The sequence below is a fragment of the Podarcis gaigeae genome (assembly GCF_964106915.1).
Source record: "Podarcis gaigeae genome assembly, chromosome: 9".
NCBI classification, from domain to species: domain Eukaryota; kingdom Metazoa; phylum Chordata; class Lepidosauria; order Squamata; family Lacertidae; genus Podarcis; species Podarcis gaigeae.
Window position 1 is genome coordinate 43,347,681 of NC_139685.1, and position 288,358 is coordinate 43,636,038.

At 41.8% G+C, this 288,358-nt stretch overlaps 6 protein-coding genes, 1 long non-coding RNA gene and 1 pseudogene across 17 annotated transcripts in view; 4 read left to right on the forward strand and 4 right to left on the reverse strand.

Moving 5' to 3' along the window:
* Window positions 1–4,327: 4,327 nt before the first annotated feature.
* On the forward strand, window positions 4,328–76,571 carry OTUD4 (OTU deubiquitinase 4). 3 transcript variants are annotated; one of them, XM_083755430.1, is made up of 21 exons: window positions 4,328–4,412; window positions 51,106–51,191; window positions 54,427–54,477; window positions 55,780–55,826; window positions 56,049–56,121; window positions 56,961–57,042; window positions 57,855–57,993; window positions 58,668–58,725; window positions 59,971–60,088; window positions 60,197–60,261; window positions 61,605–61,705; window positions 63,771–63,895; window positions 63,995–64,166; window positions 64,735–64,900; window positions 67,095–67,245; window positions 67,795–67,850; window positions 67,958–68,029; window positions 69,041–69,179; window positions 69,890–70,159; window positions 70,658–70,698; window positions 74,117–76,571. In XM_083755430.1, the coding sequence occupies exons 2-21, from the start codon at window positions 51,144–51,146 to the stop codon at window positions 75,284–75,286; spliced, it is 3,144 nt and encodes a 1,047-aa protein (XP_083611556.1). In that variant the 5' UTR covers window positions 4,328–4,412; window positions 51,106–51,143; the 3' UTR covers window positions 75,287–76,571. The 3 variants fall into 3 exon arrangements, with proteins under 3 accessions (XP_083611556.1, XP_083611554.1, XP_083611555.1); XM_083755428.1 differs by lacking the exon at window positions 4,328–4,412 and adding an exon at window positions 47,776–48,393 and having other exon boundaries at window positions 51,108–51,191; XM_083755429.1 differs by lacking the exon at window positions 4,328–4,412 and adding an exon at window positions 49,535–49,663 and having other exon boundaries at window positions 51,108–51,191.
* On the forward strand, window positions 51,953–52,398 carry LOC310853070 (small nuclear ribonucleoprotein F pseudogene; annotated as a pseudogene). The gene has a single exon. The product of its transcript is annotated as a small nuclear ribonucleoprotein F pseudogene (transcript).
* Window positions 76,572–77,463: 892 nt separating the features above from the next.
* Window positions 77,464–95,857, reverse strand: ABCE1 (ATP binding cassette subfamily E member 1). Its single transcript, XM_083755728.1, has 18 exons — window positions 95,717–95,857; window positions 90,425–90,600; window positions 89,512–89,597; window positions 88,769–88,866; window positions 87,889–88,006; window positions 86,122–86,259; window positions 85,491–85,560; window positions 84,487–84,583; window positions 82,973–83,062; window positions 82,123–82,244; window positions 81,454–81,675; window positions 80,082–80,141; window positions 79,934–79,992; window positions 79,718–79,828; window positions 79,485–79,627; window positions 79,219–79,341; window positions 78,052–78,163; window positions 77,464–77,941 (listed from the first exon to the last, which is right to left on the reverse strand). The coding sequence occupies exons 2-18, from the start codon at window positions 90,525–90,527 to the stop codon at window positions 77,894–77,896; spliced, it is 1,800 nt and encodes a 599-aa protein (XP_083611854.1). The 5' UTR covers window positions 90,528–90,600; window positions 95,717–95,857; the 3' UTR covers window positions 77,464–77,893.
* On the reverse strand, window positions 90,610–93,510 carry LOC310852495 (cardiolipin synthase (CMP-forming)-like). Its single transcript, XM_083756098.1, has one exon. It carries the CDS (start codon window positions 93,425–93,427, stop codon window positions 92,933–92,935), a length of 495 nt encoding a protein of 164 aa, XP_083612224.1. The 5' UTR covers window positions 93,428–93,510; the 3' UTR covers window positions 90,610–92,932.
* Window positions 95,858–95,965: 108 nt separating the features above from the next.
* ANAPC10 (anaphase promoting complex subunit 10) lies at window positions 95,966–213,619 on the forward strand. 4 transcript variants are annotated; one of them, XM_083756082.1, is made up of 6 exons: window positions 95,966–96,099; window positions 100,730–100,850; window positions 101,391–101,481; window positions 103,826–103,946; window positions 155,137–155,174; window positions 213,598–213,619. In XM_083756082.1, exons 2-5 carry the CDS (start codon window positions 100,736–100,738, stop codon window positions 155,161–155,163), a joined length of 354 nt encoding a protein of 117 aa, XP_083612208.1. In that variant the 5' UTR covers window positions 95,966–96,099; window positions 100,730–100,735; the 3' UTR covers window positions 155,164–155,174; window positions 213,598–213,619. The 4 variants fall into 4 exon arrangements, with proteins under 4 accessions (XP_083612208.1, XP_083612207.1, XP_083612205.1 ...); XM_083756081.1 differs by lacking the exon at window positions 213,598–213,619 and having other exon boundaries at window positions 155,137–155,257; XM_083756079.1 differs by lacking the exons at window positions 155,137–155,174; window positions 213,598–213,619 and adding an exon at window positions 123,662–123,959.
* HHIP (hedgehog interacting protein) lies at window positions 152,224–225,405 on the reverse strand. 5 transcript variants are annotated; one of them, XM_083755673.1, is made up of 14 exons: window positions 224,598–225,405; window positions 212,904–213,096; window positions 204,837–204,993; window positions 203,101–203,302; window positions 177,398–177,549; window positions 175,665–175,838; window positions 174,927–175,070; window positions 172,843–172,964; window positions 171,657–171,780; window positions 170,306–170,436; window positions 168,631–168,712; window positions 159,025–159,173; window positions 157,754–157,878; window positions 152,224–156,103 (listed from the first exon to the last, which is right to left on the reverse strand). In XM_083755673.1, exons 1-14 carry the CDS (start codon window positions 224,868–224,870, stop codon window positions 155,987–155,989), a joined length of 2,145 nt encoding a protein of 714 aa, XP_083611799.1. In that variant the 5' UTR covers window positions 224,871–225,405; the 3' UTR covers window positions 152,224–155,986. The 5 variants fall into 5 exon arrangements, with proteins under 5 accessions (XP_083611799.1, XP_083611798.1, XP_083611802.1 ...); XM_083755672.1 differs by having other exon boundaries at window positions 157,750–157,878; XM_083755676.1 differs by lacking the exon at window positions 152,224–156,103 and adding an exon at window positions 156,176–156,722 and having other exon boundaries at window positions 224,598–225,404.
* A 7,975-nt stretch (window positions 225,406–233,380) lies between these two features.
* On the reverse strand, window positions 233,381–242,192 carry LOC310852609. Its single transcript, XR_014568316.1, has 2 exons — window positions 242,139–242,192; window positions 233,381–233,567 (listed from the first exon to the last, which is right to left on the reverse strand). It is a non-coding gene; the product is annotated as an uncharacterized lncRNA (long non-coding RNA).
* Window positions 242,193–257,996: 15,804 nt separating this feature from the next.
* Window positions 257,997–288,358, forward strand: part of LOC310852506 (uncharacterized protein) — a 131,729-nt gene continuing 101,367 nt past the window's right edge. Inside the window, exons 1-3 of the mRNA XM_083756126.1 lie at window positions 257,997–258,045; window positions 260,049–260,139; window positions 267,566–267,729. Of these exons, the coding sequence (XP_083612252.1) occupies window positions 267,627–267,729 (103 nt within the window). The 5' untranslated portion in view covers window positions 257,997–258,045; window positions 260,049–260,139; window positions 267,566–267,626. The remainder of the gene's footprint in view (window positions 258,046–260,048; window positions 260,140–267,565; window positions 267,730–288,358) is intronic.

The following is a 288,358-nucleotide window of genomic DNA, read 5'->3' on the forward strand; positions in this document are numbered from 1 at the left end:
TCTCTCTTTCCATTTGCACCTCCTGGAGCAAGATGTGCTGCAGATTCTAAGCATCCGGACAGTGACACGTTTACACAAGCTCTTGGATATCTAACCTTGATGTGAACAAAATTGGTAGCAAATGTCAGTTCAGTGCAAAACAGCAGTGTCTCTTCTGAAATTAAGCAGCATTGTTTTATTTTTTCCAGTAGTTAAATGTCCCCCCCTATTATAAAGCATTTAACCTCACCCCTTAGACCTGATCCTAAACCACCAGTAATCCTTTGGGTTGGGTGGTAGTGGTGAAGATATGGAGAAAGGGTCCATGAGTGGAAGAAAACAGAGATGGTGTATGTTTGGTGCAGGGTAGGCTGTATGCCAGGGACGCAGGTGGCGCTGTGGGTTAAAGCCTCAGCGACTAGGACTTGCCGATCGAAAGGTCGGCGGTTCGAATCCCTGCGGCGGGGTGCACTCCCGTTGCTCGGTCCCAGCGCCTGCCAACCTAGCAGTTCGAAAGCACCTCCGGGTGCAAGTAGATAAATAGGGACCGCTTACCAGCGGGAAGGTAAACGGTGTTTCCGTGTGCGCTCTGGCTCGCCAGAGCAGCGATGTCACGCTGGCCACGTAACCCGGAAGTGTCTCTGGACAGCGCTGGCCCCTGGCCTCTTAAGTGAGATGGGCGCACAACCCCAGAGTCTGTCAAGACTGGCCCGTACGGGCAGGGGTACCTTTACCTTTACCTTTAGGCTGTATGCCTGAGCCCCTTCCAGTTCTTGGATCCAACAGAAACTCAATTGCTGGAATGGCCAGACACGTTTATTGGTGATATCCAATAAGTATAGGTGTTTAAGGTAACAAAGGAAGTGGCTCTGTGCCAGAGGCCAAATGGGTGGGGCCATCTCCTTCAACTGTCTGGTAGTTAGGAAGACAAAAGCCAGAGTTATGTCTGTGCAGGCAAGAAGATGGAAGCAAGGAAGAGCCATGCCTGATTTCAGCTGGAATCCTAGACTGTGGCTATGGGAGACGGAGACCTTTTTGGGTGTTAATGCTGTGAGCCCCTCCATCGTAGGATTAGTTGCATATATGTGTAAATAAACCATATATCATAAAGACATGCCTCATTTCCAAAAGGAAAAACAGAACCTGGGTCTGGAACACTGCCCTAATCAGAGACTGAGATGGCATGCAACCAGAGGGATGACTGGGGAGTAAGGAAAGGTAGCCGGGGGGGGGGGGGATGTGCACAATTAATGGTTATGCAAAAGAGGACATTTTAGCAGGCATAACCTACATGACAAGGAAACACAAGCTTTGTGTCTCTGTTTAGAGAGACAGCCATGATCAAAAGACTATAACGAGAGGGTGTGAGTAACCCCCTAAAAAAGGACACTCCTTTTTTGCCTTCCTCCTCCTTACAATGTGTAAGGAAGGATCACCTTTGAGTGACCAGGTGTCCTCATTTATAGAGGATGCTCCACCATTTGGAGGAGGACCTTCTGTTTGAACTTGAAGGAGTCTTCTGTTTGAAGTACTGTCCTGTGAGTCCAAGTCTAGTTTAAAGATAGAAAACCAGAAGAAGGGAGAGTGAGCAGAGACCCTAAAGTTGCAAATAAACATTGGGCAACAGGCTGAGTAGGAACACAGGTCTCAGTCTTCCCCCTAGGATGAGATGTGTTTCTATTTAAATTATAGCAATTATTTCTGTTCTAATTGTTATGTTGTCTTAATGGGATTGTTAATTGTATGTTTTAATTGTGGGTGTTACCAGTAATTTTAATGTTTTGGTGAAATTGCTTTATTGTGTACTTTAATTATATGTGGTCATATTTTTTGATCATTAGTTTTATACGGGTAAACCACTTAGAAACCATTTTGGCAAGTGCTATGTAAACTACTAAATATTAATGATGATGACAATTGGCATCTATCATATAAATTGATATATGCAAATGTTATGCACATCTGTGGCCTCCTTTTTTGGCAACATTGAAGTGACTACCTTACATCCTTTGCATTTGGGCTCTGTTCTGTTTCTCCAAGCCCTTTCCAAGTGGCCCACAAGCTGAATGCTCTTCAGAAGTCCACCTTCAGACAGACAAACAAACAAATGATAAGTATATCTGTTGCTTGTAATCATGATGGCTGTAGGTACCCTCCAGGCAGTGTACTACGGAATACTATCTGCCAAGAAGCAACAGGAGAAGACAACATTCTCTATGTCCTGTTTTGGTCCTCTCAGAGGCAACTGGTTGAGCATTGTGGGTGGGGAAAACCCTGTGTTACTCCTTAAAGGAATTCAATATAATAACAAAAGGTATAGAGATCAAAGCATTTTCTATTAATTACTAAGCCAAATATAGGGCCAATTATGTTAAATGAAATCACACTTTGGGGCTATGTTATCAGTAAAGGAAGAGAAGCAATACTCAACAATGATTACATATTCAACTAAATTTTACTGGCTATTGAAATAAATTGGTCTAGCTTAGTCATGTTCACTAATTTTAATAGTTCTACTCTGACTGGAACTTAGTAAACCAGCTAAAATTAGTGAACATAACTAAGTTAGGTCCGTTCATTTCAGTAGTGACTAAACTTAGCTGAATACCACCCATACAAAATAATATTTCTTGCAGACACTGCTCAAGAAGGATAAAAGGGAGATAGAGAATCAAAGAGAATTGTGGGTTAGAGCAATTTGTAGGTGCCGTATACATTTACTTGGAATGTGAATGCCACTTGTAGCGTCTCTGACATCAAATGATTAATAATAATAATAATAATAATACAGGGATCATGTAGCAATCTGCCTGGAGTCACTCACATCATGCAGCGATAAAGGATGCAAACGAAGTGTGTCTCAGCCCTCATTAACTACAAGCATAATATACATTAGTCAGAGTAACCAACAGGAGGGACATAACTCAGATTTATGGCTTGCATTTCTACAGCCAAATTACAGTCATATTTCAAGCCACACAGGGCAGGTCCGATTGGCAGTTGGATGGGAGACATGGAAGGAAAGTCACGAGTATTTCAGGAAACGATGGCAGGGGATGATTCAACTGCTGATAACACTCCATGCTGCGTCACTTTTGGACACATTTCCAGATCTGGGGCCAACACAGCAATTTCACAAACAGATGGTTAGGGGCATTTATTGAAACCAGGGGAATGAATAACAAACCTTCACCTTTATAGTATCAGATCACGATGGTGCTGTTTTTGCCAGATGGACAGTTCTCCGGGTGTCACAGACAGTTCTAGGAAGAGAAGGTCATTTACCTGTCTAACCCCCTGCAATCTAAAAACACACACATGTGAAATAGATGTCAAAGAGTTATTTCCTCAGCACATGAGCATAGACTGACCTGGAGTTGTAAAGAGAAGTCAAATGTGATGAAACAGGCAATCCAGGTAACACAACCCAGTGTGTGGTTTTAGTCTTAACAGCGTACCTGTTATTTGTGGAAATACTCAGTGGAGGCTGGACCTTTAGGGCTAAGGGGAGCTGCCCCACCAACTTCAGTCTGCCATTAGCCAGTCCCTCACCTACAGCCAGCCTGGGGTGGGCAAACATTCCACATATCTGGACAGGCTTGTCTAAACAAAAGCAACTGCTGAAAAGAGTGCAGTGAAGGCGCCTGCCTCGTGTCAATAGGTAGGGCGTTCCAAAATGTGGGTGCCGACATACTAAAAGATTGATTCCTTATCATTTATTTTATGGCCAGAATGAGCCAAAAGCAGCCCTCCAGGCAAGTCTTATCTGGCGTTCCGGACTCTTCCAAGGCTAAGCTAATCAGCAGCTGTGCTCCACATCCTCTTCAAGGGCTTTTGCCTGGTTGGGGTGTTTCCTTGAACTACGATTGTGCTACTTCCTTGAACTACGATTGTGCTACTTGCATAACTGGATGGAGAGAGGAAAGTGGGGGTGCAGAAGTTTCTGGAATGCAGCACACTGTACCAAGAGTCACATTTGTCGTTCAGCTCCCTTTTGCCTCTGACCCTCCCCACCCCTACTGGCCCTGGAATGTTGAACACAAAAGGAGTGCAGCCAATGGGTTGAAAAATGCCCTCGCCCCCTGGGTTCATGGCATACCCTTCTCTGGTACAAGTGCAGATAAGGGGTGGGCTTTACATATTTTAATAGTAAACAATCAAATGAGCAAATCAATGCAGAGGGCTGAGAAGGATACGATGCGTCCCCAGCTGCGTTGCCATTGGCTGCGAACTTCCTGTGATGTCACAAAAGTGCACGGCAGATGAGTGGATATATAAAGGTGGGCCAAGGGGAAAACCAAGGCAAAAGCTTTTTTCTTTCCCAAAGAGAACGCAGTGGGAAGTAGTGGCATTCAGCACTGGATGATCTCCTTCCACATGGAGGCAAACTGGCAGATACGAAACCTGCAGTGAGCCGCTGTGAAGCAATGAGAAGCAAGTTCATGGGCAGAGTGGGATCACAGCTTGAAGGCGGCTGATATCCATGGTCGGAGACGGCCTTGGTGAAAGCTTGCAGATGTTGGTAGGTGAAAGCTGGTGGACACCATTTTGAGCTCCTTGGAAGAAAAAAAATGGTACATAAATGTAATAAATAAACAGCGAGGGCAGGCTTTACAGCAGCTTTAACAGCAGATATTATTGGACTGCAACTGAGATTCATCTCAGATCACTGTTCATGTCCTCTGGGGCTCAAGGGAATTGGAGTTCAACATCTGGAAGGTCATAAATCCCCCCAGGTTTTTTTTACATGGCAGTTTCTTCTCAAGCAGAAAGGACTGAGGCAACAGTGCTTTTTTCCTAAAAGAATGTTTAGGGGTACTCTCATTTTCCTACTCATATTGAAATACTGCCCCACAATGAGGCCAAACTTAGATCCACAAAATGCTTAGGGGTATGCGTACCCCCAGAAAAAAAGCACTGGATGCACACAAGTGTTTTTCATAGTGGTCTGCTTATTTCCATATGCACAGGTACAACATTACAGGGGAAGAAGAAGAAGAAGAAGAAGAAGAAGAAGAAGAAGAAGAAGAAGAAGAGGAGGAGTTTGGATTTGATATCCCGCTTTATCACTACCTGAAGAAGTCTCAACGTGGCTAACATTCTCCTTTCCCTTCTTCCACCACAACAAACACTCTGTGAGGTGAACGAGGCTGAGAGACTTCAGAGAAGTGTGACTGGCCCAAGGTCACCCAGCAGCTGCATGTGGAGGAGCGGGGACGCGAACCCGGTTCACCAGATTACGAGTCTATCGCTCTTAACCACTACACCACACTGCCTTTACAGGCCGCTACCACAGTTATTGTGTTTGTGTGTACATGATATGTGTTGTGCCCAATTTCTCTCCATCTCCTCTTTTTCGCCTAGCAGAGAAATGACTGGTTTGAAGCTACAATCAAATGAAAGATAAGTCAATTGGTCTCTCAGCTACACCGCATTGCCATTTGCAACACAAAATTATCTCTGGCTAGTGTAACTCTTAGAACTTGTCTGTGGCCATAAATGCCTGTTATCAAAATAAAAACTACTCAAGTTTCTCTGTAATGTTTGTTTGAACTTCTGGTGCTGACTGCTATCCTTACTGCTCTGCCTCTGTATTGTTATCCTATCAGTATTGTATATGAGCAAGCTCAGTGCAATTTTTCTGATGCCGTCCAAATATGGGGAGGGCTGCATCCTCTTTTATAGCCGTGGAACCTGTTAAGAAGAAGAAGAAGAGTTTGGATTTGATATCCCGCCTTTCACTCCCTTTAAGGAGTCTCAAAGCGGCTAACATTCTCCTTTCCCTTCCTCCCCCACAACAAACACTCTGTGAGGTGAGTGGGGCTGAGAGACTTCAGAGAAGTGTGACTAGCCCAAGGTCACCCAGCAGCTGCATGTGGAGGAGCGGGGAAGTGAACCCGGTTCCCCAGATTAGGAGACTACCGCTCTTAACCACTACACCACACTGGCTCTCAAGAGAAGCAGCAGGAGGGCTATGCCGTTTGGGATGTGGAGCCCCAAATGGACCCAGTAATTGTGTTTGATATGATGTAGCATTTGTCCTCAGAAAGGTTTTCATTTATGGTAAGAGGCAGTCAGAAATGCTTATCTTTGCTTTTAGTCAGTAATGTCTATCCATCTAGAGAGAGAGACTGTGAACCATATGCCCACGAGCACTTATTAATTTATACAAGTGTTCAAAATTAAATTAAATGACACACAGGTATTCTTACTAGCAAGGGTCTTGAAAGCCTTTAAAGGGACCAGGCAGACTTATGCTGCAAATGACAGCTTGTCTTTCTAAGCCACAATGGGCTAATGCAGAAAAAAATGTACATTTTGTTTCTATACACCCTGCTTTTTATCAGTCTTTATATTCAAGGTGGTTAATAACAAATACAAATTGGAAAATGGAAGAGCACAAAATGAAGTTAAAATTACCGGTAAATTAAGCAGACTTCAGATGAATAGCATCAGCCAAAAGCATCTCAATAACATTGCCGGCCGTAACTCAGATCACTGCATCAAAAGCCTTCTTAAGAATATTGTGGGTCATGCACTGCAAAGCAGAGACTGAGCCAGGTAGACTTCCTGTGCAGAGGCTTCCCTGTCTTCTGTGCTCATCTGCTGAACTTCAGGTGGTGGAAGAGAATGAAGCAGAGGAAGTCGGGGAAGTAAGTTATAAGAAAATAAGGGATTGAAATTATACTTGTTTTTATTTTTGTTTGTTTGTATTATTGTATTGTTTAGTTTTGTTTTTATAAAATGTTTGAAACTTTAATAAAAATCTTTTTAAAAAAAGAGAGAGAATGAAGCAGAGTATCTGAACTGAGTTAAGTGTGTGGATAAGTATATGTAGAATGAGGTTATATTTATCTGTCTGTACATAATTATAACTAGTTGTCAGAAACCATAGCCCCTGGAGCCACAGCTTTCTACTTCCACAAGACCACCATTGGTTTCTCATTATCTAAAGGTAAAGGTAAAGGAACCCTGACAGTTAAGTCCAGTCACGAACGACTCTGGGGTTGCGGCGCTCATCTCGCTTTACTGGCCGAGGGAGCCGATGTTTGTCTGCAAACAGTTTTCCCGGGTCATGTGGCCAGCATGACTTCTGGCGAAACCAGAGCAGCGCACGGAAACGCCATTTACGGGCTATAAAAGCTTCCAGGTCAGACTTGGACCTGTCTGGGTTACAGTCAGTCTTGACCTAGTCTGCCCAGATACTGTTCTGGTTTTTGTAAGCAGGATTACCACCAGATGGATTCTTCTCAAGTCCTGGTCCCAGAGACTTGTGCCTCCTGGTCCCTGCCATGCCAATTATCTAACCCTCTTCTTCCTCTGACCATTCATCGCCATCCCACCACCAATCCCCTGGCTCTGAGCCTTCTTCTCTTGGGGATTTCCTTGGAGTTTCTTCAGCTGGTGCCTCCCAGCACTCCTCTGTATGCAGCCAGTCCATGTCATCCAGTGAGTTTTGTGGTGATTTGAAGCTAGGTCTCTTGAGTTCTGCTGGTACTCTCTTGACAGTGCCTGATTAAGCACAGTGTGGATGGTTCCCCTAAGGGGGCAAATCACAACAACACATAATGTGGGGGGGGGGCAAATTTTGTCATCACTCAGGGCACTGTATTATCAAATCCACTCCTGGTCTTGAAGCCACTCTTCCCTAACCTTGTACTCTCCATATGTTTTGTACTGTAGCTCCAATCATCTGATGGTTGGCCATGCTGGCTGAGGCTGATGGGAGTTGGAGTCCAGCAATAACTAGAGGACACCAGCTTGGGGCCCACAGTTCTGGGCTGACCATAGTCCAGCTTCACAATGCCAGTGCTCTGGAACTATTTCTATTGCTTCCTTTTAACTATCAGAACCAAACAAGTTCAATCCACTTATTTCATCATGCCTACATCAGTCTTCCCCAAGCTGGTGCCCTTCAGATGTTGTTGGACTACCCTCCAGATAATTTGGACTAGAACTCCCATCACCCCTGACCATTGCTCCTGCTGGCTGATGGGAACTGTAAGTTCAAAACATCTAGAGGACGCCAGCTCAGGGAAGGCTAGCTTATGTATTCACCAATCTTTAACAAATTGTACAAATAGTGCATGGGAAATTATTGCATTTGTCAGTGAAGAGAGACATGACCATACAATGCTTTGACAAGACTGATATACGGTAACTTGTAAGTTCACTGACACATTAGTTTGCTTTAGTTGTACCTTTAGTATTAAAATTGTCCAAAAATGTATGATCTCAGCCAGTGCTTTTTTCCGGGGGGACGCAGCAATACGCATACCCCTAAACATTTTGTGAATCTCAGTTTGACTTCATTAAGAGACAGTTTTTCAATATGAGTAGGAAAATTAGAGTACCCCTAAACATTTTTTAAAGAAAAAAAGCACTGGTCTCAGGAACAAATATCTCTTAGGTGGGATAACACAAATTGAATATAAAATATTGAGAATATGTTCAAAGGCAATGTGTAAATTGCTTTCGACAGTCCAAAATGCAAAGTTTGTGTTGTGCAGAGATTATTATCTAAATATGTATCATTAGGGCAAATGCATGTTTTTTTTTAGAATGTGGGGTGATAGACCTGGATAGCTCAGTTGGTTAGAGTATGGTGCTGATGATGCCAAGGTTGCAGGTTTGATCCCGTATGGGGACGCTGCATATTCCTGCATTGCAGGGGGTTGAACTTGATGATCCTCAGGGTCCCTTCCAACTCTACAGTTCTAGGATTCTATGGTTTCACGTTTCAGACTGGGACTTGGTGTGGGCAGATCCATTTTCATGAAGCTCACTGGTGACCTTGAACCAGTTAATATCTTGCAGCATTGGCCTGAAGATAAAATAGGGGATGGGATGCTATGCAAACTGTCCTGGTATCCTTGGAGGAAGGGCAGGAAATAAACGAATGAATAAAAACCCAACAGTTTTTACGTAGCACTTTGAAGGACTAAATAATTTCACAAACATTATCTCAGTTTTATTTATAAGGACCTTGCAAGGTCAGTGTTATTATCTCCATGAGGTTGAGCATGAGATATATTGTCAAGCTTAAAGCAACCTTGTGGATTTCATAGCAGAGATAAGACCTGTATGTCAGTAGGGACTTTCCAACTCTCATGTAGTCTTTCCACACTGTCAGCTCCTTTTTCCCTTTATTCTTTAATTCCTACATTTACACAAATGTGGAATAGAAGTATTGTGAAAGAAAGTGATTTAACAGTGATTTAATCTTATGCATGTCTGCTTAGAAGCAAGTTCCATTTCATTTAATTATTCCCACATAAGTAGGTCTAAAAAGAGCAGCTAATTCATTTTGAATAGCTAATTCATGATGCTGTTACCTCTCCTGAATCTTTACAAAGGATAGAAATATATGGAGCTCAATACACAAGTTAAGCTGCCACAAATGGCACACATATATACACACACCAACAGTTGATTAAACACTCCCTTCTCAATTTCAAAAACATTTTGCCATGTGAAATTTTGCGGTGCTGTTGGAGAAGAACAAATCTGGAGCCCTTTTGAGTCTGTGAAAATAGTTTGTGCTTTGCAGTGGGTGTGGGTGTGGGTGGGTGTCCCATATAGAAAGTGTTTCTTTTGGTGACCTGTGTACAGTGTAGTCAAAGGACAAGATTCCCAGCAGATCAGGGATAGGACCCAGCATGGGTAAAAATTTCCAGAGAGGTACCTGTGCTAGTCTCTGACAGCAAAACAAACAAAGAGTTTTGTAGCACTTTAAAGACTAACCTATTTATTATGGCATAAGCCCACTGCATCAGATGCATGAAATCTTAGTTGGCAGGTACATAAAGGTGGAAATTGTACAGCGAAAGTTGAATGGCAGTGAGATGCAAAAAAGTACAATCAGTACATTCGTTCTTCGGACATCTCTGAAAATTAAGCTGAAGTGCCAGAAGCAGGAGTTACTGTAATTGAATTAATTGAAAAGCACAACATTGTCTCACAACTTCCCAGAAACACAAGCTGACAACTGAATTTAAGATAAAACTGACTCACACTCCTGCGCTGGCTTCCCCCACCTAAAGTTTGAGTGTTATCACTGGTATTATCTAAAAAAGGGGCCAGCCCTACCATTAGGCACAGAGATTTTGAGTGTCACAAAAGGGCAGAAAATTGTTAGTTATTTAATTTATTATTGTTGTTGTATCTAACTACCAAGCAAGAAGAGAGGTATTTCACAGATTTTGTGCCTCAGGTTCAAATTGCACCTTGAATTGTGAGGTAGGCATTCTTTGCTGCTTTGCCTCAGGCAGCAAAATATCTTGGGCAGATTCTGAGGCTCCAAAGGCTACCACTTTTCTGCAAACTTGCATATTTTCTGTAATTGCTGAACAGCATTCGTGCATCTCAAAAATGCGGCAAACATAATGGGCTATGTGCCTCTTTCACCCATGTTTATGATGTATTTTCAGGCTCTAAAATGCCCTTCAAATGTTACCAAAAAATTGCAAGTGGCTCGTGGTGGAAATGTGTGCACCATAAGAACAAGCACAAAGAACAGGGCCTTTTCTGTGGGAGCAGCAACACAGTGGAAGTTAGTTATTCAGTCTCTATCATTGCTCACCTTTTGCCAAACAGCTATGGTATATTTTCTAGGAGCATTTTTTAGATATGATATTTTACTACAGATATCTTACAGGTGGCTTTTAGTATTTATTTTTTAATTGATAATTTGAAATATTGTTGGGATTTTAAAAAAACACACGTATTTGCCTTAACAGGACTTGCACCAGTTCACAGCAATCTTGGGGGCCTCCTGGCCCCCCAGAGCCTCACTAGAGGCCACTGCTACCCTGATGAATGCCCTCTTTAACCTGGAGATTCTGGACCCTCTGTGCTGTATGGCTTGGAGCCACCATGTTAGTCTCCCATAATGCCCCAGGGTGATTGTGCATGGGGGGGAAGGGCACTGTAGGAAATCAAAACAGTGGCTTCAGTGAAGTTGGCTGCTTCCAGCACTGGTATAGTTCCCCCACCCCCACTTCTCATAAAAATCAGTAGCATCTCATGCAAATAAGTCTCACAGTGCAATTCAAAACCAAGATCCATCAGGGTGAGAGAGTTTAGATATGGGCTTTCTCAGCCAGGCCTGCGACAGCTTACATCCCTCATTCTGGCCCGGGTCAGGTGCAGCTAGTGGAACTCAAGCCAATGGAACTTATATTGCTCTGAGTCCCCCACCCAACCACCCAAATGGTGTTCCTGGGGCATGACAGGCCAATAAGAGACTCATACGGACAGTATTACAAACCCTGCTGAGCTCGGTCCTGTGATGTAGGGCCCAGTGCTCAGGACAAGGGCCCACATTTACTGGTACCTGCCAGCTCAGCTGGCAACAGCTCTTCCTATAGGCTTCTGAACGGAGTTCAGAATAGGCAAATGATGCCAACCTAAGTTACGCTGGCTTCTTAGAGTTTAGATCATTCTGTTAGTAGTAGTAGTAATAGTAGTAATAGTGGATGACAACATTAATATCAACACATTATTACTATTAACACACTGAGAAGTTCTCCTGCATGCGCCACATTGAAATTAATGGAAGTTGAGCAAGAGCACTACTGTACCTTGCAATCATTTTAATGGCACTTGCTGTTGAACTGTGTCATTTTTTTAGACAAGGAAGGAAGCATCTGAACATTATGTTTATGCTGACTGCAGCCATTTAATTTCAGTATCTGCAGCTGTGAAGTTACCAGGGAATTCTCCGCCATGTGTTTTCCCCACATCTGTCTGCCAAATCAGAGATACAAATGATAAAAATTGAGTACCTTGAGGCATTTCATGGATTTGAGACACTCCCTGAAACATTGGACCAAACAGATGCAAAAGAAAACAATTAGCATGGCCTCATCTTTGACAGTTATAAAATTGTTTGGGTTTGGGTTTGGTTTTGGAGGAGGAGGAGGAGGAGGAGGAGGAGGAGGAGGAGGAGGAGAAGAAGAAGAAGAAGAAGAAGAAGAAGAAGAAGAAGAAGAAGAGGAGGAGGAGGTGGAGGAGGAGGAAAGTTTTTGCCTATTAGCATGCAGGGTAGAAAACAATATTGTATCCAAATAGGGCTACAGCATATGAGACAATACATTTGGCATATGGTTTTGAAACATTATACACCAGGGATAAGCAAAACTGAGTAAATGCTTGTTTTTAATTGCATTACAGTACCATGTTCAAGCAAAGCCCGAGTGGAATGGAAACTGAGGTTAAAGTAGATAGGCAGGACATTTTCACAGAAGTTCCTCAAACTCATGGTTTGAGACTGCCTTCACTATTTCCTCCTAAGTAATTTCAGCAACAAATAATCTCTAACCATGCAACTTCCTAGTAACAACGAATCACATAAACCGAGAGTTTAGTCCTATTGAACTCAGTGGACCTTACTCCTTCCTTTCCACCCAAATACAGTAGTTTTATTGATTTTGCAATAATATGCATTAACTGAAGACAATAACATCCATACAATCTAAATGTCCCCCCCTTCCACCGGACGGCTGATATTATAATTCATATTCTATTTATGACTTATCATTTCTTTATGTATTAAATTTGTAAGCCGCCCTATACTCATAGATCTCAGGGCAGTTCACATCATGAAATTACAATATTAAAAAAAAACACAGTCTTCACTCGTGTTTGTTTCTTATCTATTTTTGTCATTCCTTCAACATAGATTTTATGTAACATATCATTATAGCCTCTGTCACCCAAAGGAGATCGGACAAACATGAACATTGTTTTAACAAAGGGAAAGCAATCAGTACAGAAAGTCTGTGCTGATGAAGCTGACACTCCCAGAGTATTAACGTATGTAATAAATGGGCACAAACTGGCATAGAAAATATCTGGATTCTTTTTTCCCCTTCAATGCTGCTACATCATGGGTTATTTTCTCCCCAAATTCATATTCTCCATACATTCTCAAACCATAAATTTAGTCCCATACCTTGTAAGTTTCACCAGTTTTGAACTATGGAGATTCTTGCTGCAACTAGTAACCTTCTTTACTGGCCTTTGGTCTTAATGTCTTTATTCATCCCCTCAAAAAGAGAAAGAACGGGCAATTGAGGGGTGATATCAGTTTGCTCCCAGATTATCTTTGAGATCTCCACACACGCTACCCCCTGAAGGGCTGCACCACTGGGCAGGCCCAACACATTTGGTAGTGCCTTCCCTTATGATCACACCCTCTCCAACATGTAGGAGATAATCCAGGGTTCATATGGGGCAGTTGCACCAACGTTCTGCATCATCTAAACAATCTTGCTAGAGCTCTCCTTAATATATGCCAATACTGACTTGAAGAAGAAGAAGAGTTTGGATTTGATATCCCGCTTTATCACTACCCGAAGGAGTCTCAAAGCGGCTAACATTCTTCTTTCCCTTCATCCCCCACAACAAACACTCTGTGAGTGGGGCTGAGAGACTTCAAAGAAGTGTGACTAGCCCAAGGTCACCCAGCAGCTGCAGGTGGAGGAGCGGAGACACAAACCCAGTTCACCAGATTACGTGTCTACCGCTCTTAACCACTACAACACACTTGAAAAGTTTGGTTGTCCATAGCTGTGCCCAGTTGCATTCACCTATGTTAGTCCCAACACTACTTTCCCATAAGTGAATCTTACAGTACTTTTCAGTAAACAAGTGTAAGATCAGGCTGTTTGGTTCCACATTGATATGGGATGAATGCATTTATTTTATCCACATGCAGTAAGGCAAGAGAATCAACATACCCAGAAGCGAGAATATTGTCTGAACTGTGCAGAATCTGAGCTGGTTTTTGTTGAGTACTTAAGTCTGCACATTTCCCCAGCGTGGCAAATAGCCTAGAGATGTGGCCAGCCATGTCAGTGTTGTGTTGACATATAGTATTAACTTGCAGCCCTGCGTTTTTCCAAGTTTCCATAAGTCTGATGGCTCCTGCCTTTCTCCTGCTGCATGCAAATGCTAAGTAGCTGGCATGCATTTGTTCAGTAAATGCTAATTTCTGTCTGATTTCATTAATCTTGCCCACTGCTCGCACACTCACTTGTGTTATGCTGGTTGTTATGTGGTCTGTGTTTGCCTGAGTTAGAGTCTGGACTAAGGATTCTAAGCCCCTGTGTTCTGATTTGATACATGATATCCAATCACAGAACATTTCAGGATTTTGGCTACTGCCATCGGCCCTTAAACTCTAAGTTATTATTTGCAGCTTGGGAGTTTAGACAGCCAATCATGTTGACAGTGGGAGTGGCCTAGGCCTTCAGAAATGTATATAAGCAGTTTCTTTGCCCCTGTTGTCCAGTTCTGTTAGTTCAATAAAAGTTCTTGCTGTTATCACTGTGTCTTGCTTTGTGGGAACCCACCTACACTGGTCTAAAGAATCAGAGTTGTGCACTGGGACACACTATCTGCTGTCAGCTATTTCATTCATCTCCAGTAGCAACTCATAGTCAACTTTTGTATGACATGTGAAATAACTCTTCTTCTCAGGAGTGATTTTGTCTTTGGCAGGGATGCCTGAAATTATCTTTCTGTATGTTGACATTACCTCCTTGATCACCACTGCACAAAGTGATGGTACTAACTGCTGCTGTTCTATTACTGGTTAATCCCAACTTGGTGTTCATGGGCAATCGAAGTTCCAGCAGAGGACGTCAGGACCGGGGGCAAGATGGCGGGGTTGGAGCAGGAACAGGGGTCCAGAAGTCAGGAGCCAAGAGTCCAAGGGTCAGAGAGCCAGGAGTCAAGAAGCCAAGGGTCAGGAAGCAAGGAGTCACAAAGTCAGGGGTCCGAGGATCAAGAAGCAAGGAGTCAAGAAGTCAAGGTTCAGGGGTCCGAGGAGCAAGAAGCAGGGAGTCAAGAAGCTGAGGTTCAAGGGTCAGGAAGCAAGAAGCCAAACACAGCAAGGCAGGAAATGTGTTGCTGTGGCAAAGAGCCGAAGGGAAATGCTGACCTTATATCCCTTCCCAGCTCTTGCCACCAGTTGCTGTGAGTTACCAATCGGCCTCACCTGTGAGGCGTCGCCTTGCCTCTTCAGAACAAACTTAGGAAGGCTCCAGTCCTGCAAAGTCCTATTGGTCACAGGGTCTAGCTCCTGTACGCACACCTGACACTTGGGTCCTTAGTGGGGTGCCTGTGAAGAACAACTGCACCAGGAGTGAACTTTGGTTATTCAGATTTCAGTGGTGCCATGTGTGAGGCCAAAGTTTGATAACCCCTTCCTTCCATTCTACTTAATTCACTATTTCATAGTTGTGATGCCCTGCAGCACTCCCTAGGCTCAGTGCCCAGTGCAGTGAAACTGGTAAGACTGTCCTAAACCTGCCTCTGAACTACACTCGCAGACACTCCCCTTTGGTGTCACACAAAACCTTCTGTTTCTCTCAATTTTATTGAATTTGAAAGTTTGGGAGAGCTGCGTGCTCCCCCCCCCCCGTTTTACTTGTTTCTTTGTTTTTGGAGGTACAGGTATTTTGGCTGTTTTTTTAACTGGGGGTTGAGCATTGCCATTTTTTATTCTGTGAAATGGGCATTTTGTGGTTCTCACAATAATTTATTAGATTTTAAAATGTGTCCCTGGGCTCAATAAAAGTTGGGGACTCCTAACCTAGGCCAAAACCACAAAGTAAATAGCATTGTACCTCAAAATTTGGAAGACCAGCACAACACCAACACTTACCAGTTCACTGTGGAATTGGATCCTCAGGCATGGCTGAGCCATTCAAAAGGAATCAATGGAACAAAACAAATATTTGAACAGGTGCAAAGTAGTTTTGCATGCCATAGATACTTTGCAGCTCGAATCTTACAGCACAAGTTAAAAATAAGGTATATTGTGAATCGGTAGTGGTTGTTCTGCAGAGTTTTATGATAATTTTCTAGAAACACCTTGGTGATATTCTAGAACACATCCTTATTTGCCATTTCCTTGCTTCCATGACCCAGAAAGAACATTAATTTCCCGCATTTCTTTAAATAGCTCAGGCATTTTCCAGGCACCTTCTCTCTCTTTTTCCAGCTCATCTCAAAACAAGGCATAATGTATTATTCCAGTCTATCTTGACTGGAGGGGCTCATGGAACTGGCCTTAAATTCATGCTCTCAGTCTGAACTAGGGTTGTTGTTAGGGAAAACATTAAGAATCCCATGTACTCTCTGAAAGGTAGTCACTTACGCCTTCAGATAAAGGACTTTCTTCTCTAAAGTAGGGACCATGCTTTGATATAGGCAGCTACTCAATATCATGTCAGACCATTGGTTATTCTAGCTTGCCTGCACCGGCTGAGTCTTCTGTAGCCCTTCCTCAGGATGCCAGGGATTGAACCTGTGACCTTTTGCAAGCAAAGTATGTGTTCAGCTATTGACTAAAGGCTCTTGGAGAAAGGGCAGAATATTATTTACCCTGTTCTTCCACATGAAATCAGTAGGTGAGATCAACCCAATATTTAGGTGTCATCAATATGTGAATACCCACCTCTCCTTTTGGCATTCCACAGAGGCAATGGTACCAAATCAGTGTCTGAGATCAGTAAAGAGCAAAATGTGGGTGGACACAGTTAAGCTTAATCCAGACAAGATGGAATTGCTGGTGGCTGGCAGAAGAGTTGTTATAGATTTAGATGTTTAATTTGGTTCGGATGAGGCTGTACTCCCCATAAAGAATTAGAGTCACAATTTGGGGGTGACCCTAGATTTTCTAGATGTTCAGGTAGTGACACTGACCACTGTCCTTTTCCAGGTTAGTCTGCCAGCTGCACCTGTTCTTGGAGATGTCTAATCAGACATGACTTGGTAATGTCCAGATTAGACAACTGTAAACATAATCTACATAGGGCTGTATTTGAAGAGTATTCAGAAACTTCTAGTGGTTTGAAATGAAGCAGTGAGGGTCGCAATTTGCCTCCAGGACCTATTTAAATGAAGTTCTAGAGATGACCTTTAAAATGCTGAATGGCCCAGGCTCGGAGTATTTGAAGGATTACTTCTTTCAATAAGAGCCAACCTGAGCACTTGTATTGATTGGTTTTTGAGAGTGCCATCTCTCAAAATTCCTTTCCCCAAGAGTCATACTTTCCTTTTTATATTTTGGTCATCTAACACAGGGAATATGCGGCCTTTGAAATGTTGTTGGACTCCAGCTCCCATCAGCCTCAGCTAGCATGACCAATGGCAAAGGATGATGGGAGTAATAGTTCAGCAACATCTGGGGAGCTGTACATTCTCCACCTCCTAGGAAACCTTCTTATTTTGGTGGGTACTTGGAAATATGAGTCTTCTATCTGTTGCCTCTCTTGCATATTTAGTTTGGTTGCTGCAATTCACCGTTTTATGTTATTTCTCTGCTTTTGTTTTAATTATATTCATTCATTTTTAAATCTTTAATTTTCTCATTTTACAACTCATGAGATGATAGTATTTCTAAAAAAAACCAAAAGAAAATTGGTGTTACGGGGGGACAGCCTATGTGAGGAATGGCAGAATTAAAATGTGTTGAATAAATAAATAGCATGCAGGTGTGGTAATTAAATACTCAACATGTAAATTGGGGCCAGTGTGTGTTAGTGTGTGGCAGGAACTTCCATTATGGCCCCTTAGAACACAACATTCTCCTCTGCGGTCTGGCAGTATTATGTCTTCTGTGAGTGGAAATAAATAATCGGTTATCAGCCATCGCCTCAGCCTAAATACTGTCTGAATATTCCTTATCTATGGTCTCACAACAGTTACTGGAACACCAGGGGTAGGCAAGCAGCCAAGAAGGCAAAGATATGGAGGCAGCAATTGGGAATCAGGTGGACTCAAGAGGACCAAAGGCCCAGACAGTTAGCCAACAAGCATTTAGCAGCTGCAGCTGTATCTCAGCTGCTCCCAGCTGAGGATTGCTCTATCAGCCAACGGGGAATTATCAGAGAGACATGCCTGGCAGGCAGGCAGCAACTGTGGAGTTCTTGTGGACAGACATCTGTGTGAAGAAACGGGGCTCTGAGTCCCAGCAGAAATAGTGAAACCTGCTGAGAGTTATGTGCTGCTTTCTGACATTTTTAACATGGGATAGAAAAATGCCAAAGGGTTTCTGAGAGACAAAAACCATAAAGTGGCATTTATTTTAGGCTCACATCTGTGGGGTTAGGGTGCGCAGCATCAGACAACATTTATTCAAGTGGTCTGTAAAATAGTGCCGGCCGGGCTGTGAAACAGGACCACATTCAGACTTGAAGAGGCCCTAAATTATGTCAAGTTTAAGAGGCCCCATGGCCTTCCCCCCAAATGTGTATTAGGTAATTATGTAAAACTTGAAAATTTGTTTCTCAGCGTGTTTTTTTCTTTTCCTATTTAGAGACACCTCATAAGCTGAGGCCCTAAACTGTAATTTACTAAGCTGCCATGAAGGTAAGCTATTACAGTAGAAAGATTTTCTAGCTCTGGGTAAAAAGCACCATCATTTTATTTGTTCATATTACATTTATATCTCACTTTTCTTCTAAAGAGCTCAAGGTGGTGTATATGGCTCTTCCCTTTTCTATTTCAGTCTCAAAACAATCCTTTGGAGTAGGTTAGTCTTAGAGATGGGCTGCTATTCACATTTTCCTCAGAGTAGATCCACTGAAATTAATGAACATGACAATGTTCGGTCCATTCATTTCATTAGGTCTGTTGTTAGTAAATTGATTACCATGCAAAGTGACTTGACCCAAGGTCAATCAGGGAACTTCATGGTTGAGCAGGAATTAGTCTCCTAGGTCCTAGTTGAACACTCTAACCACTACACCACACTTTGTTGCATGCTAAAAAGGATATCTAAATTGCAGAGTGTACATTTCCACATATTCAGCTTAACATTTGAACTGATGAGATTAAGTCTCTTGGCTTCCTAAATAGCTTACAGCACAGATCTGTGTATGTCTGCTTGTTCCCAGGTGGGGTGGGTATAGGATTTCAGCCTTTATTTATGGTTTTTGTTACGCTACCACTTATGATCACATTTCCCCCCCCCCCCCTCTACTGCCATACCATAGAACAGTCTTGTCAGCCTGGTGCCCTTGTTCTGTCTGAACCTGGCCATTGTTGACAGGAACAGCCACAGCATGACATCTCCTAGACTAGCTTTGCATATTACCTAGAAGTACACGCAGAATGTGTATGAGCAACTGGCACATTCTCTGCACATGCTTCTGGGTCCAATATAGAGGGGGGAAATTCAGTGTCTACCTGCAGGTAGATTTTACCTCCTCATCATGAGCCCTCTTAGGCCTCATTTCCCCATCCCATTAGTTCTCTCTTTGCACGAGCTAAAGAAATGTATATACAGTGGTACCTCGGGTTACAGACGCTTCAGGTTACAGACTCCGGTAACCCAGAAATAGTACCTCAGGTTAAGAACTTTGCTTCAAGATGAGAGCAGAAATCGTGCGGCGGCTTGGCAGCAGCGGGAGGCCCCATTAGCTAAAGTGGTACCTCAGGTTAAGAACAGTTTCAGGTTAAGAATGGACCTCCAGAACAAATTAAGTTCCTAACCCGAGGTATCACTGTACTGTAATGGGAAGAGTCATTTCAGCTTCCTTTTGCAGCCTTTGGGTAACTTGCAAAGAAGCTTCAAGCGAAGGCTGGCCTTGAAACCAGGAAGGGACTGACTGAGGGAAAGGCTTTATCAGAAGAACACAGAAAGTGGGAGAGCAAAGAACAGAGTATGCTGCAAGGTTACACAACAGAGGACTTCAAGTCACCAAGTAGCCAGACTTGGCAGATATGACTGTTGAAGGCATATGGCAAGTCTGCTTTTGGTTCAGAAACTAAACAGGTATTAGAGTGAAGCTATTCCTAACTTGTCCTCCTCTCTGTGTCCATTCATAATGGACAAGAGTTACAGTTTACAGGCTGCTTCTGCCTTGGCTGACATTATAATGTTCCCTCTTTCCATTGGCATATTACACTTCAGAATTTGGCCTGAGGAGCCGAGTAATTCCCTCTCTGACTTCTCGCGTTCAATGGTGCAGTTTATCTTACTGTATTCACCTCTGCCCTGGCAAATCAGTTTTCTACGCAGAATTTCCAAGATCAATATGTGATTATTCTGTTTGTCCTGGCATCTCTGATGCTGAATGACGAGAGTGGCAACCCAGCTGGGATATCTGGAACTCTGCAACACTGGATTGTGGAGGCAAGGTCACTTGAGGTTCCAGACTGTTTTGCATTTCATCACAAAGCATTTGGGGGCCAGTGTTTACTGTAGGCCTTCCATCAGCTGTAATTTTAGTAGTGTCATCATGAGTTTGTACTGCATGCTGAATCTATCACTTCCTGTGGAATTTTTTTCTCCTGTCTGGATAGCCTGCATAAGTACCTCTTATTATGACATAAAATGCATGCTTTATATGCTGAGGATCACCAAATATGAAAATGTGTCAAGCTTGGAAATAAAGCAGAAAGAAATCCATACAGCTCGCTCACAGGAGTTTTTGTTTAAATAGTATCCTGTCTCAAGTTTGTAGAAGGAGCTCTTTGTCTTAGTTAGGCACATTCAGATATAAGATTATATACAGCATCAGGTAAAGTACGCTATATAGATAATGGTCACATTATTCAATCCATCTTGACTGATGTCTTCAAAAAGCTTCTTAAGTAAGGTGCATTTATGATAATTCCTTGTGGAATTATGTGTTTATTTTAATCCCCCCCAACTTTAGATACATGGGTTCAGTGTCTGCATCCTTGTGGGGCCTTAAATAAGCAAACAACAAATGGGATCTTAATTAATTTTATTTATGTGCCACTTCATATTCCAGCAGAAATCTCTAAGATTTCCTCAACAAAAAGAGGAATAAACATAATTAGAAATACAATACAAAATGCCTTCAATATTTAGCAAAATACAGTGCATTTCATGCTTCACTGTTCTAAGATGGGCATGGCAATCCTACCCTAAAATTTTGCCAGGGGTGGAGATTCACAATCATTATGTTGTTGGGATGGGTGCTCTCCTCCTTTGTGAAACTAAGTCCCCTTTCTTCTTTTACCAAAAAAACCCCAATCAAGCTAATGGCATCATTTTAACTTTGAACTACTGTTTGGTTAAATGCTTAAGCACAAATCACGCTCTTTTCCTTATAGAACCAAACATTAGTTGGGGGGGAAAGCAGCTGGTTCAAAGGCTACAGATTCTAAAGAAAGACAATCACAGTGATTCTGTAGAGAGAAGCAGAACTGAACTCCAGAGGCAAACAACAAACAGGTGGAATCAGTTTCAAGTTCTATTTGTGTGGCCTAGCAAAGTGTTAGTTGGGTTTCTGGAGGGGATTGCCTAAAGTAGGGATACCAACTAACCTGATCAACTCTTGTGCAAATTATTTACAAATCTAGGGAATGGGGACAGTATATGTTAATGATTGATATGTTAAAGATGGTAAGGACAGATGAAACAGAGAGCTGATTAAACCTATTTATTTAACAAAATGTATGTACCGCTTGATTATAAGAGAATCTCTGAGCGGCTTACAAAAGTGTAGGCTTTGGCCAAGAGAATGGCCACAAGAAGCTCAGTTGGACTCTTTTTGTAAACGGTCATGATTGGGAAACGCTTAGGAAGAACAGAAAAGGAAATTGAGCTTCTTGAAGAAAGAGCAAGGCTTACCTGCAACAAAGAAACCTGTTTCATAGCCAACAGCAGAAGGCTATGGAGTTGCAACAAGGCATAAATTCATATGCCCAGTGGTTTTTTTATGGGGGGACACAGGGGGACGCATAACCCTAAACATATTGTGGATCAAAGTTTGGTCTCATTGAGGGGCAGTATGAGAGTACCCCTAAACTTTTTTTTTTAATAGAAAAAAAGCATTGCATATGCCTATACAAAACCTGCTGTTAGGTTTATTTTCATTAAAGTAAAAATTTCATACATAAAGTTGATATCACTCACTCACCCCTCACACATTAAATAGATCATAGCAGACTCCTATACCCTCCAACATTTCTCCAGTGAAAATAGGGACGTCCCATTCCATAACAATAATTTTACTATTTATACCCCACACCGTCTACTGGGTTGCCGCAACCACTCTGGACAGCTTCCAACATATATAAAAACATAATAAAACATTAAACATTTTTTAAAAAACTGCCCATTACAGGATTGCCTTCAGACAGCTTAGGAGTCAACTCCATACCCTCCAACGTTTCTCCAGTGAAAATAGGGACATCCTAAGGAAAAGCAGGACATTCCTAGGTCAAATCAGAAACTGGGACTGGTTCTCTAAATCAGGGATGTCCCTGCAAAATAGGGACACTTGGGTGCAACCTACACACATATAAAAAGCGTTCTGAAAATACATTGAATTTTCTATAAGGCTCACCATCGCCATCTAGTGTTGCACTGTATATCACGCTTAATACACACTTAAAACGTTATATTTGCAGCTGAATAGCTGAGTCCTTAGAGGGTCTGGACTCCAGAATGGCTGGATTTTTTTTATTGCATATTTGAGCTCATCCACTGCCTCTTATTTTATTTTGTCCTGTTGCTTTCCCAAGGAAAACCCGCTGTTTACTGCTGAATTGGAACAAATGTCAATCTGCAAAAAACCAAAAACAAACACTGATTTACATTTGTTCCAATTCAGCAGTAAACAGCTGGTTTTCCCAGGGAAGCGACGGGTCAGAAGAAAAACATATTGGACCCATGACTAGAAATTACGGAACAAACAGAAATGTGGGCGAGCCCTTAGTTTGGCTTACCTTTAGGCCTGGGTGTTCAAGGCTAAATGATGGCCTACAATGAATCACACTCTGATGCAATGTGTTGGGTGCCTCAAATCATCTGTGAGAGGCCTACCTTCTTCTTGCATTAGAATTTCATCCCTCGTTTGATGCACATATAAGGAACATGTACAGCCAACCACATACAAGCTGTGATGAGCAGAACCATGTAAAATGGTTGTAGTATGAAGGGGTCTTCACTAAATCCACTTGGGGTTTTTAATTTTTTCAAGGGTATCAAAATGTACAGACACTGTGCATTATTGTGAACTACAGCAGGACTGCTCTAGCTAACTTGTGTCAGCAAGGAGGACATTTCAACCCCATAGGACACCCTAACTGCTGCCGATCTTAAAGTAACCATTTTGGGGGGAAAGGCATTTCAAAGGGAAACTCCAGCATGAAACATCTGCATTACAATATTTCAGGAAATTCAATTCTGTCACCTGTGGCTTGAATTAAGATTGCAGTTTTTATCCCATTACATGCACTAATCTGTTTATTGGTATCAAGATGTTTGCCTTATCAAGAAACTGCCTTGTTCATGGCCACTTATTCTGTTTTGACGTAATTGCCTCTGTGTTCTTTAATCACTACATTTCCCTCTGACCTTGATCTTCTCCATTCTATTCCTCCTCCTGCCATACTTATATATGTCTGCTAATTTAGGATTATACTTCATGCCTGGGATGAAGTGGGCAGTCCTTCATAAAACCTTTACGCCATAATAAATGTGTTAGTCTTTTGAACATGGCTACTCATCTGAAACTGACTTCCAAGTGAAGATACTTATACTGTAGGCTATAATCGAGCATTACTTTGTAATCTTACACTGTATCTTATCCTTTCCAGCCTCTATACTCCCTCTATTATATAATAGTGATTAAATGCGGTGGAGAAAGGGTGCTATGTTACAAGAAATGCAATATTTTTTTCATATGTTTTTCATTATGTTTTTATATGTTCATGATAGAAGGGTTATAGTTCACTGGTCTAGCATTAAATTTGCACGCAGAAGGCCGTAGGTTCAATCCGCAGCTTGAATGTTTTTGTTTGGTTGGAATGTGTCTTTGAGCTGTGATAATGTCTCCTGGTTGCCTGGATAGTGAATGGAAAGATCTGTGCACAGAAACCTTTGACTTTGGCATCGCTAGAATGTAGTCTGCTGTAAAAAAACAGAAAAACAAAAAGCGGGTAAAGGACCCCTGGACGGTTAAATCCAGTCAAAGGCAACTATGGGATTATGGCACTCATCTCACTTTCAGGCCAAGGGAGCCGGCGTTTGTCCACAGGCAGCTTTCTGGGTTGAGGCCAGCATGACTAAACCGCTTCCGGCGTAATGGAACACCATGACGGAAACTGGAGCACAAAGAAATGCCATTTACCTTCCCACCACAGTGGTACCTATTTATCTACTTGCACTGGCATGCTTTCGAACTGCTAGGTTCGCAGGAGCTGGGATAGAGCAATGGGAGCTCACCCTGCTGCAGGGATTCAAACTGCTGACCTTCAGATTGGCAAGCCCAAGAGGTTCAGTGGTTTAGACCAAGTGCCACCCGTAGAAAGGTAACAATCACATGACTTGCCCTGTCCACTTCTCCCTGGCTCTGCCCATCCCTGGCATATGTCCCTCAGAAGTCACCCATGAGGAAACCCTTGCTTTACATTGACTGGAAGTGGCTTTCCAGGCTTTCAGATAGTGGTCTTTCCCAGATCTAACTGGGGGAGTGACAGGAATTGAATATGAGACCTTCTGTATGCAACACGACTGCCCTGCCACTGAACTATTCCTTTATAACTAAGTGCCTCTTTATGGTTATATGCCAGCCACACAACTGCAACACTCACATCTGAACCAATCTCAGAAACCCTACTTCCAAATCTCAAGTCTTCATCCACACCATAGATTTAAAGCACATGATTTCCACCCCAAAAGCCTGGGAGACATAATTTACCCTTTACAGAGCTGCGCTTCCTAGCACCCTTAACAACCTACAGTTCCCAAGATTATTAGTGGAAGCAATCCACTTCAAAGGTGCTTTAAATGTATGATGCAGATGAAGACATGAGATCTCCAGAAGTAGTATTTTTGAGATTGTTGGCCTCAAGATTTAAACTTGCTGTGCTGAGAATTGACCCCCAAATTGAGTGTGACTTGACAGGTCTATGCCCAAAATGACCCCTTAATGAAAGAATTGTTCAAATAAAGAGGGACAAGCATGGACTAAGAGAAGGAAAATAACACAAGAGACCCCCAACCTCTCACTCCCAAAAAAACATCCTTGTTTTTCAGCTCCATTCATGGTGGACAGGATCCGTCAGCAAATGCCATCATGGGGTACATGCTGTACCCCTTGCTTGTGCAAGAGTTTACTTTTATAGCCCTTTCTGTGGCTGAGAGAAACCATCTGAGTTCAACGTTTCACAGATTTCTGGGAAGCTAGTAAGAAGTGGCGATGGGCCTTGCCAAGGAGGAGGCAAATGGCTTCAGAGAAGCATTTCAAGTCGCTACAGAATCCTTTGCTGAATCTGATTAGTTTCAACGCCTGTGTGACTGACTCCACATCAAAACCAGAAAATATGTTTCTGCTCATCTTCAAGATTGCTGCTGCTAATTTGCAACATCTGCCTCAAAAGCAAAACAAACTGAAGAGTGGAGACACTGAGCCATGTGTCTGAAAAGCTAACACAGCCATTCAAATTAACAGAAGTAAACACCAGGGCTGCAGATGTGGCATCTGCTTGAACAGCAAGATGTTTCTCATAAATGGAGTGCAAAATGGTGGCTGTGCTGTCAACAGCACAAAAATGTTAGGGTTAATGCCTTTTTTTAAAAAAAGTGTTTTTCAATGAGCATTGTTAAATATAGAATTACAAAGGGAAGGGCTGTACCTCAGTGATAGAACATCTGCTTTACATGCAGAAGGTTCAAGGTTCAACCCCCCATTTCTCCATGAAGGGCTGGGAGAGACTTCTGCCTGAAACTGTGGAGAGCTGTGCCCATAAGTGTAGACCAGGGATAGACAACATGGCAGTGGCGTAGCATGGGTTGTCAGCACCCGGGGCAAGGCAAGTAATTTGCACCCCCTAACCCGTGGATTTGCGCCCCCTAACCCGTGGATTTGCGCCCCCTAACACTAACCCCCAGATGTTGCGCCCGGTGCGGCCAGCCCCCCTGCACCCCCCACGCTACGCCACTGCAACATGGTGCCCTGCAGATGTTGCTGGACTACTGCTTACTTTATCCTTGACAACGGGCCATGCTGGCTGGGACCGAGTTGTAGTCCAATGACATCTGGAAGGCAGCACAGCTATTCTTCGTGTAGCTGATACTGAACTAGATGGACCACTGGTCTGATCTGGCGGATACTTCCTATGTTTGTTTAGGAAAGACTAATGGAACACATATGACCATGCATGTATTGTTCCAATTAAAGCAGCAATTCCCAACTGGATGCAGAGGTGGACCTCTTACCATGGGTTGACTATAACTTTACCACATTGCTGGGATTTCCAAGCTGCTAGGGAGGTATCAGAGAGTCCAAGGTCTGGACCACACCCTCCGAATCTGAGGCTATGACTTAGCTCTCAAGACTCTTGCTATCCTTAAAACACACACACACACACACACACACACACACACACACGGGTCTGGAACCTCAGTCCCCATCCTTAGCAGGCAATATGAAGCCTTTGTATTTACCAGATTTAGTATTAATACTAGGAGGTGACTTACTCCTCCTGTGACTTCAGACCATTGTCTGAGATCAAAGTCATGTTGATTGCTCTCTTTCCCTGTAATTCTGAGAAATCAACTCCTTCCAAATTCTTAGCAATGTTGAATAGGGGACTTCCAGCAACTAAATCCTGAATTAGTATTCGATACCTTTGCTTGACAAGCTTAATACACTCCTCCTGTCTTTTAAGAGACCACCACTGCAGAAAAATGGTAACTGCCAGTTTTTTCCCCTTTAAACACAATAGAGTTGGGAAACCATTTGCTTTGCAAATTAATTATTCCCCCCATTTTGTTAAAGATCAATATGGTTAGTTACATTTTCAGATTGAGAAGTAATATAATATTCCAAATCTCTCTCTCTCTCTCACCCACCCACCCACCCACCCACACCCACACCCACATAGATGGGGTGTAGCATAAGGCAGGAGCCAGAGCCTATTCCCATATAAGAGACTTTAAATAACCTTCAATGCCACCCACACAGCTGCCATGGAACCATCAAACTGGTGCAGGACCAATTTTGCTGCTGAAACTATAGCAAGGAAGATTTACGGAAGAGTAGAGTAGTCTCTGCATTTAATTTCACTCTGACCTCACTTTTTACAATCCCACCCAACCACGTCTTTACATACCTACAACTCAGGATAGCACTTCATGTATCTGAGACTTATGCCATAATAAAATAGTTTAAATCTTTAAAGTGCCACAAGATGCACAAGATGTTAGAGCTGGCCTTTATGACTGGCACAACAGAAGCAGTACAGTAGCCATATTGTAGTTCTTCTTTTTCTCTGGCGATCACTCGTAGCCGAGTAAGATTGTCTTCCATAAACACAGTTTTAACAATGAGTACATTAGCAGTGACACATGTGTGAACTCACTCACCTTAATATTTTGCTTATTTATCACATCACCCTCCAGCCCTTCCGCAAAAGGGAGCAGGATATATGGGGTTATTTGGTGTCAACCTTGGAACAACCCTCTGAGGTAGATGAGGCTGAGAAAACATAGTCACTTGCCTAAGGCCACCTAGTGAGCTTCATAATGTCGGCCCAACAATAAACTCACACTAAGCTACTGGAATTATTATTATTTTAGTCTTTCCATGGCAACCACAGAAAATTAGCCTGTATTTTCTGGAAGCATGGAAATTCCATCCCTCAAGCATCCATTTCCTATTTGCCTTAGAACAGGGGCTCTCAAATGTTCTATAGCCCCAGAGGCCTGCTGAGGAAGCTGTAAATTACAGAGGTCTACCAGTCACAAAATGGTGTTTCAGGGGCTGAGCCATTAACATGATGGTGGCAGATGAAGGTAGAGTTTGGTATAATCAGCTGGCTATTACTGACTGATGTTTAATCCATGTTTGAAAATTGCTAAATTCTTTGCCACAACATTTTCCCCATGTTAAGTAAAGGCATTTCTTCTGGAGGCATTGTGATAGCCTCCCCACTTTAGGAAGAATTTGCTGGTCCAGAGGTTCTAAAGTAGAGACGGCTTTTTCTTTTATATTTTGCCTTTCTCAATATATTTTTTTTACCTAGCTCCTTCTGTTTCAGGTTTGCTCCTGTATGCACCCTGCTGTGGCTCAGATCCAGCTTCTGTTTACTACATAATCAAAATATTGGGTGAGGCCATCCACATACCTTACAAGACCTTTCCAACACATCTGAAACAGGCAATAGGACACTTGGTGGATCTCATAAGTACAGTGGTACCTCAGTTACAGATAGGTAGCCGTGTTGGTCTGCCATAGTCAAAACAAAAAAAATTCCTTCCAGTAGCACCTTAAAGACCAACTAAGTTAGTTCTTGGTATTAGCTTTCGTGTGCATGCACACTTCCTCAGGTTAAGTATTTTTTGCTCTATAAGACTCACTTTTTCCCTCCTGAAAAGTAAGGGGAAATGTGTGTGCGTCTTATGGAGCGAATGCAGGCTGTGCAGCTATCCCAGAAGCCAGAACAGCAAGAGGGATTGCTGCTTTCACTGCGCAGCAATCCCTCTTGCTGTTCTGGCTTCTGAGATTCAGATTTTTTTCTTCTTGTTTTCCTCCTCCAAAAACTTGGTGCGTCTTGTGGTCTGGTGCATCTTATAGAGTGAAAAATACGGTACTTAATTTGTTCTGGAGGTCCGTACTTAACCTGAAACTGTTCTTAACCTGAAGCACCACTTTAGCCAATGGGGCCTCCTGCTGCTGCCGTGCCCCCGGAGCCCGATTTCTGTTCTCATCCTGAAGCAAAGTTCTTAACCTGAAGCACTATTTCTGGGTTAGCGGAGTCTGTAAACTGAAGTGTATGTAACCTGAAGCATATGTAACCTGAGGTACCACTGTACTCATTACCTTTGTCCCATTGTCACTATCCTTCTGTGTTTTAGAGCCAGGCCCCGGTGGCTGTAGTTATCAATTTGGTAAGGGATTATGAGACAATTGCATTGGCGACTCTGCATGCTGAACATCAGTAGAGGAGGCTTATCAAAGAAGGTTCATGTGTAATGGATGTATTGAATTCACAAGTGGTACATTCCTAATTCGGATTATATTTATATTTGCTTGTGAAAATACTCATAACATTATGGGCTAATCAGTCCATTGGCTATTTAAATTCTGACAATTTTGAAATTTTCACCCCCCCCAATTGGTGTCCATTTTTTTGGGATGCACATCCTCTTTTTGGGCATTGGCCAGCCTAGTACAACAGGTAGCTGCAATATGTGAACTCAACCAGGGCAATCTTAAGCATATGCGGCGCTGTGGTGCAAAGATCTTTCTGGCACCCCACTCCCCGTTTCCCAGAATTGTCAACCTTTTCCCAAGCCTCTTCAGGGATTGCTCTCCTCCCACGGAGGCTTGGGAGGCAATCTGTATGCCCACCAGCCATATGGTTGATGGGGCACAGCTGGCGGACGTGCAAGAGGGAAAGGAGAGGCCGCCGGCAAAGCTGTGCAGCTCCTCCACTTGCTGGGGCGCCCATGAGAGGCTGGTGCACAACGCACCAGTAAACCCAATGGGAAAGACGGCTCTGAACTCAACTATTTGAAGTCAGAGATGGGGAACCTGTGGCCCTCCATATATTGTTGTTGGACTTCAACCCCCACCTGCCCTAAACAGCATGGCCAGTTGTACCCGATCTAAATTATTTCCATGAGGCTCTATGCATCCTTTGAGGACTTCCAGATGAAAATTTTTAAGAAATGCTAAAAGATTATTGTAAAGGGACGCGGGTGGTGCTGTGGTCTAAACCACAGAGCCTAGGACTTGCCGATCAGAAGGTCGGTGGTTCGAATCCCCGCAACGGGGTGAGCTCCTGTTGCTCGGTCCCTGCTCCTGCCAACCTGGCAGTTCGAAAGCACGTCAAAGTGCAAGTAGATAAATAGGTACCTCTCCGGCGGGAAGGTAAACGGTGTTTCGATGTGCTGCTCTGGTTCACCAGAAGCGGCTTAGTCATGCTAGCTACATGACCCGGAAGCTGTACGTCGGCTCCCTCGGCCAATAAAGCGAGATGAGCGCCGCAACCCCAGAATCGGTCACGACTGGACCTAATGGTCAGGGGTCCCGTTACCTTTACTTAAAAAAATTATTGCAGCAGAAATGTCTGCATGAATGGATTCTCTGTGCTATCTCCTAATAGTATACAAAATTTAGCTGGTCACATATGGCAAGAATACTGCCACAGAGAAATGGGGGAGTGGGGAAATCAATAGATGACCCAGGAAAATGGGAAAGCGACTGGCATTTTTAGCATTTACTGGTAGCTTCCTAATGATGCAGACAGCATGATCAAATCATGCTTTGGGATTAGGAAGGAAGGTTGTTCTGAGATAGACAGATGTTTTTACTAGCCTTATGACTCCTACAAGTTTCACCCAGAAGGTTAAGATTTTCTACTCTGCCCTCAGATAGTTACCATAAGATAAAACAGGTGAAGGAAGCATTTGCACAAATTTTACAGATGCCCCAAACAGAAAACACAGCCAAAGGGAGATGTGAGTAGACTTCCATATTAACCAGCAACTAGACTTCTTTACTATTTATATTTTGGATTTAATCACCCAGAATAATATGACTAAACCAAATAAATATTTGTTGTTCATTTTAACAGAACTGTAAAATTAACAGGAAAGTGTTTATTATCACTTTGACATTGCGCTTCAAAAGTGGATACATTTTGGCATATTGCTAATGTTTCCCACTGAGAGTTCTGCTTCTGTATTAGTTGCTCTTTTTATACTCCATCAGGCGGGAAAGAGATTTCTACTTGTATTGCTATGAAAACCAGACAGGTGCAGGCCTATTTTACCAAACCAGCAGAGAACACTACCTTCCCTGGACTTCTGGCAAGCTCATCCCATGAAGCGTTCAGCTGATGATGCACAGACTTCTTGCTCTGCTGCAGTGAAGAGGAGCCACAAGGTGAACAGTAATGAGTCATTGAGCATTTCCTTTCTTCCCTTCCTCTGTGTAGGCTCCAGATTTGGAAGAGCTCTTGGGAAAGGACCCCACTGAGCCCTTTTCTTCAGTAAGTCTGTCTTACACCACAAACACCAGCTGCTTCTTCTCTTCCTCACCATTGCTACCTGTGTTGCCTGGTGACCATTGGGATTGGTAGGATCAGGTGGAAAGCAGAGATACCAACAGTGGGTAGAGCCAGGCCCATCATTCACATCATACATTTAAAGCATTGTGGTACCACTTTAAAACACGGATGCCACTTTAAACAGTCATGGCTTCTCCCCCCCCCCCCCAAAAAAAATCTGGGAGCTGTAGTTTGTTAAGGGTGCTGAGAGTTGTCAGAAGATGCTTCTTCTCCTCATAGTCAAATCAAATCAAAGAGTTACAATACTCAGAGGGGTTTAACAGTCAACCTCTCTTCACAGGGAACTCTAGGATTTGGCCATGCCTGCTGGGGCTGATGAGAGCCCAGAGACATATGGAAGGCCACAGGTTCCCCATCCCTGATGTTGATGTCAATGGGGGATGGACACCTGGGATCAGGGCAGCAGGCTGCAGGACAGTTCCTGCAGGCCATGTACATCTGTTAGGAGGATTCTCAATCATATCTGTGTGCAACTACAGACCACAGCTATTCCACCTTAATCTGTCTGAACTGACACTATACATGAGTGTGATTTACTATATGTACAGTCTTACTAAAGTTTTCAATTCTGGTACAGTAGAAAACTTACTTATTTTCAGACCTTCACATATTTAGCAGGATCAGAGGGCAGGTGTAGATAAGGTACTGTACACCACTTCAAAAATATCTCTCAGACAAGGAATAAACATACCTCAGGGCATAAGATGGAGGCTTATATCTGAAAAAGAAGCCTTTGATGATCTGACAAAAGCTCTTTACAAAATAGAGGCTTTTATACAGGCTAACTGAAAGAAATCGGGGAGAGCAACATTATTTCTGATCTTAATATTCATGCGGTCTGACTTGGGCTAACTGATATTCAAGAGGCAAATTAACTGGGTTAAGCTGTGATATTTATGCAAAACTAGAAACAGTATGAAAATGCACTTGTGCAATGTATGTTGAAAAAGTTAATGCATTAGCAAAAGTTCTCCATTATCTCAATATATGTGTAAGAACATTGATTTTCCTTTTCTTAAATCGAAAAACCCAAATGATGTCAATATGGTAAGATGTGATGCATCTTTAAGGAAGCTAAATAGTAAACTGGGCAATTCAGTGAGTAACGGTGATGAGAGACATAATGGCTTGTTCCCACACAAGAATCACATCAGTAGGCTGAATTCATCATTGTGGGTTATGTTCCTGGAATGTGCAGAGAATTAATCAGCACACAAAACAGGGAAGAGAAACAATTTTGGCAGCTCTCAAAGAAAGAGGTGCCAGGCAGGGCTTGAAGAAAAGCAGTCAGCTGAAAAGAAGAAGAAAAAATGAAACAAGAAAAGCCCATTCAACATGTTGAGACAAGTGCTCAAATGCCTCCTTTAGCAACTAGCAAGAATGTCATCTAATTTGTAGGTCCCAGCAATTACTTGATTAAATTGTATTCAGGTGACAATGTGAAGACATTGCTCGCTTAAGGTGAAGCAGGAAGAAGAATGTTTCAGTGCATTTAATGAGAACGGGTCAGTTAAACTTCAAAGAGTGGCATCAATAGAAAAAGAGTTGAAGGGGGCAGGGAAGGTCTATGTTAGCAACAATGCTGTGTTAACGATGAACCTACATGTCATGGGACAGTCCTGTGATTATGTCGTGCACAGGAAGGCTTCTGGGCTGTATTTGCAAAAGCAGTTTTGCCAAAACCTTGTGCCTGAAACCATCCTGAACACTGGGAGCTGGATACTAGAAGCAAGAAGCAAGGAAAGATTCCATGCAAGGAGTTCAGCAGTTGGAAGCCAGCTTCGTAGCTTAGCAACTAAAGCTGAAAGGGAGCTGGGAGCTTCTCAAAAAAGTGGTTGAGAGGGCAGAAGGGGCACGCAAGATGAGAAAACAAGTTTAGATGAAAAGGGGGAAGTCGGGAGCAAAAGTATTAGAAAAGGGTGTAAGGTGAAAATACAACTAAGCCGTGCGCCAAGGTCAGGGCCTGATTTAGGTCTGATGAGGCCCTAAGCTAGTGAAGGTAATGAGTCCCTTTATATGTCCAGCTGTCCTTTGTCAACAACAAATCATCGCTGTTTTTTGTGTTGAATATATGCTATATGGTAATTTATGGACCTAACAGGTATCTAAAGCCATTTACACTTAACAAAATGTGTGTGTATTTTATCAAAGTAATTGTTGAACTGAAATACAATTAAGAAGAAGTATATTAATAGTGAAATAATCATTAAGCTCTAACTGTATGTAGGTTTTATTTTATTTGTTTTTTATCTTATATTTTGGAAATGTACATCCAGATTATTTTCCTTTAATTTTTCTAGGGGGCCCAAGAGAGTGGGGCCCTAAGGTTTAGCTTATACATAAATCCGGCACTGGCCAAGGTCCAAAGCAGGGAGTGATTTAGTTGTCCTGTGGCATGGGCTTATTGAATACTTTTGCCAGCATAAAGCAGGGGTGGGCAACTATGGCATTGTAGACCATCTTATGGAGGGCCACAGGGCCCCCACCTCGACTATAGAATCACACATATGGCCTTATCTTTATAATAAATAATGTGTGTTTCAAAATATTCAATACTTTGGTATTGTACAGCATTCTGAGCAGATTGAAGAATGTCATTTCTCAGAGTTTTGTTCATCGGAGCCAACTGGCCTTGCTCCACAACTACAATGCATGCACACACACACGTTGAACCTCTGACCCTTTTTGAAATGCACAAAAGTCTGCAGCACCTGGAACAGGCCTGTAATTTATGATGCATAGGAGTGCTGGAAGCTCATGCTTTAGTGTCATCAACAAGACGGTGTTCCTATCCCAGGCAAGCTTTTAAAAATTACATATATAATAATATTATATCTTTTACTTTAATGCAAGCTTCAGTCTTGAGGCCATTCCATAAGAGCACATGTTTAGCCAATGAACTTGGAAATGTTACTGCATCACTCATATATAAAATCTGGTTTATTCATGGTTAGCTTTAAAGAAGGCGTGACTGTCCACTAGGCATTTCCAGAATGTACATGAGGTAAATGCTCTGCTGTTTGTTTTATGGAGTGTCCATCTGGAAGCTGAGAAAAAAACAACAACAAAAATATAATTTTCTCTCTGTCCTGAGTCTGAAATTTAAACGCAGCCTCTTGTGTCTGTCATGTGAGTTCTAGCTAAAGTAGGGGCAAAGGCATTCATTGCATTTTAGATATTCAAACTAATAATAGTTCCAAGGCTTAGTTCCGGGCAAAGAATCCGTTCTGCCTAGAAAGTGTGGCTTTCTTACAGTGAAACAGACAGACAAAAAGCTGTGATCCCTCTGGTCTCTGTATCAAGAAATATATGCCTCGTTACCTTGGGTATACGCACAATAATTTGGCCATTATAAAAGCAGTTGTTAGCTTCAGGCTGATCACACCCCATTAAATCCTTCAAATGTTCAGGAGTGTCCTGTGGCATACAGATGTGATTCCAATAATAGTAAGTGAGCTCATCCTTGGTGTAGAAGATTATTCATTAGGGAGAGAATGGTGTAACTGATATCATCATTACATCACCTTTTCCTGTGCCTTATTCTCACTGCAGCCGATAGGGAAAGCACACCTCAGTCCTAAGTTATGTCTTTTTATGCTTTTGCAGAATATGCTAAACAGAATATGGTTTGAAAGGACGTTCTTCCTCCATTAAACCTCAGAACTGATCATCAGTGAGAAAAACACATGCAGTACTTGAAATGCTTTGCTTGTGTCCCTTTTCATCCTTAAACACAGTTCATGTTCGTCAGCAACTGCTTAGTAATGATTTTCAGCCACTGAAATACTCTTGTGATCCAATCACATGACCAAGACTGGAAACACTCTTGCAAACCAGTATACTGTAATCCCATGACCAAAAATGGTTTACTGAAGCCTATTTGAACAAAGAGATTTAGGTTTCTGGAAATCTTTCAGCATATACAACCCAGTCAAGGGAATGATGAAATCGACCATATCAGATTGCAAGCATCTTTTGCTCTCATTAATTCCACTTCTAAAACAAAACAAGAATGGTCTGAAATAGTTGGGTAAGGTTGACTTGTGCCTTTTATTTTATTTCAAGGACTACAGGAACACTATTCACATCTCATCTTTTTACATATTAAAAGTACCTTTAAAAAAACCCCTTTGGGCATTGCAGAGCATGTTTACTCATCATGTGCAGATCATGTGCACAGTCTAATATCCATGACAAATGCACCAAAACATAAAGACATCTCTTGTAGAAATGTATGCTGTTCATGTTTCTGGAGGTTTGTTTGACTTTTTCCATTGTGCATCTTGAAGTGCTACTAACCTTAGGCAGCAGCTTGGACTCCAACTTAGAAGGGGATGAGGTCAGCTAGTTTGTGATCAGTGTTGTGGCGTAAGCTGCAGAAGTGTCAAACTTGGACCCTGATGATGACACTGAGTCAAACAGCCAGAACACGCAGCCCCCTCAAGCCAGGTCTCTTGGAGAAAGTACCGTACCCTCTGAGCCAAATTCCCCCAAGAAACCCAACCCTTCCATAGAAGGGCCTTGTGCTCTCTTATGCCTGCTCACACCAACACAGTCAACACATCAGACAGGCCTGAATAGAGTGGCTAGATAACTACAAAAAAGTCATTGTCTCTCATTAGGCTCATTCATGCACACTGTTCCATCTTGCTTTGCCAATTTCGTTACCAGTGGGTCATACCAACTCTGATTGGATCTTTTCACCTTTTCAACAGACTTTGTTTCCTTTACATAGGGTCTACAGGGTGATAGCTCTTGCATCTGTTGGGCCTTTTGGCTTGGGCTTTGCAATAACATCATCCCCCATACTGCTGCCTGTTTCAGCTGAGGATGCATTAAGCTGATGTGATGAAGAGCAAGCTTATCCTGCAATAAACATGTTTGTCTTTAAGATGCCACAGAACTCTTTTCCTGCAACAAATTAACACTGGAATTTAGATCCCTTGCTATTCATTTCACACATACCCCATGTTCTTTTTTTTAAAAAAAGACTCTTCTTAAGAGTCTGCCATGGAACTGTCTCTAATTTCCTTTCAATTTTACAGTTTCCTTTTCTACATAAACTGGCTGGGCGTTGACCACATATTACAAATGCGAGCAAACACTGCAATAAAGCATTTCCCATTTTCCCCCCTTTTGTGTATCCTAACATCCTGTTTGCTAGTATCTGCAAGGAGAATTAACATCTTTATTGAATTCACAAAACCCTTAGCATATACTATAGAATCTTGAAAGGATTTTGGGTATGATTTCTGGAGAACCAGTAAATTTTTGTAGGATCCTTTCTAAAGTTGTTAACACATTCCTGTCCTTGTGCTTATGAATTCCATCATAGAAAAAAGGAAGGAAGGAAGGAGGAAGGGGCAACAAGAGAGATATTTGCATGCGCACTTCTGGTTGGATTTTCCTTACCAGCTCCTATAGTCCTAATATGTGAATCTCTATGGCTTTATATCACGGAACTACACCCAAAGAGTCTGAATAACCTATCGGGATCAAAAAGGAACAGATAATAATTCGGGAGTCTGATGCAAAGCCGGCTTTTATGCAAGAGTCAGAAATGTGTCATGAAACATGAAACATTTGGATGCCAACATGGTTCTTCCTCTTGAATAGGCCACCAGCGGGTGACTGTGGCCTGTCAGTTGCCTCTCTTAAGCTTCTGTACGAAATGGTTTTAAGACACTCATTTACAAAGGCTGTTATTATGGTCTATGAAGTCACAGAGTCCAGTCTATAAATGTGAGCTGGCATCATAAGCTAAAGTATTTGTGTTAGAACAGAAATAGAGATTGAGAGGAAGTTTAGCTATAAAGGCTTTGTCCTGAAAAGGAATTGATAGAAAGCTACTTCCTGGCCCTTTTACAGTGCCAGCCCTGGTGTGAATGGGGAAAATATGACATTACACTATGCATGGGCATAGGAAGCTGCTTTATCAATGGGCTGAGTCAGGTCATTGGTCTCTATAGTACTGCCTACTCTGACTGGCAGCAGCTCTCCAGGGATTCAGACAGGGGCCTCCCACAGCCCTACTGGAGATGCCAGGGACTCAGCCATGGAAAGTGGATGCTCTGCCACTGATTAGACTATTTATCCTACAGTTAACTATTGATATTGCCTGAGCTCTGTCTGCTGTAATGCAAAGTATCCTGAAGCTTTGGTGTGACTTGGTTTTGAATGGGCAATCAAGGCCCATCAATCTTACAAAAGGCCTTTCCTGGAAATGGAAGCAGCTCGAACTAGTTTGGTCAACTCTTGAGCAGATAGAAAGAAGGGGAACTCCCTAACTAAAGTGCTGGAAGAAGATATGGGATTAGACAGAATCTTGAGGTGTTGGTCTCATGTTGCATGGAGGCCAATAAATCATCTTAAACTGGCTGCCTACACCTACAGGCTCAGCCATTACAAAAAGAACTATAATACCCCCAATAATGTCTCCTTCAAAAGGAGAAATTATATATTATTTCAGTACGATTATATATATATGTTGATTCAGAAGCAACCCCATTGAATTTAATAAGACTTACTCCCAGGTAAGAGTGTTTGCAGCCTAAACCTCATAGAGCTGTCCCTGGAAATGCAGCAATGTTGTTACTCTTTCTGCCATTTTCAATATTAGCATTCGGTAGCGTCTTGAAAAGAGTTCTCTCCTTGGCCCTATGGCAACCTCTACAAGAAGGATGGGGTACCTGTGGCCCAATGCTCCTCATCTCTGACCATTAGCCATAGTGACTGAGACCAGTGGGAGTTGGAAGCCAACAGCATCTGCAGGGCCACAAGTTCCTCTGCAACTTTTTGTTAGGGCCTTGAGAGCGTCAAATTAGAGAAATGCATCTACCAACTGCCCTCAAATGCTGGACCATTTTATTCAAACACACAGACTGGTCGTAACAAAGAGCTCATGTAGCAGATCACCTTACCGTCTGTAGGTTCTTCCACCATGAGGTTGCTTGGTGGGACGTGGGTGGTGCTGTGGGTTAAACCACAGAGCCTAGGTCTTGCCGATCAGAAGGTCGGCAGTTTGAATCCCTGCGATGGGGTGAGCTCCCATTGCTCAGTCCCAGCTCAAAAAATAGTGGAGACGGGTGTATCACAGAAGCTCACACACTCTAAAGCAACTTGTTCTCCTGGGCAACCTGCTTTGCAGTTCCTCATCCTCAGGCAATCCTGAGGCTGTCTGTGTTGGCAAGCAGTGGCTCTTTTAGGCAAGGATCTTTCCCAATCCTACTGGGAGATATAGGGGATTGAACCTGGGACCTTCAGTACTAGTCCTACACAGAGTAGACCCATTAATGTTAAGGAGCATGACTAATTATATCCATCAGTTCCAATGACTCTTTGAGTAGGGCTTAGTTGAACACCACTCTACGTTTCTGGTCATTAAGTTATGATATGTGGGACGGTGGCTGGAATATTGGACTAGGGCTTAGGAGCCCAGGGTTCAAACCCTCACTGGGTGATCTTGGGCCAGTCACTGTATCTCATCATAACCTACTTCACAGGGTTGTTGTGAGGATAAAATGGGGAGAGGTGAAGTGCCATGTATCCCACTTTGAGCTCCTTGGAAGAGAGGTGGTCTGCAAACTTAATAAGTAAATACCTGGATGGCAGCAGCAGGCTGCTTTGTTCCCCCTTTGTTTTTGTATTTCCCTGTAGAATGCAGACAAGTTTCCCTTGCATAAGCAACCTGGATGTCTTGCCCTGTAAAAATAAGATTTAAGACATTATAGTACACTATAATCTGGACCAAATGGCCCGATACAATGATGCATTGTGGATGGATCCTACATCTGTAGCAGAGATAAACTTCAGGTCCCTTTGGTATCTATGAGCCCATGATTCCAATTAGAGAGCTGTTTGGATTAGAACATCACACTTCCCTTTTCCCTGCTGAAGATCCACACACTGTTTGACCTCTGTTAAGGCTGATGCTGCTAGCTTCTTCCACTCTTTCAGCTGATTAACAGTAATTAGCCACCTGCAACTGCATTGTCTTTTCCACAAACAGTTTAAACTCAGGGGAGAAAACACCCCAAATGCTTGTTTTGAAAATGCCAGTCTGACTCCTGCAATTTTTGGCACTAACATAAAATTCTCCTTTCTCGGTTGTAAGTGTGACTACAAAGCTACATGGATGAAAGAGGAAAGAAGGTAGTGCAGTAAGGATCCTGCTTTGTTTTTCTTTGACAGTCTGCTTAATTTCTCTCCTTTTCTGCAGTTTGCTTGCATCTCTAGGCTGCATTTAGCAACTGTTACTATTCCTTAATGGGAACTGCAATTAATCTTAGTTCCCAGACATTTTGGTAGGTAAAACACTTTGTGACATAACTATTCTTTTTTATAGATGGAAGACGCTGAACTATGAAGATAGTAAGTTGCTGAAAGCTATCCTCTTTGATGGCTTTTTGAAGATTTGAACCATTTATCTGCTATGTTCAAGATGAGGGCAGTGCTGTGTAGGCCACAAGTGATCTGATGCGGCTGGAGCTGTTCACTATTAGTCACTATATCAAACTAGTGTCCCTTCCCCCAATGGAATTATCTTGTGATCTGCATTAAAAAAGAAAGAAAGAAAGAAAGAAAGAAAGAAAGAAAGAACGTCTATCTAGTTTAGTGGTGCCTAAATTAACATTACTATGCAGATAAAAGTCATGGAGGCCTGCTTCCATATGCAGATCTCCCTGGCTGTTCAATAAAAAATAAGTAATGAAGCAAACATTTATTGATGACATGACTTTTTTTCTTCAATAAAGTCCTGTGAAACCTACCCTGGATGTAGGAAATAATGTTGTTTCTAGTAGAAATATTGCACTTAAGTCCACAAAAACAGCATAAGACCTTTTGTTGTTATTAAACATTCCAAACATTAAACATTTTGTTGTTATTAAAACTCAGTGTTCTTAACTACTCATCCCCTCCTCCAAATAATAATCTTCAAATAATTCATAATTCAGAAACCATTCTAACTTTTTATTTGGCAATTTATTTGGCAGAGCTTTCAAAACTTTTCATGTTGGTGACATACTTTTTAGACATGCATCATTTCGTGACACAGTAATTCAGCTTTACTAGCAAATCGGAGGTTAAACTAACTCCTTTCCAGCTTTGGGAGGAGCGCGGGGAATGTTCGCGTGACACACGACACACTGCAGTTGACACACTGACGTGTCGCGACACACAGTTTTGAAAGCTCTGGGATAAGGGCTCCCCTAACCTAAATGAATTGCAGGAATTAAATCTCAGTTTAATTTCCATAGTATAGGCACAATCCAGAGAAAGGTTTGCACATAAACCAATATTAACTGTTTATGCCCTGACCCTAGTAAGTTTAGGGTATGGTGGACAGAGAAATAGCCGTCTTACAGTGAGTGTTTTGCTCTGGGCTGCTCTGATATTTCAGGCAACTAACCATTATTTCAGCAGGGGTGGGGAAGCTGTGGCCCTCCAGATGCACTACTACTCGTAGCATCCCTGACTATTTCCCTTTCAGGCCAAGACTGATAGGAATCGTAGTCCAACAATAACTGGAGGGCCACAGATTCCCCAAACACCGTATTTCAAAGTCCATGGGCTCCTGATGTTCAAAAAAATTTAGACCAAAGTTGCAGATAAAGACACCCTCTCTGTTAGTAGACAAGTTGCAGTAGACTATATGATGTCAGAACAATGAAAATAGTCTGTGGGGAAGGCAAATTTAGCATAACTTAGAGATATTTTTTTCAGGCACCCTTTGCATGAGCTTTAATTATATATCCAAAAGCTAGGAATATTAACTGGCCAGATGAACAGTTGATGAAAGGCAGTGCAGTAGCCAACAGGGATGTGGCAAAAACCTGACAGCGCAAGCCCATGCATGTTTGCTCAGAAGTAAGCCCAACAGAGTTCAGTGGGATTTGCTAGGAGGTAAGTGTAGCATAGGATGGATTACAAATTGCAATCCTGTACACCAGGAATGTGGAACCTGTAACCTTTCACTTGTTCTTGGACTCCAACTCCCATTAGCTTCAGGCAATATGGCCAATAGACAGGGATGATGGGAGTTGTAGTCCAGCCAAAGGTTCCCTGTCCCTGCCATACACACTTATCTGGAAAAAAGCCCCACTAAACTCAGTTGGGTTTACCTCTGGCAAAACATACACAGGCTTGTCTGTTAATTGTTATTCATGTTGATTTTTTTTATTAAAGATTTTCTTGTTTTATAGAAGTAAGTGTAATGCCTCGTATTTTTTCCATGTAACATTTTTACAAATCCGTTTCATTTGTTGAGACATTAGGGGGAGAAGGAAAAAAAGAGAAAAAAGGGGGGTGGAGGGAGGGAAGATGGGTGGGGGTGGGGTCGGGTGGCGATGTTTCTATTATGCTTAATGTATGTAGGGTTTGGTGTCAGCGTTGCTTGTGCTGTTCACTTGTGTTCCTTTGGTGGTGATAGAGGTTGGGGTTGGCCTAGGGTGTGGTTGTTTGTTTGTGATTGGCTGTGGTGATCTTTGTTTTCGTGTGTGAGTGGGGTGGGTGGGTGTTTTGGATCAGGTTAGCTATATTGATTTGTATGCTGTTGGTGGATTATTGTCATTGTCTTGTTGGGCTGTGTATGTGATAAAGGGGAGCCATACCGAGGTAAAGGTGTCTTCTTCTGTTTGTCCTCGTGTCAGTTTCAGTTTATTGGTTAATTTTTCTAGTAAGGCTGTTTCCCATACTATTTGGTACGATTGGTCCATGCTTACTCCTGACAGGTCTCTCCAGTGTCTGGTTATGGTGTTTCTGGCTGCTGAAAGTAGGCAGGCTTGTCTGTTAAGAGCAGGAATACACTGGCCATCTCATTCAGACACCATTCTGTTCTGTTCGTAAACTGGCATTAGGAACTAGGAGGCAAGGGACTTCTACAATGTTTTAGGGCAGTGGTTCCTAAAACAGACCACTTGCAGGAGTCATTGCCAACTGAATCATCTCTATTTGCTTACAAATATCCTTAGAAAGAAGCAGAGTTGACTGAATGGAACAAATGTCAAAACAGTTGTTTTAAAAACTTGTCATATGTAGAAAAACAGAATAGCTCTCGTGCCATTTGGGGAATGGAAGCAAAATGCCAGACAAGTAAGCAAATGCCACACTTATGCCTTCTTACTAAGTTTAGATTTGACTGCCGAAATAAAAGCCTAACAAGAGATCAGCACCTGCCTAAGTGGTCAACTTGATAAATAATAAGAGTATATAGTTTTTAAGTTCAAAGAAACTAGGACTGTCAACATTTCACATTGTTCCAAAACCTTGCAATTTGATCATTAGAATTTTTGACATATTTTTTCATAGGGCCCTATTTCTGGAATCTCATGAACCTTTTGAAGAAATATTTTGTGAGGTTGAAGGGAAGTCTTGTAATCTGTACAGTCTTGAAACAATCCAAAATCGCAAACTGACCTTACCAAGGTCTTAGCCAAGGAAGAAGCTCATGATTACACTGAGCTACTGATAAAACAAGAATGAGCCACGAGATTAGCAATTAACCTGTTCATTCTCACGCTACTTAGCATACTGCCATCTAATGCTTATTTAAGTGTGCAGCTCCTTTGCTTCTCAGACACCATTCTGCAAGCTATATACATTACCCCCAACTCCCCTCGCCCCCGCCAGCTGCTCAAAGCTGTCAGGACCCAATGTGGTAGAAGCCAAACAGCTTAGCTAAGTTTGGGTCAAGTCCATGGGGATAACTATGGGTCCAAGGGGCCCAAACAGATGTGGGCCAAGGCAGGCAGGTAGATTTTGGAATGGGTAGACAAAACATCAGAGGCAGGCAGTGAACTTCCAAGAGTTGTACTACTGCTCCCAGCAACAACCTGCTCAGAATAAGATTCAGATGCATTATATAATCTCGTTGGTTATCCAAGCCATTTGATTCAGCTGGGCTGCAGTCCCCTTTCCTGCCATGATGAAAGGGGCGCTGTAGAGCTGAGCCAGCCACTTCTTTTAACCCCCAAGCTGACCTGGTGGAGGAGAGAATAAGGTGCTTAAGCCCTGCTGTCAGATAGGCTGTTTTGAGTGCTCTAATGCCTTATGGTTTCTTGAATATAAATACATGTGCCATACTGGCTATCTGACAAATTACGAGAAGCCCCACAACTTATATCCTAAAGTTTCTAATTAACATACTTTCCACCACTGAGAAAGTAAAATTAGATCTAAGTACAAGATCTCACTAAATTAGAAAAATTCAACTTTACCTTCTGGCACATGATCTCCACCCTCATGCTGCTAATAGATGATGAGCCTCACCTGTGAAACTGATCCTATTATCTGTGCTGTGCAATTCGGTTTCCAAAGGATTTTATGTATGGGCTCTAATTATTTTAAATTTGTTACTGCCCATGTAATAAATTGTGTGTTGTATCCATCTAAACCATACTCAGAGTAGACCCCTTGAAATGAATGGAGCTAAGTTAGCCACGTCCATTAATTTCAATACTCCTAGGACAAGCAATGGGCCCATCTTTTTAAAAAGATCTTTGTGAAAAAATGTTTAAAATTATTTACGAATAAACGGGAAAAATGGAAAGCACACTCTCATCGGAACATAACTGTTGTTACATATTTATACAGTCATATCAGTGTACCTGGTGTTTTACAGAAAAATATAAACAAAACAGAGAACTCTAGAACATGAGATTCTTTATCTTAGGGCCCTGCGTTCGAAACCACGGGCAAAAAAAGATCCTTGCATTGCATGACTCTCATGGTCCCTTCCAACTCTAAGATTCTCTGATTCTGTCTTGAGGAGCCTACAGTCTAAATTGTGATATTTTGGGGCTGTTGTCTTGTGTAGGATGCCTACAGCATTTCAGCCCTGGATGTTTTTCTAACATGTCTAAGGATTTAGTGCCATCTGGAGGCTATCACATGCTATAGAAACTATTTCCAGAGAGGTGGTTGTGTTAAGCTTCTTGCAGCGATAGCAACAGAGTCCAAGCTCTCATGGACTACAGTCCACTCCATCAGGGGAATAAAGTGTTGTTACCTGGTTGCTAGGAGGCGTGGATTGTATACAGTGGGCTGCCTGAATGTTGTGATGCTGACCATCCTAACACTGCTGGATACTGTGTCAGACTATTGATCCATCTAACAGAGTATTTTCTCCAGTGACTGTCAAGGGCCCTCCAGGGTTTTAGGTTAGTTTTGCTTGCAGAAAATCTCAGGTTTAATCCCTGGCACCTCTGGGTAGATCTGAGAGAGAACCTTCATCTGAAACCCTGAAGCTACTGCCATTCAATGTAGACAATACAGTGGTATCTCGGGTTACATACGCTTCAGGTTACAGACTCCGCTAACCCAGAAATAGTACCTCGGGTTAAGAACCTTGCTTCAGGATAAGAACAGAAATCAAGCTCCGGCGGCACAGCGGCAGCAGGAGGCCCCATTAGCTAAAGTGGTGCTTCAGGTTAAGAATAGTTTCAGGTTAAGAACAGACCTCCGGAACGAATTAAGTACTTAACCCGAGGTACCACTGTACTGAGTTAGATGGGCCATTGGATTCACTCGATATAAGGCAGCTCCCTATGTCTCTCCCAGTCTTGGCAATGCTGAGCATTGGCCTTGAGCTTACTGCTTTCAAAGCAGGTGCTCTACCTGTGAGCTTATGGACCTTCCCCTTATCCTGGTCCTTATACTAGGCAAATGAACATAACACACCTTCTGTTCAACAAGTGGAAACAAAATTAAAAAATTCCTTCCAGTAGCACCTTAGAGACCAACTAAGTTTGTTATTGGTATGAGCTTTCATACCAACGGCAGACCTACCTGTAACTGTTCAACAAGTCTTAGTCATGTGTTCTTCAACTGCTGAAGGGGAACAAAAGGAACCTTAATCTTCTCTTCCTAGTTGCCTAGTAGGGGAACATGTTTCCCTCAGGAAGAATGGCTGCAGTTCCTCCTGAGTGGAGACCAGACGCTGAAAAGGAAAGAGAACATCCTCAAACAAGATTTGTTTAAAAAGCATTTCGCTTAATTGCAATGCAAGTATTGTGAATATTATCTTTTTCCCCCATTCGCTGCAGATTTTTCATTATTCACTGAAAAGGGTAAGAATCCAAGAACACTGGGCAAGGCCTAGCTGCTCATTATCAAATTAAAATAGCCTGTACTGTTACTTCTTGTCCCTTGATTGCAGTTTTCATCAGATAAAGCAACAGTCTGGGTGTGTAACATGATTCCCCACACCTCCCCATAGTTCAGTATCTTGTTTTCAGTATCTTGGAAGAGTTTTTGGTCCCAGTAAAAGGCTTCATCACACCCAAAGACATCACATTATTATCTAACTCATTCTTCGCTAACCTAGGTGGAATCTAGACACTTAAAAAAGTTGTGAAAATGCTTTTTGAAAAAATGTTTTGAAAAATATATTGAATTCGCCATAGCTTGCCATCGCCATCTAGTACCATATTTTTATAATGCACTTTACAATGCACTTAAAACGTTTTATTTGCAGCTGTATAGCTGAGTCCCTGGTGCCTTCTGGTTGTTTTTGGACTATAATTCCCATCAGCCCCCAGCCAGCATGTGGAAGAAGAAAAACCCCCCACCTTGGAAAGCATACAAACTTACTGTGCTATAAGCTTCTGTGGATCAAAACCTGTTTTATTAGATACACAAAGTACTGTAACTTGGCAAATTACAAACGCACACACAACAGACAGAATAATCGTGTGTATTAACTGTTACTAAGTGAGGGCAGAAGACACATCAGTGCAAAAGTCATCACTATGCAAAATTTAATGCAAACAAGGTCTACAAAAGGGAGTAAAATATACAATCAAGTGTCGGTGTGATCTACTGCCAGCCATGTAATGAATGAATAGGCAAAACAAGATGAATAGTGTTTATGCACACCTAATTACTTTCTGCAGTCAGGCAGAGCTGTTCTCAATCTCCAGTCCAAGTCTAATGGTTCAGCAGCTTCCGTTTAGCCGCATTGATTAAGTGGACCATAATCCATGAATGATAATAAATTATTATTCATGATAAAAACAATAATTTGTTAACTTTTAAAGGACCCACAAAAGCCTGTGTTGTTTTTGATACCAGCTGGTAAAATCTCACAAGCTCCTGCAAAATTAGGGACTCTCTAAACCACAGAGCCTAGGACTTGCTGATCGCAAGGTTGGTGGTTCAAATCCCCATGATGGGGTGAGCTCCCGTTGTTCGGTCCCTGCTCCTGCCAACCTAGCAGTTCGAAAGCACGTCAAAGTGCAAGTAGATAAATAGGTACTGCTCCGGCGGGAAGGTAAACGGCGTTTCCGTGCACTGCTCTAGTTCGCCAGAAGCGGCTTAGTCATGCTGGCCACATGACCCAGAAGCTGTACGCCAGCTCCCTCGGCTAATAAAGCGAGATGAGCACCGCAACCCCAGAGTCGGTCATGACTGGACCTAATGGTCAGGGGTCCCTTTGCCTTTACCTTTACAGTGCCACCAGCAGCTCTTTGTTGGGCTTGCTCTATTCTCTCAGGATGTTCCAAATAACCAATATGGGGCAAACAAGCAATGTGTGTTCACTTTTGAAAAGAGAACAATATCCTCCTTTAATATTGTATCCTTGTGATATGTAAATTGGTAGCATATTGTGGATTTTTGAGTTTTATGTTGGTTGTGGTTGTTATTGCATTTGGATTTTAATTGAATGGATGTCTATGGCTGAAAAAGAAGCATATTAAGCCTGGCTGCTTCTGGGCAAGGTATCTCCTAGTGCTACCCAATCATCGTTCTTCCATTGCAAGTGACAAGCAGAATGCAATTGACTTTCCACACTGTTGGAAGTGTTGTACCTTTTCTGTGTACATCTCACTACATTCTGTCTACACCACCTGGGCATGGTACACCCATTTTATCGTCACAACAACTCTGAGAGGGAATTGAGGCTGAGAGATACTGTGCTTGGCCTAAGATCACCCAGGGCGCTTGGTGCTATGGGAGGGGTGTCATTTGCAACTCAGCAAACATTCCACACAGATAACCGGTGTGGGGAGTGCCATTTTAAGACCCAGCTTATTGGAGCATACTGTACTGGCTTGCTTGTGAGGCAGAGACGTAAAGAAAAATGCAGTCATCGTATCCACAAACATTACTCTTCAGTCACTGATTAGAGAGAAGACATTCTGCACATGCTTAAACTCCCTCTTCTCTGTCACTTCACATCCAAAGCTCATTTGCAGAAAAGAAGGATGGTTACAACTCCCAGCGACTCTTAACTACGGTGCCCAGTTATCTGATGGAACGAATGTGCTTTTATGGTATGACGTGTGTGCACAGCCCACTGAATGTTTGCAATTTCCACCCTCGAACTGGGTCTGAAAATGCAGGTCTAATGGCTAACTTTTGGGGGGGAGGGGAGGGTACTTTGTAACATTTAGCTTCAGGAAGACTTCTGGAGAGCTTGCAAGCTTGCTTTGCGGAGTTTTGTTTGGTCTTGATGAAGGTGGTGTTGCCCAGCTGTGGATTCTGAAGTTTCCAGAACCCTAATCGCCCCCTAAGCCGGAACCACATAACCACTGAGGCTTGGCCACCAATATCACAGCTATCGCGCTGTGGCCAAGGATTCCTCCGCGGGAAAGAGCAGCTGCTTTGCTCCTCCGCCCTCCTATAAGAGGAGTCCGCGCTTCCCTGCGAGCCCCTTTGCCTCCCGGCTCCCTCCCTCCCTCCCCGCCGCGGCCGCTTCCTGCAGCGGCCGAACCACAACTCCCAGAAGCCCTTTGGGTGTCGGTCTGGCTCTGAAAGTGAAAACAAACTTCAGGGCTGCCCGTTTCAGGGAGGGAAAGCGCCACATGTTTCGTTTCTCTTTTGTTTCCGCTCCGGGAGCCCAGTGATGCGTAAAGGGAGCGGGCGAGAGCTGCCTTCCCAAGCGGGGCAGCAGGAGGAGCGCGCAAGTTCTCCGCGCCGGGCTTGAAGCCAAGGAAACTCCGGCGGGAAGGCCGAACAAGAAGCGGCAGACGCTGCCGCCGCCCGGTGCATGCGGGGCGCCTCGCAGGAGACCTGCGAACGGGAGTCCGGTTCCCGCTGCGCCGCCAGCCGCCCTTGGAGCGAGGGGCTTGAGGCGCATCTCTCCCGCTTTCTCCTGCAGCATGTGGGGCTGAAACAGCGATTTCCCTGCAACCCCCGGAGCAATAAATAAACATGGAGGCGACGGCTGCTACTGCTGCTGCAGAAGAGAAGCCAGGTGGCGAGGAGCAGAGCCCCCCGGGCTCCGGCGCGGAGGCCCCGGCGGATTCCTCCATGGACGCCTGCCTGCGATCTCAGGGGTTGTACCGCAAGCGAGTGGCGAAGGACGGGTCATGCCTCTTCCGAGCCGTGGCGGAGCAGGTGAGTGCGCCAGGTCTCCCTTTGCAAGCGGAGGGCGCGAGGGTCGTGAGAGGCGGCTTTGTTCGGGGAGAGGGTCTCTCTCCCTCCTCTCCGAGGTGCAGCTAGAATCCCCTGGGAAGGAGGACTTTGACCTGCCGGCGCGCGTCGCCTGTCTCTGGCTTCAGGCGGCGGAGAAAGCCGGGGGAAACGAGTTGGTGGAAGTTTTTTGCGGATCTGGGCAGCGCGCTCTCCAGGGCCAAAGGCGAGCGGTTAGGGGCGCAGCCGCCCAAGGAAAGAAACCCGTCCGGGAAAAAGAATCTGTGTGGAAAGCGGAGTTGAGCGCCCTCCGCGAACTTGTTGCACTGTTGAGAGAGAGATTTGCTAGTTGCCTTTTTCTAGTTTCGAGGGAAACGATTCTCTTTCCTCCCCAGCTCTTTGGTCACCTTCCGACAAGTTGTTTCGGTTGCACCTCCCATGTTTATTATGTTCCCAACTCCAATTTTGTTGACTATTTAAAATCTGCCGGTAAACCGAGAGGAGACACGATAGTTATCCTTCCTTTTGTATATATTTGATGGGATGCTTGTATATTATTTATATACGATGGTGAAAGAGGGGGAAAAAATTTGAACTTCGGCCTCCTTAAGTGCGTAGCCTGAAAACGCAAAACGCCTTGCCTCTGGTCTGCTTTATTTCTGTTGTGGCTCAGCCGACTCGTGGATCATTTATGTCCAGACTGGAATATGGCATTCGGCCTGGGGGAAATGGGTGCAACGCTGTCCGGCTTGCAGAGTGCAAAACACCCCCAGGGCTGCTTTGAAATTAGGTCAGCTTCCTGTCGCTCTGCACCTTCCCAAAGCTGAATGCAGGGGACTTAGCTTGTGCTTAGTAATACTTCCACTTCTAGGGGCAGTTGTGGGGCGATTGGGGGGGGGGCACAGGGTTGGGCTGTATTGTCAGATTGATTCCTGATGCTTATAACTGAATCACTTCTGAGAACACGTTGTTTTTTTAAAAAAACACACCATAATTTCCGAGTTAGATTGTTTCAACAAAAAGTCTTGTGGTACCTTGAAAAGGCTGGCAATGTAATTTATAGCCTAAGCTTTTGTGAAGTCCATTTCAGCAGATGTTTTATGCCGTAATAATTTTATTAGTCCTTTTAAGGTGCCGCAAGCCTGCTGGGTTGGCTTATCAGGGTTGTCAGGGAGCAGCTGAGTGAATTAAGAACTCCTGATTAGCCTTTCTCCACCTGTGGGTCCCCAGATGTTGTGAATTAATTAGGAATCAGGTGAGTGTGTCTGTCTCTTTCTTCCCCTCCCCAGTATGGGAAGGACAGAACTGAACTACTTCACAGGATTGTTGTAAGGACAGCATAATATGTGTGCAGTGATTTGAAGCCTCTGAAGCACTAAATAACCTTGTAAAATAAGCCTGGCAGAGGGAAGAGAGTTGTATTTCTGTATTGGGCAGCAAGGAGGGTTTGCTGCTCAAGGCAGGCTGCCTTGTTTCTGTGCTGGACCATCCCTCCTGCCTATTGACTCACTTTTTTGGGGGGGGGCAAAAAGTTATTGAGCTTTTTTGGGGGAGATCATGGGTAAAACTCCCCCCCTCAAAAAAGGAACATTATAGGTAGGGGGCATGCTTCTGCTGAGGGAAGCAGAACCTCAGTTAATTGAGCATCACTGGACGTGGGTGGCGCTGTGGTGTGAACCACTGAGCCTTGGGCTTGCCGGTTGGAAGGTTGGCGGTTCAGATCTGTGCGACGAGGTGAGCTCCCATTGTTTGGTCCCAGCTCCTGCCACCTAGCAGTTTGAAAGCACGTCAGAGTGCAAGTAGATAAATACCACTGGGTACCGCTCTGGCGGGAAGGTAAATGGCGTTTGTGTGCACTGCTCTGGTTTCGCCAGAAGTGGGTTAGTCATGCTGGCCACATGACCCATAAAAACTGTCTGTGGACAAACGTCGGATCTCTTGGCCAGTAAAGCGAGATGAGCGCTGCACCCCGAGAGTTGTTCGTGACTGGACTTAACGGTCAGGAGTCCTTTACATTTACTAATGCTTTTCAATGCTTTTTGAGGATGGGGGCGGGCGGTCAGCTATATACCACAATACAAAACCATGTAAAAAGATTGAATTGAGCAACAACATCACGCAACATAACATTCTTAAAATATTTTTTCTGAACTCTTCTCCCCACTCTTAAAGCTGTGATCTGGGAGAAGCTATTGCTCATTGGACTTGACTGAGGGTGGTGAGGCTTTCTTTTTGTGCCCTTCTTTGCCCATTCCAACTGAGGGAACTGGTAGGACACTGAGGCAGTCATAGTTGTCAAAGTGAGATGGAGCAGCAAGGTATTATAGCTACATCTCTTATTTCTTTCAGACTGCAGGGGTGTGTTCATGTGGGAAATACCATTTTCAATGTCTCCCTAAACTTCAGAAATAAAACCCACATAACTAAGCAAAAGCATGGACACACTTTTCACAGAGTGCCTCCCCCCCCCCTTTTAAATTTGGGTAGTCTACTCTTCCACTTCAGACTCCATATGTGCAGATCAGGCCTCAGTTTTTGCTGTATATTTGTCTTTTATTTTGCCTTTACTACTAACGCAGCAGCTTTTTGACTCCTTACGTGAGCATATGCAAGTTTGAAACTCAGTAATGTGTCTGATCATTGGTACTAGTTCATTAAACACCTTGTTGTTGTTGTTGTTTTTAATCTGATTCCTCTAGGTTTTCCATTCCCAGGCTCAACATCTGGACATTAGGATGGCCTGTATACACTTCCTGCGGAACAACAGAGAGCATTTTGAAGCGGTAAGCAAGCGATGTTTTCATTGTGCAGGGTGTCTTATCAGGGGCAGTGCTGTTTCTCACGGCTCTGCTTTGTGGGCGTACGCCAGTTTGGCAAAAAATAAAATAAAATGCTGGCTTGGGCTGATGAGGATTGTATGGAGGGTACCAGGTTAGCGAAGGTTGGTGTAAACAACTGTTTCCTTTCCCACTCTCCCTGGGTCTACGCTCCTTCCAACACACTCTGGCTAAGGGCAACTTTGTTTTGCTTTGATCAGATGGTTTATGGTTGCAGGACATGGGCTGAAGACACATGATGCAGTCATCTCTCAATGCAAGCTAAGCGGGCCTGGAGGAGACGCAGCCAGGGAAACCCCCTTGTACTTTGCCTTGAGTTCCACAATGGGAAGAGATAAATCAACATAGTAAATTAATAAGTACTCTAAATAATTACAGTGTGGTGTAATGGTCAGAGTATTAGACTAGGACCTTGGAGATCAGGGTTCAGTCATGAAGCTCACCGGATGATTTTTGGGCCAGTCACTTCTTCCCAGCCTAATTTACCTTACAGGGCTGTTGAGTTACCTCGGTTTACAAACTTAATACATTCCGGAAGTCGGTTCTTAAACCGAAACCATTCTTAAACCGAGGCGCGCTTTCCCTAATGAGGCCTCCCACCGCCGGTGCCCTTCCACCGTTCGGATTCTGTTCTTAGACCAAGGTGAAGTTTGCAAACCGGGACACTACTTCCGGTTTTGTGGAATTCATAAACTGAATCATTTGTAGAGCTTTGGCGGGCACACGTGCTGCCTGCGAGTAATTTTTTTGTTGCTGCAGCCGCCCTTAGGTTGGTCTGGTTGCTATGAGTCTGCCTCTCAATCCAAAGCCCTTTCTAAACGGGCTGACTGGGAAGCCAGTGATGGTGAAGCTGAAGTGGGGGATGGAATACAAAGGCTACCTCGTCTCCGTCGATGGCTACATGAACACGCAGCTTGCAAATACAGAAGAATATATTGATGGTGCATTATCTGGACACCTTGGTGAAGTTCTGATAAGGTGCAATAATGTCCTTTATATAAGGGGTGTGGAAGAAGAAGATGGAGAAATGAGAGAATATTTTGGGGGGGAAAGTTGTTGTTTTTTGACTGTGCTAAGAAATTTAGTTGTCCGGTTTTGTTTGCTTGCTGTTTTGTCAAGTAACATTTTTTTATGGCCAAACAATAAACATTGAAGAAAAAAAACCTGAATCGTTTGTAAACAGGGCTGTTCTTAAACCGAGGTACCACTCTATAGGTGTGGCTTTTGTAGATACTTCATCTGAGTCAGCTTTTTTTTCAGGGCACTGGAACTTGTTCTGAGGGGGTATCCAAATACCGTGAAACCAGCATTCCTGTCTGTACAGCTGCCGCTTGCATTAGATTGCTTGCATGCATTCTTAACAGTGTTGCTGCATTTTCTGCAGTTATTGTGAATTACTTTGTTATGAACAAAAGCAATACACATGTATGTACACACATAGACATACATATTGTAGCTGTATGATGTGTATCTTCCTAATGTGGCAAGATCTGTACGGTTAACCTGCTTACTTTGGCACACCTGCCAGAAGCTTGTCATCTGAATGCATCTCTTAGATACTTGTCAGTCCCTAGCTCAAAGCTTGGGAGCTTCCACAAAGAGGGCCTATGGTTCCTGCATCCAGTGTGGCCTGAGCTGCCTTGGGGATTTTCACATCTGTATTCCTGTGGAGGAGGCGGCAATGTGTGGCCTGGTGTTTCCTCAGATGCTGCCAGGAAGAGTTTGCGGTGATTCCCATGGCCTTGGCAATACTTTCTCAAGCTGCTTCGATAGTGGAGATGGCCACTCTGGGATGCGTCAGATCACTTTTAACATCTGTTGTGTCTTCCATGCAGATTGTGTGGCTAGGGTTGTTTTGCCTATGTGAACTGTTCTAGGCTTATTATTTTTTACATTTGGAATTTAATAGCAGACTGTTTTTGTCTGTGGCTGATTAAGTGTTATGTTGGAGAAGAAGAATCAACATAACTTTTTGTACAAAATTGCATTGTTGTATCCTTTATTTATGAGTAATTTGTTGAGGGCAGGCTATTTGCCTGGCAGGACTGCATTGCAGTAGGATAGCAACAGTGGTTAGAGTGTTGTTGGACTAGGGCCTGGGAGACCAGGGTTCAAATACTCACTCAGCCATGAAACTCACTGAGTAATCTTGGACCAGTCACTCACTCTCAGCCTAACTACCTCACAGGGTTGTTGTGAGGATAAAATAAGGCAGTGGTGTCCAAACTTTTTTCAAAGAGCGCCAGATTTGATGAAGTGAAGGGCCATGAGGGCCGACCCAAGGAGCCAACCAAAATGTTGACCTTTTTTGGGATTTTACCCCAGGAAATATACTGCCACAGGGGCCGGATTAGGCCCCTGAAACAGACTTTGGACATGCCTGAAATAGGGATAAGAATAGCTATGTATGCCACCTTGAGCTCCTGGGAGGAAAGGTGGGAGAGACATGCAGGTAATGATAAATAAAAGCAGTGAAAAAGTTATTGAAGGATTTGTTTTGATACGCGGCGTTGAATTTGTACCAGGGCTCAGCTCTGACATCTGTTTTTAATCCCAGCATTTAACCCTGGAACATACGAAGTTCCTCTGAGCAGGTGCAGAGTGCATTTTCCTTCCCCCTTAAATCTGAGACTAAAGCAGCAGGTGGGGAACCTATTTTTAACTTGAAGGCCTTAACTTTTTAGCAGCTGCGTGCCAATGGTTGGCAGAAAGTGTGTGGGACAATGACTGTGACTTTTGTATGGCAGGCTACGTTCTAGCCATGCAGAAAGCAGAGGTTTCTATACACATAGGACATGTGAACACACCTGTCTAGGGCAGCAAGAGGCATTATCACAGTTAAAGGACACCTTTTAGCCAGATAAAAGCACCCAGGGATGTTACAGACCAGGGAATTGTGAAGGCTGAATCGGCAAACCTTGAGGGTTGCATTCAGTCATAGAATCATATAATTGGAAGGGACCAAAGGGTCATCTAGTCCAACCCCCTGCAATACCAATGTGGGGCTCGAACCGCTGACCCTGAGATTGAGTCCCTGGGCCTCTGAGGGTCCCCTCCTCTGGAAGGGCTTTCAGATCACACAGTGGGTTTCCAGACAGAGCTGACCTTTTTCTGGAATTCTGTCAAAGCTGTTTCACCACAATGCTGCTAACAAATTCTTTTCATTGTTAATATTTTACAGTTTATAGAGGGACCATTTGAAGAATACCTGAAGAGTCTTGAAAACCCTCAGGTATGTGTTGTTGGATAAGGATGCAGTGTGTGGTGTGAAGCACACTACTTGACTGCAGCTGGCTCATCTGTTTTCCCTAAATATTAATCCTGAAGTGTGCACAAGCTTTTCTTGTGTCTTGGTGTTACATGTGATGTCCTCTTCACAAGCCCTGCTAAAAAAATTATTTGAGTCAATATGCGTGTTTGTGGAATTTGCAAAAGGGATAATAACAGTATCCATTACCCCATATTGATGGTGGAGGAACACACGTTTTGAATTGCACAGACTTTGCTGGTCCCTGCAAGTAGGAATTCAGAAACCGTTTTGCTCTGTCCTTAGCTAGCTTTAGCAAGCTGCCAAAGATTTAAAGGAGAGGAAAGCCTCTAATAGTATCTAAATGTAGGCATTTACTGTTGAGATTGCCATATTCATTTGGATAAACCAAGGGTCAGCAACCTTTTTCAGCCATGGGCCGGTCCACCATCGCTCAGACCATGTGGTGGGCCGGACTATATTTTGAAGGGAAAAAAATGAACAAATTCCTATGCCCCACAGATAAGACAGAGATGCTTTTTAAATAAAAGGACACCTTCTACTCATGTAAAAACACGCTGATTCCCTGTCCGTCCGTGGGCCGGATTGAGAAGGCAATTGGGCCGCATCTGGCCCCGAGGCCTTAGGTTGCCTACCCCTGGGGTAAACAATGAAAGCATCAACAATTAAAAAATAACAAGCTACAGACCAGGATTTTCACCAAAGGAAGTCCTTCAATAGGCAGTAGAAGGATAACAGAGGTGTACCACCTGCCAGATATGTAGCTTGGGTGGGTCTGAGTTGCCAACTTGTCTGAGTCCTATAGACCGCCTAATCAAATAGGCCAGTTCCTTAAGTCAATGTCCTCTTGTGCACTGTTGGACACATGGAAAACAGTTTGGGGAAGATGGGTGCCAAGCATTGGTACTGGGGGCTAATCCCCCCCCCCCCCCCGTATTTTGCACAATATACTTCACGGAGGATGAGGTTATTTGGAAGCTGGGAATATTCATTCAACTGGATTGAAATGACTTTTAAATTTTCATTTAATACCCCTGAATATAATTCTGATGAGCTGCAGCAAATGCACATTAGCCAAGGTACGATGAAACTTTGAAAATGTTAGTCTGTTGCTGGTAACCTGATGTGTGTTCTTGAGCAACTTGGGGACTTTCCACTGGGCTTGTGGAGAAGAGGCTCTTGGTGGGCTGTGTTCTAACTTGATGTAAAAAGTATTTTTCCTCAGTGGTGGTTTTTCATTGCAATCCCCCCCCCCCTTTGATATAGGAATGGGTCGGACAAGTGGAAATAAGCGCCCTTTCTCTTATGTACAGGTAAGAAATACTTCTACGTTTTTCTTCAATATGAATCAAAGCAAACATTTGGCTACTGTGAAGAATTATTGTTCAAGAATTGACGTTTCCATTTTCTTAGTGGATATATATGGTTGTGGGACTGTTTGGATGTGGATGGTTGTACTGTTAATGGCACTGTACTGTTAATTTCATTTTAAAGTCTGTTTTTAATACATTTTTGTCCTTTGCATATTCTTTTAGAAAAGACTTCATAATATACCAGGAACCAAATTCTGCTCCTTCACATGTAACTGAAAATGGCTTTCCTGACAAGGTAAGAGAAGTGCTAATATTGGCAAACGTGCAGTGGAATACTTAGGTCAGAGCTGGTGTGGCATGTTTTGCCATGTGGGGATAATGGCATGCTCCCTCTGAGCCCAGAGCAAGAGCACAGCATTATAACAATAAATGCTTGGCTTGGGTTAAGCTTGCTTAGCTTAGTGTCTTGAAGCCAGACTAAACATGAGAGTTGTGTTGTTATTCTCTCCTGCATCTTGAAAATAAATATCAACAGTTTCTATGTCGGATTTGAATCAGGGCTGGAGAGGAAACTCCTTCCCCCTTGTCACTTTTCCTAGTCTTAATGCTATTTCCCATACTGGGGAGGCAACTTACAAGTATTGTGCAGTAGCAGTGAGCATTTTTTTGTTCTGTTTCTTTTTTGTGTTTGTTCTGAAACTTAATAACAATTGCATCTTTTAAAAAAGCAGCCCTGTGCCTATGGCTGAAATCTTGGCATTGGGGATGTGATGTTTGAGGCAGGGGAGGAGTGTTAACTCCCCTCCTCTGATATCAGAGTCCCAATCTAAATTCTCCGCCCCACCCAACAAACCTGCTATCAATATTCTAAAAATTCTTATCCTGGATTGTCTACATATCTGATCCTAATAAAATTCAAGTCAACACACTTCTGTTGGGTTTCTTCTACTGCTTGAGTATATCCAGGAAACATAGACAGTATTCAACTAGTTAAGTATAGAGTCTTGGAACAGCTATACTTGCTAAATGTTTCTTTAAAATTGCTTTGTGGAGGTATTTGTTGATTTGGTTTTTTGGTCAGTGTGTTGGTTTCTGATCATACTGTTTCAATATTATTCTTCTGCTTCCTCTTAGGTACTGCTATGTTTCACCAGTGGAAGCCACTACGATATTGTCTATCCGGTAGAATACACAGTCAGTGCTGCTCTTTGCCAGTGTAAGTACTGATATTTTGATGGTGAGCCTTGGCAGACCCAGCTGAAGCTTCACGTTCCCACGTTTCTTGGAGGCAACCATTTCCAGTGCTTACTTGCCTTCAAACTGCAGCATGGTTTGAAGGCACAACTTTCTGTGTCTTGTTTTGGTTTGAAGGTGATCACCTTGTGGAAAATAAGTAAGTTTGGGTCTGGACAGTGTCTGGATGGGAGACCACATGGGAATCCATGTATGTCGCCTTGAGTTCCATGTTGGAAGCAAGGAGGAATATAAATATAATAAAGAGGCGGCAGTGGAATGGACTGCCTCTTAGACCGAGAGGAGTTTTGAGCATTTGATGAAAAACAGTGTTTTCTGCCGATGAAAGGGACTCTCCAGATCAGAGCAGTTATTCTTGCATCAGGAATACAATCTGGCATTTTCGTTACGAATCTTTTTGTTGAAACCAAGAATGGCCTTTTCCTTCTTAGGAACTGGAAGCTGTATAGATATGCTGAAGTTTTACCCAGAAAGTGAATTGTAGTATTTCTTCAAAAGTACACACAAACCGAAGAATAATTGTTGCCTGCTCATGCCAAATGTGGTTATCCAAACACAGCCCTTGACTCGTTAATCAGCTGAGTTTTGGCTACTTTCCCAGATTGCTTAACTCCCTTGTGCAGGACACATTGGCAGCATCAATACCTCTCAGATAGTATCCTTGATGCCTAATTTCAACATGTAATTAAAACTATGTAAAATGATGTCGCATGTAGAACTGTTTAAAGTATGATTGCTTAACCCTGACAAATGCTATTTTGTTGCCTCGATTAGCTATTCTGTATGAAATGCTGTACGAAAAAGTGTTTGGCGTCGATGTGAGTAAAATCTTAAAAGAACTCAGCCCTCCCGAAGTGACTAAGGATGCCGACGGAAACAGTGAAGCGTCTGATTCAGAGGACGGAGACATGGAGTAAGTCTACAAATTCAACGTTAAAAAGCACAGGGAGTATCATGTTGGCTGACATGTTTGATGCCTGATACGGGGATTTTAATTTTTTTAAAAATACGGTGTTTCTAAAAAACTAGTAGCAACACCTGGTTCTTCTACTATGTCTGCTCAGAAGACATAAAAAATTCAAACTTTTTTACAGAATCTGTATTCCTTTAAAGACAACTGGATGCTTGCTGAACGGTTGCTTGCAAGTCTGATTTCAGCAGCCGGGTCAAACCAGAATACTTAATTTAAAATAAACTAGTCCTACTAATGCCAGCGAGTCTGGAATGGATTGTCTTGCCACATTCAATTGATGTTTGCTGCTTTCATAAGGGCAAAATATTTAACACCTTGCCTGGCAGCCATAGGTGGCCAGGAGTTCCATCCCAGAGAGTAAGTGGCTTGGCTTTCTCTATGCTAGACTGGGACAGGAAGTGGGCTTCCTTTGTCCCCAGTGCACTTGATAGAAGGCGGATTTATTTAGTAGCCTGTGTTTCCTTGATTTTAGCCTCTTAGCAGGCTAGCAAAAAAATCTATACGTTAGTAATGTTTGTGAACTTATTTACAAAGCTGGGTGATAGTGTCAAAACAAAAATAGGGAGTTCGTTGTTGCTGCACAAAAACCTTTTCTATACCTTTGCTCCTCACAGAAGTGAAACGGCTGCAGCCAATCATACCAATGGATTGAAGCCACCTGAAGGCAAACAGGTATATTGCTTTAATTTTTGTTCTTTAATTTCTCTCAGTTACCTATAAAGTTATGGGTCTCTGTGTCAATGTAGCTGAGGATATTACCATTGGTGTTTAGGAGCTTGACTTAATTTCATCCAGGGAATGCTAGCTGGCATAAGGTGTACGCCAGAGAAATTTCAGTGCACTGACGCTAACGAGTGCAATGCCATAGTTCACGTTGCTAAGGCTGTACTCCTACATACACTTAACTATTTAGTGTAGGGGGTTGCCAACACAATTATTGTGGGCACACATGTGCCAACAGAGATCTTTCATAGTGCCATGTAGTTTTCCTTCCCCATGAAAGTAGGCTTGAAAGAAGCATTATTTTTTTCTGCAGCCAGTAGAATAGGTTTCATTGCGTGAGTTGTGCCCACAACAGTTTGTTCTGGTTTGCAAATGTGTCCTCAGACACCCCCCCAAAGGTGAGTGACCTCTGTATTAGGAAGCAAGCCTCATTAAACACAGGCTTGTGCTGCAAACTGCATTTATTTTTGGTGGAATGCAATTTCTCTGATAGTACCTTTTGTTTGCCTTTGAGAAAAAATATAGGTCGCTCCTTTAGTCTGACTCTTAAACATCTGGTCAGAAAAAATGGGGGGGGGGTGTATTCTGGTTGCTAAACAGTGTTTTATGTATTGGTAAGGCCTTGGTAAGCTTTGCTCTCTATGCTCTGTGAATCAGAGCTATATCAGGATACTTTGTTTGCCTTATTACAATGGATTTTCTGCTGTCTAGGAATTTTTATAAAGCTATACTTGGAGATCCTCTTTTCTTTTGTATATATCATGTAAGAATCTAAAAATCAATAAACAGTAAGCCTGTACCTATATGTATTTAACTTGTGCACATTCTGCTTTACACACTTGGCTAAATGAATGAACGAGGAGCAGGAAGGGGCTGACTGGCCAGGAAAAAAGGCTTTAGAAATCCTACCCATCATTGCACCCAATGTGTTTTGGCTATATGTGATTTTGGATTTAGTGACCCCGGAATGCAAGTTGTGGTCTTACTGTGTTGCAAACAATACTTGCATTTGTGCCCAAGCTTGTTCATATCTGTGCAAAAAAATAGAGATTTTTGAAATATTAAGTGGTATGAATGCTTTTATATAAAAAAATACGTAAAGACAAATATTCTGTTGTTGCAATGGATATTCTTTTCTTCCTTAATTTTTTAAATGTATTTTTAATTAAATTCTTCCTTATTTATATTACACAGCAGCTTCACAAACGTGGAAGATCCAACTCCCTTACATTGCCTAGAGGCGTTCTTAGGTCACTGAATCCATCAGTCTACCAAAATATTGAATATGAAGCCTGGCAGCAGTCAAAACGAGGTGAGCTCCGTAGTTTAAAATCAGTTTCTTGGTGTAAGAAGAGCATCAAGCATCCTTCTGTGCTCACCTGCTAGTGTATAATGACGTGTTTTCTTTTTGTGCTTGCAGATCAGCAAAAGCAAGATTTCTCCATTGCTGCTGGCATGCAGTATTCAGTTGGCGATAAATGCAAAGTAGGTGACGTTGAATGTGAGCCAATTCCACTTAACTACCGTTTCTTTCCTCAGTCTTGTGTGCCACTGTGGGGTTGCCACTTCTTTTCTTGATAGAGGTTTTGTGCCTTTAAAAGCAGAAATGCAAGGCTGAAATCAAACTGGGCTCCTCCCCCGGCATGGAAATTCAGTGCTGAGGGAAGCTGCTGAAATGAAAGTCCCAGAGCCTCTGTGGAACAAAAAAGTGGCAATCCTCCTTATAGTTCATCCTCATCCTTCTCTTCCCACTCTGCTTCCAAATGCTGGTCCTTTTTTAAAGTGCCAGCGATCACAGCACCAAGCGTTGCACTTGATGACAATCAGCACAGTGCTTTTGCCTGCTGCAGGCAAAGGAAATGGTGTCACCTGATGTCATTTTGATGCCAGGTAAGCAGCCTCCCCCCCCCCAAGTCAAGATTAGTCTTCACACGTTGATGAGAGATAAGAATCTGTCCTGTCAGATCCAGTTCCCCATTCCTGGGATTACGGTAACAAGGGTTCTGTTCTCCTAAATAGAATTACTACCTCCAGAATTCTCCTTTTTGCATCTCGCAGAACTTCCAGGTATTAGTAGGAAACAGTGTTTTGAATATTAAAATGCCAGGCAAAGAAGTCCATAAGGTGGAGAATGTGTAGTACCTGTGCTGGTTGTGGTCCTATCTGCACTATAAATCTATAAAAAGTATCATGCCACTTTAAACAGTCCTGAATTCCCAAAAATAAAATCATGGGAAGCGTAGTTTAAGGGTCCTGAGAGTTGTTAGGTGATCCCTATTCCCTTCACAGAGCTACAATTTCCAGAGTTCCCTGGGTGGAGGGATTATCTGTTAAACCACACTGTATTTCTGTGAGGGGGATAGTAGTCTCCTAATGACTCTCAGGACCCATAACAACCTTTACTTCCCAGAATTCTTTGGGGGAAGCCATTACTGTTTAATGTGGTATGATGCTGCTCTAAATGTATAGTCTAGGTGGGGATTGTGGCTTATCTGTGAGTTTTGCTTCCAGGCCAGTTAAGTCTTTGCCTCTGGCTGTAGTAGGATTGGATTGTGAGGGATACAGATAGGCGAGCTGATAGCAGGAATTTGTGTGGGGCTGCTGATGTGACTTAACACAAGGGAAAGCAGTGTTATTCCTTATGTGGTCCCAAGGGGAGATCTATGGATCTGCTCTGTGAAAGGTTCCAGGATCTCTCAAACTGTATTAAGTTACTTCTCTCTTCTTGGCATCTATCAGTACTGCTTCTACTTGATACTGGCACAGTGGTTCAGGAGGAGAGACATTATTTTACAGAAACATTTCCTTTCCTCTTCATTACTCCATAGGTGCGTTTAGACCAAAGTGGAAGATTCTATAATGCTCACATCCAAGAAGTCCAGTCTCCAAATGGGCCAGTTGTTGTTTTTGTGGAAGAGCTTGGTGCCAAGTAAGTGAAACAATGTCATTTTCTGCCTAGTCACACGTCTTGGTGACTAGGGGCAAAAAAATGACACTAGGTGCACTAGGCAATACTAGATTCTTTTGAATCAGTCTACAAAATCTGCAGGTATTTTTGCAGGCTTTGTGTCTCCCTAACTTCCATCAAAAGGAGCAAAGGCAATACTGCAAACTAGCTCCGAACTGTGTTTCTGTTTTATTTCCTCTGAGGGGGTGGGGAAGCTGTGGCCCTCCAGACGGTGCGGGACTCCAACTCCCATCATTCCCAGCCAGCATGGCCAGTAGATGGGGACAATGGGAGTTGTAATCCAGCCGCAACTGGTTCCCCATCCTTGTCCTAAGATGCTTTTGGAAGTGAGCCCAAGCGCTATGGCAATGGTGTCTGTAAATACAACTGCATAAAATGGTAAGAAGGATGCGGGTGACGCTGTGGGTTAGATCACAGAGCCTAGGACTTGCTGATCAGAAGGTTGGCAGTTCGAATCCCCGTGACGGCGTGAGCTCCTGTTGCTCAGTCCTTGCTCCTGCGAACCTAGCAGTTCGAAAGCACGTCAAATTGCAAGGAGATAAATAGGTACCGCTCCAGCGGGAAGGTAAATGGCGTTTCCGTGCGCTGCTCTTGTTCATCAGAAGCGGCTTAGTCATGCTGGCCACATGACCTGGAAGCTGTACGCTGGCTCCCTCGGCCAGTAAAGCGAGATGAGCGCCACAACCCCACAGTCATCCACGACTGGACCTAATGGTCAGGGGTACCTTTACCTTTTACCTTTAAGGTGGTAACATTAGCAGTGGCACTTACAATCTTTGGAGAAATATGCTGTTTTAGTTCCATTTTTATAATGCATGTCAGCATTTTCTGGGAAATTCTCATAATTGAGTTGTGGGACTTTCATCCATTCCCCACCCCCTACTGCAGACCCCCACGCCACATCCTGTTCTCTTCCAAAAGCTCCTCCAACCATGGGCGGAGGAGGTGGCGGCTGTAAGGCATAAATGGCTAAGGGGGAATTGGTGAAAATTGAGTGGTCCACGTCATGTGAGATGAAGTGCTTTCATCTAAGGCAAATGCTTCATTGGATGCACGGCTATGTTTCTCCCATACAGAAAGTGATAGAAATAGACGATGGTGTTTTTTTTTGGGAAAACATTTTCTGTTTGAGTAACTGTTTGGGGAAGTGAAACATGGTCTTGGAAGGAGGGAGTGGGAATTAGTTACGTAGACTGTTTCTTGCTTGCTTCAGAGAAACGTGATTGCTCAAAATGCTTCAGAGCTTGGCCGGAGCCAGGACTTGCTGATGCTGGGATGACGGGCTCCTGTTGGAGGCCGACCTAAATAACTGGTATTGAACACAATCTTCAGCTTTTACATCCTTTAAAGGCGGGGGGGGGGGGACCGTGAGCCTCAAGGTGTTTCTGGACTCCAACTCCCATCCGCCAACATGGCCAGTGGCCACGGATGTAGGGATTTGTAGTCCAGCAACAGACGCCACAGATTCTCCCTGCCCCTGTTTGAAAAGAAAATCTTAGTTTTATAAGGAGTTAGTAGACCATGGCCTAGTAGACCACTAGGCTTTCCAGTGTCTGGCTGGAATGAGCTGATAGTGGCTTTAGACATTTAATGCTGGAAAACGATTGCCTTTCAATCTTGCCTGTTCGTATTTTATTGTATGTCTTGTTCTTCAGTGTTTCTTCCTGTGTGAAATATAAACCTAAGGGTTGTCAACACACAGTCCCCATTGGAGGATTTGTGTGAAGTTAGGGAGGGAGGGGATAAAAAATGAAGGCAGTTTTTAAAATGGCAATTTTCAACAACTGCAAAGGTTTGAATTGAGCAGGAACAGAGGAACACGGGAGCGATGAGGGAATGGGGAGTTGGGATGAGGTGTAAAGGGAGGTGGTAGTTGGGGCTGGTGAGCAACGTGAGTCAGGGCTGGAGCTCTTGGCAAAATATATTTATTGTAAACCATTCTGAGCTATGCTGTTGGGGTTTTTTTTTTGAGTTGCAGCACAGTGCCATAGCATTGGTGATTATTGCCTTATCTTCTCCCCTGCAGGCATTCCGTACTCCTGAAGAACCTTAAGCCAATCCCACAAGCAGCTCCTCTGGAAAGCTGGAACACTGTGCCAGGGAAGAAGATAAAAAAGCCAATTTCACCCCATGGGCAGTTTAGTCATTTTGGTAGGTTTCCTTCCACTTTTGCATATTGTATGGACTTTTTTTTTTTTTTTGCCAAGCAGTCTGCCTGTGATAAATCTGGCAAAACTCTTGTTGTTTCAGATGGAGACTTCAGAGGGTCAAAGAATCCAAACAAGGCAATGAAAAACGCATCAGGGCTACCTCCTCGACTGCATGGCACAAGGCAGCATCACATGTCCTGCCCTGGGATTTATTTCCAGCAAACTTCTCCTGAACACAGCACTCCAGGCAGAAATCCCTCTCAGGCATTAAGGTGAACTCAGCCTGTCACTAAAACTTCTTAATTTGGAGGGCTTGGTATTTTATTCTTAGGGATCACAACTCCTGAACGTTCATGAATATTCTAATACAGGGCTTCTTCCTGCTCAGAAGCTTCCTCTCATTGTCAGATTTCTGATCTTGAGAGGATTGCCTTTATAGCAAGAACTATTGTGATGACCTGTGAGTTTTCCCCCAAGAGATAGATGTGCCCCTCAGTCCTAGCAGAGGTGTGAACATTGGTCCTGAGGCAGTTAACAGTCTGTCAATCTTTGAATATAGGTGAGTTTGTTCCAGTGGGGTGAGGCTTTAGATTGGTGTTGTGGGAAAGTTTAGTGTGGATGAACCCATAGCCTGGCAGTCGCTTCCCTCCCTCTTTAAAAAAAAAAGTCATTTAGCCATTGCGTCTCATGAGATGTACAGTACCTTAATTGTATTTTCTAAATCGAACTCAACTGAGCGTTTGAATTATTATGGGAGTGGGTATCATACCTGATGTCCTTTTGGAAAAGAAGCTATTTAAACCGTTTAAGTGGCTGTAAACCATTTCTTCCCCTCTTCAGAAGGGCAGGTCGTGAGAGAACAGAAGACTTGGAGTATATGAACAGCAGAGATTGTAACTACTTTGGCCTTTCTCCAGAGGAGCGCCGGGAGAGAGAGGCCATAGAGGAAACACATTCACTTTATGAGATTCAGTTCTGGGATGAAGTAGCCTTTCCTGCGCTTTCGGTACGTGTACAGGACACAGAATGCTTCTTGGAGTGCACTGTTTTCTTGCTCAGTGAATGATGAAAATGAGTTGCAAAATGAGTGCTGCTTATCTTCTCACCGCTGCAGCGTTAACCTGGTATATCTTTTTATGACAGTTTTTAAGTATGGTGTGAATACAGTGGTATCATAACAGAAGAGACACAATGCAATAATTGCTCCCCCACTGAAAATACCCAACCAGAAGAACCAACACTGTTGAACGTTTTGCTTCTAGAATAAGGGAGGTTCTGGGTAACAGTGGTGCCAAGTAGATTTATGTTCCTGCCTAGCACACATGGGTGGACTAGAGCTGAAGTATTAAAGTTGCCGCCCCCAAGACAAACGCCTCAGAGACGAGGAAGCATCATTTAACACAGATGGATTTATTTGTATTCTATATAATTTTTCTGCTGCAAAACTAGCCACACACAAGTCATAAAACATGATAGAACATGCCCCTCCCTCCTCACATAATCTCCATAACAACTCTGTGAGGTAGGTTAGGCTGAGAGGTAAGCCCAAGGTCACCCAGTGAGGTTCGTGGCCAAGTGGGAGATTGAACCCGGGTCTCCTGACACTGTACTCACACACTGGTGAGTATACGCACACCACTTTGGCTGGACACTCATGGTAGTAACCTGCCCATCAATTGCTGGTGGGTAGGCACCCACAGAGTGGGTGCTCATACTATCACTGGAGACCCCACCAAGGGCAGTTTGCTTAGGAAATCTGGAACTGGGCCTGTTTGCTTCTGTTTCTTTAATTGTTTAGCCAAGGGGGGGGGGGGTGATTCATGGAATAGGTAAAGGTAAAGGGACCCCTGACCTTTAGGTCCAGTCATGGCTGACTCTGGGGTTGAGGCGCTCATCTCACTTTATTGGCTGAGGGAACCGGCGTACAGCTTCTGGGTCATGACTAAGCCGCTTCTGGCGAACCAGAGCAGTGCACGGAAACACCGTTTACCTTCCTACCGGATCGGTACCTATTTATCTACTTGCAGTTTGACGTGCTTTCAAACTGCTAGGTTGGCAGGAGCAGGGACCGAACTACGGGAGCTCACCCATTGCGGGGATTCGAACCACCGACCTTCTGATCGGCAAGTTCCAGGCTCTGTGATTTAACCCACAGTGTCACCCGCGTCCCTTTGATTCATGGAATAGTGTGGGGGTAATAAGTACTACTGAAGGTTAGGGGACAGTATTTGGCCTTGTAACTATCGTAAGCCAGCAAGATATTAGCCATCATTCCTCTGGCATTCCATTCTGCTGAAACTGTTTTTCTTCTCCATCATCACCCCCCCCCCCAATGAGAAGGACAGAAGAGTGTCATAAAATATAACTGAAAAGCTGGATTGTTGTTATAATCTGTGGAAGCTACCAGGACCAGGATGTGGTGGTTTTTGGAGTTTTCTGGTGATAGAAAGGCAACTGTGAGCAAAGGAGGTCCTTTGTGTGGGGGTTTCCCCCTTTTGAGACTGTTACTCTTCCCACCCACCCCATTCTTAATGGAATTTAACCTACATTTTAAAGCATCAGATTTGTAATTTTAAGGCTGTCATCTTCAGCACCGTTAGTTTTCATTGGTGGGCAGCCTGTAGCTTTCGGTATGTTGTTGGAACTACAGCTGCTGTCATCCCTGATCATTGGCTGTGCTGTTTGGGACTGGTTGCTGGGAGTCGAAGTCCATCAACATTGGGAGGGTCACTGATTAGGCATCACTGTTTTGTAGGAACTTGCCTCCCCCTCCCCTTTTAATGTATTGAGGCTTCACACAAATAATGTATTGGTGCTAGGACAATGGGCATTCTCATCTTACACCAATGAGGAACTCAGGTAAGTAGAGCTTAAACAGTGGTACCTCAGGTTACAGACTCTGCTAACCCAGAAATAGTACCGCGGGTTAAGAACTTTGCTTCAGGATGAGAACAGAAATCGTGCGGCGGCAGCGGGAGGCCCCATTAGCTGAAGTGGTACCTCAGGTTAAGAACAGTTTCTCGTTAAGAACGGACTTCTAGAATGAATTAAGTTCTTAACCCAATGTACCAGTAGGAGAGCAGTGATCAAGGTCTTTTCAGGTGGTAGGACTCTGCTATGACTGTTATGACCAGGCCCTGTTGATAAAAAATGTGGCACGTATTAGTTCTTAGTTTTTAAAAATACCTCAATTCTTTCAGAACCCAGCAGTGTCTCAGGTAGCTACTCAAACTACTGATAACACTGGATGGAGAAAACACCGAGCATCTAATGGAGGAGGAGGAAGAAGAAGAAGTAGTTTGAAAGAAGAGAAGGGGAAAAGCAAAAATGTGGAAGCAAAAGAGGAAAAAGGTAATAAAAAATGGACACATCCTTAATCGAAGCTCTTCTGTAGCTTTTGTGAAATAAGGAAGTTACACAATATGAGGGCATTTGGGGCAGGGTGGAGATTACTTTCCAGGGGTCAGCAGGGGGTCGGTCCACGGTCCCTCAGACCATGTGGTGGGCTGGACTATATTTTTTGGGGGGAAATGAACGAATTCTTATGCCCCACAAAAAACCCAGAGATGCATTTTAAATAAAAGGACACATTCTACTCATGTAAAAACACACTGATTCCCAGACCGTCCACGGGCCAGCTTTAGAAGGCAATTGGGCCGGATCCAGCCCCCGAGCCTTAATTTGCCTACCCATGCTTTAAACACTTGTCGAGTTTTGAGGAAAGCAGCTTAAATGGCGATACAGTGTAGCAACCTTCTGTATGCATTATCCACAGCTAGCTTGACCACTGGGCAGGGATGTTAGGAGCTGTACTCCAATAACATCTGGGGAACCTAAAGCTGAAGTCTGCATCATAATATATTGACTTCATTAACAGTACTTTTTATTTTCCTGTTGCAGAATCTAACCCTGGGCAGATCCTCATAGATCAGAATTTTGAGCCAAAAATATCTGAGGTAATAACTCAAAATTTGATGAGCTGTGATGCGTACCGCAAAAACCATAGCCTTTCACAAAACGAAAGCTTATAAAGCAACTGTGATATGTCCATTTTGACTTCCAGAACCATGGAGAAGCTTCACGAATATCGCCTCCCTCAGGTCATGGGGATTCGCAATCCCCATTTTTGGAACAAGTAAGGGATTTTGTGCTTAAATTCTACTACTCTTCTTGGTGGCAAACTTAGTTTCCTCTTTCCTTCCTATCGTGGGTTCAGATTACAGTGGAATGCCTCGTATTCCCGGATGCTGGTTGGTTGGAACTTTGGGCACAATCTTTGGGAAGAACTGATTTAACCAGATGAGGATTTGTTTGGGGTGCACACTATTAATCAGAGAGGAATGCCTTAATTAAAGCAGACGCTGATGCCGAGCCCCTCCACATAATCTGATCTTAGACCAGATCTAGTGCCACTTGATTCCTGTCACTTGGTAACTATAAAACTGCTCCCTGGCTCACTGAATCCACCTGAAGTCGCATATGCTGTGTAGCTGACCTGGTCAGCTCAGAGTGCTATGATGGCTAATTGGAACCAATGGGCCCAGACGCAGTGTACCTGTGAACAACAGATACTAGAGATGAACAGGAAAAGATGGCGACTTTCATGCCCTACTAGTGCCTGTTCTTGGAAGCATCTGGGTAGGGTCTGGTAGGGTCTTCTATTGCCTATTTGCCTTAGACCTATCTTTCCTGCTTTTGGTCAAGAGGGTTCAGTCCTCTTGCACAACTGGTTGTGTAAGAAAGTTGTCATAGAAAGCTGTTCAGGGAAGTTTTTAGTGTGTGATGTTGTATTGTGTTTTTACTATTTTTTGTTGGGAGCCCCCCAGAGTGGCTGGGGCAACCCAGTCAGAGGGGCAACATAATAATAACAATAAAAATAAATTAGTAATAGTTGGTTTATATTTTGTATGAGTTTGTACTTTGGGGCTGCAGCCCTGTGTTTGCTTAACAGGGAAATAAGACTGGTTTAACTTGGTGAGACTTCTGAATAAATGTCCTTTGAGTTGACTTCGAAGTTATTTTAATACCTTTTCATTCCTGGGAAGGAGGTATGTTGAGTTTTGCCACTGAGTTAAATTTTTCTTTTGGTTGAGCATTTGATTTGGAAACATCTCTAAGTTTTCTCTGTGACCTCTTCGTATTGCAGAGCTTCCAGGAACACATACCAGGCGTGACTCCTCCTCCCTCTTTGGCCTTTCACGAGATGCATTTGCCTCCTCCAGTGCCTTCCGTGCCAGCCGTTGTGCCAGCTTGGCCAAATGAGCCAACAACCTATGGACCAACAGGTTTGGAGAAATAAATAGCTTGCTCATCCAAAAAGAACGAGGTCCTTTAATGTCATAAAGGGACCCCTGACCATTAGGTCCAGTCTCTGGAGTCTCACCATTAGGTGAGCGACTCTGGGGTTGTGGCGCTCATCTCGCTTTATTGGCCGAGGGAGCCGGCGTACACCTTCGGGGCATGTGGTCAGCATGACTAAGCCACTTCTGGCAAACCAGAGCAGCACACGGAAACGTCGTTGACCTTCCCGCCAGAGCGGTACCTATTTATCTACTTGCACTTTAACGTGCTTTTGAACTGCTAGGTGGGTAGGAGCAGGGACTGAGCAACGGGAGCTCACCCCGTCGCGGGGATTCGAACCGCCGACTTTCTGATCGGCAAGTCCTAGGCTCTGTGGTTTAACCCACAGCGCCACTCACGTCCCCTTAAATGTCATAACTTGCTATAAAATGGTTCTTAAAAATCTGTCATGGAAACTGCTAATACAGACTAGATATTTTTTAAAGAGACATTATCAACATTAAATATTTTGCCTACCGGATCTCAGGGTGTCTGGTTGTTACGGTATTCCCACAATCCCTGTATTTTACACTTGATCAATCCATATCTCGTTCCACAAACTGACTTTTTAATTTGTTCTTGGTGTTACTCTTACCTAGATCTAGACAATTTTCTGTGTTCTTTTTGTTTTGTCTTTCCACCCTTTGTGTCTTAGGTCTTCCACCTCAGATACCCGTGTCCTCAGTGATGCCGACGCCGGTGACTGGGCTAGATCCCTCTCTGTCCCCAGTCCATGTGACCTCCAGTCCAGTTACTGGAATTCCAGTATCTCTCCAAGCAGTGAACCAGCCTCTAATGCCTGTGCCTCAAACCATGAACCTTTACCAGGACCCACTTTACCCTGGATTCCCTCTAAACGAAAAGGGGGAGCGAGTCGTTACACCGCCTTACTCCTTGTGCAGCACAGGGGAGGATCTTCCCAATGGTAAGGGGAAGGAACTTTATCACCATAGCTCAAGGGGAATATTGTTGTTAAGTTTGGTAAAAATCTAGGTTGGGGTGGGTGGGTGTAGCTTTATAAAAAATGTGAGGAGCAAGCATAGACTGTCTTAAAGCAGCCACAAATAGAATTATATAGGAAACTTTCTAGCCTTGCTTCAGTTAAGTTCCACTGAGAGTAGGCCAGGGGCAGCATGCCCCATTTTGCCACTTGAGGTGAATCAAGCAAGTTCTGTGTCAAAACCGTGAGTTAGCAGCAGCAGCAGCATGAGCAGAGAAGGAGCAAAGTGGTCACTGTCTTCTCTCTCAGAACTCAGTTGTTTGTGCTATGAATCAGTAGAAATGAAAAGCTTTAGATGAGGTGACACAGTTCTAATAGTCACACACACACACACACACACACACACACACACACACACAAACACACACACACACGAATTGGGGGGAAACCCTTTGAATTTGTTTTGCTTTTTCCTTTTCTCAGATAAAAATACCCTCCGATTTTTCTTCAACCTTGGTGTAAAGGTAAGTTATCTGTATTTACCACTTCAGTATTGCAGAAACAAAATATGCATGAGCCCAGTTGTTGTTTTTTAAAAAGAGGTAGCAGTTTTAGAGAAATTGAATGCCTCAGAATAGTGGTTGTTTTGAAGTTGGAACAGTTCACCTCCGAAACAACTAAAAATCATCAAGTCCTTTCATCTATTATCTTTCTGAAGGGTATTTTGCTTTCTTGATTGCTTGCCTTTTGGCCGTAATGACTCCCAAGGCAGTTCACAGTAAAAACGTAAGTGCTTTACTGTTAAAACTACAGTGGTGCCTCGCAAGACGAAATTAATCCATTCCGTGAGGCTCTTCGTATAGCGTTTTTTTTGTCTTGCAAAGCAAGCCCATTGACAGCTTAGCGGATTAGCACTATTAGCGGTTTAGCGGCTTTTAGCGATCAGCTGTTAAGCGGCTTATCAGTGGATCAGCTGATAAGTGGCTTAGCGGCTTAGGAAAAGGAAAAATTTTCGTCTTGCGAAGCAAGCCCATAGGGAAATTCGTTTTGCGAAGCGCCTCCAAAATGGAAAACCCTTTTGTCTAGCGGGTTTTCCGTCTTGCGAGGCGTTCGTCTTGCGGGGCACCACTGTAGTCAAAAGTAGGTTGGTGACAAGTAGGTAGGTTGTAACCACATAAATTTACGGAAGGTGTTGGGTTACACATACAGCCCATACACACTGGGGGCTTCGCTTCCTTGTGGTTCCTCCACCTACTCATGGAGGCACTTATGCTCAAATGCATTTGGGCATGTTAAGCTTATATTAACATGGAAAAGTCTCATTGAAATGTAAAACAATGGAAAGACTATCTGTTTAGAAATAACTTGGCACATCTAGCATGCCTACTGTTAGGGGCAGGTTATGGCTGTGTTGAGAGTATAGTCTTATTTGAGCCGATCACATCTCAGCTTAATAAAAATAAAGATATGAACACACCATTTGGCTGTACATGCATCCCAGCCCCTTGAATCCTCAACCCCCCCTTCATAGCGTAACCAATCAAATGACAATTTGCTTTTAACAACTCAAACTTTTTGTATTGTCCGAATTACAGAACTATGGTTAACAGCTTTGGAGCAAGGCAGGAGATGAAAGCCATAATTTGAAGTTGGCTTGGCTTTCATATCCTAGCTTCTTCTAGTATAGTTGGCCAGAGTTTCCTGTTCCAGATGAAAATGAAAACTTGTGACGATGGAAAACTTCCTAGTTTGCAAAGAGAGGCTTTAACATCTTACCAACCTGCAGTCTTTCAGGACAGATGTGCTGCATAAAATCTATCTCCAGATAGGACAAAATCCAAATGCACCCTGTTGCACCACCTGCTGGTTGCAAATAGTAAAGTACCGTATTTTTCGCCCTATAGGACGCACTTTTTCCCCTCCAAAAATGAAGGGGAAATGTGTGTGCGTCCTATGGGGCGAATGCAGGCTTTCGGTGAAGCCTGGAGAGCGAGAGGGGTCGGTGCGCACCTCTCCAGGCTTCAGGAAGCTCTGCGCAAGCCATGGGAGCCCGCGGGAGTTCCCCCGGGCTCCCACGGCTTGCGCAGAGCTGCCTGCACCCCGAAGCCCCGGCGCCCTGTGCAGTCACGCCGGGGCTTCGGGTAGCTCTGCGCAGGCCGCGGGAGCCCTCCCCCAGCTTGCGCAGCGCTGCCTCTTATCCCAAAGCTACCCGAAGCGACTGCTGAGCGCGCCGGGGCTTTGGGTAGCTCCACGCAAGCCGCGGGAGGGCTCCCCAGGCTTGCGCAGCGCTGCCTCTTATCCCGAAGCTCCAGCGCGCTGAGCAGTCATGCCGGGGCTTCGGGTAGCTCCGCGCAAGCTCCCCCGGCTTGCGCAGAGCTGCCTGTTCTGGGGGCTGGGGTCGGGGGAAGCTCGGGCTTCCCCCGCCCTAGCCTCGTGCCTTGGGGGGGGGAATAAATTTCCCCCCAAAAAAACTAGGTGCGCCTTATGGGCCGGTGCGCCCTATGGGGCGAAAAATACGGTAGTCCCAAGAAGCAAGTCTCTATTCTGCTCAGCTTTGCCACCACAATCTCCCTGTATGAGGGGGATTGTAATAGTGTGGCCGTTACTTTATCAAATACTTAAAATTATTGCAATAATAATAATAATAATAATAATAATAATAATAATAATAATAATTTATTATGTGTACCCCGCCCATCTGGCTGGGTTTCCCCAGCCATTCTGGACGGCTTCCATAGAAACCAAAAAACACTAAAATATCATACATTAAAAACTTCCCTGAACAGGGCTGCCTTCAGATGTCTTCTGAATGTCAGGTAGTTGTTTATCGTTTTGACATCTGATGGGAGGGCGTTCCACAGGGCGGGCGCCACTACCAAAAAGGCCCTCTGCCTGGTTCCCTGTAGCTTTGCTTCTCGCAATGAGGGAACCGCCAGAAGGCCCTCGGCGCTGGACCTCAGCGTCCGGGCAGTACGATGGGGGTGGAGACGCTCCTTCAGGTATACTGGGCCGAGGCCGTTTAGGGCTTTAAAGGTCAACACCAACACTTTGAATTGTGCTCGGAAACGTACTGGGAGCCAATGTAGGTCTTTCAAGACTGGTGTTATGTGGTCTCGGCGGCCGCCCCCAGTCACCAGTCTAGCTGCCGCATTCTGGATTAGCTGTAGTTTCCGAGTCACCTTCAAAGGTAGCCCCACATAGAGCGCATTGCAGTAGTCCAAGCGGGAGATAACTAGAGCCTGCACCACTCTGGCGAGACAGTCCGCGGGCAGGTAGGGTCTCAGCCTGCGTACTAGGTGGAGTTGGTGGACAGCTGCCCTGGATACAGAATTGACCTGTGCCTCCATGGACAGCTGTGAGTCCAAAATGACTCCCAGGCTACGCACCTGGTCCTTCAGGGGCACAGTTACCCTATTCAGGACCAGGGAGTCCTCCACACCAGCCCGCCCCCTGTCCCCCAAAAACAGTACTTCTGTCTTGTCAGGATTCAGCTTCAATCCATTAGCCGCCATCCATCCTCCAACCGCCTCCAGGCACTCACACAGGACCTTCGCCGCCTTCACTGGTTCTGATTTGAAAGAGAGGTAGAGCTGGGTATCATCTGCATATTGATGGACACCCAGTCCAAACCCCCTTGCTGTTCTATTAAGAGTGCTTCTGGGAAACCCAGAAGAAAAACCTTAACCCCGTTTAGGAAGGTTTGCCAGTATGTGGGAGCTACTTTATAAGGGGACACCTTTAGCTTAGCAAGGTGAGTTAATGTAATGATATGCTGTTGAGGTGTCATGCATTAGGGAAAATAACCTATGCACATTAGAACTGTAACTGCATGGTGTTTACCAGCATACTGCATTAGGCATGAAAAACAAGAACTTGAAAAACTAGATCGAGGATTTTTTGTGAGAAGGTTCATCCAAGTTTTCTTTGTTTGCGTTTCTGCAGGCGTACAGTTGCCCCATGTGGGCCCCTCACTCGTATCTGTACCCTCTTCATCAGGCTTGCCTAACAGCATGCCGAATGTACCCAAAGGTGTCCCTGGCAGTGTATTCCCACAACCCTTGGATGCAAGAGGTTTCTTTATCTCCGAACGGAAATGAAGCTCCCCGAATAGACGGACACTTGCCTGGGCAGAATGAAGTTGGAATGAATGGCCAAAGTCCGCAGACGGACACCCGGCCTCCATCTGTGCCTCTCTTCATACCGGCTGCTCAAATGCCTGAAAGCCAAGGACTTGTCTGCGTAGAGTCTGAGAATCTAGGGCAAGGCCTTCCGGCTGAATACGAGTCCTTCGGGGGCCAAAGCGTGTTCCCACAACCTCCGTTTGGGCAGAATCAATTTCTAGGACCTGTTCCTGTTGCACCAGTGTACTCTCAACTTTGGTATGGGTATCCTGTTCAGGGCTATGTTGACAATTCTGGGGTGAGACAAGTAGTTGTGCCTCCTGTGGACAAGAGAGCTGATGCCGGCTTGCCTAAGGAGGGCCTTGCTGCAGTGACGGGATACTCCGAGTCGTTTCAGAAGGCAAGGAGTGAAAACAGCACCCAAGGCTCACCTCTCTCTGCAGCCACTGCAAAGAATGACTGTAATGTTCTAAACAAAACCTCAACCAGAGTGCCTAGGGAGAAGCAGGCTTGTCCTGCTGCGCCATCTGCTACACAAGCAGAGTCTGTACTCCAAAGCCCATCCACAGAGATGCAGGACAGCAGAAGACAGGTGTCAACGCCAAAAAGAGAATCGAAAAACTCTTCTTTTAGCCATAAAGAGAAGAACGACCAAGCCAGTGCAGGCCTGGAGGATTGTCAGGTACAAAGGCCAAGGGAAGAGAGTTCTGAAGATGAGCATGAAGTGTGTGATATGCTGAGGAGTGGCCGGTCAAAACAGTTTTATAACCAAACTTATGGAGGTGGCAGAAGGCCTAGAGGCGAATGGGGCTACCCTCCTGGACGGGGGGGATACCATTACTCAAGAAATGAAGAAGCCTGGCGGGGGCCACACAGCAGAAGCAGAGATGATGGCTTTCAGTATCACCGCAATTATAGAGGAAGGCCGTATCGGAATGACAGAAGAAGAGCAAACATGGGAGATGGTTATCGTGGGCAGCAGCTGCCTTAAGAGCACTTCTTCTGGAAGGCTTCAACATGAACGTGAATGTTGACAGCTGAAATGTGCCCAAAGGTTTCCCCTCTTTTGTTTTCTTTAAAGAGCAGAATTCCCTTTTCTATTTTTGAAGAGTGACATGAGGCCCAAGCGGAATAACCTCATGAGTGTTAAATAACTTTTGGAAATTATAAATAAATGCTAGTTGGTTTATTTAAATTCCGAAAACTATATAAACTATTGTGTTTAAAATATTGAAAGGTAGGTTTGGTGTTTGGACTTTTTCTTTGGAATTTATAATAGAAAAAAGTGGCTACAATGGAAACCTACTGCAGTTGAGTATTTTGACAGATGACAGTGAAGAATGTTGAACCAAATAGAATGTATGTCCTCGCATACTGCCTCTTGGGTCTAAACACTTGTAGCTTCCTGGACAGTTGACTTTGATGTGCTTCCAATCCAAAGGCCTTTCATCTCAAAAATCTGTGAAACTTGAACATGTGAGGTTGCGTTTTGCTTCAGTTAAGATGCCACATATGGTAGTCAACTATCCTTGTGTGTCCTAGGTGGTTGATAGTGTCTTACTCATAGGGGTATATATTTTTTAATTTTATAAAGCATTTCTTGAACTTGTAAAAAGCAATCAAGAATACTAGTGTATAAACTGGTAGGAAGTTGTTGTGAATTCTTCCAGGCAGTCTTAACCACTGGTATGATTGTAATGGTGCCTATGCCAACTACGTACCCTCAACAAAAGTACATTTCCAAAATAGTTTTGCAACTGTTACAACAGAACTTTTAAGATACTTTTGCACTGACAAATCCTTAAAACACTTGCTATGTGAGAAATGCATGGGCTAGATCTAAGCTTCCCTTTTCTGTTTAAGCAAGGCTTAGGCACTGAGTTGCTGTTAAGCCTCCTTTGCCTGCCCCTTTACACTGTGGAAATGTTTGTATTGTTTGTTCTTTCCTTTTTTTAAAGCCTCCTTCCTGCCTATATATAAAAATATATATAAAGCCTGGTTGCCCATCTTTGAGTGGGAGATTTCTAATTTACATTACACTATCAATCTGGTTGCTTTCTTTTGCCTTACAAAGCACTGAAATATGTGCTCCATTTTTTTCTCTCTGTAAAGTTGAACTGTGTATATTTGTGTGTGTATATCAGTGGAGAAGGTAATGGCTACTACTATTTTGTGTCCAAGAGATTGTATAACTTCCATCAGGAGACTTGAATGATACTGTTTATGAGTGCCCTTCTGATGCATGCTATAATAAAAAAAGATTTGTTTTTTCTGAATTTCTTTATATGGTGTGAGTGGTTTTTAAACATCTACTTGATAACTAGATGTAACTGAAACTCCAAGTGTAGACTAGGAAGCTGAGTAAAGTTTAGCTTACAACAACTTTGCAACTAAAGCTTAATACCTAGTTTTAAAAAATACCCAGGAATAGTTGGGATTGGCAGAGCATATTTTCTCCCACCCTCCCCCCAAACAAAGATATACTCTGCCAAGCCCATATTCCCAACATGTTTGCACTTCTGTCTTGGTGACGTTTACGTTGGCTTGGACAGAATGGAAGATGGCCGGATTCCCAAGGACGTGCTCTTTGGGGAGCTGGCAGCAGGCCTTGCAGATAACCTCAGTGCTTGGAGACCAGAGGAGAAATTACTGCTGGGAGGAGCACAGAGAGAAGAAACGTAATGGTGCACATGTAACAGTGGAAATCTGCCCTCAGCTTCAATAAAACATTTCTCTCCTGCATTGGTCTCCAGCTACAGCAAGTGCTGTAACACTCCCCCCCTCCATTGGTGCACTAGCTGTGTCAATACAATATGCATTAAGACACAATTACAGGGGCCTTGCAGAACCCTATAGGGCTCTCTGCTGTGAACTTTTCCAGATTGCATTTTCTCCTTTCACAGGGTCTATGTATTCAAAGAACTTTTAAACATGAAAGCAAGTACCTGTGCACCAGCTACGTAATCCAAAGGTAGAGGGATCAAATGGGACTAGGCAGACTTAATGTTCAGGATGGTGTTTTCTCATTACAATGACTTATATACTAGAATTAGTTTAATGCATTACTCAAAAGAACCTCAAGGGAGAAACTAGACTAACAACTCACTGAGTGATCTTGCTTGTCAAGGACTATGCATGTTTACAATCTGATCACTGACATTCAAACAATTGTAGATTTAGGTGACATTTATTTATGAAACCCTCATTTACAGAGAGTCAATCTTTTAAAATAAGCAATTTCTATATCTTGACTTTTTGTAAACCATCTTGTACAGAAAACAGCTCAAAGACTTAAAATTGGAAACATGTCAGCGTTTGGTACATTAATAAGTTAGGTTTGAACCAAAATATCCCCATTGTGGAAAAAAGTACATAGTATCTTGGTATGGTCACTTCAGCTGTCTCTGCTTTGAAATATTACATCAAAAGATGGCCTTGGCAGGCACAAAAAGAGGTGCTCTGACGCTGCTACTGGGCAGGAGATGTTACATGACAGTAACATTCTATTTTAACCTCTGGAATGAGAAATATTTTAAAACCTGATTGCATTTCATATAACAAAGTTTTCATTTTTATAAACTGATGATCAATTTTTCATTTAATCATCCAAGAAAAAGTAGTTCCCACTTTTCTTCTGTTCCACATCCTGTTAGAAGAAAAGAAACAAAAAACCATTAGAAACCTTACCCCTGCTTGGTCATCCAGCATACATTTTTTTCTTGTATGACAGATTTGAAGAAAGCTTTGAATTCTTACCTTGATTGAATTGAGTTTGTTTATTCTTGGTCTGTAATTGTTTGGATCTCTTCTGAAAGTAATCTCAAGCTGAGACAAGAACTTATTCATGCCAGCCAAAAGAGTTTGAGGACTGTGAAGAAAGCAGGTGTATATTACTTTCTCAAAGGTGCTTTTAGTGGTCTTGTAAACTTGCATAGTCTGGGGAGGCAAGAGTGCAACCTCTTTTTCCTGGACTTGCGTTAAAGGGTCCTCTTTTTATTTACTTTTGCTAGGAACACAATGCACTAGGAAATCATCTTGGCCTCTTAAATCACATCCCTTATTAGCGTTACTCCCTTTCCACCTATGCAATATTGGTTCCCTAGTGGTGCAGCAATAAAACTGCTAGTATATTTGCAAAGCTAACAAGGGTCCATTATAGTTTCAAATTAGATGGGGGACCACGTGTTGAGATTCTTGAATTGTAGGGGGCTGGAGCAGATGACTAAGTCCCAACCCTACAATTTTATCATTCCCACATAAACTGGGATAAATGGCATAAACTGATATGCTCGTTCAAACACAACATTTCTAATTAAGTTCTGTATTTGCACTAGTATCAGGCTAAAATGCCACCACTTTTGTTATACTATTCACAAGTTGTGAAGATGGGAGAGACACGAATGAGGTGAAATATGTGGAGACCTTACCATGGGTGTTGATTGTGCTTCCTGCTGCTGGGAGTTGCCAATTTTTAAAAAACATACAAGACTCCAGTGCCAGGAAGTACTGCCCTTACTCTGATTGCTTCACAACAATTCCATGCAATAATATCACATCAACATGAAGCCAACACGAATACCACAGGGATTGAGCAAATAGTATGGCTCCTTCCCAGAGTACAGTGGTACCTTGGGTTACAGACGCTTCAGGTTACAGACTCTGCTAACCCAGAAATAGTACCTTGAGTTAAGAACTTTGCTTCAGGATGAGAACAGAAACTGTGCAGCGGGAGGCCCCATTAGCTAAAGTGGTGTCTCAGGTTAAGAACAGTTTCAGGTTAAGAACAGACCTCTGGAATGAATTAAGTTCTTAACCTGAGGTACCACTGTAGAATCCAAAGGCAGAAGCGGATCCTGTCACCATAGGAACATGAGCATCAAAACTGCACTACAATATTCCCCTCCCCCCGTCGCTGTGCATTACCTGTTTGCCACTGTGCACCTGGATGGAATGCCATCAAAGACAATGACACGATCTGCAAGGTAGGTAGCCATGATGAAGTCGTGCTCTACCACAAAGGCAGTTTTTTTAGCATGGAGAATGAAACTGAAATGGAAGGGAAAATCAATGAGGCTTTTGCAATTTTTAAAATGTTTTTTTTTTTTTTTAAATAGTTAAACTACCTTCAAATATAAAATGAAACCTTTGCAAACATGTATCCCTCTTTCCCTATCCACTACCCTGCTTACCGTTTGACAACTCTAGCCGCCATCAGACGCTGTTCTGAGTCTAGGTATGCAGAAGGTTCATCAATCAAGTAGACGTCAGCTGGCTTGCCAAGACAGAGGGCAAGAGCAACCCGCTGCAACTCACCACCAGACAATGTTTGCACCTGGTTGAAGCAATATTTAAAAATTCACTTGGTGTAAGAGGGAAGGGACCCATTAACTACAAAACGTGGTATCACATGGGTGATAAATACCTCTTGATCAATGATATTTTCAATCTGTAGAGGTTTCATTACATCAGTCACAAACTGGGGGTGTGTATAGGCATCTCGAATCTTTTCATGAAGTAGCTGACGTACACTTCCCTATTAAAATAAGTTCACACTTTGCTTAGTCCAGTTCCCCTCATTCTTACTCTGTCATTCCCATTACTATTGCAAAGAAAGTTAAAATGTGAAACAAAGACTTACAGTAGACTTAGGACTAATCTTCTGTGGCTTATAACTAACATTTAAAACTGGTACTTCACCTGTAAGAGAGACATCATATGTAGTCACAGTAATTAAAAACAGAATTAAAATTTTAAATGGTATGCTAAATAAATACACAAAACATTACTTTTATCATCAGGTGTCAGTCTCCCAGCAAGCATGCGAATGAACGTCGTTTTTCCAGTTCCTGTAAGATTAAAATATATATATATATATAATCAAAATTAGCAAAGCATAGTTTATGGCTAGTCTTTAAAACATAAATCTGCATATAATAAAATAATAAAAAGCTTTGGGGAACGGTACTGTTTATAGAGATCTAAAGGCACCATATAGGTCCAGTTTGCTTGTTTCAGTAAACTATAGTTCATGTTTTATCATGAACGTACCAACTGTAACCAGTTCCCTCAAGTACAGGGGAGAAAACCACAATCTGTGGCAAAATGTTACATCCAAACTGGAGTTTATGGTTTGTTCTTGTTCCATAAACCAGAATCTATGCTGAGGTTTATCTGGAACAAAACAAACCATGATCTCTAGGTTTGGGTGTATCACTAAGCTGGAGATGATGGTTTGTACCCCACCTCTGGCACTAATAGATGCAATCGGGGTAAAATATTAACTATAGTGCACCATGATATACAAATGCTTCCATTTTTTTACTAAGAGCAGAATGCTAATAAATCCCCTTTTAAAAAACCCGGGTTCAGTGTTGTTTTTACTTGCATGTTTATTATGAACTAATGTAGCATTCCTAATCTACTGTTGTGTGTTCTACATGGGGCTAATATGAGGGTAAGAAGGCTCAGTTGGTGTGGAATGCAGTTGATTTGACTGTCATTTAACAGCAGCTGGTCACAAGGTGCACAAGCTCTCAGTTCTCTTCCAGGCCCAGTTCGAACGCCATGAATTTTTTACTTTAGAAGTCATAAATTGGTTTCTGGGCCCATGCAAGACTTAGAGAGACCACCTGTTCCCTTGTGTTCAATCAAAACTTTAGAGTACTGAGTCCATGCTTGGTTGAATAAAGGTATTCATACATGTATAGTGCGACTACAGTATCTTCCTGCAGCTAAGTATCAAAGTTCACAAAGTAGTGAAACTAACAGAAAATAAGAGAAGCTGCTTACATCTTGATCCAAGTTGGGGTGGAGTGGGGAGACACTAGCCACTTGCCGTTCATTTTTAAATGATGGTTTTCAGTCTATTCATTTCTTTTGCTAGCATCCATTGAGACATTTGAAACTTTTTAAAAATGATTTTAAAATATTGCAATGAATTTGGATGAGGCCAGGAAACAACCACTGTTCCTGGAGAGTTTTGTTATGTCCTCTATTGCATCAATTTGGATTCAGAACGGTAAATACGAAATGACATTGGATGTGCCCCAACTTTACCAACTGGCATCAGCAAGTAATATCCTTTCACTCTGACATAGCCTTTGGACCTAACCCCTGAAAAACAGATCACAATGAATTCTCCGGTTGAAATACACTCACCATTTTCTCCCAGCATCACCATTATTTCAGAGTCAGTGAATTCTCCAGCAACGATTGACAGCTCAAATTCCCCCATCTTTTTTCTCATTCCGGGATATTTATACATACACATCTTCTTGACCTCTTCTTCGTTAGCTGTCTCTGCCACCTTAAAAACAAGAGATGCATCTCGGAACCTTAGGTTTTCTGTTGGAACATAGCCATCCAAGAAAATGTTTATCCCTGTAAGAAGATAAATCATCATTAGGAAAGAGCACCTAAACCAGGCATAGAATTATCAAAAGATAAATCACCAACATGACAGAACAACAGACAACCCAAAAATAGGACTCAGCTCTATTTAGAGGTACTCAGGGTCTGCTCTTCACTTGGAAATGCATGTCATTTTACTTTCATGGTACTGAGATGAAACAGAAGAGGAATGAAGTGAAAAGATCTATAGAGATGGAAATAACTATATCTTGGTAAGGGCAAGAGCTAACCCAGCTCAGTTATTTGTCTAATGTGACCTACTTTTTAAGTATGAGAAGCCTGAGAGCATTTAGGAAGTATTTATATAAAAAAACCCCACACACTAAAGATGTCAAATTGTTTACATCACACATAACTATTTTGTAGGAAGAACACATAATTGAGGAAGACGAGAAAGTTGATTTAAAATATAGTTACCTTCTCTTACACTAAAAGGCATAGTGACAACACCATAAGCACTTGGCACACCATATAAGCAGCAGATGAAGTCAGACAAATAATCGAGCACACTCAGGTCATGTTCCACAACAATAATATACCTGAAAAAACAAAAACAAAAGCAAAAAGATAGTTGAATCAAGTTTTCTTCTGTTTTTAATTCAAGCAAAAATAAGACAGCATGAATTTTTTTCTGCTAGTACATGGCATCATACGTACATGGTACCATTTCATAGTGCATTTAAAGCAAAATTGTAAATTGTAAATACTGGAAATCTGGTTGCCGTTATTTTACTAAGATATGAAAGTCAAAGAATGTCAGTTTCAGCTTATTCTCCACTTTACCCAATAAATTATAAAAGTAGATACAGAAAAAGACATTTAAATCAGAAAATAATAGATGTAAGTGGGATATTCTCCAGGAGCAAGCAATGTCCACCCCTATTGTTTCTACATTAAAACTAGAAACAAACACTAGCATCCTGAGACTCTGCATCTCTAAGTAAGTGCTTAAGGCATACTGGCATCGATTTTGGTTGAAATCACAAAACCTGAAATGAATTCAGGCACTAGTGGGCAGGATAATACCATGAACAATTAGTATTATTACTAATTTAATTATGCATCACCTTCTAACTGCAGATCTGAAGGAAACTTACATAGTAAACCAATATTAAACACATGCAATATTAAACACATATAAGAACTATAAGTAAGGATACTAAACATCCTGCCTCCAAGTACATATCTCTCATAAGAAAATTATCACATGTAATCAGCATTACGAGGCTTGAATAATAGTACCTCCATTTATAATTACATTACTTACCGGTCAGGATTTATTAGAGATCGAATAGTAATGGCAGCCTTCAGACGCTGCTTAACATCCAGGTAGCTGGAGGGCTCATCAAACATGAAGCTATCCCAAGAAAAAAAAAGGGGGGCAGGTTTTATGTTCATCAAATTTAACAGACCATCCATCCTTCCCTAAATTCCATTTCTCTCTACTAATAATGAACTAAGAACCAGTAAGAATGGAGCCAAAAAAAGGGATTGTTGAGAAACAAGAGGGATATGCCAGCACCACCAGGTGCACCTAAAGGTATGCAGAAGTACAGAAAATATTTTTTAAAACCCCAAGGGAGCAAAAAGCTCAAAACAAGCGAATGGGAAATGAGCCTTGAGGGATGAAATGTCATGTTAGTAAAGAGAAAAATGAAAATGTGTGTTATGTAGAGGAATGAATTGGCCCATTTGAACCCTTTACCCAGCTTCCAATACCCTGGAGGGCATGGAAGGCTGGAATCCTGAATACCAGTACTCCTGTTAAGGGGTGAGGATACAACATTCTGTTGCCATGTCCCATTTCACAAAGGCTTAATAGCCCCACCACCTCCTCCTCCTCCTCCACCATGCTCTGGCATTTGGTGCCTTGTTGTTCTCCCACAGTATCACACAAAGCAGTGATAACCCACTGGGCGAGCACAGAGGATCCAGTTATCTGTCTGGTTTCACTCAAATAATTCCCCCAGTAAGTTGTGAAAAATGTCTTTTCAATGTTACACATGGACAACTCCATGTGAGCTTCCTTGCTAGAAAGTGAACCCTCATGTTAAGTCACAGCAAGTATTTCAGTCCCTGTGTTGTCTGCAGAATAGATTGGGACCCATGAACAGCACCCCTGGTTATAAATACAAGGTTAAAGCATGTTGAATGCTAAAATTTGAATACTTTCTTGTCAAAACGCTGCATAAAATAATTTGTAATAGAAATGGTCATGTGACTATTATGGACTCTTGCCAACTTAGAAAGTCTTCAGTCTTAAAATCACAAGGTTGTATCCAATGGTGTGGACATGAGGGGAACAGACTTCTACTCATATATCTGAAGGCAACTCTGTATTAGGGAAGTTTTTAATATTCAATGTTTCATTGTGTTTTTATTTGTTGGAAGCCACCCGGAGTGGCATATAAATAATAAATGATGATGATTATTATATTGTTATACAACAGGACTTCTCTCCTCTCCTGTAAACCCTCAAGATCTGCTCTGGCGTGTCAAATGATTCTTCAGAGCAAGTTTGGTGGTTGTGATGGGCTGCAGGGAGGAAAGACAGCTCCACTTGCACAACACTAGATTTCACACAGTTTATAAACCTTAGTCGGTAAAAGATGTGAAGTTAATTAGGTAAGTGAAAAAACTAAGGTCTAATTTTGAACTTTTGAAATGCCTGGCCCGCATGACAAAGTGAGGAAAAATTATGCATACAACACAGATCACAAACAATATTCTAAAATTAGCAAAGTTACTGAAGTCACTATTAAAAGCCAAATTGCTACATACATGTCAGCTTTTTGAATGCAAACCACAGCACAGGCAAATCTCTGAAGTTCTCCTCCTGATAGATCTTCAACGTTTCTTTCCCTCAGATGAGACAGATCTGCAAATATATTTTTCTCACAACCAAGTACATACAAAATATGCTAACATCTCAACTGGTTACAGTTAAATATATTAGTTTCTACACAAGAACTTCACCATTCATCTCCATAAGTAACTCCACACATTAACCTGGGTTGCATCAACAGTGTCCACTGCACAACATGTACAAGACCCAAAATGAACTGATGCCCTCTGCAAATGAAGTTAAGTGTTGGCAAATGCAACTATGGCTTCAGCTATAGCATCCTTCTGGATGACATGTTTGGAATGAACCTTGAGACATAATATTTTATAAATGTTTTTGTTCATTCCTAGAAAGTAGGCTCTGGAAAGGCAGTGGTGAGGGACTACTGCTCTTCCCTGTGCCCTTTAGCCCATAGGGTTCCATCATATTCCCATATTGTTCATAAAAAGGTGAAAACGTGCCTTTTTCAATGACCTCTTGTGTTTGTGTTTTTAATTTGGGCCTCCATTTCGTAATTCTGTGACATTTATTTTATGGTTACTGTATTATTAATTTGTTTTATTGTGATTGAGATGGATCCAGACTATCAATACCAGTGGAAAAACTGAAGTTGTTCACAACTAAGTCGAACTGATTTCAATGGGTCTACAGCATGACTAACTTAGTCTGGATCCAATCAATTTTTAGCTTAAGTCCTGTTACTGGGACACATGATTATACTTTTACAAAGAAAGCCTAAAATTTCATAAGTAACTAATATTAATCATCATTCTGCACTAAGCAGTCTATAAACATTCTTAAATTTAAAAAATATAATGCTGAATGTGAATTTAAAAGTTTAAGGTTTATGAAAGAAGTTTCAATTTTAAAAACAAAACAGAAAGCTTTTAGGACTAATTATGCATATTATTTTAAAACTTTGTATAAAAACATCACTTACCAAGCTGCTGACATACAATAGTCTGTGTGCCAGTTTCATCTTTCCTGTCCAATATAGTGCCCACTGTTCCCTGTCACAATAAGATGACAATCAGGACTTTACTTAAGCCACGATATGAGATAATATACTAAAATTGTAATCTGCTCTTGACTAAAACTCTGTCTTATATCTTTCATACAGAATGGGGTGAGCTTCCATTGCTCTGTCCCAGCTTCTGCCAACCTAGCAGTTTGAAAGCACACCAGTACAAGTAGATAAATAGGTACCACTATGGCAGGAAGGTAAATGGCATTTCCATGCGCTCTAGCACTCATCACAGTCCTCTATGTGCCAAAAGCATTTAGTCATGCTGGTCACATGATCTGGAAAGCTGTCTGTGGACAAACACTGGCTCCCTCAGTCTGAAGCAAGATGAGCACCGCACCCGATAGTCGCCTTTGACTGGACTTAACCATCCAGGGGTCCTTTACCTTTACCTCATACAGAAAATCGGCCTGTTTCTTCCCCCCATCCCACCTTACAGCACAATCCTAGCCATGTCTACTTAGAACTAAGTCCTACTGAATTCAATGAGGTTTACTCCAAGATAAGGGAACTTAGGACTGCAGCCTTAGCCAACAAGCTTACTCACCTTAGCAGCTTTAGGGATCTGGTCCACATACTGGGGCTTAATGATGGCCTTGAGGTCATCTTCCAAGATCTTGGTGAAATAGTTCTGCAACTCAGATCCTCGAAAGTAAGTCAGGATTTCTTGCCAGTCAGGAGGATCCTATACAAAAGCATTTCAAATAAACACTTGAGAGGTATGGAAACACGTCTAAGGACAAGAATATGTCGAATGGCATTTTGAGAAAATGTTTCAAGTGTTCATGAGGGAGCAGTGGCCTCCTAGAGCAACACTGGCTGTGATCACACCTCAGTTGTCTGTAGTAAACACTGTACATTGAATGTACAAGCGGCTTCCTGTTTTCTTGTCCCCTACCATAAGGAACAAAGCACAACTCCTCTAATTCTAGATACAGGAATTTTTAAATTTTGTTTCAACTCCTCTAATGTACGGAATAAAGCAAAATATGTGACCTAAGTGTTAGGTCCGAACCAGATATCATGGTTTATTGCACTCCAAACAAGCCATGGTGCGATGCCAAGATTTATTCTTGAACATGGGTTGTTTAGAAGTAAAGAAATCACAATTCCCGTTCAGTTTTAACTGGAAGCTAGGGATTATGGTTTTCACTCCCACTCATGCTAGGAGAGAAGAAAAGCAGGTGTAATCTTTGCATTCATGCTAAACTATTAGCTATTGTGTAATGTGACTCACAAATGTGTCTATCATGTGTTTCATAAAGCAGTAGCAGTAGCAGCTTGCAGCTCTGTTCTTTTTTACATCAAATAAATTGTCAGGTGGTATTTTTGAGAAACTAGTTTGAAACAAATCATGCAAGACTAAATTTAACCCATCCAGCTTGCATAGAATACAGTTAGCAAGTCATGACATCTACTTGTAGGCAACCAATTCTTTGTACAAAAACTTAACTTTAACATCAATCAGGTCAAGTAGGCAGAACAGAGATGTCTGAACCTACTGCTTACTTATGCATTCCGTCACAGAAATCTAGGATTCTAAACCATACGGAGGTATAAAAATGATATTCCTAATTACGCAAGGATTCCTCCCCCCCCAAAAAGTGTGGTATATCAATTTAAGCTTTGGGGTTTAACGTTTCCACAAAATACTACTACACAAGGCAAAAACCACAAAGTGTTTATGTGGGATGTGAATGCAAGTGAATTCACAGCTGGAGAGGGGGAACGGAATAGGAACTGTATTTTGGTAGCAGAGCATATACATTGCACGCAAAAGGTCCCAAGTTCAATCCCCTGCACTTCCAGCTAAGCTAGGGCTGGGAAAAGACTTCTGCCTGAAACCCTTGTCTGCTGTTGCCAGTTAGTGTAAACAATATTGAGTTAAGACGGTCTGACTTGCTATAAAGCAGCACCCTATGTTTCTGTGTTCGTAACACAGAATGGCGTAACAATGCATAAAATAAAAAAGACCAATAGCAATAGAGTGGAAAGATACTTATGGCAAAACCTGTCATCACTGCCGCTTTACAATGTTCGTCCTTTCAAAAGCCTCCTTTTTCCTCCCATTAACTTCTTGGTCCAACAGGAAAATGATGGTTAACATCCTCACATGAAAGACGTTTGTACATCTCTTAGCTTACATATTTGTGAACTTCCTAATGGTTAAATGGCTATATAGATTTTACTTATTGGGGCAAAGTAATGCTGCCAGTCTAGCAAGCACTACTCGTTTTCATTTGCACAAGAACTGCAAAATGCAGTTTCAAAGGATATTAGGAAATCACATTTGGCATATATTTAAAATACATACATCGTATTTTCCAAGGTTTGGCTTCTGTTTTCCTGCTAAGATTTTCAAGGCAGTTGACTTTCCAATACCGTTGGTTCCAACCAACCCCAGGACCTCTCCTGGACGTGGAATAGGCAACCTTCATAAAGTAATCCAACATTTTACACAACAATAAACCGACACAGCCTTATCTAAAGCAAGACAGAACTTAGGTGTTAATTGAATATGCTTTCCTCTCTCAACCCCATTATGTGCATCATTTTCATCAGAAATAAGGAAATATAATTAATGATATCTAAAGTGATCTCTATTTGCTCTGGAATTTAAAATTATATACACTATCCTTTAATTGCTTTACAAAGGCAAACAAGACACATTTACCAAGGAGAGTACTTCAGAAGGAAAGACTTTTCGCCATAAGTCATATATAAAAAACTTCAAGGTTTTGGTATTAACATGTAAGGCCCTATGCAGCTCTGGACCATATCACGTGAGAAACTATCCAGGTCACTGCATTCTGTAGAACACTTTCTCCTCAAAGTCCCCAAATATCAGAAGCCCACTCCAGTGATTTGGACTACAGCTTTCAGTGTGACTGCCCCATTCTGTGGAACAGCATTCCTGTCAAAATATGACAGGCACCCACTATCTGCACTTTCTAGAAACAACTGAATACATTTTGCGTGTGTGTGACAAGCTTTACCACCTGGATGAATAAATCTCTGCCATGGGTGTCCATTCTGTATTGTTTAAAATTCAAATCTTGGTTTCCCCCTGTTAACTTTTTAACAGCTGTTATTATTTTATTTTGTACATTGCCTTGAAGGAAAGTGGAAGGTGATTAACAAATAATGACAATAATTTATATTAACAACTTTTCAGGGATTGCAGCAGAGTGTACCTGTGAAGTTTGAAGGCATTGGCACAGTATCTGTGTGTTGTTTCTTTCTCCAGGTTGCTAGGCAAGTTAACAATAGACAAGGCTCCAAAAGGACATTTCTGTAACACAAATAAAATAAGCTTTACGTTGCAACAAATAAACAAAACAGAAGCCAAGTATAGTATTGGAATAAGACCGTTTTTCACTTGTATTTGCTGCCCCTATCCTACTATGTTGTCAGGAAACAAGCCATGGTCTGATTTGCCATCTGAACCTAGACTTACATACAAACCATGAGAAGCAAACCAAGAACAAACCTTGGTTTCCCTCTTGAACTTTGTCAGGAGACCCCCCCAAAAGGGGGGAAGGGGAGACAAGCGAGACCACAACGTATTTTCCAGCAGCAGTGGGTGGGTGAGAGCAGGAAAGCATGTTATCTCAGCAACTTACCAGCACACCGCTTGTTCTCATTAAACCAGTTTATTTTAAACTACGGTTTATGGTACTATGGTACTGTGTGAACCAGGCCACAGTGGGATTTTCAGAGTTTACAACGGTACATGCAAAGTAGGCCATGAGCATGTCACTGGCCATGTTTATTTGAGTGTCTGGGAGGTAGGGGACGTGCGGTGATGAAGCACACAGGCCCAAAATTCCCAATGCATGGAGGTGGGATGGGGAAAAGATGAGATCACCCACGTCCAAACAGCTCTAATGTGACATGTTTTAAACAGATTTCAATTATTACTAGACAAAATCTTTACCTTTATGCAAATACCACAACCAATGCACAATGTTTCAGAAATCCATGCTATTTTGCACTGTGATGTCACTTCTATGCACAGCTTCCCTGGTGAAAAGGAATATTAAAAAGGTTAGACACGCAAGACTTATTGAAAGCATTAGTATGGAATATGATCTAGAAACCACGCAGTAGCATCTGTAGGGATATCGCGGAGTGGGGAGTGGGGTCCGGAGGGAGCACCCTTCCCCACCAGCAGGCAGCCACAATCTGCCTGCACGCGTGACCTTGGGGTGCAGGGCAACCCACCCCCAGACAAGCCACAGCTGTCTGTGCATCGTTCCACCTCTGCCTGACCTTTCGCGATCTCAGCAGTTTGCGGTGTCCTGTCTGTAACCCTTTTCCATGAGACTTTTGTCTCCATTCGTCATACACAGTGCAAGGGGAAAATGACGCTGTGGAACAGGTGCCAAAATAACTTTGTGCCACCCCACGATTTCGGGACGGAAGATGTGTAAAGGTCACAGCCCAAAAATGCATTTGCCTGGCTTGCATATTTGTCTCAATAAAAAGAGGCTCCACAGGAATGGTGGTAGCTTGCTCGCTATAGCCCACCTGTGCGCAGCTCACATAATGATCAACACCTGTCTTGGGCCTTCACTTCAAGCATCAATTTGTGACTTAGACCTCAAATAGTCATGAATTTGAATTCCACATGATGCAGTTTTCATGGTTTTGATTGCCCCAAATTCTCCATATTCTTGATGATACTGTACTTTCCTACATTCCAAAAAAACCCCCCAAAACTACTGAAGATGGCAGATACGCTGGATACTTAAAAATCTGACTCTGTAGTCTAGAAACCAGTAAGTGAAACATTCAGCCTGTTTTAATTTTAACACAGAGTTTCGTATTAAGAGTTTTGAGTTCCTTACCCATTCGGACCACAGGACAGCTCTTTTTGCACTCTTGGCGGCATTTCTTTGGCTTACACTTGTCATGGCTCACAATAGCAATTCTTGTTAGCTTATCAGCCATTGTGATGAACTTAGAATTACGTAGATAACACAGACTTGAGATTCCAAAACAATGGAATTGGATAATTCAAGTTCTAGGTGGAAACAAACAGAATGATTAATAAAAAGTGAGAAAGCACAGGATTGGAGTATGCTATATAATGATATAAGAAGTGCAGTCCAAGATCAAGCATGTTCATTAAACTTAGGCATGGGTTCTCATTTTGACAGGCAATCATTGTGGGCAAAGTCTAGAAACTGGGAATGTGTTGCCCTCCAACTCACACCTTGCCCCAGCCAGCATGAGCAATAATCAGCGATAATGAGAGTTAAGACTCCCAACAGCATTTGGAGGGTCACGGATTCCCAACCTGCTCAGGTTCCCAATATTTATTCAGCTGGTTGTGACAGACAAGGAAGAAATACCAGTTTTTATATGGAAAACTACAGAGACTGAGAAATGCAATGAAAGAGAAAAATCTGGTTACCTTCCTTATGCGTATTTCAAAGATAGGACCTATCCTGCCATATTGAGACTCGTGAAGGGGAGTGAAAGGCGGGATATCAAATCCAAACTCTTCATTCCAATACCTCAACTTACATTCAACAAAGTGTCAAGAAAATATATCAAAACCAACCTGCAGAGCTGATGAAATGTGTGTATATACATACACACACACAATAAAATGTACATACCGCTTGACTGTAAAAACCCCTCAAAGCAATTAAAATATAGATATATATGCATACTTCTAATTACTTCTTCTTGCAAAGTGACAAATTATTTCTGGAAAGTATTTTTATCCAAGGAAACATTAAGAGGTCTCTTACTTTTTTAATTCATGCATGCTTATATACACCACAGTAATTTTATTCTCCACTTTAAAAATTCATTGTGGTAATTGGTGGGTCATTTTGATGCTGTGAAAGACTAGTGGCACATACTGAATGACAAAGGCATTATCTCCTAGCAATGGAAGCAAGTCTCTGGCTCCACCCATCAATATTACAAGCTTCTTTACTACCATGGATTGATAAATTCAGTTTCATTTATGCTAACACTTGAACTGGTAAGGACTTAACAGCAAGATGACTTGGAATATGCTGCCTTCAAGAACATCGTGCTTTTGCCTCCTGCAAAACTGCCTCATTATCTCTGACAACTATGCTTCCTACCTCTGAGTTCGACGCTACAAAATTATAAGGTAAATCAAATACTAGCATGCTTCTAGTGCCATGATCTTTAGCTGCAAGTGTACTGTCCTGAAAATCAGGTATTACAATAACTAGGTGAACAGAGTAGACAATTTTCTAGGGGAATCTTTTATTTAAAAAATGCTTTAGAAATTGGGCCCAACCAGAGATTGAAATGGTAATACCATGAAAGTACACTCTGCAGCACAGTAACTGTCGAGATAAGGGGGTACGTCTTTAAGTATGTTCAGCATAACAATACAATATGAATACTTATAAAGATCTTTTTGAGTAAGCTTTTTACAGAAGTAGTTACATAATCAAAAACATAACAGAACAGACATGACAATAGGACATACCACGAATATAACACATGATTAAGTAATACAATAAAATACAATAAAATAGGATGGAGGATTAGAAAGACAGAGAGAAAGGAAATTAAGGAATAGCATCCCAATGGGACAATGAGTATTTCATGAAAAAAAATAAGAAATACCACTGAAGAGCACACTTCTGAGCCAGAGAGGAATAAGGAGTTTTGGGGGTCTGCCTAAACTTTCAGATAAATGTTTTCAGATAAACAAAGATATTCTATCTTATTCTCCTCTCACATCCTTAATGTAAATACATTAAAGTGTTCTTTGTACAGAATGCTACACCCCAGTGCATGTTCTCTATTACTGGAAAATTCTTATTGCTAGGTAGGCTCTATAATAAAGCTGTTTGCACAGCAGAATACCTTGGACCACAGTCTGGAAAACAGAATGGTCACCGTAAAAACAAAGTTGGCCATCCTCATCATATTACATATATAATAGACTTGCCTTTAAAACAGACAACCCAACCTTCTACCTACATAGCAAATGCCTCAGTGTGGCAGAAAAACACTATTACTTCAATTATGTTACTGTAATTCTTTTTTTTTTAAATGCTTTAAGGTAAAACATATTTTATTTGCAACAAATTGAAAAGGTGCATTGAAAATTATGCATATTTACATGATCAAATCTTCATTTTAACTTCTGATTAGCTTCAATGTGAAGACATGGTTTCCACTGAGACAAAGCTATCAAAAGAAGTGTTCTTTATCCATAGTCCAAATATTATGCAGGCAATGCCATCCCAACACAAACAAAATAGGAAGTCAGCAACTCACTCTTGAGATCCTTCAGTTGCTGTTTAGCACCTAAACTGTTTTTTTGGCCAGTTAGTAACTGTAAGCAGATGCTGTCACTGTGAAAGCTGTGATGCACCATAAGGTCTGAAGATACTGTCCACATAATTGAAAACAGGAGCTGCTAAAGAAACTGCCATTAAGATGAGCTGTACTACTGTGTTCGTCTTGCTGATAAATGTTGGCTTTAACTGAGCCGTGGCATAACATGGATTAAAGTATCTAAGTGTTCTTAGTGGAGGAACAGTTCTGTATTGCACATAAAAACCAGCAGCAATTAATGCAATGTCCTTTAAAATGATCAAAGATGTAAGAGGAACTGGAATAAGATTTGCACACGTCAGGCTGATGAACAGGACGCTGATAACAACTTTATTAGCCAGAGGGTCCAGGGCACTTCCTAAAGCAGATTTTTGGCTGGCCCAATTTTGTGCAATAAAGCCATCCAACAAATCTGTTATTCCAGCCAGAGTAAATACACCCAACGGAATACTGAAATTTTCTTTAACAATCAAGTAGCCCAAAACTGGTGCCAGACCAATCCTTGCCATTGATAGATAATTAGGAATTGTCCAAGAGTTGTAATACAGTTCGGTGTATCCATGGGAAGGCCTCACTTTCCTGGCACCATGCTCTTGAGTTTTCTGGGGGCTACCCCCAGGGCCACCTCCGACCCTGTAGCTGGCCCGCTCACATCGTGGCTGCCCAGGCCCTCGGGTGGAGCACCCAGGCCAGGCCAAGGTGAGCAGCTGCCAGGAGGGTAGGCGGCAGCCACACACCCGGGAGAGGAATCTGGCGCCGGAGGCTTCGCTGGGGCCTGCGCCCCTCAGGAGCCCCCAGCTGCAGGCATCAAATTATGTTAATTCTGAACAGGGGTCATGTTTGCTGATATTCTACTTGATGTTATACTTGGCCAGTAGTTAGACCAAAAAGCTCCACCCTGTAGGAATGCAAAGAAAGGCCACTTTCTGCTTCTGTAATCTACTAGAGTTCACCTCCTCTTTTCATTTAAAGATATCGGTTTTTCCTCATGAGGGCCAGGAAAGAGAGAAGCGACTAGCATATGCTGAGAGAGAGCGAAATATGCTGTGAGAGCTTTGATATAGCAGTAATAATAAGCTATTTAAGAAGCTGGTCTTTCTGGCAAAGAGAACTGCTGACACAGGAAAAGGAAGCAAAGCTCCAGCTATAAGCCAAGTTCTCCCCAGTGCAGAGATCCTGTTTTTGTACCTCAGTTGGGATTTCAATTTCTGCAGAGCATTTTTTGTAGGAGACCACTTTCCCATAATTGTTGTCATAAGAAATGTTATAATTCTCAATGCGTTCTGACTTCTAGGTCCTTCAGAACTGCCTGACGTGGTTGAATAAAGTTATGAGTGAGAATATTTTTAAGCAGCTGTTAGCAATAAAAATGGTTAACCTTTAAGGTACCTTGGTTTGGCTCCAACAAACGAACCCACCTATTTTAACTTTAAGAAGGCAACTCCTACATCCCTATATGTACACAGAGTTCAACTAATCATCCTAAAATCTACAATGGAAAACCACAGAGCAAGCATGTCCGGCCCACTGGTCAGTTTAATCTGGCCCCTGTGGCAGTTTATTTCCTGGGGTAAAATCCTAAAAAAAAGCCCTTCATTTCATCAAATCTGGCCCTCTTTGAAAAAAGTTTGGACACCACTGCTATAGAGGGACCATCCTTAACTAAGCCATTACTTAATGCAGGGGGGATAAAGAAAGTGCACATTTTTACGGTACCTTTCAACCCTACAATTCTATGATTCTATGTAATAAATAGCCTTCTAGCAACTTTAGACAGCAGCAAAACTCCAACATGTCAAATTTACCAGTAGTAGAACAATTTATTCATCTCAACTAATTTTGTTAAAAAGAGACACTAGTCTACTCATGTCAATACTACTGCCGCATCATACATTTAAAGTACTATAAAACTTCAGCAGTCATGGCTTCCCTTAAATAATCATGGGAACCGTAGTTTGCTATGGATACTGAGAACTGTTACAAAATGCCTGTTCCCTCATTTCCCTACATTTTCCAGAGTCGTTTAACAACCGACTCCTCTTTCCTAGGAGCTCTGTCAGGGTAATATGGGGTCTTCTAAGGACTCTCCACACCCTGAAAAAACTACAGCTCCCAAGATTCTTTGTGGGAAGCCATGGCTGCTAAAATGCCACAGCAGTGCTTTAAATGCATGGCACAGAAGTGGCCTTACATCTCAGATGATTAAAAACCAAGGGACTGGAACTCTCCCTCTCTCTTTACGTAATGTGTGGAGGGCCACCGACACTGAATTTAACAGGAGATGAAAGATACAGCCAACAATACGGGGGGCGGGTAGGTCTTGACTTATGACAAGCTTACCTAAGCGGCTCATGCAAGAGGGGAAAAAAGAGTAATTTTAACACCTTTTGACAGTCGACCACTGTTTCGACCTTTCTCACCAGGAGGGTCTGTTTAACTGGAGTCAACCCGCCCCCCCCCAAAAAAATTTTCCCTTTCCCTCAAACAAAGGCCTCTACGTGGGAAAAAAAAGATCCGAAATCGTTATGGAGGGTCGCGGAGAACCAAGGGGCTCGACAACCCGTGGAAATGGGGAAGAACTAAGGGGGAAGGAAGGGACCCCGAGAGGCTGGAGCCTGCCCTGCCTACTAGGCAGGTAGAAGGGCCGGCGGGGCCCTGCGTGTTCCTCATACAGCCGAAGCCGGCCGGGACCCCGCGCGGCCCAGCCAGCCTTATCTCCAGCCGCTCAAGCGGCCCCACCTGCCCAGAGGAGGAGCGGGTGGCCGCCAAGTTATCGCTCTCCGGCAGCTTTTACTTACCAAGAAGCGAAGGGGGGGAGAGAAGGGGAGGCCTCCCGTCCGGGACGGAGGGAAACGGGGAAGCTGCGAAGGGCCCCCTCCGGGGCTCGCAGCTGGGCTCGGAGACAACGTGCTCCGGCTGCCACCCGGCCAAAATGGCCGCCACCCTAAAAGGAGGAGCTGGCGCCGCTCACCATAGAGATGCGGACTGTGGGCGAGCTACGCGCCGCCGCCGTAGACAAGGGTCAGAGCGCCGGAAGCACAGGGCGAGGCGGCCGCTCTGCGCGTGACGCCATCGCTTAGCGACGGGGTGTCTGTGAAACCGACGGGAGGGGAGGGAGGGGGTTGGCGGAGAAGGGGGCGTGGCCACGGAGCCGCTGGCGGCGGCGCCGGACGCGGGAAGCGTAAGTAGCGCTGCTGTTGCTGGTTCTGTTGAGGCAAAGCCGCGTCCCTCAACAGCATGCTCGCTCTCCTTCGCCTGTAATATATGTGCACTTTTTCCCCACAAGAGGAGGTTCGGCCTCTAATGCTATCAGTTAGGATATTTATCGCGCGCCGTTAAAATTCAGGAGCAGGTAAGGTAGCAGTGGAGACGCCCGTCCTCGCCCACCTGCCGCTCTTCCTTCGCCAATGGAGGGAAACGGGTCCCCTCCCCCCCCCAAAAAAAAACACACACACAGATCCAGCAGCCAGATGTAATGGGAGACAAGAAAGGAGAAAAAAAATGAGTGGAGAAAAAGAGAAAGAAAGGACATGGGATACAGAGATGAAGTGTAGGTGAAGCTGAAGGTAAAGAAGCCCTGGACGGTTAAGTCCAGTCAAAAGCAACTATGGAGTTGCAGTGCTCATCTTGCTTTCAGGCCAAGGGAGCCGGCGTTTGTCCACAGACAGCTTTCTGGGTCACGTGGCCAGCATGACTAAGCCGCTTCTAGCGCAGCGAGACATTGTGATGGAAGCCAGAATGCATGGAAACGCCATTTACCTTCCCGCCACAGCAGGACCTATTTATCTACTCGTGCTGCTATCCTTTCAAACTGCTAGGTTGGCAGAAGCTGGGACGGAGCAATGGGAGCTCATTCCATTGTGTGGATTTGAACTGCCGACCTTCCGATCAGCAGGTGTAGGGGAACGCTTCGAGTCAGGGTGTAGAAAGAGAAACAGAAGGATTTGACCAAGGGAGAAAGTGTCTCTGCTCATGAGCAGACAACCTTTCCTTCACACTCCCTTTCCTGTCTGGGTGTACCCAAGAAGCTAATGTCATTTGCCTTTACCTCAGCCAGGGTCTTGATGTTGCTCTGTTAGTTCATTGAACTGAAGGAAGATGGTAGGCAGAGACTTGACTTGGGTTAGTGAAGCACAGGTGCTGATCTGGGTTATCTGACTTTTCTGGTAAGTTTATTACCGTGCATAAAGGTAAAGGGACCCCTGACCATTAGGTCCAGTCATGGCTGACCCTGGGGTTGCGGTGCTCATCTTGCTTTATTGGCTGAGGCAGCCGGCGTACAGCTTCCGGGTCATGTGGCCAGCATGACTAAGCCGCTTCTGGCAAACCAGAGCAGCGCACGGAAACGCCGTTTATCTTCCCGCCGGAGCCGTACCGATTTATCTACTTGCAGTTTGACGTGTTTTCGAACTGCTAGGTTGGCAGGAGCAGGGACCGAACAATGGGAGCTCACCCTGTTGTGGGGATTCGAACCACCGACCTTCTGATCGGCAAGTCCCAGGCTCTGTGGTTTAACCCACAGCACCACCCCGCGTCCCATTACCGTGCATATGTGCACTCAAAACAATGCACCCTGCAAAGGGCACAACATCTCCTTATGTCTTTTGTTAGAAGGATTGCTTTCTATGTGGCAGCACCTGATTTAATTCATTGGCCATTGGTGCCACTGACATGCTAATGCTTTAAGGAAACTGGCCAGCACAGATGCCAGGTGGATTTAAAAATCGCAGGTTGCTTGTGGAACACTTGCACATGTTCACTTTACTCATGTCCGTTTGGACTATCATGCTTCGGAACTTCACATTCATAGCACATGCATACACATGACACAGCCACCATCACATATGAGGACTGCTCATGTGACAACAGCAAAAACAGCTTGGTAGGCCTGTAAAAGTCTGTTAAAGTAGCGGTGTTACTTGTTTAGAAGAAGATGGAAGGCTGTGCTTTATAGCACCCTAGCACATGTTCCTTGGTACTCTGAGAGGGATGTGAGATAACATCCTATCAAAATATGCCCAACCTCCTAGTTGTCCACTGTGATGGAGTCTCAGGCAGCCTGAGTTGAATCTGATACAGTTGTTTTGCAGACCTCTTCATTGCCTAGCTAGCCACTCAGCCTTCTCTAGCAGCCACTGTTAATGCGATCCAGCTACGATAATAATAACTAAAGAAAGAGGAGGAGGAAGTGGTGGCAGCAGCACCTAGGACTTGCCTTGGCGGCAACTCATCTCCCTCAACTGAAGACTGTTGGGGGAGTAAAGGAGGCAGTAGTCAGATCCTGCAACAGTAGCATACCTGTGAGGAGAACACCTGCTTCTTGCCTTCAGCAATTCGGATGTCAATGACCATGCTTGGTTTTTTAGCCAATATTGGTAGAAATTTTATAGTCCATTAGGATTCATCTATTTGACAACTTATTTTAGTGACCATTATGTCTGATTACTGTGTCATTTTGGCTTCTTTGGAGCATATTGGCACCCAAAATTTGAAATAGGTTCTGGCGTATATAGCTATAATAGTTTCAGGCAAATTAACAATATGAAATGCTGCCAGGCAACAGTTTAGGAAGGGCCAAAAGTGGCTGGTCTCTCAGAAGAACCGATGGAATGGCCATGCTTTCCTTCTCTCCAAAGCACATAGACAGCAAGGCATTGCATTCAGGCAAATGAAAAGGCTGGCAGTAGAGGGATGGAGTGACTTGTCCCATCTAGCATAGAACCAGGTGGACTGCCAGAGAAGGGATGCCCTTTTCTCCTGGCCCAGCTTAAAAATGCAGTGGGTTGCTACAGGAGGGATGGAAATTTTTGTACTTCCTTTGCAGGCCCTCTGTTGGTGGGCTTGTTTACAAGAATGGGTTAGATTATCTAGAGGAAAGATCAGAAATTGCAAAAACTGGTCTTTTATTAATTGCAAAAACAGTCTTAACCACCATGTCCTATATTGTTTGTCTCGCAGAAAAAAGTGTGCCATGATGTCTGACTTCCTGAATATTTGCTCTGTAATTGTGTCTAGGGAAACATTCTTCATTTGTGTTGCATGAAAATTCTGTTTCCCAACCATGAAGGCAGCATGTTATTACAATGGAAAATTGCTTCCTAAGACGCAATTGGTGCATGGTTGCAAACCACAGATTCTTGACATTTTGAAGAATTTGAAAATTGTTTGGAAACCAGATCTGACACACTGGAAATTGTTATTGCTATTAATAAATTTGAAACTATTCCAGTAGCTGTAACTAATACAACTTAAAGGTCTCTTTGAATTTTCCCGTTGTGTAATTATTTTATAATTCATTCCTGATAATGGCTCTTTATGTTTCTATTGTGACTAGATCCGCAAAAAACAATTTACTTCTTTTACTGCTTGTGCTAAACAGATGAAGGACCACAACAAAAAAAGATAGTAGTTTGTGGATATTTTATTCAGAAAAGACTGCCTTCTGGTGTCTGATCTGGGAATTGCTCTTTTCATTACAGTTTAAATATGCATTATTTTTATTATCTTAATTTGATATATTTCAGCTAAATCGGTGATTAATTAAACATGCAAAATAAACGGAAGGAAAAATAAAAAGGAGAGTCAAAAAATGCTGATTCTTTTGATTTGTATTCCAAGGAGTTCAGAATTAGGGCATCTATGATGCTTTCTCACTTTATCCCCACAAGCTTGTGGGATGGAGAGATACTCATGGCCCAAGTTCACACAGCTGAGTTTCATCCTGAGTGGGGATTTCAACCTAGCTGTCCCTGGTCCAAGTCCTAACTGTCCCTTATTCCACATAGGCTTCTGAAAAGGAAAAATGCAATTATACAATTCTTTCAAAGTTGGTTTTCTGAATATATTTGCACAGATTTTGTTCCCACTAGTCCAGATAGCTTAATATGTCTTGTTTCATTTTTTGTACAGTGTTCAGACTAGATATTCTTGCAGCCTCATCCCATTGCATGTTTCTATTGAAGTTAAGTTCAACTTACTCTTCTGTAGGTGTCTGTAGGTTTGCAGCCCTACTGTATAACTGGAAAAAGGGTGGCTAACCTGGGGCCTTCCAGAGCTGCTGGTCTGTTAACTGCTATTAGTCCCAGCCAATGTGACTGGTGGTCAGGGCTGATGGGAGTACAGCAACATATGAAGGGCCAAAGGTTGGCCTCAACTAGACCGTGCATAGTCTGAAATATATCCTTATTAATATGATATACCATTATTATTGCCTTTATATACTGCCCTTCATCAAGAGACCACAGGATGGTTTGCAACATAAAATGCAACTTATCCCTAGACTTTCCCCATACAAAATGTTAAAGGTGAGGATTGTGGTCCTAAATGCTGTAGCGCCTTCTTCAGTATGTTAGGTTTCTCTTTTCCTCTTGCAGCAGCCACTCAGTAGCCTGTATGCAATTCCTTGTTGCCTGTGGCTACCAGGTGAGTGATTATATATATAATCACTGAAGATGACGAGTGAGACCTCGTCGAAACGTCGCCTAGACACCCCAACTTTTACACGGGAAGACACCCGAGGACACCAAAACCTGCATTCCTGTACCCGTGAAAATCTACGAAAGCATATATATATATATATATATATATCCAAGTAAAGTAAAGAGGTTCCATCTGTTGTGCTAGCATCAAGTGCAGGCATATTTAATTAGTTGACTACATATATGCTATTTGCATGTGCCAAAGAGGCTGTCTACACTGCAACCAAAAGTTGCTGTGTTTGTGGCAGACTCTCAAAATATTGTTCTTCCTTCTCCTTTGCCTTGAATCTAGATTATTTTTTTAAACACATTTGTAACTCCTCCTTTTCCTAGTGAAAAATGACCACTGCTAACAAGACACCACCCGGTGCAGATCCAAAGCAACTGGAAAGGACTGGAACTGTTCGAGAAATTGGATCACAAGCTGTTTGGTCACTTTCCTCTTGTAAACCAGGTAAGTGCAAAGTGTGCACATACAAACTATTCATATCTGCTGAATTTCTCAAGTACTACTTAGACAGAGTGATTTTCTGTGTCAATTTAAATTATCTAATGTGTATCTGCCTTTCTACGTTATATGGCCTTTTGCTCTAAGAAAAAAAAATTAGAGGAATTTGGAACTGTACCAATTGTCCAATATTGCTAGTGGAGTTTTCTGGATAACTATGGTGACAGTACTCTATTAGTAGTTTGTTCCCAGTTTGTTCAGAACCATAACAGAGCCTCCCAGATCCTAGGATATATGATATTAGAGTGGAACCTCGGTTTTTGAACGTTTCAGAAGTTGAATGTGCCACGTGGCTTCCGTATTGAGTTTTCCTGTAAGTAAATGCTCCCGGAAGTACCTGCCTCAGTTTTTGAACATTTTGGAAGTTGAACAGTCTTCCGGAACAGATGACATTAAAAAACACGAGATTCCACTGTACTATGATGTTTCTGACATCTCCATCATAGGAGTGCAGTGGTGAAACCCATATGTACTTTTTCACACTAGGATTCGGTGTAGATCAGTTACGAGATGATAATCTAGAAACATACTGGCAGTCTGATGGATCACAGCCTCATTTGGTGAACATTCAATTCAGGTAATGAATATTATATATATTGGATTTTATGCAATCATTATTACTTTCATTGGAAGAAGGCAAAAAATAGAGGCTGCAGAAGAAGTGTGTTATTTTGTTTTATTTATCAGAGCTAATCCCCAAACATGACATGTAGTAAAATGGTCTGAAGTTATAACTTTTGAAACTAGGCCTACTATAGCTTGGCTTCATAATATTATAGTTAGTGGATATTTGGCTTGTTTAAAACTGCCTAAAGGTCAAACATAATGATTGAGGAAATCTGAACGTGTTTCAGGGCCAGTAGTTCTGAATTAGTTTCTATAAGCTCAGAATCCAATGGATTCCCTTTCTCAGTGGCTTTAGTTGTTCTCATATTCCTGCAAGTTTGTCTTGACTTTGAACTCCACCCACCCTTCCATGTGTTGAGACAAGACACACTTTATTGTTCATATGCTTACCTGGAAAGAAAAATCGTTGAGAGGTGCAAGTTACCCATAATGGCACTCCCGTCCCCCATCCTCAGATTATATGCATATAATTAGGCATTTGGCTATTTTTACGGTAATTAATTGTACGCTTTTAAAATTTCTGTCAATGTTTACTGGGATTTTTAATTTTTTTTCTTCTATGTTTTTAGTTGTTGGTTTTTTTGAATCTATAAGCTGACTTGAGTCCCTGTCAGGGGAAAAAACATGGGGTTTAAATAAAAATAAATATAAAAAATTATACAAGGAGAGTTGAGCTTTCTAAGGTGCTGAACATCAGGATAACCAAGGAAGCCAATGATCTCTTAATCAATCAAAACTTTATTAGCAAAGCCAACAGGCCACAGCTATACAAGAATTAAAAATAGAAATAAGGATAAAAGGGGGAAAAGAACAAGCAAAAGGAGGTCCGTCAGATGAACAAGTCTGTCACTCAGATGGTGGCCCTCAATTTCATAGCTCTTTCGATGTACCTCGTGACCTTCTCTGTTATCTGACTATCCGTATCAGATAAGAGGAAATACAGTGTGATGTCTGGTGAACGGCCGGGGTTGGAGAGAATGAGTGGAGTAATAATCTCATTCCTTAGGTCTTTGTAAAGGGGGCAGGATAGGAAGACGTGGGACACTGTTTCCGTGTTACCATCTCCACATGGGCAGAGTCGTTTTTCAAATGGGGTCTTTTGGTAGCGACCTTCGAGTACGGCAGAAGGGAGAACATCCCATCTAGCCAATGTAAAGGCACGTCTGTATTTTGGGATGGTTAATTTAAACAAATATGAAGCTGGAGAGTCAAAATGAGAAGGGGGAAAGTAGGTATACCATGGGCACAGTTTCTTTAAGATAGTCAGGTTGTTTTGCCGTTCAATGTCTTTCAGGCGCTGGCCTATTAGACTCTTTGCTTTAATGAGGCCCATTGATAGTAGGGACTGTGAATGCAGACCGCATGTAAGAAGTTTTTGATGCACAGTTTTGAACCACTTGCTTTTGTGAATGATCTCTTAACTGCAGAGCTGTCTGCATACTTCCATGTCTGCTGTGTGCCTAACCCAAAGTGTTCTGAATGACCTTGAAGGTCTTGGAGCACATTGGCCTAAACATGCCATTCCATACACTGGTGCTGATAACCTTGCAGCGCAATTGTGACCGTGTCTACGCAGAAGAAAGTCCTTTTAAATTCAGTGGGGCTTACTCTTCCAGTGAGGAAGACCCTTTTGGTGCCTTCCTCCTGTCAGCACAGCCATATTGAAGGCATACGAGAGCTGGCCCTTGAACGAGTCTCTTTAGAAGTATATTATAAAATAACGGACATTGTTCTTGGTTTGAAACAATTCATTTCTGTCAGCTGTCTTTTGTGTTAGGGATTTTCACCCACCATTCAAGCATGTTCCCAAAGTGGCTTGTAATGTTTCAGAATAAAATAATTAAGATAGACAATGATAAGTGTTGAACTTTCCATACTAAGTAAATATATACTGTATAGGACTGTCTGAGTCCTTAAGTCCCACATTGATCAGTGAGATCCTCTGAAGGAGTGTTATTAGTTTCCCCCCTTTTTGCAGAGGCTGAAATGGCCTCTACTTTAGTGTTGCCAGACTGATGCTATGGAACACCCATCCACCAGAGATTTGGTAGGCAGCTCTTGAAGACCTTTCTATGCCAGTGAGCCTTTGCAGCTGTTTAATTAGCCAGTCACTAACAATGATCTGTATTTTTTAACAGTGTTTTATGTCTTGTTGTTCAACACTGTCCTGGTTGCTTATGAAACAGCAGTATAAAAATACGTTTATAAATAAATAAATAGCACATACACATATATTGGATAATTCTTAACAGGGCTTCAGTTTTGCCATTTTTAATTATTATTTTTACTTACAGGAGGAAAACAACAGTGAAAACGCTGTGTATTTATGCAGATTATAAATCAGATGAAAGCTACACTCCAAGTAAGATCTCTGTCAGGGTAGGAAACAACTTCCACAATCTACAGGAAATCCGGGTAGGTGTGCTTTACTCCTTAAAACATTTTGTCAGACCAGTTATTTTCAGTCAGAGAATACATTGTCTATGGCAGTGTTTCCCAACCTTGTGCCTCCAGCTGTTTTTGAACTACAACTCCCATCATCCCTGACTAGCAAGACCAGTGGCAAGGGATGATGGGAATTGTAGTCCAAAAACAGCTGGAGGCACAAGGTTGGGAAACACTGGTCTATGGTGCTTGATTTTTCTTTTAACATGACATTCAGTAAAAGCTTTCCAGAAACAAGGTAAAAAACGTTGAAACAAGGTAAAAAGGCTACATATCAAATAAAACTAAGCAGTGTACGAAACAGAGTTAAAAAGTTAAAGAATTAGAATCTAGGAAAGAAAGATACATTATTTAGAGGTATTTAAAAGCCACTGCTGTCTCCATCTCACGAATTAGCTGAGGGAGGTTCTATCATTGAGAAGACCCACTTGAAGAGACAGTGGGGCAACTTCTCATTTTGTATTCAGTTTAAAGTTAACACAAATTGCCAGAGTAGAAAGAAATAGCATTAACTAGGGTTTAGAGCAGGCTTCACCAACCTGGTGCCTTCTAGCAGTTTTGGACTACAAATCCCACCAGCCCCAACCAGCACAGATGGTACCAGCTTTACCAAGTTTGGTTTAGGACACACAAATGTGTGGGAATGTGCCTGCCTTTCCATCTTATGCAAATTCATCCCTCCACTCCACCTGCATTACAGCATTATGTATAATTATCCCCGAAGTCGAATAATGTAAGGTAGGTCAGCTTTCCCCAACTTTGTGCCCTCCAGCTACAACTTCCATAAGCGCTGAGTTCCAAATTGCACTGAGTTGGTCACAACTGTCTCATCTAAAGAAGCATCACAGTTGCATCCTGGGAATTTCACCGTATTTTTCGCTTTATAGGGCGCACCGGACCATAGGGCGCACCTAGGTTTTGGGGGGGAAATAAAGGGGGGGAAATTATTCCCCCCCCCAGCCCCAAAGAGCAAAGAAGCCAAGACAGCCATGAAGCCTGCATTCGCTCCATAGGACACACACACATTTCCCCTTCATTTTTGGAGGGGGAAAAGTGCATCCTATAGAGCGAAAAATACGGTAATTTAATCTCTGGGTCAAGAAAGGAAACAAAACAACCTTTTCTTAAAAAAGTAGAATTTGCTGCTTTAAATGAACATTCAACAAGTTCACCCGTTGGTGATTTGTGTGTGTGTGTGTGATTGCTTCTGCTGTCTGCAAAAAGATTACATATTCGGGAGGCATTACTATCCTTCTGAATGTATTTGCCCTCAGCGACAAGGACACTGGTTGGTTCTGTAGTGTTAGGCCATCCTGATTTAAGAAGTGATTCCTAGTTGGCTGGGAGCAGCCGCTTGCCTGATCCAGAAAGAATTGCCCTCACTCTGAATAGCTTTGCTTGCATTTAATGATACAGTCATGTAGTGAAATCTGTTGGGCTATGTGGGATTGTGATGTCATCCTGTTCACTGTGTGATCCCATATTGGCTAGGAGAGCTCCTGTTACAAATACAGTGGTGCCTCGCAAGACGAAATTAATTCATTCCGCGAATTTTTTCGTCTAGCGAATTTTTCGTCTTGCGAAGCACGAAATCCCATAGGAATGCATTGAAAATCAATTAATGCGTTCCTATGGTCAAAAAAAGTCCAAACAGAGCCAAATTTGGTACAACAAGTGTTTATTAAGTGCTCTTTAAAGTCACACATACTGTAAAGAGCATTTCAAAATTCAAACCCAGAATTTTTTTTAAAAAACAGCAGAGTGGCCCAATGGTCACAGAAAATCATAAAAATGCAGGAAAAAACACAAGCTTCCAGATTCTTGCAAACCCCTCCCCAACACCAAGTCCTTGAATTCCAAACACCCCAACCCAAAATCCAAAACCCCCAAAAAAAGTTTTAAAAGCTTAACTTACCAAATGGCAGCAGAAGAAGTTTTGGAAAAGCTTCAAAAATCACCAGAGTCTTTAAAAACCTCAAAAAAGGCTACTATGTACACTGCGTTCTATGAGTTGCTCCTCGAAGTCAAGTCGCAACTGTATTAACAGTGTTAAGAAAAAGGAAACAAACTTGCAAGACGTTTTCGTCTTGCGAAGCAAGCCCATAGGGAAATTCGTCTTGCGAAGCAGCTCATAAAACGGAAAACCCTTTAGTCTAGCGAGTTTTCCGTATTGCGAGGCATTCGTCTTGCGGGGCACCACTGTACAAGGAGAAAAAACCAGTGATTGGAATCATGGGGGTGGGGTGGTACGGAAAGGGTGGCATATAAGGGAAATAGCAGAGAACAGGATTGGGCAGAGGGGACTCACAATTACTGTGGTGTTTTCTTTCTCCGGGGAGGCGAAGGTTTCTGTTGCACCTCCAAAAGCGTTACTTCCAACATGAAAGCGTTACTTCCAACATGAAATTAAAAATCCTCCTTCTTATCTGTACTTCCTTTTTTACATTTAGTGTCCACTAGATGTCATTGTTGGCTTTAAATACTAGCTATTGGAGTCATGCTCCACCACCCTCTCTACTCCTAGTAAACGATTATACTTCTATAATGATATGTAGTTCTTCGTGCATCCTTGGTAATTTTCAGGGGCTCGGCGGGAAACTTGAAAGCTTCTGCTCTTCAGGCCACCCTTGATGTGTGTGTGAGAGAGTTTTGAAAATATGCTTTCAGTGGACAATTTTAGGTTTTCATAGACACAAATTATAAACCAGGATGCCTTTCTCAACTTTGCCAAGCTATTCTGGAGTATTATTCTCCCCACCCCCCACAACCTTCAAATGCTTGTTTCCTTTTTGTAGTTTGATAGTTGTTGTTTTAATTCATGGGGCAACAGTGATCTATAAAAAAAGTGGTTTTGTCTTATTACATTATTCAACACCCCCAAACAGAAAACATGTCACAAGTCATTTTACTTTCCTTATTGCTCCTTACGGCCTGTGATTTAACAAGAAATTAATAAGAATATGTGTCTTTAGTCTGTTAAGCACTAACACGTCTGAAATCCTGATGATTCTGTAAATTGTTACTGTCGGTGCTTTGTTGCGTGGTTCCCAAGTTTCTTGTTGGCATCTGTCTGTTGTGGGAGAAAATGGAGCAGTGCGTCTTTGGGGTGAAGTCAGTCTGTTGGGAGAGTTACAGCACCTGCTGTGGCTGTAGAGACTGATACAGAAGAGACATGTTTTGTTGCAGCTGAAGGCATCCGGTTATGCTGCTACAGATGCACCGTGGCTTTCCTTCTCTCTGTGCTCCTTCCAGCAGTCATACCACCTCTGGTCATGGCTGTGCATACACAACCTGACTGACTGTGGAGTGATGTCACTTTGGAGTGATGTTGCTACATATTGGTTTCTACATGTTTATAGAAAGTTTGGAGAAATAGAATTCATTTAAATTCTACAACCCAATTCTGTACATATTTATTGAGAAGCTTTGGCTTTCTCTCAGATAAATGTGCATAGGAGAACTTTAGTTCTCTGTGTGCATGTTTAAAAGGTCAATACATCTTTTTGATTTCCCCCCCTAAGGCAGGTAATTAAAGAAGGCTATCGGTGTTTTTGGACATAACACTACCCCATGATTTATATGAGCAAACGTCAGCAGGCCTTTGGCTCGCATACTCTTCTCTCTCCTTGTTCATCTAGTGTAGCCATGATGAAGAGAGATGAGGCTTTTAGTATTGTCTGAATGCAGGCAAACGCTAGTTGATCTGAACAAATTTAAGTTGTAACAAGCCAGCTTCATAAATTATGGCTTGAAGTTAACTGGTTTCAACTAACCATGGTTAAAATTAACCACAATTTTTCTGAATTCAGATGACTTAACAAGCCGTGGTCAACCTATAAGCGGATGCTAAAGTTTCTGAACTTGCACCCATTTGGGGGGGGGGCAGCAGAGTTTGTGAGCCCAAGATTTGTTGCTTCATGTTATCAGTACAGTATGCAAAACCTGAATCAACCCAATGTAATTTTAAGTTATTTTAAGCAACGTCAGTTATTCTCTTGTTTTGAGGCTGATTAACTGGGTGGAAAATCCAACTAAATAATTTTTAATATTTTTCCATGGATGCTTGCCCAGCTCATGGTGTATAATGAAAATCCCATGATGTTGTCCTGTATTTCCTCTCTGTTTTCGACTGTTATAAAACAATGCCTTCTTAGTGTTAGCTGAGATTTTGTACCTGATATGAAGTGTGTGTTTACCTTTCCTGGAGTAGCTACTCTAATCTGGAAAACATTTAAACTTGGGAACCAAAATATGTATATTACTGTCCTTTGAATGGTTTCAATCTCTGGAAACTGCATTTGAACTATATTTTTTCAACTTTTTGAGATTGTATCCGTGAATCTGTCAGCATTTGGGAAGAAACAGTAATTTGGCATATGGGTCAGCTTCACTATAAATTATTTTTTCAACCTGCCATCCTGTGGTAGCATTAGCACTGGAGACCTTTATCAGTGTTCTTAGAGGGTTTGTTAATCCTGGGTCTAGCAACATGTTTATTTTTCTCAGGTTTTTCTCTGTAAAATTCACCTAAATGAATGCATGAGAACTGTTCATAGTGGGACCTTGTGGTGAAGAGCAGGTAAAAATCTAAGAAATAACAACTATAGTATTAGCTAGGGTTCTGCTAAATAACTAGATAAGAGATCCCCCATGCAATATCACCAGCTGCTTTTTAAAATTCCTCATGAGGTTCAAAAACAGTTGGTTGTACAGGAAAGCTGCAAGAAACCCAATAAAAAAGCCTCATAGAATCATAGAGTTGGAAGAGACCACAAGGGCCATCGAGTCCAACCCCCTGCCAAGCAGGAAACACCATCAGAGCACTCCTGACATATGGTTGTCAAGCCTCTGCTTAAAGACCTCCAAAGAAGGAGACTCCACCACACTCCTTGGCAGCAAATTCCAGTGTCGAACAGCTCTTACTGTCAGGAAGTTCTTCCTAATGTTTAGGTGGAATCTTCTTTCTTGTAGTTTGGATCCATTGCTCCGTGTCCGCTTCTCTGGAGCAGCAGAAAACACCCTTTCTCCCTCCTCTATGTGACATTCTTTTATATATTTGAACATGGCTATCATATCACCCCTTAACCTCCTCTTCTCCAGGCTAAACATGCCCAGCTCCCTTAGCCGTTCCTCATAAGGCATCGTTTCCAGGCCTTTGACCATTTTGGTTGCCCTCCTCTGGACACGTTCCAGTTTGTCAGTGTCCTTCTTGAACTGTGGTGCCCAGAACTGGACACAGTACTCCAGGTGAGGTCTGACCAGAGCAGAATACAGTGGCATTAGTATATGAAACTACGTAGTTATCTGGCTGATGGGGTCCTGGCCATGCAATTGCGTAAAAACAAACATTGCCAAGGCTAGGTCCAAAAATGGTTAAAAAAGCAAATAAGGAAGAAGAAGAAAAAAAACACCTCCCTATCCTTCCTATTATATATAATTAGCAAAACATTTTACCATTGTGGCAAATGGCATTTAGAAGGTTCTGAACACGGCAAATATCTCCAGTAAAGGCAAGTGGCTTATCAGCATAGCCCTTGTACTAACCTCCCTCTTTCTAGGGAAACAACCTACAGTGTGGCAGCGTTAATGTGTGAACATGAAGTCACGATTTAGCGCTAGTTGGACAAGCCTCCACAAACATGAGCAAAGCCTTGGGCTTTTCCTATGTGGCCAGGAGGAGGACTTGAGCAGAGTTTCATTTTCCCTTTTAAGCAGTAGTGGTCAGTGGGGGTGGGGTGCGCCACTCACTTGGTTTCCAGTTGGTCATGTTACAGGCAGGTAAAGGGTGGGTAGAGAAACTGGCACAATGGAAACACACTGGCAGTAGAACTGGATTAGCTCTGCTGTTGCGTTTAGCCCTTGCCACCCCTCTGCCTCCTAATAAGCAGCAGCAGCTCAACCAGGCAGAGGTCAGGGGAGCAGCAGTGCCACACCATGCCATACTTTATAAAGAAATATTGGCATAGTGTTATGTCTGAAACAAAAATCTAGGTTTAATCTAGGTTTAAAGCGAAGTGTGGTCAGTTTTCAAACAAGTCAATTTCAAGCCACCAGTTATGAAGCTGGTTGCTTTATTGACCATTGTTTTAAACCAAGATCCCTGGTTCATCCTGGTTCATATGTAACACTAATCTGAGATTTGTTGAAAGCAAAACTAAATTCTGCTGAAGTTCTCATCCTGCTGCATAGCAAGAGCAGAGGATGGAGCATATAAGCCCAGTGCTTTACTTAGGTTTGTGGAGGCCTTGCCAAGTAGCCCTGAACCATAGTTTGGTGTTGCCTGTGAACTGGGCCTGTGTGTAAACTGTGGATAGACCCAACAATTCAGGCTGAAAGATCTATCATAAATACATTGTATGGACTGGGTTAAAGCAAACAACCATACGGCAGGCTGGGCTACAGCCCATTTATTCTGCCTCTGTCTCCATATATCTTCTTACCATGTCATTGGTGCATAGAAGTTGGATTCTTTATAAGGCATGCCAATTTAATTTTAAAGTCATGAAATGTTGGGATTCAGTGGGGCTTCTTCCCGTTTTATTTATATAGATTTATAGCCCAGACCATAATAAAGGCTCACATAGCTAACATTAGTTTAGCAGTCTGTATACGTGTATATATGAAGCCATATACCTAAAAGAGCCCGCAAAAGCAAATTGATCACTTAATTGGGCAGGGTGGGTTACTCTGCCCCTCCTGAGTGATATGCTCTCTTGTGAGGATCCAAAACACATAGATATTTCTCATATTTTGCAGCATTCTGCAAAATTTCCTTAGTTAAGTACTGATGTTTCATCAGCAACTGGGAGGCAACTCCACATTTTCTTCTTCTGATCCCCTGGTCTACTCAGTCATGGCCTTGCCCTCTACCAGTACATTATTCCAAATAACTAAGCTATGCCTTTAAAACTGGACCAGCTAGTATATGGTAGTGTTAAAGGACAAGGAGAACTTAAGAGGAGCTTGCTGGAGCCGCCATAGCCCCTCTGTTCTCGCAGTGGTCAATCAGCACGGGAAGTCCAAAAGCAGGACCTGTTTGCTCAAGCAGGTGGCTGGATATTTATTTATTTATTTATTTATTTGAGGTATTTATAACCTTCTGTTGACCTGAAGATATCTAGGCGGGTTACAATAATTCAATAGACTCACAATAAAACATCACTGAAGCTAAGAAAACAGATCTCAGTTTACCATCAGTAACATCAAAAAATAGAAATAGCACCATGGTATGCTTTCCCCAGCCTTGGAAGATGTGATAGCCAGAAGGACATGTTGCTACCCTATTTATCACCCTGGAATATTTGCTGCTTCATAAGCAGATGAGCAGCTTCTCTAAACTGGATGGCAGCTGTTAGTCAATGATCACACAATGAGGACTTTTCCATGTGTATAGACTATTGTTTTATTGCATTATAATTTGTGAATAATTTTAATGCTGCCTGTTTGTTGAGTGACAAGTGTCTATTTGGACACTTGATTCTTCCGCTGCCAGCAACCCAAGCCAGCATGGCCATTTGTCAGGGATGATGGAGGTTGTAGTCCATAACATCTTCAGGGCAGCAGGTTGGGGAAGGCTGCTTTCAATCATGGCTACATTCCCAGGGGTGGGGGGAGCACTGTGGAATACATGATTCCTGTAAAAATGAAAGTGTACATACATGATGCATATGGATGGTTCCAAAGAACAGCAACTAATTAAATGTGCCCAGGTGGCTTTTGACATCTACTTTTATAATAACAACATTGCTACTCCCTTCTCCATGTTAAATAACAAGCTGATTTGGAAAGTTGTTACTATTATTCATTTATTTATTTAAGTTATATACCTCCCTTTAGCCAAAGATCACAGGGTGGTTTACAGCATAAAAGTACAAAATGAAAACACATAATGTCTATCATAACAGCAGAAGCAGCAGCAACAGCAATAACCATAACAACAACAAAAACCAATAATCCTCTCCTTGCAACACACACATTTAAAAGGGTCCAGGTCAGTTCATATGGGGAGAGGCAGTCCTTGAGGTACTGTGGTCCTGAGCCATTTAAGCTTTATAGGTCAAATCCAGCATCCAAATTCTGCACCAGCTGAAGTTTCCAAATTGTCTTCAGAGGCAGCACCTCAAATAACGTTTCACAGCCCCATGTATAACTCATTGCAGAAATCTAATCTAGAGGTTACGAGAGCATTGACAAAAGAAGTTAAGCTATCCCTGTCTAGATGCGACAGCAATGGATCCAGGAGTACACCCAAGCTACGTACCCGCTCCTTCAGAGTGTGTGATCAGGAGCAGGTGACCTTCCATCCATCCTGTCTAGGGAACCTCCCACTAAGCGTGCCTCAGTTTGCCTCTCCCCATTTGAAACAACCCGGATCCTGTGATCATCATCTGATGCTCTTCTTCATGTGCCTCCTCCATGAGCAGTCCGGAGGGTGGCAACATGAGAGCTGGCGTTTTCTGCAGTGGCTCCCTGTTTATAGAATGCTCTCCCCAGACAGCCTCACTTGACACCTTCACTACATACATAGCTTTAGGCTTCAGGAGAAAACATTTCTCTATAACCAAGCCTTTGGCTGATTGAAATGTGTTTGTGGGAGGGGTGTTATTGTTTTGTTTGTTTTTTATTATGTATTTTGTGTTCTCATTTTGTATTTTTATGTTGTGAACCGCCCTGTGATCTTTGGATGAAGGGCAGTATACAAATTTAATAAATAATAATAATAACGAATAATCAGTCTTCTCTGGATTGTTGGCTCTCATCCAGTTCACTACCGAGGCGAGACTGCAGTCCAGCACATCCACTGCCACACCTGCAGATGTAAAGAAGTAGCAGAGCTGTGTGTCATCAGCATTATTGAAAACATACTCCAAAGCTCCAGATAACCCCACTGAGGAGTTTTATGTAGATGTTAACCAGCATTGGGGATAAAATGGAACCCTGAGGAACCCCACATTGAAGGCTCCACAGGGCCAAAAGAGCACTCCCCAAGCATCACCCTCTGGAAATGACCATCCAAGCAGGACTGGAACCACTGTAAAGCAGTGCCACCCACCACTAACTTGGACAGCTGCTCCAGAAGGATGCCATGGACAATGCTATTGATAGCCACTGACAGGTTGAGAAGAATTAACAGGAACACATTTCCTCTGTCTGTCTCCCGACAGAGGTCATCATCATACAGGGCAACCAAAGTAGTTTCTGTGCCAATATAGCCCCAAATCACATCGTTGCAATCCTGATGGTTTACAATGTAAAATTCCCAAGCTTAATAATGGATTGGACTTTTTTAGGTGTACATGAGAGGTCCTTTATGGTTCATGTTCATAGTCTACAAAACAAAAGAAATACAGGCAACTCTCCAGTTACATGGGGATTATGTTCCGAGGCACCACATGCTTACGTTAAATCGCATATAATTGGAACACCCTTTTGGAAAAGCCTGCAAACACCTTGTTCTGCCCCACCATGTTCCATTCCCTTTTGTGACTTTGGGGTCACTTCCAGGTTCAGCGTGGTGCGAGCTCATTGCTAGTTCTTGTGGTTAGAATTATTAGCAATATCTCTGGACAGCCTCCAATCTATAAGGGGAGCTGCATTTTGTTGTGGGTTCTGGATGTGGTCCACCAAACAATCTGCTAAGCTATTGGGCAGAATGGCCAATAGGTTGCTGGACTAACTGACCCTGTCACTATATAATAGAAACACTTGCAAACAAAATTTCCCCTGCGAACAAAATTCTAAGTGAAGAAATTCCATAAGAAATTGGAATATCCTCTAAGAACCTTGGAATGCTATGATTCAGTCATTGGAGAGGGTTGGAAAATCATGTACTGAATGTGAGCATGCTAAATATTTCAATGAGTTTTGCTGTTTTGATAGGCATGTGTGTGTTAAAAAAAAATCTAAAAAACTTGGTTATTTCACTTAGAGCTGGATTTCCAAGCAGTTGTTAAATTAGCTAGTATACATACTTCTCCATGTCTCCATTTGTCTATTTTCCTTGCTTTTGTTGTAAACTCCTATTTTTCTGATGAAAAGGCAAGAATGTTTGGCTTGCAACCACACTGTGTTGTAATGAGGGTGGAGTATGTTTGTCATTCTGTAGTGATGTCTGATTTTTGCATTAGTGAGCCAATATACAGAACAGTACATCTGGATATTCAAGAGCATGTTCCTGTGAATCTATCAGCATTGTGTCCTGGTAGAAAGCAACTGCAGCAAATGGACTGCTCCTGTTTTTAAAACATAAAATGTCATTGTGGTCCATCTTTTAAATCTGTTACAGCAGTGATGAGAAGATTTTATTTAAACTATAAAAAATGGGGGATGGGGAAAAGCATAATGCATTATTTCCTCTGAGAAAGAAGTACTCAAAAATACAGTCTCCAGTACATAATTTTGTCTCCTTAAATGATGTGAAATGTCACATGGAAAGAAACTGCTTTGGTTTGGAAAAGAACAGCAGGAGACAACTATTTTTAAATAAAATATAGCTGTAAAAATAAGTTCCGAGAACCTCAAAAGATGACATGCTTGGATTCATTATAAGCCACAGGGAGATGATTGTCTTCTTTTAAAAAGCAATGATCAAAATTGCACCTGATATCTAAAATGATAGTTTAGTTGACTGGAAAGCTAGCTTACAGATGGTGGCTCTTTTTTTAAAAAAAAAAAGTCCCTTAGATTTGTAATGAGGGGGAAATGATGGTATGTTTCACCTAAAGTAAGAGAGACAATATGTAATAAGGGATTTTGTGGTTTTACAGCTCAGTGCATGTGTTTGAAAGCTGTTCTCTCAGCATCGTGGGTGGCAGGTTATGCTACCATATAATGTATTGTAGTTGGCTCTCCACACTTGTCAGGGTTAGCGTTCAACCATTCGGAAAATTTTCCCATTGTTCTAGCATGTGAACCAAGACTAGCGTTGAATTCCCAATAACTTGACGGGGAAGGGGGGGTGGAAGTAGTTTAATTAGAAAGCTTGAAATGTGATTACTTTTCTTACTGTCTTCATGTATTTTATATAATTCAAATCCTCAATCTGTGAACACAATCTGTTTACAGTTACACTTGCTCAGCTTTGCAACAGCACAGAACAACCTCATCTGCAACCTTACAGAAATTTTGTATACTCTATTCTGCCTTTCTTCAGTGCTGGCTCTCCGTTTCCATCTTAAACATGTTTGCTTTAGATGGACCATAGCTTTTGGCAGCTTTTGCATTTTTAGCAAATAATACTGTTTCTAGCAAGAGTCGCAAGCAAAAGAAAACCAACAAAAAAACTTTGTGTGAGGTCCTTGCAAACTGAACCTTGGGAAAGTTATGTTTCTGTATTTTCTCCTTTGTGCTTCTTCCCTATTCGTGTCATGGTTATAAATTATATAGTTTGAAATGAAGAATTAAGAACGTTCTATTTTGTGACTCTCTCTTAAAAAAAATAGATGGGGCGCAGCTTTCTCTCTTTTATGTGCCTGGCTTTATTTTCTCTTTACCTGTTTTCAAGGCTGGCACACAGTGAAATAAGCAGTTATGGCATTGAAACTCCATTGTGCCAGGGCTTAATCCAATAAAAACAGAAATACCGCCTGCTGAGTTGTATGCAGTGTGCTTGTGTGAACATCAATGTCTGCTGTTCACACACATTTCCCCCCCTTCAAAGTTCTCTTTGGAATATTGGAGAGTGTACTGAGAGGTTTTTTTTGGCCCTTGTGTTTTAAAGGTTGTAGCGAATATTGTTCAGTTTGCTTTGGTAGGCTCACTAGATGTATTTCGCAGATGATCATTACTACATCAAAAAAGAAAAGAAACCAACGGTGGTGAGGGAGCTGGATAAAGTAAATAAGTGTTGCGTCAAACACACACACACACACACACACACACACACACACACAAAACACCAGATGCTCTTCTATCCTGTATTTGTTTTTTCTGCCTTGAAAGAAAAAAATATCGAAGGAGTGTTTGCATGTATATGTGTGTGGTAACAGGGGAAATGATAGCTTTAAATATTGACATATAACCATTGAAGATCTTAAACTTGGATTTCATTTTAGATGAAGTATACCTTGGCTGGATGATACCTTAACAACAAAAATGATTGCGCAGATACTTCTAGTGTTAGAATGTTTAGATCAGCTGTGTTCCATATTTGGTCAGATGCACTGTGCACATCGTTTCCAAGATAAAAAGCTCCCATTGATGCTTGCTTTTTTCTGTTTTGCTTTTTAATTAATTCCCACCCCCAACACACAGAGTTTTCAGCATCTTCGTCATAATTTTGATAGCTGATTTGCAGAGTTCAAGTGATGCATTGGCAGTTTGTAGCTTACCTCTCAGGTAAACCATAAATGAAAGGGGGGGGGGGATGTAGATAGTCACAAATGCAAAAACTGCAAGCACTGGAAAAGGTTTTTTGGGGGAGGGGGTACTGCTTGGAATATATAATCTATTTTCAGTTTTTGAAATATGGCTTGCTTGCCTTTGTTCATACGTGGTGGCCAGTTGTGCATCACTGCAGAAACATTTATCTGTCATTATTGAAATGATGCAACCCTCGAAGTCAGCTAGAACTAGTGAGGGTGATTGTTGCATGAAGCTGTAGCATAGTTAATATGTTTGTTGCACCATCTTTAAAATGCAGTTGAAACAAACAAACTCATTTGAATGTATTGCTGTAATAAGAGTTCTGCTGCCACCCCCCGCAAATGATTGCAAGCACAACTGGTACCACAAAACTTTATATATCACAGCATTACTCAAATACTGCTATCAGCTCTTGAAACCTGTGTTTTTTATTCCCTGAAAAGTGACCCCCCCCCACTGGCAGAGTTGACCGTTGAATTTGCCGCATGGTTTTTTATTGCAGTCCACTTCCTCATTCTCTACTAGTAAAGCTGAATACAGTGGTACCTCGGGTTACATACGCTTCAGGTTACATATGTTTCAGGTTACAGACTCCGCTAACCCAGAAATGGTGCTTCAGGTTAAGTACTTTGCTTCAGGATGAGAACAGAAATTGTGCTCCCGCGGCGCTGCAGCAGCAGGAGGCCCCATTAGCTACAGTGGTGCTTCAGGTTAAGAACAGTTTCAGGTTAAGTACGGACCTCCGGAACGAATTAAGTACTTAACCTGAGGTAGCACTGTACTTTTCCCTCTGTTCACTTGTCCGGGAAAAGATCTAGAATAGGAAAAACTATAATGGAGCATCCTCCCCCCCCCCCCAAATCTGTGGTCCAGGATCTGATGTGGAGGCGAGAATAACCCACTACCCCCAAGGGTTTGTCTGATTATATTTCGTCTTGAGGCATACAAGTGAACTGAGTGAAAGTCAAATTCTAGCAGCACCTCTGCTGAGCATTTAGTATGCAGCTTGCTTGATATGTTGTTTTTTTTTACCTTCGTTTGAATACCAAAGATGTCTGAGTGAGCAACGCACCTCAGTAGTGTATCCTGTTGTTGTTCTTCTAACTAACATTAACACGGAATTGGAAGCTTATACGATGCAAACCCTACAAAGGCTGTAAGATACTGGTCCAGTGTGGCATTCTTGGTCTTCTTATATTCTGTAGCCCTTTAGCATATTTCTGTTCAGTTGTGCAGATGCAAAATTACTTTAATTCCATTGCTTAGTTTATTTTTTTTTATATATAGATTACTCATTTTATTCATGCTCAGGAAATCTGTCTAGACATAACAAACAATTTTCAAAGTAAATTATGAACTTTCTTTTTGCACGTTCATAGTCTCTTTCCATTATATATGATAAAAACAGGACAAATTGAATTAGCAGAGAGTTGAAGTGAAGCAAAATTATTTTCCAACAGTCTTGTGTCTGTATGGGGATATGGTGCAAAAAACAAAACAAACCCAAAACCACTGCTAGGAAATAACTAATTATTTTCCCCCTCAACATTTTGGCATGCACTTTTTTCTTTTTTTATTAAAAAACTTCTCACTATGGCAAAACAAAACACTGTGAATTGTATCCAATGCAGCATTTGTGGAAGAGCACTTGCCCAAGGGCATTTCTCTGCTCCTTCCTTCTCATTGCAGCCTTTTGCATGCCACAAAAAGCCTGTCCTGAGGGTTGGGAGACGCTTGGGGAAGGCCTGGAATGTGAGGTGGGGGCCACACTGAGAGGGGGAATGGGGGGAAACCAAGTGGAGGCTGCTTGCAGTCTAAGCAGTGTTATCACAAAAGCATCCCAGTTCTGTAGATAGACGCATCTGTGTTAGTGTGCCAAGTGGCTTGCATTGATGTAACCACAGTGACATCAGTTGCAGTTTGTTAATGTGTAACCTGTGTAAAGCAAATAGAGAAAAACTGTCCTGGTTTGCTACTTGTCAATTTCAAAAAGTAGTAAAGAGAAGATGAGCAATACGTACTGTGAGCATGCTTCTGGGATTTACCTATAACCTCAACCCACGATGCTGGGAACCACTTTTGATTTTTTGAGCTGAGTGCAGAAGAGGAAATTTTGGGCCCTGTGATCAAAATATCACACCTACCAGAATTCCCTCTTTTGCCCAAGAAGCAGTTCTCTGTCCCTTTGCATCTAGTCTATGCCTTTCTCCCCCGCCCCCGTTTTTATGTCAAAATAGGAATGATGCTACTGCTGCAACCCACTTTAGTTAAGAGTGAGACCCAAAAACTGAATCCTAATGTACTAGGTTAGGAAATCTGTAAGCTATCAAAAATGCTTGTTTAGATAATTCTTTTGTCCTTAGGGAAAGAGCTTGTCTGCAAACATTGGCTAAAAGAGCATAAAACCAGTAGACTGGACATGTTGTCATTCTTAAACCAATCCAATGTGGCAATCATGTACAGAGTTGTATCATTTGCAGTGTAAATAAGTTAAGTCACTGTATGAGGTATTGTCTAATGTTTAGCCAATTGCTTTTTGTGCTTTCACCTCCTGGGCATATGTTGATCCCATCCTAAGCCAGTGCATTCAGTACTATGTGGTCATTTTTCACACTCCAAAGAAGATGTGTATTGAGCTGCCTGATCGTGATGCTGAGATTTCAAGAAAACTATTTCATAACTGCATTGTGAGGTCCCTGAAGTGCGCCCTGCAAGATGTACTATTTTAAATAGCCTACAGTTGAATTATACTGCACAACTAGCTCCAGTTTAAGCTTACTTATGTATGTCACAGAGACTGGGGACCTTAGCAAAGCACCTTCTCCATTTATACTCAGGCAAGTGTACTGTATTGTTCTTTTTAAACCAGAGCAGACAGGGAATAAGCTTTTCAGCTGCAATCCTCACTTTAGGCTTGGGTGCTGGTTTAAGTTTGCTCTGAGTTATATCAGATATGACCAATGCCACATAGCTCAGTCTGTGCATCTGAGCAAGTCATCTACAAGACATCTGAAGTACAACAAACAGACAGCAGGTATGCTGTAGATGTCCAAATTCAGTTTCTTGTACATTGCCATGACAATTATCTTTAAGAATATTCTACAATCAGATAAATCTTTACTGTTTTATGTGCAAAGTGTGTCATGAATTAGCTAGCATTGGTCTGTGTTGCTGTTTTTCTATAGTCAAGGAATGTTTATTGCAGTGCTAGTCCTAGTAAATGACAAACCCAAAGTAAGGGTTGTGCAAGTCATGATGCATTTGATTGAACTTTCTTTTATTTGTGGCCATGTATGAATGTCTGAAACTTGCAGTTCTTTTCCTACTGTGGATAACCTCCAAGTGACGTCTTTTTTGTTTTCTTATAAATCTAATGAGGTCAACTTTCAGTTAGAACTCTTCAGGGCTCTAAAATTTTAAGAGGGCCCAAGGACCTTTAAAATTCCCCCCTTTGCACATACAAAAGTTACCGATGACAGAAGACAAGTCAGTAGGAGATTCCAGACTTTTATAGTGTCCCACACAGTTTCTCAGTAGTCCAGTTGACTTTTCTGCATGCAAAGCTCTAGCAAGAAGTATCCTCTTTCTTTTTATTTAAAAAATTTATCCCACCTTTCCTTTAAACCAAAGTCCCAAGCTCTGTTTCAGTGTGATTACTATGGCCATGTGCCATTATTTCCTTACCCTGCTTCAGTTCCAAGCCATTGATCCATTTTCAAAGTGATGCAAGTAGTGAATTAAGATTTGTTAGTGGAAACAGATCAAATGTTTCCCCATTTTGTCAGCGACAATGGATAAATGAAGCAGACAGAAACACGAAACAGGTAGCATTTGTCACAGTGACAGCATTTGACAGTGTGGTAGACCTGTCATAAATTTACAATACACTCTAAGTAGAATTCAGATGTGTGTGATGGAAGGAGAGGTACTACATGACTGTATTGTGTTCATTCAGTGCAGCAGCTTCCACTGCTGAAGAGACAAGCCTGTCCTTCAACCTAATGGCTTGTTGGACATTCACATCAGCTTACCTATTACAGTGGTACCTCGGGTTACATACGCTTCAGATTACAGACTCTGCTAACCCAGAAATATTACCTTGGGTTAAGAACTTTGCTTAAGGATGAGAACAGAAATCGTGCTCCAGCAGTGCGGCAGCAGCAGGAGGCCCCATTAGCTAAAGTGGCGCTTCAGGTTAAGAACAGTTTCAGGTTAAGAACTGGCCTCCGGAACGAATTAAGTACTTAACCCAAGGTACCACTGTACTTTGGTTCAAGTAACTTTTCATACTTCTGATACCTATTACCTATTATGTATTGAAACACACACAAATAAAATATTATGTTTGTGGGTGGCTAGGTGGGTTGTAGTTTTGTTGTGTTTACTGATCACTGTCAAATAAGATTTATTTTTTAAAATAAGAAAAAGACACATTCACCTATTGTTTCCTTCAATACGTCTCTGAAGGCCATCGTGCATGTCACTTTTGCTAAATGGACAGTGCACAGTTGCTTCCAACTATGTGAGCGCATGGCAAAATACAAAATTGTGATCTTTTCTACACCTGTTGGTGTCCACAATTTTGTTTAATCCTGCAGGAAAGAGGTTGTGTGTGGTGCAGAGACTGTTCCTCTGAGCCTTCATTGGACTGTGTTCAAGGATTCCCTGCCATGGCATTTCGTCATTTCCACCATCTTGATGGTCTTTCCTTTTCTATATGTTTCCTTCTACAAAAATTGTTGTTGAAATATTTTTTTTCTTCATATTTGGCATTTATTTGGAACCGGACTGTCTTCCTGTAGGCTCTCCAGGAATGTCTGTTTTAGCTTCTTGAGTGAATAGAAAGCTCTTCTGACCTAATGGACTGAAGTAAGCCACGTCTTGACCATTTACAGGAGGTAACGGATGGTGGCCACACCGTCACCTCCCTAGGTGGTCGTTGCTTCACGAGGGCAAGCGAGTCGGCCTCTCCACAGTGAGCTCTTTGACTGGAGTTCCTTCTGCATTTCTTGTAAAGCTTCTCTTGTGGTGTCCCTCCTTTTGACTCACTTGGAATTTCTGAAGTTTCTCTTGGATACGCTTCACTTTCTAGCTGGAACCGGTGCATCATTGCTATTAACTTGTTCTCTTCTGTCTTAAGCGAAGAGATGGCAGGCACCCAAAATCTGCTACTTCATGTGTTGACAGTTCCAGTTTTGGAATTGCACAGCAGCCTGCTGAAACCTATTCCTTGTAGTTATGTTTTGGTACATGGGAGCCATGGGGCAGAGACTGCAAAATTCAGGATAAGTTATTCTTTCTTTAAAGCTGTTACGAGGAGGCCCGTGCACTTCAGGGAAGTGCAGCAAACTCACCAGGGGGGGCAGCCGGGGGGGTATTTTTTGTTTGAGTGCCAAGATACGGTGCATCAATAAATTACTAGAAATCATTGCCTACTGAGAGGGCTTTTCAGCCCAGCGTTTAGAAGTGACAAACTTGAAGTGTGTGTGTGTGTGTGTGTGTATTCATTCTGGTAAGAAATTATTTTTGCAAGTTTTATTTGTGAACCACCCAGAGAATTTTTTGTTCGTATCATTTGGTAAACTATATCATGATAAACACTTTTAAAAAATGGATTAGCTGGATGTTTACTTTATTTTATTCTTGTGATTATAGCCGTAGGCTGAGGGATGAATAGCCCAAAGTCACTCAGTGTCTGAGTAGGGATTTGAACCCAGCTCACATTTTTAAACAAAAGCACACAGAAATTATAAACAACCATGTTGCTCACAACTTTTTGGCATTTTGTTGGACCTAATAATGTTGTTATAATACTGTAACATTTGGATTTTAAAGGGCCAGTTAATATGATTTTAAAAAAGAAATCACATTTAAATGCTAAAAATCTAATTACTTTTTGAAAATCATTTATTTCTATCCTCGCTTATTAAATATCTGATCTCAATTTGTAAATCCAAAAATAAAGGAATAGCTGTTTCATATCTGAAACCAGTAATCTAAGTTTTGATTTTGCCCTTTGTTCCTTACTCCACACCGCATTCTGTCAGTGCTGTTCTAACACAGTTAAATTGTGTACATTGTCATATGCATGTTGCAACATGTCAGGAATGGATGGTTGGAATAAGATAATAGGAGTCTAAATTTTTCAGGTCGTGAAATTAAACTTGTTGTGAGATATTAATCTTCATGGTTTTATACATGGCAGTGAACTTGTCTGCACATAACAACTAAACCATGGTTTGTCGCTAAGTGTATCAGTTGGACTGAGTCTCAGAAAAGCTCTGGCACTCCTTCCTCTCCTCTCATAATGGCCGGGAGAAGGATTCTGCAGTGTTTAGTTTTACTTTCTATGAATCCTTGCTTTCTCATCATGTATGAACCATAGATGGTGGTTTAAAACAACCTCAGGTTAGTTAAACAAGTCAGTTTCAATAACCCATGGTTTGAAGCTGGCTCATTTTGAAACTGACCGGAATTTGTTCATGGAAAGTGAAACTAAATGCAGCAGAAGTCCTCCTGGCTGAGAGAGAGCGAGAAGGTGCAATTACACAAGCTCAGGGCTTCGCTTAGGTCCATTCCCACTCATGCACATAGCACTAAATTCTGATTTATATGCTAACTGCACCAGCGACATGAAATTTCACAAACCGTCAAAATAGAAAAATCTAAGATGTGCAGCATGGCGGGGGGGGGGAGGGGAGGGGACAACCTTTGCTAAGAAGATAGAAAAATGCTTCACAAAAGTCTAGCATACATATTTCCTTACATGCCAGTAACTTTGCAGTGTTGCTAGCTCCTGCCCCATGAACACTTTTACCTTTGGCATAACTACAGTGGTACCTCTGGTTACGAACTTAATTCATTCCGGATGTCTGTTCTTAACCCGAAACTGTTCTTAACCTGAGGCGCGCTTTCGCTAATGGGGCCTCCCGCTGCCACTGCACGACTTCCACTCGCATCCTGGGGCAAAGTTCACTACCAGGAGCACCTACTTCCGGGTTAGCGGAGCTTGTTACCCGAAGCGTTTGTAAGGAGGGCGATACGTAACCCGAAGTTCCACTGTATGTATCTTCCTTGTTAAGATGTAGAAATGGCATTTTGCAGATGCCTAAAGAAAGCATTACAGCCCTTCCTTTTCCTTCTCAAGATCCGTGCTGGACTGTGTATGTAGCAAATGTGAGACGACTGTGGGATCATGTATGCTCAACTCTCATTTTCCACTTCAGTCCACTTCCTTTTGTACTGAATAATTGATTGCTTATGCTAAGTGATAATTTAATCTGATTCCATTTCTACCTTTTTATTCTTCTTTTCTTCTCCAGCAACTTGAATTAGTGGAACCCAGTGGTTGGATTCACGTAGCTTTAACAGATACTCATAAGAAACCTATCCGCACTTTTATGATTCAGATTGCTGTTTTAGCCAATCACCAAAATGGAAGAGACACTCATATGCGGCAAATCAAGGTGTATACGCCAGTGGAAGAAAGTTCTATTGGTAAATTTCCTAGGTGTACAACAATTGATTTCATGATGTATCGTTCAATCAGGTAAACAAAGCTCCATTTTGTACTAAAGCATTGTATTTTTGTTTAATTTTCAAATAAAGACATAAAATCTTGCTGCACTGTCTAGTTCCTGGGTGTGTGTGTGTGTGTGTGTGCACTGCAGACATCCTCATGGATGTAACTTCACTATTGTTTATTTTATTCCAAGAAATGTATTGCTTTTCCTTTCTAGAAACAGAAGGGGGTAAATCTCAGAAGCTTCTTCATTTGATCATTATCTGTTAGTGTATTTTATTGTATAATTTCATTATTACGTTGGTCTCCTCCACGAGTGTGTAAATGGCTCTTTAAAGTGTGATTATGTAATTTTGGTCAATGTACAGGGAAGCTGATGAATAAATTCATGAACTTTGCCTTACTGCCTCCTGTAGGACCAGCCTTTCTTAAGTGCTGGTTACCCATAGCATATACAGAGCTACTTCTAAGAATATTTGATAGAGATTTGAAGGAAGGCAATCTGAGGATATAATTTTATTTGATTTTGTAGAGGTAAAGGATAAGATTCTTATTTCTGAAACATAAGAGCCTTGCTGGATTAGACCAAAGGTCTGTCTGATACAGCCAGATGTTTCTAGGAAGCCATGACCAGGGCATGAAGGCATTAGTCATCCCACACCATTGCCTCTCTAGTAACTGAGATTTGGTTGCATACTGCCTTTTAATCTGAAGGTTCTGCTTATCTATCACATCCAGAAATTCTAATTATTTAATTTGTCTAATCCCACTTTTAAGACATCAGTGACCATCACTACACCTTAGCATTTGCTTGCAGTAGTGCCTTCAAGGGAGGCCTTTGTAGTAGAAGTCAAGAGTCCCACACAGAAGAATCAGCAGGAGAGCCTCTAAATGAATCAGGACAGACATCACATTTTGAATTAATACACATCACCTGTGTGTGCGCGCTATACAACCAGAGTCTGAAATGACCTAACTGCACTACTTCCCCAGCCTAGTGTTTCGCGTTGTTTCCAGGTTGAGGGTTCATAAAAATGCCTTGTGTTAGGGGGACCCAAATCCTGGAGCCGGCATTTATACACATCTCTCTAAGGCAGGGCTCGGGAACTTTGGGCCCTCCAGATGTTCTTGGATACTAACACCATTCTGCTCCTGCTAGTGTGACTAAAAAGGTGAAGAATTTTGGAAGTTTGGGTCCAACATCATCTGTAGGGCCAAAAGTTTCCCATCCCTTCAGTAAGATAATTATGACAAGGGTGTGCGTGTCGCTTAAATTTTGCTAGAGTAATTTGGATCTACATAAAACTTTAAATTACAAAGCAGTGTTGTGTTCCTTGTACAGTTGTGTTACTGGAAGTTGTGAAGCAAGCTTCAGTCTCCTGAACATTTAAAACTATAGTTACTGCCATCTTTGCTTTCTGCCACAGGAGTCCAGCCCATAAAATAAAACATTTTCAGACAAATGTTGCATTGTTGGAAGAGCTCAAATGGCCATGAAACTCCACTTTACCACAAAGCAGGAGTCTTCATACAACAATTGTTTAACCCTGCCTAGATATTTTGTGCAGTTAATATTCAGCACAATTTTTCCTGGCTGAGGTTAAAGACACCAAGTACAGCTCTAGAGGACTATGAAGTCCTAATTCTAGGAATAATCAGTGTGTGCTAAGTGAGTATAACTTATTTTTGGATACTACATTGACTTACTGTATTCTTTGACCTACGGTATATATTATTATCCCCAAATTTGTTAGAAAATAATTAACTTTGGTGCGTGTTTGGTATATGCTCTGTATATATTCCACCAATTGGGGGAAACTGGGGTAGGATTGTGTCTCTTTTTAGCACCATTTTATTATGTATCCTTTGCATTGGCAGCAGCACCAATTTAAATATTTAGATGTCTGGATTTCCAGACACATACAGTTAATGCTACAGGAGAATCTGGATCTGATTCCCTCATTCAATTCAGATTTAGGCAGGTGCCAAACCCAGATTCTATTGAGATGCATGTGATTGAGGGTCTCCTTTGTCTTCTACTCAGTATTCCTTTCTAGTATGGAATACTAGAGAGCTGATCGTTTTATTTTGTTCTTCACTCTGGGGTCAAGACTTTTGGTTGAGGACAGACTTCCCTAAAGTATTGATGAGGATTCTTGCTTCCACATTTTGCCATGTTCCTCGTCTCCTTTCCATAGTTACTTAAGAACACGGGTGACCAACCATTTTCTGTTGAGGTCTATCCTCTGTTTTGGTCCACATGCTGGTGGTGGGGAGGCAGAAGGTGATCGGTAGGGCCGCCTCCTCCTCCCTCTTTCTCCTTCCCCAGAAAGCTGGCTGCCACAGGAAGAACAGATTGCTCTTGCTCTGAACTGATTGTTTGTAGAGGGCTTCTCATAGTAGGTTGAAGGCCACTCTGAGACCACCCCTACTTTGGAACATGTATGTGAAAGCTAGGTCCTATTATGTATCCTAATCAGTGGACGTCTCATCTCAAGTTTCCACCTTAGAAAATCACATGCCGTTTGAACCGATTAAAACATCGTTTTGACTCTGGCTCAGTGTAACAAAAATGTTTGTGAAGACCTCAAAGCTTTCTGATTGTGTGGATTCTTTAGTAGGATGAAATAAAGAGTCATCATATTTGTTTTCCCCATTAAAATATTTATCCATTTCCAGAGGACCAGTCTTAAAAACTCCATAGAGCAAACAAACCAGGATCTCAGAAAATCCAGAGTGCCAGAGATTTAAGATTAGGCTTTAATCTACATTAGGAACCTGTGCTGGTAAATCCTGGATTTAAGTGCTTTGCTTATTGAAGATGAGATTGTGAACCTGGAGCCAAGGCTGCCCAAATGTATATGAAATGACTTATTCATTTATATATTGGTAGCTATGATGCTGGGGTTATTCCTTAATCAGGGTGCTGTAAAGCGAACATTGAAATAAGTATGTTTTCATTTAGGGGGCACACAGAGAAGAACTAATGTATCAAATAAGCTGAATCTCAAGTATTTGTATTATGCATCTAGAACACAGTCCCTAACGTTTGAATTAGTTGGCAACATCAGTGACAATAATAGTCAGGGCAGCTATTTCAAATGGTAACAGGTCCAGATGGAATAATAATGCATGAAATGCTGAATATTAGGCATATTTCAGCAGCTACTGTCCCATGACTCCAGAACATAGCATACTGTGCTTATTTTTAAAAAACCATACCTCTTAATATACCAATTAAAAATCCTTTGACTTGCACATCAGTTTGTTTTCAGTTTATACAATATTGTGCAATATGATGCATCATCACTTGTATTTCCTTTTTTAAAAAGGAAATACTTGAGAGAGCTATAGGGGAGCGAATGCCATCATGCGCTTCGTGGTGAACATGTATAATAGATTTAACAGAAATGCACTTGATCTCTTCACCTCTTCAGAGTAGATTAGGTGTCTTAGTAAATATGGTGTTAGGATCCTCCATTTTTACAAAGTTGCTAATACACTAGGTTATTGAGGAAGCCAAGTACCTTCTGCCACCCAAGTAGCATATTCATGGGCAAATAAGACAACTTTGGTCTTTTTATGCTGTCACAGTATATGGCCCTATTATTGCTAGCTTCGATTTGGAAATCCTTTCTTAATTCAGGGTGTTCCTCCCTTCACACCGAATGTGACAAAGCCAGAAGACAATAGAAGTTGATGCAGGTCTCTCTAATGTTATTTACATAGTTTAGTTCTTTCTTTACTCTTCCTCTTTTAAAAAATCAGATTTTTATCCACCCTGATTACAATTCAAAAAAAGGGGAAGTCAGAGTTTAAACAGAACATCTGCAGAACTACAATTACAAAATAACTACAAAATTTAAAATAAGCTTGCATTCTATATCAAAAGGAATTAGCCAAAGGGAAAAAAGGAAAAAAGACAAGAATCCATATCATACCTTTTTGACTACAGATTGAAATATAATAATATAACCATTATTATACCCAACTCGCCATACCCAACTTCAAGACTCTGTAAAACCACAATATGTTTTGATTAACCCCAAATCCATGCTGTAATCAATAATTGGCTGTGAATTTCTTGCAAGTTTGTTGTGTCTGTCTTTCTTTACATCTGATACAATGAGTTTACTTGGCCATTGAAGAAAGCTCTCACATTTCCATTAATGAATTGGAATCATTGCTGATCTACACTTACTTAGAAGTAGTTTAATAATAAAGCCAGGGGCTTATATCCTTTTAAAAATACTGTTGTACCTCAGTTTTCCAATTAATTTGCCATGGTAGGGTTAGCCAAAGGGATTCTACCAGGCCAGGGGAACTGGAGTCCGACAAAGCTGGTTCCCCTGGCCTAAAGTCATTAGCACTTTATAATGGGAGACTCCAGGAACACTGGCATTTGGCTGAGGATATTTTAACGTCACTCCATTTCCTCTTCCCTTTCAAAGCTATTCATTAATTTCAGTTGCATTTTGGATGAAACGGAGTAAGTTCAACCATAAGCAAACAGAACCTCAAATAATGTGCTCTATCCAGGAAGATCTTTTACCTTTAATGCAATTTGTGTCGGCAGAGCTTTTTTTGAAGCTCATAAACTTAAGACCAGGCACTTCCCTTAAGATTCCATAATATCTTCCATTTTCATTCTTAACTGTGCTTCTCAAATTACCCTCCCTTTGCACGTCATTTTTGTGTTTTTGAATGGTTACGTGAAAGAATTATATCACCTTTTGTTCTAATGACCTCTAAGGTTGTGCTTACAATGCATTCAGATGATTAAACAAACTAGTACCCAGATCCCTTGTTCTTCAGGCCGGTGGTAGAGGCCAGAGTGTCCATCTCTTCCCTTCTGTCATCCCAGGGCAGTTAACAGCTGGAACTTTCTAGCCAGAAGGGAGGGGAAGAAGACTCTGCAGCTGCTCATTCTCTGGCCAATCTTTACACCTTGGTGGGATGATGGAGCAAAATGGCTTTGAAATGGCTTGGATTTATCCACAAAATTAAGCCAGCAGCATCACTGGGTTTTGTTATTTAAAATATTTTTTGTTCCTTGTGGGCAAGTCCAGGCACTTACATTTTAATTGACCGCAATCTAATTTGGCAAGTTTTTTTCTGCCCTCCACCCCTTTACCCCTTCAGCCTTAGCAAAATTTAGTCAAACAATCTCTTGACTGTAGTCCTGCATGAAAGCAATCATATTTCTGTACTTTTCCTATGACAAATTTATTTTTCCTATAAGCTTTCATTGGCTGGTACAGCTGGCACGGGCTTGCTGACAATGAGCCAGGAGATCTTAGCTTAAAGGAAAACTCACAGCTCTCTCAGATACTGGCACAGAGCAGGGTAAACCCATCCCTGGGCATTAGCACTAACACTTGTTGGTATTACTGGCACAGCACCTATTGGTACATACACACACCCTTGGGAGTAAGAAAAGGGACGTGGATTGTGTAGGGCAGGTTGTTGGTTGGTTGCTGGAGCATATGAGCAGGTACTGTTTGTTTTTAGGAGATGAAATAATTTGCTTTGTAGATTGAAAGGTATGATTCAACAGAGGGAGGGAGGCACATGTGGATAAGTTATAGCCTGCATTTTATTAGGTGTTTATATCTGTGTAAAAGTGTATGACTGTTGAACATCTGCAACTTCTGATGCTACTGTCAATAGGACCCCTCCTTCTGAATCATACGTTGGTCCAATAAAATAAAGTCAGTTAAGCAAGGCTTTAATAACCATCTGCCTTTCACAGTTGTGATATGATGTCTGAAGTAAATTTTAACTTTGACAGTAAGGGTTGGGGCAATTTTAGGTACAACACTTCTTTCTCTTTTTCTTAGCACTTGTGGTAAAATTCACACAATTGCTTAATTTGATTGAATCAGTGTCCATTGAATATTCATTTGTTGAGTGAACGAAGGCTCAGATGCAGAGATAAAATGAACTGGAAAGGGCATGACATAGTATTAGAGTTTCCTTTTTAATAAGTAGGAAATGACAAGTTTTCGTGGTTAAGGTTTATTTTAAGGAACGTGAAATGGGTGGGACCATTTTGTGTGGTCCTGCTCATATTTCTATTGGATAGATACAGGGCACATTCCACCAGAGGAAGACTTTGATTGACTTCCAAGTCTGACAAAATGGGAGTTTAATAAATGTATGCAGTAATTGTTTATTATTGAAGCCGAAAAACAAGCATGGTATTTAGACTAAAAACTATGAACTTGCCAAACTTGACAGACTTACAATATAGATTAGTCTGAACATTTGAACATTTGCTCTTTGTACTTTTTTGTGGGGTGGGTGGGTGCGGGGAGAGAGAATAACTTTTAAAAATCATACGTAAGATGTTTGCCCCCCCCCCCACTAGCTAACTGACAGTGAAATATTTTCTGCCACAAAATTATGAGCATTTGTCATTTGGAAAGCTGAAATTGGGCTCATGTATAAGTTGAAGGCACTGAAGTGTATGAAAATGGGATATATTGAGTTGTCTCCTGCAGGACAGCCAACGGTCCACTAGAGAACCATAGAGGACAAATACAATGATTTTGTAACTTAATGTTGCACTGGATATATTTTGGCGCTATCCCTGTGGTATTCACTTGTTAAGGAAGTAACAGAGGAGCATTGAAATACGGACAAACTCACTATGTGCTGCACCTACAAATATCCACTGAAATAAGAAATGTGATTTTTTTAAAGCAAAATGTATGAGGGGAAAACCTGGAGTAGCTAGTTTTTTCAGGTTAGGGAGGTGAATATGGTGCTTTGAAGCTAAATAAATTGAACAAATATGTGCCTGTTTGAACAAAACACAGACAGGAAGTTTTCTCAATCAGCAAATTGGGAAGAACCAGTAAAAAACTTCTTTACAAATTATTATTAAGGTTGGCCTGGAACTGCTGTTACAGTGCTTGAAGAAAATACCAATGTACAGTTAACAGCAAACTGAGCATGTGATCAAAATCTGACTAAATCCTAAATTTGCGAGGGAGGTAAGCCCCCAGGAAAAAAAGAGCTATAAAAGGTGTTCCAATTTCAAGTTTTGCTCAAGCAAGAAAGTCTTCTTGAGCTCTGGTGAGTTCCTGGAATCTTTGGCTGTCCTTTGGTCCTGTCTCCTGGTTTGTCTTCCAGTCCTAATTCAGTTTGAGGCCCAATTTGGTAACCCCATTTAGGCCCCAATCTAGGCCAGACCAGTTGAGACCCAACTTAGGCCCCAGCCAACTGGGGGCCTTTCACAGCCCTACCATTTCATTCCAGTTTTAAACCCTAATTAAGCAGGTAGGCGAGGAGAGGTGTGGTGAAGGAGGAGTATCTATAATCTCTTTTCCCCCGCCCCACATATTTATTCTGGGTTTTAAACCCTATATATTTACTTTTTTGAGGCAATAATAATTACCTTCATCATTAACTATACTGAGTGATAACCAATGTTAGTCATATTAAGGACATATCCTTTCAAACAGTAATGGAGTGGATATATCCTGAGTATGACTTGGTTGAATATCACCCACTGTAAGGATAGAAGATTGATGTGGTTAAATGTAGGGCCAAATGTCTGTTAGTGAACTCACAAACCCTATTATCTAGTTTTCTTAAGTCAATATAAACTAGTTCCATTGATTTCTCAGGGACAGACCCCTATCAGACTTTTAAAAAAGTGGATATTTTAAGTGGAGTTTACACACACACACACACACACACACAGTGGTACCTCGGGTTAAGAACTTAATTCGTTCTGGAGGTCCGTTCTTAACCTGAAACTGTTCTTAACCTGAGGTACCACTTTAGCTAATGAGGCCGCCACGCTGCCGGAACACAATTTCTGTTCTCATCCTGAAGCAAAGTTCGTAACCCGAGGTACTATTTCTAGGTTAGTGGAGTCTGTACCCTGAAGCGTCTGTAACCTGAAGCATCTGTAACCTGAAGTGTCTGTAACCCAAGGTACCACTGTATATAATATCTCAGTCTGTATGTGCACTGTATTTGAATTGCGTATAGATGAAATTGTTTAAAATGTCATTTATTGTTGATATTGTTTATCACTTCAGGGTGTTTAATAGGAAGTGATTCATAAGTGGAAATATATAAATAAGTACTGTGGAGTTTGAGTATCAGAGGCTCCAGGTCCTGAGATAATGCATCACTCTTGCTGCCTGAAAATTCATTTGATGCTATGACAGAGCTGCAAAAATCAAGCTCGTTCAGAACTGTTTGATTGGGAAACCATCATGGAAGCCTCCATTTCCATTTCACTTGAATCCTACCAATTAACAACCAGAAAAGTCAGAATATGTCTGAGTTAAAACAGTTATCTGAATACATATCAAATCGCTGAATAAATTGTAGAGTTTGTGGGAGTACACTTTGGTCCTCCAGATATTCCTGAACGATGACTTACCTCATCCTTGGTCATTTCCCATTCTTGCTAGGGCTGATGGGAGTTGCAGTTGCAGGGCCGGGTCGTCACAGTCATATTTCTTCAGACTTGTAACACATTAGACCTGGCTAATCTTTCCTCTTACAGGTTTATACTGGTGTGCTCCCATTTATTTCAGAGTATTTTTTAAATACAGTAAACTATAATTAAATACAGCATATTCATACCTATCCATTGTGAGCAGTCACATGTTGTATTTTCAAAGCAGCTCAATATTGGTAGTGACTAAATATGGGTGGCTGGGTTCCCCCCCTCCAATTGTGTTATGTGGTTTCACCAGTGAGTACATTATTGAAATTAAGATAGCTTTGGTGAATACTTTAGTCCTTTAAGAGTGTGTTGAAGGCACAGGTTACTGGTTTGTTTGTTTTTTCAAAATTAAGAATGCCTAGTGAAATTATTATTTTTACTAACCCCTATTTTTATAACAGGCTCATAAAAGCATCGCTTAAAAAAAATTGAAATTACCTTTTCACAAAGTTAAAAGGCAAAAGTTCATACATTAGTAGAGAAGACATATTTTATTTAAATATCCATGGATTTGTTATTTTAATATTTGATGTCCAGTTGCCCCATTGAGTTTTATCTGATTGGACACAAAGTGTTCCATGACTGACTTTGCCGTAACATTGGTGAATTTTAAGATTAACAAGTCAGTATACTCTGTTTATGTATTTTGAACATACACAGTGTCCTATTGCACAGTTTTATGAACATGGAAGGTTGAGGCTAAGCTTTTCCTTTCCGGTGTTGCATCTCACTAATGCTACTCTTTCACAGGAAAAAAATGTGTAATTTTGTTGATAAATATTTGTTAAATGTGTTCATAGGCACTAGATTTTGCCTACGAGATTATTTACACCTTTTTCATTGCAAAGAAACAGTTCACAGATGAAGAAATTGTACTTTATGATGGCATACAGCAATTTTCTCTAAAAGGGAGCCATATTCTCTTCCTGTCCTCTCTACATGGATTATTAGGAAAGCAAGTGCCTGGAAATAATCTAGCACATGTGCGTTATTCTTGGATGTTGTTGGATTACAATTCCCATCATCCCTCACCACTGGTCCTGCTACCTAGGGATGATGGGAGTTGTAGTCCAACAACATCTGGGGACCAAAGGTTGAGAAAGGCTGGTCTAAATGTTAAGGAATACACTGGTACCTTGGGTTAAGAACTTAATTTCTGTTCTCATCCTGAAGCAAAGTTCTTAACCCGAGGTACTGTTTCAGGGTTAGCAGAGTCTGTAACCTGAAGCATCTTGAACCTGAAGCATCTGTAACCCGAGGTACCACTGTAGTACACATGAGTAGCTTAACATACTAAAAATGACACTACCATACTATATAAAAATATATATCCAGCATTAAAAGACATTATCCAGAATTACTCATCTTCCATATGTACCAGTGAACATTACATAACATAAATCCATTCCAATATAGATTTTTCTCTCTGTGTGTAAGTTTATGTGGTTATTACTTTTTAATGTTTGCCTCCGTCACTTCTAGTTTATGCCAGAGGAGGCATCAAATGTGACATATACCCTGTTCCACAGTGTTCAGGAGGGCCCCCAACCCTCTGGAGAGGCACAGGGGGCTGCAATGAAAAAGGAGGAGACTTTTCTTCTGTAAACTTTCTCAAGTGAATGCAACTTAAGATCCAAATAATTGTAATGCAATATTTGAGGTGAAACTACTCAAACATTGCTAATCACTAATTATATATTTGAGGAATAACTCCCAAATGTGATCCTGTGAAATTTTCAGATCCTTAACTATGAGAGCCAGCCAAAATGGTGTTTAATTTCCCTCACAGAAGTTGGACTGCTTGTGAATGTTCTGTTTAGAGTTATACTTTTGTAGCAGCTGTGAACATTCTTTGACATTTCAGTTAAAGGCCACCTCTGTATTTTAACATAGAATATTACAATTATCAGTTTATTACAATTATAGCCCATAGTTTTTTCTAGTAAATTTATATATGCTGTAGCTAGTGCTGTGTACAGTCCCCTCCCTATCCAATTCATTCCAACCCAAAATAGCTTTGACCAGGGATAATCCGAACCCAGCTCAAACCCTAGATACAGTTTACAATCTGGGGGGAAAAAACCCTTTGGAAATTCCATTGACTTGCATTAGGAAACCAAAATTTCCATAAATTTATTTTTTTCCATATAGGTGCATCAGATTTGAGTTAGTTACTTAGTCACTCATTAAAATCCTTTAGCCAAACTTCTCTTTTATTCTTTCCATCCTAGTTAAGCTTCTTTTGACCTGGTTGAAGTACAGGTTTGTCTTCTGCCAGTGCCCTGGAAATCTTCACTTCCGGTACTCCTAGCTGTTACCAGACCCACATCCCAAGCTCCTTCTTACTTCCCTCAGGACTGCAGACAGGTTCTCTTGTCTCTTCACTGATTCAGCTATTCCCAGCAAGCTGTTCCAGTTGCCTCTGAGGCCTTCCTCCTCCTTGCCTTCTGGATGATTCCATGAACACCAAGCACCAACAACTCCACCCCAACTCTCCTCTTCTGGACCAGCACCAAGCCACATAGAGGCTTCTTCTATAGGCCCCTTCTTCTGTAGGCCCCTCTAATCCAACCCCAGCCAATCACACTGTCTAACTGAAAATTCTAAACCTGCACCCACCAATTGAAATGTACATAGCTTCTACTCTTCTTTATATCACCACCGCTTCCTCACAGTTCTTAGTCAAGGTCCCTACGACAGTTAAACTAACTTTCACTGGTCCAGACAGAAATCTTTCCACATGAAATGCATTACCATGTACAATACAAATGTCAGAACACATTACACAATACTCATTAAAACTTAATTCAAATAAACAGGATTTCTTCACATATGGTGCTATAATTAATAATTGCAAAATGTAGGAGACAGCTTGTCTGGCTTTTTCAGAGACCATTCTGAGCGTTGGTTCGGCACAAATTGCTGTAAATGTATTCTGGTCCACCTGACTGCAGCAATTTGTAGCTGCCTTGACCCAATGCAGATTCAGCCAAATTGGTACAAATGGACCCAATTCGGTTTGGGATTCAGACAAATAAAACTGCATAGCTTTAGTTTTAGTCTCGTCCCTCTGAAGGATAGGCTGGCAGATACTGATTTTCCTACAATCACTCAGCGAACTTCATAGCTGAGTGGTGATTCCAACCTAGGTTTCTTTCCTTTGTTGAAACCCAACAACAGCATCACAATGCTTCTTTCTAGGGATGCTGCTGTGTGAATTATGGAGGAACCATCCTTCCTAATGACTGATTCAATAAAGAAAAGGCTTGATGATGTGCCAGAGAACTGGGAGTGAACAATTTCAGAGTGCCTGGCCAGGTCACCCTGTTCTAAATGAAAAATTGTGAGTGATTGAAGCCAAGAAAACATCTAAAAAGATTTTTTTACACACACATGGACACACGCACAGAGAGAAGAGAGAGAGAGAGAGATGGGATCATGGACTGGAAGCTCAGATCTAAACCTTATGTGTGACCTGAAGGAAAAAGCAAAGCACAGTACTTGCCAACCAGCTGTATGGAGACATTTAATTATTATGGTTTTACAGTAGTTCAAAAAAGATGTAAATACAGTACATCACTATGGGCCATATCTGACACTTTCTGGAATGGGCACAATCTGCATATTACCCTCAGCTGTTCAAAAGTATTAAGGTACTGCAACATCCAGATTGAAGTCCATATTAAGAAGCACACCCAAACTGAAATAATAATAATAATGTTGGACTTGATGGTACCCCTAACCTAGTCACTAATTTCTGGCAGCAATTCTTTATGGATAAACATAATAAAGAGATCTAATATACGTGTCACATTTCTTTCCATTGAGCATAAATACTGTGAAAGCCATTGTTAAAGTACATGCCAGATACTACACAACAGAGGTGAGATACGGGCTTTCTGCTGAACTTTGTGAGAAGTGAAAATCTGAGCTGGATTCCAGTTTCCACTATTCGGAGTGACACTAGATCCATCTCAGAATGCTCATTTCTCCTTGACAAAATTTTCCACCGAAGCAAAGAGAGAAGAAGAGTTTGGATTTGATTTCCCACTTTATCACTACCTGAGGGAGTCTCAAAGCGTCTAACATTCTCCTTTCCCTTCCTTCCCCACAACAAACACTCTGTGAGGTGAGTGGGGCTGAGAGACTTCAGAGAAGTGTGACTAGCCCAAGGTCACCCAGCAGCTGCATGTGGAGGAGCGGGGAAGTGAACCTGGTTCACCAGATTACGAGTCTACTGCTCTTAACCACTACACCACACTGGCTCCAAAAGTTTGAACACCTACATAGCCCAGCAAGAATCCACTGACCGCATACAAATCAATCTGGCTAACCTGGTCAAAAAATCCACTTCCTCTCTCTCTAACACATGTAAAAAAATATCACTACAGCCAACCAAAGACAACCAACCACACCCTAGGTGACCCCAACCCCTCTCACTACCAAGGAAATATAACACGTGAATAGTAAGACAACCCATACAACTGACGCTGACACAAAACCCCACACATACACTAAATAGAAGAAGAGAAGCATTGCCACCCTACCCTACCCCAATCACGATTCCTCCTCATCCTCTTTCCCCTTCATTTCTTCCCAACCTAATACTGTATGCAACGCTAATGTCTCACAAGAAATGAAACTGATCTGTAGAAAACACACCTTGAAAAAAGAGACAATGCATGTATTTTTGTAAACTAAGAAATCTTTAATAATAATAATAATAATAATAATAATAATAATAATAATGCACTGCAGAACTTCCAACCATCAGCAGATGTTGGTTTTAGTTTAAATATTTTACAAAGGTTTTCTTACACTATTATACTAATTCAAGCTTTGGCAGCTGCCAGCATGGTCACATTTTTTTAAAAAAAACCAGTTATTGAATGAAGGGCTTCTAACAAGATATGCTACTGCTGCCCTCCATTGTCTTGTATCTTAAAGCAGTTTCAGATAGTACAATCAGCAGCAAGGAAAGAAAACACAATTAACTAGCACTTTTACTCCTCATGTTTTTTCCAAAGGTGAACCCAACTTTCAGGGCCAAACGTGATGTGATGTTTCTTTAAAACAGCAGCTCTCTAGGGAGCCAATCTGATTTGGGACTGTGGCATAGAGGGGATGGGGGCTTTAACCATTTGCAGTGCTGTGGTCCTGATCCACATTGCACCCCCTGCCCAGCAGAGCTGGCCCAGTACATTTTGTCACTTGTGGCGAACTCACAAAATGGCGCTCTCCTGCCAGGGGAGAAAGGGTCTGTGAAGATCTGTGGCTGTAATTAATAAAACCTTTTACATGTTTAAATATTTTGATCCACTTGGGGGAGAAATTTTCTGGTTGCTCATGTCTCTATTGTACTTCAACATTTATTTATATTTTTATATGTTTATTTATATATTTCAAAGACTTTGGAAATCTGTCTTTAGAAAGGTGTATTATTAGCTGTAGTATTCCACTCTCTGCCCTTAGAATGCAAAGAGAGCTCTTCAACATTTACTATAATTTCTCAAGTTATTTTTGTATCAGTTTCTCTAGCAGCTAATCAGGTTTGCTCAGTAGCCTAACCAAATCCATCCTAGATTAATTCTGCTTCCCTAGAACTATTCTTTAACTGGGGCTATGCTGCTGCAGGCCAGGTGCGAACACATTTTGTGCAATATTCAGAGGTTAAATAATAAGTAAAGGAGTCCAGGGCAAACTGGCTCAAGTAGTAGCTCATGACAAGCATATATTAATCATTATTATGCATTGTTTTTTAAATGGGAGAAAAACTTTTAAGATTATTTTAGATTTGAAAAGTTTGAGAAGGTAAGGGTACAGGAGAGGCTGCCTGCTTTTATCTCTCTGCATTGCTTTGCAAACCTTAAGCACTCAGAAATAATAAATGATGTTGAGATTTCTATTTCAAATCTGTTTCATCTGCCTCTGGTTGTATTGATGTTTTTCTTTAGCACTCTCCCCCACCCCACCGCTGCAAACACCTGAAGGATGTTCAAACCCCACACACCCATTTGTTAAAAGCATCAGCCTTAATTTCTTTGACAGAAGCTTTGTGAAATACAGCGTTTCTCCAAAACAGTTGGAAGAAGGCTTTCTCCGTCCCTTGTTTTGTACTTGGTGATAGCAACTGAGCTCGGCAGCCCTGAGCAGCGAGTCCCTCGGGCCCCAGCTCTCACTTGGAGGGAAGCTGACCGCTTTGACCCAATCCAGATCTGATTCTCAGTTCTGGGGGTGTGGATTGGTATTAGCTTTCAGCTCTAGCATGCCATTGTGTGAGTCAGCCTGCACCTTGCCCTCCCGCTAGTGCTATGAATAATAAACTGCGGGGAGAAGTTGCAAGCCAGTTAATGTGATGCTAGTGCAGGATGTTGCCTTCTCATGGCCGCCTCCTCCTCCTCCTCCTGCTCCTTCAGGATATCCAGAATCTGGTGTGGCTGGAAGCTAGGTACATCTGGCATGGGCTGGAGCAGCAAAGAAGCAGAGTGGTAAATGAACAAAGAGGACCTAACTCTACTCCACCCTGGAGTAAAGAGGCTTAGGTCACTAGAGGGGAGGGCATATCACTGCGGTGGGAAAGTGAGGCAGGGGAAACAGAATCAAATGTTTGTTTAAGGATTGAGAAGATCGGCCCAGCCCTTCTGCCTTGCCAGCATTTATGTGCAGCACAGTAGAACTTAACCGTAACCTCTCATTATCCTTCCATTATATATCGCATTAGGCTTTGGCAGTGAAGACAACCTAAGCCAGTGGCCTTCCTGATTTGTGGTTTCTACTTGGCTTACCTTACTCAGTTGAAATTTATTTTGTTTTGTTAATGGCCAATGACAGAGCAGGCCTCCAAAGCAGAGCTGCTCTGGCTGAGAGTCAATATATAAACATGCTGTATTACTGTGGGTTCTGGAAAACACAGTTGAGCAAATCATTTAAAGCACATATTAGGTCTTGACAAAGGTGATAAGGGACGTTTTCCTCTTTTTTATATAGCCATTATTGCCTAACAGGGCTTTGGTGTCTGGGGCCTCCATGCTTCATGGTGCTGGAGGCCTGTTTCTGTGAGGTGGGGGATTAGTCCCCCCAACCCCTCAATATCCCTCCTGCTTTGGGGGTTGTTGATAGCCATATAGGATGATGAGGAAGAAGAGTGACACGCTCAGCATGTCTGCCACCCTCCTGAAGAGAGACATAGGGGAATCAGCCCATCACTTCTGCTTTGCATGTAGATGGGCCCTTGCAGACTGTAGAAAACCAGAGTCAGCCTGGGCTGCAGAAACCCAACAGCCTGTCCAGGACAAAGCGCCACACCTACTGCTGTACCTGCACCCAGGAAGGACCTCCTCCATTCCCACCAGCTGGCAGCAAGGACTGTTATTGATGCTCACAATTTATGTAAGGTATTTCATAGAATCATCTATTAGCTTTATACCCTCCAAGGGGCTCAGTGTACATGGTCCCCTTCCATTATATCTTGTAAAGTAAGTTAGGCTTGGAGATAGTGTCTGGCCCAAGGTCACCACATGAGCGTCATAGCTGAGTGAGAATTTGAACCTGCGTCTCCCCAGGTCTAGTCAAAACAATTTAACCACTACACCACATTGGCTCTCTAACTCATTGCCTTGTATTGTTCCCAGTGTTTATTGTCTGGATCAAAGCTCGGTTCGTATCCACCTTGCTTATTTATCTCATTTGCATCATCCTCCCTCTTTAGGCCTTTTCAAAATCAGGTACAGTGGTGCCTCGCTAGACGAAAAGAATTCGTTCCAGGATTCTCTTCGTCTAGCGGTTTTTTCGTCTTGCGAAGCAAGCCCATTGACAGCTTAGCGGATTAGCGCTACAGCTGTCAAGCGGCTTCCAGCGATCAGCTGTTAAGCGGCTTATCAGCGGAACAGCTGATAAGTGGCTTAGCGGCTTAAGAAAAGGGCGAAAAAAGCGAAAAAACCCCGCGGGGGGATGCAAGATTTTTTTCGTCTTGCGAAGCAACCCCATAGGGAAATTCGTTTTACGAAGCGCCTCCAAAACGGAAAACCCTTTCGTCTAGCGGGTTTTTCGTCTTGCGATGCGTTGGTCTTGCGGGGCACCACTGTACTGTTGGTGACATCTTTCCAACCTGATCCTAACTATTCCCACTTGTAGGAAAGGCTCATTGGGTTGCATCCAATAAAAGTTATACTCTAGAGTTGGACCCATTGAAATTAATGGACCCAAGTTAGTTATGTAGGAATAAAAATGGGTACAACCCATTGACAATTATGCCCCATTTCCCCATTAAAGTTAGTATTCCGATTAGCAGCTGAATTTTATGCACAAACTGTTTACATTTATGTTTTGCTATAGACTTTCTGTTTCCCTTGAAAGGTTTCATAAGATGCTTGGCCACTATGTTTCCAATACATTTCAAAGTCGCCTGCAGGTATATAATGCAGCCACCTTGCTGAAGCTAAGGAGGTCTGGGACTGGGAAGTGGCTGGAGACCCAGATAGATAGATATAAAAAAATTGTCCAGTAGCACCTTAGAGACCAACTAAGTTTGTTCTTGGTATAAGCTTTCATGTGCATGCACACTTCTTCAGATACATGCACACACACAAAAGCTTATACAGTACCAAAAAAAACCACCTTAGTTGGTCTCTAAGGTGCTACTGGACATTTTTTAAATTAAAAAAAAAATATTTTGACTGCATCAGACCAACATAGCTACTTACCTGAAGTTAGATAGATAGATATAGATAGATAGATAGATAGATAGATAGATAGATAGATAGATAGATGATAGATGATAGATAGATAGATAGATAGATAGATAGATAGATAGATAGCCTTGTGCTCCTGGGAAGAAGGGTGGGATTTAAGTGTAATAAACTAATGAATAAGCCCTGAGCTAATCTTGAAAATGGGCATTTGGAAGAGACGAGACTTCTCACAAAAGGTGTAAGCCACTTTGGAAGTTTCTGCTGATGAATGTTACTGTATAGCACAGAAGTGGGGAAATGTAGCCGTCCAGATCTTGCACGACTACAGCTCCCATCATCTGTGACCATGGACTATGTTGGCTGGGGTTGATGGCAGTTGGAATCCAACACCTGGAAGGTCCCAGGTTCCCCATCATGGGCAGTCTTCAGGAACGTGTGATAAGTTATACCTGAAAACTGGTGTGTGTGTGTGTGTGTAAGGAAATAATGCAGAGGTTCAGTAAAGGATACAGGGAAAGGGTAACCAACAACATCTGGAATCTGACTGGAAAGAAGGAATAACTGAAAGTGCAACTCGTAAGGGAAAACAGAATGCAGATTGCAACCAATTAGCAAAGATCAAAAGTTCCCGTGGAAAGATGCTGTGGTTGAAAGCAGCATAAAGTATTACAAAAGACAAACATAGTTGTTTCTTCTTACTTGGAAAGCTTTATTGGAGCTTCGTCTCACACTGAAGATCTCTGGATATTTAGCTCAGCTTGATATTTGGGCTGCAGCAAATCTACTGAAGTCAGAGGCATGGTTTCCAAGTGGCAGGGCAAAACAAATAGCAACTTGCGTGGCTCTGCATTTAGAGCTTGTATTAACATTTCATAGACTTCTTTCCCAACCCACATAGCAAAAGGCTCATGATTTCATTATTATCTTAGGAAAGGCAGCCACACAACTATCTTGTGTCATTTGCCACGACGTATCATTGGCTATATATGTTACACTGCATTGGCGCTCATAAATCATGTTATCATCACCTTTTCCGGTCACATGGAGCCAATCATAACTGCCACTCTCCATTTCATGCAGAAGGCAAACTTCAAAGCAACCCTGGGACACCTCCAGCACCAATTTTTCTGTCTCAATGCCCTTTTGGAGAAGCCTTGTGCCACCACTGAAAGCCCATCTGACGAGGAAGCATTGTGAAATATCTGACATCTCCGGAAAGGCTTTGCCTCTGCCCTGTAATAGGTTGCAGGGATGGGAAGGAGTCACCCCAGCTTGGAAATGTAGGACTTTCCTGACCATTGTACCAGATTCTTTTCTTTCCCCTTTATTCTTCTCCCTAAGTCTTCCATTGGTCTTGTGGGCCACAACTGTGCAGCGGAAAAACCCTATAGGCCTACAGGGAAACTTAAATGCAAACTACAGCTGCTCATTGAGTCAAGGTTTTTAGCTGATTACCTAATCAATTTTCAGACAAATTATTAATCCATAAAACTTAAATAAATGTGTATATTACCAACACCTCAAAACTGGTACCTCTTGGGAAGATTGAAGGAAGTTCAAGGTGACTTACAATTTAATAATCACAATTTTAATAAAAACAAAACACCATCTGGATATTTTTCCTTTGCATTTCCTGCCTTAGTAATGGTCCAAACATAGTTTTAAAGATATAAAATATGCCCCTCAACAGTTAAAACCTTCCCCTACCAACCTCTCACTGTTCACTCACATTCTCTAGCGCTACAATGAAGATCTTGTACAATTTAACAATGCCATTCATTCTTCAAGGCTAACCTTGTCCACTTTTGGAAAATGGAGAAATAGAGTATCTCCCTGCAGGTGGGTAGCCAAAACTTGTGGTTTTGCCACAGGAGGAGCCATCAATCTAGAAACACCCTTAAATTCTCTAAATCATATGACAGCTGCTTGGATGACAAATGTGGGTATTGCTTTATTTGCTTGGGGGGGGGTGTATTTGTGAGTGAGAGAGAGAGAGTCCACTCATGCAACAGAACTTCCCCTTGCTTTCCAATCCAGGCACCCCCACAAACATCTGCTCTGGAGAGTCCCCCAGTCCTCTGCAACAGATTTTGAAGGTGTGTGGGGAAATACAGGGGAAAGCAGAAGAGGGGAAATTCCATTGCGCAAGTAGGTTGCATGAGTGGAACAGCTGCACTAGAATACAACACATTTTGGAAGTATTTTCAACCCTGACAAAGTGCAACAACATCCGTGTTACATTGTAATAATCACTACCCTCTGGAAACTTACAGCATTGTATGAACATAAACCACTGGTAAGCCTATTATTATTATTATTATTATTATTATTATTATTATTATTATTCCACACAACTGACAGGGTTGACCAAGCCACTCTTGGTGGCTTCTAACAAATTATTAAAGCACAGTAAAGCATCAAACATGAAAAACTTCCCTATGCAGGGAATACTGATGTTCTGTTTGTTCTGCTTTATGGTTAATACGACAGAATCAAAGAATGGCCATGTTGGATGAAACTCATTTTCTATAATTCTGTTTGCACCATGCACATAACAGGCATGTATCAAGTTCTCAAAAATAAAATAAAATGATGCCGAGCTGTTTTACTCATCAGTAATACATAAAAATGATCAAGTTACTTTTGTTGCATCACTGACAAAGCAGCTGTCTGCAAGGAGCGGATCTTTGAAGGGAACATCCTGACATTCTTCCTCGCTTCTGTTCTGCCCATTTGAAAAACTTGCTGTGGTTCACCCTTCTTGCTCCTCTTCATGCTCCAAGCGCATGCAGCGCAGCTGTTTCTACAGCTTCACCGCTTCTTAGGTGTTGTTGTTTAGCCGTTTCTCTTGCCTTCCTCAATGCCTCTTTCATTGGGACACAGAGAGATTGTCAGGAAGAGCAATATTGGAAAGCCATTATACGCGGTTTCTGCCAACAACTAGACCAAAAAAAATGCTATAGTTCATTTAACTTATTCAGATGTTATCTGTATCCCATCCACAAAGGCTACTTAGCAATGTAGAGAGAGAATAATTACAGAGAGCTGAATTTTAGCTTTTAAAAAATTAAATTTGATTCTGTGAAGATAAGCCTTGATTCTAGATGGTACATTCTTGACATTTGAGTTATTATTATTATTATTATTATTATTATTATTTATTTTTGTGTGTGTGTGGTTTTTACGGACAGCATTTGTTTTTAAACTGGACTTTTATTGGACAACTTGTTTGGCTTATTTGTGTATTGCAGTTTATCTGTGGGGCATATCAGCATAAATTTGCAATCACCACATGGACAAAATATCGGATGAGTTTAAAGTAGAGTTAAAAAAGGATGTTGACAAGACTAGTTAAATTAAGCCGGGTGGAGGAGGCAGCTCTGCATGTTCAAATTTCACTTTGACCAGGTCATCAGAAGGTGATTTTACATCAGTCTTATGAATGTAACCTCACATAAGTTCATTTGCTGTACGGGAAAAGGGAATCTCTGCAGGAGGAGCAGGTGCAAAAGGGGCTGACACTACTACGACCTGTGTGTCATCCATTCTGCCTTCAGCCTCCCTTGTTGAGCAGGGAGGCCTGAAGGGAGTTTCCATTTGGTTGGCTGCACAACTGGGAACACTGCATTATCAGGTCCCAGGTGGGAAGAAGAATGGAATCAGAAAATTGTAGAGTTGGACCTGCTGCAATGCAGGAATTTGCAGCTGTCCCATACAAGAATCAAACCTGCAACCTTGGTATTATCATGGGGGGAGCATTAGAACAGGCTGGTGCTCATCTCCATGTCTCCTACGCATGTTGTGATCCCTGTCATAGCTCACTGGTAGAGCACATTGTGACTCAACAGGGCTAGAGTCACATCAGGCATTACTACGTAAGGACAGGAGAAATGCTAGCCAGGATCCGTGAAATGGTGAATGCCAATCTTCATCAAGATCAGACAATTTTCCCTTGTCAAAAGTAACATGCAGAGTGGCCCTCCTTTGTTGTAACTTTCTTGTAACTTGGATTTTACTGAATTAGTGCTTTTCAGTCCAACCCTAACCATGTAAATAAGTCAGAAGAAAGTCCTGTTGAATTAAAGGGGGGCAGGGTTACTCTCAGGTAAGTGGAGGTAGGATTGCAGCCTCATCATCCCAATCTATTTTCACTCAAATAATAAAAACAGATGAATTGTTTACTGAGCACCCGTCTTGATTTGCTTGCAGAAAGGTTGTAGCGTGCTCTTTCTTATTTGTTTATGTGGAAGGTATACAGCAAGGACTATTCATTCTGATTTCATTGCAATTTGGATGGTGGTTGTACATCTGTCCATGAATCAGTTGTTTATTCCACATCTACTTGTGCACTTTCCCATCACTTTCCTAACCACAATTTTTAAAAAAGTTAAGTTGTTGTTCCAGAGCAGTTTAATCCACTTTAATTGTGCAAACCTGGATTTCCATCATGTGATTGAATCCCTCCTGGAAAATGCTGACGTTCTGAAGGTGACCAACAACAACAAACAGCCAAACAGCAAGAGAGAGGTTAGGCCGAGATAGTGATCTGCCAAAAAGGCACCCAGGGAGCTTTTGTGGCTGTGGAGAACAAAGCCCGGGCCCCCTGCATTCAAATTTTAGCTCATTTAAATAATATTTAGAAGCACAGAGATGTCTGTGCATAAACCAACTTCCTAAAGAGATTTTAAGCATTAAGTATAATGCTGTTGGGTTCAATTCAAAGCCAGATAATGGCTTTGAAATGCAGAATATTCAGCAGTCAGATGCAAAAAGAGCCAACAGATGGAAAAATGAAATGTGCTCTCAATCTACTTGGGAAGTTTGACTTGTCTGTAGATGTAGATGTTGATGAGAGATCTCAGGATTAAGTTACCTTAAAGAAGTGAATGGGTGGTCTTAACAAAAATTAATATTTGAGATAAAAATCAAAGTGGAAGGGTACAGAGAGAGGGATAAATTGTTAACCTCTCTGTTTAGACAGGGATTCAGTTTCAGTAGAAACTCATTTTTTAAAAACATGACAGCTTTGGCTTTCTTAGCAGGGAAATAGTTTGTGGGCAGAGGTATGACAAACTTCCACAGCTGCTCAGAGAACGTTTTTTGGTTCACCTGAGGTTTTGCATTTAACTTGATGTGAAATGGTAAAGGACAGCTGTATGTATGCATGCAAGGGGTAAATAGCTTTTCTTTAAAAAAAAGTTTTCTTTTCTTTTTTTAACCAGAAGAGTAATAACACAATTTAGTTGTGTTCTGAGAAACCCATTAAAAGGTTTTCCAGAGGGATAGTCATGTCGGTCTGTTGCAGCAAAAAGTGCCAAGACCTTAAAGTCCTAAGAAACCTATTATGGCATATGTTTTATGGACCACTGGAATCTCTACTTCATCAGATGTATGAAGTGCAATCTTCAACTGGAAATCATATACAGTACATTGTAAAAATGGGGAGGTTGGCATTAAATGGCAATGAAATGCAAAAAAAATACAGTCAGTGGTGATTCAATTGGATCTTGAATGCATGCAATAGAAGCATAGTGGGAGTAATAGATGCTTAACAGAAATAGGAGTGAGTGCAAAAGCAATTCCAAGCAGCTGGAGGTAGAGCATAGTTGATTATAAACTGATTGTAATTTTTGTTTCTATGGTGCAGTTGTGCATTAAATGTGTGGAAACTTGCAGTCAAACCTAACAATGCTAGTTAGTATATGAAGGGGTTAAGGACCATAGAGTTCTAAATTGCTAGAGGGTCACATCCCCCCTCTTCTCCAGACTGTGACCTTGGATTAAGTAAGTAAAGCATTTTTTAATTTACTTCAGCGTGGCCTGTTTCATTGCATGTGAGTACAAGGGGGCCAGCTGCCTCAAGCAGCTGGAATGGAATTAAAAGAAGGTTTAATAGTCTATTTCTATGCTTCTTTAATCGGCCTAACAATAGGATTTAAACTGCTACCAGGACTCTTTATGTGATAGCTCTCTGTTTTTAGAAACAGGCACCAGCCATTTCCCCTTTGTTAGTTAACCCACACACGTGGGTCTGTAGAGAATTAAATATAATTAATATATCTTCTTATCAATACCCATCATAATGCATTAGCCCTCCTTTTTAGAATGATAATGAAAGGCAAAGTCCCACAGTTATGATGGGACTGTGTCACATCAGAATTCAGGTAGGAAACTGTATTCTAAAGCTCATACAGTCACATGAGAGGGTTATATATTATACCTGCCTTGTATGCTTACATTAGTTCTAAGGATGGATTAACATGTTTATTTTACCAATGGTAACATTTGTACTCAACAAAATTCCATTGTTCTGTTTTGGGGTTGTTGTTTTTTGCACTGGTTACATTTCATACTAATGCCCCCCGTCATGCTTCACCCATAGTCTGATGTGGCATAGTCCTACATTAACAGCCATGAGCCTTATATCACCTTAAAGACTAAAAATTTATTATTTGCATTGACTTTTAAATTCCACGTGTCTTCCAAGAAGCTCAAGGCAGTGCCCAGTTTTATTTTGGCACAAGTTTTTATGGACTGGAATCCACTCTAGCACTCCTACAATATGATCATCAGTTTATATAGACCAGGTCTAAAACTTCTACACCAATCACTGTTATTTCCATTTTTAAGGCTGAGGAGATGGAGGAATTTGTCAAGGCAAAACAAAGCAGGCCTAAAGCCAAGATCCTGCCAACTGGACCATACTAGCCTAATTGGAACAAAACATTGAAAGGGTTGCAAGACCCTTGGCAAAAGGAGGCATGACATTTCCCTTCTCCTTCCATCCAACTGAATTTTTCTGGAGTGATGTCCAGTTCCCAGTCCCCACCCAGGCAGCATTGCATGAGGTAAGGGAGCCCTCCATGTAGCTCCACCACTGGGTGCTGCGTTACGCTTTCCCTGCTTGGAAGTCTCTCATAACTACCTCACACCTGGCTATATTTCAAAGATTAATGAGCAGCATCTTGTCAGGTTTAATATATCACCCTGCTTAAGTTTACTTTGACGATGTAATCATAAATTCCCTGACTTGTGGACTACTCCTTCAGGATTTGCATGCAAATTATAAGGAGAAAGGAGGGAAAATACAGAAAGGATCATAAAATAGAATAAGTGCCAGTTTGGAGAAAAGGAACTGTTATTTTTATTAATTTTTTAAAATGTTGGGCTTTCTCTCTCAAGGATTACATGCAGACTAAACAGAGTTGAAGCCATAAAAATTTAAAGACACCAGAAAACATAATAAAAATAAAATCCTTTTTAGGTATGAGGAAAATTTATACCCAATTATACCACCCAAGCAGGGCTGTTAATTAACCTAATGAGAAAATATGTTCCATTTCCATGCTCCAAAAGCATCTGATACTTCTCAAAGCAACATCTATTCATTATGCTGAAGACACATCCCAAAAATGGTACCTAGAAGCAAATTCTTAGGCAAAACAATGAGGACAGAAGAAAATTCCCTGTTAATGGTATGTGTAAAACACTAACAGGTAAAGCTAGTCTCTTTGCAGCTATGGAAGCCTCCATTCATAGCATAGAACATAGGACTGCTGAAGAAGCCTCTTCTGTTTATTTCTATGAAAAGTGATGGTGTAAGGTCAACGTGACTCCTCTGCATTGGGCTTTGTGCCGTGTATGTTGTTGGAGCTCCCAAAGCAAATAGTTTATCTCACCAATACAATATTATTATTGATGCTAGCTTTCAGATATATCTTCCTTGTAAAAAAACAGGGTACAACATTTGAAATGAATGTGTGGAATATCCATGTATGGTGATGTGATGAACCTATTAATCAAGAGGAAGAACCCATGGCTAGTGCTCTTGTAAAATTCACCATCGGACATACTGGTTAAGATAAACCCATGGAAAAATGCTTACATTGTGAGTCCTTAAGTTATCACAACGTGACAAGCTTCACATCATTCAAACAATGCCTTAGTCAATGCCTGGGATTGGCACTATGTGACCCTAGGTACTCGGATGCTACAGCAGACGGAAGGAATCTTCACCTTCGATCACTTTGGGAAATGGTAGAATATTGGCCTTGCATAAACAAGGTTCTGGGTACAATCCCCAGTATCTCTATGTAGGGCTGGGAATACACCCAATCCGAAACCCTGCTGCCAGTCCGTGTTGATACTGAGTTAGATAGATCAATGATCCAGCTCAGTATAAGGCAACCTTTTCATAAAGCAAAAGAAATATGGAAGGAGGCAGGTGAGAGCCACACAAGGGAGAACTTACATTCATCACATCACATTTTTCTAGAGGGGTAGCTGTGTCTACAGCAGGATTAACATCAAAGGGTCTTGATCTTCATGGACCACAGTCAACTTCTTTAGCTGTCACAGAGAAGATGCAGCTGCTGCACTGCTGCTCCTCCTTTTGTCCTCACTGCTAACATGGCAGTGATGCTGCCAATCGTTTCCCGGAGATGGTGCTCCAATTTTCGCTGGTAGGCTATGCCTTCAAGCAGGTTCCTCCTAACTTTTGGGAACTTGCTCTACTAACTCGTCTGCTTTAGGTGGCAGTTAAAGGAGAAGGGACAAGAGGACTGGTGGTGAAACAGAGTGGGAAGGCTGTGCAATGTCCGCAGCTTGTTTTCTGGGATGGTTCCAATTTTGGGAAAGCCCAGGTAGAGCACCTCCTGGTGTATGCCCACCTTCTGGTAGTGTTTGTGGCCAGCAGTTGAGTAACACCCAGAGGCTAAGTCTACCCACTATTTAAAATTTTCCCTAGAGTGGGGCAGAGCTGCAGAGCCACCCATCTCTACTGGCATCCCTACAACATACCTGGATGGTAATGGGCTAGAGTAGGTTGGCAAGGTTGGGGCTGTGCAGGTGAAGTAGTGGAGCCAAACCAGTGAAGCCTCCTTCTGGCTCATCTATGCAGCTCTAACCTGAGCACCATTCTGTCCCATCCCTGTGCCATCCAGGTACATTACAGCAATGCTAGTATGAGAAGGGTGGTTCTTCAGCTCCGTCCTACCAGAGGGGACACTACGGAGGTTAACACAAATCCTACATGTTAGGTGCCCTGGAGTATTTAAAACTTGCAGGCACCAATTTTTTTTTTTTTTTGGGGGGGGAACCTTGACAGCTGAAAGCCTTTGCCACGTAACCTCACAAATATCATTCATACAATATACATGGTTCATCAAAGTAAGCAATGTTTTACAGACTTTAATTAGCAAATATATAAATATCAGTTTGAACAGTAAAGTGGAGACATTTAAAGCCAAAGAAACAGAAGAAATGAGAGCAGCATGTTGATTCCTGAATCTTTAAGTTAGATACCCACCTCCAATTAGATCCCCTAAGTCAGTAGCTGTCATAACAGTGCAATTGATGGAGCTAATGTTAGTGTTAGCTTGAGCTGGTGGCATATGCCCAGATATGGTTACAGTCCTCCTAGCCTTCCTTTTTTGCAGTCCTAAATGTATTTGAGCTGCTGGATCCCTGTAAACGTCAATGAAACTTCACTGGCACAAGTGCATTTGTGATCACAGCCAGGATAAGCAATTGGTGTTTTTGAATTGCAAGATGACACAGTTCATAAATAACTCTCAAGAGTGGGTCTGACCTCACAGCAATCCACCAGCATTCAAGGGATGCATGAAGTCCCAATGTGCTGAACTACATTTTCTCTCACTTTTGTAAATTTCAGACTTTATTGAATTTAAATGTAACATGTTATACTTCTTTATTTTTTTAAATCCCTTTCCTTTGCTCTTGATCTTCTCCTGAGTAATGGAGCCATCAAAGCCTTCTGTGACCATTACAAACTGCAGCTGCAGCAATAATATTACGTTTCCTAGCAGGTGTACTCTCCACCCATTAGTTTGTAATATTGTGAGGAGGTGGGGTCCCAAATGCAAATCCTTTGATTCCAAGCTGATCAGGTGACTCCACCCTTCCTGGCAATTGGCGATGAGCGTCCAGACAGCCTAACACCTGAAACACTCCCATGAGACAGAAAAAAAATCCTAAATACAATTCTACTGAAAAAGAAAAATATAACCCAGATGTTGTTTTGAGGTGTTGATGGAATGAAAGACTCATTATTCCAAATGGACACCATCCTGAAATCACATCCTGGCACGTCTCTCATTTCAATGAGATTACTTAAAGGCAGTGGCTTGCAGGATGGAGGCCAGCTGAGCATTCCCAGGACTTGAGGTAAAACCCATGTGCAAAGTTCTTCAAAACAAAAATGAAAGGTCAGGTGCATATTAATTACAAGACGTATAAATATGTCAGCAGGTTTTTGTAACTTCTTAATAAATCACCAAAGCAAGCAAAGCCAGCTCATGATGGCAGGACCATATGCTGAGTAATTAGGGGCTGAGCCTTATGGAGTTCTTTTCTGTGCAACAGAGCCTATCAAATGTAACACATATTTTTTTTGGTCCTGCCTCTGATATTATAATAACCAGGCGCAACTGGATGGAAGCAGAGGTGCACCTCTCTCCATCACCATGGTGGAAAAGCTGCAGCTGTCATGCAGCTGCTATGGGCACAGCCAGGAAAAATAAAACACTGCAACAGAAGGGAAAGGGGTACCTGCTTTGTACCAGCTCAAGCTCTTGCCTGCTTAGCTTAGCTTGGCCTTATCTGTCGTGGGTAGCAGCAATTCAGGGTCACATGTAGAATCTTTCATGTTGCCTGCTACCTGATCCTTTTCGCTGGAGGAGCCAGGGATTAAAGCTGGGACCTTCTGTCTGCAGATTATGTGGTCCACCACTGAGCTACAGCTGAATATAGCAAAAGTTGGTTGCAATGTGCTTTCATTGAGTCAGCAGCATGTGGGTTAATTACATTAAGGCTGCAATCCTGTGACAAATAACCTAAGCGTCAATACCACTGAATTCAATGGAAATTACCTCTGAGTAGACGTGCCTAGGCTGCTGCTGCTAAATCCCATTTCACTGCTTTTTATTTTCTTGCATTTATATCCCACTTTTCTTCCAACATGGAACCCAAGGTGGCATACATGTTCCCAGGTAGTCTTCCATTTGAGCACTGACCAGGCCCAGCTCTGCTTAGTTTGAAACATGGGACTAATAACTGGGCTTCAGTTGCAACCCTAGGCACATTTACTTAATTTCATCCTTCTCCTTCAAGAGTCATCCCCCCAACCAAAAAAAATTCTAAATGTATTTTGTGGAGTGGGGAGGGATATAGCAAACATACTTGGAGAGATTAAAAAGTAGATGTTTTATTGTTATATAAGCAAGCAGACAATGTTTGAAAAGTTGAAGGAGAAATACAAATATGTAATATACTAAACTTCATTAACAATATGTAGGCTTTGTTGTGTAGCATTGAAAACCAAGACTTCAGCTATGGCTCCTTGCTTCCTTGTTCAAACACATGTCTCCCATGTTTTAGCTGATAACATTATGATGTCTATATACACTAGTGTGATAAAGATATGCTACATATAGAATGAGGATATCTATAATCATGTGTGATCTGAAATCAGTGTTAGAGCTGCACTTATTTTAAAATAATTGAAAACTTTTAAATCGTAAAAATGCCATAAAAAGCCATCCCTTACTCCTTGTAAATGCAATCCTGCAAATTATCATGTTACAGGGAAGTTGTGCTGAGCAAGATCTGCAGGCATGGTACAGGAATGGACCAATGAACATCACTGCTTGTTACTCCAGAGGCATGGGAACAGATATAGGATTACCTTCTTCATTTGTTCAGACCTCCTCCTATCTGGACTAGCCACATATCTCTGCATGTGTCCTGTTGTACTGGTGCTTTGTTTTTAAAACAGTAAGAGTTACTCTTTGTTCTGCTTGACAGATTAATCATTAGGCTGGGAATGCTAAAGAGCTGAAACCAAGAAAAGCAGAGCCCTGTTTTAGTGTGATGAAGAACATAAGAGGAGTCTGCTGGATCAGACCAATGGCCCATCTAGTTCAGCATGCTGTTTCCGCAGCAGCCAACCAGTTGCTTGTGGGAAATTACTAAGCAGGATTTGAGCACAAAAACACTCTTCTCTCCTGTGGTTTCCAGCAACTGGTATTCAGAAACATTACTGCCTCCAAACATAAGGGAACCTCAGCCTTGCTGTTTCCTTAACATTCCACACTGTGATAAGGAATGATGAGGAAACCCAAAATACTGCATTGTCTAGCTTATCACAAAGAGCAGAACCACTGCTCTCTGTATGCCATTATAGGTGCCATTTGAGAGTGGGGCAGGAATGGGTTTTGTTTTGCACTTGTCTACATGATTTCTTCACTATGCAGTCAGGTACTGAAGGGCATAAGCACCAGAGAGGCGTGGAGTGAGACCCAGATAATTTATCCACCTAGCACAGGACCACCATATTCATACTTCAAGCGTGACCAAGCACCCTGCTATTATGAAGTGTCCCGGCATCATCCCATCCAGCATCAGCGTAGGCAGCTGAGCCCTGAAAATCCAGCATGTTTGGAACATAAGAGTTCAGCAGCCCTCTGCAGTTCTGGACACAGTTAGTTATTTTGAGCAGTCATAGATAAAGGAAATAAATGGAAATAGAGTTGCCCATGTTTTACTTACCAGTCCTTAATTCTATGATAATTCCATTGATAGCCTGGGCCTCTCTACATCCATAGATTTATCTTACCTTTGACTGTACCAACTGATCACTGCACCTTTAGTGGTACAACTTCCGCCCTTAAGGCTGCAACCCTGTCCCCAATTATCTAGGAATATGGAACATGGTGGGATATAAACCCCAGACAACATACATAGACATGCCCCAAATTTCATGCAGTTCCTTTAATGTGGACTTGGTTGAGTGCCAGTCTGTGGTTTTTGGCCTAATCGTATGCCCTGGACATGCAACATAGTAGTCAGCTGACGGAAGAAAATATACAGCCCTGCTATAACTAATTAGAGAATAGCTTAATGATGGCACCTTAATATCACAAGAACTGTGACATTTCTGTCAAATATCCAGGCTCTCAAGAATGACAGACCAGTGGGTCTACACACACTTGTCACTATTAATGGTTGCTATAGTTATTTATACATTATTAGTTAAATATTTTTCATAAGAGCTTTCTTGTTTGCATTGTTCTTTAAAGGTGAGAGATAAAATTATTGAAATTCATTCAATTTCATAAGTAGATATACGCATATGCACTGGCATATGCAGAGTTTTTTGAGCATGAGAGCACTTTCTACCCCAAAATATCATTGCTGTGAAAACAAAGACAATATTTCAAAATAACCTCATTAGAATTGCAGACCAGGAGAGGCTGATGAAAGAAAAGCTTGAGCACAAGTACAAAAGTCATATGCTCTTCTTTGAGCCTATTAACTGATTGCCCCACCGACCTTAATTTTTACTGGGGGCAAAAGTTTCATTGTAAACTTCATTTTTAGGGTCGCATTGTGAGTTGCCATGGTGTGAGCTTAATTAGCAATGAAATTGTCACAGAAATAATTTACATATTTTTGCATGCCATTACTCAAGGTAATTACTATATTCCGTTAAGCCTCTTTTTAAGGCTTATAGGGCAGTTTTTAGAAATAAGGCTTAAAGTCATCCACTGACTTCTTCAGTAATTGTGGTGCTTTTCATAAGTATGCAGCTTAGTTTTTCAGTGAATTTACTGAAAACAATTTATTTCCACCAGGGAGTTCTCATGCTATATTATACACTTGTAGGAGACGTTCACAGACACACATTCCTTTCCATATTATTCCAATTCAATATTTTAATTGTGTAGTTTGGGCTGTTTCAACTGCTACTCCAGTTCAATATTATAAAACAGACTTTGTGTCATTGCCACTTGCACTGCAATTAGTTTTTGCAAATTGGCAATAGTTTTTTTTTTGTATAATCACTAACAAAATAATGCCATGATTTCAGTTATTATATATCCCTGTGGTTTTTTTTATGAACCAACATGTGTGGTTGACATATTTACTTCAAGATTTTAACCTTCTATAAGAATGCAGCCTTGGGCTCTTGTTACTAGAGTTTACCTTCTATTGTTTAAATTGCTTGAAAAACATAGGAACCGAACATATTTGCTTGTCATAGATGAAGTTTTGCTAGCTATGAAAAAAACCCTCTCTTTCTCCTTCACCCAGGTCTGCATGGAAATACCAGCTATTTGAATCATCTAAATGTGAGTTGCTTGTAAACGTTGCAGTAACTTCATTCTTACTCTGGCAAAGCTATGTGAACAGTGTAATGTCTAATAAAACAGCACGATTTGATAGATTTAGACAGCTGCCTCATTCTCTAGAAGTTCACATTTTGTTAATGCCACCCCCACGTTGAATAAGAGAAGATTAGAAGGTAAGGTCAATGTACGAAAATGGTTGCCAGGACATTTTTTTTTTAATTGTAAAACTTTTTGTGATGTGATTCAGTAAAAAGACTATAGGGAGAAAGCAATGGAGACAAAGGGCTGCTATTAACCTACAGATGCAGGCTATTGCAGGGTTCATTGCGAGATTTGTCACACTGCTTAGCCAATGACGTGCTAGCATGACTGGAAGAGACCACCCTTTTCTGGGGTAAGAGGGTAATTTGGTCTCCATGCTCATTTAATCCTGAACCTTCACTGAATAGAGTGTCAGTTGGGTCTACATTGTGCAAAATTATGCATGCACTTTTTAATGCTGCCCCATTGTTCACTAAGCACTCAACCAAGATTTCTCAACCAATTTCCATTTGTCAGGAGGTCACTTGAAACCCAAGAGGAATCATAGGTGGATGGCAAGGGCAGGCGCTGCTTCCTTCTGCTGTCTCTAAAACAGATGTTTGGACACGAACAGCTTACCTATTGCATTTTGCTTACAAATTGCAGCAGTACTAAAATTTATGAAGAAATGGCTTGATTTCATTTAGTGACTGAAGAACTCACTCTTATAAATGCGTTCCCTCTCCTACAGATACCATTGTCAAGGAGGCTGGGGATGTTTGGTCAAAGTGTCAGGCTACATTGCTTAAAACATTGCACACTGTTGGTGTAGGAGGAACAGGTGTTTGATGAACTGTGGGACGAAGGGCACCCTTGCTCTTCCCTTCTCTCTGTGTGGGAAGACTTCTCTGCAAAAACAATAGCACAAAGAGAAATTGATATACACCGCAAGTATGAACACACAGACTACAGCACAAGTATTGCAGGAATAAGCATTTTAAATTCTGAGGGTGATCCTATAGTTCCAATATTAATCAATACTTTAACAATTCTGAATACAGCATGTACATCAAATTTATTGATACATTTACAAAAAGGAAACAGCATTATGTTAACTCTCCAAGAAACATTTACATTTTGAACCATATTTGGCAATAATCATAATTTTAATGATTTGTACAAGTGTCCTCTTAACACAGGCAAGACTTTAGCTAAAGTGAGCTCCCATCCAGTGAAGTTCCATTCAATGTGAATTCTGTAATAAATTCAAATACCATATAAAAATGGGCCAGTCCTGATATAGTGGAAATAACTCTATCAACATTTGCAGCGACTGGTTGATTGGCTGCAGCTGTTTCTCCGTCGATTACGAACAAAGGCTGACACAAGGATACATTTCTACATTATGTCCACAACACATTAAAGAGTGTGTTTGCTCTTTTGCTCCCCGTCATTCCAATTAATTTGAAGAAAAATGTAACTTTAGTATTTGACAGGACATGGCAAAGCTGTTCATCTAGATGATGTCTATATTATAAAAAATTAAAATAAAATAATATAAATATGTAACACAAACCCAGTGCCCATTGTTAAATAAGATATTCAGTAAAAAAACAAAAAAACAGACTTTCTACAATGACTGGTTTTAAAATATGCAGATATAATTTAATTATGAAGAACTTGAAACAGTGTGGAAATTAAGCTGCGATAGCCAGATTTTTGCATCTATGCCAGATAAAGTAGTTAAGTGCATAACATTCTGTTACATTGATAGAAGTGTAGATTACAATCTTACAATGAATTGCCTATATAAGAATGCATTCAGGAGTTCCGAAACATTGTCTTAAAACGGTGGGGTAGATTCACATGGTCATGTTTTTGATACGCTAACTGCAATTTTAACGTCATAATTTGTTGATCTGAAGATTCCAGTGGATAATAGCTCTTACTAAAATACCCTTTTCCCATCCTGTTCAGAGAACAGCTTTTAATGGAAGGGGGGGGGAATTACCAATGTGTTTATTGTTACATGAATTTGATGGCAATTGGTCATTTGAATCCACCTGCCAAATATCTTAACCATGGTTAAAATCAAAATTTAATAATGGCCAACAGTTTCAAAACTCCTTTTCTGATTGCTATACTCAGATAGTTATACACAAAAAATGGTGGGATATCAAATAATTCATAGTGACACCATTGGAAATTATTTGTGGTAACAGTGGCATTTCTGTGTAAACTACTTCACATGAGGAAATATAATTTTGGAATTCCACTAGTTATGCAACCAGATGTTTGTGCGTGAATTGTACGTTTTTGCTTCTCTGAAAAGGTAAAAAGGCAGATCTACAAACCCAGTGGAATCACTGGAGTTTCAAAGCAGGATAAGAGTCTTTTGGTGGAGGGAAGAGAGAGATAGATAGAAGAGAAGAGAAGATTTGAAAAACAAATGCCCATTGAAAATGTGGTATCCAAATAAGTCCCAGACACTATACAATGTAGCTGGTTAGATCCAGCAAATAGGATGTCATGTCTATGATCTGATCAAGAATACCTGCCCTTGTCACTCTTCGGATGTTTCTATCCACTTGCTCACATTGAAGACCAAGGTATCCTTTTTTACACATGCATTTATTTGGTCGTATGCAGACACCCCCGTGTCGACAGGCCGGTTCACATTTTGCTGTAAAAAACACAAAAAAAACTCTTATGTAGAAGCTTTCCCAAGAATAAGGAAAAAAATTCATATGTACAAAATGGGAACTATTTCTCTATCATAATGGCAGCAGTATGGATTTATTTAGTTATTTTCAAAAAATGAACCACTTGCTTTTGTCTGTTTCTCAGAATATAAAATAGGCCATGATGCATTATGGGATGGGAAAAGAAACTTGGATAAAAATATAACAGAAATATGTAAAAGAATACCTTGCTCATGAAAGTATCTCTCTGATTTAGGGAGTCTACCACATTCTTATCAACTGTTATTCTGCATATGGTCTGCAATTGTCTTTTTCTTTGGTAAAGAAATTCCTTGAGCTGCAAGGAATTCTAACCATCAAGAGCTCCATTTTAAAATTAAGTTTTTTTAAAAAAATATATGGCTGTGAAATGTACAAATTAATCTAAAAATGATATGTTTTATTTTGCTCCAACTCATTCAGAGTGAGCATTGGGAGGGCCCACAGAGACTCTTGGACAGACACGGTTCTAACTCACTAGGATCCCTTCCTGGAGTGCATTGCCCTTAGCTGGCCAGGTGGCGGTGGTCAGAATGTCTCCTTTGAACAGAAGTTCCTTTTGGTCTTTGAACAGTATGGTGAGACAGATGTCCCTCAAGGACTCTATGGCTGCATGCTTCAGAGGTTTCCTTGCTTCACTCATTCTCTCCATTTAACCTGTATCCCACTTGCATCTTCTCATCCTCAGGTCTATTTCCACAGCTTAGCTCTTCTTGTATGCACAGAGAAACTGACTGAAAGCGTGGAGAAGCATTTAAAGGATGGCAAATGAATGTTTATGTTTGGTGACAGTGTTAGTCCCCAGATGTGTGTTGTTTCATTCCAGTGGTCCTAAACAGACTACATATGAGCAACATGCAGGATAGCTTTGGCACAGTTTATCAAATGCACACATGTCATTTGATGAAAGCAAATTTCCGAGTCTCTTGCTATTCGTGATTTCCCTTCCCCTCCCACCCATTCATTGCTTGCTGATAGAAGCTTGAGTAAATGAGGAATTTAAAATATATGGATTTAAAAAAACCACTTTTGTCAGAAGTTGATGGAAGCTTGCTATTTCCATGAATTATTGTGAACGGAATACTAACCAATTCTGCAGAACTCGCCTTCCCAGCCTTGATTACAGCAGCATTTTCCCGTGGGAGTGCAGTGCCCATTTCGACAATGCCTTGAGCATTCAGATGTCAATATCTGGGCAGGAAGAGCTGTTCTTTTGCATTCTTCTGGGACTAAAGGCCTGTAGAAAAATATACAGGCAACATACATATTTAAAAGTCAGGGTCAAAGAGAAATTGTTTACACATAGACTGGATTCATTTTTTTCCTCCAAAAGAAAGCTGTTTAAAATGGTCCAGGCAACAGAGTTTATGAAGTTGTGGAAAATTATATCTTGCATACATTTTAAGAGTTTTTATGATGATGAAATCCACTGCTTTAGAACAGTATGCTATTCAGCAATCATTATAGCCAGCAACAATATTTTCAAAGAAGCCTGGTCACACTGCTTTATAGTTTAATAGCTCCTCCTAAGTCCTCTTGGACATTCTGCTATCTTGGTAAAACTCATAGAGTTGGAAGGGGCCATGAGAATAATCTAGTCCAAACCCCTGTAATGAAGGAATTTTTTGTGCAATGCAGGGGCTCAAACCCTTGACCAACTCTAGTTAGAGGGAGAAAGAACAAAGTATGTGTAGGTGGAAGGGGGAGAGACCTGGTATTGAGGAACTAGAGTAATGAAGCAAGCACAGAACAGGAGAACCAGGAGGAACAACTGGACCTGGAGTAAGAACGGTACTTGAGGCAACTGGAGGTCACCTGTGTTTGCAAGCTAATAGACAATTTCACATAAGAACCAATAGTTTTGTACATGTTGTTTTTTCTTTTCCCCGTCTTTGCTGTAGCTTAATTAATCTTATTTTTAACATGTACGTTTGAACTTGTCTGATCTATCACTGCTTGGTTCAGATGGTGGAAAGATAACAACAGTGGAATCCAGTTTAAACAGAGTGGGAGAATCTCTGCTGGAGAAAGTTGGGAGCACATCAGAAAAAATATCTCACAAAAATTCCCACATAAGCTACCATCTATTCATATAGCCCAGAAGCCAAAACTGACACAGATTATTATAGATTTAAGCATTTAGAATGTCTGCTGGCAATCATATCCCAGTACCACACACACACATTAGGATTGCAGCTCTGTAATATACCACAGGATGCTCCTGCCAACCTAGCAGTTTGAAAGCACATCAAAGTGCAAGTAGATAAATAGGTACTGCTCCGGCGGGAAGGTAAATGGCGTTTCCGTGCGCAGCTCTGGTTCGCCAGAAGCGGCTTAGTCATGCTGGCCACATGACCCGGAAGCTGTACGCCGGCTCCCTTGGCCAATAAAGCGAGATGAGTGCCACAACCCCAGAGTCGGCCACGACTGGACCTAATGGTCAGGGGTCCCTTTACCTTTTTAATATACTACAAAGGACCTAGAGAAGCATAAATAAATACCATGTAATGAAATAAACAGAGCACCTTGTCTTATGATAGTGCCACACAATAATAAACCTTCAGGTGCTGAAACTGCCATGGAAGGTATGGAATTCTCCCTTGCTAGAGGTTTGTAAGCATAGACTGGATGGCCAACTCTCAGGAATGTTCTGGTGGTGGACTTCCTGCATTGCCGCTGAGGTAGATGAACTGAGATCCCTTCCAGCTCTGTAATTCTATGCGTCTATTACTATATGTATCCATGAGCTTCAGAAATGCATTATTGGATACTTTGGGTCATGTTACACTTGTATCATTTTTTAAATTGAAAGCATTTTGCCCCACATTTTGGCTAAAAAGAGTTCCTGAGCAGCACAGAGCAGCCCACAGCACAAGACAGTTCCTGCCCTCAGGCTTACTATCTAGAAGAAACAACCCCATAAAAGGGAAAAGGGCAGCAGGAGGAAAGGACTAACAAAACTTAGACATCAGCTCTTAATGCTACAGTTCTTACAATGACAAGTTGGGATAGAAACAGTTCAGGTAGACTGATGGAATGTGCATTACTAGGTGACAGATGAGAAGAGAAAAGAAGGGACACAGGAAGCTTGTCTTTCAGCACAGCCCATGGAATAGCCCTGCTTCCCTTCTCTCCCTCTGCTGGAGCCTGATGGAATGGCTGCTGTGAGGTGACACTTGAAGGAAAGCCAAAGGCAGCTGGCCTCTCAGCAGAGCCAACAGAATGATAAGTGAAGTCAGAGTCATGGACAAGTCGGGTGAGCAAACCACTTCATGAGTTCCAGAGGCTTAAGCTGATCTTCATACTTAGGAGTCTCAATCGATGTGATTTGGCAGCCCTGTGTTTGACATAATCAGTCACTGTATATTACATAACGGCTCATGTGTATTCCTGCATGCAGTTTCATGCTGACATGTACATTTCTTCCTGAAAGCCCTGTCCATGGGATCTCTTTTTTGGGTCTCTATTCCAAGCCCAGAAGCAGTAAGCCGCAAGATATGCTGATGACACACAGTTCTACTTCTCCTTTACATCTGCAGGTGTGGCAGCGGATGTGCTGGACCCTTGTCTTGCCTTGGTAATGGACTGGATGGGAGCCAACAAACTGAAGCTCAATCCAGAGAAGACTGAGACGCTGGTAGTGGGCAGTTCTCTAGACTGCATGGATGAGAGGCTGCCTGCTCTTGATGGAATTACACCCCCTCTGAAGGAGTGGGTACATAGCTTGGGGGTAATTCCTGGATCCTTTGCTGTCACTTGAGGGTCAGTTTGTCTTAATGGTGTGGAGTGTCTTCCATCAGCTTCAGCTGGTGGCCCAGCTGTGCCCCTATCTGGACATGGATAGTCTAAGGCCTGCTGCCTATGCTCTAGTAACCTCTAGGTTAGATTGCTGCAATGCATTATACATAAGGCTGCCTTTGATGATGCTTTGGAAACTTCAGCTGGTGCAGAATTTGGGGGCCAGTTTGCTCACTAGGGTAAGATGGTTTGAGCATATTACATTGATCCTGGTCCAATTGCTTTCCCAGTGTAAACCAACCCAGACCCTGCAATCATCATCTGAGTCATTTCTTTGTGTGCTACCCCCACAAGCAGTCTGGAGGGTGGCAACATGAAAACAGGCCTTTTATGCAGTGGCTCCCCATTTGTGGAATGCTCTCCCCAGGGAGGCTCACCTGATGTCCGCATTATATATCTTTAGGCACCAGGTGAAAACATTTCTCTATAAGTACAAATACCTAAGTACAGACATTCCTTTACCCTGGCCAGATTCAACGTTCTGCCCTCTGCCCTGCTGCTAGGCAGATATGAGGGCAAACCATATGAGTCACGTGTTTGCCCATGTGACTCATCGGAAGTGGAAACAAGTTTGCATGTATTGCTGCACTGTAGTTATTACGAGGATCTACGCCTGACCTTTACTGCCCCAGTTCTACGAAAGTTTAAAAATGAATCAGAACTTCAATGTATGAGAGCCTTGGTAGAAGATAAGGTTCCTGTAATCACGATCAATGTTGCTAAATTCTGTGCAGCCGCTATCAGGCGCAGAAAACAAGAGCTTTCCAATGTCAACATGCAGGTGAAGGCAAATACTTAATTTTATTCATGTTGTCCAATTTTAAATTGTTGTTATGGCCTAATTTGTATTGAAATTGTCCTTTGTTTTTTCCGGTGTTATGTTTCGCTGACTAGCTGTACGAGTCAATCTGGTCTGTGACCGTTTAATAAAATTTGATTTGATTTCTCTATAAGCATGTCTTTGGCTGATAACAGTCTATATACCCTTTTAAATGTGTTTGTGGGAGAAGGGCTTATTTTTTCTTGTTGTTCTTACTTTTATTATGTATTTTGGGTTTTCATTTTGTATTTTTATGTTGTGAACCTCTCTGTGATCTTCAGATGAAGGGTGGTATACAAATAAACAACAACAGGCTTACACAAACATGGATTCAAATGCACACCCACCAGCAACGTCAAAGGCTATCTTTACAACAACAATTATAGATTTGAGGGGACATTATGAAATTAACCCCATTCCCCTGTCAGTGGCAGAAATCCCACCTAAAATTGTCTTTATCCAGGTGTGATGGAAGAGGAAGTGGGACCAAAGGAAAGAATCAAAACTTTTCTTCAGAGTACAGCAATACAAACATTTTCTAATTAATTTCTCCTTAGGCCTGATCACCAACAGAGGCTTCATCACTCTTGGTTTTAAATAAAACCCTGAATATGTTTTTCCCCATAGTCTGTATTTGGTTAATCGGCTGCATAAAAATAATGTTTAGCAGCTAATGCTTTTGTTTTGAATATAATGAATTTTAATTTAATGGTATGTTTGCTATTACTGTATTTTATTTTATTTAAATACAAACTGCCTTGTGAGGGCAGTGTACCCTAAAAGGCAGGTTAAAAATTCTTTAAATAAAACAAATAAGTAACTACTTCTCTAGCATAAACACAGCACCCCTTCAGGTATGATTTTTCAGTACATTTGCTTTCAGTGCTGGGAGGCATGCCAAGAGCTCATTACTTGATTTACTACAAGGGAATGATGTGGGGAGGAAGAAAAAGAGCCTTCCCTGCTTTCAGATTTCTAAACCCAGCAGCATATCAAATTTATTCTTATATGGTATACTTGTTCATGACCTCTAGTCTTTAAGAAATTCTGTCATATTTGAAAACTAGTCCCCAGCGGAGCGTGTATCAGTGTTAATAGCTGTGAGGTCAATGCAACTGCTAAACAGTTTGTATTACTGTCAGGGTGGTCATGAAAACAACACCTGCTGCATGAGGCCTTGGCAGCTGGGTCAACAGGCACTGTGGGAATTTATCAATTTAGGGGGCCACTTGCATAGCACTTTGACGGATGAATCGGGAAAGAAACTGGCTTACGGGGCTAAAGCTGCTCAATTATGTATTACATTCTTTACGGCAGCAGAGAAAGCAGCTTCGTGCATGCATCCGCAAACAGGCAAAATATAAACCGGAGAGGTATTTTTTTGCCTTATAAAATGAAGTACACAAAGAGGTCCTTAATAGCCGATGTTAGAAAGGAAGGGAGGGGGAATGGAAATGCTCTGTGCATGGATTAAGATGTGACTTAAAAAATAATAACACCCCCCCCATAACTGATGTTTCAAAGTTTAAAGGCTTTGGGTTTACAAATTCAAAGAACGTTAATGTGCATGTTTCACTCACAAGGAAGGCAGCTGCACGTAGATAGGAAAATGAGATAATTATGTTATTCTAAATATACTTATGTATTTTGAAGCACTCATTCTGGGCTTCTACAACTGCGAATGACTTTAAGGGTTAGGTACAATTTGAATTCAAGGGAGTCTCATGGTCCACTTTGGTGGATTCGCCGGTCAACTGCTGTTTGCTGACAGCTTTATATTACATAGTTCCACAGTATTATTTAAAGGCAGTCGGGCATAAGAAGATAATTGTCGAGAAGAGGCTTCCATTCTGCTTGTTTTACGGAATCATAGGGTTGTAAAAGGGTCTGAAATCATCCTAAGGAACCACTACCTTAAAGTAGGGTGCCCCCCCCAAGTTATATAGATTGCAGTTTTATGCTCTTTATTCTTAATTCATGTCTTCTAAGGTAAAGTGCTCCTTACAAATGAAACAGAACTGAATGATGTTATTTGTGCCAGAAGTGTTTGTACAGTGCTTAGGAAAACTACTCCAAAAGTACAAGAAAAGTGAGCTAAATGTCATTGGTGCTCATTTATACAGGACAGGGTAAATAAAGTATTCTGCAGCAGTTCTTATCTCATTCCTCAAACATGTTGATCAGATTTGGCTGAAAGATCATTAATTGTCCAAGGCAGTGGTGTCCAAACTTTTTTCAAAGAGGGCCAGATTTGATGAAGTGGAGGACCATGAGGGACAACCAAAGTTGTTGACCTTTTTTAAGGATTGTTGAAGTTGTTTTTAGGGTTCAGGTTGTTGAGGTTTTTTTAGGATTGAAGTTGTTGAGGTTTCTTTTAGGATTTTAGCCCAGGAAATAAACTGCCACACGGGCCAGGCTAGGCCCCCGAAACGGACTTTGGACATGCCTGGTCTAAGGCTAGCCAGGTAAGACATATCTGAACCATCACCAGCACAGTTTCATGTTTCTTTCCATTTGCTCCATGTTAGTTTGCACATTTTCCATATACGTACATGCTTCTGGCTCTCAGATTTGTTTCTTTGTGGGTTTCTTTTGCTCATGACTATTTGCAGCTTCATGTGTACTAATGCAACATTCAAAAAATAAAACCCTCTAAAAGGGAGGGAGAGAAGTTAGACATGTCTGCAAGGCATTTGTTGTGCTCTCCCTGCAAAGAAATTCGGAGAAGAAATGGAGCGAGAAGCATGACAGGTAAACAAGGAAATGTTGCTTCTAAAACTTTATAAAATGTGGGAAATGCCCTCACTGTGGATGAAGGTGAGAATGAATGTACAAACAGGAGCAAATTAAGCTTCAGTTAAAAGAAGACAAAATAATGGAACAGGGTTATTGTTTCATGGCATCCCTATTTAAATACTGAAAAACCTGCCTGTGCCCTTGAGCAGGGCTAATATTAAGGGAGTTCAAAAGACCAACAATATGTTGAAAAGATGGCTGAGGGGAATTGTAGGGACACGTGGGCTGCACTCCTTCCCCACAATCTGTGCATTTGGTTGGTGTCGAAAGGGATTTTATACAAGAACTGAAGAGTTTCCTCACATAGTGATTGAATGTGTGTGTGGCCACAGTGTGTGTCAGCAATGGTGGTCAGCGTGCTCTTTGCAGCTCTGCAACCCCCATCTGAGTTCTTCCAAAGCATGTGGAGGGCACCTGAAACCCCCTTATTATGATGAAGGCTGTTCCTTGAAGTGTTGTTGCCTTACTTCAGGCAGCTTGGCAATGAAGACTTTCCTCATCTCTATGAAGGCTGAGCACAGATTTGACTAACGACATGTGGAAAACTTCTGCTGTACAGGAGAAGCCAATAGCAATTTATTTTACGATATCTCAATGCTGCTTTACAGGCAAACCTTACAAAGTGGTTTACATTAAAAAAATAAATAGATCAAGAATCATGAATGCGTCTCTAGAATGAAACAGTAGCAGCAAATTAGAGGATGAGGAAACTTCTGGAAAGCCGTATTTGCCCTCCTTTCAAGGCAAAATGGTTCATGAGTAGCCCTGTAGTAGCAGTTGGGGGCAAGAGGGAGGAGTCACCTCTCCTGGAACACTAGGAGGTACGTGGTGGACAGCTCTCAAGTCTCCTCTTCTTTCTCTTCACCCCACAAGTGCAATGCAGTTGTAAAGGTGACAGAAGCAGTGTTCAGGGTTTGGCCTGTTGATTCTTTGAAGTGACAGATTGTGTATCATGTATATGAATTTCAGAAAATCATTTTATTGACTTTCATCACTGGCCACTCTATCATAAGTGAGGCAGTTCATTGAGCGGACAATTCCAACTCAGTGGCTTCCAAAAGCACATTGGGGCACTGACAGCCTCATACCATGACCTATTATCACCTGAAAGGCTTGACTTTCGCTTGACTTGTATTTTGATTGTACAATGGTACCTCAGGTTACATACGCTTCAGGTTACATAAGCTTCAGGTTATAGCCTCCGCTAACCCAGAAATAGTGCTTCAGCTTAAGAACTTTGCTTCAGGATGAGAACAGAAATCATGCTCCAGCGGCGTGGCGGCAGCAGGAGGCCCCATTAGCTAAAGTGGTGCTTCAGGTTAAGAACAGTTTCAGGTTAAGTATGGACCTCCAGAACAAATTAAGTACTTAACCTGAGGTACCACTGTATTGTATTGTTAATTCCCCTGGGTCTGAGAGCTTTACTTATTGTGAAAATGCTATCTTACCCACTTGAAGCCTAGTTAAGCAAAATTTCTTCAGTTTTTCTGTGCATCTGATAAGATCCAGTTTTTAAGATAAATGTCAGTTCTTATTGACTAGACATCTAGCAGGTCTGTTCTATTTATTCTAGGAAGAAATGCTTGGGTATTAGGAAATGTTTTAATCCAGTAATCCTCTTCCACATGTACTTGGGATGTTGCATGTACAGAAGAGCAGTTTTTCATGTTCTATCCCTATGGGATCCTGCTGCTTGCATCAAACCAGACCAGAGTTACTGCTCTGCCTTCCGCTTACAGAAACTGGTGTGGAATCCTACTGCAGAAAAGTAACAAGGGAATTCTGTGCAGACTGGCAGGGAAAGCCCACTGGTATATTTCCACCTGTACTAAGCACTGCACATACATGAGAGAACAGTACTATGGCGATGCTGTGCAAAGAGCCATGTGGCCTTAGTTGTACAGAGCACTTTTCTATGTGTGCTTTAGATCTAGCCATTTCATTCAAAAGCTTGCAATTTTGCCCACATGCCAAAACACCCGTAAAAGAAATCTTGTGAAATCCTTTAGTGCTGCTATCTTAACAAAATATTTCCTGGCTTTCCATTTTTTAAATCAGTTTCATTTCAAATCTATGCCAGAGTACATAGTGTCATTAGCACAGTGTATTTCCCCCTCTTGTCTTACTCTAGCCAGATGCATTACCCTCTGCCACACATTAAATAGCTAACCAGGAACTCTGCATTGGGAGGTCTGGCCTTTCAGGTATGTCATTTTGAGACCACCCTAATCGCCGAGGCAACAGGAGCACAAAGCCAAGGTCAAACAAAGCAACCCCCTTGTAATTAGATACTAATAGTGGATTAAAGGTGTAAAATTCGCCTAAATCCACACACCAACAGACTAAACAATCCAAATGAAGCCAGCAAGATTTGTTTTGCAAAAGTACTTTTCCACATAGAATTCATAAATAAAACAAATATAGTATGCTTGATTGACTGCAGTAACATCTGCTTCTTAATTAATAACATTTCAGTGGCAGATACATGGCAAAGTAATGGAACTTTCCTATATGTTATTAATTTACTGTTAGGTTGTTCAAAATTCTGAATCACTTATATGCCCTCTGTCAAAGCAGAGTGCTCTTATTTCAGCTTCCCTGCCACTTTGCCATTTCCTGCACATCTCAATAGTCTACACATCCAAGTATTGATGGACTACCCTACCTCCACAGTACCTTCTCCACTTCCAATAAAAAAGCTGTTGTTTGTATTTTACTCATGATTTTGAAAGCTTATTCATTTGAATGACAAATCCGATTGAGCTTTAAAGAGTGGGTTTTCATGGGGAAGGCTCTGGAGAGAGAGAAAATCGGGTGGGTGGGCGTTTGGATACGGAGATTTAAAGTGCAGATTGTGCCTGGAAATAACAGAGGAAAGGTAAGTGTGGATAAGCCCTTTTTCTCTCTGTTTAGCTGTGTGACTCTAAAAAAAGGTACCAGAACTCACCATGAATACCTCCCTTGTTCTCTTATAATGCCAATGGTGCCCACCTGAGTGGTGCCGGAACTGAGCTCTGGTGAGTTCTGGCTGAAAAAAAGGCCTCCTGGTGGCAGGTGAGCCGCTGCTGCTTACTGGGAGGAAGAGGGGAGGGTAGCGTGGTGCAAATGCAGAGGAAGGAGTGCTGGGTTGGTTCCACCTATGTGCTTGCACAATGTCCACCTCGCCACTGCCTCACCTCTAGGCAAATGGCACCAACTCACTCACTCGCTCACTCGCTCACTCGCTCACTCACTCACTCACTCACTCACTCGCTCACTCACTCACTAAAGCATTTCTTACCTTTTGGGGTCAACAATTTTGTAGAGCTTCCCATTGTGAGAGTGTGTCATGCTTTTACTGCTTGCTAAGATGTAGACCTCACCTGTTAAGAAAACGCATACCATAAATGATTAGTGGTATCCACTAAAAAACTGAAAAGTTAATGTACAATTTGTGGCTCTTTCTTGTTGTGCGGCAAGGATATTACAATAATTATTTAATTCTGCTTTACATTAGGTATTTCTGGTTTCTTTGTTTTTGATTTTTAAAAAGCAAACAGAACTGAGAAAGAACAACTTGGCTAATAAAGCCCCAAAGATTCACAGCAGGGCATGGAAACTGAACCCAGGACCCCCTGGTCAAAGTCTAAAGATCCGAAGATACATTCTGTGCTTGAGTCTCAGTATCTGACCTCAGTCTCAGTCCTTGTTGTGCATTTATGTGAATATATTTCTCCTAAAGCCCCTGGCACAAAAGAGGCATATAAAATTTGCTGGCATTTCTCTTTGCTTCTCTTTCTGTCACAGTGTGAAAAAGGACTAAAGGAGCAATCCTAACTAACCTCCTACGGTCTGCTGGGGCTTTATGGGGTGGTGGGGCCATGTTATATCCAAAGCTTTGTGGCTGGGACAGAGGGTAGTGGGCAGGCAAATGGCTGTGCCAGCCTAGATCTGATTCAGCCTCACCATAAGAAAACTGGGGTCTTTCATCTGGCTTTTGCTGCCAGGGTCCCTACTGGGAGCACTTCCGCCTGTCCACATATTTGCAGGTGGAAGAGGGAGTTTCACACCGGTAGTCAGTGGGAGGCTGAAAGCATCAATGTGGTTTCAATTGCTCTTGTAGCACGAGCAGGGCAATTTGGGAAAACATTTCATAGAGTTTTGTTAGTTTGGAAAAATGAAGAATCAATCATTCTGCAGATATGATGCAATTGATATACCCAGTACACTGCACATTACAGAGATAGCTTGTCCATGTTCTGGAAACCTGCTGTTTAGACTACTGCAATGCCTTGTAGGTGAGACTATATCTGAAGACTGCTAAAAAAATGGTAAGTAGTAGAAAACACAACCCATAGGTTACTAACTGGAGCTGTTATTGAGAATATATCTTGCCAGTGCTTATGTAGCTCCATTGGCTTTTGTTCTAGTACTATTCCAAGTGCCACTGCTTACTTTTAAGGCTCTGCACAGATTAGGATGTGGATATCAGAAGGAAAGTCTGCTTCCATCTTTGGAGCCCCTTCTTGAGCACCCACACTACCTGAAGTTTTTATCTCTTTAAACACATTTATAAACGTCTAAATACATTAAAAAAACTCTAATTGAGGCAAGAAGTGACAGGGCCTTTTTGGTATTGGCCCGTTTATAGTATTCTCTCTCTAGGAAGGCTCTCCTGGTGCCTACACTAAGTTATTTTGGGTCCCAGGGGAAGATTTTTTTAAATTTCCCCAGGCTTTTAATATCTGATGAGCTTTTAATATTTGAATATCTTATTGCTACTTTTAAATCCTAGTGTTTTATTGTTTGCTTTCATTTTATTACATTTTAAAATATTATCTTGTTTCTTTTTTCTTGTGAACCACCCTGATAATAATGTATTGAATTGCAATATAGAACTTTTATAAATGCACACATAGATAGCCAATTTTTCCTTTAAATATAATAATATCCTAAATAAGCTGTTTTTGTCTTACCTACTTCATCTTCACCAAATCCCAAGATATGTCCTGAAAAGAAACCTCTACATGAACCACTGTTGCCCAGACACAGTGGTTTCTCTTGCCACTGTTTGGTCACGGGGCTCTGTTGCAGTGTTAAAAAATTTCTGTAAACACAAATAAAAAAAAGGGACAAAATGTTACACAGTGTGCTTTGCACCAATAAAATCTAGAACTATAATGAACATATGTAAGATGGAGTCCTTTAAAATCTGAGCCATAAAGCCTACAATCCAGATTATACTTTGTGCCTCTGAACACTGATAAATTCTCATGAAATATGAAACGGATTGACATAGCACAATGTTTTGATGAATCCAGACCTATTATGCTTTGGTCACTGAAAGCTACTTGAGGTGCTCTAAAAGGCTTTCCATATGATTGGTGGCAGCGGCGGAGCAAGCTGATCGGGTGCCTGAGGCGGTGCATGTGATCTGCGCCCAGGGGCTGGGCCAGCTGCGTGCGGGGATGGGGCCAGCCAGGGCAGGACACTGCGGGAGAGGAGTCTGCCTGCCTCCTCCAACTCAGCCACCCTATAGCCGGGGAGGAGGAGGTGGGTGGACCAGGAGAGACGCATGGCTCGGGTGCGCTGCACACCCAACAGTGAGTGCCGCCTGCCATTTTGTCACTCCCATCAGTGGTGACACCTGCCCCCACCGTACCCCCTTCCTCCGCCCCTGATTGGTGGGGCTTTTGATTCCGCCCTCTCTTGGGAACAACAATGGATCTACCACTTGCCGAAAGATGTGGAGCCCTCAAATATCCCACAGAACCTACACACAATGTATTTCACTCCTGGTACCATGTGTTTTCTTCAACACGAAGTCCCAGATTCAATGTAGTAATTTCAACCAGATATTTTCTGACAAGCAAACACCCATACATGTGCAACATCCATTAACTGAACATAACCTTCCCTAACTGAACAAACTAACCGACAGGCTTGCTCTTAAGAAGCTGTTCATCTTAAACATACAGTAGCATATATCAGCATGGGATGTGTGCACAAAGGGGACGGCAGACTAGGAGAGAGGAGAAGGCATGGAAACGGGGGTGATCTATGCGTAAGGGACAGTTGAGATAAAGTAAGGGGACAGGGAGAAAAAGGAGTGGTTGCAGAAAAGGCAGGAGGAGGAGGAATGAGAATGTAGGTGAAGATGAAAGCAGGGGCACAAAACAGTCTACAGCATCAGAGGAAATGGTGACTTCATAAATGGGTGAAAAGGGTGCTTAGTAGTTGCCATGTGTGGGAGGAAGAAGATGCAGGAGCTTACTATGAGGGGGGCAACATCTGTACTGCTTTTTTGTGAGTTTTAAAGAAACTTACCCATTGCGGTCTGCAAAAATATAACTTCCATAAAGTCTTTCAGACTGGCAGCCTCTGTATACAAATCCACCAACCAATGGCCCACTACTGAATGGCTTGAATTCCAAAAGTGAAGGCTCGCTTTCTAAAAAGGAACTACCACAGTGTTAGATTAAATGCAATTTAGTTTGTTAAAGATATGTTTTAATTCAAAGAGGAGAGTAAAAAATCAGGATATTTGTATTTCAACAACCCCAGTGCTGCAAACCAGAAAATGCAAGGTAGAATTTAGGCTAAAATAACATTACAGTTTCTTTAGTCAGCAACATTTGTCTAGCATTAGATCTTATGCAGCACAACCCTATGCATGCTTTAATTGAATTTTCACAGTCTACTTTTTGCATTTCATTACCATTTGACTGCATCTTGCACAACTGTTTTCTCTTTCCACTTCACGCCTCAGATGAAGTGGATTCTAGTCTACAAAATCTTACATTTTCATTACTCGTTAAGATGCCACAAGATTCTTCCTTGTTTTCCCAAAATATATAATTTTAAATGATTGGCGCAGACATGATTTTTGTTTGCTAGACTCTAGCAAGCTGGAGACTACTGCACTTACTTTTCCCTTAATTTTTGGAAAATGAATTTGCATGTTAAGCTTTTAGGGTAAGTAAGACAATATTATGCAATCTGATAAATTATTCTTTTAAGCAAGGGACCACAGTACTTTACTCTAATTGCATTCTTCCCTGGGTGGTCATAATTTTGCATCACAAAATTGCTTTGTTTCATCTTCATTAGAATCACCCAGAATTCCACTGGAACTGTGGCTTAATAAATCCCTTTTCAAACCACATCACTCTTTAGTATGGCATTTATAAAATGTACCCACAAATATGTGCAATAGCTAAAGCTGAAATCTAGAAGAGGGCTAGTCATGCTCTCAAGTTCCACTGATTTCAACGGGTCCTAAGTGCTCATAACTCTGTTCTGGGCTGTAGATAATGCTGCAACATTTTAAAATCATGTATCTGTAACTATGAGACTAGAAATACTTTAATGTGTAATGGTAAAAATATTTTTTTAATCTTCCTTTTGCTCCCTTTCACATATAACATATTAGATATGCCTGTAGGGCTGTACTCACTATCCTACACATTCTTGGAAGGCTATCTAAATATACTGTACGTATTATAGGACTTACCATAATCTTTCCCCTTTATTATCTGAAGGATTCTTGCTGAGGACCTGTTCTTCCCATTGGAGTCTGAACAAAGTATTGTTAAATTAATATTTACATCAGTTGGGTGACGATCCACGGCACACCTGTTCAACAGCATGTTAAAAGAGAGATGAAACAGCAAACCTTCTGTCATTTACCACTTTGCTTCTATACCAGAATACAAAACAATGCATTCCATACTGAAATGCTGATCCTCAAGTGAATGTAAATGACCATTCTTATAAGGTTTGTTTACTATGCAAGTTGGAAACCTTAGCCTGGGAGCTGAATACGGCCCTCTGACCCTCTCTGTATGGTTCTCCAGACAATCCTTTAGCCACCCCACCCCAGACCACAACTCGTTCTGGCTTTGCCTCTAGCACTCCATGAATGCTTTTGCCTGGCTGGAATGTGTCTTTGAACTGTCATAATGTCTCTTGCTGGAAAGATGGAGCGGTGTGCAGGTGTAGTTGCAGAAGCCTTTTACTTTGTGGCTGGGCTATAACCTACTATTGTCATGTTGTTGGATTTGCTATTGATGATGCATGCAGTAGCCACTGTTGTGGAACATGAATGAGTTAATTGCTGACGCAGGCGGGGAAATTGCTGCAGCATTACGATGTACTACTAATTTATAATTTTATATAAATTATTCAGCTGGTTTGAGTTACTGAGTGGAAATCTATAATACTTTATACTGGGATTGTGGTGAAACTAAGGGTTAAACATGCATTTGGAACCTGGGGTATGTGTTAGTGTTGAGTGGAGAAGGGATTTGGAGTGGAGAAACTGGAACAGGAAACACAGGCTCTCCTTCTGCAGCTTCTCTCGCCGTCGGATTCACCCCTCCTGAATAGGTTTCTCTTTTAAATCAGACCTCTGTTACATGTATACTGTAATATGTAGCTAACCACTAAGTTTCACTAAAGTCTGAGTATCAAGCATTTGCAATTCATAAGTTACATTTAGGCAGTGATGGCCTCCAACCCAGATGGCTTTATAAGAGAATTAGACAGATCCACAGAGAGGGCTATTGATGACAACTAGTCATGATGGCCATGCTATGCCTTCAAGGTTGGAGGCAGTAAAAATTCTGAATACCAGTTGCTCAGAACTGTAGGAAGAGAGAGTGCTCTTGTACACAGATCCTGCTTGCAAGTTTCCCACAGGCATCTTGGTTGGCATTGTGAGAGCAGGATGCTGGACTAGTTAAGCCATTGGTTGGATCCAGCAGGCTCTTCTTGTGTTCTTTAAGGACTACCCGAATATTTTATACTAAATTAGAAAAACAAGCCCTTTGACAGAAACAAAAACCCATTTTGAAAATTCCTGGACCAGAGTGCTTGTTTCTGATTTGTGCAAAAGCCAAAAGAAATTCATACAACTTCATGTTCGGCATCCGCCTGTCTTGGGAAACAATGGACGAGTGTGCCTTTGGGGGTGAAGTCAAACCATTGGAGAGTTACAGCACCTGATGGTTGTAGAGATCAATAAGGAAGAGAATGTTTTGTTGCAGCTGGGGCAAATGAAGGCATCCAGTTGTGCTGCTGCAGACACACCATGGTGTTTCTTCTTTCTGTGCTCTTCCCAGTGGTCATTCCTCATCCAGTCAATGCTGTGGATACACAACCTCACTGGTTGTCTTCAGGCACTGCAGTCGTTTGCAAGGGATTTCCACGCAGCAGGGTTGATGTTGCCAGCCTTCATGTCTCGTTTGTAGACATCTTTCTAGTGAAGAGTTGGTCTTCTAACAGGCCTAGCCAGCTCTCCATAGAGCATGTTCTTGTTGTGCTTAGATGTATGGCTGGCAAAGTGATTTAAACTCTAATCTCCCTATGGCAACACCAGTTCACCACAGGGTATTTGTTTAGTAGACTGGAATGTTGTAAGACCTTGTTCCAAATATACAACCCCATGAAGTAAACACACACACACCCTTTCGTCTTTTTCCTCCCTTTCCCTATGGGCATAGATGAAGGATTGTCTCTGAATATTCAATTTTTAAAAGTGTGTTTATCTCCTTGTTAGTTTATGGTCATGTTGAAAAAGAAATATAACCTACTTACCTGCCTGGATTGTGGAGACCATGGGCAAAAATTTCAGGAGGCTGATTGGTGCTGTTAAAGTGTGGGTTGCTCCGTGGTATGGAATAAGGCACATGGCAGAAATCAGTGTCTACATCCAGGCGTAACACAGAACCTGTAAAATCACTGAGAAAGTTGGAGGATAACACAATTGATTTTTAAAAGGATTTTTACTGGGCAGCATTCATTTAAATAGTAGTGAAATAAACAGGAAATTACCCAGTGAAAGGGTAATCTCTGTGGGTTTAATGCAGCATACTAACTCTGTGAGATAACGTAGCTCCAAATTGCCTCCACTTGTTAAGTCTCAGTTTGGCCTCTTTAGAAGACAGAAATGACATGCTGCATGCACCTATGATTTTCACTGGACACATTTGCTCAAATGAGTTCCTCCATTTTGGAGGACTGGTACTTGTGTTTAGCTATATTGAGTGGGGAGCAGTATAAACAGAGCAGTATGGATAAAATATATTTTCCTCCATTAAGCATTAATGCTTCTGTGGTGGTCTGCATCTTGCTATTCCAATTCATTCACTGAAGTGATCAGCACATGAATTGTATAAATATAGTGAGTGGGGGGATTGGCACATGTTTTCAATGATGAAGATTATATTACTGATCTGTATTGGACATCTAAATGGTAGAATTATTTTAGAGGGTGTGGTGCTGAAAAAGAAACAATAAATAAGAAAGATTTTATCCACTGGTAATTATTTATACCTCAAACCATCCATTTCCTCCATATCATCTATAGTGATCATCCCATCACCAAGGAATGTGTATAAAAACCCATCAGGGCCAAACAGCAGCTGTCCTCCAAGGTGTTTTCTGTGTAGCTCTGCAACTTCTAGAAAACCTCTTGCTGTTCTCGTATCAACCTGATGTGGATTTTTCCTGTAGCACAGAAAAAGGATTGTGGAAATAATCTCAATAATATATTTCCATTAAATTTATGTTTAAAATGTTTCTTCTCTGCCCCAGAACCATCCTTGCATTAGTTCAGAATGGCAGGGACATGTGGTTTTTGAAATAAAGCTTTGTCCTAGGTCCTTTTAAACATGGGTGAGGCATGATAGCTTCCACTCAATTGGCCTGGGGGCCAATGATTCCTTAGTGGACTGTGACTGGCCATCAAACAGTGTGTGGGGTTTTGTTTTGTTTTTTGTATTGTTTTGTTCCTTTGCTTGCCATGTGGCAAAGGTTTTGCATCCTGAATGTATCTCAGCTTTTTGTTGCTGATATTAAGAGGCAACCAGTGTGGTATAATAGAGAAGGGTTAGGGAACCTGTGGCACCCCAGATATTTGATGTTATTGCTGAACGCTAGTAACTCTGCCTGTGCCTGATGTGAGTTGGAGTCCAACGACATATGAACAGCCACGGGTTCCTCCTCCCTGAGTTAGTCTTAGATTAGGGCTGGGGTGACTCAGTCATAAGATGACCATGGACCAGACACTATTCTCTTAATAGGGTTGCTGTGAGAATAAATTTGGGGAAAATGTGTATGCCACCCCAAGGTCCTTGGAAAAAGGGTGGGACATACAGAAATAAATAAACAAATGTTATTCAGCACAGTTGTAGGTGGTGAGGACATAGATTGATAGTGGATTTTAAGGGATCGTTAGAGAGAGGTACAGCTGAACCACTCTCCAAAGGGATCTCATTAAAGAGCATTCTGAGGCATACCAGTAACTAGTCATTCACATGTAGTATGGCTGCCAACTCAGTTTGAGGCTAACATTCCTCATTCCTTCATGTCCAGGAAAAAAGGAAGTGGGTATGGTCTGTTTAAGCCATATTAAGACTTGAGAAACCACCATCAAGATGAATTTTGTTGCTCAAATGCCACTAATAAGCTAGATCAGAAGAGTAGTAGGTTAGCATAGCATTGTCCTGCATGGAGTCAGACTTTGTTGCAGATTCCTCAGTCAATAGTCAACCTTCTTAATTCCAAAAATAGTGATGTGTCAGATCTTTCCAAAAGACTAGCATTTTGTATCAAAGACAAAAAATGTGCATTACTAACTGTTTCTCTTTTTTTTGAAATTATTTGGGATATACATTTGATAAAGATTGGTTCGGCTGATTATATTTCTATGCCGCTTTTCATTCAGGTAAATATCCCATGGTGGCTTACAAACAATTAATAACAATAACATGATAGAACATAATACAGCATTAATCATTATAGAATAAAGAGGATTTATTGAAGAGAGCAAGGCACTGCACTTTGCTGCTTGCCTGAGCAGCGTTTGATTGAAATCTGTCACAGATGTTTACTGACAGTATCTGCATGGATCCTACGTAAATGAGGGGCAACCTGTTTAAAAGCAAGGCATGCAAAAGCAGAAAAACTGGGCTTGGGGACTGACAGATTCCCAGCATATGACACAACTAAGCTGAAGTACACTGTATATGGGGACTTGCTGCTGAAGCTGTTTACAAAATTCGTACCTGGACACGGTGTATTCTACAACCCTAAGAATATGGTCATGTGGCCCAATGGCCCATCGTTCTTGGTTGGTGGTATAGGACACATACAGCTTTCCATTTTTTTTGTAATTGGGATGGAATGCAAGGCTTAAGAGTCCTCTTTCATCTCCACCCTGCAGTCAAATGGGGAAAAAGCAAAACAAAGAATTGTGAAGTTAATTATGTTCTTTATTGTGTTGAAGAGGGACCCCCCCCTTAAAAAAAGTTTCTTTCTTTCTTGTGAGTAATCTTTGCCTGCCTCCTTTCTTCTTTTCTTTCTTCCTTTTCTAACTATGGCACAAAAAAGGATTATAAAACATTTCATCCGGTTTCGGGAATGGGGGGGGGGGGCGGCAGCGGTTGTTGCTCCTTGAGAGTCGGAAGAGAACAATTGTTTTGTGTAGCTATTGGTATACAAGCCTCCTCACTCCTTTTCTATGGAGAGATCTTTGGGAAGCCATGAAGACAAGTTTAAGTGCTGCAGAGAATTCTTTCCTGGATTACTAGGTTGCTTGTTATAAGCAGAAGGCAAATTAGGAAAAAGGTCTATAATCAGCAGTCACTTCAAATTCAAGTATCCAAGCCCTGAAACACAGTGCCAACTCCCACTGTCTTGGCAATATGTTTAGAAAACAGTTAAATTGCTTGTGTAATATGTAAACCTTTGTTTTACCCTGGAGGCAACTACATCACTTGTCACAACGATGGTGGTCTGTTCATCATTGCTAGCATACTGTAGGTAATAAGCAGCCTCCATTCTCACTGCATGAAAGCATCATTCTGTACGGGGGTCCATAGCGCAAAGGATTTTATTATTTCAAAAAACAAAAATAGAAAATGCCCAAACATCTTTCTTTCATTATTTATGTATGCCACACAGATTAGTACTGTTATATGTTTAGCATCAGTTTCATGTACTGTGACAATACAAATGCCAGCAACAAAATGCAGCAAAATACACACACACACACAAAAAAAACCCAACCCCAAAAAGGGAGGGGTGGGAGGGAAAGGGAGGGGGATCTTTCAGAGCTCAGTGCAGAATGCAAAAGAGCACCCTCCAAGCATACTAGCATAAATGTATTTTTCTACAGAAAATATCTAATTAATAAATATTGATACAAACAGAGATTCAAAAATACACAGAATGGGGTATGATCGGAAAAGAATTTCCTGAACATAATGAATATTTCACACATAAGTTAAATATGCTATTGTTTATGAGGTGCTTCTTAGGCCGTCTCACTCTAGTTATTCCTGCAGCATGATATACTTAAGGCTGCAATCCTATACTCTCTTACCAAGGAGTAAGTTCCATTGAAGTCAATGGGGTTTACCTCTGAGTAGGCATGTGCACCATAATGATTGTTATCGGTGAGCTTATTCTTTCCTTTAGTGATCTTGATATATTGTCGTTCATTTTCTTCTTCTTCTTTGCTACTTGTACTTAAAGAAGAATTTTGAAATGCAGTTCCTTAATATGACAAATCATCCATGATAAAATATGATACAATGTACTTCTGTATGTGGAGACTGTGCTTGTATATCATTTATATTATCATTTATAATAGGACATGAAGACTTTGTATATGAATATTTTTACACTATTCTGTTTCAGGGTGCTTTTTCTTGTTTGTACAATGGGCCAGAATGCAAGCTTTCATTTTGGCAAACAAAATTGTACAATCTGCATAACTTGAAATTCGTTTTTATGCCCTTTAAAATAAATACAGGTTAACTTATAGATTGCAGGTTGTGAAATTCTATAATGATTTCAAGAAGAAAAGCTACAGCATGAAAACATAATTTTCATTAATGGCACAATTACATCAGTTCTTTACTCTTGAATTGGAGCTAGACTCTTGCCTCACCTAGACCCATTTAAATCAATGGGCTGAAACATGTCTTATCCTGTGTCAGATTGTGACCTCTGAGGTGAAATTCTGTTATTATTGCTGACTTAGCAATATCATATCAGTACATTTCTGCAACTTTGGGTTGGATCCAGACTTGGCTATGCATAGAATATCCCCACTGAAATCAATGGGGCTAAAGCTTACAAAGACATAACTTAAATCCCACTGATATCAATGGGTCTACTTTAGGCATAACCAACTCCAATCTGTTATATGCAACTGGGTGCAAAAATGGACTTAAATGCAAAGTTAATGCAAAGTTAAGCTCCTTCAACTCCCATTGAAATCAAGGACATGGGTCAAGATCAAGAAAACCCATTAGGAACATGCAGGACCTCCTTGCAAGTACCAGTGGGCCATGGAACCCCTTGTTTTCCCCATGATTTCCCCCTCTTTATGTTAAATTAGAGGCCACCATCAGAGACCATTGTTGGACTTCCACTGGGTTTTGGTTGCTGGTTTGTTTTTTTATTTAGTAATGTGGAGAGCTGCTTTCAGGAGGTCCCCACTGCATTCCCAGTATGGTTCTTTGGATCCCAGCAACAGTTAATTACATTGCACTTTCAATGGCCTCATAAGTGCTCATTCAATTAGCAGCATCTAGGATGAAAGGTTTGGTAAACCATCCATCCTCTTTCTAAGTTCATAAACAAAAACAATCAGCAGCTGCTGCCAAGTTGCCATGATATGTTGATTTCAGTATCCTTACGCAAAGTATAATGGAACACCAGTTATCTGAACTGTGATTATCCTGAACCTAATATCTGAGGTCACTGCCGTGTATTCCATTTGAACTCATATTTGCACATTATGTTTATACAATACATGCATTTCATTCATTCCTTGTGATCTCCAGCCCTGCCAATTTCCCCGAATGGCGTCATGAAGAGCTGCTATAGTCTGAAGATCTAATTTGCATTAAAGTGCACTGATGCCCAGTTTTAGCAACATTGGTTTAATGATGTTATAGCAACATGGGATAATGATGGCTATTTAATAAGCTAGCCACTACTGACCATTTAAGAACCTTTTGACTTTAGCTTTTCATAACACTACTGTTTGAAAAAATAGGAAAAAAATACTGCCAATGAATGTTTATATCTTAAACTTTTCTATAGTGAAAATAGCCACCTGTTATGAATGCAGTCTGCATGTTCTCAACAGCCAATGCATAATTCAAATAGCTATGTTGAGAATATTTAAGCTGCAATTGCTTCATCATGTTCCCAACTCAAAATTCAACCTATATTTGCTATGCAACGGATAAGCATCTGTTCTATGGATGTGACCTTTTGGGCCAACATCAAGCATGCTTCTTCACAACAAATTCAAGAGGAATTGGTTGTTGACACTCTGTAGCAAAGTTGCTTTTCAAGTGGTTGTGATCAAGTGGAAGAAGCTCAGTGTGCTGAGATTCACCCAGGGAGCCACTGTTTACATAACCAAGTGAGATCATCCGGAGGAGCACTGATAGTTATCCCCCATGTTAAAGATGCCGAGTGAACTTAACCAAAAATCAACCACTTAGTGTCGCCAGTCCCATGCTGTGAGACACACTTCCAGCAGAGATTCAGCAGGCAACATCGCTTTTGGCATTCAAGTGAACCTTGAAGATAGGCTTATGTAGCTGTTTGAAATTTTCTTGAGTAGCTAGTCATTTTAAGAATTGTTTTGTACTGCTTTTAATTTTTATTTAATGCTTTTAAATTGATGTACACTACCCTGATATTTTATGAGATGGCAGTATATAAACACTCTTATATAAAATGAATGCATGAATGAAGCTGGAAGTCACTATGGCCCATAAAAAGTTGAAGCTGCCATGTCTTTTGGCACACATTGCTGCAGCATGAAAAATGCAGGTTGAGTTGCAAGTCTGGGATAAGAGCAACCTGGATGGATGCACAATGTACTTTTGTGGATAATGCCTTGTGGGATGCTACTCCAGAAGGTTCATTGTCCTAATTTGGGGAGAGCGTTTTAGGGGCAAAGGGAGCTGCTGTTAGAAATGGGTGGGGAGAGAACTGAAAAATCTCTGACGCATGTTTGGAAATAGCATGCAGAACTTTGCATCATGGCCATTGTAAAGCCATCATATGGTCATTTTTACCACTTATATGGATCCACTCAGCCCATATTTTCAATAAACCTATTTGTGGCAACCTCAACCCTGCCGTGTGGGGTCATCACCCTTGCAGATGAGACAGACAGACAGGAGACAGCTTGGAGACAGACAGACAGGTTGTATATCCACAGTAGTGAGCAGAAGAGAAACAACCACAGAGAGAAGAAAAACCCTGGTGCATCTGCAGCAGCACAACCAAATACCTTCATCTGCCTTCATCTACTCCACACTACATCTGCCTGCAACACCTGTAAAATTTCCTGCAGCAGAAGTGTCATATCATGTTTTGTACAACCCAAAGTGTTTTTTCTGGGTACCACCGGTCTAGCGTCAGGCTGTTCTATATATTTCTATGATCCAAGAGCAGGAAAACATGCCACAATGATTGCTCTCTTTTTGGTTACACACCCTCATATTTTGATGCAGGCAGGAAGGAAGGAGATACTGAAATGGTTGGGGGATTTTACCAACCAAATATTACTAATGATGAGAATGCTTGGCTGGAGTAAGAAATACGTGGTTTCTGACTCCTTGTTTCCATAAAGATTATTTTATAGTCTGTAGCTAATATAGTGGTCATGCAGCTAAAGGCATTATCTTCGCATCATTAGAATGAAACATAACACTGGAAATCCCTGACTTCATTGCTTGAGGTTTCATTGGTATCTGAGATTTTATATTTCCCATTGTAAATCTAAATAAGAACTTGTGCTGACCTTTATTAGAGCAAACATTAAACATTAAACAATTTAGTAAGATTACTACTATGAAAGGGAACTTTTTAAAATGTGTTTTGGACCACCAAGAAACAATCATAAATTTAAGGAAATATGAGGTTACGACCATGTGACTTCCCTTGCCGAGTTATGTAACAGATTGTTGTGACTTAAAGGTCATACTTTTTTTTTAAAGACACATTTTAAAGAGATTTATAAAATTTATATTTATACAATGTTCATATCAACAATTTAAAAGGTATAAGTTACTAGAATAACATATAATGTTCAATTCCTATGACCCCCTTTACAAAATACAGAATACTGGGCCAATAGTAAATTATATAATCTAGAGCTCTATTAAACGCATATCTTTTAATGGACAGGCAAATGGTTCGTAATGATCAAATTTTAGTTAATGCTGAGGAAATGCCAGTCTGCTTATATGCTAATTTTAAAAACTGAGAATTGATATCTTTACTTCATTTACAGCCTACCCTAAATGTAAAGTTAAGAGTGGGGAAAAATAGAATAATAATTGAAATTAGTTGCACCAGTCCAGCAAAAGCAATATCCATGGTTTGCCCTTCTGTATATCTACTTCTTACACATGCAGCTATGAAGAAAGGACTGGGAAGTACAACTAGGGCAGAACCACATAGGCTGGATCCATGGGGGGTGGGCAGGGGCTTGGGCAAGCTGTCAGAACTTCAACTTGCTGCCTCCCAAGTTGTAAGTCAGTAAGAAAACAACAACCCACCAATCCTCACCCCCTAAATGTCAAGAGACTTCATTCATCTCCAATAGCACATCTTGTTTGTCCCTTGGCTTAGATCACATCCTGCTTTCCATGACAAATCATTTAACTGTATATCAAAATTGAGTTACATGAAAGCTAATGGCAAGAATAACAGAGCTAGTGATATCAACTGTATGTTTTGTATAAACAATCTTCACAACAAAGATAAGAGGGACAGAATTTTTAAGGCTGCTTCTTCCCTTTATAACAATTTACAATCTAGGAATGAATGAGAGCAAGGGAGAGTGAGCATTAATAAAAGTCAGCCATCATTATGATGTCACTCTCCTAATTTCCCCTGAAATAAACTAGCAGGTACAAATAATATTTACAATAAGTGACATCATCAATGTATCTTTCCATTGCTCAGACCTTGTGTTATATATAGCAGTGTTTCCTGTTTGTTGTAAAGAACACCTTCTGGGTGGAATGGATTCCATTAACAAAAATCTGTCTTATGTTAAGCCATCTTTGTTAAAACATACGTACACACACCAGACCAGGAATGATACAGATACAATGTAGCAATTTATAAAAACTTAATCATGTGTTACAAATTAAGGACTCCATCCTGTGTTAAAGTAATCCATAGCTACATAAAGAAAACAGAGTCCAGATAATATGAATAAAGCTCATTTCCTAGGAAATTCATCATCTCTAAACAAAAAAATTCCCATACACAATGCTTGATCACAATTATGGGCCTAACTACAAAATACTGATGTAACCAAGCTTATCGGAGGTATGCTGTGGCGTACAATTTTTCAAATTATTTTTTAGAATCTGATAGAGAAGAAGTCATGATTGTTTTTTGAGAAAAGTCAAAGAGCCTGATTTTTGCAGAACTGTACTGAAAAATCAGTATGCAACATTTATGATGTCCATTCATAAACATCTGTTTCCAGAAAATCTTGGTCATTTCAAGTAACATTTTAGGATGATGCCCAGTTCCCCAGGGGATGTCCATTCATGTGATTTCATTCAGAGTTTAATGCCAGTGTGAGGTGAATGCTGGAAAACAGCAATTCAATGTGAACAAAACTAATATAATCTGTGGGAATCCATGATGTATGCCCAGAAGCAAATGAGTGTCTGGAAAGGCTCTCAGAAGTTTCATTAGTAGGATTAAAATATACATGTGAATGAGGAATTTCCTTGTGGTTCAGGTTTTTTTTTTTAATTGGAGGCAGAATGCAACCCCAGTTTATATCAACACCAACATTTGCCTGGGTACTTCTGAATGTGATGACTAGGAAGCCTTCTTCAATTTCAGCTACAAAGAAGATCCATAGACAGCAAATTCTCTTTACTAATAATGCCAGTGTTTTTTTTTCTTTTTAAAAAATGTTTAGAGCACATTTTGACTCAAGAAAACCACCATTTTATATTTCAAATTGGGGGAAATAAATACAGTAAATGGACAAAAGTACAAAGATTCCCAAAATGTTTAGGGGTTTGCATACCCCTGCGCACCCCCAGAAAAAAGCACTGAATAATGCGAAGGAGAAAAAGTGCATTGCCTTCCCATGCGCTACCCAAGAGGCAAGAGTCATAAGAGCCAGTGTGTATCCAGGCTATCTATCAGGGAGAAGATATGGCACTTGGAGACAGTCACCACATCACCCTAAATAAATGTTGACTTAGTATGATCTGCTCTCCCCAACTGAACAGAACATTTGTCAGACCTGGTGAGGGTTAGACCACAGAGGAGGTCAGAGGAGGTGGGTGTGGCAGTAGTTTGGAGTGGACAGTGAGAGCAGAAGACCAATAAGCTGGGACAAACATCAAAGGTATGGTGGCCAGAGATGGGTCCTTAAGGACACTGGACAGATCCATTCTTCAAGTCAAAGATGGCCAGTTCCCATTCAGATATGTTGGCTACTACAGAGGGCTTGTGTGGTCAAGTAATTATACTGCCTGACTTAGCTTGGGAAGACCCTGGTTCAACTCCCTGCTTGTTCCCAGGGCTTACAATGCTTGAGGCCAGTTAGCACGACTTAGCTTAACCTAGGCTTGATGTGAGGATAAATTTGGGAGGCAGGAATCATGTCCTATACTGGAAGCCCCCTTGGAAAGGGGCAGGATTAACAAGAACAGCAATTTTGCTTGACCACAAGGCAAACATGTTACAAAGTACTAAACTTGAAAAATAACTTAATTTTAATAAAGGGGAAAGGAAGGGGAATAACAGTTTCTATAAATACAAACAACAATAGCTACTTTTTAAAATAGTAGGTTATATATATATATATATACAACACTAACTTAATTGTAACCAGGGGACCATGTCTGAAACTGCCTAAGCATTTGTTAAAAAGCAATATAATAACTTCCTCTGTTTATAACTGCAGAAATACTCCTTCACATTTCTTATGTTCTTAAAACTGATAAACCAAGGTGGGAGGGGGGGGTGGGGACTGAACTGGCTACAAAGAACAATGAGTGGAAAGAAAATTAGTGCAGTTCCACAAATATATGACAAAAGGTTTACACAGTGCTCTAATTGGCAGGTTCTATAATAGTACTCACATTTCCACTGGTGCAAGAGATTACACAAGCATAAGAATATCCTTTGAGATTCATTTAATTTGTTTCACACAGTGGGAAGCACTGCATCTATGAGTGGAACATACTTTCCACATGCAGAAGGGCACCTTTAGATATAACAGCACATGCAGATTATAGAAAATTGAATGTATGCCATAATGATTGAAGCAAACGATTTATTTACGTTATTTATTAAATTTCCACACTGCCATTCATTCGAGGGTCACAGGGCAGTCTACAATATAAAAACACAAAAATACATAACACAGTAACAAACAAAAGCAATAACGTCTCCCATATATTGTTTAATGTTTTTATTTATTATATTAAACCATTCCATTGGCCAGAAAAACCAAAGCTTTTCTTCAGTCCCTTGTGATTTATCTACATGCTGCCCTGATCTTCACTAAGTCATATGTATATGGGCATAATGAATGGTTATATGGCTGAAATCTTATAACAGTTGGGAAGTCTTCACTAGGGATGAGGGAGAAATCCACTCCAGTAAACTCAAGCATGGATTCCTTGCCTTGTGAGGATTGGTCTCCTTCAAACAAGCACCGGTGTTTTTCACTGTTGTTTTCTTCTTAAAGAGGTCAGTGAACTTTATAACACCATTAATTAAATAAGGTCAGTTGTAACATTTGTTTCATTTCATGTTAACTTCTCTGGGCGTCTGTCGCATTGGCACTTTGGCAAATCCAATAAGTGAAATAATAAAAGAACAGCGTTGTTTAGAAGTCTGATGCCTGAAGCAAACTGTATGACCGCTCAAAACTATTACATACTCAGAATAAGAGAAAATTAGACATAAAAATTAACCAAATGTTCATCTGTGTTGATGGACTGCATCCAGCCATAGTGAAGATTTCTTGAGGTTTTCAGTATTACTGCTACTACTGCTATTATTACCATTGATACTGCTATAATTTGGCTTAGCCCTATGGTTGATTAGAACCTGAGTTTCCCACAGTCAAAGTTGCACTGTAGCTAAGCATACCACACTAGTTCTTACTTTGTTGTTGTTTAGTCATGTCCGACTCTTTGTGACCCCATGGACCAGAGCACGCCAGGTACTCCTGTCTTCCACTGCCTCCTGCAGTTTGGTCAAACTCATGTTGGTAGCTTAACCTTACAACCTTACAACCTTTATGTTATCAGGACAGATAAAATGCTTCTTCATGCAGTTCACAGTCAAACTGTGGAACTTGCTGCCCAGGAGGCAGTGATGGCCATCAACTTGGATTGCTTTAAAAAAAAGGATTAGACAAATTCACAGCTACAGGCAATAATGCTTCTGAATACCAGTTGCTCATGTTCTGTTTGATGGTTTCCCATTGGCATCTGGTTGGTCACCGTGAGAACGGGTTGCTGGGATAGATGGGCCATTGGCCTGATCCCGTAGGCTATTCTTATGCTCTTAACCCTAACTACATCTCACTGGTTGTGAATATGTACCTCAGCTTGCTGTGTTCTAGCATGTACAGTGGTACCTCGGGTTAAGAACTTAATTCGTTCTGGAGGTCCGTTCTTAACCTGAAACTGTTCTTAACCCAAGGTACCACTTTAGCTAATGGGGTCTTGCGCTGCCACCGCATGATTTCTGTTCTCATCCTGAAGCAAAGTTCGTAACCTGAGGTACTATTTCTGGGTTAGCGGAGTCTGTAACCTGAAGTGTCTGTAACCTGAAGCATCTGTAACCTGAGGTACCACTGTATAATGTATAATGATTGTGCTCTAGTCATTATACCAGTTGTTAGTTATTTGACCCTTTCCCTTTTTTAAAATCCTCAAGTATTTAACTTTACTTTCAACATTTCAATCTAGTTCAATGACAGTACGATATTGCTGTTACATTTTACAGTAAGTTTACAGCCTAATTATGAATTAAAATGGTTTCCCAGATACAATGTGTTCGGTCTTAATAATTTAATCCACCTTGCTGTAACACCTTTTTATTTTATTCACATTCCAGAAATTTTCATACTGGAGTGGATATCTTTAAACAGCCTCTGTTCTGATCATATAGATTTTAATTTCCTAACTTTCCCCTTTAGGCTATTTCTGGTTTCCGTGTTATTAAAAAAATGAAGTTTCCTGTGAAATTATTGGTTTATGTTATGATCCCCATGGGAGGATGCCAAGTTTAATTACATTATGGTCATTGCTACCAAGTGGCTGAACCACACATTTCCTGAATCGGACATGATTTTTGTCAAGAGCAATTTCTTTCCTTGAGTCTTCCAGAAGTAGCTTATGAGCAATATTTTTTTTTGCTGCACATATCCTCAGAAGGAAAACAATTTAGTGGATAAGACTAGTGGAAGAACACCGCCTCCCCCATATTAACAAGCAGCTTGGGGTTGATTTATATAAGTATTAGCCCATGACACACAGCAAATTCACAGCTGAACATGTATTGAAATAGTTAATGCCCCAAACTTGAATCTTCACATCCAGGAATTGTCCTTTTTATATATATTTTTGCACCAAAAAGCTTTACTCTTAAGCTTGATTGTTACTTTTACATTGTAGGTACCCTGCTCTGGAACCAATTGGTGAAGTGGGAGTTATAAATAGAATTAATAAATAATAGGCCAAAGTCCAATAACAGACATGGCCTCAGTTGGCTGAAAAGCACTCAAGAAGAGAGGCTGAAGAGGTAAGTGGCAGGTGTGGGGCAGCAAATACTTATTCAACGAACTTTCTAAAGTTCAGATACTGGGAAACATGAGCTATCCAGCTTTGTTACACTCTTCAAGGAGTATTACTATTTAACAGAGACTTCACCAGTTTTAAACTGCATCTCAGGCTGCTTACTGGAAATGTAAATTATTTGAAGAAAGCAGTATGGAACCTGTTTTCAAAGTTGGTTGTGGAATTCAAAAACTATTTATCTGATGGGAACCAGAGCTTTGCTATATGCACAATAGATCCCAGTTGCTAATCAAATAATTCTTTCTCTTTTCTGTGAATAGCCATCCTTTTTTTGTTTCTGTTTTTACAAAGAGAAGACTAAATGAATACATCCATCAGAAGGAGGTTTATAGGTTTCTTCATAGTTAATGAATAAATGAGAAATGCATTACATGGATAAATAAAATTTGTTGTTGCAATATATGAAGTAGAATTTAGTTTAGATAACTGTAAATGTTACTCCATTCAGGTGATATTACTGAATGTTTAGGCTCTGCATTGCAAATTCATTTAGCTGTATTCCTGCGCATATTTCCAAATTATTTACACATGAAGGACGTTTTATTTAAAAGAACTGATATTTACAAATGGTTGTGCATGGTTTAGTAGCTGAAAGGGGTATACAGTGAATCTGAAATACCAGGAGTCTTTTCTGTCATATGTACAGTATGGCCAAACTATAAAACTAAAAAAATGTGGAAGAAAATACAGTTTGAACAAGTGTTATGGCAACAGTCTAGTGCCCATTCATTGAATGGGGCCACTCTAGTTGCGGAAAATGGAACACTTGGTGCTTTTATTGCTCCCTTAGCTGTTTGTGAAGAATAAATGCACTGACCAACATTTTGACCAAATATGGGTGAATGAGCAAATGTGTGGGTTCCTAGAATGAAGATTGCAGCTGAAGTACTCATCCCCCAGTACTGCTGTAGCTCCAGACAAACCAAAAGCTGTAATAAAGGTTTGCTCTTGGAGGAGAAAAACCATGAGCCCAGGTTCAGATATAATGCTAAGCCCAACAGTGGCGTAGCTCCAGGTTGTGAGGCAATAACAGGACTGGGGACGGACTGCAAACCATGATCTTCACTCCATGCACCCACACATTTGCTTGCTTGTGCTAAGTCACAGTTTGGCTTAGTGTTATGCTGAATCTCTTTGCTACCATTTCTTTCTTCTTTCTTGTTCTGACTCACTTAATGCCTTGGGATGATGAGCTGCTCTGATGTCAGAGTGGGCTTCTGATACTCTTGCAGGTAAGTCAGCAAGGCCTTCAAGGTTCTCTGTGACATCAAAGAGCCTTTTGCAGATCCCAGCTGTCATAGCCTTTGATTGCCACTGCTTTAGTTTTTCTGAAGTCACAGAGGACTCTGCAAGTCTTGGGCCAGACAGAAGCCATAGAAAAACCACCAATTATGAATTTGGACAACTTTGAGCTGAATTGTTTGGGGAATTCATGAATATACTTATGGTATGGGCTTTCAAATGATGCCATAGAAGTCCAGTAGTTCTAGTCTATCCTTTAACTCGACTCAGAGAGAAAACTCTGATTTGGTGCTAATAAGTTAGGATGTAATAGTTATCTATTTGCTTCGGGTCTATTTCATGCTTCTGCTTAAATGCAGGAATTATAATTTTTTGTGGGGCCTGTTGAACACTGGGACCAAATCCTGCACTCTTTATCCAAATGGAAAATATGGATTACCTTTGCTACACAAACCATGGAAAATCTTAAGAGAGAGAGAGAGAGGACTTATTCACCATGAAAAGAAGTTGCATGAGTGGACTGCTTTGTAACAAAATGTTAATGCTGCAAGCAGAAATCTATCTATCCCATTTTTCCAGACATTTGACCTGGTCCTTGAATATGTTTGTCTACTGGTCATAATTTTGTGCTGTTCCATAGTATGTTTGTTAACAATCTTTTATTATTTTGTGTAATCTCTTGGGTGGCTTGTATTTGAAGTTTAAGGCTTGTTTACACACACTTTAAAGAGCTTAAGTTTATGAGAAAACAGATGCTAAAGAATGATTGTAGCAACACTAACCGTCTCTCCAAATGCATATTGCAGATAAAGTTTAGGGGCAAAAAATGAACCATAGAATCTAATCAAATTAGATTTCTCTGAATTTGAATGAATCTAGAAGATTTTTTCCTTACCAGTCCTTTAAAAGTGTCCAAGGTTTAGTCTGTGTGCCTACCGGTAAACACTATCTGAAATTGGACAGGGAAGTTCAGAAGATTACCGTATGTCTGTATCCTGAAAAATGCTTCACGTGCACACACTGTTAAAAATCGTATCTCATATTTCACATCCTAATTGCTAAAGGGAAACCATGTCTATGCCACTATTATTATTATTTTTCTAATATTTGCCAAAGAAGGAAGGAATACAGGAAGCCACCTCATACAGAGTGAGACTATTGGTGCATTTAACCTATGCTGTCTGGGAACAGCTCTCTGGGGTTTCAGAGAGGACTCAGCCCATTGTGGAGATGCCACAGGCTGAATGGATCTGGGAACTTTTACATGCATGGCATGTGCTCAACCAATGAGCAGGGGAGTAAGAAGAAAAAGCATTTCAGAGAATTAAGTGCTGTCCTTTAACAAGCTCACTGATTTTCCTTGTAGCAAGGAGTCCTTAATAAAATCTAATAGCACCTGTCACTGTTACACATCACAGGCCTAGAAGTACAATCTTCATCCTTAGGAAGAAATAATCTGGTCTTGTAGGCTGGCTTGAGTTGCAGTGATGTAAGCTGCAGTGCTCCAGCTGAAGCTCAAATATTATACTTGGGAAGCAGGATGGAAGTGGCTAGCTCCATCACACGTCTTAAAAAAGTATTTGGCTAATGTAACTGCTTTGCTTTGCTTTCCATTCCTCCAATGCAGCAAAAGGCCAAAGGATGCCACACAAGCTGAAGGAAGAGATCCTCCATTCTCTCTTCCACTGTTGATGGAAAGTGTATGGCGCTGTGTGCCATGAAGAGAACATAATAAGAGCCTTGTTGGATCAGGCCATCTAGTTCTCACGGTGGCCAACCAGATGTCTATGGGAAGTCCACAAACAGGACCTGAGGTTTAGCAGTGGTACATGGAAAACCAATGGTATAAAGCACCAAAGGTAGCTCATGTGCCAATTTTTTATTTGTATATATTTAACGCACTTGCATCCAGCTTTCTTCCGCCATAGAAATCAAGACTGCAGACAGTTGGTCCCCAGATGGTCTTCCATCCAGACATTACCCATACCCAGAAATATGTTGCTTTGACAATGCTTTGGGACAGATTCTAAAACTCTGTTGGTGAACCATTCACCACTGCTCATCACTCAGAACCTCTAATTTTAATCACACCAGCCACCTAAATGTGACTTGTGATATGCTAAAAGTCCTAGGTTCTGAAAGGGGAGTGCTCACACATGATCAGCTTTCCACAAGGGGCCAACATTTGTTAAGTCAGATTTCATAAATAGGAGGAATTCCTTCTATCTGGCAATATGGTAGTACAAAGTATTTTGTTGACTGCACCTTCTAGTACTGACATCCAAAAAGCACATCATAGCTCTTTTCAGATATTCCCTCTTGTGTAATTATAATTCTATGGGGGTGGGGCAGCACTCTGCCCCTGCATCCCTTTCCAGGCCCAGATCTTGTCTTCTTTCGAGGGGTGACATCTGGAAAAGGTTGGGAATACTGCATGATGAGCATTCTCAGCCAGGAGGAGACCATATCCTTTCTAGATGATCTCTTCAATGAATGGTTTGGGAAAGGAGAGGAAAGGGATGTGAAAGGCACAATGGTGGAACAACCTCATTCTGCCCTTCCAAGTGATTACAACTACATGGAACAAATGACTGACATACCGTAATTCCTGCGTGACACACACTGGGGTATGATAGGCCATCTGGATCACCTTTAGTATGACCATGGTTTGGTTTTCATCCCTTTCCTAGGTTCTTCTCCACCTTTTTCCAGATTTGCCATGAAAACTGCACATATTTTGCTATTATTGTTGACTTCAGTGCCCCTTGTATATCTTGCACAGTATATACGTCAATGGAAGTATACTAGCTGTATCCTCGTTTTGTCAGGACTTGGGAATTGCTTAGAGCAATTGCTATTTGCTTCAGATGGTTGAAGCATAAAGCATACCATCACCATTGTGACTTTTGTGGGGCATAGCTGAAAACATGCCAGCTGAAAGCCCACCAAAGTGCACAACATGTACATCAAGAAGAAACATTTCCCTATGATTATATCAAGTACAAAGGCCCATACAAGGAAAAGCAAACACATCTGTGCTTAGCACTATGATGGCCAGCACATTATAAATACCTAAGAAAGTAAATTCAGGGACCTGATCTTCCTAGATTAGATAAACTTCTGTGTTGTCATAACAGACCTCCCTGATGCTAAAACTATGAAATGTCTGAAGTAATTCGATCACTGAATGTTGGTGCTTCACTTGAAGAGGAAAAACACCCACAAAAGTATAGTGCTCTTTTTCTTAATTTATCTACTTTATATATTATTTTATAACTTTGTCACATCATGTAGGCCAGCTCCTCATAAACATAACAAAAAACTTGACAAGCAGCTCTGGATTAAGCCAAAGGCATATCAAGTCCAGCATTCTGTCTCCTGCAGTGGCTCCCAGACACCTCTTGAGAAGCTAGCATGCCCTTGCCTTTCTTCCTTTTATGCCCTTTGCTTTCAGAACTGCTGCTTTTATCTCAGGAAGAGCCCTGGTTCTTGCTTCCTGTTGAGAACATCAGTACAATAAAGCAGACTTATTCAACCCTGGGATACCTAAGCTTGGGATACTTCCATACTATGGTAACATAATCAAACCATGTGTCTCTCTTCAGTTCACATCATTGGCTGATGCTAGGGTTGTGGGTGGGATGCCGGAGAAATGTTTCTCACAATATGATCCTTGTCAAAAGAGGGGAAGCCTGACTTGCCTTTTTGGGCAGGGATCCCACATTCATTGTTATGCCTAGTTCAGACCACAGGTTATGGAAATGAAGATTATGATCTTGAGCAGAATTCAAGCAGAAGTTCAGTAGAAATTTCTATCATAAGGAAGAAGAAGAGGAGTTTGGATTTGATATCCCGCTTTATCACTACCCAAAGGAGTCTCAAAGCGGCTAACATTCTCATTTCCCTTCCTCCCCCACAACAAACACTCTGTGAGGTGAGTGGGGCTGAGAGACTTCAAAGAAGTGTGACTAGCCCAAGGTCACCCAGCAGCTGCATGTGGAGGAGCGGGGACACGAACCCGGTTCACCAGATTACGAGTCTACCACTCTTAACCACTACACCACACTGGCTATCAAGGATTCAACTGACAACCTTGTAAGAGGTCTGTGGCACAGATATACTTAGTTTTCTGACTTTCATTTGTGCATTGTGCGCTGCATAATACAGAGAGGATTGGCACACTTAATCATATATCAAAATATGGTTTGAATAACGTGAATAACACATACATAGAATGGAAGATGACAAGATCCTCAAGGATGTGCTCTACAAGGAGTGGCTTCACGCACTAGGCCTGTGGCAGACCAATTCTACGTTACAAAGTTGTCTGCAAACGTGACATGAAGGCTGGCAATATTAACCCCACCATATGGGAATCCCTTGCAAACAAGTGCAGTGCCTGGAGACAGACAGTCAGGTCGTATATCCACAGTAGTGACCAGAGGAGCAATGAACAGAGGAGCAATGACCACTGGGAGGAGCACACAGACAAGAAACTCCATGGTGCACCTATAGTTGCGAAACCAAATGCCTTCATCTACCCCAGCTGCAATAAAACATGTCTCACCCGTATTGGTCTCTACAGCCACAGCAGGCACTGTGACTCTCCAACAGTGTGACTTTATCCCCAAAGGTGCACTCTTCCACTGTCTAGCATTTGTGCAGCTTTCAGGATGGGGCAGAGTGATGGTGAAAATAGGACTGCGTGGCTTCACTTGTGAAGGCAACACAGCGATTCTGATAATACTTCAGTATACCCAACCACTCTGTCCCCATCAAAGTAAGCTGCAACCTCCTAGTGTCAGGAAGGCACCTCTACCTGACCACAACATCTGCTATTGGAAAGGAGGCAATGCTATGTTCACTTGCCATGTAAGTATGTTCCACTTCCAAGGTTACAGAACTGTGGCCTGCAATGTAACTACATAGTGGTCCCTTCTTGTTTGATATTTCCACTCTGGCATTATCAGCAGTGGCACCACCCCACCCCTGTGACATAAAATGAATCCAGGAGATCAGAAATACAGCAACACAGACAGAAAGCACAAATACATAACTGGATTCCTTCACCAACTCCTGAATGGTTGGCTTGGTGGGAGTAATTTGGCAACTATCCCCTGCTGGCTCTTTTCCCAGAACTTACTGCTGATTGAAATTATTTTAAAGGTGGATTGTGTTCCTTCTATTCTTACTGAGGCCTTTTGGTTAGTATCATTAAAAAAAACCCTGCATTTCAGCTTCTGAATTTTATTTAAGTCTGAACAACTTCTATTTTAAATCAAAAACAAATGGGCAACCAGATCCCACAGATCATATAGCCACTTTTCCAAATTAAATATAATAGCCAATATTGGTTTAATGACAATTTATTTATTTTCAAGTAGGAAAAATGTGAGTTTTAGCTGGCAAATTACACATGTGGTGTTGACGAAACAGCTTCAGCTTCTCCTTGCCTTTATTTATTTATTTATTTATTTATTTCAACCATAGGAGAAGAACACGATCTTCACTTTAAAAGATTCTATGGAAACTAAGACCAGATTCATATGATATAAGGTAGAAATGATGAGCAGAAAGGTAAACCATCTGTCAGCAGGTTTAGCCTTTCAAAAATCATGTTATATCCTGCCTGTGAATTAGGAGGAAAAGATTGGAGCTGGAAATGTAATAACTTATCACACTGTGTATAACTTAATCACACTAAGTAAGCTAGGTGTCTGACCCCTTCACATGTAACCTCAGAGATATGGGAGTTGATAATCATCCTTTGGTGGTATGTTTGGTGGGTATTAGTGAAGGGTGCAGCTGAGTAGTAAACCTTGCAGAATGTCCACGATTCAAACCCTGGCACCTTCAGGTAAGGCTTGGAATGTCCCCTTTCAAAACCCTGGAGAGCCACTGCCAGTCAACATGGTCAATACTGAGTTAGATGGACCAATGGACCGACTTGTTATAAGGCAGCTTCCAATGTTCCAGTGATATAGTTCCGCAAAATCTGGAGAGCTACAATTTCCCCCACTTGCACCTTAGATAAAGTTCATTTGTCCTGATATCTGAGGACATCAGCTGGGGTGGAAAAGGGTGTATTCTTTTAAGAGCCTTCAAAGAAACACACTGGGGAAATGGTACAGTGAGATCTTTATGCCTCATGACCCTGATGTTTTGTTTTGATTTATTCAATTATAAGCCTGTTCTTCGTTGATAGCCCCAAGGCATATTACATATAATAATATTTATTTATTCAATTTATAACCTGCCCTTCCTACCAGAGGAGCCCAGGGCAGCAAACACATCAATAGCAATACCATTAAAAACATTCCCCAAACAGTTACCGTATTTTTCGCTCTATAACACGCACCTGACCATAACACGCACATCGTTTTTAGAGGAGGAAAACAAGGGAAAAAACATTCTGAATGAAACAGTGGATGTATCATTTTTGTGCTTCATGCTGTGGCCACAGACATGTGATCTGATGGTGAATTTGGGGTGACCCAATGCAAAAATCCTGAGAATCCCTGTGGATCCATGCTTTGTAACCACGTTTTTGCACCATTGCAGCCCCAGGCAACAGTGGGTGCGTGATTTTTTGTGTGCAGGTTGTAGCTATGGACATGCTATGTGATCTGATGGTGAATTTGGGGTGACCCAATGCAAAGATCCTGAGGATCCATGTGGATCCATGCTTTTTAACCACATTTTTGCATCATTGCAGCCCCAGGCAACAGTGGGTGTGTGATTTTGGGGGGGGGGCAGGCTGTAGCCATGGACATGTTATGTGATCTGATGGTGAATTTGGGGTGATCCAATGCAAAGATCCTGAGCATCCATGTGGATCCATGCTTTTTAACCACATTTTAAGTGGGGAGGGAAGGAAAAACACAGAAGGGACAAGGAGCACGAGAGGGGTATGCAGAGAAGCAGCTGGCTAAGAATGCAGGAGAGGGACATAATGGGAGGGACGAAAGGAAGACAAAAGTTTCCCCCCACCCACCCACCCAAGCCAGCCAGCCAGCTCTCTCTCTGTCTCCCACCTGCATGTTTTCCGGCTGGAGCACGGAGAGGAATTAGAAGGAAGGACGCTCTGCTTTCCTTCCCCTCTGCTTGCCTGGAGGGGAGGGGCTTTCCCTGCTCTTTGTTCCGTTTGAGCAAACACAGCAACAAAACAGAGGGGGGTGGGCAGTAAGACCCTGAGGCAGAATGCAGGAAAGCAGCCGCTTCCTCTTTTCAGGTTTCCCTTCTCCGGATTTGATTTTTGCCTGATTTTTGCCTCCACTTGCGCCAGTCGGCTCCAGAGACCACACATTCGCTCAATAACATGCACAGACATTTCCCCTTCATTTTTAGGAGAAAAAATCTGCGTGTTATAGAGAGAAAAATACGGTATATTCTAAAAACCTTCACATTCCCTGTGTTAATAATTTTAGGGTTGCTAGCAACAGTTTACCCATTAAATTCCTGGGTAAACAGGGTTGTTTTTAAATTCCTCCTGAAAGTCAACAATGGAGGAGACAGATGAGGGGGAGGCATTCCCACAAAAGGGGAACCATCACTAAGAAGGCCTTGCCATGTGTCAATGTCAACCAGGCAGCCTCCAGTAACCTAAGCATGAATTAAAACACCAAAAATGATATAAAACTGGATCCTAACCAATGTTATATCAAAGCTTTCATCAAAACTAGAATGGAAACAGTAAAATCTAATACACAGCTAGCATATCCTTAACAAAAAATAAATAAATGAACTTCTTCAAAATGCTTACACAGAGAGGCACGTCTTCAGTTGCCTATGGAACTGCACTGATGCCAAAAGTACCTCTGGTAGTAAGTCATTCCAGAGATGGGGTGCTGCCACAGAGAAAGCCCTTTTCTTTGCATTCACTCCCTGTACCTCAAATGTGGGTTGGACCATCAAGAAAGGCCCTCATAGAGATTTTAAGGCCAGGGCAGGTTGATATCAGAGGAGGTGCTCCTTCACATCATTTAGGCCCAAGTCATCTAGGGCTTTATAAGTTAACATCCACACCCTAAATTTGACTCAGAAGCTGATCAAGAATCAGTGTAGTTCCTGGAAAACTAGCATTATAGAGGCCCACCTCCTGATACCAGTTAGCATCCTGACCGCTGCATTCTGCACAAGTTGTAGCTTCCAAATTATCTTCAAGAGTCACTCCACACAGAGCCTGTTACAGCAATCCAGTTGGGAGGTTACCAGAGCATAGGTAACTGCGGCTATTCTTTCCTGTCTTTGTGCCTCCATTGCTTGTACTGACTTTTGACAAAGGACCTCAGGATGTGGCTATTCTCTCTCTCTCTCTCTCTCTCTCTCTCTCTCTCACACACACACACACACACACACACAGTCAACCTCCTTTCTTTAATTACATTTTCTAAATAACATCTCATTTAGTTGGTTTTGAAAATTTCTAAATAGAATATTCCTTTGCTTACAACAAATGACATGCCAGAAGAAGACTTTTTAAACACTTTTTAAAATTGTTGAATGCTCTAAAATGAGTTGTACACATAGCAAAATTGAAACACAAATTATCTAGCACTGTGTGTGGGATGCAGTTCTAATTCATACACTGCATGGAAAAGAAGCTGGCAGTCTTCACCCTACTGCACACATCTCCATAATAGCAGGGTATAAGGCATACAATTTCAAGGAACACCCACAATGAAAACTATATTTTCCAAATAGAGCCTTGTTTTGGAACAAGTTCAGTTAATTGACACCATGGGATTCCTCTTGAGGAAACACAGAGCATTAAACCTACACATGTTCATGGAAAATGATAAAGTATCATCCTCATCTAGGTTCTTCTAACCTAGGCCACTGGGCCCAAAATCAACAAAGGCCATAATGTATTTAGTGTAAAACAGACTGCCTAAATAGTACTGCAGTGTTCCACAACTGCAAGCAAAGGCTAATAGTTATCTTGTTCAGAGCTACAGGTCTCTATAGCACTTGGGTGCATTCCATATTTTTCATCTTATTGCAAAAAAAATGGAAAAGGAAGTGAAGGATGCTGGAGTTCACATGTTCATCTGTTGTCAGGGATGGAAATCAGTGAAGCAAAAATGATCAGTATTCATTCACATCATCTCTTTTTTTATATATATAAAAGTCTGCAAATGGTGTGTAATTCATGGCTTTTAAAAACATTGTTTTGACATTTCCTTTACATTGAGATGAATGTAAGTTATGTAGATGGTTACGTAGTTTATGTAAGTTGCATAACTTACATTAAATAGAAGGGAGGAGAATGGCATAGTACTTGGCAGAAACTAAACTACAGTGGAATGGAAACGGGTTGATTGTGAAGAACACAGGTTGGGAAATCGCTGCCTTCCTACATCCCTATTCAGAAAACACCAAGCTGTATTTAATCCTTACAAAATGTCAACAACACATCCTTCTTTACCAAACTATCAGCACGATCCATTTCCTTCTCTTTTAAGATCTAGTAACAGCGGTGCCACACCAGTGGGAGATATAGTTCATATGACAGAAAAGAGAACATTCAAAACACTTTGTTCTGCTCCTCATCACAGTTCTGAAAGGGAGAGGATAAAAAAATGTTTGGATAGAAGACTCTCATCCTACCTCTGCCCTGCAGTGGGGGCCAAAAGGATTGGAGTCCGCTCTGCGGTAACTCTGCCTGTTTGCTCAAATATTTGAATGTAAGGGGAACATGTTTTTTCTATTCAGGGCCACATTCTCTCAGGAGTAATTAGTCAGAGACTGCATGCAAGTGGTGAGCAGGGGCCAAAGTCATTGTGGGCAGGGGCACTGCAGTTTTGTTTTCTTTCAGTTGCCCTCTTTTCACTTTCTCTCTCTGCTACTCCCTTCCCCCCTGATTTTCCCTCCTAGCATCCTGCATGGAATCCAGGTTCCCTGACTCACCTATTGGGGTCCCCAAATAAATGCATTTATGATCAGAATTTAGGGCAAGTATATTTTCCATTTATAGGGCCGTCATTCAACCCGCTTGTGTTGCTTTCAGTGGTTTAAGTTTGCATAACTTCATGGCATAAAATTGTGTCTACAAGGCTGTTCAGGCAAGGGTTCTCTTGCCAATACACTCTTGTGATGTAAATCATAATATGGAAAGTGCTGGTGTCTAGATCTTGCGAGGCAGAGAGAAGTACAGTAAAAATGTAGGAACAGCTCGGTTCACCTGTGTCTGACCTGAGCACATATCCCTTCAGATTCTACAAAGGTAAAAGGTTCTTAGCTCTCTCTGCATTTGGTGTACTAGAAATAAACAGCAGAAGCAGCTGCAAGAGCAAGTTAAGGAAAGCCATATCTTGCAGAACAGGAATGGAGAACCTGTGGCCCTCAGGCTGATGAAGGACAGCCAATGACCAGGGGTTGTTATCATCATCATCATCATCACCTTCATTTTTAAATTTATTACCCACCCTTCACCAGCAGGTCCTAGGGTGGGTTACAACAGTTTAAAATTCATAATTAAAAATAGAACAGAGTGCAGTCGTGGTAATAGTGGGGGGCCCTGACACATCCCAGGTGTCAAAGGCTAGGTTGTTGTTGCTTTACAATCAAGAGGCACATATATTTTGTGAAATAAATAAAATAAAAATAAAATGAGGATGTGTGTCTTCAGCATTTATTGAAAGCTGTATAGTGAAGAAGCCAGACATACAACTTAGGGCCTGCCATGGAGAATAATCTCTCCTGGGCTGCCCCAATGAACCTCTGAGGGAGGTGGAAATGCCAAGAGGACCCCCTCTGCTGATCACAACAGCTGGAGGGTCTGTAGGGAAGGAGGTGGTATTTCAGATATTTGGGGTCTAAATCATTTAGGACTTTAAGCACTAGCATGATTGCTTTGAACTGGACCTGAAAACAAACTGGCAGCCAATGCAGCTGTTGTATGGGAGTTGTAGTTCAGCAACATCTGGAGGGCTTGTGTAGAAAGAGGGGTTTCTGAACCCCTTCACGTAGAAATCATCTGTATAGTGACAATTTTGGTATATTAAATAGTGGCGTCATTGCACACACAAAAAATCAGCTTGAGATGCTGCCCCACTTCACAGCCAGTGCACAAGTATGTCTATAGACAAATATGTTGATGCTCTCACAAATGTTGTACAGTGGTACCTTGGGTTAAGTACTTAATTCGTTCTGGAGGTTCTTAACCTGAAACTGTTCTTAACCTGAAGCACCACTTTAGCTAATGGGGCCTCCTGCTGCCGCCGCAGCACGATTTCTGTTCTTATCCTGAAGCAAATTTCTTAACCCGAGGTACTATTTCTGGGTTAGCGGAGTCTGTAACCTGAAGCGTATGTAACCTGGAGCTTATGTAACCCGAGGTACCACTGTAATGTTCAATGCCAGAGATAGAGGGGAAACTGCTGCATAAAGTGTGAAATGCACCTTATTTATCTCTTTATTTTCTTTGTAGAAACTCCATAGAATCTATGAAAGCCTCAATAATGAACAGAAACTGTTTGAAGTTTGTTGCTTTGGAAAGGAGCGCATGCGCAAATGCCAGCGCTTGTGAAAAAATCGGTTGGCAGGCAATCGACTTAAGAACTCAATATGCATAGCTGAAATACCTTTACGTTTATCTGTAATACACTGTGATTGTGGCAAACTGTGAACTTTCGAAATTATTCCTAAAGGAATTATATAAGAATATTTTACTCCCTCCGTCCCGCAACAAAAAATATATATGGAACCACTGAAGTATGTATAGTTGGCCTCGCTGAGGAATTTGGCTGTGGAAAGAAACAAAGAAGCAGATGTGGTTCGAGATTTAGGGAAACTTTCTATTAAAATTTAAGCCATTGTGACAAGCAAAAACAGTTCATAGCCTGGAGGGGAGTAGAAGGTGGCTGAGGTCAAGGAGTCTAGCTCATATATTCTTAAGAGCCTATCTTCAGTATCATTTCCCTGACATATGTTTTCTCTTTCACGGGGGTTCTTTCATTCTCTTCAGAGGCTTTGTGCTTTTATCATGTTGTTTTCATTAGATTTATTATTAAAACACTACTATCATTACTTAAACGGTTGATCTCAATACAATAGAACTTTGATACAATAGCTTTGTAAGTTTCAAAGGGACACGTTTTGTTCCATAGTCTGCTGCTCAAGCTGTCTAAAAGAAAAACAGGGGAAGTTTGTCTTATAGCAGCCTTTGCCAACCTTGTGCCCTCCAGATGTTTTGGATTGCATCTCCCATAGCCGTGCTGGCTGGGATTGATGATAATTGTAGACAAGAACAGCTGGAAGGCACCAGGTGGATGAATACTGTCTTATAAGATCTGCAAAAGGACTATGTTATGACTGCATACCCACATATAATTAAGTTACCAAAACAGTATATTGTTATTACTGTATTATTATAATTAATTAAATTTGCATACCGTCCCTCTTCCAAGGATCACAGGGCAGTTCACAACATAAAAATACAAAATGAGAACACAAAATACAGTATGTAATAAAACACAAGGAAACCAATAACCCCCCTCCCACAAACACATTTAAAAGACCATATAATGTTAATCTCTTAGAAATCATTTAGACATTTCCTGAAAACTGTTATTCAGACAATGTGTCATGCTTTAAAATATATATTATTGCTATACCAAGTCTCACCACAAAACTTAAATGCCATTTTGAGTATAAAGCAGTAATGAAATAAGGGAAAGTTGCATCTCAAATGAGCAAAACAAAAAGGAGAGCAGCTTCGGGTGTTCAATGATGCAATACTTTTTATTTTAACTTGCTGCATTTAGGAGCAAAACACATTTCAGGAGGTTGAAAAGCTTCCAAGTTACTTAAAATCCAATCAATTCAAGAAGAAGGAGAACAGAGCATAGTTGCATCTTATCATGCACCGAAAACGCAAAGGAAGAGCCATCCTCTCAAGTAGCTGATGCAGTGAGAGCTCCCCCTTCTGTATTCAACAATGAGAATGGCTAGCCACATTAGGTGTCAAGAAACAAATAGCTAAAGGATCAAAACTGTTTCCACAGAAATCAGCTATAGAGAACCACATTCTTGAGTGGAATAATTTGTGACCTGGATTCAAATTATTTCACTGTACTGATAATATTATGCACACAATTATGTGATAAAGAACAAATACTTAAATAGAAAGGTTTAAGTTATAGGTGTCAATGGAGCCGAACATTTTACTATATGAAGCCTTATACTAAATCATGCCTTTTCCTGTGGCTGGTGGGAGCCTTCTAAGCATTCAGGGACAAGGATTTCCGCAACCCTGCCACATGAGCTCCTTTGCTAACAGGCAGTGCTGAAGACTGAACTCAGAACCGTAGACATACAAAGCATATGCCCTACCACTGTAACTATATTGCTGTTGGGCCTATTGAATTAGCTGGCCAATCTAAGTCTAAATAAATGAATCTTAAGCATAATGAATGTTCATTGGGTTTGAACTATGAAGAGAAAGAGGAGAGGTGTTTTATTAAGAGATCAATTAGCTGGCACTCTCCTTTTAAAATATTTGCATAGTATTTTATCATTTAAAACCAAAGGTGGCAAAAGTTGAAGCTGTAGAAAAAGTAATGTAGTGAGTATATCAAAAAGCAAATAGGCAGGCAATGGTAAATAAAAAGAATTCTAACCTTTATTCCACTTTGAACAAGCTTGTGTATGTCCAGAAATGGCTCCTTGATTAAATCCCCTTCAGGTGTGAAAATCTTTACATATCCCTCTTTCTCCAGGATGAACAGGCGCTGTGATCCATCTCCACAATGTGTTGCTCCAACAGGCTGCCTCAGGCCACTTGCAACCTCATGGATGCAAAAGCAGTTGTGTTTATGCTTCCTTAAAAAAAGTAATAAAACACCATTTTTCTTATACCTATAGATTACTGCCTCCCTATTAAAAATTTCCTACAAGAAAAGCAATTTGCAAGAAATCAGAACATGTGCTACAATAGGCAATGTCTTGTTCCTACTATTCACATGGTCAGCTGTATTCAGCAGGGCAAGCAAAGGCAATATTGGGTATCACCTTCAATCTGAAGGTGAGGTAGCTTTCAATCTGACAGAAAGTGACTGAGGGAGATACGACAACATGCCTCAGCTACTGGCTGCCCAGCCCCTTGTAAGCCAAATTGCTCACCAATAGTCCAGGGCTGCTATGGGAGCTAACAACAGGACTAAGGTCTCCTGATATTTGAGAATCTCTCTCAACTATTTGGACACAGATACTACCTACAGGTAGGTGACATCACTCCAGGTAAAGGAAGGAGGTAGAGGACAGCTACAAGTGGGGGGAGGGGTTGAATAGAGAGGCAAGGAGGGAGCATTTAGAGGTTTTGGTAAGTGAAAAGTAATGGACAGATGCATAACTGACCCATAATCTTACTTAAATGCAACATGTGATTAATTTCTAAATGCCAACATATTCAAAATTAAATTAAAAACAGCACACAATTTGAAAAAGGACTGGGACTAACTTTTGGAATTGTTACAATTAACGGTAATTATAAACAGAATAAAGCCCAATAGCTTGTAGAGATCATATATATAACAGGAATGTATAATACATAACATATTATTATTAAATTTTATGCATTATATAATACACTATATATTGCAGGATAATATAATACACACCTACATAAATACTATTTACAGATTTTTTCCCCAGAATTGGAGGAATTAGGGGCAAATATACTTTTATCTGAATATTAACCTTTTTTTAAAAAAAAAAAAAGGCCGAAGTATTAACTCAAGGGGTCAATTGACCATCATGGGGTAGTATAGATGTTAGAATTAAAACTGAACTTGGAAAAAAGAAGAGAGAGACTGAAGCAAATTTATGAAAAATGAGATTGTCCTATCAACTCCAAACTCCTCCTGACCCTAATCTCTCTGTGTTCAAAACACAGGTTAAATTTCCCATTACCCTGGGATGAGTACTAAATACTGAACACATAAGAACCCTTCAGCCTGGGGGGAGGTGTAATATTTGCTGCACTAAACTTAAATGATGGAAATCCATTTTTGGTCATAAGTGGATAATGTAGAAGAGGGGCAAAACAACAACCAGGAGTGGTTAACTGATAAGAAATCAGAGGGGAAAATCAAATTACCAACAATTAAATTTAGATAACATTTCAGATAACACATCTGCAATGTATTTGATCCAGAATGAAGTCAATGAATCATTAGTAAAGTACGTATTACACAAGAATTCAATACATTATAAAGAATAGACTGCTAACAACAGCAAGAGAAGGCAACATCTGGATGACACAGCTGGGAAGCATAAGCAAAGACTGACTCAACTCAATGTCAACTACAAAGATTTGTCAGATTTTTTAGATTAAGCAGTATTTATCTTTATGAACCTGCTGATATCTTCTACTCTGCCATATTCGTCCATCTGGTCCAAATAGTTAGATGCTGGTCCTCGAACTTGTTTTCTTGGAAAATCTGGAAAGCACAAGCCACCATCTTTTCTTGTATAATAGAAGCAAAAATCATCCGCTGTAGTTTGGAGGAAACCTTTAAAAGTGAAGGAAAAATGTTTAGCTTATTAATGAATATGGATATTTTGTTCTTAAATATACAAATAGCCTTTGTATAGACTAAAAAGGATAATTTTTAAAACATGCCTCTGGTCTTGCAAAAGACTCTCTTTAATGTGGACAAATAAAAACAAACAAATCTTGTGGCTTATTATCAGACAGTTCAGCAGTACAATGAATGATCTCAAATACTTGAGAAATTAACAGATAAATTAATGAACTGTATTTAAAGCTAGTCCTACTCAGAGTAGACCTACTGAAATTAATGGGTCCAAGTTAGTCATGTCTATTAACTACAGTGGGTCAGCTCTGAGTATCAATAATCCAATGTTTCCATTTTAGGAATTAGACCGATCAAAGAATCTACAAACAGAAACTTTAAAATATTATTGCATGCAAACATCTTATATACCATTATTGTGTTTTTTTAAAAAAAGATTTTCATTTGTATTTTCATTCTGCTACCTATTTTACAAATGATTGTTGAAAAAGTCCCATCAGTGTAAAAACCAAGGGTAACAGCAAGAGAATTTATGATACATTAAAATGTCATGGCATATGAATGCCTTAGCAATTCTTAAAACCACTTAGATAACACCAATGAAGACAATAGAGCCATTCACAGCAGTTACTAAAATCCATAACTATTGCTCTATGAAATAACATTCTCTTGTGAACACTTGCTATTTCTCCACTAGCTCCACCTTTAAATTCCAAGACACTCCACCAGTAGAAAACAGAGAAGTAGAGCAGTTGGGCAGCCACAAAAATTACCAAGTCTAGTCTAGTCACTATCTCACAGCCTAACAGTGCAATCCTAACCATGCCTGTAAGAAGTAGATCCTACTGAATTCAGTGGGGCTTACTCCCAAGTAGCTTTGGTTAGGCTTGCAGCCTAATCTACCTCACTTTATTTTGAGGATAAAAGAGAGGGCAAGTACGGCACCCTAAAAACTTTGGTGGTAAAGTGGGTAAAATGTTTTGTTTGGTTTTTTAAAAAAAACCTGCTAAACATTTAGCTGAAAGCATTTAATATGCATGGGTTTGTGTCAAACATTTCTTACAAGTTTATTTTTCTTGATTGCTGACTGCATATTTGCAGTGAAACACCATCTCATGAATAAATAGATCAAGAAAGAATCTGATTAGAAGACATGCCAAAAATTCAGAATTAGAGTCAACAATGAATAAACCACACCACAGTGCTAATGTATTTACAAACATAATTTACAGAAACAATTAATGGCAGGATATCCAATATCAAAACAACAAGGCACAGTCGGTGTGGTCTCATAATACAACTGACTGCCTGAGATGGAGTTATACTTCTACCCAGTTTGCTGGGTGACAACTTTATATGGATGCATTATGTTTCAGTTTTTCGGCCCATCTATGGTTTCTCATTTGCCATTCCTAGGAATCTAAGCCAGATGAATTTTCATTTTACCCAATAATACCAAGCTCAACCCCCCTGCAGAACTCATATTTCCATCTACCTATGTGGAAATTGTTTGCCCCTTAATGTTCTCCTCTCTTGATCTCCCTTTCATTATGAACATGTACTTCTGAACTGTATCTATATGGCCAATGAATTCTGTGTTTGAGGTAATCCCTCTTCAGCAGCAGGTCACATCCTCCCCATACACCTAAAATACATGGCTTTCCCTCATGAATCCTTGTAAATGTATTTCGTTAATGGTGCTGGGAATTGTAGTTCTGAAACTACAGTTCCCAGGATTCTTTGTGGGAAGCCATGTGCTTTGCATATATGGTGTGGATGTGACCTCACAGAAAGAAATTGAGGTAAATTGTCCACCTCCTGCTTACCCACCTGTTTCTATAGATTCCCCTTGTCAAACTCAGGGTCCATCCAGTGTCACAGGAAGTCACAAAGCCCCTTAGCCAGTATGGCACAGTGATTAGAGTGTTAGACTAGGACCTGGGCAAAACCAGGGTTCAAATCCCCTGGGGTGACTTTGGGCCAGTCAATATTTCATAGCCTAACTTCCCTCATAGGGTTGTTGTGAGATAAAAATGGAGCTGGGAACTATGTATGCCACCTTGAGCTTCTTGGAGGAAAGTTGGCATAAAAATACAATAATAAAGAAGCAAAGTCTACTGCCTTTTCAAGATTTTGACTCCCTCATTCTTAGATTTCTGCTTCTACTACTTCTTCTGCTCACAATCCCTCTAGCGTCATAAAACAGATGAGCCAAGCACAAATAAAGGCACTTCCTAGTACCCTGTTCCACTGTTACATCAAGGGAGTTCATCCAGTAATTGCTAGAGACTTCACCAAGACACCACATCTGGAAGCACTAAAGTCCCCTAGTGCTCGATAGATAAAGATGCTTAGCCTTCACTCACTGATATGGATATCCAAATATGTGAGGTACTTCATCACAGATAGAACCATGAAAATCTGATGCACACAAAGTCCAGGGCACCCTGTCTGGAAGGTGGCCATGTTTATGCCTCTTATCCCAGAGGCACAATACAACATCTACTCTTCTTCATAAGAAAAACAAACATGATAATAGACAGCAAACCAAGCTTTGAGGAAACATGAGGATTTATATACACTAAAACCAGTCTTGAAATGAAATTGACAGAGGGTGGCATCCAGTGAAGTGTGTCCTCTAGTGTAAGGACGTTGGACAATGCAGTTGAACTTCTGCTCCTTCTCCTCTCCCAGTATGCTCCCTAAATTTGCTATGGGTTTACCCATAACCCTCTAGAGCAGATCTGGGGAGGGTACAGGGGCACATGGGGAAAGGAAGTTCATTGTGCAAACAGAAATACTAGAAAAAAGTACTTAGTTGTGCACCACTCAGAGTTTCCAAAGGCATTCAGGAATGTATCTCCACTTGCAGAATGCAACTGATACTCTGCAGTACTAAGGTAAGCTTATAACTGAATGGTGATGAACTCCATCTCCTCTCACTGGATTCTTAACTTTTTCTACTGCCACTGCACAGTGATGCATTCCCATAAATGCTTGTCAACAATTTTTATTTTTATCCATATTTTCTAGCTCAACTAGAAAAGAAGGGTTTAAATGTGTACTGCTTATGTATTTGGAACATGTAGGGAAGAGGGGGGCACCTGCGAGTATAGGGGATAAAAGAACAAGCTATATTCCCTTGATTCACTCAGTTTTTTAAAAAATGCCTACATATAAAAATGGGAATGTTAACATAACTTTATAGGTAACAAAAACAAATAGACAAAATTAAAATGGCATTCCAACCCCTCTTCCAAGTAATTTTCCACTGAAAATTGAATCTGAACCTGAGTTCAAAGGCCTTTTTTATTTTTTACCTTTTCTGGTGATAATGCATGTTTATGACAAATATTGGTTTGTGACTGGTAGAATCAGTTGTGGGGTGCTTGGATCCTTTGCACTCTAATTCAGAGTCCTTTATAAGCCTATTTATTCCTGGTTAATCTTTCTAAGTTATTCTCAAAGCCTGCCATGATTTTGTGACATTTTGGTTGGCCCTGTTGCCCAATTATGAAGTTTGGATTTTCTTCTCCTCATGGGCCAACACAGCTACATTTCCATTTTGAGATATAACAGGCTGTTGTAAAATTTCCTTTTGTTTCCCATTCACAAGAAAGCAATAAATGTCAGCTGAATAAAGCCAGGTACTAAAAAAATTCTTTATACATATTTCTTATGGATTCAGCTGTTAGGAAGCAACACCAAAGAGTCCTATGACAGCTTAAAGGTGAACAGGCCTACGCTTTTGCTCACTAGAGATTTTAGGTTGCAGTCCTAACCTTACATGGTAAAAAGGCCCAGGAATTCAATAGGACTTACTTGTGAGTAGACAAGGTTTGCTGCTTTAAGGCAATGGAAGTTTATGCCATAATCAATTTGTTACTCTTGTTGTTTTTGCTGAAGAAGACTACTTCAATTCTGGCAATTGTTACAGATTTTAGAAAGAGATGCAAAGATCAAATAAAATGAAATCTATATGCGTTTTCTGTTAAAAATTGCTCCTCTCCCCGGTTTTAATATCACAGAACTATAGAACTGAGTCATCAGTTATTTGTCCCAGAAACAGAAACCAAACCTCAGCACACCACTTTCAGGAACCACTGAATGATCACTCTGCCAAACAAATCAGTTAACTTGGTTGGACATGGGTTTATTTATTTATTTATTTATTTATTTATTTATTTATTTATTGTCCTTGTGGCCCACTTTCAGAACAAGTCTTTATAATGATTATTAGCATCTGATTGATGTAGGAAAAATCCTACTCTAGCTGATGCTACAGCATGTAAGCCATTTCCTCCAAAGCCCAGTGCTTAAAAGTTATGTTTTCATCTGGTTATCTTTCAAGGCAACCTGGGTGGTCACAAAAAGCACTTGACATCTTGATGCACTTCAGCAGTTTTACATATACACAAGCTCTGTAGGAAAATAAATTTGTCATTCGTCACCACATATGTTGATCTAGGGAGTGAGGCTCTTTCGACTCCAGCTCCTGTGCAGCTCAGATCGCCCTCTCTCCACTTCCTTTAGCATTTAGCATCTTATTCTTTTCATAGCGTGAAAGAAAATTTTCCTCAAAAACAATGACTTTTGTACACACACACACACACACACACACACACACACAATGTTAAAGTTTAGCAGGATGTGCTTCTCATGTGTGATAATTATTATTTTTATTTAAATAGTATTAAAAATAAATAAAAATAAAAAGAAATTCTTCTTAGTGGCCTCCAGCATGAGCCAAACATTTAATCTAATCTGTTATCGCTGCTCAGCAGGCAGTCTTGGCAACTCTGATCTATTCTGCTTTGCTTTGGGGAATGCAATAAAGAGCAAAGAACAGCTGGTTTAGGAAAGTCTTAGAAACGTCTCTGTAGTTTACAAAGACAATAATAATATTTTCATATTTGAATGAGTTTAGATCCATGTTAAACCACACCAAAGGGGAAAATCAAGCCTTTTCAAAATGTTTTCTCAAGTCAAAGAACACTACAAAAATGTTCTGCATCCCTGAGAGTTAAAAGAAATCAAGAACACTGTACACAAATATTCTTTTGAAAAGCCTTTTTTCCAAAAGTGCTTCACATTTGCCTATGCCTTGTTTTAACTCTTATTATTTATGCAACTTTTTTAAAAAGCTGCACAAATTTCATAAATAATTATTATACAACTCAAGGTGTGATAGAGTTGCACCCGCTATTTTCTTCTACTCTTCACATGACAGTGATTGCATTCAGATGACATACCAAACCATAGTTTGGCTATAGATAGATGGGCAGAGCTAAGGAGAGTCAAGAATTAAGCTTGAGCTATCCTCCCTCATGTGCTAAGGATTTTAAAGTTGATTTCCTGTTTGTCAACAAACCATAGTTTCCCATTGTGTCCAAGTGAAGTGTACTATGGTTTGCTCCAATGACAGCTTGCTCTTTAAACCAAGATCCCAAACCACAGTTTGATCCTAATTTAAGAGCAAACTATGATTTGAGCAAAATATATTCATTGCTTTTGGATCTAAGAGGAAGTCACTTAAGAATCATCAGAGGAAGGATAGAGAACACAAGGCTGAGGCTCAGTTTTACACAGTTCTGTTTGTGCACACTAGTGCCAAACCATGGCATTAAGAGTCTTATTGCCTCCGCTTTCTTATACAACAACATAATTTACACTTTTAAGGTAAACATGGAAAGAGATAATGCAAGGAAAAACAGCTTTGCAATTATATAGTCACAACTCTGTATTTCAAAAGGTGGTACAATATCAGAGAGCAGGACACAGTTCATTTTGTGGATAGAGATAGAAAGAAACATTTTAAAAAGCAACAAGTAGTGTTTGTGGCCCAGGCAAATTAATTCTCATAAATTTAAATGGAAGGCATTTAAGCATTGTGGAACAGTAGCATATATGCATTTAAGTTGGAGCAGCTGGAGGATAAGACACCCCCTGCAAAACATTTTGATAGTACAGAGAAAGGTGATAGTAGACTACAGGGACAATCCAGAGAAAGTTGAGTGTTCCTAAAACCCATTGGTGTCAAAGGACTTAAGCACAATGTAAATTTATCTGGATTGTGTCCCATGTATGGTCACCAAAGATCTCATGGCCTACATTCTCTTCTCTATTACATAATACATTAAGAAGAACATTTACTATGCTGTGGTCTCATGTGTTTATCAAACGCCACTATTTTGCCCAATGTGTTTAGCAACACCATGGAATTGGTCCAAATCCTACAAATACGTTGAAGGTTTGCTTTAGTCCTCTAGATATGTTTAACTTATATTACTACAAAATCAGCTTTCTTAAAAGGACAACAAACTTTTTAAAAAATGAAGTAGACATCTCATGTAGTCTTCTGAGTCCATATTTGTATTTCAAAATTTCAAGTGAACATTTCTGAGGCATCAGGCATTTTGGGGCTCCTCGCTGATGATTTAACACCCACTATTCCACCTGAGGCTGCCTGTGACCTCTGATATGGCCCTTTTAGCACAGTGCTTCAAAGAGGACAGGACATCAACTTCCTTTATTGCTACCTGGCACTCTCCTGTTTCTTTGCTTGCCTTTCCTTTGATCCTCTATTTGGACTGAGGGGTTTTCCCTGGTCTTCCATTTCTCCCTATGGCTGGGATTACTTTCCTCTGTAACTTCGTTTGAAACATTCCTGAAAACCCAACCTTTTTTCTTGGTCTTCCTCCCTTACTGTTTTTTTTGGGGTGTGTGCGTTTTTTGTGTGTGTTTTTTTACAATTTTTTAAAGTGTGATAATAATATTAAACTTACACCAACAGTTTCTCCCATATACCATTTCCATATTTTGCATATTTTTTCTATGTCCCCTTCCCCAATGGTTTGTCAATATTTAGGCTGAATGTCTTTGGGCAGCTTTCAATTGCAACTAAATGCTTAGTTTATTTTAAGTGCTATACAAAATAATAAATATTGTAATGATGATGATGATGATAACTCCACTTTGAATCCAAATTATAGGGTTGAATTGAAAGAACCATGAGTAAAAAATAAAAACCCACTAATGCTATTTTGTAAACAGTGCTGTAGTTGGTTAGGTTCAATAGCAGTTCCCATTCTTCTGCTTGTGCACAAGAATATAGGAAGATGTCTTATAATGAGTCAGATCTCTGGCCCATTCAGCTCAGTACGGTCTGCACTAAGTAGTGACAGCTCCTCAGGGTTTCAGCCAGGAGTCTTTCCCAGACCTACCAGAAGATGCCAGAGATTGAACCTGGAACCTTTTGCATGCAAAACATTAAGCAGTGACCCTTTTATAGTATTTGCAGAAGCAGGAGAACTGTTTCAGATTTAGTTCCACTTTTCTGACACACAACACTCCAGCGAAAGGTATAAAAGAGGTCTCTTCTCCATGAGAGATCCTCAGAAGAGAAATAATAATGCACATTCTGAGGCTGTTCATTTGCACACAGGTGTGATGCTTCAAGCCAGAAGCAAGTTGTCAGTTAGGTGGTGATCTGCCTTTTCTGGGAACACCCACTGGGAGCTCTCCCAGGTCCTGCAGAGCCTGTGCTCAATCCTGATTTACCAGAGTTTGCATTCTGGACCTGTTGCCTTGATCCTGTTGCCTTGAGACTAAGCAACTGGATAAAGGGCAGTGCCCAGGAGTTATGGCTTAGTGTCCCATGGGGAGAACAGGACAAACTGTACACTATGCCAAGTTAACATAATGAATTTTAAGAAAAGAAACACTTAACTGTAGATGATCTGCTTATCTAGATCAAATTGTAAGACCCCTGAACAGTATTTTCTGAATAAAACACATTAGGATACACATAGGATGCTTTGCACAATGTGTTAGCAATAAAAGGTATACACAATTATAATACGTTAGTATTTACAATGTTGATTTACCTGGTATGTGACCTCTGCAAGTGTAATAGAATTCTTTACAATAATCCTTGCACAGGAAAGGAAGAACTAGTTCTCTTCCCAATGCCTCCTTCTCAGTTGAGTGGAACAGATTCTGAGCATTCGGCGAACAGTGTGCACATTTGATTTCCTGCAGCATCTTCACACATTCTGTGTTGTTGGTAACTGAAAAGATCTGCAAGCCACAAACCAGAGACATATAAGCTTTCCCGCCTTCTGCAAAAAGGCCTGTGAACTAATGCAAATATCTGATGCCAGTTTAAGCAGGGCAGTTATACAGGAATACATGTAAAAGCAGCAATGTCACAGGCAAACACACATAAGTCTAAGCAACTGAGCACCCACAATTCACTAGTATTTTTAGCATGAGTCTGTGCAGTTTTTCTGCAGCCCTGAAAGCCAATCATTGTAGTCAAAAGCCAACTCATTGCAGCTCTAGAATGGGATTGCTTGATTATCACTTGCCCCATATCATCTTATGAAGTTGATCTACAGCACAGTAGAAACCGCATTCATCAACAAAAATATGAGTATTTTTGCTTTTAACATTTGGAACACTATCTGAATGAATGCACAATGTATAATGAACAGTCACTGAAACTTGTCATAATTAAATTCATAGTTGAATAGCAATAGAGAACCTCAGGCTTAATGACTAAACTTTCCCTTTTGCCAGCAACACATCCATAGAACTGGCCACATCCTGCTTTGGTTTTCATTCCAATCTGATCAACGTGGGGCTACTAAACAGAGAAGCTCATGAAGGTGGTAGTGGTAGCTGGCTACTGCGTTTCTGGTAGGTACAACTGCTGTTGGTTTATACGGTTTAGATTGGCATAGTGATTTCACCAAATCTCATATTTCCTGTCCTGTCAGTATGAAACAGTATGGGGGCTCATAATGTTTCAAATAAGGATTCATAATTTTTCTCCAGTTTAGTTTTCAATACAAACTGGTGAACAATTTAGTTTATTTTCACCTTTCCATGGTCATCTAAATCCTCTCTCCCTTCCTTCCCTCTCCCATGCATGACAGTCCTCTGTGATATACTTACATGACAAACTCCATACCAGGGATGGTCAACAGGAAGCCCTCAGTCTATGTTAAGATATATTAATCTAGTCAATAGATTTTTCTAAAAGTGGATTGTAAAATATTGCCAGCAGTTGCATTTGAAAGGAAAATTGTTATCAAAAGGTCTTTCTTTGTGTGTGTGTGTGTGTGTGAGAGAGAGAGAGAGAGAGAAAGTGTGTACATGAATGTGATTCCAGACTTTAATGTTCCAACACTCTTTGGATTTTGTATGTGCCATAACAGGGAAATCCTTCCTCCTAGATGACACCAACTTTATTAAATGACCCCATGCCTCATAAGAGAGATTTTCTGCCTGTAGGCCACTATCTGGAAAATATTATAGCTCCCCAAGAATATAGAAATTGGCCAGTAAACCATTTTGCATTGAAAAGCCCTACAGTCAAAAAGCAACTGCATTTATATATAAAAAAGACATGACAATATTTCACTCATTGCATGTTCCCATTTATTTGTAACTTATTACCTGAAAGTCAAATGTAATATTTATTTCAGCATGCATATGGATGTCTTTTTATATTTTTTTTCAGATTTTTAAAAATATAATATGGATAATGTCCCAGCCACATTCTGCATTCTGGGAGATTTTACAACCTAGAATAAATTTGATATTCAACACTTAACAATGTTATTCAGACCATGGAGTATGTGGGATATGTGGTGTTTCAGTCCCTGTAACGTCATACTGAGCAGTTCTTTTGGAAAGAGTACAGTAATTTTTCGCTACATTGCTCCATTCATTCTGCTTGAATTAAACATTTTCTATGCCAAATCCAGCTCTATTACTTAATTCAATTTGGAGTCAGCCCATAATTAGTGTATATTGTATCATGGCTCTTCTGAGACACCACAGTACTGTAAAAAAGTTTGGAGTCATCACATTTATTGGCTTGGTGGCAATCACATAAAACTTGGAGTCAAATTAGATCAGAGAGAGTGTTTCATCATGCTAAGTGATCTGTCAGTGGTTTCATTACACTTGTGCCAGTGAAATGCACTCAATTCACTGAAACTGTCTTAGCAAAAAAAACCCACCTAAATTTAACCATATGACATTTTAAACCACTTGCAAGCATATTTTTCAAGATAGCCTGCACTTGTGAAGCACAGACAATTCAGAAAATGGTACAGTACTCTCCTTTAGCTCTATTATACACTGTTAATGGTTTAAATCCCCAGTGTGGCAACTGTCTCAGCACTAGGTTTTGGCATCTCAAAGCAAAGATGGCCCTTCATCCTTAAGGTCATAAAGGGCATGTCCAAATGGAAGCTTTCTGCACTTCCAATTCACAACTTCTTTTCCTGGGACAAATGACTGCTACATCTTCCATGGAGGTGGAGGTGGCACCACTGCCAATGGATGAACTGGAAGTGATGGAAGCACCATAGATAAGGGATAAAGAGCATGATGAGGAGAAGGTAGCACTGAGTTGTTGGTAACTGCTGAATGCATCACCTGATATCACCAAGCCTGAAAAGAAGCCACAGCTTGGAAAAAGGAAGCTGAAGCTGTCTATCAGGAAGCCATAACCAGGAGAAAGACACATAGGATGCTGAGATGAAGGGGTACAGATTTTTTAATGTTAGTTTGACCACAGAAAAGAAAAATGCATCAGACTAGGCCAGGCAAAAGAAGTCCACAAATAAAACTCAAGAGATGGACAATTAATTACTCATTAATTGAGAGATTGCCTTATCCCTTATATACCCAGTAGATCATTGCAATCTGTAGGAGAGATTCTCTTTCAAGTTCCAACGATCTTAGAAGCCTTTTCCACAGTAAGTCAGAACAGGGTTTTTTGTGGCTCCCCTATCTGCGGAACTCTGTTCCTCTCAAGAGGAGGCACTCATTATCTGCATTTGCAGACAACTGAGTTTGTTTATCTGATAAACTTTCCCAGCTTGGATGAAAATGCCTCTGCCATGGGTCTCTACTTATGTAGCTATAAACTTTTAGATTTATATCCAGTTATTTACTGTGTTGTTTTTGGCTGTGTTTTCTTGCGTTTTGTACATCATGTTAGGATGTGTATGTATGTGTAGAATATGATTAATAAATTATAAAATTAACATTACACATAGTTTCCTGATGGGCTGTGCATAGCTCAAGTTTTACCAAGAGGTAACTGCTGTGTTTTCTTCTAGGCAGCTGCAAGCTTTAAGCAGCTGTTGGAGGTAATTCACTAGAATATTCAAGCTCTGAGCTAATTCTCATGGAACTCCCCTCCTAGGGTAATTCTAACAGCCTCCCTTCTGATTTCTGCAGATAAGTAAAAACACTGTTGTTTTAAAAACAACAAAGAGCATTGTGGTACCTTAGAAGCTAACAAATTTATTATGGCATAAACTTTTGTGGATTACAGTCCACTTTATCAGTTGCATGAATTTACAGGTATATACATACATAGGGAGGGGATACTGTAAACAGAGAAATGAAATGCAGAAAAAGAATACAGACAGTGATAATTACATAATGAAGAGTGGTAATTCACAAAGCAGTTGTTAATAACACAGACATCCTAACTTTGGTAAGACAATTACCACATACAATGCAATAAAATATTTTGCTTCAAAGGAAATCTGATCAATCTGATAAAGTGGACTGTAGCCCATGGAATATTGTGCTGTAACAGATCTGTTAATCATTAAGGTGCCACAATAAATAGCATTGGCAATTAAATTGACCCTGCAGTACCCCTCATAGGAAGGACCATGGGGTTAAACAACATCCCCAAGCACCACTGTCTGAAGATGACCATCTACGTAGGACTGAAACCACTGTAAAGTGGTACCACCCATTTCAGACAAATGCTCCAGAAGGATACTATGGTCAACGGTATCAAAAGTCTCTGGGATATCAAGGGGAATCAATAGCATCATACTCTGCCTGTCTCTCAACATACAGGGCAAGCAAGGAGGTTTCTATGCTAAAGCCAGGCCTAAACTCAAATTGAAATGGATCCAGACAATCAGTCTCATCCAATAGAGCCTGGATCTAGTTAGTAGCAACTTACTCAATGTTGCTCAAGAAGGGGACAGTAGCAGTCAGTCAATAGTTGTTTAAATTCTCTGATTCCTAGGAGCATTTCTTAAGTCTAATGTCTTCCTATAAGCAGTTAGGGATAACTTCCTCCTACACAGAGATGTTAATCACCTCCCTGGTTGAGCTAGCCACCCACTCTTTACTTTGTTGTCATTACCCATAAAGGGCAAGGGTCAAGAGCAAATGTGGTCACCTATGCAGATCCAACAATTTTGTCCATATTCTCAAGCCATATCAACTTAAGAAAACAGGACACAATGGTGTTCTGGATATCTGTTGAGAGTCACCTGCTGCAGTGAAAGGCATGGTGGATACAAGGGACAGGGACATGGGTGGCACTGTGGTCTGAACCACGAAGCCTCTTGGGCTTGCCGATCATAAGGTTGGCAGTTTGAATCCACGTGATGCTCCTGCTTTGTCCCAGCTCCTGCCAACCTAGCAGTTTGAAAGCATACCAGAGCTAGTAGATAAACAGGTACTGCTGTGGCAGGAAAGTAAACAGTGTTTCTGTGTGCTCTGGCATTTGTCACTGTGTTCTGTGACCCGGAAACCTGTGTGTGGACAAACACTGGCTCCCTTGGCCTGAAAGTGGAGAAGAGCACCGCACCCCATGTTGAATTTGACTGGATTTAACCATGCAGGGATACTTTACCTTACCTTTACCTTACTTGGATACAATGATTTTATCCCCAAAATGCTTTACAAAAGTCACAATGGGTCACATTGGTTCATCCACCTCCTTTGGGCAGAGTATAAAAGGCTCCATACTACCCAAAAAGTTCTGTTGTGTGGCATAGTGAGGATGCAATGGAGGCAGCAAAGTGCTTCTTCATTATATTCACTGCTATTGAGGAGACTCAATAATGAACACTCAGTTGCATTCATCTGGATTTTTCTTCTACGTGTACTCAAGCTGTTTCATTGCTCTAAGCTCTGGTGATACCAAGAAGTCAATTTGGCTCTACAAACAGGACAGGGTGCTCAAGGGCAACCATAGTCAACATCATCCACCTAGTCCACAGGTTAACCAGGATTTTGACAGCAGTATCTCCCAGAGTAGCCTGGAAACCAATTGGATCCATCAGCAAAAGGCAGATGATTCTAATAGGTCTCCAGCTGCTGAAGAGGGAGAAAGCAGCTGAATACCTAAATCTGAACAGGAAATTATAAGACTATGACAAGTAACTGAGGTTAAAACTCCCCACTTTCAGATCACCCTCTTCCCAGCTGGTGGACCAGATCCAGAGTGTGGTCTGCCATTTGCATTAGGCTGATAGCACCCCATGGTTATTATTGTGACCATAGAAGTTCTGAGGCATCCAAGATTTAGTGGCCTCAACATGAATGTTGAAGTCCCCTAGGATCAACAGCCCGGGGTGGGGGGTGGGGGTGGGACAACACTACCTCCAAGACCACTTCTGTTAGCTCAGGCAGAAAGACTGCTGGGCAGCAAGCTGGATGGTAAATTAGCAGAATCCCTAATCTGTTCCAATCGCCTGATAAAAGGCAAAGACACACTAGATTCCCACTCAAGAAAACAGGAAGCCTGGAGAAAGAGAGAGAGAGAGAGAGAGAGAGAGAGAGAGAGAGAGAGAGAGATATCCAATTTCTACTGTCACAGCAACCCCTCTTCCCTGACCCCCCCAAGTTTGCCCTGACACTGTACCAAGTACTCAGGTAGGGAAAGGTGGGTAAGATAAGTTAAACTCAGCCAAGTACTGGTAACACAAGCCAGGTCAGATTCACCATTCACAAATTGTGAATGAGGGAGATTTTATTTAAAACTGACCTGGTACTTAATAACAGCATCTGAGGGCTGGCTGATAACCACAACCACAATTACTCTGGCAAGAGAAGAAGCTGGCACAGCCACCAACTCTCTGTGTCAAGTCCCCCTTACTTGGCATGACCCTTCTCTCACACCATACTTTGTCACAGCAACTGGGGCCTGCTGAGCTCTCCCCAGCTGATCCTACTGCAGACACATATTAAAAATCATCAACCCAAGACTCAAAAGAAAAATAAGACCCCAGACTGTGCTTTTAAATTTTAACTGGGCAAAACAGCTAATCTCACAGAATAAAAGACCCATATAAAGCCCCTCATTCAGTAGATTAACATCTACTGGTGGTGGCCCTTGCCCTTGAGTCCTCCCCAAAGTGGTGCCACCCACATCTGCCTAGCTCTTGCACCCCCAGCTCCCAGAACTCAAGCCTAGGCAGGGCTGCCACCCAAAGCAGCAAGGGGTGGACTTCCGCACAGCTGACAGTGGAAGGTCAGCATTGTTGGGCATGAGAGAGAGGAGAAGCAGAGCAGGGATTGGGCAAGGAATGCCCACGTGGGTAGTTGGTAGTTGCAGTTGTTGCGTCCTGCAAAAATTCAGACTACTGTATTGCACATGAAATGAACAAAAGCTGACTAGGCTGTAATTTTTGTTTCCTCTTTTTAAATATCTCTCACTACATTACTTTCTTCCCTTTTACTACAGTGTTTAAGGCTCTTGGGACACTGGGGTTCCTCTCTCACAGGCCTTGAGCTGCTAAGCTGCCCCTGTTTGCCTCCTCCAAAAGCACAGGAAGCAGCTCTGTAGTGAGCACCCCTGGAATTTGACACTCCAGATTTGCCTAGTTTGCCTTTATGGTTGGATTGGCCCTATGAAATACGTGTTAAGGACTCACTCACACAGGGACTTCCCTCACCTATGGTGGCACACACACACACAGGATCAAAGGTGTGCCCAGAGAAACAGGCCTAATGGGGTGTGAGGAAGTCTCTATGTGAACATGCGCTACTTGATCTTGTCTCTGTGTGGTATGTTAGTTCATACTGCTCTCGTATTGCAGACTTAGCCTACTTTGCAATATATGAGTTCTGGTACACAGGAAATAGGCTTATACCAACTCAGCTTTATGCCAGCCCAATACTGCCTACTCTTGAGTGGCAAGCTGCTCTTAGCTTGAGGCCATTCACATAAGCTGTTACCTTATTCTTTTGACTAGGACATTCTGCATGCCAAGCAGGTGTTCTACCACTGAGCTATGATTCCTTTTCAGATTACAGATCAGTTACCTGAGATCCTGTTAACTGATGATGTCAAGGACTGGGACTTTCTGCATGCATCAGTTCCTACAGACCCTGTTTCACTCACTGGCAAATCTGTCATGGGCATGGCAAATGTGGATTAATCTGAATAAATGCACCACTCCCCCCAAATGTAAAATGTATCTTTAAGAATGAGCATACATTTTTTTTTAAAAAAATCAGATTTGTTATACTCAAATTAGTTTGCTGTTTCCAAAAGCCATATGTAGAACCATGAAATTATAGTGGCTTAAGCTTACAGTATGCTTACTAATTATTATGCCTACTGACTGATTCATAACATATGTTAACTCATCCTTTAATCTCTACCCAGGAAGCTGAAGCCAAGAGAAGACAGGTGAGATAAATATGCAGGGACTTGTAGTTTACAAAGTTGGGTTGGCACTATTAAGCTAAAGGTGAAAGGGAACAGCCATATAGGAGCATAATTTCTTCTGATTTTACAAGAGAATCTGGCCAACACAACTTGTACCATTTCACAGGGGTGCAAGGAGGCAAGTCAGCAGAAAAATCATAGCATTCAGTTCTGATGTTAATATGAAGCAGTATTTGGTATACAAATAATTATTCCTGCGAACAGAATGCTTTCAAGATGGTTCAGCTGCTAGTTTCAGCATATGCTTCATTTGGTACTATAGTACTAGATTATGTCATTAAGGAGTTCAGTTTCAATTTTAGGACAATATGTAAATAGATCATTGTACCAAGGCAGCTGTTACAGGGACCCCAAGATGAGTTATTTGTTTAGTTGGATGTGTTCAACAATAGCTTTTGTTGAAGAAAGAGCCAGAGCAAACAAATGATTGTAAAAGGGCACACTTGAAAACAATTACTTTTCACCCATTCCCTGACAGCCTTGGCTGTGAAACCAACTAAGGTAGAGAAGATCACCGTGTTTGACAGCCTGTAAGAAAACTTTAAAAGAAATAATGCACAAAACTTTAATGTGTCATTATTTGCTTATGAATTTAGAGAATCAAATGGTAAATGGAGAATAATCCAGAGCACCAGAAGATAGGGATAAAATGTCAATGACATCATGCATATAAAACAAAACAAAATAAAGATGATAAAGGGAGACTGTAATTTCATGTGTCTGTGCATTTTCTGTTGCAGCTTTGCACTACTTAAGAGGCTGGCAGCATTTCATTAGAAATACAGATCAATAATTTGATCATTAAATTGCCAGAGGGTTGACAAATGTAGTCTTAAGCCAAGAGGCTTTTTGTGATTAGAAATGACTGCTGAGTGTGCTTCATTACTTTTAAAAACTGCTGAAACACTTATTTCTTATCACCCTTACCCTTGTCTGTGGGTGGGTATATCATAAGTGCAGTGTCACAGCACAGCCATAGAGATGTACTTCCTGGAGCATTTCCAGAGCACCCTGTTCAGAGTCTGCTATCACTAAATCTACTAGACGCATTTTGCATGGAAAGTCATCCATTACGTGTCACGTGAATCAGAAGTGGCAAACTTTCCAACGCACACTTACCTGAGAGTAAATCCCATAGAAATCAATGGGACTTGATTCTGAGTAAGCATGAATAGGATTGCACTGCACATGAAAAGGGGAAAAAATGCATATTTTTGTCCATCTGGTACACAGACGTGCAAAAATGTTTATTGCCAAGTTTTGTTTGAATGAATGATATGATATATATGGATGTGACATAGCCTGAAATGATGGGTTGAGATGTACATTAAATCATGTCCTTCCAGTTAAAAGTGTTTTTAGATGTCACCAGCCACAAAAGAAAGAGTGCTAAGAAATCAAGTTCTGTAGCTGGGTAGAAATGCAACTATTGTGTAAAGTCTGTATCACCTTTAATCCACCACAGAGAGCTTATTTATTACAGGGAGATTTCAGAGAGTCCATCCAGCAGATGCTGATGCTCATTTCTAGATGTTACTAACAGGATAAACTAAGGACATCCCCCCTCCCCGCTTGACTCTGGCATTTGTGGGTTTCAGTTAGAGACTTTAGGAGGTTATCTGAATGTACTTAGTGTGTAGTTTAATGTGATTACCACACAGGAGCTTTGCTGACACTACCTCTGGCCAAACATGCGGAGAAAATATTCAACCAAACTCCTGCTGCATCTGGTAAGAATAGAGTTTCCTTTGCTGAAATCCCTGCAGCAAAGACAGCTCTCGCTCATCTGGGAACAGAGGCGATAGGACAAATGCTCTCTCAAAAGGCATGAGCATTTGGACAGAGCTGGGGACTGAAGGAGAATGATGTTCTCCAGTTTCACCCATTAGCGAACCAACCAACAAATACAATGGTGTTGTTGTTATTCTTTTGCCATAAGCAACAGGACTCTGTGTGTGGGCAGCAGTTTAGTGGGGAGGAGGATAAGTCGACCCCTTTTTGTCCTATTGATTTTTTCCCTATTTGCATGACTTGAGCAAATTAAATGATGCAATATGGCTTTTTGTTACAAAACAAAGTGAGAGATACCACCCAGACACATATGTTGATTCGTAGAAGCTGTTTACATGAGAATGGAGTGAAATCTACCGTGAACTGAGCATAAAAATTCGATTCAGGCTGGGTATTTTTTTTTTATTATGCTTGGGCCAGAAAGACTGAAACACAAGTTTTCCAAGACGCTCTCAGACCTTGACAACTGCAGTGTTGTAACGGAGGAATTCTTAATTAAACCTAAAAGCTGGAAGGGGGAGCAGGGGGAAAGAGGGGGCAGTGAGAAAGACACCTGATTGTTTATTTCACGTGCAGTGATTCTCAATGACATTTATTCATCACGTTTCCCTCCCTAGATCCAGCATTACACATTGCCCTTCTGATCGAAACAATAGCCTGAAAAACTTAGAGAACACCAACACGCTGGAACGCAGAAGAACAGCAGACCCCTGAACAGGCGCCCTTCTTATTCCAGGATGCCTAGGATTTTTCATTTATCCTCAGAATGCCGTCAAGTCTAATGACGTTAAAACTGTCATGCTGCAAAAAAAGGAAATTCTCTCTCTCTCTCTCTTTCCACACACACAATCCAGTAGATACCCTCCTTTTATCCCGTTTGAGAAAGATCCATTTGCAACCGCTCCAGTTTGTCGAGGAACAACTTCAGGGAATCCTCCCCCCCCCCCTTTTCTCTCTCCAGAGCAAGGGACCGACCTAATCGGTGGAAGAGCTCGTAAAAAGTTTGCAGCGTCCTGGCATCATCTGCTCTCCCAATCACCATCTGCTACCCGAAGTTTCCTGACCAAACATGTGGAGAGAATCATACACACTTTTCTACCCTCAGAAAAAATAAACGGGGAAACCAAAGCCACCTTAATTTACAGTCCCACGGCTGCCAGGGAGCGTTGACTGACTCCAAGAAAACCCTCCAGACTTTATTGGCAGCATCTCTGCCCCCCCCATCCAGTCCCATGTCTCATCCAGACCGGGACGAAAGTCTACCTGTTTTCTAACTCAGCTTCTTTCTGCTCTCTTCTAGATGGGACCACCTGACAATTGGGGCTTCCAGGGGCTGCAGCATCCCTTCACTATACAGTAGTACACAAAATTTCCCAATTTTACCCCCCCCCCCATTGAATTGTTATGCTAGATTGTTAACCTGCGGTCAAGGTTTGGTTTTTTTTTTTTGTACAAACTATCTGCCCCGCGTCCAGATTTTGACATCGCCACTCTCTGAAGACTCAGCATCAGTGACCATCCAAAACCTTGTAACAAGTTTTTCAAGGACTGTTGTGCTTGAGGTACAACAGAAACCTGCAGGAACCAACACACACGCACGCACGCACACATACCGTGCTCCTGAAATTAACACCCCATCCTAGAAGAGACGGAAAGGAAACAAGGGCACAACAGTATCAAAGGTGCCAGTATCCAAGAGAAACAGCAGCGCTATCTTCCTTACACGTTTATGCTCAAAACTAAGTCAAACTATACTTAATGGGGCTTACAGTGCGAGCCAATGGAAGTTCACTTGCAAAAAAGTTCAACGGAGTTTATTCCCGGGCAAAAGTCCGTTTGGGATTGCAGCCTTCTCTCCTTTGCTAAGCCTGAGTTTGGGATAACATGTGGGTTGATGAAGAAGATCTGAGCCACTCCAGAGTTTCATGGGCTCCTTGGCCAACAGAAATCAGTCCAGGTGAAGACGTCTACCTATCCCCCACCCTCACCTTTCTCCTCTACTGCTTGAAGCACCCAAGCTCAGGCCACCTTTGACACCTCCCCAGAGCTGTGGCCTTCTCGCCACCTTTGCAAGCCTGCTGAAGAGGAGAGAGGCAGACAGATACAGGTCCACCTCTCCTTGCTTCTCCCCAAGGAGTCTCCTTCCACCCTCCCAGATCAGGAGGAGGACCCCCCCCCCCACTTACAGATCCAAAATCATCCTCCTCCTGCTGCTGCTGCTCAGGTGAGCCCCGGAGTGCGCAGCCCTCCCACCCGCCGCCGCGCGCCTTACCTTGTTCTCCACGTGCAGCGAGCCCTGGCTGTCCGCCCTGGGGCAGCAGGAGAGGCGAGGGTAGAAGCCCCGGCACACGAGCTCCCCTCCGAGGGGTGGCTCCAGCAGCATCAGCCTCCTGTCTCGCTTCTTGAGGCGCCTGGGGGGGCTGCCGTTCAGGCACCTTCTCCTCTTGGCCCCCCCGCTCTCCCCAAAGCGGGCCTCCCCCTCGAAGAAGCAGAGGACCACGGCCACCAAGAGCAGCTTGAGCGGGAGCATCTTCAGAGCGACCATGCCTCCGCGAGCTTCCCTGGCAAATCCCAAGGCAAATCCAAGAGCGAGAGGTTTCCGTGTTGTGTGTGTGGGGGGGGAAACCCCTTAGATCCGGGGGTGGAGGGGGGGGGAGAGAAAGAGAGAGAGAGGATGGGGGGGGGAGGCCTCCAAGGAGGGAGTGAGTGATGTCTGAGGGACCAAAAAAAGAGGGGGGGGGAGAGCGCACGTCGCGTGTGGTGTAAAGCGGGGCTGGCGAGGGAAAGGTGCCGCGCAGTTTGCGCGGGGAAGTTTGCGCGAGGGCCGGTTTAGTTGGCGCGGCTGAGGCGTCGAAATTGCCGGCGCGAAGGGCTCCCGCGTTGGCGCGGGAAAGAGAAGACGAGGAGGAGGAGGTGGTGGTGGTCGTGGCGGTGGCGGCAGCAGCAGCAGCAGCAGCAGCAGCAAGTCCCTTCTGGTCGTTCCATAGAAAGGCGGCCGCAATTCAGCGACGACAGCCTGGCTGGGGTGATGCCTCCTCTGCTGCTGCCGGCGGGAGCTGGAGCTCACTAGGGCTCTCATGTTTCGCTCCCTCTTTTCTTCTTATTTTTAAGCAGCGCGCGGGGAGGTGCTGCCACCGCGCGCCCCCTCACGTCACCGAAAAGAGGGACTAGCGGGGAGAAGAGCGAGAGAGCGTGTGCGTACGTACGTGGCCGTGCGCGCGCGCTGGGGAGAGAGGGGAAGCGGACGGTCACGGGGCGCGAGCGCGCGGGGTAGGCGCGCGCGCACGGACGAGGCGACTGGCGGGCCGGCTGGCTGGCTGACTGGTCGGCGCACTCGTGCGCGCTGGGCCGAACTGCCTGAGGGAGCAGAGAGAGAGTGGCGGGGGTCGGAGGGTGGGCACGTAAGCAGCAGCCACCGTTGGCTGAGAGGAAGGTCCGGCAGCGACAATAGCAGCAGCCGCGGAGAGGAGGGACAGGAAAGAGGCGAGTGAGGAAACTTGAGGGAATAGCCAGCCCGTGGCCCCAGGGACCCTTCTTGAGCAGGACTCAAGAATAGAAGGACCCCCCACGCCCTCCTCAAAAGATTTGTGCATTGCAAGGGGTTGGATTAGATGACCCTCTTGGCATGGTCTAACTCTGCAATGCCTGCAGACCTCCTGTGATTTCAATTAATTCAGTATAGTGTGAGGTAGCCCACTTGGCCGCTCTGCAGAACTGGCACGGTTACAGGTGCGGCATAATATTCCTTCTGCATTTGCAAGATCTTTTCATGTGGCAGCAGCTACACTTTGCAACTCCCTGCTGGTTGGCATCAGGCAGGCGCCTTCTCCATACTCTATTTTTTTTTTTTTTTTGGCACCTGCTAAGAACATTTTTGCTGAGGCAGTCCTATCGGATCTCGACGTGTAGTTGTTGAGGTGTCTTTACTGTTAATTTTAATATTAACAGTATTACAGTCGTACCTCGGGTTACATACGCTTCAGGTTACATACGCTTCAGGTTACAGACTCCGCTAACCCAGAAATAGTGCTTCAGGTTAAGAACTTTGCTTCAGGATGAGAACAGACATCGGCGCGCGGCAGCAGGAGGCCCCATTAGCTAAAGTGGTGCTTCAGGTTAAGAACAGTTTCAGGTTAAGAACGGACCTCTGGAATGAATTAAGTACTTAACCCGGGGTACCACTGGAATGTGATTTTAATATTTCCTGTAAACCTGCTTAGAGGTTTTATTACAATCAAGTAGTGTATAAATTTTGTTAAACAAATTAATAAATTAAATGTCCTGTCCTGGAAGCCCTCACCTGCAGAGATTTGGTGGACAGCTACTAGAGAGAGAGGAAAAACTCTGGGGTTGTTTCTGTCTTTCTGTGCTTAATAATAATAATAATAATAATAATAATAATAATAATAATGGATCTTCTTCCCAAAGGAGACCCACCTACTGCCTCTCCAGTCTATCCTATTTATTTGATTTGCTCCATATGGTTTTGCATCCCCAATGGATGTTGTTTTTAACACTACTAGGGTGTTTTTTCTTTATTCTTTGTTCATTGTAATTGTTTATTGCCTTGGATATCAACAATAGGAGATCCATAATTTTCAAATAAGTAAATAATGTTATTGTACATATTTTATAGCCTTTCTTTATCCCTGTGAGATGGAAGGGGCCTGTCATGGACTGTAGCACACAGAAACTGGCTCCACAGAAGCAGTGCATGGGTTACTTCAATTAGCTTGCAGCTTAATTGCAGTTTTTAATGGTTCAGCCAACCATCAATGAAAACCTGTTCCTTGATCTTAGGAACCATCACCCTCAAAATTTGGTTAAGATATTTTAAGAGATGTCCACATCCACTGCAAACAGAAAAACAACTTTCCAAAATACACTCTGTTTTGTATATGTTATTAACATGTCCTAAAGTCATCTTAGGGAATATGGGTGGCGCTGTGGGTTAAACCGCAGAGCCTAGGACTTGCCTATCAGAAGATCGGCGGTTCAAATCCCTGTGACGGGGTGAGCTCCCGTTGCTTGGTCCCTGCTCCTGCCAACCTAGCAGTTCGAAAGCACGTCAAAGTGCAAGTAGATAAATAGGTTGGGATACCCGGTGGGAAGGTAAACGGTGTTTCCGTGCACTGCTCTGGTTCTCCAGAAGCGGCTTAGTCATGTTGACCACATGACCTGGAAGCTGTATGCCGGTGGCAAAAGCGAGATGAGCGCTGCAACCCTAGAGTTGGCCACGACTGGACTAATGGTCAGGGGTCCCTTTACCCTTTACCTTTTAAAGTCATCTTGAAGGTTGCATTCTGTGATCTTCTTGATGGCAGTGGCTCCTTGGAAGTTGTGACAGGGTCAGTAGAACAAGTATGTGCAGAATGTATACCTACCTGTGCATGCATGTATATTCATGGTCTTAATTCTTCATATCTTTTTCTGTGCTTCAGCTTCTGTGCACTGGGAAAAAGGCACCACTGGTTTTACAGGTGAGAAGGAGCAGAGGGATATCTTTTTTCTTTGGTTTAATGTAAAATAGGCTGCAAAACTGGTTATTCTTTCTCATTTCATGAGTTTTTCTGATCTTAACTGGATGCTTCTATGATATACACGTGTACTACTAGATGAGTGGAAGGATCAGAGCTCACTAGGTGGATTCCATAAATCTTCCCTTTGCAACATGTGCTATCAGTTTAAGGCTGGTGCTGTGGAAACTGTGAGGCTGACACAAACACAGCTTTTCAAATTTGCAAATCAAATGCATTCGTTTCCTTTTGGCAACAGCTAGAAATTGCACCATGTGGATCTGTGAGATTTGTTGAGCTCAAGGCTCGCTCTGAATGTTATTGCCAGCAAAATCTTGTGCTTTGCAACATCTTGAGATGTTAAAAAAGAAAAAGGTAATGCAGGAGTACATAAAAACCTTATCAGCCGCACACATCCCAGTTTAACTAAGTGAGAAGGAAGCAGTAAAATATAAGCCACATTGAAATTGAAATGTGGTCTATATAACTTATGCAGGGCTAGCCCAGTAGCTGGATGACTAATGAACAGATAAAAATTATTTCCTTTCCCCTTTAGTGTCATGCTAAATTAAGTATTTATCAGGGTTTATGAGCAGCTGTGCCTGCAATCTCTCATGGCATCCAATTCATAAACATAATTCTTACATTAGATGTACATGAGGATAAAACATGGTTTGTTTATTCTCAACTGAAAAGGAAGTATCAATCATATTGTAAAGTCTTCCTATTTGTGTTCTGTGGCCAGTTGAACAAAAAGTTCCCTTTTTAATAAAAAATGTTCTGTCTCCATAGTTCTTGCCACCAAATTAATCAATTGTGTGTTCTAAGTGTTCACAATATTTGTACCCTGCCTTCTAAGTTACGGTCTCCTTGTCAATAATTTATTTACTAGTGTTGGCATGCTATGACAGGGTGCCAAATTAGTCTGGATTCTCTACTTCATTGTGGCAAAGTGGGTAAATTGGAAGATGGTGGTTTTTGCTCTCTATTGAGTTCAGTCAGTGGAGTTTGACTTACTCCATAACTTGCCAGTGTTGGAGGTAGGTTCTGAGGAAGCACAGGACCTGACAACTTCCTATCATGGTCCCATTTCCACGTAGCTTGGGTCATCCCTTCACTGGTGAAGTTGTATCAGCAATACAAATATGCCAACCTGGACTTGTGCTGATGTATCTGCAAAATTATGCTTATAGATATTTACTGGTGGACTGCACATCTTGAAGTGGGACTGCTGTATAATGATACCCCCATCCCATCCTGCAGCCGGCATATCTCAAGGATGGGGTTGCATCCAGAGTCTGACAGGTGCTTAGTCACCAAAGTTTATCCGCTGACATTAAACCTCTTAAATATATTCTGAGAAGAAATGCTCACCTTTCTGGATTATTCTACATGTGCTACAAATACTCCAGATGTTAGTGTCACGGCTGTTTCTAGGTAAATATGTGAATTAAGATTTTAGATTGTTATTTTTTAAAATATTTGTTCTAAGAGAAAATGTAAGCAGGTTGATGCAGTCACTTAGATCAAATTCAGATGCCAATTTGTTCAGGAATTTTGGATATGAGAATAAAACTTCTTTATCCCTAAAGAATTCTACCAAAGGCACATCAAGCCCTTATGAACTCTGACTCAACTTATGGCAGAACCAACCATATTTCAAAATAATAATAGTAAATAAATACATAGCCCAAGACGTGAGAAGGGTTTACAGATGTTGAAACCATTTGCTCTGGGCTCTTTCTGATTAAAATATATATACCTATGTACTTTACTACACAGGTGTTGCTTCCCTTGTACAAAAGTAGGTTGAAAATGGGATCCCATATATACTAGTCAATCCAGATATATTCAGAGCCCCAGTACTAATGCAAAAGAAACAAATTGAACTGAGGTTTGTCTCTTTAAGAAAAACACCTCTCAACTTAGGCCTTTTAAGCATCTGCCTGTTTTGCTTTTGCTTTAAAGATTATCATTTTTTAAAGTTAATTTATGAATTGTTTCATACGAGGCATCCCAAAGAAATGTACATTATAAAACAGATAGAAGATTTATAACCCAGGTATCAAATCTTCCCAGTGCAACCAGTTTGCACTATTAAACTTTCCATTAAATTATGTTATTAATTAATACACTTGGTATTACTGAGAATATTCAGCGCATTGCATCCCTGTTTCTTGTGCCTATGGCTCCCAAATCTACTGTGGCTCATAAGGTTTTCCAATTAATAGTGTATGATGGCTGACCTATATTAATATCTTTGAAACTGATGTCATTGAAGATTTAATAACATCCTCCATCCTCTCATCTAGCCTGTTTATGAAAATCACTAGGCAGTTTGTTGGCCGAAGACTAATTGTAGTACCATATCTACTGTACAATGGACCACACATTGCAAGTTTTAGCAGTTGCAGCAACATAACTGATCACATTGTCTTCACTCCTTTTCAGCTAGGATGGTAACTTCGCCTACTTTTGTAACCCACACCCACTTTCACCCACTGTTGTAACAAGTAGTTAAAATTGGTTTTGATTACTTGTTTAGCGCTGGTGTCAGTCTTATGAGAAATCACATGTGGGGGAGATGTTGATCAGGTTTGAAGAATAATTCCTGGTATTATTTTTCAGCAAGAAATTCCCATGCACCTTTTTTAACGTACATATTGCGGCACAGGAATAAATCTAGTGCAAATCATGGAAACAGTCCACCCTTTCCCCCTTCTATATATTGTTTATTTCACCATGTATTAATGAACTGTAACCCAGGCTGTGTTCCAGCCTGCTTAGTGCCTTTCCCATAGCCAATATTTCTCTCTCTCAAGCTCTGTTAAGTATTGTGCTTTAAACTCATACTACATTAGCATAATTTATGTCATGACAGATCCATAAAACAACATTTTCCAGATTACTGAACACATAGCTTCATATAACCCTGTCTGTGCCAATTATGAGTTCATCTACTAGCAGTTTTGGACTTTAAAAAATTCAGACAGGGATGAACTGAACAACCGGCCTTCTTTTGTCTTATTCATGTCAAAGAGCACTTCCTGTTTTTGGCAATTTTGGCCACTTGTGAACACATTCATGTTGTATCCATGCCAGCAATGTTAAGTAATGACTCTGCTAAATTTTGTTCTTTATCTGCATGTCCCTCGCATTTTGGAGGGTGGGGGACACACCTTAAACTCAAGCATTCTTAGTCTTGACTTTTATAAACAAAGGGATTTGTCTTTTGGGCACTAGGTGGCAACAATATCAATGTATCTTACTCAAGTTAGGCTGCAATCGTACCTCACTTTTTGCTGGGCTCTGTGTGTCTTGTCTGTGTGGATTGGGCGGCGGTATCCCTCCACTCAGAGCTGGTCCACCTATGAGGCAGGATGGGGCAGCTGCCTAAGGTGGCAGAACCCAAAGAGGTGGCGGTGAAGCAGCAGCAGCTTCTGGCAAGATCTCGCAAAAATCTTGTGAGATTTCACAAGAGCTCCGTGAGGTCTTACCAGAACCTGTTAACATTACTGCTTTTTGGGCACTGCCATTTGTCCTAAGTAAAGAAAGCTTCAGCTGTGTGTGTGTAGAGCTTTTGCCGGGATGGGGTGGGGTAGGGAGGCACCTTCCTATCTTGCCTCAGGCAAGGAAGGGCCACCCCTCTCTCTACCCATCCTTCCAAACTCCACCTGTGGTGTTACACTGTGGCAAATATTGCCATTTCGGCATCCTTTTTGCACCCATTTTGACTGGTTCCAAGTATTTTAAATGTCCTCCAGAAAATTCTTCAGCATCTTAGCACAAGTTTGTCCTGATTTATACGTGTTTGAATGCAATTTTGCCTAATACACAAAATTTAGCAAAGCAATTATCCCTAATACAATTTCCTTTTTATATGTTTTCCCCCCACTAATATATGCTTTTCTATGCACACATATTGTTGTATATGTATTTTGACACACATTCCTTGACTGGAGACCGGTATTGCAAAATTTGGAGAAGTATAAATTTTGAAGGATGGCTGTGTTTCAGTTCTCAGGTTTCTCAGTGTATCTAAAGGTGTTGCCTGGTTCTCAGCAAGAAGACTATATTTACCCCTCTGCCTTCAGCTTTGCCACCACTTCATCCTGTTCTGTCCTTCCCTCTGTTGGTTGAAGGATCTTCCCTTTCCTGCTTCCACAGGAGGGGTGTTGGGGAGAGCTAGCAGGTCTGCTTTCTCTCTGATGTCTAGAGTCCTTCAGCCCTTCCATTCCCCACATCTGCACCTGTTCCTTCCTCCTCAGTCTTTTGCATCTGGGGCTGCCGAACCATGCCAGATCCTGATGGAGCTGAGGGGTAAATGACAGTTAGAGTGTTGTCTACTGAAACATTTAATTTTAATTGGGGTGGGGTTTTTTTGGTGTATTTTTGTTTTGTTTTAGGAATTCCTATCCCACTTTTGGCATTTTCCTCAGGGTGGTTAACAACATTGTTTTGTTCATTAAAAACAATATAAATATGCTTTGTTCATGGAATATAATAAAATGTGTAATTTGTGATTTATGCAAATACTCTCCCCGAGTTATATAACCGTACTGCCTAGTTCGCAGACTGGTAACATTGTTGTTTACTTCATGGAATAAGCAAAGTCTTTCCTGAATTAGGCAGAACATTTCATCACTGACATAATGAATTGGTCAATTGCATAAATTATTATGCAGAAACTTCGTTTCATTAATGAATCAACTGTCATCATTGGCTATTTTGAATTAGGCAGAAGCGTTTCCAGTTTTCATTTAATTACACTGGGGATTTGTACAAGTGATGGATTAGATGTGGTTGCCCATTTTTCATATTTTGCTTATCTGAACAATGAGGCAAGAGTTAAGACACCCATGTAAATCTATTGTGCAATAATACACTACCTGTCATTAGCATAACTATCGCTGTGGATTGTGAACCTCTCTCCAAGTACACATCCCAAACGTTTGACATGTCTGCCCACAATTTCTACCTCTCCATCAGTCTTGTAGACAAACGCAATTTCACCATCCATTTAGCATATTTGTGTGCAACCACACACATTCAGGTTTGGAGCAAACTCTGCCCTCACAAAAATGTTGGTATTTGTCAAATTAGTGTGCCTTTGCAAAAATCATCATTTTTTGCTGTAACCCAAATGCTCCATGACTAGGAAAATCCATTCCACATGCTCCATGTTAAGTCCTAGCTTCAGCTGCAAGGAACCTTACTGTGAGGGATATGGGAAAGGTCAGTGCTGCATTCCTCTTTTAAACTGCTCAAAATGGTATCCTCATACCACACAGGAGAATGGGTGTAGCCAACATAAACCGTTTTCTAACCACAGTGCATAAGGATTTAATTATAATAAATTGCACCAATAATTTTTCTTGCTAATGAACAAAATACTTCCATAACCTCAAGAGACACACACAACCTCTATGTGCAAATTATTATCCACTTAATTCATGTAACGTAAAGAGAGAAATTTCACATTCATGTGCATTTGGGTCACAATTCAGGAAAAAAATAGGCAACTGAACATTCATGCCTAAACATGCGATCTCATACATGTTTACTCAGAAATGTACCATTGTGTTCAATGGAGTTTCTTCACTATTAATTGAATTGAATAGAATTGCAGGCTAAGCTCCATTGGTTTCAATGGGATGTTGCCATATTTATCTTCTGTTGGCTTTCACGTTTTTTCTTCTATAGTGTCATTAGACTTCCACTGGACCCTGCAAGTGAAGAGATGTAACATTTTTAGAAAAATAGGGCCAACTTGGAAGGTTCTTGCTCACAGTCCAAATGTACCTTTCCTCTGCAGGGGCTGAGCTCTGAAAAAAATGGTTCTGCAAATTGGCAAAAGTTGGCTGAGGATGATGCTGATAGCCTGCCATCACTGAGGCCATAAAGAAGACTTGCTCCACTTTTTATAGCACTTTTTTTTTTAAAAAAGGTTTCATTTATTTTTAATATAAGGTACAAATACATGTGACACCCCGCCCACCTGCCCACAAAAGGCTGCCAGCTGCCAGAAGCATGTAAAATCTCATGGCTGATGGAGCATTCCGTGTGCTGGCATGCACATGTGTCATTGGCAAAACCAGGAAGAAGTTAGGCTCAGGCTGTGACTCAGGAACTGACTTCAGGTACTTTTTTCATATTATATCTGTCTTCACTTCCAACAGAGTAGAGTGCTTGTAGACTGTAGTTCTGTATGCAACCTTATTGTATTGTTAATTGTCATAACAAACGAAAAAGAGTCAATGTTCTAAAAGAAAGCGATGGCGATGGTATCCAGAACCAGAATAATGAGTCACCATTTTGGCCCTAGGAATTTAAGTTATTGATTCCTAAATTATGCTGTACAGTATAATAGTGTATATTATAGTAATGGGGACTGGGGAGCAGTCTATGAAAGGAACCAACAGGTGGTAAAGAATGTGAGTCATCTTAATTTGTATGTCCTCGAAATATTTTCTCCCTTTGTTCGGTCTTGAGAAAACTTTAAAGTATTAAACTTCACTTGATTTTTGTATTAAAAAGCTGCATAGAATTAAAACCAGATTTTATTGACTAGCAGCAGACTGTGAATCACTGACGCATAGACTTAATGGCCCGCCTGAGACCAGAGAAAGTTTTTTAAATGTTGAAATTGGCTAAAATAATTTAAAATTTGTAAGGGTGGTGAAAAATCCTTGGCTAATGCTGTACTTTTTTTGAGTACCCATTTAATATAAGTTTCTTGGTGTACTTGTTAACAGCATGTTCAGTCTTTTTAATTTCTGATCTAGTAGAACTGCTTGCATTCTTTAAAAAACATTGACCTTAAATGAAACCAATATAACAACTCAAAATATCTAGTAAGTGTTACTGCTTTTTAAAAAACACAGCAGTGAACTTCCACAAAACTCTGTTGAACCTAAATAAAATGGCTTTGTGGATTGAGGTGCAAAAATAACACCATAGTTAGTTGTCATAAGTTACGCAGGCTATGGAAGTCTATGTTGCTTGGTTGGAAAGCTCATACTGACACAAATCCCATTATAGAGTGTGCAGAGGTTGCCATATATGGAGCGGTGGCTGGTGCTAGGGTACAGGCAGAGACGTTTTCTGAGTTTTATTGTGACCTGTGGTGGCACAGTTCCAACTCATTCTGGGACTCTGGCAGTGAGTCAGTTGACTTGGGTGGTGGGTCCTTCACAGGTTGCCGAGACAGCTAGCTTCCTCTGGTTTCTGAAAGGACACCTAGTAGGCTAGAGTGAGGATGGAGCAGCTGATTTAATTCCTCATGGGATAAAACTGGCTTCTGCATCTCACAAGCTTTTGGATTCAACCAAAGAAAATAACAAATGTGGCTGAGAAACAGAGGAGACAGGCACAAGAGCCAAGGGAAGGGAGCTAGCTGCAGCATCAATGGGGTCAGAGCAAGTTTGGAAAGGAGACACGCGGAGCTGTCCAGCGAGCATTAAGCCCATGAGATTGAATCTTGGAACAGTGTGATGATCTGCAAGATGTCCAGTTATAGAAAAGAAACTTCCTGATGGGCGTTCACTGTAACAACAAGGCTGATTACCTTAATGACAAGTCTTCATGGAAGGGAACTCTGAATGCTAATAAATTAAAGTATCAAGTTGTTACAAAATAGATCAATAGCCTCCTGCTGCAAAGTGGCAAGGAGGTTGTAAGGGGCTCTGGCAAAGCAGACGTTACAGCAAAGTAAGTGAGGTTTCCCTCATGGAGAAAGGCAGTAACATTTCCCAAGCTATGCAAATTTAGGCTTAGTCCAATTACCAGTAGAATATATTTGCAGGAAGAAGCCTTTAGGACCAGATAAGGGTGTGTGTTTGCATGAGATATTGCAAGGGCTCTGAGGACAAATGAACCTTGCACATTGCTGTCCATGTGGCTGTTCAACTCCATGCATAGCTGCTGCTGTGAGATACTATCCTTAAACTAGCATTACCTTCTCTGTTACTTTGCAATGGCATCACATTCATTGCCCAGAGCAAAGCCAAAAGAGAAACATGATCCTAGGGCCCTTGCAGAGTTCCAGCTGAACCAAGCTTCTTAGTAACAGCAGGTTGCCTCTGGGTTGCATTTTACCAATTCAGAGTGGTGCACCAGAACAGAAATAGCCTACCCTCAAGGATCTATGTCCTGTAACATCCAGAAGTAGATTACTGTAATCTACCTGCGGGGCTGTTTCTGAAGATGGTTTTGTAATGGAAATCAGCCCAAAATACATCTGGAAGGGAATTAAGTTCACATTATACTTGTGTACCACCAAATGCACTGGAACTCAGTTCATTTCCAGGCTCATCTTAGTGTTGTTTTTGACCTTTAAGGATCTTCATGACTTGGGACCAGTGCACCTGAAGGACTACTTGTCTTCATATGTGCCAGCCCACACCTTGGGATTTTTAGTGGAGGACTTTCTTTAGGTGCCAGCACCATGTGAAATGTAGTGGAGAGTAGCAAGGGAAAGGATCTACTTGGTAATATACCCCAGCTATGGAAAACTCTTTGCAGGGAGACTTGCCTGGTACCAAACTGGATGTCTTTCTTCTTCTTCTTCTTCTTCTTCTTCTTCTTCTTCTTCTTCTTCTTCTTCTTCTTCTTCTTCTTCTTCTCCCCCCCCCCCCCAGGGTTCTTAATCCTCCACACATTACTTTTATATTGCTTTGTGTTTGTTTCTATCTGCTGACAACTTTTCACTACTCTTTTATGTTACATATTTTTTACTCTGTTTTATTGTAATTTTGACTTGCTGAATACTGTCCTGGCGCTTGTTGAGGGGTGCGGTATGAACCTGTTAAGTCAGTCTTTGCCAACCTGGCACTCTCCAGGTGTTTTAGACTACTTGTCTCATCTTCCCTAGCCACCACATGGCAAAGGCTGCATCAAATAAACCAATAAATAAAAGCCCCTTTCCATCTGGAAAAGCCCTGTTGGATGAGACCGTGCAGATGCAATGAGATGCAAAATCATTGCTTCAGATGGTTCTAAGACACATTAGGACAGATTTGTACCAAGTTTTGCTCCACTTATGTTCAAGCCATCATCACAACTATATCATATCCTGCACTCTTCTATGAAAACCAAGGGAAGAACAGGGGTTTGGTGGCTAGGAAAGGATGTGTAATCACCACTGTGTCCAGCATTTGAGTCAAGTCCTTATTCTATGAAAGGACTATGGCTAACTTTAGACAACTAATCTCCTAGAGTTGTCTGATTCAGATCTTTTACATCAATGACAGAGTAGAGACAAACTAGAGATGCAGCGGAATATTATATAGCACTTGTATTATTCGCTGACATGGATACTCTCAGACTTCAGATTCTTCAGAAAAGTTTTAAAAGGCAGGGTGGAAATCGAGATTGAGAAAACCCTTGCTCAAGAGAACCTTTGTTTAGTTGATTTTGGGAAATAGTGTTAAAGAAATGAAAGTAACATATTGTGTCTGACATAACTGTCACAGAGAGAACTTCATAGTGGCATTTACATTTTGATTGGAAAAAATCCACATTATTTTTCCTACAGAGATCTGCAATAACAATTGAGATGGGAGGTATTTCCTTGAGATTAATGGCTGGTTAAGAGGAGTTGATGGCCCAAGGCTCAACTGGGGGCCATTAAACACAGCCGGTCATTATTCTGCAGGAAATGCTCCAGGCTGAAGTCATTACATCTAGTATAAAATGGAAATGAAACAAGCCATAGGTGTGTGGATTATTATTATTTTGCAATAAAGCCATTTCTATTAGTATTAACAGGACATTTATAGGGATGTCTGTATTACAGAAACTCAATTGCTTGAATTAGCACCCATATTTCATTTATTCTGTGACATTTTATAGTTATAGGATTCTTTATATTTGCATTAAAGTTGGGATCACATTCACTATTGTATCTGTTTTGTTTTTTAAGCAAAATGGTCTTTAAAACCAGGCCCAAGTGAGAAATCCAGATTTACTGACTCAAAATTTCCGGGGAGGTCTAGCTTTAGGATCAGATTTTTACTTTCATGAAGATAACCCCCCCCCCATGCATATTTTATAATGGTAGCGTTTCAATACTGTCTGCATTAAAATGTCAAAAAGTATATATGTGTGTAGTCTAAATACCTTTTTTCTTATGCACCTGGTTACTAATTTTTCTATTTTGGATGGGGAAACTCATTGGATTCAAATGAGTTGGCATATAAAGGGTGAATCTATCAAATTTGTGCTTTCCAAATCACCCACCCTTCCAAATTCACACTTATCCAAATTTTGTGAAGCAGTTCTCCAACCAGTGTTTACAAAAATGTACTATATTAGGTAAAAGTGTGCAAAAACATAAATACATTAGTGAAAATAACATACAAGGATGCACTCTATTAGGAGAAAATACTTGCAGAAATGTGTATATTGGTCAAAATTACATCAACATGTGTTTATTAGGGGACATCTTCTCTAAAATGCTGAAGAATTTTCATGAGGTTTTCTTTTTATAAAAAAATTGCAAATTGCTGCTGAAACGTAGGGAACTGAATTTAAGATTGGAAAAATGAGAACCTGAGGGGTTCTAGAAGCAAGGCTTCTAGAAAACGGAGATAGACAGCAACAATAGCTTTTTAGCAAGTGCCATATTTTCTGCTCATTTCAATTTCTTCAAACATGGAATTTAAATGTTTGAATTTAGTCTGACTAAACTCTTAAAAGATGAGTGCATGATATAATTTGGGTCAAAACCATTTGCATCCAGAAATCCCCACCCAGAACATTAGCACAGAGCATCTGCAGGGCACCAGCTTGGGCACGGTTGCCTTACTTTAATTAAGTGTTGGTTGCTTCTTTGATTTGGGGGAGTGCTCAACGAACAGTTTATGTAAAACAATTTCAATTACTTTAACCATACTTCGTATATCACATTTAATAAATTTGGTTCTGTACAGTGCACGAATCAGCTATAATGTTAAGCATAGTTGCACATGTCTCCTCCTTGTAGAAAATGTGATCTGATGAGGTTATGTTTTATTGTAATTGCCATAAAAGAATACGTGGGGCGGTGGCTCCTAGCTGCTATGTTGGGAGCTTTATATAAAATGTGCAATGAGTACTTGCTAATTAAATAAAATGAATTATCCCATTTAGCTAAATCTCTTAAGCCTTTATCAATGATGACTGGAAATCCAGCACATAAAATATGTAAACATCTAATAAAAGCTGAAGCACATCATGAATACATGGCAGTAAAAGTCCAGAGAGCCATAGAATAAATTACTTACGTTCACTTTAGGTGTTCTGGAAACATAGCATCATTTTTCCAGTTTTGACTCATATCAAGACCACCCTGAAGAACAGCTTAATTTAACCAAATCCCCAAAGACTCTGTATTTATCATTTAGTTTATAAGTTTGGCAGCTAACTAGACATAACAAAATATGCAAATTAAATTACATCTGACGATTACACAAAAGCTCACGCTGTTTGCACCACAGAATAGCAGTGTTTTTAATTTGGTAGTAACAGCCAAACCTAGGGGTGGTAGGGGAGAGGAAGAAAACTTTAAAATAATTGACAAAAAGATGTCATGCTTACCCAAGTGTGACCCAAATCACAACTGATCCTTACATGCCTGTCTAGTGAAATAGTTTGTGAGAGACTTAAATGTGCATGAGAGGATAATGATGTGCATCCTTTAGTTTTAGGAGCTACCAAGGGCAAAGGGTTTGGGGGAGTCATGTATAGCAATGTTTTCTCATAATGCTCAGTATAGTCAGCAGTGCATCAATACGACAGAGGTTTTAGGGCAGAGGCCAAGAACCTGTGGTCCTTCAGATGCTGTTGGATTCTAACTCCCATTATCCCTGACCACTGACTATGCCAACTGGGATGGGGGATGGAGAAATATCTGTAGGGCCACAGGTTCCCCATCCCTATCTTTGGGAAATAATGGAAAGGTCTAAATATACAAACGCCTCTGGGTCTTGCCCAGAATTTTCAAATAAAGGAATGCTGCAGTTAAACACACACACATTATTGGAGATATATCAGTCCAGGAAGAAATAGCAAAGTTGCTCCACTGTTTCCTGTTCACAAATTCTGTTGGTAATGTGTGTGTGTGAGTGCACACACAAAAAATTGAGGAGAAAGCTGATATTGTGGCTTCCCAGTTTTTGCCATTTTGACCCCAATAAAAGTCTAGAGAGTGAGGAAATTAATGTTCTTTACTGGCCAATGGACTCTTCTGCAATCCACTTTCAATATTCTTGTAGGATACTTGGCATCTGATTCTTTCATTACTTTATTACTTTATCCTTTTGTTTATCTTGATGAACAACCCCTTTAGGATTGAATAAAACTGCTTAAATCTTTCTTTTGGATATGCAGCCACAGTGTGTAGCAGGAGAAGCATCCATTGCATATTGAACTTCCCTGGCAATATATCTGTTTTGCAGGAAGAATTTGCAGCCTTTATATACTCTGATGTACTATGACATATAGATTAACAGTGTGAATATGGCTCTAGTCAAAGACAGGAAGTTGAGTGGTTATTGCACTTAGCAAAAGCAGCAGAGTCTGAGCCAAACCCGAAGAGTACAATGCCAGCATTTGACAAGCCAAATCAGTAATGCAGGATTAGACTGGAAGCCTGGAACCAAAGAACTAGCTGATAGGTTCAAATCTACGTGTGATATTCAGTCTTTCCACATCCTCCCTTTTTTATTAGCTTCTTCGTGTTTCAGCCTCTTGTCTTTCCGCTTTGGTCTGCACTTCTCAGTCTGTTGCCTACACTTTATGTTTTCTTCAGCTACCTGTCTTCCAGCTTTCCCACCTCCCAGGATCTCTTTCCAGTCTTCTGCCTCCCCACAAAAGTTACTGCTTGAAACACCCACACCACACATTTAAAGCACATTGCTCCCCCACAAAGAATCCTGGAGACTGTGTGTCTTGGGCCCTGTGATCTCAACTGGCTTGGGGCTAGAGTGGCAGTTGCTGTCAGGTGATATCATGGACTGGTTGGATGCAGAGGAATGGTGGGAGGAACCAGCTGGGGAACCACTAAGGGAAGAAGGCTCAGAGCCCAGGGAGTAGTGGTGGGACAATGATGAGTGGTCAGAGGGAGAAGAGGAAGACTGGGAGGAGGAGGTGTCTGTGGCCGAGAGAAGCCCAGTCTCAGAGCAAAAGCTGGAGAGGAGGGAAGCCAAGCCACAGAGATAAGTCAGGCAGAGTCATTGGTGTCTCCCCCTCCTGCTGTGATAAGCTCCCCCAATTTTCCCAGAACCAGAAGAGGCATGAAAAGGGCAGAGGAGAGGTTGGCTGCATGAAGGCGCAGTCACCACATTGGAACTCTAGTGCTCTGCTGCAGCTAGGGGTGGTGTGTCCCATTTCACCACTCTGCCCTGCTACTCCTGCTGCTCCTGCCACCACCTGCTCTGCCACCGCTGTGTACTCTGCCCCATCTGCCACTGATGGAGAAGTGCTACCGCCATTGGAACCAATTTCAAGTAAGATTGTGCCAGTTTTGGGTTAGAGCTCATAAAAAGTGGACACAATCTCACCCAAAGTTGGCACCACTGGAAGATGAGGTGGGGCGGGCAGGGAGCCCGTGGGAGTGCCACTTTGAGGGCTTTTACTGTCCAAGACAGTGGATTCACCCTGCCCAATGTCTCTGCTGCTCCTGAATACAGCTAAGCAAGACAGGGACTCACAAAAATCACTTTGGGTGGGGGGCACATCTGGCATATCCTGTAGGCATGCCTCTGCTTGGAATGCTCATGAGCATTCCATGTCATCACAGCAGCCCAGCCACTCAGTGCTAGAGGCTTCATGGCCACAAATATAATGCAGTGTTAAAGAAATAGTATGGTGCAGGATACAGGACTGTATAATATCCTAACTATGGCTTGGAGGCGGCATCAAGAGCAGTAGTTATGAGTCATAATATATACACCTGACATAACAGCAATATACACATAACTTGATGAAATCCAGAGAACATTCCTAGGCATTCCTGTTACTATAACTACAGGTGCATGCTAGCAGAACACATGTTTATGGCAAATAATGCAGTTTTAGGAAAAATGCCTTAGCGGAAAATATAACAGCCTGGAAAAAGAGGAAGCTGAACTGAGTAGACAGTCCATTTTGTTCAAGTCTTAATCCTTCATTTTGAGTTTGTAGGATAGGGTTCTTCTGGATAATTTAAACCAGGGGTGGGAAGCCTGTAATCCTCCAGATGTAGTTGAACACTTAACTTTCATTAGCCCCAGCCATGCTGATGTTAACATCAGGCAGTAACAATCTGTAATCCCCACCTGCCTGCCTTCTTACAGCCAGTTCAATGGGTGGCCCTGGCTGTCAGCTTCCTCCTCCTAAGTCTCAGGGTTGCCCTTCTAGAACTTGGAAGGTTGGGGATGGGGACAACACTGGAATCAACTGGCTCTCCCTGTCATTGGCTGTGGCTCCACCTATCCTTGGTGCACACTCACGCCATACATTGAAATCACTATGATACCACTTTAAACAGTCATAGCTTCCTCCAAATAATTATTGAAGCTAAAGTTTCTAAAGAGCACCACAAGTTGTTACAAGACCCCTGTTCTCCTCCCAGAGCTACAATATTCAGAGTGGCTTCACTATCTGTCCCTCTTCACAGGGAACTCTGGAAATTGTAGCTCTGTGAGGGGGGAGTAGGGGGTCTCCTAACATCTCTCAGCAACTTTGTTGTTGTTCTTTAGTCATTTAGCCGTGTCCGACCCTTCGTGACCCCATGGACCAGAGCACGCCAAGCACTCCTGTCCTCCACTGCCTCCCGCAGTTTGGTCAAACTCATGCTGGTAACCTCGAAAACACTATCCAACCATCTCGTCCTCTGTCGTCCCCTTCTCCTTGTGCCCTCCATCTTTCCCAACATTAGGGTATTTTCCAGGGAGTCTTCTCTTCTCATGAGGTGGCCAAAGTATTGGAGCCTCAGATTCAGGATCTGTCCTTCCAGTGTGCACTCAGGGCTGATTTCCTTAAGAATGGATTGGTTTGATCTTCTTGCAGTCCATGGGACTCTCAAGAGTCTCAGCAACTTTAAGAAACCACAACTCCCAGAATTATTTGGGGGAAGCCATGCATGTTCAAAGTGGTATCATAGCCCTTTAAATGTATGGTGTGAATGTGGCCTTGGTCTTCCTGCCCTTCCGGTTTCAATGGTCATCATCGGTCACTGCTGCCAGCCCCCTGTGTAATGGCAATTCTTTTGGTAATAGCATGTATGGAGCAAAAGCAGATGGGCAGAACGCTTTGTTCTTAAGGTACTTTGGTGCACACTCTTAGGTACAGCAGAAAAGGGAATCAAGAGCCTGATGTGGGGGATATAGTCTAGTTAAGGAAGAAGATATTTATTAAAGCCCAGCACATCTTTGATTTCCATCTCATTTCTTCACTGTCCCATTCAGGTAGGTCATGGGCTACCCATGGATGAGAAAAAGGCAGGGTGGTAGCAGCAACACAACAGCAGTTACTACCGCAGAGAGCTAGCTCAGCTTTCATTGCTAATGTAGCAGTTTTCATTTTCCATTGTTGTTTAGCAAAGAAAATAAAGTCCTAAATTAGAATTTTGGTTTTAGAAAGTAGAATGGGGTAATACCCTTCAGCTGGTTCTTTGTTAACATTCTGTTTCTTGTTACCTTGTTGGGCAGTAAATAAACGGAAAAACCCCAAATTAATTATTTCAGTGTCTTTAATATACCGATTTGCCTTCAAGCTACAGTCTGGAAAATTCTAATTATAAAGCAATTCGGTTTGTTTATAACATGCTTTTGATTTTAATTTTACTGTATTCTACTGTTGGAAAATCCTTTTGACATCTGGTTTGGGGAAATCCTAGCAGCCAGCTTGTGTGTTATAATAGTATGCCTTGTTTTAGAGACAAGAAAAAGCTGAGCTCCAACTTAACGGTGAGATTTTTAAAAACAAACCACATTACCGTAACTTTGTTACCAATTATATCGGCCTCAGATTCACTGAACTGCAGCCCTGCAGCTACTTTTCAGTGGTAACTTTTTTAACTTTCAGTGTGTTGATAGAGAGAAGAAATTGGTGCTTTGGATGTGCACTTGCAGCTTGGGTAAGAGGCACCATGCACCCCCAAAACCACAGTCTTTTTGCACGGTAAATGCATATCTCAACTGCCTCCTGTAGACCAATTAAAAACGATAAACCAAGTAAAGTGATTATGTTAATCTCAACACAAAACAACCTGTAGCTGCATGGGACTTGAGATTGTGTTTATATATGTTTTAATGGTTGATATTTTTTATTGTTAAATTGCTGCAGGATGTTTTATGAGAAGTGATTCACAAATGGAATAGATAATTTTAAATAAATAATTTCAACATATAACAACATCATACAGACAAATAATTAAATACTCCACCCTAATCCAGAAGCTGGTGTTCAGGCAAGGCTTACAAAATAACAACCAAATAACTTAAGTTCTTATCCCCAAATACAATTTCTACAGAAGGCAATAAACAATTTAAGTTTTATGATGTGAACAAATGAAAAGGATAAATATAGAAATATATGTACAGTATTAGTCTTATCCGTTATAGTTAACGTAGCTAAATTTTGGGCTAACGCCGACAGCTAATGACTGGTACCTGAATAATGCTGATGTTTCCTGTTTTTATCAGAAGATCATATGACAACAATTCATCAACAGCAACAATATTAGAGAGTTTAAAATATTGCCACAGCTGCTTCATAGAGTGCAATGCTACCTAAGATGGTTTTGATGTGTTCAGGAAATGGATGCCAGCTTCACTTCTTAAATGTGCCCCAACACATTTAGAAGATTTAGGGGGAGGTGTACTGAACCATGGAAAAGGAATTACATTTCTTAATTTTCTTTCCTATGCTCCCATTTTTGGTACAAACTCGTGCACACATTATTGTGATATAGTTAAACCACAATTTTGCACTGCATATGTTTTAGTTATATGCCTTCCGGGTGCATTTTATGTATTGCAATCTTAACCTTGATCTTGCATTTTTAAAGTTGTTCTTCACAGGCTTGTGATTGATGTGAAAGGTGGCATAGGTGAAAGGCAGCATAGAAATGTCTAAAACTCTTAAGTAAATAAATCTGCCAGGGACGCAGGTGGCGCTGTGGGTTAAAGCCTCAGCGCCTAGGACTTGCCGATCGAAAGGTCGGCGGTTCGAATCCCTGCGGCGGGGTGCGCTCCCGCTGCTCGGTCCCAGCGCCTGCCAACCTAGCAGTTCGAAAGCACCTCCGGGTGCAAGTAGATAAATAGGGACCGCTTACCAGCGGGAAGGTAAACGGCGTTTCCGTGTGCAGCTCTGGCTCGCCAGAGCAGCGATGTCACGCTGGCCACGTGACCCGGAAGTGTCTCCGGACAGCGCTGGCCCCTGGCCTCTTGAGTGAGATGGGCGCACAACCCCAGAGTCTGTCAAGACTGGCCCGTACGGGCAGGGGTACCTTTACCTTTACCTTTAAATAAATCTGCCAGGAGACAAATCTCCTTGTTCTTGTTTTTAGGCCTTTGGAGAAATCATGGAGGAGTAGATTTGAGCTGGGTTCTAGTTCTGTTTTCACGCAAACATATAGGAGTATAAACTGAGCAAACATGATGTTGAAACATTTTCGGTAAATCACTGTATGCCATATTCGGAGAATGTACTTCCAGGTTTGGATGGAAGTCGCTGCTGTACTATGATTACTCTTGCTTTCTGCTTTGAACTTGGGGAGGGGACATAGCTCAGTGGTAGAACATCTGCCTTGGATGCAGAAGGTCCTGTTCAATCTATGGCATCCTATCTGAAACCCTAGAGAGTTGATGCTGCTCAGTACAGGCAATGACTATTGAGCTAGATGGACTAATGGTCTCACTCAGTATCAGATAGTTTCCTACATTAGAGTGATGGACCCAGGAGACCAAGGTTCAAATCCCCAATCAGTCTCATTGTGTGACCCTAGGCCAGCTACAGTCTCTCAACCTAACCTACCTCTTAGAATTCTTGTGGATAAAATGGAGAGGGAGGAGAACTATGTACACTCTCTCAAGCTCCTTGTAGGAAAGATGGGATATAAATGTATAAATACATACAATAAATATAATCCTGATGATATAAAGCAGCAGCCATCAATGCCAGACTCTGAAGATCAATATGGGAAACATTTGGGTGATATCCAGTGTTAGCCACACTCAGAGTAATGCGAAGGACTAGCAATTTAAGTCCATTGATTCCAATGAGTCTACTCCGACTAGGACTTAGTTGAATATTGTCCTTTACATTTTTACATTTAATGAATTAACCATTTGGAAAATGACATCTAAGATCTTAACAAAAATATAGTTATTGTAAAGCAATGTGTGTGTGTGTTTGTGTGTGTGTGTGTGTGTATGAAGGATAGGTCAACCTCGTCTGCAACTAGCAGTTCAAATAGCAAAATCTCTTGCAACACCTCCATAATTTAGTGATGAAGAAATCGCCTCTGTAGAACAGAGCGTGCAGAAACAAGTTGCTTCAGAGCCATAGAGCAAAGGAACTTTTCCTCAGCATAGTTTCCATAAAATAGTGGTTAGAATTGTGCAGCTGTATTCCTGATGTACTGTAAGCAGCTGCCTTCGGAACCTTTTCTCCACTTGCCAATCCCACCACACGTTCCAATGGAGAAATGAAACAATATCCCGCCTTCATATGTTGTGTCAGTTTAGTATGTGAAACGAAGACCTCACAAGAACACCTAAGGAGTGGTAATAAGAAGCATGTCAGGTGTCAAATCCTGCCATTTCTTGAACATAATAACAAAGGGGCAGTAGCTCAGGGATGGAGCACATGGTTTTGGTGCAGAAGGTCCCAGGTCTGTCCCTTGCATCTCCAGGTAGGGCTGGGAATGACCTCTGCCTGAAACCCTGGAGAGTCATTGCCTATCAATGGTCTGATGTGGTATAAGGCAGATTTCTATGTTCCTAGAATTGCCAAGACACTCAGATGAAGAACATCTTGAAGAAAATGAGATGCTCCCATTTGTATTTGTGTTCTGCAAGGCCCATTACTGCATAGAACATATACGGAACAACAGGAGCAGAACAAGCAAAGGAAAAGTAGGTGATGCAGCCTCCCTGCCCATTGTGAATACAGTTTCCTGCTTTTGGAAAAAGCAGAATGTCTGAAGTGCTTTAAAAGTGTGTGACAGTTTAGCAGTTGTATCTTCTGCTCAGAAGCATCTTTGTCATGAACAGATAGGGAGAAGGAAGAGGCAAGGGGTGTAGCTGGGACTGGGACATACCAGGGCAAGCAGGTGAAGGGGAAGGAAGTACTCACAGGGTGATGGAAGATGGCAGGGGAATGGGGGTTGATACACTGGAACCAGAGCAGCAGGACCCACCACCAGACCCAGAGGGGCTCCTGTCTCCATGAATATGGTGGGTTCTGAGGCATAGGGAGCAGGGGGGAGGGATGCTTTAGGAGGCTGAGGCAGACAAGGGCCCACAGCTCAGCTCCCTAGCTGGCTAGGTGGCGCTTACTAGCACTGGGAGGAGGGATGTGATTCCTCAGCTGGAGTAGGCTTGGAACAGGTGAGGGTCACATGCCTCGTTAAGCCCAGATGCTGCAATCAGCATGCAAAGTGCAAAAGAGAAGCAGAGCTGAGGTTCTATCTCATGTTGTTGGACCTTGGCTTGGATGCACCTGGCGCTCTGCAGGGCTGTGCTTTAGGCTTGACTCTGGACTGTATCCTGACTGGGGGACTTCAAGCTTGGCTACTTGGATTGACCCTGGACTGTGTTTCCTGGCCTTTGGAATTTCGATTGGGCATACTGACTTGCTGCCAGGTAGGCCAGGGGTTTAGGACAATCTTGCATTAGGATAGCCATATTTGTTACTACAGTACAAATTAAACTTTATTGTGCCATGTCCATCAGTCTTTCCCACAGCGGTGGACATTGTACACAACACAAAAGCATCTAGAAATTCTGGGCCAACTGCACTTGATGCATAATTGACATTTTTGACATTTTGTTTTCTCGATCTGCACAAGGTAAAACTGGGAAAGGGCCAAAACTCAGGAGCAGAGTATGTGCTTTCAGTACAATCCTTTGGCAAGTCTAGTAAGGACTGAGAAAGATTCCTGTATGAAACCCTAAAGGGCTTTCAGGGCCAGATTTAGGGCAGTGTGACCAGTTCTACTGCACTGGGTGCCAAGCCTAGGGGATGCTGCAAGGCGTCACAATTATGCTTTGCGAATTGAGCAGAATGGAAGGTGAGAGGTGGGGGTGACGCTGAATTCAGGTCTCACAGAGGGGACTGCTGAAATTTGAAAGACCCAAGTCTGCTCCTGTGGCATTGCTGATCAGTGCCCCCAATAGCTAGATGGATCAGTGGTCTGAGCTGGTACGGGTTAAGTAAGGCAGCTTTGTATGAGAAAGTGTCTGCCTGCAGCTGGAGGTCCTCACAGAAGGGGTGCATGGCTAGTGCCCCGCAATGCTTTAGGACCACTGATTTGCACTTGCAGAACATGCTTGCTAACAGGACAAGAGGGCTCCCTTCTCAGTACGTGTCCTACTCCAGTCTCAGTTGGATCTGGCATTGCTTATTTCCTGACATAAAAATCTAGGTTTCCCAAGCAGATGGTTATTGGAAACATTTGCCACATCCCACCCCAAATATGGTTGCATTCAGTCATGGGTGGAGTTTTCTCTAGCTATAAAATGTATCCTCCTTCAACCATCAAGTACATTGCTTTGGGTGGCATGTGGTGTGTATTATTAGCACTGTGGCAAGACTACTGTCTCATTGCAACTTGGTGATGTGCTGGCACAGAGATTCAGTAAGTATCAGCAAGTCCTTTACAGAAGCAACATGCTGAACAGCAGGAGGCATAGGCATGACACGGAAGATGTTGGAGCTCAGGGGCATGCTTTGCACGTTGAAATCCCCAGCATCTCCAGTCAGAAAGATATTGGGTGGCAAAACAGGGAAAGGCTTCTGCCTGACATCCTGGAGAGTCACTGTTGTCAGAATAGACAAGGCTGATTTAGATGGGCCAAAGTCTGACTTGGTATAAGACAATTTCCAATACTCATTTGAAGAGTTTTTCAGAATTGGAGCCTGTCTTGTGTGATTTTCTGATACAGTGTGGAAAAAAAAATAGAAACGAGGCCCAAGATTTCATCTCCGTAGAAGTCAGAATGGAGAAACTGTTCAGGGATGTTTCATTCTAGTGAAAATATTGCCTTTGTAATGTTGCCAGTTTTCTCTTTCATGAATCAGTTCTTTGCTCATCTGTGGTTGTTTTCTTCTCCATCCTTTCCCTCTTCCTCTTTGATTATTCAGACCAAAATAGTCCCCAGCAGCGGCCATTGCCCCATTTTTGCTGAGGCAGCTATCCATTCTGCAGGAACACTTTAGGAACAGCATTAGTCAGGGATACCATACTTTCTTCTCTGTACAGGACTCCCTCTTATTCCAGAACTTTATAGATCTAGGTCTGCTATCTGCAATGGGAGATGCAAAGCCTCATAAAGGTGTGAGTGTCAGGTTTACTTTGGTCCTCATTCTCCAGTACATACTTGTGTGATATAGATGTCAAGTGATGATGCACTGTCCCTCCAATTTTAAACGTAACATAGGAGAGTGCAAAAAAGTTGGCATAGCCAAGCAGGTGCTGGAGGAAAAACGGGTCAGTTAAGTCCAGTGAAACTTGGAATCAGGAAAATGCATGCTGCTGAACTGCAGTCCAATGAATGTGATCTGCAAGCACAAACATATTTTTATTCCTAGATTTCCACTACAGAGAGTGCAAGGCTTGTTGTGGAAAGGGATGTGGACCCACAGGCAGCATCAATATGCTCCTACACCATCCAGCCTTCCCCAGACTGGTTCCCTTCAGGGTTTTAGACTGCAATTCCCATAATCTTTGACTATTGGCCATGCTGACTGGGTATGACACGAATTGGAGTCCTACAACATCTGGAGAGCACCAGGTTGTGGAAGGCTGTAACACATGCACTACTGAACAGGTCAGGTCTGTCAGCAGACAGCATTCATTGAGTAATTATTTCTTGGAGCAGGGTGGGGTGTTTGCTCCCTGCTGCTTCCTAAGAGGTGATTGGTGCCATTTTGAGGCAGTATTGGGTGCAATCCTCCTTCTGCTTTGGGTTCACTCCTCCTTCTGCTTTGGGTTAAATAGCTTTGAACTGCCACCATCATCTTCAGTGTCTTGAGAAACAAAGCTGCTAAGAAATGTGCAAGGAAAACTCTTCCAGTTCTTGGGACTGAAAATATCATTCCAAAAAATCCAGACAAGTTTCTGTTTGTGGGTGGTAGGATGGAAGCTCAATTACACTGGCTTTCCACCCCGCAAACAGTTCCATGACATCCTTTACTCTCTCTGCTCTTTCGTTCTTGGCTTTGTACATTAGGACAACCTTCCCTCGGCTGAAAAAATGTGTAGCCTGGTGTACTGAAAATGGCCTCATAGGGTTTTCCCACCCTATACGTCTCACTGTAAATTTGAATCACAGACATAAGGGTGGTGTTGCAAAGCCTGTATCAATTAAGAGTCGCTCTACATGAGCTAAGCATGAGGAATCACAGAGCTTGCCTCTTTTTTTCCATGGAAGGCATGCCATACAAACTTTGCATAGATCTAATTCGTGTGAAAAGCCCAAAGACAATGTTATTTCAGCTCCTCTGTTAATATCCATAACTCCCTCCCTTTATAAGTTCTGTAACTACTTATGAATTTATAAGTTCATTTGTAACTACTACTACTACAATATTTTCTCAGGCGAGAACAGCTCAGGGTAATTTGTGCATTAAGCTGCCCTGGGTTTTGGCAGCTTGGAGATGCATGAAATAACATGATCACACCAAAACTCTGAGCTCACAAGAATAAGGAACAGGTCCAAGTTCCCAATGATTTATAACCTGAATTAGGTATCGACTCCCTTTCCATGTGTGCTTGTGAATGAAGGGTCAATGCAAGGTGAAGTTCTAGGTTGTTGAAATACAGACAAGTGTAACTGAACTTGTGGGTGTATCTTAAACATTTTACTTTTTTAAAAAAATAATAATTCACAATCTTTTTTTTTTTAAAAAAACACCTTATAATTAAAAACAGAGCTTGCAGGTTTGTCAAAACATATACACAAATTCTGCACTATATTTATAACAAGGCGAAAACATTGAGAGGGTGGATATTCTCTTGATAGTTATTATTCCAGAACATAAAGAACAAAGACCATTTTTCCATAAATCAGTTTGGTTGGTGATCTTGTACTTTCCTACAGTATGACAAGTTAGTCAATATTAAGATGGACCAAATTTTGTTAAACAAATTCTGTTATTTGGGAGGCAGAGTATAACATAATGAATAAAATCTTAGGATTTAGACTGGGCGGGGTGTGTGGTTTTGAGTTCCAGGTAAATGCACTGTGAAGGAGCAGCTGAGTAATGAGATTAAGGGCCCTGCATAATGCTAATGTAAACAGTTTTTAAATTGTGGGAAATCTAAGTGATTTGCTGCTAAAACAAAACGAAAAATCTGATACTTCAGGAGCATGAGGTGAAGATCTTATAAAATTCATATTGGACATGTTTCTCCTTCACAGCCAGCACAACAACCTTTTGTTTGTGTCAATGACAGTAAAGCCAGTTTGCTTATATTTCATAGGATATGGATGGAAATTAGTAAAGAAAACACAATGCAGAATGCCCATTTAAGTTTTTTGATCTGTTATCAGGATCAAATGAAATTAGACACTCCCGAACTACAATATACTTCCTGTGTTTCTCATGTATAACCAGCCATACAAGTTTTTATAACCTGGAAGAAGCACTTAATTATGCATATTGTGAAAATCGTTCCAAATATCAAAAGGCATGTTTGTATACTACACTGCATCGCTGCTATCCATGATACATGGGCAGAAACCAAATATGAAAGGAAATGTTACATTAAGGTGATTGAAGGGGTGACACCTGATTGATGAGTAGTGGCACTACCCTGCTGGCCCGGCTGCTCATGTGTTGATGTAGATGTGCAAGCAGCTACTCAGGCATAGGTTTTGCCAGCTCAGATCTCCATGGACACAGGGCTGGTGTGAGCAGTATCAGATTTAGGGTGGAGTGGGTGGTCCCCCCCCCCGCAGAGCACCAAGCTGCAGGAGTGCCACATTGAGAAGATCCATAATAGAGAAGATCCATTTGAGGGTGCAAAATTTTGGCTTCACTCAGGGCACGGTATTACAAAAGATTACCAAAGTATGCCCCTGGGTGTCAGAATTCTGAGACCTTGGGACAGTCTGGCTGACAGGCCACCTGCTGCCGATGGTTCCCTGCCCCTCCCCTTTGGGGTGGCAGCACCTCTTCCCCCTGACCCCCCCTATTCTTCTTCTGTATCTTCACTGCTGAAATTGTGGGGACAGGTCTGGTATCTTCTTCACACCCTCCCTCAGCAGCTGGCCTCTGAGAAAGGGCTAGGAGGGTCCTTCTCAGAGTGAGGGTTTTAGCGGGAGGTGGCTCCACCAGTTTGCTGTGGTTGCTAGAAAAGCTTAAACTGAGTTTTAAATGTCTTGCCATGTTGCAGAGAATGCCAGGCTCTGAAAAGAAAGATGTATTTGACTTTCTCAGAGCCCAGACTAGTGGTGAGTGAATGGGTAGTAGGCTAAGGAGCCAGCCTGAGTCCTGGGTCTCTTGGCCAGGGCCCCACCTAGCCAATCACCTGCATGGTCACTTGGGGGAGCAGGAAATGGGACAGCAGCAGAGTTCTGCTCTGCTCCACGGTAACTGTGTGGCACCTGCTTTGCATGATTTATGGATGAAAGGAGCTAAAGAAATATATTTTTTCTTGTGAAAGCAAATCACATACTGTATGGATAATACATATTTCCTTTCCCCAACTGGTGCTTAGCTTCACACTTAAGTAAATGCGAAAATAAAAAATAAAAAAATGTAAACATAAGAATACAACCACCCTCATAATGTAAACTCTCTCCCTCCAGCTCCCCTGAAATTATTGTAGTAATCAAAGTACAAATTGTGCAGCATTTTATCTCTCTTAGGTTTTTATCTCTTGAAATAAGCTCTACACTTTGGAAACCAAAATGACTTTATGTCATGGTATGGCTCAGATTTTGTCATCAAACAATTGATTAGGTTAATCAGTGAAAAACATTTTGGCAGGCTGAAAATTTGTGTCCTATTAATCAGTCATCAGGTTAACATTCCATTATGAGCAAGGGGAGGCATCTCTTCTGGGATGATGCCTCCTGCAGCAAAGGTGGAGAACCTGTGGCTTTCCAGATGTTGTTGGACTCCAACGCCCATCATCCTTGTCCCCTGGCCATGTTGGCTGGGGCTGATGGGAGTTGGAGTCCAACAACAACATCTGGAGAGCTGGATGGAACAGGTATTCCATCTCTTATTTTAAAAAACAGAGAGATCGTTTTTCTTTAAGCCCCCGCCCCAATATGGTTAACAGATTAATCAACCTAAAGTCATATGATTGATCAACTAAGATTTCTTTACAAATTCCCTCCTCTTTTTAGCGAACTGGTGCTAAATATTTGCTGAGTCATAAGTCTGTTTTATGCTCCCATGTCTGAGGCACATGATTTCCCATGATCTCGCTTGCCTCTCCATCACTCTGCTCTCCTTTTCGCCATATTCCCCTCTTACCCTAGTTAGATGTTCACATATTCTGAAGTTAGGAAAACAGACTAGTAACTGTCTGTTCCTGCCATGAATGCCACTCAGTGAACCAGCCACTAGGTCATGCTCAAGTGCAATGCAATCTTGTTTTCCCTTACACAGAAATCTTGTTTCACCTCCACAATGCTTTCAGTTTTTGCCAGTCTGGCACTTAATATGAAAATACAAGCAACAAATCAAGCTTAATTAATAGCCTTTCGCTATTGAAGTTGACAAACTGAAGCTAGGGGAGCATTAGCTAGGTTTACTCATTCGGCCAGCTTTTATGGATTGCCCAGTCCTATGAATCAGCTTCAGTTGCCTGCTGGGCTGTAGAAAGCTGCAGGCAGCAAACGGAGTAGGCATCCCGCATGCACAAAATGAGCAGCCCACCCAGTTCTTTCAGGTGTTGCCTGTAAGATCAGGTTCTTAGATTTTTCAAAGTCTTTCAATGTGGCATCTGTGAGGATACTTTTTCTTCTGTCGTGAGTACCTCTAGCAAGTTATCTGGCTGATACAAGCTCTTGCAGTGAGAAATTTATAGAAGTTAGAGCACTACTGCAGAGTGAATCACAAAGTAATTCTAAGGTCCCATTTGCACCATGCATCTATTTTTTTAAAAAAATATTTTATTTATTTGCATTTCAAATGCAATTCGATATTGTTATGTCTTTTATTACTTTCAAAGATGCAAACATTTGTGGACTTGCGCGCCATACATCTAAAGCACTCTTATCAGTGCTATTTTTCCTAGAAAAAGAGGTGCTGGAACTCACCATGAATGCCTCACTTGTTCTCTTCAAAAGGCAATGGTGCCCACCTGAGAGGTGTCAAAACAGAGTTTCAGGGAGTTCCGGCTGAAAAAAGTCATATTATACCCTTTAACAGACGTGGCTACCCCCAGAGAATGCTGGGAAGTTTGTTAAGAGTGCTGAGAGTTGTTAGGAGACCCCTATTTCCATCACAGAGCTAAATCCTGAGAATTTTCCGAGAAGAGGGTTTTATTGTTAAAACAATTATGGGAACTGTAGCTCCCTGGGGGGAATAGGGGTCTCCTAAGTGCTCCCCACTTCCTTAACAAACTACAGTTCCCAGCATTGTTTGTGGGGGGGGGGGGGAGCCATTACTGTTTAAAGGGATATGAACTCACTATTAGAGGGCCTGATGATTCCAGTTTTCAAATTTATTTTCTCCTTCCTTACTCTTCCATATCCGTCTTTGGCTAATTACTGCTAAAACCTCCAAGCAAGAAACTATTGTGTTATAGCTATCATAACAACATCCAGGTTTGCTAAATTAAATCTACATTTGCAGCATTTGAGTGACATACAATAGGTCCTTTAGAAATAACAAATATACACAGAGGTCATTAAAAAAAACACCCACCCACATTAGGTTATGAATAAAACAGCTTACTCTAAATGTTTTTGGCAAAGAACAGGGGTGGGGAAGTTGGTCCTGAAAATACCATTAACGTTAATTATTTTAAAATCAACACTGTACTCCAGTTTCAGGCTTACGTCCAGTTTCAGCTGTGTATCTCAGATAACCCAGCTCACAAACACAAATGGCCCACCTAAAATGTCTTTTCCCCACATCCTTGCTCTTTCCATTTAAGTTTTTTAAATAGGTGAAGGAAACACAGATCCAGGGGGGGTGGGGGGAAGCCCACTAAGGAATTTTATTTATTATGATTGGAAGGCTGAGGTTGGCCCTGTAAGGATCACTTTATATTTTATTTTGATTGGTGAGATGGGAGGAGGAGATATTTGTCCTGCCAACCACAATTCTTAAATGCTTCTCTTGCTCATGGGAGCCATGACCTTCTGCAACAGACAGAATGCCACAATACAAAGTGTTAATGCCTGGTGGGATTTTATTTTTATAGGAACCAAACGAGTCACTAATTTTCTTTTGCTGTCAGATTTCTTCCTTTGTTGGCCTAACATTGCTAAAGCACAGTTGTATCCCACACCATGCTTTGCACATAGCTGGCTGCTTATTTCTTTCTACAGTCTTCCCTTCCCTTTGGAGATTGGGGAACAACTCAATTTATTAGGAACCTATTTGGAAGTGCTCCTTAGGGAGCACCTCAGTTCATTGCAAGGCTGCCTCCTTTCATATTTATTTATTTATTTATTTCCCTTTCCTTCAAGAAAGTGAAGGCAATGTACATGGCTCCTTGTTCCTCATTTTTATCCTCTCTACATTTCTGTGAGGTCAGTTAGGTTAAGAGGTAGTGACTGGCCAAAGGTCTTCCAGTGAGCTTCTGGGCTGAGCTTCTTGAACCCAAGTCTTTCCATTCCTAATATGACATTCTAATGCAGAAATAGCCAGTTGCCATTGGGCCCTAACTCCCATCTGCCCCTGCCAGCATAGTCAATGACCAGCATAGTCAATGACCAAGTATGATGGAAATTGTAGTCCAACAAATGGAGGGCACCACGTTGACTATCCATGCTCTAACAAAGACATAACATTGGTTCTTTTATCCAAGGTTATTGCAGAATAGTGGACTTAAAAAGCAATGGCCTTCTCCTTATTTGGGCAGTATTTTTATACTTGTGTAATTGTTTGGTCTCCTTAACCTTCTGTATGTGAGCCTTTCTGATGATCCAGCAGAGCTTCAAAAACAACATTATTTATTTACTTATTACATTTATATTCTGCCTTTTCCTCTAATGAACTCAAGGCAGCATACATGGTTCTATCCCCTCACCTTTATTCTCACGACAACCCTGTGAGATAAGTTACAATGACCGTCAGTGGCTGGCACAAAGTCAGCCAGTGGGCATTGTGTGTTGAGTAGGGAACTGAACCTTGGTCTCCCTAGTCCTAGTCCAACACTATGGCCACCATGCCACAAACACACACTATATATACATCAATGACCTTCCCCTTCAACAGTGACTTAGCAGTCTATACTAATGCTGAATCAAAGGTGCTACAGACCCTCAAATTCAGATGTAGCCTAGTTTGAGAGGGGAGGAGATGAGCAAGAAGACTCTGTGACATGCCTCTGCTCTGGAACTAGTGACTTTGACCACCCAAGTGGGCAGCCTGAGTCTGTCAATGAGTAAGCAAGCTGAATGCCCTGAGGCTTCTTTCATCCTGTGTGATCCCTCACTTACTATGACAGATGACACACCCAAAGGCTGTTGAGTAGAGTAGGAATGCTAGGCCAGGCCCATTCAGTTCATTCCATTCTCCATGGAGGTGTGGGGCTTAGGCTGTCACCAAGGACAGCACCAGGATGTGAAGCCCCTGTTTGTTGGTTTATTATTTTTATTTACATACTGTCCTTCATCCCACATAATCCCAGGGCAGTGCACATGACAGAATAAAAACAATTTGCTTGCCCAATGTCAGTATGTAACATTAAACCACTAAATAGCAAATGGCAAAATACCTCTGTTCATGGCATCCTTGATCTTTCATAGACCTCTTTGAAATGTCTGAGGAGAAAAGATGTGCTTTAAGCTGTCATCTATAAAACATCAGTGAGGGACACAGCCTTATTTCTAGAGGAAGGGAATTCCACAAGTAGGGGATCACCACAGAGAAGGCTCTATTCCATACACCCCAATAAGAGGCAACACTCATTTATGGGATTGTGAGAAGCGATCTACAAGGAAGGCCCAGGTCCTGAGATAAGTGGACAGGTGCTCTTGCATGTAGTTCAGTTCTGAGTCTTTAGTGTGTAACTAACACTTTGGGCCCACTAGCAAATAGGCAGCTTGTGCATTTCCAGCTAGATCAGTGCAATATAATTTGTTTTTGCTGCACTGTTCACAGTTTTCAACAGTCTTCCAGGGTATGGATCACTGTTTGTTTCTTCATTTTATTGAAGCAACTTTTCTCCTGCCTTGAAGCTTCCCGTGGTTTTACAAATCCTGATTCCAGCCTTTGTCATCCAAATCCATCAACCTCCATCCTGCCATCTGTCCCCAGTGCCCCAAAACAGTGTGTCCAGTTGGAACCTGTCATTGTTCGCTCACTTGTTTATACCCCACTAAAATGGCTTGGAACCCAACTTTTGTTGGGTATCGGATGGTGTGTTAGGTCAAACCTATCTATACGGTTAGGGAATGGGAAGTGAGGTTGGTTCATTGCATGGCCATAATGGCATTGCGACTTGCAGGATGTTCAAGGCTCCAGTGAGTTCAGCAGATCCTAGGATTATTGGAACCAGAGCCAATCCAACATCTATGTAGCATCAACTGACGGTGTAGGTGATGTGTCCCCTTTCAAATGTGCTGCTGCAAATAAGAGTGGAGAAGAGGGAATCCCTATGTCCTATGGACCTTTTATGTCTACAGAGTTCAGAGGACTGTGCTGACCAAAGCATATGGAATATGTTTTGAAGGATGTTTGGACAAGATGCCTTTAGTGACTCATTCCTCTTTGGGTGTGCTCACCTCTTTCCTGTTATCATCACTTTCCATTTGCTTGCCCCTCCATAGGGAACTGAACAGTGACAGAAGCCAGGAGAAGGAGCTAGATTCAGACTTGGTATGCTTAGGACAGACTTAGTGAAATTAATGGAATTTATGTTCCATCATAGCCTGATTAGATTTCTAATCTAAGGCTGTGCAAGCACACATTTGAAGTACATTTCCCCCCTCAAAGGATTCTGGGCACTGTAGTTTGTTAATGGTTGCTTATAATTCTTTGAAGGGAGAAATGTGTTTTGAATGTGCTTTAAGGTTATACTGCACACCCAGCCTTGGTCTGGATCCAGCCTTATATATTCAAAGTACAGTATTTAGCTACTTTCCAACGCTATTTCTGTTATATACGTACCTGAAGCTCAACCTGTTTCTCAAACTGGCATCTGGATGGAGTTACAGTGCCGGCAAAGGCATATGCAGTATAGAAATGTAGACATAAGAATTCCATTTTTATTGGCCATATGCTTATAATTCTTCAAGTGCTGCAGAACATATGTTGCATCTTACTCCTGCCTATTTTAAGAGATTCTTTGCTATGGGATAATAAATAGAACTGGCACAACAAATGAGATTGCTAATGACATGCCAACATTTTTATAGCACAAATATTTGAGTCTAGGGTTGCCAGAAAAGTGTGATAAAGAGAATGTTGTGCATTGGCTGGATTTCCAAAAGAGGGAAGGGGAGTTGCTGATGAAAGCGTTTCTCTTCCACGTACTCACTTTGAAGAGCCCATTTGCTATTGCCTTGTACGAAGTTCTCTCTAGCTGTTGTGTGTGGGCAAGGAGTCTATAGCTTAATTAGCAAGTTATCTTGCCCAACTTGAGATTCAGAAATTGTCTTTTCCCAATCTATACACTTCTTAAATCTGATGTGAACTCTGATATCAGGCAGTAGAAGGAGAGGATGTTTGGGAAAGCAGGTTATGAAAGAACACTCTGCACACCACGTCCAAAGATATCCACTCCCACCCCACCTTATTCCAGGAAGATAAAGTAAGTCTGATAGATCCTTTATACTCTCCTAGGCCTTTTTGTCACCCAGCCTCTCCTACTTCCCTTCCTGCCCAACACCTGCTTCTCCTTCCTGCCCAATGTCCTGCCCCATGACAGCCCTGGATTACTCTGGGTAGCCCAATCCAACTTGCAGTGATCCAGGGCTGCTTCCGGACTGCAGCAAAGCCTGCATTCCCCGCACCCCATAATTTGGCCCAATTCAGTTTGGGATTCAGGATTCAGCTGAATCTAGTACACATCCCATTTTAAAACGAATCTTAATAGTATTGGAGGTGGTAAGAGGCAAAAATTGTCCCCTGGAAAACTAAACATTTATCAAGAAGACATTGTCTTAGGTAGCTAAATCTTTCCGTGCAGCTTTTGCCCTTTAGAGGATATTGAGCGCCAACGCCCATCAAACCAAGACAGCATGGCTAATGGCCAGCAATGATGGAAGCTGCAATCCTGCAATATCTGGAGGGCCACAGGTTATCCACCCCGCTATAAAATGACCATGGAGATTATGACTGTGGTATGGAGAAAGCAGCTCAGCTTGTTAACGGCAACACTAAATTGACATGTTTGTGTGTCAGAATCGGGCCAGGATTAAATGTGTATATGTCAGATTACTTTTGAAAGTCTGAATTGGAGCGGCTTTCTCAATACGAATGAGAAAATTTAGAGATTGTGTTTTGAACTAATTTCTCCCCACCCCCATTACGTTTCTAAGATATACTCTCATCACTTCTGGCCTCTTGATTTAAAGTAATTGAGTTTTGGCAATTTGACTTGGACACTGGGCATTTGGCCTGTTCACATGGCTTATCCACTTGAGGTTAGCACAGTAGGTTATTTTGTTGCTTGATGCCTGAGCGTCAGGGGTGGCCAAACATTCTTGACATGTTGGCTGCGCAGTGATTTACAGCTTGAGGCTCCGGCTGCAATCATGCCAGCGAGGCCGCTGTTCTCTCTCGCTGACACATTGCACTTCTTGAAGCCACAGGCTCTTTCCCTGGCCACCCTACTCAGCCTCATTATAGTTATTATCCTACATTTCCTTTTGGCACAGAGTGCTGCATTATTTCTCCTTGGCGCAAGTCTCCCCTCTTGACTCTTCCCCAGACGACCTAGCAGAACTGGACAGGAATAAATACAAGCAGGTGATTATGGCAAAATGTTCTCTCTGTGCGTGTGTTTGTGTGGGATTGTGAAGACGTTTAATCTGCCTCCATCTCCTAGACTTGTCTTGAAGCACATTTCAGAATGAAGTTTAAAATACTGACGAAAGCCAAACAAAAATATATCAGCCCGATATTGTTTGTTATTCATTGGTTCATATTTCTGAGGCACCCCACCCCAAAACCTCAGGGTGGATAACCATAAGTTAAGATGATATATAAAAAGCCTCCAGTTACTAAAGTTAATACTTGCTCTTTGGATGTTAAATTGTACAAAGTATTCAGTATTTGAACTGCAACCCTCTATTTCAGGAGCAACCAGAATGGTGCTCTGCAGATGTTGCTGGACTACAACATCCATGTTTTTGGCCAAGCCTATGGGAATTGTAGTCCAAAGTATTTGGAAGTCAACACATTTGCTATCCTCCTCTCTATTTTATGTAACTTGTGTTCAAAACCGTGCTGGTCTGTTGAAACCTTGACCTCCACAAGAGGGGAATTTGCCCCATTGGCACAGATTGTTGCGAGAGGGGTTGTAAAAGTTTTGAAAACTAGATTTGCATAGTAGGTGACAGCTTGCCAGGCTAATAAAAGAAAACTATTTGTAAGGCAAGGAGCAGGGCACAAACCACCACTGTCAGGGAGAGGCAAACGGGAAAAGATTCAAGAACAGAAACCAGCACTTATAGAGAGCCTAAAGAGATCATTAGCAGCCTGTCGTCTGACAGCGAGTCTGACACAGGGAGGGAGGAGGATGAGCCTGGAACGAGTCATTCTGTACACAGAGGAAGTCAGGGGTGGGGTTTCCACAGACTTGCATGCTGGGTAAAGAAAAGGGGGGGAAAGTAGACGCGGCAACTGTGCCATAAGGGTCGGATGTAAATTGAAACGCTGGAGATGTACTTTTGAACTTTGTCAATAAATCAAATAGATTGGAACTGACCGTGAGCCCGGAGTTTTATCCATGCCAGCTTGACAGCATAAAGCTTCTGACAACCACCACCAATTATTTGAGAACTAAGGTTGGGGAAAGATATTGACGGTTCGCATTTTAAGGCAATGCAGCCAAATTTGCACTCACCTCCCCAATACCTGAAATGAAATGCAGCCACCTGAATTTTGCACATCTCTGAATTTTGCACTGCACTACTCCAAGCAGAAATGTATACCAATATGCAAATATGAGGGAACAGAATGAGCAAAAATGCCCAATGCTAAGGAAAATTGTTGCAAAACTGTCTATATTGGCGAGGAAATTATAATTAAAAGTGCATGGGTTTTCATTTTTTAAAGAAAAAATGCAAACCGATGCTGAAATGGGGTAAACTGAACTTAAGAATGAGAAACTGAGAGAAACTCAATTTGTTTCTCTCCATCCCTAGTGAGAACTGACTTTCCTATTTACTAAGTGACTTTACACTTGGGGGTAAAATGAGTTTGCACAGTGAGCACTTCCAATCCATGATTGAAAAGGTAAAGGGACCCCTGACCATTAGGTCCAGTTGCGGACGACTCTGGGGTTGCGGCACTCATCTCGCTTTATTGGCTGAGGGAGCTGGCGTACACTTCTGGGTCATGTGGCCAGCATGACTAAGCCACTTCTGGCGAATCAGAGCAGCGCACGGAAACGCCGTTTACCTCCCCGCCGGAGCGGTACCTATTTATCTACTTGCACTTTTGACATGCTTTCGAACTGCTAGGTTGGCAGGAGCAGGGACTGAGCAATGGGAGCTCACCCCGTCGCGGGGATTCGAACCGCCGACCTTCTGATCGGCAAGTCCTAGGCTCTGTGGTTTAACCCACAGCGCCACCCGCATCCCTCTAATCCATGATTAGGCATTTGCTAATGTGGGGAAAGGGAAATGTGAATTGGGTAGCGCTTGACCCCAACCCTACAGAGCTTTCTGTGACCAAAGCAGCTGGAATGTGCTGCTGTGATCATTTGAATTGATTATGAGCTCATCCTTATACAGCCCCCATACTGTATTTTACATGATCCAAGGCATGCTCTTGGCCAGAAGGAGCTTAGTGCTCTTTGTGTATGGGATCTTCACAATGTGTGTTGGTCATAGCATCGTGCTGTGCCAAACATTTAATCTGCACACCCACCCACCTTTCTCCATCAATTAATGAGAAAAGAAGACCTATAGCTCCTTGGCAGAACATAAACTTGGGGTGCAAAAGGGTCAACTTTCAATCCCTGGCACCTCTACGTATGGCTGGGGGAGATCTCTGTCTGGAATCCTGGGGCTCCTGCCAGTCAGTGTCAGTAGGACTGAGGCAAATGGAGCAATGGTCTGACAGTATAAGGCAACTTCCTTCATTAAGAAATTATCAGAGGGGAGATCAAATTTTAGTGAAATTCCCATGAGTGGGGCACAGGGCTTGTGTTGTTGCTTATCCTACTTTCAAGGTGTCCAAGTATTGTTAGCAAGCATCCTTTGAATTATTTTATAGTGGTACGTCGGCTTACATATGCTTCAGGTTACAGACTCCGCTAACCCAGAAATAGTGCTTCAGGTTAAGAACTTTGCTTCAGGATGAGAACAGAAATTGTGTGCCACGGCACGGCAGCAGCAGGAAGCCCCATTAGCTAAAGTGGTGCTTCAGGTTAAGAACAGTTTCAGGTTAAGAACGGACCTCCGGAACGAATTAAGTACTTAACCCAAGGTACCACTGTACATCTAATCTCTTTAATGCTCTACACTCTGCACCCTTCTCAGGTACCTGTGCTTCTTGAAAGCCCCATGGCATCCTTAGATGGGCTTTCCTGTAAGCTTGGGAAAGTGGGGAGGCTTCTTACTATCTATAGATCTGGCAGCTGTTTCTTGTTTTTATTTTTAATGTTAAATCTTTAATTTTTTTAGAGGCATCAGTGTTGGGTTTGTTTTTTTAAAGAGGTAACAGGAGGAACTTACCTTAAAAACAAAATCAGTGAGCCTATGATCAGTAACTGGTTTCCCATGGTTCAGCTGAAGCTGAGGGGAAGCTCAGGGTGTGCAAACAGCTGGGAAGACACGGAAGTGTTGGGTGAAATGCTTAATGGAAAGGGAAGGGGAAACAAACTACCCATGTCTGCCTTGTAACAACAAGGTAAGCTCCATCCCATGCTCGCCAAAAGTAAAAAGACATTATAAAGCACTCTGAGAATGAGGTAGAAAGCTGGAAGCTCCTTTCACAGGGTAGGAATTATTATTATTATTATTGAGAAATTTGAGAACAGGTTTCAGAACAGCATGAACTGCTGAGAGGGGCAAGCAGAACTAAAACCTATATTCTGCTAACTCTGCTTAAAATCTTGTGAAATGCAGTGAAGACTTGCTTTGCTTACCCTTTATCCTTTTGTTAGTTTGTTTAAAATAAAAATGCTAGCATCAATGATACGGGGAGGCACACAATGGAGAACTGGGGGGAGCTGCTCAACATGTGTACAAGATGTAAAATATTGATTCTGAGACAACTCCCTTCAGAAGTTTGTATCTTAAAAGTGAATTAAGGGAGAGTGAACTGATTTAGAAAAACAAACAAGGCAAATGTGCTGTTCTAAAATGTTTCCAGACCAAATCCAAGCCTTTCCCAAATGTTTTTGCATGAATTCAGGCTTGTTTCTTTATTTTGTTTTGTTCCATCCTCTGTTTGGTTGTCTTGTGCTTCTCTGGTGGTCTCATGTTGGTGGCATGAGACAATATTATATTTGCCACCAGGTCTGTCTCTGTCTCATACATGCTCCTACTGGAGATATTTATGGACTCTTTCCCTCCTTTGTTTCAACAAAATACCAGAGAGGTTGCAGTGAACTCTTCCCATGTATTTAAACATCACCAAAAAGTATTGTCCAATATGAGATATATGAGATCCAGAAATAGTCTGTCTCTCATTGTATGGATTGGAAAAAAATTAATGAAAAAAATTAACTATTTGACTGAAGTAACTGTAGACTTGTGTTTCATGCAAGTTATGGTACAATCCAGAGTTGGGGATCATGTCACCCAGATACTGTTGCACTCTAACTCCCATCAGCCCCAGCCAGCATGATGGGTGGTACAGTGAAACATCTGGAGGCCCACAAGTTCTCCACCCCTACTAAAATCTCAGCTGAATTTCATTTTTTCCTAATACCTTTAAGGTGAATTTTCTGGACTTGGGATCTCTGTGGAACTAGAAGCAATCTGTCAATCCCCTGGCAGCATATGACATCAGGTCACTGAAAATTCAAAGGAAGATTATTCCTTTGCAGTCCTGGCTCTTTCTTTGCATACCAGGCTTGAAACACTACAGCAGGGGTAGGGAACCTCTGAACTGTGGGCCATATCTGGCCCACTAGGGGTTCAGATTTGGTCATTTCCCCCCAAACCATGCCCACTTGCCCACACCAGATGTCACATGTGATTTCAGGTGTGTGGCAAGTTGAGATGCAGCTGCCAATGCATAGGAAGCCTTAAAATGCACTCCCATTGGCAAGGGAAAGCAGAACTTGGCTCTATCATGCAGCCACTGAGAGCTGAAGCCTGCTGGATCAGGTGTGCTAGCAAGTTCTCCATTCTCACTCAATCAGTGCTTGCAGAAATCAGGCTTCATCTGTACCATCTATTAGCTGATGAGCAGTAAAGTCAAAGCATAAGGCATTCTAAATCACCACACAGGGCTCTTTGCAAACCCTGCATGATGTCCTGACTTTGTAACCTCAAAGTGCCAAATCACCTGACAACATTATGATAGAGGTGACTGACAGGTGCCCCCATCTGTCCAATTTGGCCAATAAGGCTAGATCTGATACAAATCAGGCCCACAGAGCCAAAAAAGTCCCCCACTCCTGCTCTACACTATACAGCAAATGCTATGGTTGACAAGTTGCTCAGAGTGCGGTCATTGTTCTTGTTAGAAGATTTATTATTCATTCTTTAACATAAGTTTCCAAGGAGGGTCACAACAATTTAAAATACAACACTGAAACAGCTATAAAACTCACTGGGTGACCTTAGGCTAGTTACTGCTTTTCAGCCTCTTCACAAGCTTAAATGTGGAGTCGGAGTACCATGTAAACCGTATTGAGGTCCTTGAAGAAAAGGTAGAATATAAATGCAACAAACAAGAACAAAATAAATTCCCTCTCTAACATTGTGGAGCTCAGATATCTCCCTGGCATACTGGGGAACTTCAAGCTCTGAAGCAAGAAGGACAATGGCTAGAATGCAGGTGGCAAAAATTCCTGAATGAATCTGACTGAACATGAGTACGAGCACATCTTTGTGTCTTCCATGTAGCGGTGGTGATATCAAATAAGGCTTCTTTCTCCACTACCATAGCATCCTCAAGTAACAGATGTCTTCCTTCACACTGACCTGCCCATGTTCTAAGAGCAGCAGATGATTCCCTCCTGGTAGTCCCCCCACAGGTGAGATCTAGGAAAAAGAATCTTCCATCACAGCCCATTGCCAGCTTCAGAGAATGCTGAGCACATCACCGCCTTGGTATTTCCTCTTGAAATGAACGGTGGTATATAACAAACTAAATAAATAAAATCAGTTGAGGGCAGGCTTAAAAGCTAATTTGTAGATCCCCAAAAGGTAAAGAGCATGTTCAAAAAAGGTCACGACCAAAATAGCTTTCCAGAGATGGGATGCTTTAGATTTTCCTGGTTCAGCAAAAAGGCTTGGCCATAGCTATGCTGTCAAAGAGGAGGTATGCAGCCCTGTTAGAACCATGTCGCATTGTGACAAGAGGCATGCAATGGCAATTTTTCATCTCTCAACTTAAAACACAGAAACAAACAAGCAAACAAACAACTGCTGCTACTAAGAGAAACATTTTTGATGGCTAGTGAATAAAGACTGAGATATACAGGTCCCACGAGGTCTTTAAATTTGTAACAGAAATACCAGAAAGACAGTAAACAAAGCTATAACAATAAAGGAATAGCAGTCTATGAGTTACAGCTAGTGAAAACAGAATGGATTTATAGGAGACAAATTTATTGTTAGGAATTATACTTGGAGGAAGGTCTGGCTTTGATGCAAAGCCAGAAGCCACCAATAAGATGCTTCAGATCCCTTGATGTGGGTACCTGGGCTGCAGATTGCAGAGCATTGTGTGGTTTCAGACCAATAGTTTTAAGGGGTCAAAACAGAGTATGAGTAACGGGCAAGGGTGGAAGAGAGATTCTTATCTATAAAATTAAATCACAGGCAGAAAAATAGAATAGTCTCAAATCTATATAACAAATAAACTCTAGTATGTTTTCTCATTTGAAAAAAAAAGAGAGCATGCCTTAGAAAGGCTCCCTTGAACTTTCCATTGCTTAAGGAAGGAGGGAAGAAATAACATAGCCTCTCAAAATGATATGTTAAAAGGGGGGGGGGGGTGTTCAATCATCTTCTTTGTGTGTGGCCTACTTTTTACTGAGGTAACAAACCAGTATCTGGGGTGTATCTGCAGACTGCAGGTGGAGACTCTCATAGTTTAGAAGTTTCTCCATACAAACGGAGGAAAAAATTCTTCCACATAGAGAACTAGTATGTCAGGAACAAGGCAAACCTGGGGTGGGCAGAAGGTGATCAGTATCTGCATGATCTGCACTAGATCGCCAAGGATTTCTGTCTCCCTATTTAGGAAATCCTTTTTGACATGATTATGAACTTGGTTTTTGTAGTGGAAAAAAATCATGGCACCTAGTTCCTTCACTCTTCCATCGCCACCGCCATGTTTCAACCAGCCTCAGCTTTGTTCTAGTAAAAAGCAAGAAAATCTCTCAAGTCTGCTGTCCATCCAATACCCCTTTCCTTTTGTACCAAGTTTCCATCTAGTCTCCAGCTAGATGGCTAGTAGACAAATTCAGAAAAGGAGCTATCACAGAGTTCTAGAGAACACTAGTTCTTCAGTTATGACTGTGGAGGAGCCAGGAGCAGATTCCAGCATCTATGGGACTGAACTTTGGCCCAGTAGCTGGGACCTCACTTGCAAGCTACTAGAACCCCTGGAATTAGATAGTCCTAAGCCATACAACAACAACAACAAAAACCCTACATTGGAAACACACTCCTCAAGAACTTCTATGCTCTCCATGAGAAACTTCATGACCTTCTAGCCTCTGCCACCAGAGATGCTAGGAAACCCACTTTGAAAGAATGGGATGGCAACAAGGACTCCAAGCAAAGGGGCTATCCCTTTAAAAATGTCCAAGTGTGGGGCAGACCCTGGATTAGTAGTAGGGACAACAGGGATGTAAGGTCTGGTTCTGCAGAACAGTAGTAGGAACATCAGTATGGGTAGTGAAATTGCACTCTAGCCTCCCCCACAATGCAAGCTCAGCTATAGGAAAGATTTAGCATAAGAACAGAAAAGCGTGGAAGATCAGGCTGGATCTGTCCTGCCCAGTAAGGATTTACCTCTGCTTTAAATCTCTGTATAGCGACTTCCTGGGAGGCGGGGCTTATCTGGGAATCTCCTTTCAAAGGGTTTTAAGGACAGTGATGAGGAGAAGGTGGGCCCATATACAGGATCTTGTCCAAGGCCTCCCCCAAACCTGGAGTCAACAGTGGTTGCTACTAGATCATGCTGTAGCTCAGCTTCCAGGTATGCCTTGAGTTTTCCAAGGCTTAATTGATTACACTGAGAATGGTGGGTTGTCACATCACACAATCATGTCATTGTTAAATACCACTCCATAGTTCATGGCTTTTATATATGGCTGGAGATCAAAGGCACTGGTATTTTCTCCAGATCCCTTAAGTCCGGTGGACTTAAACATAGTGAGGCTGCAGCCTTAAGAGCACTAAACTAGAAAGCAAGCCCAGCTGATCCCACTGGGACTTAACTTCTGAGTAAACAGGGTTGCACTGTGACATAACTAATGGCGAGCAATTTAACATACAATTTAGCATATGACAAGTCAAGGCAGTCTGTGGCAAAGTTTTATGAGAATATTATAGACTGCTGAAATCAAAACACACTTGTAATAGAAGACAGGCCTTCTACAACCGTAAGTACCAAAGTATGGGCACACTTTTTCCACAGTAATCTTACTCCATACAGGTCATTTGTCAACATTTTTGTGTGCTGCATAATGGCATTGCACAGCATGGTTGCCTTTTGAGATAAATTCAGCTGCTGTACTCTCCCCTTGACCCTTTGGATGAAATGTACAATAATTTGATTCAGAATGATTTGACTGAGCAACAGAAGACCCCACCTTCTTGACACAAGTGTTAATGTGATAGATCTGGTAGTTGCTGGTTTTTCTTAGTCATTTGATATTTCCACTTTTTGTTGAAGCAAGAGAGCATAAGACATAAATGTAAATTCTTTTGCTTCAATAAGCCCAAACTTCCAAACCTCAAAACCTGGGCTTTTGCCTTAGCTCAAGTTTCATTAGTATTAATTATTTTCATGCACATATTTTCAGCACTCAAACTCAGTACGTTGTGAGAAAGTTTTGGCATTGATTTGACTTTTTTTTAAAAAAGAAAAAGGCTTTACACAGATTGGTTAGTCACACCTAAAATGGGTGCACAGTAAGAAACTGTAAAGTGTAATATAATAAACACAGCATCATTATTAATTAATTAATTAATTAATTAATTAATTAGGTTTTAGATTTGTAAGACATTGGAGGTGTGGATTTGATTGAGAGTCTCTTTTATAGGCTTCCAGGTATTGGATCAAAATGCTTTGGTAAAAAATAAGCCCACTGAATCTAGTGAAATAAGTTAAATTCAAAAGTTCACACACACTGAACTAGTTTTTTTTTATTTAAAAAAAGTATGTGTGCTTACCAGCAAAAAAAAATCAAAAGATAAGAACAGGGGAATGGGAGCTGGCTAGCAGGCCATATCTTTAGCTCTCCTACCTCCTATGAGTCAAATTTGACTTGTGGGTGGGGTCAAATTTGACTTGTGGGTGGGGCCGCTCACCTGCCAGTCACCTGGCATCACAATGATGTCGGCTGACGCTGGTTGGGACTTCAAAACATCACACAAAGCTTGCAAAGAACTATGCACAGTGCTTGGATGAGCCACTGGATGCCCACTGGTGGGCAGCAACTTCAAGCCTGCATTCCGCTTGAACTGACTTCCCCACAGGGAAGTCGATTGCATAGCCAATCCTCCAAGCTTAAAGTCACCACTCAGCAACCAGCTTTCTGCGAGGATGTGGGAGGATTTAAGTCACACAACCGTGTCTCTACCTGCCTCATCCCTGATGCCACATATGAGGTCATGGGCTAAGCTGGGACACATGCCAGGTCAAATTTTAGTCACTAGAATATTAAATCAATAGCTAGATAAGGGCCAGAAGGAAGCTATGTAGTGTGAGCTCTTCTCACTACTGATGCTGGTTACTATTATTTATGGAACCATATTTGTTTTGCCTTGCCGTGGCGAAGGGGCTTGAAGAACTCAGAGAAGCTATGAACTATGCCGAGCAGGGCACCCAAGATGAACAGGTCATAGTGGAGAGTTTTGACCAAACGTGATCCACCTGGAGGAGGAACCGGCAAGCCACTCCAGTATCCCTGCCAAGAAAACTCCATGGACAAAGACAACAGGCATATAAAAGATATGACGCTGGAAGATGAGCCCCTCAGGTCGGAAGGCGTCCAACATGCTACTGGGGAAGAGCGGAGGGCAAGTACAAGTAGATCCAGAGCTGATGAAGCGGCTGGGCCAAAGCCGAAAGGACGCTCAGTTGCGGATATGCCTGGAAGCGAAAGGAAAGTCCAATGCTGTAAAGAAAAATATTGCATAGGAACCTGGAATGTAAGAACCATGAACCTGGGTAAGTTGGAGGTGGTCAAAAATGAGATGGCAAGAATAAATATTGACATCCTGGGCATCAGTGAACTAAAATGGACGGGAATGGGTGAATTCAGTTCGGATGACCATCATATCTACTACTGTGGGCAAGAAACCCGTAAAAGAAATGGAGTGGCCCTCATAGTCAACAAAAGAGTGGCGAAAGCTGTACTGGGATGCAATCTCAAAAATGATAGAATGATCTCGATACGAATCCAAGGCAGACCTTTTAATATCACAGTAATCCAAGTTTATGCACCAACTACTTGTGCTGAAGAAACTGAAATTGACCAATTCTATGAAGACTTACAAGACCTTATAGAAGTGACACCAAAGAAGGATGTTCTTCTCATTATAGGGGATTGGAATGCTAAAGTAGGGAGTCAAGAGATAAAAGGAACAACTGGCAAGTTTGGCCTTGGAGATCAAAACGAAGCAGGGCAAAGGCTAATAGAGTTCTGTCAAGAGAACAAGCTGGTCATCACAAACACGCTTTTCCAACAACACAAGAGACGACTCTACACATGGACATCACCAGATGGGCAGCATCGAAATCAGATTGATTATATTCTCTGCAGCCAAAGATGGAGAAGCTCTATACAGTCAGCAAAAACAAGACCTGGAGCTGACTGTGGCTCAGATCATCAGCTTCTTATAGCAAAATTCAAGCTTAAACTGAAGAAAGTAGGAAAAACCACTGGGCCGGTAAGATACAATCTAAGTCAAATCCCTTATGAATACACAGTGGAAGTGAGGAACAGGTTTAAGGATTTAGATTTGGTGGACAGAATGCCTGAAGAACTATGGATGGAGGCTCGTAACATTATACAGGAGGCAGCAACGAAAACCATCCCAATGAAAAGGAAATGCAAGAAAGCAAAGTGGCTGTCCAATGAGGCCTTACAAATAGCGGGGGAGAGAAGGCAAGCAAAATGCGAGGGAGATGGTGAAAGATACAGGAAATTGAATGCAGATTTCCAAAGAATAGCAAGGAGAGACAAGAAGACCTTCTTAAACGAGCAATGCAAAGAAATAGAGGAAAGCAATAGAATGGGAAGAACCAGAGATCTGTTCAAGAAAATTGGAGATATGAAAGGAACATTTCATACAAAGATTTCCATAATAAAGGACAAAAGTGGAAAGGACCTAACAGAAGCAGAAGACATCAAGAAGAGGTGGCAAGAATACACAGAGGAATTATACCAGAAAGAAATGGATGTCTCGTATACCCCAGGTAGTGTGGTTGCTGACCTTGAGCCAGACATCCTGGAGAGTGAAGTCAAATGGGCCTTAGAAAGCACTGCAAATAACAAGGCCAGTGGAAGTGATGGTATTCCAGCTGAACTATTTAAAATTTTAAAAGATGATGCTGTTAAGGTGCTACACTCAATATGCCAGCAAGTTTGGAAAACTCAGCAGTGGCCAGAAGATTGGAGAAGATCAGTCTACATCCCAATCCCAAAGAAGGGCAGTGCCAAAGAATGCTCCAACTACCGCACAATTGCACTCATTTCACACGCTAGCAAAGTTATGCTTAAAATTCTACAAGGAAGGCTCAAGCAGTATGTGGACCGAGAACTCCCAGAAGTGCAAGCTGGATTTAGAAGAGGCAGAGGAACCAGAGACCAAATTGCAAACATGCGCTGGATTATGGAGAAAGCTAGAGAATTCCAGAAAGACATCTACTTCTGCTTCATTGACTATGCAAAAGCCTTTGACTGTGTCGACCACGGCAAACTATGGCAAGTTCTTAAAGAAATGGGAGTGCCAGATCACCTCATCTGTCTCCTGAGAAATCTCTATGTGGGACAAGAAGCTACAGTTAGAACTGGATATGGAACAACTGATTGGTTCAAAATTGGGAAAGGAGTACGACAAGGCTGTATTTTGTCTCCCTGCTTATTTAACTTATATGCAGAATTCATCATGCGAAAGGCTGGGCTGGATGAATCCCTAGCCGGAATTAAGATTGCCGGAAGAAATATCAACAACCTCAGATATGCAGATGACACAACCTTGATGGCAGAAAGTGAGGAAGAATTAAAGAACCTTTTAATGAGGGTGAAAGAGGAGAGCGCAAAATATGGTCTGAAGCTCAACATCAAAAAAACGAAGATCATGGCCTCTGGTCCCATCACCTCCTGGCAAATAGAAGGGGAAGAAATGGAGGTAGTGAGAGATTTTACTTTCTTGGGCTCAATGATCACTGCAGATGGTGAAAGCAGCCACGAAATTAAAAGACGCCTGCTTCTTGGGAGAAGGGCAATGACAGGCCTAGACAGCATCTTGAGAAGTAGAGACATCACCTTGCCAACAAAGGTTCGTATAGTTAAAGCTATGGTTTTCCCAGTAGTGATGTATGGAAGTGAGAGCTGGACCATAAAGAAGGCTGATCGCCGAAGAATTGATGCTTTTGAATTATGGTGCTGGAGGAGACTCTTGAGAGTCCCATGGACTGCAAGAAGATCCAACCTCTCCATTCTTAAGGAAATCAGCCCTGAGTGCTCACTGGAAGGACAGATCGTGAAGCTGAGGCTCCAGTACTTTGGCCACCTCATGAGAAGAGAAGACTCCCTGGAGAAGACCCTGATGTTGGGAAAGATGGAGGGCACAAGGAGAAGGGGACGGCAGAGGACGAGATGGTTGGATAGTGTTTTCGAGGTTACCAGCGTGAGTTTGACCAAACTGCGGGAGGCAGTGGAGGACAGAGGTGCCTGGCGTTCTCTGGTCCATGGGGTCACGAAGAGTCGGACACGACTAAACGACTAAACAACAACAACAACAACAACAACAACATTTGTTTTGGCTCTACTAAGATAGACTTTAGAGTTCTGCAGATGTTAAATGCACACAAAAAAAGCAAGCTGAGGAGGGGGCTGCAGTGCCTTGGTGGGCGCACGCCAATTATGTTCCACTCTTGTCATGTCTGAAATAACACTTGTAAATATGATAGGTTGCTTCAGACCTTGACATGAATAAGGTCAGTTGAGATGGATCCTGCTTTGACTACTGTATATCCAGTTTTCTAATTTTTATGGTCAATTGCCTTTTTACCACAACCCACAGGAGAGATATTTCATCATCAAATTGCCAGTTCAAAAGCAGATGAAATTTTGCTACTGTTTATTGTTATATTTATATTCTCATAGTAATTAATTACTGCATTAAAAACATTGTTATATATTTGCTGGCCCTGGGGCCTAGCAGTTGATGGTGCAGGATATACATTTTACATAAATAAATGCATCTTGGTCAGCCTTAATTTGTATATTTCAACCAAAGACCACATTATGGAATGTTGATGGATTTTGGTGTCTCTGCTGGACTACATTCCTCAGGTTTTGCACAAGACAGTTGTCTGGTTATATATTGCTGGAAAAGGATTAAAATAGTCTACAGGGTAGAAGGAAGCCCATAAAATGACTTCTCCTCAAATCTACCATAAAGGCTTTGCTTTAACCCTGCTTTGTGTTTTGAAATCCATGAAAATTGTTAAAACCATGACAAATCGCAAACTTTGTAGGTGCTCTTCATTAAAAGCGCCATGAAGCAGTGCTAAGTGAATGAATTAACAAAAGACAATCCAGCAAGTTGCCCTTTCACCTTTTGACACTGCATATCCAGGTCACAAGGTGGTGTAGACTGAGGGTCAGACATTGTGATAATGTAAATTAGAAGCAGTGCTTTGATGTGAAAGGTGATGGCAAAATTTGCCCTTGCTGAATCACAGGGTACATCAAATACATAACATGAAAAAGTCAAAATATTATAAATATTATATATAATATAAATATTTTTATTTAACAATACCTATGTTTCAGTTGCTACTAATCTATAATGAGCATTTCAAGTTTTTTTTTAATTTTCACCTCTTTCAAATGAAGCTAGCATCTCTGCCTAAATATCTCAGCATTATCCCCACTTTCAGCCTTCCTATATTTTATCTCAAGTCTGGAGGAGAGTGTGTTGGCATACATAGCCCAAATGGGATCAGGCACGCTGAGGACGGAGGGACTGGCATGCTTGGGGGAACCAATAAGTACAAGAGAAGCAGGAAAATTGCTTGTCAGGTGACAACCAGCCCAATGAGAACTGGGCATGCACTGAGTCAGCAGGATAACTGGGAGATAGGGAAAAGAAATATGCCAATGAAGACGAGGGTGTGGCTGAGGCAGTCCAGGAGGGAGCCTAGGGCCATAGCCCAGCTGAGAGAGAAGCCAAGTGGCGGCAGAGGAAGCCTCTTGGGCACCTAGGGCAGTGTGCTCAGGGGCCAGGCGAACTGCCCATAGGGGTAGGGCACAGTGCCCATAGGGACGGAACAGGGCATGGCATCCTGTGCCATTGCTATGGACACTGTGCATGCCATCCCGTCCTGTGCCCTCCCTATGGACGCCGTAGCGTCCCTATTGATGCTGCATGCCCTGTGCTGTCCCTATGGGTGCTGCGTGCCATGGGGCACGCAGAGCCCATAGGGACAGCACAGGGCATGCAGCATCAATAGGGACGCTACGGCGCCCATAAGGATGGGGTGCGCAGCGGGGCCTCAGCCATCCTACAACTTGGGGGGAGGCAGTGGACAGACAGTGCGGAGCCTGCAGGCACTGAGATGTGTGGCTCATGCACGCTGCAGGTGACGAGTGCCGCCTGCCATTTTATCACCCCCCATCAGGGTGACATCCAGGGCGGACCGCATCCCGCGCACCCCTCTTCCCACACCCCTGAAGCCAAGAAGGTAGGGTGGTGATGGAAAGGAGGAGAGTCGAAGAGGACAGCTCTATTTCTGTGTCTCTTCCTGTCCCGTCCTTCACTCCATTTATCTCCTCTTTCCTCCTCAGACAGAAATGATCAGAAGATTGAGAAAGAGATACACACATATATTGAAGGTGCAGAGAAAACCACCCACAGTCTGGATAGGTCATTTCTTGGTTTTCAGTGTTCCCAGGGTTGGAATTGAGAGCTGCCCATATACAGTACATCAGTAGAGAAATCCACAATTTTAACGTAGCTGTAGGGCTGATAACAACTGTGTCAAACACAACTCTGAAGGTAGGAGCAAAAAAAAGTTGGGCAAGTTCCTGCTCTTTCAAACTTGAGTCTTATTTAGTGTGGGTCACTCTAAAAAACAAACAGGCCCTGTCCTGCTAACACAAATTCTGAAGGAAATGCTGTTTACTGTCTCCATTTTGCAGGTTTGAAGGGGCTGTGGCTGAGGGCTTTGTGGCAAACTGCAATATTCAATGTGAATTACACTGCTGAACAGGTTGAGTGGTAGAATAGCCTACAGTAACCTTTCAACATAGTTTATTGTTAATATTGCAGATCAGGCTGATGCTAGTTTCAGTTTCCAATTTTATGAGACATCTCATAAATATAAATAATGTGCTTGGAAGAAGCGAGTTGTGTTATGCACTGCCTCGTCTGAGATATGTTATGATGCCTTTTGCTTGGTGACCCTTTAAAACAGCTGCTACTCTAGCAGCTGCTCTAAGAGTAGTGGAGCACATTTCCCACCAGCCTCTCAAACAGATGTAACAGAGAACAAGGCTGTATAGAAGCTGGAATGTCGACATATGGATCTTTCCTCAATGTCAGGCACTAGCTCTGTTCATATCAGCTATCCATGTAGAATCAGTGTAGGTGAGGGGGGTTGGGACTGTCTGCTGTCTCCACCTCTGCATTTTGGACAGAGCTTGGACATGCTCAACAAGGGATGGGTGAACCTGCCAATTTTGATTCCTCTCAGTTTCTCATTCTCCCAATCTTCAGTTCAGTTCTACACATTTTGACATCCGTTTAAGGCTTTTAAAAAGTCCTCATGAAAACTCACTAGCATTTTAGTGAAAATTTCTCCAGATATGCACATTTTGATATATACCGGTAATTTTTCTTAATACACATAATTTTGCAAAGCAGTTGTGTCCAATGTGCTGCTGTTTGGTGTATTATTTCTACTAATTTAAGCATTTTATACATACTTCATGGGACACAGGTGGCGCTGTGGGTTAAAGCCTCAGCACCTAGGACTTGCCGATCGAAAGGTCGGCGGTTCGAATCCCTGCGGCGGGGTGCGCTCCCGCTGCTCGGTCCCAGCGCCTGCCAACCTAGCAGTTCGAAAGCACCTCCGGGTGCAAGTAGATAAATAGGGACCGCTTACCAGCGGGAAGGTAAACGGCGTTTCCGTGTGCGGCTCTGGCTCGCCAGAGCAGCGATGTCACGCTGGCCACGTGACCCGGAAGTGTCTCCGGACAGCGCTGGCCCCTGGCCTCTTAAGTGAGATGGGCGCACAACCCCAGAGTCTGGCAAGACTGGCCCGTACGGGCAGGGGTACCTTTACCTTTTTACCTATACATACTTCGCCTTCCAAAAAAGTGGAGAAGCGTGAATTCTGAATAATGGTTGTGTTTCAGTTTTTGTATTGTTTTAGAGAATGTGAATTTGGTAGATTGGTTTTTAAATGTGAACGGAATCAACTTTGTTCCCCAGCTTTACACACAAGCAGATTAGGGATGGAGCCATGACACTAACCGTCCTTGCACCAGTGTTACTGCCATGTACTGGGAGGGGTAAGGTGGTGGAGAGATGAGGTTTGAGCAGACACACTGGTGAAAGTGGCAGATTGGCTCTGCCAGTGCATCCATGCGGCCTGAACTTGCAGCTGCCTCCCACCTCCATGGTACATGGCAGCAACATTGATGCCAGAAGGGTTTTGCTTTGGCTCTAGCACACCATATGACTTTTGAGCTGTATGTGCATTCAGAAGTTATGAGGACTGCACGGAGACTGAGTATGAGGAGTGCAATCCCAATGCTCCATGCATTGATTATACACATATTTGAAAAAGACACCTGCTTCTTGGGAGAAAAGCAATGACAAACCTAGACAGCATCTTAAAAAGCAGAGACATCACCTTGCCGACAAAGGTCCGTATAGTTAAAGCTATGGTTTCCCCAGTAGTGATGTATGGAAGTGAGAGCTGGACCATAAAGAAGGCTGATCGCTGAAGAATTGATGCTTTTGAATTATGGTGCTGGAGGAGACTCTTGAGAGTCCCATGGACTGCAAGAAGATCAAACCTCTCCATTCTTAAGGAAATCAGCCCTGAGTGCTCACTGGAAGGGCAGATCCTGAAGCTGAGACTCCAATACTTTGGCCACCTCGTGAGAAGAGAAGATTCCCTGGAAAAGACCCTGATGTTGGGAAAGATGGCAGGCGCAAGGAGAAGGGGACGACAGAGGATGAGATGGTTGGATAGTGTTCTCAAAGCTACCAGCATGAGTTTGACTAAACTGCGGGAGGTAGTGGAAGACAAAGGTGCCTGGCGTGCTCTGGTTCATGGGGTCACGAAGAGTCGACTAAACAACAACAATAACTATGTCAATCTTGCACTTGATTAAATTCCTTGTCTATGAAATTATTTGAGTTATTATAGGAGCCATGCCTTCTATTTTATGTGATGCCCTGCGCTTAAGCAAGCCACCATGTTCATTCTCTCTCTTCATTCTCACACAGTTCCTCCCGCACCCCACTTAAACTAGCAACACAGGTACAAATCCTGGCACCATAAACTGTCCCCAAATTTGACCCAATGAACCTCTTGGCTAAACAGGAGCACTCTGAGGGACTACACAGGGAGAAAAGTGATGGTTGATGTACTTACTACAGCTTCCCATCTTCAGTCATTAAAGGTTTCCTCAAGCATAACCACAATACTGAAAATCATTCAGCAGAGTTTCTCCTTCCATGCTGGCAATGATCACTTCAGTAATGTTCCAGTAAACACTGAATTACAGTCAGTGTCTCCTAAAAGACTCCCTCTTAAGATGATACCTTGTGTGATGAATATCTTTCTGCCTTCTTGGGTTATTACTCTCCAAGCTTGCGTTAACATTTGTTTGTTTTAACTGGTTCCTGTATGCCACACAGGCTTCTTAAATTGCCACAAAAACAGGGTTTTATTGCACTAGGCAAATATTTGGAACCTGCTAATAGCTGTGGCGTTTGCATTCCCTACGCTCTCTCACTGTAAAGAAAAACAGCAGCTAACAGTATAAGACAATTGTTAAAATGCCTGAGTAGCCAAGAATAGTTTTATAATACAAAAACACATGTCCCCTTACAAGGCAGGCTGCGGGCTGATGAATCAAAACAACATACCTTCTGAAATGCTGGATGCAATTCTCACTCCATCTGTTATGGGTGAATCCCAAACGATGGGAACATCTGGGTATCACATGCTCCAACTTCCCCAAGCTTTATCAGCAATGGTCCCATTTTGTCCCTGCTTTTAATCTTTCTTTTCTTGTTTTGGAGAGGGGTGAGATTTTGTCGAAAAAGAGACACTGGGATCCCACAACTCTGCAATCTGAAATGGTTCCCATTGGGATCAAGGATGAGAAAATAGGCAAACAAACTTAACATTTAATGCAGTGTGTGGTCCAAGAATATCTGAAAGGGAAAGGTTACAACTCTGTTTTGCCACCTTATCCTACAAATGAAGTTTTGAAATAAAGCAGCAGTTGGCCAGGAAATCAACAGCTGAACTGTCTGAGATACTGCAACTTTGTTTGTCAAGCGTGCCACATTTGTTTGCACTTTAAAACTAACTTTTGTGTAACATCCAACATTCCAAAGAAGGGTTGTTGTTTTTTTTAATGAGAAGTAAACCACTTTGTACTAATGTTTATTATTGCTCTCACTGTGGCATCATTATAAACCTGTTGCTAATGAAAGTGATGCTTAGCATATTTACTCCTCAGTGGTGGCAGTTCATGCTCCAAACAGTAAGACATTAAGAGCTTTGACAGTGGAATGGACAGGCTTGGGAGGTGATGGACTGTCCTTCCTTGGAGGTGGTTAAGCAGAGGTTGGATGGCCATTTGTCATGGATGCTTTAGTTGAGATCCCTGCATCACAGGACTAGATGATGCTGGGGATCTCTTCCAACTCTGCAATTCTGTGTCTATGATTCAAGTATCTGATGGGGTGCAGAGGCTGCATTTGCTGGCCACATACTTGTCTTTCTCTGTTAAGACTATAATATCAGCTCTGCCTGTACCCAAGCCAGTTCATCCGCAAGGGAAGATCAGCTTAGCCTCAGCTGGATATAAATCCCAGTTTGCAACTCATCACTTTCTTCTTAAAGCTGATCTTCCTCTACTCTCCTTTTGTGTCTCTTGTCTTCTTAGTTTTTAAGCCTGAGGGTAGAGCCCCCACTCTCTTTTAACATGGGTGGCGCTGTGGGTTAAACCACAGAGCCTAGGACTTGCTGATCAGAAGATCAGCGGTTCGAAACCGTGCGACGGGGTCAGCTCCCGTTGCTTGGTCCCTGCTCCTGCCAACCTAGCAGTTCGAAAGCACGTCAAAGTGCAAGTAGATAAATAGGTACCGCTCCGGTGGGAAGGTAAACGGCATTTCCATGTGCTGCTCTGGTTCGTCAGAAGCGGCTTAGTCATGCTGGCCACATGACCCGGAAGCTGTACACCGGCTCCCTCGGCCAATAAAGCGAGATGAGTGCCGCAACCCCAGAGTCAGTCACAACTGGACCTAATGGTTAGGGGTCCTTTACCTTTACCTTTTTAAGCTGACGTGGGAGAAAATATTTGTCTGACGTGTGAGATGAAGATATAGTTGAATGACATAATATGTACATGAGACTGGCATTCTAACTCTATGTAACTGGGACCTTCAGTGGGGCTTACCTCTGAATATGGGGCTTATCCATACTTACCTTTCCTCCGCTCTTTCCAGACATAGCCTGCACTTTCAAGCTTCATGTCCAAGTGCTCTTTTTCTTTGCTCCTGAACTTTCCCCATGAAAACCGGCTCTTTAAAGCTCAATTGGAACAAATGGCAAACCCAGGAAAACCCAAATTGATATTTGCTCTGATTAAGTGCTAAAGGGCAGGGCAAAAGCTACGTGTAGATAAGCCTCTGGTTAGGATGATAGCCACAGTCCTATCAAAATAATTCCTCAATGTTTAGCTCCTCAAGTCACCAAGTGCTGGGTCTAAAACCCTCCAGTCAAGTTCCAGCCCTCTAAACCAGCTCCTGTCCAAACCTGTCATCCTCATTATGTGCCTCAGGGCTATATTTCCAATTACTGTATTAGAATCATAGAGGTCCCCTTATTCTACTACTGCCTGCATATGTTGGGGAAATCTTTTAGGATTTCCAGATACGAAGTTCTTTTCAACAGTTTGTTGCCTTAATGCTTACATACTTTTACAAGGCAAAAAGCCACTGTTCCACACACAATTTAATTCCATATGTTTTCTTTACATATGTGAGAAATAAGTGGTAATACGACAAAACAAGCAATGAGTGGATGGATGCAAACGCTCATTCTGCATGAAATGGGGAGAGTCCTCCTAGCTATATTCCTTTCGCATGCTCCCTGTTGTGTACTTACCATGTGGTTATACATCCTGATTGTTGTGGATTTCCTTAAATCTAGTTCAGCCATATAAAAATGCTCTAAGAGGTGCTATCTTGAAGAAGGGACCACAAAAGATTATAAGATCCATTTATGCTTCCTGGTGTAACAAGTCTCACTTGCCTTTTTCTGGGTTTTTCCCCCCCAATGCTTGTATTTCAAATAGTCATCTAGCATAGCAAAGTTGTTAGCAATTATTTGTCAGCTCTGAAAATGTGAGACCACTGCACCATATAATTCCAGTCCATGCTTTTCAAATACCTTTCCCAACAGCTATGGATGGTGGGGATCGCTGCCTGAGGGATTTTGTTGTTGTTGGTTTGCTTTGCTTAGCAAGCATCCTAGGCAGGAAAGGAATTCTCTATGCATTGTGAATTCCTCTTAAAATTTAGTAGAGGACCTTATGGGAAAATACCACAGATTCCAGAAGACATCATAAATGGGGACTGGTGGAGCCTTTTCCTCCATATTTTGCTGGTCATCCAAAGGTCATATACCAGATGTAAAATTGACTATTTGAAGCATGGACTGCTGTACCCTCATTGATCTGCATACATGCCGGTGTCATGCATGAGAGGGCTCTTCATTTTTACAGAGTTAGCAGCTCATGCCTTCTGCATATTTGTGTATGGATTTGGATTAACTCGAATTAGGGTTGTATGGCACATACTATGAAGATGATGATGCAGTGGCGTAGCGTGGGGGTGCAAGGGGGGCCGGCCGCACCGGGCGCAACTTCTGGGGGGGGGGGCGCGCTCGCTGCCTCCGGAGTCGCCAAGGAGCCGCTGTCTGCCATGCCGCCCTGGCTGCTTCAGCCGCGTCCGACAGCCGGCTCGAGGCTCCTTCTGGCCGGGTCTCCCGACGGCGCTGCGGGCGGAGGCTCCGGCACCAAGCGCCACGCCGCCCAGGCTCGGGTCGCTGTCTGGACGCGCGCAGCCCGCCAAATGCGCCACCGGCGGTGAATGAAGCGCCCAGCCGGAGCCACCTGTGCTCTAGTGCCTGCGCGCCAAGACCGCCCACCCGCCCCGACGGGGCCCACCCACCCGCGCCGGAGGCCGGCCGACGCACTGGCCCCAGAGGCGCCCCCTCCCCGCGCCAGAAAGAAGCCCCCTCCCCGCGCCAGAAAGAAGCCGCGTCGGGGCTAGCCGGGCCGGGGAGGGAGACCGAGAAGGCTGCGCCGCGACGCCCAAAGACGCGCGTCTTGGCGCAAAGGGGCCCGCGGCACCCAGACGCGGAAGGGACCCTCTCCCCCTGTCCCGCCACTGAACTGCAATTCCCAGCTCCCTTGGCAAATCCCAGTCCCCAATCCCCAAGATGCTTTATTTGAGGCAGGGGTCCTTTAATTGCAAAAACAACACCACGGAGGGCAGTAGTCACCACGGAGTTTGCCCCAGAGTAGAGCCGTCAGTATTAATGACCATGGTTAGGGGGTAGGGGGCGCAAGTTACTTGCCTTGCCCCGGGTTAGGGGGCGCAAATTACTTGCCTTGCCCCGGGTGCTGACAACCCACGCTACGCCGCTGTGATGATGATCATTTATATAGTGCCATCAATGTATATGATGAGACAGAACTGCTCAATGCCTACTTTGCCTCTGTCTTCACCCAAAAGGAAAGCAGAGCCCAACCTGGTGATAACAGAACAGACAGTGCAAGGAGGGAGCTGCAGTGTTAAGGGAACACCTAGTGACTTCAAAGGAATTCAAATATGAGCTGCACTCAAGAGTACTAAAGCACCTTAGGGATGTAATCTCAGAGTATTTGAGAATTATTGGAGGTCCCTGCAGATGTCCCCATCTTCAAAAAGGTGACAGGGGGAGGAGAGGGAGAAGACCCAGGCAACTACTGTTAGGTCAGCTTGATGTCAATACCAGGAAAGGTCCAAGAACAGATAATTAAACAGTTGGTCTGTGAGTACTTAGAAAAGGGATGCTGTGATTGCTAAAACCCAACATGGGTTTCTCAAAAGCAAGTGATGCCAAGCAAATCTAATTTCTCTTTTTGGTAAAGTTACAAGTTTGGTAGATCAGGGGGATGCTGTAGGCAAAGTATATCTTGATTTCAGTAAAGCTCTTGACAAAGTACTCCATGATATTCTTGTGGAGAAGCAGGTAAAATGTGGGTGGGATGAAGTAAGTATTAGGTGGATTTGTAGCTGGTTGACTGACCCAACCCAAAGTGTGCTAAGTAATGTTTTCTTGTCATCCTGGAATAAGTACCAAGTGGGGTGCTGCAGGGTTCTGTCCTGGGCCTGTTGTTGTTCAACATCTTTATAAATGATTTGGATGAATGAAGTGAGGAATTGCTCATCAAATTTGCAGATGACACTAAATTGGGAAACAGAATTGGGATTCAAGATGACCCTGACAGATTGGAGAACTGGACCAAAACTGACAATATGAATTTCAGTAGGAATAAATATAAGGTTCTACACTTAGGTAGGAAGAACCAGATGCACAGATGTAAGACGAGGGACACTGACTTGCCAGTAGTACATGTGAAAAGAATCTAGGGGTCTTAGTAGACTATAGGCTTAACATGAGTCAACAGTGTGATGCAGCAGCAAAAAAAAAAAAAAAAAAACCTAATGCTATTCTAGGTATAGTGTCTAGTTCAAGGGAAGTAATAGTCCCACTCTATTCTGCCTTGGTCAGGCCACACCTGAAGTAGTGTGTCCAGTTCTGTATGCCACAATTTAAGAAGGATGTTTACAATGTGTGGGGGACGATGGCCAAGATCATCAGGGCCTGGAAACCAAGCCTTTTGAGGAACAATTGAGGGAGTTGCGTATGTTTAGCCTGGAACAAAGGAGACTGAAAGGAGATATGATAGCCAACTTCAAATATCTAAAGGACTGTCACATGGAAGATGGAGCAAGCTTGTTTTTTTTCTTTCTCCAGAGGGCATGACTCAAACCAATGGCTTCAAGTTACAAGAAAGGAGATTCTGAGTAAACATCAGGAAGAACATTCTGACAATAAGAGATGTTTGACAGTGGTATGAACTCCCTCAGGAGATAGTGTACTCTCCTCCCTTGGAGGTTTTTAATCAGAAGTTGTATGGCTATCTGTTGTGGATGCTTTAGCTGAGAATCCTGCATTGCAAGGGGTTGGGCTAGATGACCCTCAGAGCCCTTTCCAATTCTATAATTTTATGAAGCTGTAACTTCTCGTTGCAGATGTGCTGGATAGGAGGAGAAGCCCAATACTTGCTGAGGCTCATTCTCATGATTTCCCACTATGATTAGCATCATGTCCAAGCCAGCCATAAGATCACCAGCAGTTTTGCAGCCATTCCACCTAGTCTACACCATACCCCACATATGACCTGTACTAGAAATAGATGTCATAATAGGATTGAAGTGAGCTCTTCAGAGACCCTGGAGATTTCAGATAAATGGCATAAACAGGATATAGTTTTATTTTAAAAAATAAGGAAGTACTTACATGGCTGCCCAACCTGGTCTAGTTGCAGCCCATTGCTATTTATTTGTTTGGCAGGGGATTAAAACTTCAGGGCTTGATAAATTTTGGCTGCTGCTTCAAGCAGTGCTGGAGCTGCAATAAGAAGAACCTGCCCAGTGCTGCGCCTCAGAATGATTCAATGTGAATGATACTGCATGGTGAAGTGACATCACTGCAAGGGACATTTTTCATGAAAAAAAGATGGCCGCTCACACTGGATATGGGTCAAGGTGCAACTAACATAGTCCGGATCCAATGCAGTGTTTGATTTTGATATTATTTTGACATTAGGAGAAGCTGTATCTAATTTTGAGAAGTAGTTTCTAGTAAATAACTTTACAATTGTTATTATACAGCCTATTAGGTTTACGTGTTTTTTCAAGTGTTTCTAAATGTTTCAGAAATTAAAGGTTTCCCGAGAAGTCATTTATTAAGGCCCCTAGTGTGTGTGTGCATTTTTAAACTCAGTGAAGTTTGGCTTTTAAAAGTGTGCAGTGTTATAATATTAGGATATAATAAACTATTACATCCATTTACAGTTTTTCTTTGGACCCCCCAGGCATGTGGGTCTCCAATCAGAGGATTACTGAGAAACCTCAGATATATAACAAAGTCTATGTTCTAGTAAATATTTGTAAAGCAAAAGCCTGGGAAGAACCCACAGTATATTTTACTGCTGATAATTTAATAAATCTGTGGCATGTCTGAAATTTGTATTGTAAATGTTGGAATCTGTGAAATGATGTTGCATTTAGAAGTTAGCTGGCAAAGATGAGGTGTGTGAATGATGTTTGTAATTCCAAAATGTATAACTTAAATCTATATATTGAGAAGTATTGTCTTCCTCTCTCTGAAGGATGCAGTGGAAGTACCTAATGGAACAAATAGGTGAAATATACTCAGAGTCCTGGGTTTCTACAAAAAAGAGCTGGGACACTCAGAATTCTAGCTTGAAATCAGGGGTTGCACAATTACATCATAATCAGCCACATGTGGCTTGTCAACTGGGATATTGCTGGCTCCTTTGTTAAAATATCTTATGAAGAGAACTCCTCAAAAGGAAGGAGCAGAAGAAAATAATTTTACACAATTTGGCAATATTAGAGCAAAGAGAAACTTTAAACTTTAAAAACATGCATTTTAACTGACACTGTACTAACAAACTTATTCATGGAATAAGCCAGAAGAGGCATGATCCCACCCACCTCTAAGCATTTCTATAGTTCAGCTGCTGCTTGTTTTAATGGGCAGTAACCAGAACAGAGCTCAGTGGCACCCAAGGCTTCATGTATCTGAAATTCTTGCTATTATAGACAACAGACAGTTGTGTAAACAGCTGATTACATCCGCGGAATGTTTGCTCCCTGTGTTTAACGGATGGCATACTCTCAGTCACAGTAGTTTGTTTGCCCTGAAATTAAGCAATAATGATTGAGATGCAGAGCATTTCCTGGGGATTAATGACCAGTTGGGAGTAGTACTTGGCCTGAAGCGTAGCCTTTGGCCATTAACCCCAGCTGGCCATTAAATCTAAAGGAAATGCCATGTCTTAAGCTCTTGCTTGTTATAACACAAGCATATAGAGGACGCACGCACGCACGCGCGCACACACACACACACACACACACACATATCTGCAGGTATTTGTTTGCTATCAGTGGTTATGTTTCATATGGAGGTTTACCTGCCACTGCTGTCTTAACATAATGCAAAAGGAGTGTCCGAAAGAAAAGATATTGGGTTGCAACAAGTGAGGGATTTGCCTCTGTAAAAAGCCCTTCTCGCAGGTTGGGATCCCTGTTTCTCACTAATCCCTCATATCCAAAAAGAGTTTCTAAATTTTGGGGAACCCTCTGGACTCGGTTGAGATACAGTGCCTGAGACTGCAATCGGTAACAAGTATCAGCAAAAATCAGATGCCCTGACTGAGGATCATCTTGTCCCACTCCCTGAAGTGCAGGAATATACAGCTGTCTCATACGGGAATCAAACCTACAACATTGGTATTATCAGCACCATATTCTAATCAGCTAAGCTACCCAGGCTCTGCACAAGAGTATGCACTTTCCGTTAAGGCAAGACCACTGGGGTTAACAATAAAATCTACCCGGTGTACTTTTCAGTGCCAAATTTATATAGAGGCAGAATTACCACCTAGCCCTTATAATATATGGTTTTCTTTCTGAAAACAATAAGCACCTGGGACAGAAAAAGATTCCACAAAGATTTATTGGGATTCCCACCACCACCACCATTGGTGTGCTTCATTGTCCTATGTGGATTTTCAAGCAAAAGGGAAAGTAGATAAATGCCCTTCTTCTGACACAACACAAGCAGAGTGTTAAGTGTAGGCTGTAAAGAGGTAAATCTGACGCTCAGCTCAAGCATGTTAACTGAGGACCCGAAGCAAGTTGTTTTCTCTCAGCCTCAGTTGTGCATCTCTAAAGTGGGAACAATATTGTCTTACCTCACCAGGTTGTGGGTATAAATAAGCAATGGAGATGTTATCACCCCATACTTAAGGACAGGCTATAAATCTAAAAATAAATTGGTATCATAGACCTTCAGAGCTGGCAGAACAGCTTTTGTCTTTTAGCTTTATTCATTTGCTTTGGTGCAATGTAAAACTATGTTTGACACTGATGTGATTTAAGTATGACTCTCTTGTAGTAAATGTATACTTTTAAATAAATATCTTTAAGTACCTTGCATCATGCAATGTCTGGGCTTGGAAATTTAAAGTCAGTAATGGCAACACACCAAAATTTGATGTAGTTGTGGCTTTTGCTACAGTTAAATACTTTTGGTTTCCTTTATCACTGAGGCTGCAATCCCAGCCCCACTTATCAGGGAGTACATCTGACTGAATTCAATAGGACTTACTTCTGAGTAGCCGTGGTTATAATTTTGCTTTGATAAGCTAATTTATATGTATGGGTGCATTTTTAGAAATCCCTATAATTTATGGGTGAGGAACTCATGGCTCTCCACATATTTTTGGACTACAACTCACATCATCCTTGGCTATGGGCTATGCTGGCTGGGGTTGATGGGAATTGGAGTCCCACAACATCTTGCTGGCCACGGGTTCCCTATCTCTGCTTTGGTTATGTAGTTATACAGTTAACCTCATCATAGTAGGGAAGACTGTGACTAGATGACCTGTGTGCCTGCTCAGTCTGCTGTTGTGGTGCTAACCGTAAATGGGTAACTTCAAGAGGGGGAAGGGAAGAGTGGGGGAGGAACAAATTCAGGTACTAGTTCTTAAAATTCTTAAAATTACTTAAGAGTTTAAATCTTAAAATTACTTTAAGATTTAAACTCTTAAAGGTGGCCTCTAAATATTGAAAGTAAGTAAACCGAATAAATGATGGAAACAGTTCAGGGAGAAAGGAGCCAAATGGAAATACCTTTTCAACAGAGCCAGTAGAAATGGAATAGCCCTGCTTTCCATCTTCATCTGCTGCAGCCTGATGGAATACAATTCCAAAATTAATTTTTAAAATGCTAGAAATTAAATGAGCATTCAGGTAAAGAACCCACACAACTGGGGGAATCCTCTCCTAGTTCAGATTCCCTCTCTGGATAGGCCAATCACTATCTCCCAGGCCAATTCACCTCCCAGGATTATTGTGAGGATAAAAGGTGCGGAATCATATACAAGCACAACCTCCTTGGAGGGGTGAGATAAAATAATGTAAGAAATACAGTGGTACCTCGGGTTACATAAGCTTCAGGTTACAGACACTTCAGGTTACAGACTCTGCTAACCCAGAAATAGTACCTTGGGTGAAGAACTTTGCTTCAGGATAAGAACAGAAATCGGGCTCTGGTGGTGTGGCGGCAGCAGGAGGCCCCATTAGCTAAAGTGGTGCTTCAGGTTAAGAACAGTTTCAGGTTAAGAACGGAGCTCTGGAACGAATTAAGTACTTAACCAGAGGTACCACTGTAGTTGTTATAATGTGGCCAGAAGAAACCATTGGTGGCCATATACAGAACTGATCCTGCAACCACATCCCTAGTGTGGTTAATTGTCTGCTTGTGTTCCTGCACATGCTTTTTTCATTAGGATAGATGGGGTTGGGGTTCTGTGTAGCTCTTGTGTAGATCCGTATTGTGAAGAAAGTAATGATGTACTTGCAGCGAAGAGGGCCTTCACCGCTCAGCTGCTGATACTAAACAGCAACTCAGGAGTGGTGTGGGCTTGCTAATATTCTAGTTGCCTACATCAGCCTTCACCAACCTGGTGCCTCCAAATGTTTTGGATTACAACTCCCATCAGCCCCAGTAAACACTGCGGACACCAGGTTGGCAAAGGCTGGCTTACATATTGATGGTGGCAGAGAGGGTTTGCTGGGAAGTGCAGGTGCTTTCATGGTGTGCCTACACAGTTATCCTGGGAGACCAGCATGAGCTTGAATTGTCATGAAGCAGTCCCCTGCCTTTGATGGCTACTCTGTGACAGTAACTCAGCTGTGCAGCCTGCATGCCCATTTTCGTGTATTGTCAACTCAGGGTA

Bases quoted from the DNA above. Each gene is read 5' to 3' on its own strand.
- HHIP (XM_083755672.1), bottom strand. From the start codon at position 224,870: ATGGTCGCTCTGAAGATGCTCCCGCTCAAGCTGCTCTTGGTGGCCGTG. The intron at 204,994-212,903 runs GTAAATCAACAT...TCACTTTTAAAG, and splicing joins TTGCAGAGGTCACATACCAG to GTTTCCTCCAAACTACAGCG. The intron at 175,839-177,397 runs GTACGAATTTTG...TCTGTGCTACAG, and splicing joins GTAGAATACACCGTGTCCAG to GAAAAATCCACATCAGGTTG.
- OTUD4 (XM_083755428.1), top strand. From the start codon at position 48,208: ATGGAGGCGACGGCTGCTACTGCTGCTGCAGAAGAGAAGCCAGGTGGC. The intron at 48,394-51,107 runs GTGAGTGCGCCA...TGATTCCTCTAG, and splicing joins TCCGAGCCGTGGCGGAGCAG to GTTTTCCATTCCCAGGCTCA. The intron at 68,030-69,040 runs GTAAGGGATTTT...TTCGTATTGCAG, and splicing joins AATCCCCATTTTTGGAACAA to AGCTTCCAGGAACACATACC.
- ABCE1 (XM_083755728.1), bottom strand. From the start codon at position 90,527: ATGGCTGATAAGCTAACAAGAATTGCTATTGTGAGCCATGACAAGTGT. The intron at 88,867-89,511 runs GTAAAGATTTTG...TTTGTGTTACAG, and splicing joins GTTGTGGTATTTGCATAAAG to AAATGTCCTTTTGGAGCCTT. The intron at 77,942-78,051 runs GTAAGAATTCAA...TTCTTCTAACAG, and splicing joins ACAAACTCAATTCAATCAAG to GATGTGGAACAGAAGAAAAG.
- ANAPC10 (XM_083756079.1), top strand. From the start codon at position 100,736: ATGACCACTGCTAACAAGACACCACCCGGTGCAGATCCAAAGCAACTG. The intron at 100,851-101,390 runs GTAAGTGCAAAG...TTTTCACACTAG, and splicing joins ACTTTCCTCTTGTAAACCAG to GATTCGGTGTAGATCAGTTA. The intron at 101,482-103,825 runs GTAATGAATATT...TTTTACTTACAG, and splicing joins TTGGTGAACATTCAATTCAG to GAGGAAAACAACAGTGAAAA.
- LOC310852495 (XM_083756098.1), bottom strand. From the start codon at position 93,427: ATGGCAAGGATTGGTCTGGCACCAGTTTTGGGCTACTTGATTGTTAAA.